Source organism: Pogoniulus pusillus, chromosome 17, assembly GCF_015220805.1.
Source record: "Pogoniulus pusillus isolate bPogPus1 chromosome 17, bPogPus1.pri, whole genome shotgun sequence".
Lineage (NCBI taxonomy): Eukaryota > Metazoa > Chordata > Aves > Piciformes > Lybiidae > Pogoniulus > Pogoniulus pusillus.
In genome coordinates, this window is record NC_087280.1 from 12,576,356 (window position 1) to 12,856,222 (window position 279,867).

Here is a 279,867-nt window from a genome sequence, read left to right on the forward strand (position 1 = left end):
ACCCTTCAAACGGAGTCCAAAGAGTGTGCAGACACCCCGGCAGAGCCAGCAGAGCCAGCAGACTGAACCTGCTGTTCTCCTGCGCTGCCTCACCCCGATCAAAGTTCGTGCACCTGTGTACAGCACACTTTGTGGAAGCGACACCAGCCCTATTCGTGCTGCACCTTGCTTTGATGGCCAAGGCACTTGGTTAAAGATAATTGAGCTTTTCCTTTTAGATAGCCTCGTTAATGTGTGTTCTGACAGGAGCTGTTAGTGGCGTCGCGTCTCACAAAGCTCACAAGTGAAGAGCAGTCTCTCTTAGGTTCCTCATGTAACACGGAGAGCCCGAGGTCTGTGACAGGCTAGTGTGAGTCAAGTGTCTCGCCGCCGCTAGCCAGCACAGCCTGCTGCCTCTGGCTGTCAGAAAGCCTTCGGCAGCCCTGCTGCTTTCCCGCCTTTGCCATCTGCCTCCGCAGCCTCGCACTGGAGGGGCCTGCTGTGGGGCCAGGGCCCCTTGAGGCCTCACTTTCCTCGGCCCCTGAACCCCAATGGTGAGGAGTGCAGCGGAGGCAGCTCCCTCACATCGTGGAGGGCAAGGCCTGCTGGGCATGGCAGGCACCTCGCCTGTAGCACCGCCTCAAACATCCGTGAGGCTTCCGAGGTACTGGGGAGAAGGCCTGTCCCTTGCCAAAACGCAGGTACAGGCAAAGCAAGCCTCCCACTTGGGGGTTTGTGTGAATGCCCAAGTGCCAGCTGAGTGGCTAGAGGAGCTGAGCTGCCTCTCCATATGCTGCCCAGGTGTGGAGCAGTGTGCAAGGTAAGGGACTTGTCCATCTGGCAGATGAGGCAGTAACTCAGTGCTGGGGCATGGCAGAGCTTTAGCTGGTGTGGGGCACAGTCTGTAAGTGAGAGCCCTAGGAAAAATCTACCTGGTTTTCAGGATGCCAGCCACTGCATGGTGCTGCTGGTCTAGAAAGCTCGTTTCAAAAGCCCTTCATGTGTTAGCAATGGGAACATGCACAGAAGGTTTGGTTTGGTTTTCTCTTCACTGAAGACTGCCAAGATTTGGCCTAATGCATCACATGTGTGCTGTGGGCCGTGGCCTTCCTGCCCAGGTTGTGCTGAGCACTCTGGTTCACAGCAGGCAGCCTGTCTGTGGGATGCCTCAGACAGGTGTCCTGGCTTGTGTGTGTGTGATTAGTGGCTCCTGAGAAGCCAGCTGGGCTGCACAGCAGCAACAGCAAGGGCCAGATTCAGGCTCTACGTGGTGCTGGGCCTCTGGGCCATTGTGACACTGGGCTTGCAGGTATGCATCTGTCCTGGGTGACAGTAGCATTTCTGCTGCTCTTGGCTAACATTTGGCCACATGTAATGTTCCCTAAAAGTGTTCTCTGTATGAAACTTCATGATGCAATGTGTTTAAACTAAAGGTAGTCATCTTTGCACTCTTGTTTCTATAAAGATTAAAATGAAAGTCCTGGCAGTCAGGTGAAGCTCCTGGAGACTGGGAGAAGGGAAACACCACACTCAAAAAGAGTGAAAAGGAGGACCCTGGAAATTCCTGACCTGCCAGCCTCACCTCTGTGCCTGGGAAGATCATGAAACAGATCCTCCTGGAAGCTATACTGGAACACATGGATGACAGGGAGGTGCTTTGAGAGAGTTTCACCAAGGGCAAGTCTTGCCCAGCCAACCTAGTGGCTACAAGACAGGGATTCATGGAAGTGACACTGCCTCAGCAGCAGCAGGGGAAAAGCAAACTGCTAGGGTCTCCCCATTCCAGAATAGCATCCAGGAAGTTGGCTGTCTATGGTCCAAGAGTAGCTGAGTCCAAGGGCTGCCTACAGCTCTCTCTAAAGGACCCCAGGACTTGCCAAGCTTGCAAGTTTGCACAAAACAGTGCAAAAGTGGGGAGAACCACCCAAAGGCAGGACCATGTAAAATGGCAGGAGCTGTCCAAAAGCAGGGATGGTGCAAACCAGGAATTCTCTCACAGCAGGAACCTGTGCTGTTGGGAACTCTGTCAAGCTGTGAGCTCTTCCAAGGTAGGAACCCTTTTTCCTTTTCCCTTGCTCTCTTTATCCTTTTCTAGAGAAAGTGTCCATTTGCTATTTTATACTGGGCACGAAAACCCAGCCAACCACCAGCCCGACCCCAGCACAGGCTCCCACACAGGTCAGCACACCTATGGAAAGGTGACTCCTGCTGTTCCCCCTTCAAGCCTGCAGGGCAGGGGAGGAAAGCAGTTTTCACGCTGCCTTCTCCCCATTCAAACCCTCAGAGGGAAGGGGAGAAGAAAGGAATTTTGACTACTCCGGAACAAATGTCCAGTGAATTGGTTGGATGATTGCATCCAAATGTAGTAGTGGTCAGTAGCTCAATGTCCAGGTGGAGATGAGTGACAAGTGGTGTCTCTGTGGCTGGGACAAGTGCTGTTCAATATCTTCATCAATGGGATAGACAGTGAGATTGAGTGCACCCTTAGCAAGTCTGCAGATGATACCACACTGAATGGTGCAGTTGACAAGACTGAAGGATGGGATGCCATCCAGAGAGACCTGGACAGCCTGGAGTGAAATCATGAGTGAAATAAGGCAAAATGCAAGGTCTTGCACTTAGGTTGGTGCAACCATTAATATCAATACAGGTTGTGGGTTAGTGAAATGATACTGTGATACTGTGAAATTGAGAGGAACCCTGCAGAAAAGGACTTGGGGGTAATGGAGGATAAGAGATCAGGTAAATGCCAACAATGTGCATTTGTAGCCCAGCATGCAGATCTCATTCTGGGCTGCATCAAAAAAAGCGTGGCCAGCAGGTCAAGAGAGGTGATTCTGCCACTCTGCTCTGGTGAGACCTCACTATGTCTAGCTCTTGGGGCCCCCAGTGCAAGAGAGAGGGCCAGAGCACCTCTTCTGTGAAGGTGGGCTGAAAAGATTTGGGCTGTTTAGCCTGGAGAAGAGAAGGCTCCAGGGAGACCTTAGAGCTGCATTTCACTATCTGAAGGGGACCTACAGGAAGGCTGGGGAAGGACTGTTTGTAGGACAAGGGACATTGGTTTTAAACTGGAGGAGGATACACTTAGGTTGCACATAAGGAAGAAGTTCTTTACAATGAGAGTGGTAAAATACCGGAACAGGCTGCCCAGGGATGACCCTGTCTCTGGAGATATTCAAGATCAGACTTATGTGGCCATGGGCAGCCTCATCTGTCTGGAGGTGTCCTTGCTCACTGCAAGGGTGTTGAACAAGATGACCTTTGAGGGTCCCTTCCAACCCACTGCAATCTGTGAATCTGTGTGCATGACTCTTAAAATTCAGATAAATGAGCTTTCCACTTTTGCCAGCTGCCAAGCAGAGACAGAAAAATCAGTCTCTTCAGCTTGAAACATTTGATCTGAGCCATACTAGACTCTTATTACTCGTTTTCTTTCTCCCACACTCTCCTTTCTGTTTTCTCTTGAGACTCCTTTCCTCTTTTCCTTGCTGACATGTCTTTTCATCTTGCCAAATCTCTTTCTGGCTTGCCCATCAAAACAAACAGAAAACAGTTCAGAAAAACTTAATGTTTTCTTAGCCTAATTTATTTTTACTCTTACTACTGTTTGTTAGTATACCTTCAGTGTATTCTAGGAAGTGACACATGTAAAACGAGTAGATTAGAATATAATTAGGCTGCTGGATTAAACTCAAACATTAAGCAAAAAATGTCCTGCTTGTAATGTCTGTCTTTCCTTCTCCCTCACCCTTTGTTCTGCTTTGCTTTATTCATAGATGGTATTATAATAAATGCACTCACATAAAAACATTTTTAGTTTTTCTTAAAATTGGTTTGGATATTAACATTATGTTGTTAGGAGTGGTCCATTCCACTGAAAGCTCTCTCTTAATTAGGCTACTGCAGTAAAACGAAGACTGAGTCTGCTAACAATATTACAGGAGACTGTTCCTTACCCATTTCTATCAAAATATCTCTTGATTTGAGTAAAGGATGTTCTGTTACAGAAATTTGATTCATCTGGTTGTTTCCTCATGAGAAAATGGTGAAATAACTTGTTCACACTCTTCATTCTCTGTAATTCCAAACTTGAAGTGCTCTGGCAGTTTTTAGTTCTAAGCACTATAAATCACTGGGATCCCTGTAGTCTTGCAGACTGTGACAGTGGCAGTCCAGGCAACAGCTGTGAAACAGCTTTTTCATTAGTGCATTTCCTTTTTCTCTTTGAATAAATTGGGAAACATAATTTCTTCCCTGAGTCCTCTTTCAGCCAGACTTGCTGATTTCACTGACGCAACGTGTTGCTGAAGCAGGGGAAGGAGATGATAGCTCTTAAACTTGGGACTTAGCACAGCAATTGAATTCCCTGCTGAAGCGTGGGAGTTCTGCACAGACACTGTTGTACCAGATGGTGACAAACTGAGGTTCTACAGACTTAGAATGAAAAGTCAATGGGATACAGCACCAAAAATAGACAATTTGGACCAGAGCTCTGTAGCAATTCAATCAGCTCTGCCTAAAGGAACATACATTAAATGATGCAGTCACAAGGGAGAGCTGCCTGCCATCCCACTTCATGGTTACAGCTGTTCTCTAGAACAGTTGTGGTTTTCAAGCCACTTCCTATCACTTTAGTCTTTTGTATGGTATTTGGTGTGAGACCAATCTGTTCCATTAGATCAGAGGTGGACTGCAAGTGAGTGTGGACTAGAGTGCTTCCCCAGCCTTTTGCACAGAACTATATTTCATCTCTGGAAAGGACTCATGCAAGTTGTGAGGTGTGAAGGAGGAACACCCACCTTATCACCTCACCATATTGCTACACAGATTGTTAGCAACATAGCAGTTGTGAAAAGTTGGGGTTCTTTGTTTTGGTACTGTAGAATGTGTGGATTTTCAATTACTGCATTCATTTAGGGTTGTCATGATGCATTAGCAGATGCAGTTTATTTCAACACAACATTACATCATGATGTATAGAGGGCAAATGGGAGTAGCTGCAGATGCAAACAACAGCTGAGAGGTCAGGAAGCCATGTAAGTTTGAAAAAACCCTAAGTGAATGTGTTTAAGCTTTGAGTTTTACCAAAAAAAACCACCTCCTTCTTGAGTTCCTGGCTTGTGGCATTTATTTAATTGAAATGAATGTATTTGCAGTGTGCAGGTAGCTAATAAACACCACACTTTTTCAGACTTGCTGCTGCTGCATGAACAAGGAAATAAATGCAGAAAATTCAGACTAGTCATAATTCCTGGTAGTAACAGGAAAGTCTTATCAGCTTGCCAAAGAAAAGCAAAGTCATCTCCTTGTAATAAATCACTGATTCACTGCATCAAAACAAAGGGAAAGCTGTTTTTTTTCTATTAAATCTGTTAAGAATATTTTGTTTAATGATACCTCTCCCTCCTGCTGTATGACTTTTTATAATTCAGTAAAGCATGAATTTTTTTTAATGACTTCACATCATGTTACCAATGCTGTTAGCATTACTAAATTATACATTAGCATTATCTTGCATTTATTTTTCCTCATGCTTAGTGCTTTGAGTGAAACATGCTATGGTCAAAAATCAGTATTTGACTTAAAGACTGCACTATCCACTTTACTCCCCAAAGCAGAAATACACAGCAAAATCCTAGTAACAATGACTTGTATCTCTGTCCACGGCCTCACTGCCAAACTCTTAGCCCTAATTTTAATATCAGCTTTATGTTACAAGAATGTTTTTATACTGATGTCAGGGAAGTATGAGACTTGTAGTGGTTATGTATATGTTTTCTGAAAATTCTCAGTCTTCTTATGAGAAATAAAACCACATATGTATAGGGTATGTCTTTGCTCAAGTTCCTGTATATGTATTACTGCAAAGAGGAAGCTCCTGTAGTATGCAAAGCAGGGTGACAGGAAGTTTCAGTTTGAGAGACATGTTAATAAGTGTAAATACAAAAGCATACACCCTCTGTGGGCGAGTTCTTTAAATAAATCAAATTGCCACCAAAGTCATAGGTGGATTCACTCAATAAAGAACCAAACTGCTTGACTTTTCTATCTGTTTTTAGAAATCCTCACAATTGTCTGGCTGGCACAAAGCTACTCCTGTAGCTATAGATGAGAATTTGTTGAAGCAATGGGAATCAAAAGCCAAGATAACTTCTTGGACTTCTTTCTTCTTTATGAAAGAGACAAAATATGGCAGTCCAACAAAGAAGGAAGTTGGAGGCAGTTTGGATTTTTTTTTTTTTATTAGCATCAGTAATGCATGTGTATGGATTGGGCTAGATGGGTAAAAGATACATGCTTAAGAGAAAAATTACTGTAAAAGCAGTCATCAGACATCCTAACTGAACTGCACAAGAGAGAGACTAGCACTGTGGTCTGTAAACTAAGTATTGACTTCATTTGTGACCACCACAATCTGGTCCACAAATATTAGAATGCTCCATACTTGGCTGTATGGTAATGTAATGGAGTCTAAAGTTTTTCAGTTGTTATTTGCAGTGCCCACATGATCTGGCTTTAGCCATTTTCTTCTCTCCTTCCTTTTTTTGTACACAAACACACCTTGTATCATCAACAAAGTATGAACTCTCTTAAAAGATAAATAAACACAGCAGTATGAATAGCCTTCTTAACTGTAGCTGTTGGTGGACTCTTTAGCAGGATTTGATTTTGTTGTTATTGCTGTTCTGTGAACTGCTGCCTTCTAGCTCTGACAGCTAAAATTAAGGACAACTTCTTCCATCAGTTCCTCCTTCAGAGAAACTTCAAGTGTGGAACAATAATATTCTACTTTCTTTACTGCTTCACAAAGAGAGTTAATAGATACAATATAAGGTGATACCTTGCATAGCTATCCACAAGCCAGCATATCTAAAACATATCTCCATTTACAGTTTGCACACGGCCCTTGAACTTTTGATATGCAAAGAGTTGCTTTCTTTTACATTTTCTATTATATTAATTGACCTTTACTCTGTGACAAGTCCAAGCAGCTAGGCTGCCTGAAAACTGTCGTTGTTTGTTCCACCTCGATTCTATTTAAAGCAAATAACTAAGCAGAAAGAAAACAGTGTGTGTAACTGGTTGGGTAATTTCCATTTCCAGTCAAAGGCTTGTGTTTCTGCAGAAACTTAGAAAATACAGACTTGCTTAATAGCTTGAAGAAATGAAAGAAGATTTTACTGGAAGGAAGTTTGGGTTCTGAGTTCTTCAGCCCCTGTCATCTGTATTTTCTCTCTGTGAAGACTGTTCAACCAGATCAAAATACAGCATTAAACTAGCAACTGCAGAGTGTAAATGCAATTGTATTTTACATTTATAGTTGTGTCTGCCTATTTTGAAACAGAATTGCTTCACTCAGTGTATATTTTGATCCTTTAAAAAAAACAAAAACAGAGAGTCATGAATAATTTAGCTGGAAGTATGTGTTTTACTAGAAACATGAATTTAGCATCCCAAAGAAGCAATACTTATTTTCATACAAACACAGGGTTTGCATGATAACTTATATTGTTTACATTAATTAATATAATTTCTTCTGGCTGCATTTCAGATGCCCATAGTCACAACAAATTTAGAATCATAGAATCAGTCAGGGTTGGAAGGGACCACAAGGATTAGGCAGCTCCAAGTCCCCTGCCATGGTCAGGGACACCCTACCCCAGATCAGGCTGCTCAGAGCCTCATCCAGCCTGGCCTTAAACACCTACAAGGACGGGGCCTCAACCACTTCCCTGGGCAACCCATTCCAGGGTCTCATCACTCTCATGTTGAAGAATTTCCTCCTCACATCCAGCCTGAATCTACCCATCTCCAGCTTCTCTCCATTCCCATAGTCCTGTCACCCCCTGATATCCTAAAAAGTCCCTCCCCAGCTTTTTTGTAGGCCCCCTTCAGATACTGAAAAGCCACAGTAAGGTCACCTTGAAGCCTCCTCTTCTCCAGACTGAACAGCCCCAACTCCTTCAATGTGTCTTCATAGGAGAAGTGCTCCAGCCCTCTGATCATCCCTGTGACCCTCCTCTGGACATGCTCCAGCACATCCACATCCTTCTTGTAATGGGAGCTCCAAAACTGGACGCAGTACTCCAGGTGGGGCCTCACCAGATCAGAGTATATGAAGAGAATCACCTCCCTCAACCTGCTGGCCACACTCATGTCATTTCTTATTGCATACTTGGAATTGGAGGAAGGCATTTGAGCCTTATGTTCCATTATATTTACCTGCATAGGTCTTCTAGAAGTTTCTTAAGTGCTTCCCGGTAACTGATCAGGAAATGTGTGCTCCATTTGTGCCTCTTTGCATTGCATCCATTATACAGTTAAATCCTCTTTGTTATGCTTAGGGGGAAAGTAAGACTGGGTGGTGGGTTTTTTTCCTTTTAACTTACAAATAAGGCATTTTAAAAACTGTTGTGAAATCTGTTGCTTTGACATACGGAAGTCTCGAATTTTACTCGGTACCGAACTCTGTGTTACAAAGCCAGGACTACTGCACCACCTTCTGGTCAATGCAGAGGCTGACCGGTGAGAGCGAAGCGCATCTGCCCTACCGCTCGGTGTCAGACTGCTTCTCACAGTGCGCTTGGAAAAAAGGAACACGTCAAATCTATATGGAATTCATATAAGGACCTGCATTTTAAAAGTCAGTTACTAGAATTAAATAGCTGGGTTTATCTATTTAAGTCCCATCAATTTATTTAGAGGTGTATTAGGTAATTTCGCTGTGTTTGTTCTAGGAAAAAGAAATAGGAAGAGTGCAGGCACTTGGGTACTCTTAGTGCACCCGAGCCAACAGACAGCTTTTTGTCTGCTTGCCATCTGGCTGCTTTTATGTATAGAATCATAGAATGGTTTAGGTTGGAAGGGACCTCAAAGATCATCTAGTTCCAACCCCCTGCCATAGGCAGGGACACCTCCCACTAGAACAGGTCACTCGAGGCCTCATTCAACCTGGCCTTGAACACCTCAGGGAGAGAGCATCCACAACTTCCCTGGGCAACCTGTGCCAATGCTCCACCACCCTCACTGTAAAGAACTTCTTCCTAACATCTAGTTTATCTCCACTCTGTCAGTTTAAATACATTACTCCTTGTCCTGTCATTACAAGAACTAGCATATAGGCCCTCCTGCAGGCCTCCTTCAGATGCCACAAGGTCTCCTTGAAGTGTTCTCTTGTCCAGGCTGAAGAGCCCCGACTCTTATAGCCTGTCCTCACAGCAGAGGTTCTTCAGCCCTCTGAGCATCTTCATGGTCCTCCTCTGGACTCACTCCTAGAGTTTGATGTCCTTCTTGTGTTGGGGGCTCCAGAACTGTATACAGTACTCCACGTGGAGACTCATGAGAGCAAAGCAAAGGGGGAGAATCCCCTCCTTTGTCCTGATAGCAGCTCCTGTCTTGATGCAGCCCAGGACATGGTTGCTCTCTGAGCTACACGTGCACATTGCCAGCTCACGTTGAGCTTTACATCAACCCAGACCCCCAGGTCCTTTTCCTCAGAGCTGCTCTCTAGCCATTTGCCACCCAGCTTGTATCTGTGCTTGGGATTGTGCCAAGCCAGGTGCAGGACCTTACACTTGGCCTTACTGAATTTCATGAAGTTGGCCTGGGCCCACCTCTCCAGCCTGTCCAGGTCCCTCTGGATGGACTCCTTCCCTCTATACATCAGCTGAATCAAAATTCCTCGTATATATCGGTACACAGATTGATGTGAAACATAGCCTGAACAAATGGCAGTGATTGGTTCCATTTAGCTTCATGAACTGCCTAGTCACAATCCTGGAAAAACAATTTATCTTTTTACCAGGTAATCATAAAGTAGTCAACATATGGATAAAATTATGCCCATGTTTATAAAACAGCTTTTTTTTATTCTCCACAGAAAATGATGCCATAAAGGGTGTAAATGCTTTGTTACTGTAATAAAATCAATTAGGTTATTTTGTCCTGTACATTTAGCACTGGTTGTTTTCAAATTGTGTCTGGTGCTGAGAGAAAAAAAAAGGTAGAACACAATTGAGAAAAGGAAAATAGAGATAAGAGAGCAAAAATATTGATTTAGATATAATTGTTTTACAATTGTAAACATAGAAGGCAGGGTTAGGGTTAGGGATTAATGTAAGGATCAGGGTCAGGGTCAGGGTTGGGTTGGAAAGTATCAATATTCTAGCATCTTCAAAAGTTGTGTCAGATATGTCACTGAAGAGCATTTATGATTCTTCCCATAGCATCCAGTCATCAAAAATAGAATGAGAGGAGTTGAACAAAAGGATTTGTCAGCTCCAGAGTACTGTGTCTGTTAGCACCCAGCACGATTTGTTACAAAGATGAGCACGATTGGGTGATGTGGGAAAGGGGATTAGGGGTATTAAATGTGGGAAAGGTGGAGGACCTTTAGTATTTTAAGGTAAAAAGATAATCTAGTGGCTTTCAAATCAGATCTTGTTAGAAACTCAGCATCTAGATTTTTTTCATCTAGAGATCTAAGAGGAAATGGACTTTGGGCAAGCACACATTTGAATAGGAGAGGTCTTTCAAGTCATTTGGGATTGTTTCACACTGTGCTGCAAGAGAAGCTGCTTGTGATCATGTAAGCAGCAGGTGCACAGGGTGCAAGCTGGACATTATTGAACTGTGTAGAGGGTAGAGTATTGCAAGAAAGTGGAAGAGCAGTGGCACAACACAAAGTGCTGATGGAACATAACTAGATAGGCTGACTCCTGGAATGACTGGATGTGTCTGGAACAAGCAGCATGAAAAGACATCTTGTCAATGCTATTTTGAATGGAGGGAAAAGACATGAGTGTTCTGTAAATACCCCTCCCCTTGAGACCTCAAGGGAGGTTCTCTCTTACTGGAGCCCAGGAAGCTGCTACAGTATGTAACCTGAATAATAACCCAACAATCTATGCTCACTTATGATATTTGTGTGGTATCTGCAGAGAGAAATAATACTTAACAGCCCTGCTTTATGTAGCATCAATGCAGCTTCTTCATGAAACCCATCCAAAATACCAGAACAAAAAGAGCTACCACTCATTAGTTGGTGCATGTCTTTTGGAAATTTAGTTTTATGCCAAAAAAACCTACCCTTAAATGCCAGCATACTGCTTTTCTTAGTCATTGTGCTCACTGGGAGTGATTGTGCAAGGAAGAAAAGATTTGTACAGTAGTAAAATAACTGAAGACCAGATTTGGATATGACATTTAAAATGGTAATTGTGCTGGTGTAGAAAGAAATGCTGCTTGTATTGAAAAGACTGAATGTCAACACAATGTGGGGGGAGGAGGGGTGAGGAAAGGGTGGGAAAGACAAACCAAAAACCCCAATAGAATTAAGCAAGGAAAATGTTCATAGACAAAATAGTTTTCTGTTAGTTTTCTCCTTAGGATAAGAATATTTCTGAACAAAAGAATGGGATGTGAGGGATTGCAGTCTACTAGATACAAAACTGCTTTATTGACTCATATGAGCATGTTGCCATCAATGCTGTATCCATGCTTCCGAAAAAGGATGGGTGACAATTACAGATTAAGAAAGGAAAAATCTCTTCCCAATCTAAACTGTTACAAGTGGCAGAATTTTCACAAGATTTCAGCTGTTCAGTCAGTAAGAGCAACATGAAATAACCTGGATGTGCTGGAGAGCTGCTTGTAAAGCCATTAGACCTTATTTATACTAAAGCCCCTTTCCTCTAAGCTCATACTGAAAATTGCCTTGCAATGTCTATGAAAATAATTTGTCTCTTTTTTATAGACACTTATGCTTCCAGAGTATTTTTACTGGGTACTTAATCATAAATTGCTGGTATTTTCCATGCAATTCAATACTATTTTCTGAGTATTTCTCTGTCCTTGTAAGTAAGTGTACTAATTACTTGGTCATTTTTATAGTTCTGTTGTGCTTATTTATTCCGTCACTTGGAGTATTAAAAGCGATAATATGTTTATTCCTTTGATGTTAATAGCAGACTCAGAAGAATGCTAGATTCTTACACTAAACATAGCAGTGCCAGACAACCTGTGTCCTAAGTCATAAAGAAAAGGATTAGAGGGAGGCATATGCACTTACATGTGAATGTAGTTAGACCTTAAAACAGGCAATGTACACTTCAGAGTCTCCCTGAGCACTGATTCATTTATTCCTCTCACTTCATCTTCTATTGGTTTTTATCTGAACTCTTCCCAGTCTATAGAATTTGATACCAAGGGCCCCTCAAGAGTGACTGTGATGTTGCAAGCATGTTTTGCCTGTTGCTTTATGGCTGATCCCTCACCATACTTTCATCTGTCTTTCTAAAGTGTCATTATTCAATGGGAAATAAGACTTAAATTGTTCTGACTGAAGAGGGAGAGAGAATTCATTCTATATATAGCACCTCCAAACTGAGCTGAGCTTCAGTGTTCAGACACTTCAAAACACAGCTGCTGTAAAAATCAAAGATGTTGACAAGAGAGAGCAATACAAATAAATATTTTATAAGACAACAATGTGAATTTTAATAATTGATTTAATAAAACCTACAATAAAGCAACACATCAGCTTTTTTTCTTCAATTAAACAAATGTGTAGTAAATTACTAAAAAACTCCAAATACAATACATATCTACTGTACCTCAACTTCTAAGTACATCAACTGTAAACCCCAGTTCAATTAAAACCTATTTGAGTATCAGTATGTGCAAAATACCTGTTGATTGTTTATGGTATGTTTATTCTCCAGTAAGTTTGTAAGGATGGGATGCCCGTTTTTCATTAATATGATATGGCTTAATTAATGATAGTGTTTGTTTTGAAGCATTAAGTTCCCAAGTACAGTGCTGCTTTGCCTCTGAGCTGTATGTGTTCCCATGCTGTACTCAAGCATTCCCATTTCTTGACAGAAACCATACAAATATAATCCAGTGTTATGTGCACTTTGTCCAAATTAATACTGTGCTGTCAGTTTTCACCAACAAAATTTGATATTATGTGTCCCTACTCCAAAAAAAGGGGACAAATGAAGCCAAGATTGTTACCAACAACTGAAAGCTGAAATCAGCCTGATGAGTTTGTGAAATGCTAACAAGTTCCAAAACAGACAATAGCTTAGGCATAGATAGCTGAGTATCACAATATCTGCTATTGGGCAAAAAATTTTCCTTTCTGATCCACATAGAGAACTACTTGTGATGTCAGTGGGAGATCTGCAGAAAGATCAAAGTATGGAATAAGCAACAAAATATTTGAAAGCAAGTTCCTCCCATCCTCTGAACTTTGCTGGCCCATATTCTTGTTGCCCTTAGGCTTCCTCAGTGCAAAGCACCTCAGAAGCAGCTGTAAATCTGAGCTTGGTAGTGTATGATAGCTTAGTGTCAGGTTTTATTATCCTGTGTACATTCAGAGTACAGGGATTCCATGTGAAGCTAAGAAGTTCAGTTTTGCAGACTTTGAGGTACCCAAATGAATAGTGGTTTCAAATTGCCTCATCCCTCTATCAAGAAGAAAAGGCCTCTCCACTTCCGCAGCTTGTTAGGATATTATTGTCCAATACCGTTAGGTTACTGAACTTGCTTGGATTTTGTTTTATCATAAAGCTAAGTATTTGGAACTGCTACGGCAGTGGCATTCCTGTCAGGACTCCACCATAATGTGCTCAAAGCAAAGAGTAAAAGGTCAGAGATCTGTGACTCAGGGAATAGTGCTGATCTAAAACTTCCGCTCCCCACTTTCCTATTAGCTGCTTCTATTTTGTGTGTCTGTAGATTGTGCTGGAGAGTATCTCCACATCAAGCATAGTTTCTATCATCTGAATTTTCCTTCAAAACAAAACAATAATGAAAAAATGATCAATTACAGGACACTTATTAATCTGACTTAGAACACATGCTAATCAACTGGCCTTTTAATGTGAATCAAACGTTGGTTTAGACATTCAAAATTATTAATAATAAATTCATCTTACAAGTCAAAACTTCATGAAATAAATAACCTGTTTCTCATTTATAAACCCTATTCTAAAATACATTAAAGATCACTGATGACTTAAAAGACTTTGGGTCCAGTGTTGGGTCTCTATAGTTAAACATCAGAAGTCTGGGCAAGGATCTTCCTGTCTGGCTCTCTGAATGCCCAGATTAAAGCTAACGTTCTGATCTGGGTACAGTAAATTGTTTTGCAGCACCTCCAAAGAGTCATTTTCCAGAACTGAACAAGCACTGTATGCATTATAGATTCAGATACTGTATGACAGTTACTGTTGCAAAAATACTGTATAATGAATTCAGGGATCATGACATCTCATAGAACTCTGGCATGATCAGCATTAGACTTTAAGTAAAATACTGACTACTTGATGCTCCATTTGGAGTCTGGATACTTTGTGGTACATAGTTATTGAAGAACGATAGCAGACTGTAATTTGTGAGGTATCTGCAGAGCCATGTTGCATTTTGTAAACAATAATCTGAAAAGAGCTTTGTCTCAAAATCATAATAAATTGAATAAACTAGTACAAGGGAGGAAGTGAAAGTTCTGTAGGATAACCACCGCACCTTTTGCAGCACCAGTTCTCCCTGCTGCATGTTAAATGGTACAAATCCACATATTAATGGTTTCTATTCAATCATTTTCATTTTGCATTTATTGCTCTCAGTCTTTGACTACAAGATAAAGAATAAGGCAGCAGTTCCCAAAACATACGAAATTAGGCACTGGAACTCTGACAACTTGCGCAGGTTTTGCTCATTTCCTGTTTGTAACTCTGAAGCTGGACAGAGCACTTGTACATTCCAAATGTGTTCAGCAGCAGTTGCCGGGCCTTGGACTGAACTTCCTCCCATTTAGATGAACTACCAGGAACTGGAAAATCAAGAAAATCCTTAATAGAACCACCTCAGGAAACCTGGACAATCTAGATGTTATCAAATTTATCACAGTCTTACCAACTACAATAATCTTTGTACACACTCACTTACTAATTTAATATTGTTCTGTGGTCACTTAGACACCTTTTCTACATTATTTTACACCCTTTGGTCTAGATCCCCTAACTACAATTACATCTTTCCAAAACTGAATATGTTGGACACCACCTCCCATGTCCCACCCCAAAACTCAGCCTTCTTACTAAGGAGGCTCATGGTACTGTTAGATGTCTAAATCAGGATATCTTTTGATAATACATTTATTTTTCAAATGTCAATTTTTTTTACACATTGGAACTTCACCTTGTCTTTCCCTGGACAAAATAAGGGAATTTCTGAGACTTGTCTGGCTTTTTTTCCGTCTAGCCAAAGAATCTGTATTGGTTATTTCAGTATGAATATATCTCCTTTGCACAATTTTCATTTACATTGAATCTTTCTGGCCCAACAGGTTCCATACCACACTGTACAAAACCATAGGTAGTAGACTTTTTCTCCCCAGAATGGTATTTTCTGGTTCAAATTAAATAACAATATGAAAAGAAAGTGGTAGGGGGTTTATCACACTTAGATTTCACTTAGGATGTAGGGGGTTTATCACACTTAGATTTCACTTAGGATAATACCATACAGTAGCTTACCGAGTTGCAAGTGGACTATGGCAGCTGTTTTTCCTGCAGTGAGAGACCAAACATTTAAATCTTCTATGGAATAAACATCTTCAATTTTCATCAAGTCTTCCTTAATGCGATCCACATTTAAATGCTTTGGAACTCCTGTGGCACCAAACATAAAATTATTTCTGTCTTCAGCAAACTCTCATTGGCCTTTAAAATGTCATGACATGTCTCAGTGGCAAAAGAATTTAGAATTTGTGCTTTTGGAAGTGATTAGCAACTTCCAGATTACTCATAGAGAAATATGCATATGAAGTCAAATATGAATATAGAAGTTGTACAGGAAGTGCAGCATAAATTGTCCCATCCAGAATGCGCTTTCTGCAACAGCCATCAGTAGATCCTTCGGAGCCATGGATTTGTGTGAGCAAATGTATTACAGCTTCTACTTTAAAAGTAATAAAAGTGAAAGTCTAGAAGTGAGTCCAGGCAAATGTTCACTTGGTTTAGCTGATAGCCACTGCAGGCACACAACAAAGTTCTGTACATTTCACTTTACCATCTCCTGAAGGTGAAGTGTGAGCATAGCTAGATAGGACTTGCATCATTCTGGCAGAGGTCAAAGACATCTAAAGAATGCTGGAACTTAGATGGGCCATCAAAACCCAACAGAATAAATCAGCAGCAGGATAAGCAGGTCTTCAGACACAATCTGCTTTGCTAGAGACCATACTTGTAGTATCAAAGAAGTGTCAATGCTCACTGCTATTGGACATGCAAAGTATTGCAGACTATGCACAGATCTTACCTTCCAGAATAATAACTCCTGTATCACACAGAATTCGAACTGTTGTCAAAATCACCAGTATGGAGAATATGTATGTACATACAGGATCAGCAATCTTGTATTCTGGCTGCAAGGGAAGTTCATATGGAAATAAGCTCACTTAATAAAAATGTTACAGAAAAAATGTGGTTACTTCTAGCTCTGACTTCCACAAATATGTCTTTTTTGTTTGAATAGTTACAGAATACATAACAGAGATAGTATTTGCTTATTTTGCATAAATGCATGAAGCTTGTAATAGAATAGCTTGAAGTATTTTTTAATGTAATTTACAAAACCAAGTCTGTTTCATTTCATCACCAGAGGTGAAACTGAAATTCCCCCCAGCCTCACAGACCAGCCACTCCTTACCTTAAAGCGTATGATGTATGCAGCTACGAGCACACCAATACTTTGCACCAGGTCCCCAAGTGCATGTACAAATGCTGCTCTCACAGCAAGGCTGCTGTGCCCATGGCTGCTGCTGTGAGCTCTAGTAGGAGAGTTTGACTGAGGTACGTGAGAGTGAGCGTGGGAATGGGAGTGGGAGTGAAGGTGACCAGACTGATTCAGCAAAAAACCCATTCTGAAAGAAGAAAAACATTCTAAGAAAGAGGCTTTAGTTGTTGCATTTTTGTTTCTTTCATTTTAAACCAAAGAATCAAAAATGTAATACTCAGTATCATTTCTTGTCTTATGAAATTAAAGAGGTCCAGCAAAATTACATCCCATGAGAAAGTTACAGGCCATAAAATAATGGGCAGCTTATCAGTAATACAGTTATAAGTGTTAATGGAGAGAAAGGGAGATCTTACATTAAGTTAACTGCAACACCAACAGCTGCTGTAATTAGCATGATATCGCCATTTATTTCATAGTCCATATGGATAGTTCTTTGAACGGCTTCATACAAGAGGAATGCCATAAGGATATAGACCAGCAATACACTAATGATGGCTGACAATACTTCTGCAAACAGAAAGGAAACATCATTACAAAAGTGAGTTTCAGATTTGTCTATACTTCCAAACTAAAATGTGGACAGAATCTTAGTTATTTTAACTATTTTATGCCTATTATTATTACCCTAATACACAGCTAACAAGTTGTGCAATAAATAAAACTCATAAAGTAGGATAAACAAATAGAGTTAATTCTAATAATTTTGTTAGATGTCAGCATATATGCCTCAAAATATGTCTTCTCTGAGACCTTCTGTGTCAGAAAACACGTTTGGTGGAGCGCTATGGGAAAATGACTCTTTGTTCACCAATATGGTTAGATGGTCAAATCCACTTTATTTCCGTGATACAATGACTTATATGCACTTCTAGCAAGAGGCATGCTCCACCAAGATTGGTTACAGTCAGAGGGTCCAGAGTTACTTGTAAGGCATCAATAGGTCAGCATACCATAACAATCTGAGGGTCAGCCTCTGGGGCTGGCTAAACTCTGCCCACCTGCAGCTGCACTCCACCCCCTGCAGCTGCATGTGGGGGGAAGCTACCCTGTGCCTGCTATCTAAACTCCCAAGATGGATTCAAGGACATTCCCAGCACGGGTTGCTCATTGTTTATCAATTCTTGTGTGCTCTGCTAACAAGAATTTCTCCAACACTTCTGGACAGGCAGACTGTGTCTTCTTCAGACAACCCAGAACTTTTGCCAGAGAAGTCACAATGTTTTTGTCCAAGAGAGCAGAAGATAGATAATGTCACACACCACCAGCACACCTACAAATAAGAGAAAGTTTTATTTCAAGTGTCCACAATATAAAACCGGATTTAGAAATTACTTTAATATGATTTTGTATTTAGGATGGAGGGGAAAAATTACGAAACTATTCAGAAACTGAACAGTACAAACTTGTTGGACACGTTACGCCTAAGCCTCTTGACATATGTGCACATAAATGTTATGGATTGCAGACTTCAGCTATGAAGAGCTGCTTTATTTAAGTTTCTGTATTGCTGTAATATGCTGGTTCAATGTTATCTAATGTTTACCAAACAGTCATGTTTCACAAAAATAAGGGTCATGATCAACATTTTGGTGTAGGAGTTTTATCTGATTGGCAGGGACTTTCAAAAGAACACATACATCTAAACTAAGAGAAAATTAGAAAGTTAATACAAGCTCCTAATATTTCATTGTCCCACACCTTCCACTGACATTTACATCTGTGGAATGTAATTACAGCTTTCTTCAAGGTTCCTGCTGTTCTGATGTCAGCTAAATAGGCCTGAATATTTTATGGGCTGGCACCTTAGTGCTGTCTGCAAGTCATGAAATTGGGCTGGTAATAGCACAGATAAACCTGAGGAGCAAGAGTCCATGCTGCAGTTTTAAGGTCCTACTATAAAGACTATCTTGGATATAAGTGAGTTGATACAGGGCTTGACAAAAAGAACTGGCAGCACCTTAAAGCTAGCTCCATTGTGCTGAATGTAAAAACACAGCCAATCTGTAATCATTATGCGTAACACTCATTACTGCTGCTTGCCAGGTGGAAGTGAATTCAGAGTTGGAATTAGTTTACTTGGAAGTGCAGAGGTCGTTCCACATGTTTTGGTCTGATTTATCCCCCAATAAGGGGAAAATTCTGCTCTTGGCTGTACCATTTCTGTAAGAACACTAATCTGAGCATTGCCTCACTTCCTCATCTGCTTTCAAGCTGCCAGTGGCTACTACAGCTTTGGTTACTGAAGGTGTCTTTTCCAAGACAGAACTACCTTAATTTTGTTTAGTGATTATTACAGTAACATGCATAGAATGGTTTGGGTTGGAATCCAGCTATATAAGCATTTTAGGATCACCAAAATCACTTGCTCCATACACTGCTTTTTTATCATGACACAAGAGAAGAAATGCACACCAAGATATTCAGCTGTTTAGTGATGTGCCAATGCCTGGATGAATACCAAGCATTGCCAGGCAGTAATAAGGTTCTGAAAGGCAACTGTCACAATCTCAGATGACTTCAGAGCAACATGAAAATCCTACAAATACCCATGCAAGCAGTAGCATTCTTTATAAAGCAAGTAGATAAGTCAAAATAAGTGCCTTTAAAAAATACCAATACACTGCTTAGGTCTTCCAGAATGCCTTTTAAAACAAAAAATCAGTGGAGCCACAATACATGAGCATTTACCAGAGAAATAACATACTGTGGTTTAACAATATAAACCCATGCTTTCTGCAAGAGAAACCAATGTTTTCCTTGCAGTTTCTTCCACAGAGTCATTGTTATGTCAGCACTGTAAATTTGTGCTGAGGTCTTTCATAGGATGTGAACTATGTATGCACTAACTCAGTGGACTGATTAATTCTGTCATTACTGACATTGTCTCGGCAGCAATGGAAAAATGCCAGGTTCCAGAGCTATGCTTAAATCTACTCAGTGTCTTACTGAGGAGGTATCTCTATTTGGTAATGAAACAGAACTATTTTTGCCTTCAAGAATATAATAATTTTTAGACATGACTACAATTTCCATCATTTTGTCTGTGCTTTTTCTAACCCACTTTGAATCTGGCAGCTTCCTTTTCGCCATTGAAAATGGGATATAATTGAAGATGGAGCATATATTTTATGTATTCAAAGAGAATTCAAATAAATGAAAACTAATGTCAGCTTCCTTCTGGATTCTGCTTAGACAACTAATAGATGTCTTGCAGTGTTTACAGGAAGGGAGTTGAAAATTCACTGCTCTGCAAACAAAAAATAATAAGGAACACTAGAAATGTTGCTCATTAGAATGTTTTTTTGATTTGTGTGTGAGTAGATTATCTTAAAACTTACAGAAAAGCAGGTCAGCAATGAGATAGTTACTGCATATATTCCCAGCTTTAAACAAATGCTCCACATTTTTTATCTGACAGATGCTAAATCTGTACCCTATTTTTAACATCTGACCACTTTTAACACTTCTCTCGTTAAATTCAAGCTATTGTTGAGCTCAAACTATTTGCTGATAAGCTTCCTCCATATAGGTAATCTGGGAAAATACATTGCAGTGAGGATACACCCTAGAAGCAGCTTTGTTTCACTGCCAGCATTCACTTTAGTCTGAAGCAGGGTCCTCAGGCCATGGCATTCAGACGAGGTATCTAAAATCAGGGAAATACATTTCACAAATGTGACTTTTAAAAAACCCTCTCTATAGTAATTCTGAACCATCCCATCTTCTGTACTTGCAGAGCCTAGGTCAAGAGCTGAGGGTGTCTTGCAGCATCCTTTACCTACTTCCTCTTTCCTCTTTCTCAGCGCTGCCACAGAAACTCTGTCACCCCAGGCTCTATCTAGTCCTCCTCCTCCGGCAGAGAGAGCCGCACTGCTGCTGCTCGCATAGAATGGTTGTGGTAGAAAGGAATCCCTTGAAACTATGTTGCTCTGCTCAAAGCAGGGTCAAGTACAGCCGGTTGCTCAGGGCTGTGTCCAGTTGGGGTTTGAGTATTTAAACTATGGAAACTCTGTAACCTGTTCTATTGTTTGACCACCTACTGGCAGCAGAAAACATGCATTGTTGCAGAACTGAAAGCTGCTCCCTGTAGCTTCTCCCAGGGAGAAGACGGTGGGTGATACAGACTGTTCTATGAGCCAGAACCAGTCCACAGGCCAACAATGGGTCAGGCTGCAGAGTCTTTTACTGGGCAGTAAAATGGGGGAAAAAATTATATATTCGGAGTGAGGAGGCAGAAAACCTTGGGGATTTGTGTTTGAAAAGCACTGTGGAGCCCTCAACTTAATTGAAAAGTCACTGAACATTTAAGGAACTGAGCAACATTTTAATGGTTAAGTGAACTTGTTCCATTTTTCTTAACTCCTGTTTTCAGCTTGGCCACAGCATATTCAAGGTACGTACTCTCAGAAAAGTTACAAAGACATATGAACTACTTGGAATGATTTTTAAATAGGGTTTAACCCTCTCCTTCTGGAGAGCCTGAGCGAATGCCAGGGGCATACCTGCAAGGTCAGGTTTCAGCATTAGGGGAGCTCCTATTGCAAAATTAAAACTTCTTGACAGAAAAGTTTGTAATGGGAAATGCTGGCATTGTTAATGCTTTCTTGCAAAAGCCCCACAGATCTTTGTTAGCATACAGAGCTATGCATTCATGCATTAGTGACTAACTGATGACAAATGACTAGGAGTGACGGAGCTGCTGAATTCTACTGCTGCTCTAGCAGCAGCCAAAGTAAGAACTAAAAATACTGACTACAGAAGACTTCCAAATGTCTCGTATAGAACAGAAGTAGCAAACTGTGACACTAGAAATTATCTGTTTCATGGAAAATAAAACTTTTTGTAGACACTTGGGTAAAATGTCTGCAAGACTTGCAGCTGTATATTCTAAATTATTTTATCCAGTTAGGCACCACATGCAAAATCCCTGTATCATAATTACACTTCTCAACATGAAGTAATGAATGCTGGAAATACCCTTCTAAGGTTTAGTGCGTAATTCTGTTTATACTTCTCTTTCTGGACACCTAAAATGAGCAGAGGTTAAGAATCTTGCAAACCACAGGGCATTCTGTCCTCTGCTTTATGTGGTTTGGGGAGTACAAGAAGAATACCAATTTATGCAGCTTGTGGCAGGGCAGAGCTCTCTGGTAATGCACTCTATGGAATTTTTCTGTTCTGAGTTAAGGTGTTGTTTTTCACATTGAGTAGGACCTTTTTCAGATGTCACAAATGTACTGCAGTCAGTGAGACTTCACAAATCCTGGGCATTGGCAACAACTGCTGCAAAAAAAACCCCAACAAACTGGCACGTACAATTCCCGTACCAACAAGCTCCACAAGGAGCCATGCAGGGAGCAACAGTGGCACAGTCCTGAGTGACCCAAGAATGTGTCCTTAGTCTGCTCAACAGCCTCAATTTCAAAGCACAAAGGTATAGAGGGGCCTAGACTAATGCAACAGCTCAGTAACTGTGGATAGGCTGTGAAATGCAACTGTGTATTCACCCTTGTTCTTGCTGAGAACAGCTTCTCCTCCTCTGAAACCTTCTTAAAACATTTTAGGCTATGTTCCATTTGTAGGAAGCCACATTTACCACATAATTGTGAACCCAATTCCCCAACCTTCCTCTTTGAGACGGAAGATGAATTCAGGATTTCATTTTCCATCTGCTCAGTCCTAGTTCCACAAAGATCGAAAGACTCTCCCCACTCCCAGCAACTGAAACTCTGCCATCAGCCTTCACTTTTTACTAAGTTTTAAAATGTAAACGTTTTTTATTCTCTGTTCCCTTGTGGCAACAACTTATGTAGTTGTTGTCCGCAATGGACAGTGAAAGGACATTCAAATCAGGATGTTAAACATAAAGCAAATTTTCAGTTTGCTGCTACTTTCTTTCTATTATCTATCCTTCCAGAATTAAATGATTCTTACAGTTGTTGCTTAAAATATTTCCTTATTAGCAAAAATCTGGTATCCACGTACCTAAGCGATGAAATCCAAAAGTGAATCTCTTTGTGGGAGATTTTGCAGACAGCCAGAGAGCAAGCAGAGTCAAAATAATACCGCTAAGGTCTGTTAGCATATGAAGTGCATCTGTCATAATTGCTAGACTGTTAGCAACATATCCACCTGAAAACAAAGTTGGAAAAGTCAGGCCATATGACATTAATGATTGTAGATAACATTCTCTTGGCACAGCTTACAGTTACTTATTTTCAGAACAGGGCATTAAGCGCATGAGAGCCTTTCTTATAATAACTAGACAGGAGGGTTTTGCCATTACAATTAAAACACCATACTATAATTTAAAGCCACCACAGCTACAAGTGCAGTGAAGCATGCTGTCTTTCAAGGGCAACACAGAAAACATTCATCATGCTTGCAAAATCAGGCACTGGCCCAAAGAGTTTTGTATCTTTGTATATTATTGCATATGTGTACAATCAGCTGATCCTTTGTTCACCCACATCTGTTAAATACAGGACAGGGACAGAAATTCAGTGATTCAATGGCAAGGAAATCCACCCTGCCCCCTTCTTATTTTTATTACACTATCTTTCAACCTTCATTACTCCCTCTCCTGGCACGGGTGTGTACATATATATATTGCAGACAGTGACTTTGACTTGCACATTTTTCTTTGTTATTATCATAAATCTTTCTACTCATTATAAGCTGCATTGAGACAAATAACCTCAGCTCAAAGGATAATTTTGTAGTTCCAATTCAACTGATAATGCCACTACTGGATGGGTGAGAGATTTAAACAATGAGCCTCTTTCTTAAGCACCCCTTATCCAAAGGGGACTCGAGGACAGGCTGCATTGTCTTCCCTATTTATGAAGATAAGCCCGTTTTCTCAGAAAAGATTGCATCTTTAGTGTCAGTTCAGCCATGATTTGGTTTCTCTTTTTTTACCTTGAGATTGTCATTCAGCTTGTACATTCCCCTGAGCAGAGCATACAGCTGGTGTGCCAAGCCTGCTCCCAGCTGAAGGTATCTTAACATACAATTAAAAGTGTCACAGTGAAGAGGCTGACCATGAGAAATAGCAAAGAGAAATTCACAACTGGCTGACTACTTTCAAGCCTAGTCATAAAATGTGTGTGTGTGCTTATGGGTCTTTGTACTCACACACCTGCAGGCAGAGCTGCACTCTCTTCCCCAGCCAAGCACAAGCAGCATGACTGATATTACAGTATTGCTTGTACCATGGGATGCTCAAGTGTATCCAGAGAAGGGCAACGAGGCTGGTGAGAGGCCTTGAGCACAAGCCCTATGAGGAGAGGCTGAGGGAGCTGGGATTGTTTAGCCTGGAGAAGAGGAGGCTCAGGGGTGACCTTATTGCTGTCTACAACTACCTGAGGGGAGGTTGTGGCCAGGAGGAGGTTGCTCTCTTCTCTCAGGTGGCCAGCACCAGAACGAGAGGACACAGCCTCAGGCTGCGCCAGGGGAGATTTAGGCTGGAGGTGAGGAGAAAGTTCTTCCCTGAGAGAGTCATTGGACACTGGAATGGGCTGCCTGGGGAGGTGGTGGAGTCGCTGTCCCTGGAGCTGTTCAAGGCAAGATTGGACGTGGCACTTGGTGCCATGATCTAGCCTTGAGCTCTGTGGTAAAGGGTTGGACCTTATGATCTATGAGGTCTCTTCCAACCTTGGTGATACTGGGATACTGTGAACTACCAAATGCACCACACTACTAGTTCCTTTCCTCCATCCCCTCCCTTTCAGTTGCTCATAAGTTTCTAAGTTATATTTTTCTGATGCTGAAATTTTCCAAAGGCCATCTCAGCTCAAATATAGTGCTTTTAAGATTTAGCACTTCGGCAGCTTTTTGAGTAAAATGAGTGATGCCCTTCCTTTCTCATGTTCTCACATAATTAAACCAAAATGTTACTTACAAATGTGCAACTCAGCCTCCTATAGTCAACACAGAAGAAACAATAATTTATACCCAACATTTAATTCAGTAGTTTACATGTAGGATCATTTAAAGTACACATGTTCATGTACATGTATTTATTTTGAGAAGCACTTCAGCCCAAATTGAGTCAATTCTATTTCAGACAGCCTCTCAAGTTTAAAGGCTTTAAAAATAAAATTACAAAGAAGGAATTCAGATACTGAAGCTAATCATAATGCAGCACATAGATTAGGAAAACATAAGGGAGCTTTATGAAATTCTTAACTCAAAGGTTCTCTGTTTCTGAATGTATCAGTTCATTGCTTGGTTAAAGGTACTGCCTAAGGGCTGTTCAAACACCATTGACAACTTGGGGGGGGAGGGGGTGGAAGAAAGAAAACCAACATGAAACAAAACAAACAAACAAAAACCTTAAACATCTCTAACTTCCACATACAGCTTGATGGCTCAACAGTGTTTCCAGTGACCTGTGAAGGACAACAGTCCTCAGCACGGAGGAGCAGTTGGAAATCTCTAAATGTAAATTAAAAAAATCAAAACCCTGTCAGAAAAGCTAACCAGGCTTTCAATACTTCTGTTGTTGTTGTTGTTGCTGTTTGTTGTTGGTTTTTTTAATGCAAAATGATTCCACAAAGTTATCTGACTTACAATGACTGTTCATCAAATTAAACCACAAACACTGAGGTGGGCTGAGGTAATGCACTTATCTATACTTTGGAAAACAGTATGCCAATCAAGATTTCACAAACAAGCTGCTGAAACAACATTTCCTTCATCCAAACAGCCATGACTGACAGCAGAAAGATTTCTACTGATAAAATTAATTGTCTGCTAGACTCATCTGCCTTTTCCTCAGAAAATCATACCTGTCAAAGCCATAGAAGAAAGTCATTTAAAATGTCTTGTATGAACAAACTTTCCCAAATACCTGAGCTACAATTTTAGAAGTTCCAGAATTTGAAACCAATCAGAAAACAACACAGGGCCAGAGCAAAAAGAAATTGAACAGGTAGAGGGCATTGACTCAGAACTTGAGGGCTCCATCTTTGATTACTTGTTCTGCTCCTGATTACTTGCCCTATGACAAGTCATTTAGGTCAAGATCCACAAAAGTACAGAGGTATCCAAGTCCTCTATTTATTCTCTGTGGAAGTTGCATGCCTGGATATGTTATGTGTCTGGCCTTTAGTGCTGTCTGCCTCAGTCTCCAAATAATGAAACAGGCCACACAAACCTGAGAGGGGTGAGCCCATGCTACAGTACTAACTCAGCCTGCAGACGAGTCTGCCACCCTTAGCTGAGTCTGCAGAACTCGTGGCTGTAATAGAGAAACAATAGGTGATGTGACAGTGATGAGACAGTATTTTTGCTCTCAATGCTTACTATTTCTAGAGCTCTCCCTGCACAAGCTATGGAGACATCTACAATAATGTAAATTGGATTCGAAGCCCCTAACAGATACAGCCTTACTGACTTCAGCATCAAGCTGCTAACAGCTTAGACATATTATCCAGTAAGGGGCCCTTCAGATGAACTAAATTTAACATATGTCAGAACTCTGATATGAATGCAGTCAAATTAAAGGTTGCCTGCATCCAAGACACACTATGTTGCTTATCAAATTTAACAGAGTTTGTGCTGAACAAAAGGCCAGAGGGAAAAACGAAGCCAGGGGTCAAATGGAGACATTCAATCAGATCCCTGCAACAGGTCTAATGCAAAGTGCCTTATCCCTGATAAACTGATGTGTTGTGGAAGTGTTATTAATGACTAACCACATACTGAGAGATGCTGAAGGACAAACCACTTTTTTTTCCATTAACCCATATCCTGAAATAACCCCCCAAATAAAACTGGCTGCAGATTTACAAACAATGGAACATTTCTCCTAGGGTCTTTTTTCTACGTATGTGGGGAAAACTCTAATGTTTATACTCAAGTAATGGTTGTTACACCTTATCCATTTTGCAGATGTTTCTGTCTTAAAGAAACATTTTGAAGCTGTCCTAGAATATGTGATCCAAGAGCATGAGCTCACTTCCTACAAGCAAATGTCAGATCTTCAATCATTACTGTCCAATGAGGATGATATAGGTCCCATGTTATTGTAACTAAGGCATCTCTGTTCTTCCAGCAAGTTTTTGTGGCTTAATTTATCATGGGTTTTTTTTTGTTTGTTTGTTTGTTTGTTGGTTTGGTTTGGTTTGGTGGTTTTGTTTGTTTGTGGTTTTTTTTTTCTGGTGGATAATGGCAAATAATTAATCTGATCAGAATGGTATGCTAAAATTAAAGCAATTTAAAGGCAATTGATTGTAGTTGCTAGAGAGACCTGGCTCAGCATACACGTCAATGTACTGGCCCTGTGTAATACTCCCCACTACTTCTGTTTGGGGGAAAGTGGATAAAAGTGTTTCAGCATTCTTCAGGAGGTTAAGTAGCACCAGGCAGATACTGTGTCCTGCGGGGCGTGAATGTAACCAAAAAGACAGATGGTAACAAGACACTGCTAAATGAACAGAGGTTAAAAGACAAATACTATTGTTTGTTAAAATTATTGGATAATGGCTAATGTACAACAAGTAATAAATAGTTTGTCTGTGCACTCAAGGGACCATGAAATTTCACTTTCTTCTAAGCCTATGCTGCAATAGCCTATTAAATAAAACACATTTTACAGATTTCTGTATAATGCACAGGTTCTCTCCAGCCTCAACAGCATTTGATATCATGTCTTGCTGAGAGAACAATAAAAGCTGCACTCGAGCACCACATTCATACTTCTGAATGACAATTATCAGATGTTTATACAGGGATACATTCCCAGGTAAAACCCCATCTTATCTTTGCCAAGTACTAACAAACAAAAAACCCACAAATAGTTGAATGATATTTGTTGTTCTATTGTGTTGTAACGGGAAGTGTTAGAAAACATACTATTTTCATTTACTTGGTCCATATGATTTATGTCTGCAGGGTGCATATGCTAGCCCAGACAACAGTAGGACAAGCAGGAAGCTGTACAGACAGTGGCTTCTTCACTGTATTGCTATTGATAGCTCAAGAGTTGTCTCTTCAGTTCTAAGTAATGGAGTGTATTGCTGTATCTAGTGAATAAGGGCAGATACCCCTCTCCAATATTAGTTTTGTTATTATGGCAAATGGCACACTCAATAAACTATTTCCTTTTTCTTCTCTTGCTGCAAATGCAGCACCGGAGGCACCGTCCCTGGAGGTCTTCAAGAAAAGACTGGATGAGGCACTTAGTGCCACGGTCTAGTTGACTGGGTAAGTCTGGGTGATAGGTTGGACTGGATGATCTTGGAGGTCTCTTCCAACCTGGTTGATTCTATGATTCTATGATTCTAAGATCTTATGGCAGTGATTAAAATAAAAAGTTAAAGATTAAATTGTTCATCTTTACAGCTGTAATAAAATGCCACTTCTCCCTTGCTAAAAATACTTTATCAACTTAGAAGAGGAAGTTACAGGGAGAAATAAAAAGCCATTAGACATACCCAAAAATGCAGAGTTTATGCTTTTTCAGGGGTGTTTGTAAAATTCAGTTAAGGGAAGCTGCAAATTCCTCGATCTTCTTTTGCACGGAAAACACAGGTGAGCTTTGCTCTGTCTCACTCACCCAACTTGCAACTGATGTCTCTGATCTCTAATGACAGCTGGCTTCTCGTAGCGAACACTGAAAGTCAAGGTCGGAGCAGTGTAACAGGCCAACTTACCTATGAGCTCCCCGGTCATGAAGAGGAGGTAGAGGAGGGCAGCGAGCGTCAGCCGCTTCTTCACCGTCCTCTGCTTGGAGCGCTCCCGCCGGCCGCTGCAGCTGGTGCAGGTGTCGGTCCGGCCGAGCCGGGAGCTGCGCAGAGCCACGTCCCGGTCCAGCAGGGACTCGTCGTCGGAAGGCAGGCCCGGGGCCGATCCGTTCACTGGCGTCTCCGGGGCCGCCTCCGAAGCGTCGTCCGACACCACCACTCGCAGCTTGTTAAACCTGGGGAAGTCCTCGTCCCCCACCTCGTCCGAGAAGTCAAAGGCACTAGAGTCGTTCAGGAACAAGGGGTCCTCGCTCCTCCGTAGCAGCGACTTGATGCTTGTCCAGAGGCCGGGCCCAGCCATAGCGGCGGGGACCGGGTGCGTCGCCGGTTGTGGCCGATCCGATCCGCCGCGGCCGGCTCAGCTGGCGCAGTTGCCCGCTTGCAGGCGGCGCCCGTCCGCTCGCCGCCCGGTCAGGGCATGTCCCCTACATCGCGCCGCCAGGCCCCGTGCAGGATGGCCGGAACGCGGCGCGGAGCTTTGCCGCGGAGCGCCCCGGCACTACCGAAACCCACCACCGCCTCCTGGCACTTATGGCCTCCTCGCCTCCGTGGCGGGCAGCGAACCGTGAGGCAGCGCGGGCGCTGTCACCTCCGGAGCCGCGGGCCACCCCGTGCAGCCCGTCTCCTCGGCGCGCTCAACCTCGGTCACGGCGCGGCCGGGCAGGCGGCACCGGGCGCAGAGGGAGCGCCGCCGCCGCGACGAGCGTCACATCCATAAACGCTGCAGGCAGGGACCGCGTCTCCGCCGAAATTCCAGCACTGGCCTCCGACCAACCCCACGGAGGGCGGCAGCAGCGGGCGCGTAGGGGTCGGGCCAGCAGGTAGCAGCTGGCATCCCCTGCGCGCCCGCGGACCCTGCCGGCACTGCGCCTGCGCCCTCCGCACGGGAGGGGTGAGGGTTCGAGCTCTGATACCGTTGTCTCGCCGCGCCCTCCCCGCGGAGGACGGCAAGGAATCCCCCGGGGTGGCGGCAGCTAGTAGCACCCGCACTTCCCTCGTGGTAGCTCGACTGGCTGTTCCCGTCCCTCCATGCCTTTATGTTCGGTGCGTAAACGTCACATGAAGTAAAGACTTTTAACAGGAAAAGCTGTAAAATCCAAACTCGAGCTGCCGATAGACAAAGGAAGCTGTGTACACGTATAGTGGAAACCTGGACTGCAGGGTTCCGTGCTCTGGCCTCAGATTTTAAAAGTTACAAGCTTCCGTGGTGCAGCTTTCGTGTTCCTCTCTCTGACAAAGGTGCGGCTCTTTACGCCTTCACCAGTAATTCCCCTTAAGGCATTGTCCTCTTGTAGGAAGAAATAAACCTCAAAGGTCCTGCTGTCCTATCAATTCCTTTAGCAGCTGCCATCGAAAGTAACTTTTTTTTCCCCCTTGTATTAATTTTTTTGAGAGTTTATGCTGCTCCCTTGCTGGCCTGAGTACTAGAAATTCTCCTCTCATTTCCACCTTACACGCATTCGGGAAGTTTGTTTCCATTGGCAGATTTTGTTATAGCATCGTTTAGTTCCCTAAAGGAACTGAAGGAAAGTGCATATCCTGGGTTTTGGGCTGATTGGAGAAAGTTACCAAATAAAGACCAGAGAGTTTTATAGAGCTGCAAGGATTTGAAGAAAGGCTTTTGGGCCAAGGACTGATGGCAGAGTCTGGCACACATCGAGGCAGTACTGCAGGATGTGGAGTGAGCTTCTCTTGGAACAAGCCCTGAAGGAGTGGACTTGTGCATGGTAAACCGGCCTTGGGTGGAGATTGCTTATTGTTGTTTTCCATAATGATGTCCAAAAATAACTTGTATTACACTTTATCTGAGCTTCCTTGAGCTTTATAATGTGACCCTTTTCCTGAATGTGTAATCTCAAGTTACACTTCCTCAGGTGGCTAAAGGATGTGCCATCCCCAGTCCTTTAACCCACCTTGTCAGTCCCTCAGCAGGGTTACCAGCACAATTGTTTTGAGGTCTGACAACAAACTATCCCTGAAATGGGCCAGAATTGCACAAAAATACATATTGGAGGATGCTGGAGTATACTTACATGTCTGAGTGAGATTGCCACTGTGCTCACGACTTGTGCAGAGCCATATGACAACTCAGAAAGCAGTGAACAGTGTGGGAGTCAGAATGACAGCTGAGGCTGAGAACCTGTCCAGCCAGCCTTGCTGCTTAGAGAAGCTTTAGCTGTATTCCAGGTTAGCCATTCTTGATGTTTTCATTCTCTTCGAAGTGATTTAACTCATTCCCTGTTTCACCACTTGCACTGGCACAAGTGAGTGAGAATGCACAGGCATGAACAACTCGCCAGGTAGGAGCTGCCAACGTAACTGCTTGTTAAACTCTGTCTTAAAATGTAGGGCTTTGCTTAATGCTCCATTCTGCTGCCAGTGGGAACCCTGCCTAATCCTCCACAGTATAATGAATTCAGTAATGCACTTGGAAAATAGTTCCTGTGAAATGGAGAACATTTTGTGGAGGAAAAGAAACAAGAGAAGCTTTCTATCAACCTCTTGTTTGGAGCATTTGGGTTGATAAATAGTTAAATTTGATCTTGAAAAGCAGATACCAATTTTATATACCAATCCTTAGTCTATTTTTGCAAGATGTGGGAGGGCCTGGAACACACAAAGCAGAAGCACAAATCTGAAACTCCCACATCTCAAGTAAGACTATTTCAGAGTGATTATCTCATTCGTTCTTACTAGAAATTCCATCTGGAAGCTGAGAAGTCTTTTCCAGTGAAACTTTTAAAAGTGCTGGGTTTTTCCCCCCACTGAAAGAAACTTTAAGTTGCTAACTAGATGTAATTAAGAATTTTCATCTCTAAGTTAATTGACAAATTCCTGTTGCTGCAGTCTAGATTCAAGTCTTTTTCTAAAGCAAAAAGTAGAAAGAAAAACAAGTAAGCATTTAATCAGCCCATTTCCAAAAAGCATTGGTGAGACTACCTGACCTAATTGAATCTTGCAGGTTTGGGGGTTTATGGAAATAACTGCATTCATATTTCCTGAGTGGTTTCTTCAGTGATTTCTTTCTGTAGTCGTGCCTTTCCTGTAAGGACTCTTTATAGATAGAAGAGGAAAAAAAAATCCTACCACAGGATATAAGTGGTTTTTTTTTTCCGTAAAAGTTACCCCCCCCCCCAAAAAAAAAAAATTAAAAACATTACTTGCAAGTTTATTACTCTTACAGGCAGGGGAGATACAGAGACGCATACACACACAAAAAACAGCTCTCGGGATTTTATTTCCTGAAGAGGAAAAAGCTAAAAGCAGCGAACAACCTGCACGAGTTGTGGGGAAGCAAATACATTCGTCGGGTCCCAGAGGAAGAACGCCCCTACTTAGTAGCCGGCATTAAGTTTAGTTGTTTGTTGGGGTTTTTTCCCCATGTAATCAGAATTCTCTCACTGAATTGCGCTGTGCCTGCTTCTGTCCAAGCACAGATGCTCGCAGTACTGCGGACACAACCGCTGCCGACCGCCACCCATCCCTACCGCCGACAAGACGATATGGGACTCCAGCATCATCACTACATCATTTCCGCATCCGCAGCAGAAGCCCTTCTAGCCGGGTGCGCTCGGCGGCTTTATGGTGGGACACGGCGGGGCGGGGTAGCGCAGAGCTGCCGCGGCCGGTGAGGGCGGCTGCACCCCGCCTCTTTCCGCCGCCCCCGCCTCCTTCCGCCGCAGTTTCGGGCCCGCGGGTTCTTCCCTCGGGAGAGGAGTGTCGCGGGAAGCGGTAGCGATGAGCGTCGCGGAGCGGCCTGAGCCAAAGGAGGGGGCGGCGGCCGCGGATAGCCCCAGGCGCTCGCCGAGTGCGTGAGAGGCGGCCGGGCTGGGCCGAAGGCGGGTGCGGGGAGGTCCGAGGAGTGGTCTAGGGCCGCTGGCCGCCGCCCCTAGCTCCGGTCAGAGTTGATCACCCGTGGGGCACGCCGCTGAGACTGGGCTGTGGCTCTACCGCCTGCCCCCAGGGAAGGCGGTCAGAGGTGTTACGGATGGGTGCACTCGGGAGCGCAGCGCATGCTGTTGTCGGCGTTTTCTCCCGTGCCTGTGGATGGCCTATCAGTTACTTTCCTAGAGCTCAGCATACAGTAAATAATCATAGATTACTCATACGAAAGTCACGGTTCCTTAACCTGTAAACCTTTGGAGTTCAGCGTATGGTGTTCTAACTAGGGCCTCATGTCTTGAGTGGCAGGCTAAGACCTTTATTTTATAGGCCTGTGACAAAATAGAGGGTAAGGATGTGTTAATATGTAGTGTGCTAATATGCTTACACAAAGTTGTTCAGCTGGAAGCTCAGAATCTAGAAATGGGAATAAGGGAGGGACAAAGAAGGAGGAAAAAGCATAATGTAGTTGAAACAATGCAAAAAAAAACCCAAACAAACCAATTTCCACTGTGAAATGCTTTAAATGAAAGTTCAAGTGTATGTTGATCAGTCACATTCAGTCTTGGTATTGGTGTAGGTCCTAGTGCTGCATCACCAGATGAAGGAGTGGTAGAAGATCTCCCTTTAATAGATGAGAAAGCTGTGGAGCAGCTAACTGAGGGATTGATTTCTTATTATCTGCCTGATCTTCAGCGATCAAAATCAGCACTACAGGAACTTACGTAAGCCAATTTTTAAACCCAGCTTCTAATATGTGCATACTTTGCTATATTTTTCAATGTAATGTTGTAGTTACCCTTAACTGGAACATAGTTTATGGCAGCATTTCTGTGTTCTGGCTATAGCATCCTGATTAGTGACATGATTTGTTGGAATACATGGGGGGTGCTTAAGTAGCAACTTTGACTTAATAATGTATAGCACTAGAACACTGAAATCCTCTAAACTAGGTAGAGCAGAATACATGTAGATTTCTTAAATACTTCTTTAGTGGAAATTTTGCTGGAATCTGGATTTATTTTGCTTGCAGAGATGCACTTTATATTCAGGGCAACTGATAGTATGGAAGGTACACTTGGAAAATACAGTTAACGAGTAAACCAGATAAGAATTCTTTGCTCATTGGCATCTCACTGATAACTGGGAATAATTTGTTTCTACCATGGATGCAGAGATACTGGAAAGGGCTTTACATTGATTTAGGTTTTTCAGGGTATACTGGTTTGGGTTTCACAGTGCATGATGTGATTATGCTGCTGCCAAGGACAGCCTTGCATCTGAGAATACTTCAGCTGATATTTATGGGGTAGATGATTCTTAATAAGCAGCAAGAATCCATGCAAGTTCTGTACAGAACTAACTTAGTTGTCCAAAATGACACAGTAGAAAGTCAAGAGCTAGTTGTTTTTCCCTTCATTCAGGGTGGGATGTACACTCACTGCAACCTGCTGAATGATTGTTTAGAGGGTTTGGATATTCATGGCAGCAGAACTAGCATGTGCTCTGCTGGGATTCTTCTAAAACCATTTGTGTCTTGTGTCTTTACCGAAATCATCTAGCAGTGCATAAGAGGAATCCTATAATGGGAAGCATATATTTTTATTGTTACAATTTTAAAGGGCTGTTTAAACAGCATACGTGATGCTTTATTTTGGTTTTCTGCCTTTTTTGTTGTTGTTGTTGTTGTTTCAGACAGAACCAAGTGGTGTTACTAGAAACATTGGAACAAGAAATTTCAAAATTCAAAGAGTGTAACTCCATTCTTGATATTGATGCTTTGGTAAGTACTATTCATTCTGTCTCAAATCTCAGCATAGATTGTCTTGCTGAAGCATTAGTGTCAACTTGTATATTTTCCGTGTTCTTAATGACCTACAGGAAGAGTCAACTAATTCTGATATTTAGCTCAAATTGTTGCTGGAGGAGATGTGGAACCAGCCTCTTTTACTTAGAGATCATTTAGATGTGCTGCTTGGGGATATGGTTTAGAGGTGGTGAATGTTGTAGAGTAGGGTCAGTGTTTGGACTTGATGAACCCAGGAGTCTTTTCCAACCTGAATGATTTTATGCTTCTAAGTAGGAAGGACACTGGGAAGAAAGAGCAGGCTCAGTCTGCTATTAGTAGTACATTTAGTGGTTCAAACACAGTAACAAAACAAAGGTATGCCATTTTTCAGTACGACCAAGGCTCCAGCATGATCTCTCTGCACCTCTCTAGACTAGTAGGCAGGGTACATGAAACATTACTGCATGGTGCATAAAATGGTAGTTTATTCTGGTTAATGAATCTTAGTTCGGTAGACATTGGGTGTACCTGTTGAGATAGAGTGACTTTCTATATTAATACATGTAGTATGCAAACTTTATGTATAAATTTGAACATACTTAATTATCAAATTGTTGTGGCAATTACTGCGTTTTTTGTTGCTTATTTTGGTGTGTAGCTTTATAAGACAACTATTTCAGCTTGTCATTCAGTGCTTTAACAGTTATGTTTTTTAAGTTTTCAGAAGCTAAACACTATCACAATAAGCTAGTGAATATTAGAAATGAAATGATGATGCTCCATGAGAAGACATCAAAGTTAAAAGTGAGTGTGATAAATATTTTTGCTTTCCACACAGACATTTAATTATGTGTTACTGACTTCTGTTTAAAAATAGAATCTTTGGACTTTATATTAAATGCATGTTTTCAGTAGCACCAAGTCATATATGTTTTAAAACTTTCACTTAATTCCTACCTGAATTATGAGTAAATCTTGGTATTGTCACCATGTTTTGTTCTGTTGCTTAATCCATTCCATTCTAACTAGTTCCCTCTGTTGCTTCAGTTTCTGGGCCTTTTTAATGACAACTAGATTGTCATAAATGTGAGAATTTCTCCTTTTAGTGTAATATTAACAGTGGTATAAGTTCACTGACTTCACACTATATAGGCAGTCTGTGGTTACATTCTGGCAAATTACTCCTGCAGTATGTTCAATGAAAGGGTTTTCCCTTGGAGACAATAGATGACATGGTATACATCTTGTCTCGTATACACAAACTATGACTGCTAGTGAGACTGAAGGTAGTCCAGTATGTATTTTCCCAGTTGTGTTTTCCTGCTGTTTCTGAATGGTACAATGGAAGTGGGAAGGAGGAAGGAAAAAATAATAGTTTATGGTACATTCATAGACAGGAAGGGTTGGAGAAGATAATGTTAAGAGAATAGGAAGGATTTTGTTTGTGGCTCCAACTTCAGTACAGCTGTAAAACTTAAAATAATTTACTTGTCTTTTCTGTTTAGAAAAGAGCACTAAAGCTGCAACAAAAGAGGCAAAAGGAAGAACTGGAAAGAGAACAGCAACGTGAGAGGGAACTTGAAAGAGAGAAGCAGTTAACAGCAAAACCTGCTAAGAGGACATGAAAGCAGAGCATGCAAGAATTTGTCTAACATTTTTTTAATTCTCTGGAGTTAAGGCAGATGTTGCTTAAACTGGGCTATAGCTGTTGATAGCTAGAGCCTACTCTACCATATCTTAAATTCCAGAATGGTCATAGGGTTGGTAATACTCTTTTTTTTTCCATTTAAGCCGTTCAAGTTGCCTTCTTTTGTAATGCTATGCAGTTTGATATTATTACAATGTAAGTTAATTTTTATATATATATATGAAAACTTAGACATCACAATTCTAAGTACTTATCATTTTTTTTCCACATGTTCTTCTGGTATTTCGAATTCTGAGACAGATTTAGTGGCTGGCATATGTCGTTTTCAGACAAAATACAGAATGCTATGTACAGTTCATTTCACATCACCAGTGATCACATATTTCACTGAAACTGCTTTGGTTCAGGGAATCAAAATCTCTTTTTGATGCCTTGCTTCATAAATACCGACTTTTTGCGCAGCCTTCGTTTGGTTTGTCTCTAATGAACTGAAGTAACTTCCAATGTGTTTGCCCAAAAGCTCACTTCATTGCAGCAGTCTTTTTTTTTTTAATTTTTGTGGTCATCAAACAACTTAAACAGCTTAAAAGTAACTTCTGAGCTGAATTGGTGGAGGTGAGGAGGATGCAGAGCATTGAAGATTCTCAAAATGCAAAGATTAATGACTTTGCTTCCACAAACATTCGAGTCAGATCAGGGAACTGTTGCTTTCTGTAATGGTTCCACAGGAAGGCTGTGTAGTCTAAGCAGCGGGATTAGAAGTTGTACTTCCTTAATTTTGTGTGACAAAATAAAGCACAACCAAAGCTAAACAATTTCCATTTCTTGTGAAATTTGGTTACTTGTAGGAAAAAACTGCTGTATTTAATTTTTTTCCTTAACAACTTACTAATTTGCACTTTGGGGCTATATAGGATAATTTTGTTATGCTGTTCTCTTCAAATTGGTGATGATTAGTGTTTACTGATGACAAATGTGCAATGGAGGTTGATACCCATTTCTCTGAATGTAATTGCTTTCTTGTAGCACTTGGTGTAAACTCCCATTCAAATGAATGTACATGTTGTCTAGACTGGTAAAAGATCTTTAAACTATCTATTCCTACAGTCTAACACACTATTTTACAGCTGTGTTAGTTTTTAAGTAGACTTGTAGGTGGTGTGTTTTGAAGTAAGATGAAGGTTAAGCTATGTAAACTTTCCTATTAAATATGTACAGTAAGGTAGCAGAGTGGCACAGTGAATTTTAGTTTGTCTTCACTTTTAGATGATTTACACAGTGTACACCTGCCTGGACTCGTATGTATTGTAATTTTCTGACCCTCTAATTTCCTGTTCTTAATATTTGTCATCTTTTTCCACGAAAAGCTTACTCTAACAAGTAATTATCCCATATGCAAGGTAAACTGGGATAGTGTTTTGGGGCAAGGAGGACAAACTTCAGTGAGAAGACACTGAAATGCTGTTACTAAAGCAGTAATAGGTTAAAACTTTCCACAGGTATTTTTCCTTTATGTTGACTTGTGTCCGTTAGTTGCCAGTGGATAGCTGACCCGTGCTGTGGTTTGTATGTATTTCTAAGAGAAACGTAAAGAATTCCCACAGTCTGTTTTTGGAGCAGAATGCACATAGCTAAATGTTTTAAGTATTTTACATTGTGATGTTATTTCAGAATTAGATTCTGGGAATTCAAACAGTATAACATGAAACCAGATGCATCAGTATCCAAATTTGGATTAAGTTGTTGTGGTGTTTGATGATTTGTGGTCAATCATCTAGAATCCAGCTCAGCATTTCAAGTCGTCATCTCTTTCTGTGGAGAACTTTGGAGGCTTTCCAAATAACCATGGGGTGTTTTTGTTTTGTTTCAAAAATCATAGCTACTTTTACTGAAAATGGAATTCTAAGCATAGAAAGTTATGGTTTTGCAATTAGGTATTTCAGTGTTTCTTTGGAATAATTCCTGATCATGGGAGTAACAGTTTGAGGTGCCTGTCTGAGGAATGACATACCTGTATGTGCAAATGTAACTGCTAACTTTTCCCATTAAATTGTAGTAAAATCTGGGCTTTTTATGAATAAGGAACATACAGATTAATGTGAGCTGATTTTTAATCCAGTGAAATCTGTCTTTTTAACTGCTAGTGGTAGCTTTACTGTATTGATAAGACTAATATTTGTTTCCTGTTGAAAAGTAGCTACAGAATGTTTTACCTGGTTTTATCCCGTGTGCTGTGACCTAAGTCTAAATAGCATAAATTATAATGCAAAGGTTGTTCCTGTAGTGGATCTGTTGAGATTCTGGCAGTTAAGGTTTCCCTGGCTGATTTATTCTGTATCATGCTTCAGTAGACACTTTCCGCCACCTGCTGCTTACCTTGCAACACTGCTGGATCCCTTTCAGCTTAATTCCAAGCTTGGTGCTTCAATGCCTTTACCTTGTGGGGGTCCATGTTTGTAAAAGATTATTCAATCTAATAGGGTGTTTGATCTTTGTTGGATTAGTTGCGTGAATATAACTTAACTACTGGTGAAAACTCTGGAGGACTTGGAGTTAGCAATATAAATCTGTAAGTATACAAATTACAGCGGCATAATATGGCAAAACAGTGTACAGCAAACTTCTTACTAGGCAGTATCTGCCGGCAGCAAAGATTGTTTCTTTATTGAATTCTTTTTAAATCAAGATGTAAGCTTAAATTGAAGTAAACAGTTGGTTTGGGCACAAATACCACTACTTTTCTGTAACTTGAAGCACACTTGTACTTCCTTTTCTCCATCCTTGGGCAAAGTGATTGCTAGAAAAACTGCCACTAAAACTGGACAGTCACATCCCCACCACCACCATTGTGTGTCTTCAAACCAGTCCTTTATGATACCAGCACAGCCAATAGCTCTTAGGATAAATTTATTTTCCTCACATATTCTCTATGCAGATGATTGAACTAAAACTGATAGGAAGAACATCTCTCATCTGACAGTGTCACAACAGTGCTGCTGTGGAGAGCACTGGTTTTGTCCAGGCAGTAACTGTTGGCAGGCACAAATGACCTGAGAGGTTATGACTAACTCAAGTCCACGATCTGTGTTGTGCATGAAGTGTTTTGTAGTTTTAAAGCACATATGTTTGCCATACTCTATAACTCGTATAACTCAGTATTTCCTTCTTGGTCTTGCTCTTACCTATATTTATCTCTGTGATGTAAAGCCATAGGGTTTAAGAAAGGAGCTAGAGCACCCCGACTTGGCAGTTGGGAAAGCTGTAACAAATGTAAATCGGCTTTTACAAACTTACAGCATAATGAAGCTAATCATTTAAAGCTTGATAAAGAATAATTGCAAAATCTGTGCTCATGCAAAGACAATAGTCTCTAAAGCAGCAATTTACGGAAGTAATTAGTTTCACACTGCCATTCACACTGAGATTCAAGACAGAAGATAAGGCTGATCTGTGTTGTTTCATGTGTTGCAATGAAAGATATGTCGCAGTACCGCTGTGAAAGCAAGATGGTGAGTACGTGTCCTGGTCAGCAAAACACTGTATCTGTAAATTAGCAATATAGTTTATTGCCTTGATAAGCAAGACTTCTTTCACAGTCTGCCAGAATAATAATAGAATTGTTTGTACGAACTCTGACATGCCACTACCTGGAACTACTATTTCACCTCTTTACTGCTGATTTGGAGTTGCTGGTTTTCCAGTCCTCAACACTGAGAAGTCATGCTGGTAAACTATGCATGAGAATGTATTTCATACTCTGTTTTGCTTCTGATTCTCTTTGCCCACACACACTTCTTTTTCCTTAGTCTTGCAGATGCTGATTTAGAGGTATACCAGAAGAATAATTGTCCAAGAAAAAAATATCAAAGATGTGAGGTAAATTGCTACTTTTACATCAGACAATGTTACCAGGACCCGTTTGAGACTACTTGCTATCAGATAGGCACTTTCAGTGAAGGATAATCCCCGTCCTGCAGAACCTGCAGTCTAAGTCTAGGCAGACCTACAGATGTTGTTCTGTGGAAAGGTCAGTGTAGCTAACAGGTCAGGACATCCATGCTTCAGCCTGGTGTGCTGGAACTATTATTGGATGTGCCAAACCATATGCAAGTAATGGAGGAAAAAAAACCCCAGAGGCCTTTTGACTTTTGGTTTCCTTACGTTTGTTATGGTTACACATTTTCACCTGGTGTAGCTGGTTCTGTGTAGCTGTAGAAAGCATTACAGAAACTTTATATACAGGTCTGGAACTACTGAATATTGTGAAGTTCCTCTGAAGAGGAACTTGTCTCCTGACAAAAATGAATGATACCTCACGGGTTTGGATGCGTTTGGAGCTTTGCGTGAGGTCGGATCCCTGACCGACAGTACCGCTGCCGGGTCGGCACCCGCCTAGCCGAGGGCACAGCCCACAAGCTTCTCGCACCGCCCGGGCTGCGCCGGACTCCAGCCTTTGCCCGCCGGCCAGCACCTGCCGCCGCCCGGCTCCGCCCCAGCGCTCCCGCGGCCGGACCGGGCGCTTAGCGCGCACGGACTGGCGGCGCGGTCCCTCTCCCGCTCTTCTCGGCAGAATTGGCAGGCAAGTGTGGGCTACTGCCTTGGCGTGAGGGAGCGAGGCCGTGGGGTCAGTCCCGCCGTGAGGGAGCGGAGGTCGCTGCTCTCCCTGGCTATCGGGGCCTCGGCGGCCCCGGGCAAGAGGGCCGGCCCCGGGCATGCCTGGCGGGCAGCCCGGGCGCTTCGGGCGCGGCGGCGGCGGTGAGCGGACCGGGAAACAACCCTGCTTTGGGCCTTCTCGCAGGGCCCAGCACCTCTGACCTCGGGCAGGGGAGAAGGGAAGCGGGGTGCGGCAGCGGCTATCGCTGCACAGTTAACGGCCCCAGCAGCACCAGGTGCTGTGTTGTGCCTGCCCTAGTGTGTGTGCGTATAGCTACATTTACCCAGAGGTAGCACCTGCCGGGGCTGTTTCTGCAGCCTCTGGTGCCTCGGGACGTCCCGCAGCGACGGGGAGAAATGCGCGTTGCTGCCCTGGCTCGGGGCGGTGACTCTCGTCTGTGTCCGGAGCTTGCTGTGGGCTTGCGGGCTTGGCAGCGGCATCAGCGGCTGCTGGCTGCTGGGCCGGCACGCTGGAGGAGCTCGGTGTTTAAACTGCTGTCGTGGCCAGCAGTGTAGCTGATAGATGCAACGGTCTCTACTCGCTAGTAGGACTTTTCGAACTTGATTTGTTCTCTCTGCAAGAGACGGCTCGTAAACTGGCTCGGTGAAATAGTCTTGGGAGCTACTAAGCCGTCGGTAGAAGCTCCAGAGAGGAGAAAACCGATGTTTCTCTGAGGATCTGCGTTAAGTGTCTTGCTTCAGATAGATGTTTGTTCTAGGCACTAGCTGTGTCTTGGAAAGCTTATTTACCACCATCTGCAGACCTGATAAGAGAAAGGCTTGTAACCCTTTCCACGTGTGTCCCTTGGGCTTGACAATGTACCTGTTCTGTAATATCTTCTCTGCGTAGGTAATGCCGCGAAGTTAGTTGTGACCACAAGTGCCTGAGACCACCTAGTGGACCTGCTAACTGCACACAATAAGAACTTGAATTTTAGTTCCTTTTAATTATCCACTTTTCTCGGGATTTGCCAGTGCTGTATTTTTTTACTTCTTGTCTTTATTGCATAGAGGTTGCTTTTATTTATGGCCACTAATACAAGGAGAGCTGTAGCCAAATAGAATTTTATACTTCGAGCTTGTTTATAGGCATTGGTAGAATAGATTTAACTCTTTTGGTGACAGAATCAGTTTTAAACAGCAGAACTGGCTCGAATTAAGTAGAGCTCTCACTAAGGTTGAGAAGTGTACTTCAGGCTTTACCTTTCTAGGTAGTACTCCAAGACTTCTGCACAGATCTTCATTAGGAATGGGATTTCATGCTATGTGAGGCTTATATCAACTTTGATGTTTCGTTGTGTGTAGTTTAAAGGATGATGGATAAGGGTGCTGTATGTTAAAATGGGGTTGTAAAAGCTTACAATTTCATCTCAGTCCAGTAGGCTATTTTCTCCTTTGCCTTCATTTTTGTTCTGTGATTCCTCTGTTCCTTTATCTCCAGCGTCCAAAGTAGAGGGTTGATGTGCTGTTGGCTGACTTCATCATACAGCTGCTTGGAGGTTTAATTTCGATGTTCTTTTTTAAAACAGCTGTCTGCAAATGGCAGTTTTTTTTCTGTATACTGTGAAACAGTTTAGAAGCAACATAATACTGCATTCTCATTAATTAGACTGTTGGTTAAGACATGTGTGTTTACAAGCATGTTTACTTTAACATTTGGTCAGAGAGGGTAATTATTCCTCAGCATTAAAAAAAAAAAAAAAAGAAAGAAAAAAGAAGCTCTGTTCTCCTTGTGCAGACATGCCATGTGTTGTCAGCCTGTTCAGTGTGTTTTAAAAAACCCAAAGCAAAATTCTGTGTTCAGGAGCTTCCGCCAGCAGGATGTCCCTCTTAAACCACCTCACAAGTTGCAAAACTTCCTCTTTACAGTTCATCTCTCTCCGGCCTGGAGAAAGCAGGACACATCTCCATCAGGTAACTTTTTTTTTCTTGAGCTAGAACAAATGTCCTGCCCTTGCTTGAGCAGTCTGTCCTTATCCTTAACTGCCTGCACTAGACAGATTAAAACCAGCATTCTAAAGTGAAACTAACTTATTCTGAAGTGAAACTAACTGATTCTAGAGTTCTGTTTTGAGTGGGAAGGGGGATGGGAAGAATATGCCTTCATCTTGGAAACTTCCTGTAAATAAAATTATTATAACTGGGTTTACAATGGGCACCTCTAAGATTATTCCTGCTCTATCCCAAATTCTAGGGGTTAGCAGTGGAGCTTCATAAAGAATGCAAAGTCCATGAAGGTGAGGGATGTTAGGCTAGCTTGTGAATGTGCAGAATTAATTGCTCAACTACATCTAACTTAGTGGAGAATTTTGAAGCTGACCTTGGATGATTTTCGTCAAAATATTTCTAGTGAAGTTTTCAAACTCCTGTCTCTAAGTTCTACCCTTTTTAAGTGAAAAAAGGTGGAATTCTTGCCTGATGACTCAAGGAATTAAATGAAGGGGAGCATGTACAGCACATAGGAAAATCTTATCATAGGTTGTTTTTCAGGTTTCAATGCTTACTCATTATTTGCAATGTGGCAATAAGGAAATTAATTTAAAAGAGTTTACATCTGATTAATCACTGAAAGGCTAAAACTTGATATTTGGCATGTACAAACAATGGTTTCAGAAGAGAAAAAGCTCTTGTTCACTCCAGCAGAAGGAGAGAAAGGTGAGATCACCTTCACTGTCTTGTAGGTAACACATTTTCACGTTCAGTGCTGCAACAATTGCCAAGTTATATCACACTTTAGAGTTCTGGCACTGATTTTTCAGGTGATAGGGTGCAGCTCTAGCAAGAATAAGAATTGATCATTGACCTTTTTTTTCCAGCTACTTGGCTGATGTTAAAGTGAAGAGGTGAGTATGAATACAAAACTAAGTATTTTGAGTATACTCCAAGTTCCCAGATACAGAAATATGTACATTCTTATTTCATTGTTTTCCTATTAAGCTTAGAATCACAGAATGCTAGGGGCTGGAATGGACCTTGAAAGATCATCTACTCCAACCTCCCTACCAGATCAGGATCACATAGAGTAGATTACATGGAAACATATCTTAGGTGGATTTTGAATGTCTTCAGAGAAAGAGACACCACAACTCTGAGCAGACTGTACCAGGGGCCCACTATGTCTCCTGAAATAATGGACTAATACACATTCAGTACTCACTCAAAGCACCATGGCATGCCTACCCTAATGAGTTTTACACCGAGATGTAGCAAGATGGTGTCTGTCTGATTTGTGCATGTGCTGGTTTATTCTAACATTAAAAACAGGTGTAATGATGTGTTTGGCTAACATATTAGTTAGTAGGACAGCATTCTGTATGTTCACATGAGTACCTTGTTCAGTATTTGAGTGGTACACTACACCAGGCAAATTCTTGTTCCTTCTTGCAGCACTTGTCTCTTCAGGAGTCTACCGTTACAGCTGGAGTTGCAGCGTATGTATCACCTCTGCTGTAGGATCAGATACACTTTTCTGCCATGACAACCAGAAAATGTTCTTGTGCTTTGTTAGAATTCGTTTGCTTGTATGAAATTTCAATTTCCTGGTATAGGCCATGATTAACCTTCTTTATTTTTTCTTCTCCAACCTGACTACAATTAGTGGTTTATCTGCCACAGAGATTTAGTGTTACAATTCTTGCATTGAAGACTTGGCCAGGAGTATAAATTAGTATTAGTTCTGCATTCTGTAGTTGTTACTGATGTTTTTCCTTATCTTGTAGCTTCCTACTTACTGAAAGATGTCAGCAATTGGAATAGTGTCCTCCTGTTCCTGTCTCCATCCTGGTGTATGGCTGCTGAAACCACAAATGCAGAAGATGAGCTCCTTTGGCTTACATACAGCAGCCAGATGTGCTGCCAAGGATTATTATGAAGTACTTGTATTGGGAGGAGGTACAGGTGGAATTGCCATGAGTGCTCGGATGAAGAGGAAAGTAGGGGCAGGAAATCTGGCTGTTATTGAGCCAAGTAAGGTAAGCCTTCCTCAGCTGTAAACCATTGAATGAGTATTTTACATATGTGACCAAATTGGTCTGATTCTCATCCCTCTCCAACCACACATGTTTTAAACTATGAAAAGGAAGCCAACTAGCCATCTTTCAGAAGACTTTGCATGAGGTTTGCTGATTTGTGATAGAGATGCATGCATCCTTCCAGGTTTGTCTTGCAGAACTCTTGGTCAGGTAGACAGCTTCTTTTGTTAAGAGTAATACAATGTCAGAAGTGCACTGCTTCCTATTTGGAGATGTGTGTCTTTGTCTTTAACTCACTTAAACGTTCAAATGGACATTTAAGATGTGTTTGTTTCAGACTCATTACTATCAGCCACTGTGGACCCTAGTTGGTGGTGGTGCAAAGCAGCTGGCAGCCTCTGCACGTTCAACAGACAGTGTTATGCCTAAAGGTGTTGAGTGGATCAAATCTCGAGTTACAGCACTGGATCCAGATAAGAACTGTGTCTGGCTGGAGAATGATACCAAGGTAATTATGGGTTTTTTTGTGGGTTTTTTTGTTTGTTTGTTTTGTGGCTTTTTTTAACTTAGTCCATGCCATGAGTTGTTTGTGCACCTCCTGCAGGTCCCTTTGGAACTGCCTATGGAACAAGACCTTCCTCCAGCATCTAGGAGGCCAGGAAATTTCATTTTTTGTCTTATGAGAAGTACTTGATCCTAAAATCTGTTCCTGTTAAAAAATGTTTTAGATAACTAGGTTAGAATATCATCAACTTAAAGCACCACTAACGTAAATCTTTTCCCTACTTATTGTGAACAGAACACCAAAGATAGAATATTTTGCTCCAGACACTTGGTTTTGGTGTATAACAAGGGCTGTGTATATAACTTGTATTGTACCTAGCATTTTAACTATAAATTATTCCTAGAGCTTAACATTTACATTACTAATGCTCCCTGTATGTCCTTACCTTAGGAGTCTTTTGCTGTCAGATAAATTTCGTTTGCTTTGAGGTAATGTTTTGGGATTTATTTAAAATAGTGTTTTTTTCTCCTTGACACAACAGATCTCTTACAAGTATCTGATAATTGCCCTTGGGATTAGTCTGCACTTTGAAAAGGTATTTGTTTAACAGAAATTATCTTTACCCTGGTTTTAATGGCATCATGTACCCTTATGTTTCGGTAAAGTAAGTGGCTTTTCAGTACGCTATTTTTTACTGCAAGATACTGAATGATAATGTGAATTAAAGAACCAGAAGACAGATTAATCTCTTTACTCCTTCCATAGATCTCTATGTAATAACCCAAATTACCCTTGGGAATGTCTTCTAAGACAACTTCGTTACATCTCTATGACAATATCAGCAGATGGGGCAGGAATAGATATCTGAAACTTAAAGACAGCCTGTAATAATAAAGTATGTTGACTGTAGCATCTTGTAATGTAAACAAGTGAGGAACACTCAGCAGTTAGTAAAATCTGTCCCACAGAATTCTTTCAACCCACTCTCACCTTTCTTAAAGGATACATTTCAGAAGGAACCATTCGAGTCATCAGGCTTGTGTTTAAAGCAGCCCCGGAGCCCTTCCCATCTATTGGGTTTCCTGTACACTTCATACAGTGGCACTTAGAGGAAAATGTTAATAGCAGTATGTGGCACAGCAATGATCATAACAATATGGAGGAGGAAAATATAAAGGCAAGGTATTTTAGTGATTTGACTTGCGGTTTTAACCTGACCTGAATATGACGTAGTGCCTGATAATGTATTTTTTGAGTATCTCTTTGAGAAGCTCCCAAGTTAGAGGTAAAGCAAGAGCTAGTCTTAATTAAGTGTAGTCACACCAGATAAACTCTAATGAATAGGTTCAGTGAAGGGAGGAGTTACATTGTATTCAGTAACCCTCTCAGTCTTCATACGCTTCTCTTCAGTACAACCTGATAAGTAACTAAATGCAGTAGTAGAAGCCTTATAATATGCTATTATTACTCTGTAGGGAATAAGATTCGCAGTGACAGATTTATGTGGCTTTAAAATGGAAGTAGTCAGTTTATCTTCCCTAGCAGTGTACTTAGAATCATAGAATCAACCAGGTTGGAAGACACCTCCAAGATCATCCAGTCCAACCTATCACCCAGCCTATTCAATCAACTAGACCATGGCACTAAGTGCCTCATCCAGTCTTTTCTTGAAGACCCCCAGGGACGGTGCCTCCACCACCTCCCTGGGCAGCCCATTCCAATGGGAAATCACTCTCTCTGTGAAGAACTTCTTCCTAATATCCAGCCTATACCTACCCTGGCACAACTTCCTGCTACATAAACTGTAAAGTCCCAAACACACTGCCTTTTGTGACCTGATTTTTACTTAGGATGCTGTGGCAGTGACTGTAGGTATTCTTACTCTGGATTTCTGGCACTGGGCTGGAAAAACTTGTATCTGGGTCTGTCTGCACTGAACACAGGCTGCAGATGATGCAGACCCAGTGCCATTTCAGTAACTGTTCTATCTACTGACTCATTTACTAAGTTCTGATGGAAATATGGAAATACCTGTTTGACTGCCAGGCTTATTTTAAAAACTGTCAGCCACAAGTTTTTTGCATCTTGCTTTTTGCTTCTTGAATAGCTGTTTCTGTCTGCATTTAATACATGACGACGATGACAAAACTTTTGCCATCCGGATTTTAAACCTTAGTTCTGTTTTCTTAGATAAAAGGCTTGCCTGAGGGGTTTGATCATCCTAAAATAGGTTCCAATTATTCAGTTCATACGGTAGAGAAAACGTGGAAAGCTATACAAGAGTTCAAGGAAGGAAATGCTCTCTTCACTTTTCCAAATACTCCAGTGAAGTGTGCAGGAGCTCCTCAGAAGATCATGTATTTATCCGAAGCCTACTGGAGGAAAGTAAGTATTTTACTCTTTCTGCCAGTGCTTGTTCCAGCAGTTTGAAGGAAGGCTTGTTCTAAGGGCTTCATACTATCTTTAAAAAGAAATAAAAAGCACACAAGAGGAGTGTGACTCAGAATTGAAGTGTTTGGGTTGCTTTTTCTGTTATTGATGTATAATAAATTAAGCTGAATTTTATAAAAATAAATATTTAATGGGTATTTAGTACTGAAGAAATTCGTAGAATTCAGAATTGATAAGGGAATAACTGCTTACCCTGCTTCTGGTGTGCTTCAGATACAACTGCTCTCAGCCTAATTTATTACTCGAGGTGGTGCACTAAAATTACCCTGGCTGGAATTAGGTAATTCTTGTTACTTGAAGCATGTAATAGCTGTTTCAAATTGACTTTCTGCTAGTCTGAAAAGATTCAGGAGTAGTCTTAGCCAGGCTGGTAAAGCAAGTTTAGTAGAAAATAAAGGCAACTTCAGGTGGAAGTGGTGAACTTCATACATGTTTAAGTTTTGTGAGCTGTCTACTGGGTATCTGCATAGAAGTGAAGGTTTCAGAAAGCTTTATAATGCTAAGATGCTACAGATGCCTAGCCTGTATACAGCAGCTGCAGCCACAGCCACCTCTTTTCACTACCAATATTTAGTGGCAGTTCCTCACTCAGAAAGGGCAAATATTGTCTAGCTTCTAATACTGTGTGGAGCAGCTGTATTTTGGGAGTTCTAATGTTAGTATTTCATTAATAATTGAACTGCATTAATAGTTCTATGAGCTCTTCAGTAGTGCATAGTTCTGTTGTCTCTGTTAACTTGTCATTTTATTTAATAGGAAAGGCTAACTTGATCTCTCTGTGCAGACAGGAAAACGTTCCAAAGCAAACATCATGTTCAACACTTCACTTGGTGTTGTTTTTGGTGTTAAGAAGTATGCTGATGCATTGCTTGAAATAATAAAGGAGAGGAATATTGCCGTTAACTATAAGTACAACCTGGTAGAAGTTCGAGCAGACAAGCAGGAAGCTGTGTTTGAAAAGTTGGACAAACCTGGAGTGACTGAAGTTCATCAGGTCAGGAGCTTTCATACCTCTAGTTTGGTTTCTTGTGAACTGTTATGTAACTGCTGCAACATGGTAATGTGATACCTGCCTCATTGCATACTGCCATTTCTTCTTGAGACTACTAACTTCAGCAGACGATTTAGAAGTTTGAAACTTCAGGTGAAAGGAAGACAGAGTATTTCCTAAACTGCCTGGAGTCCTGTGTGCCTTGTTAGTATAACTTGGGAGTCTTTCAGATAGATGTGGAGGCAAATTGCTGTTATGCTTGTCTAGATGGAGTTGCCTGATAAGGTTAATGTTAATAAAAGGGTGCACTTCAAATGTAAGAGCAAATTTTCATTCTAGACACTTGTTTTATGAAAAATACCCTAAACAAACAAAAAACCCAAACCCACAAAAAGAAACCAATAAAACCTTTCTGCATTGTGCTTTATTGCCTTAGATCAATACAGCTGCTATCTGTTGTCATAAACTAGTTGTTGGTGCTTTTTCTTTCTGCCTAGTATGAAATGCTTCATGTCACGCCTCCAATGGGGCCACCTGATGTACTCATCAATAGTCCTGTCTCAGATGGAAGTGGCTGGGTGGATGTAGATAAGGAAACCCTACAACATAAAAAGTATCCTAATGTATTTGGCATTGGAGACTGCACCAACCTTCCAACATCAAAAACTGCTGCAGCTGTAGGTAAAGTTGCATGTGTCCATTTGTGTGTGCAATGAAGTGGAGAAGTGACAGCAAGGCTCGTGTTTAGTTTGTTACTTGTGAGGTCTTGGCTTCAGTTATTTCCTGCTTTCAAAAAGACCTAAGTCTCCTGGGCCAACTCATTACCTATGGACCATGCTGATGCCATTAACCTACAGTTCTCTTGTTCCAAATGCCTTGCAGAAGAACTAATTCTATTTTCTGTGTTCAGAGAATGCCATAAAACGAACATACTGCTCTTGCACTTTGTCATTATTCAGTAACAAAACTTTCTGCTCTATCTTAGCAGCTCAAGCATATGTGTCAGCTGATAAGTCACTATTGAAGAATCACGTGTTCTGTACTTGCAGCCAAAGGCTCCAATATGAAGACACTTTAAACATATGGTCTCACAAACAAAAAGACAAATAAGAGGGTGAAAAAAAAACCAAGCTTCTACAGTATAGTACTGGTGTATGGTATAGTCAGCTAGTCCAGCAAGTGGGGCTAGAATATTTCCTTACAGCACTCAAAAGAAGAACACTTCAGTGTACTAGTTTTAGTTGTTTGGGATGACAAAGCAAGTATCACGTAGCATAGAAGTGGGCATAGGCTACAAACATACAGCTCACATTTCATTAAGCTTTAGCATGTTGGAAACAGTGAGGCCAAAGCATTATTCCATTTGGTTTTTTTTTTTTCTTTCTGTTATCTGGGACTGTAAACTTTCCAAACCAAATTGGCATGCAAATTCAGTTATAGATGACTTGTACATGAAAAAAAGGCCTGGCTACTGCTGTCTCTTCCAGTAATTACAAAAATTGCTACCTCAGGCAAAGCCTTAATACAATTTTTTTTCCTTTCTCATGTAGCTGCCCAGTCTGGTGTGCTGGATAAAACTATCTCCCTGGTAATGAAGAACCAGTTGCCAGTTAAAAAGGTACCTACAGCTCTTGTTTTAGGGAGTTGTCTTGAATGCTTTTTCTATTCTTGTGCAGGAAGTTTTGCAAACAGCTAAACTGTGAACTCGCAGGCAGGAAGTGCTTTGCATGAGCAGCTGGCATGCTAAATACTTCATGTCACAATAGTAATGGAGTTGCACAATCCATATATGATACTGCTTCTAAAAGTATTAACTCAGAGGCCAGGGAAATAGCTGAAAAAAGGTGGAGAGCCAAAATAGTCTGGGTTCTTCACAATACAGGTGATTTTGAAGTACAACTCTTGACTAGTATTGTCCCTAGTCAAGGAGAACTTGCCAACTTGACAAATCTGTTCATTAAACTTGCCTCCCCTCTATAGAGCATGATCTTTTAAGGAGTTAAGTTGGAGAGTTTGTATATGTTAAGCCTATAACCATGTTCAATTTCTCCTTGAGGCTTGACTTTCATTTTACATATGGCTTCTGAATTAATATTCCTTGTGAAATACTCTTAGGAAATGCTGGCAGATGCATTAAAGATCCCAGTTATATACTGTCAAAGCCAGCACTGGCTCTTCCCATGATAGACTAGTCTGCTGATTACAATAATCAGCAATTCAGGACACAAAGCCCTATTGTTCTAGATTAGTTCTAGTTTAAGCAATGCTGTAATCTACATTTGAAATAAAATGCCTTAATACTATGGTTAATAAACTATCACCAGCTTAACAGCCTTCCAAACTCACTGGTATTAATGCTCTAAATGAACTTCCTCCTAATTAGTATGAGATATGCTATTGATAGGGCTTGCAGTATTTCAGCATGTAGTCTTTACTCAGATTAATGAAAAGGGGATATTCTTCATTGCAGTACGATGGATATACCTCCTGCCCATTAGTAACAGGCTACAACAAAGTGATCCTAGCAGAATTTGATTATGATGCTCAACCTTTGGAGACCTTTCCCATTGACCAAAGTAAGGAGAGAACTACCATGTACCACATGAAAGCCGATATGATGCCTTTTCTCTACTGGAATGCACTACTTAAGTGAGTAGTATTTCAATTCTGAGCAGGTAGAGCTGCTGTGATTATTCAAAAAAGAAGCCAGGTAGAGATACATTTGCCTTAGTTCCTTAGACAAAAATGAAGCACAGCCTTAGTCATGCCTAAGACTTCAACTCTCTCAGGATTCTGGGTACTTTGCTAGTAACAGGTGTTTGTTCAAGCAGAACAGGGTTGAAATGTATAGCATAGTCCTAGCCCAATTGAAAACCTGACTGAAGAAGGGATGGTTTTCCAAACCAAACTCCCATCACTCCTCTCTTTGTAAGTGTGGTGTCTTACAGGAGTAAACAAAAAATACTTTCCCTAAGTCCTTTAACAGTACATATATAAAATGTGATGAAACCACCTTTGTTTCTAGGGGATACTGGGGTGGACCAGCTCCTGTGAGGAAGCTAATGCATCTAGGCTTGAAGTAACTGCTTGGTTTGATGTTGGAAGGATTGGTCTCACCCTGGATCAAGACCCATCTTCCCTTTTGGACCATGTAATAGCTGACTTAAGAAGAAAAAAAATTCCAAGTGTTTGTTATGAATTTTCCCACTTCTTAAGGATTAAACCTTCATATGCTCTTTCACTGCTCTTTGTAAGCTAAGGCTTTAAACTACTTCTGTACATATACAGCAGTTTGAACTTGCACCAAGCTACTGAAATCTAATGCAACCACTAATTTTAAAGCTGTTGTAAAATTTTCTCACCAACTCTAAATTTATCTGCATGTGAGGTCAGTGCATGCACTGGAGTGAACAGAAAAATGGAATGCTAGTAAAAGGGCCTGAAAAGCCTCTGTGGTATTGTTTTTCAAAAAGCTAAATGAATCCAGATTTCTTCAAGCATATTTACTGCCTAGCTCGATGAGATTACAGAAATTAATGCAAGCTATGAAGAGAACTTAGAGTACTATATGTAGATATATATGTATGCACCCCCTCTCCTACCTCAGCTCTGCTATGTTGGAGGCACACTGGTTAAAAGTAGTGAGAAGATCGCCTAATAGACTGGAGAATGGGAGAAAACTGATTGAGGCACAAATTAAGATGACAGACAAGGGGGAAGTGCTTTTTAATTATGACCATATGAACAAAGTCAAATTTAAGAGTTGAGTCTTCACAGAAGCTGGAACTTTAGTGGCGGTTGGGCAGACAGTGCAGAGCAAACTGGAATCATCTTCACTCACCAGAATCAGCAGTAGCCTTTAATTTCTAAACATAAGAAATACATGAACATATTTCAGTTTAGAGCTTTATGCCTTTTCAAACATGTTTAAAAAGGTGGTTGCCTCTGAGTTGCAATTATAAGCATGAAACTGTACCTGCATTTTAAGTAATTCTTCGATCTTATTCTGGATCTGTCCATACACATCATTAAACAGCTCTTCCTTTGATTTTGTTCCATTCAAGTGCACTTAAAGTAAAATAAGAAAACTGTAATTGAATGTTCCCATAAACCTGCCAGGTTCAAATTTTAAGAGCACACACTTGACTGGTATCAGAGAAATATACTCCATCCACCTGTTCCCAAGCTCTCTCATGCACTTTACCACTAAATATAGCCCAGGTTTGGAAAGCAGTGTCTTAAACTAATCTTTCAAAAGTGCTTTTGTTATTAAAGACTTACCCACATCAACTCCCAGATCTTCCATTATCTTCCTGTGCTTTACATACATAGGCCAAACGTGGCCATCAAACAATCCAGGTGGGTCTGGTACAGTGTAATTCCTTGAACTATAAATTAAGAGACTGTTATTCTAGTCTGTTAGAGTAGCCTCTTACAGTTTAAGGAAATGAGAAACAGTTAATGCATCTCTCCATACAATGCCTGAGCCTACTACCTCCAATGCAGTTTCTAAGCTTGTCAAAAGTCAGTATTCAGCATAAGCTGTGAACATAAACATACCCCAAAGACGCTGGAATTTAATACCCAAGTCCAAGATACAAAAGATTGCTAAAGCAGACTATTCTAACATTGATGAATGGCCTAAAATTTTAGCAGGACTTAGGTAAAATAGCTGTCTGCTATTTCCTCCAAAATGTAACTTTTTCCAGTTTGACATGTTTTATGTGTACTAAGAACAGTATATGCACAATATCAAGCCCAGACCTGAAAACCATTCCACTGGAAAACCAGAAGGGGAAAAAAATCTGTTGAAGCATCTGTGCTGAAAATGAGCGTTAATGTCACATACACAATACCCTTGATAGGAAGCTTTTGGGTTGGTCTGGCAAAGAAAGCTACGGTCTTCTAACTTAACAGCTGCAATTAGCATTTATTCTTTCTTGTCTACAAGCTTTAGAGAAACAAAATCTTGAATGGAGTAAGAGGTTACTGGACGGGCAAGGGAACTTAGAAAGATAAACTTACCTTCTTCTCCTCTTACATTCTTCATATGGAATGGAAAGAAAGTATCGATGGTGGAATACATCAATCAGTGGCCTGAAAAAGATAGAAGTTTGGTTATAGCTAGATGATTAACAGCAAGGAAAGGTAAAACTACATCTATTTCCTCTGTTTAGAGCTATCTTCTGACTTGTGACACTCAAATTCACCAGCAGTCAATACTAGCTTAAAACTCTTGGTTTAGAACAGGTCTTTTTTATTCCCCTGGAGGTTTGTGTTTCATGTAAAATCATTTAAGGCAAAATACATGAAGTCATACTTGACTACCTGTAGGTGTAAAGTAGGAAGCCTTCAACAATAAGAATGTGGATTGTTTCATCTGCTCCTTCCTTATCTTGTAAGATCTGGGCATCCAGCGTGTTGTTGATCCCATGAGAACGTTCAAACTTCACTGGGTTTTTTATCCAAGCATTGATGGTATTCATCATAGCTTCCATATCCAATGCACTTATCACTATGACAAAAGAAACAACTACAATTAAGCAGTAATTAAGTATCATCTACAAATAGTAAAAAGTGAACTTAAAGGATAAAACTAATTCAAGCTTTTGAGTTACACTTTGACAACACTGTAGCAAAGCCTTACCATCATACTGCTTAAACCCATCTTCAACTTCTATTTCATCTTGGGGCTGAAACAAGAAGAAAAAAGCACAACTCGTCAAGACAGCTACTGAAAAGACAGACACCCATTTCAGAACCTTAAAGCTACTACAGGAAACCTTAACACTCCACCTAGTTTCTTTGCATAGAGATAAAAAGCAGTAGTGACAAGATAAAGTAGCCAGCTCCTCTATCTTCGCACCCACACAAGTGCACTGTACAGCACACCAAGAAAACTGAAGTCATGGGGGCATATTGCAGTGCAGGCCTACCCAGCGCCAGCCAGGCCAAGCACTGCGGCGGAGGCGCGGGCAGAGCGCGGCTGGCGGGCAATGCGCCAAGAGCGGACGGAAGCACGCGGGGTCACCCCTCGCCTTCCCCGGGCCTGCAGAGGGCGGCCGGGCTGGCGGGCGGCCTCACCTTGAAGAAGTCATCCTGGTGCACCACACTGCAGTTGGGCAGGGCCTGCCTCAGCTTGCGGGTGAGGGTGGTCTTGCCTCCGTTAGTGACCCTGCGGCGAGAGCGAGCGATCGGCCGTCGGGGAGCGCCGAGGACCGCGCGTACCTCCCGCCACTCCCCGCCCCCCATCCTCCACCCCACTGCGGCTGCGGCACGAGGTTCGGCGAAGAAGGGACGCGCCCCCGGGCCGTACCGCATCCCAGCCGGTTCCTCTCGCCCCCCTCTCGCCCCCTTTGCCCTGTAGCCCACTCCATCTCTCACCCGCCGATGCCGATGATGATGTTCATGGTGCCTTCAGCAGTCTCCCGACCAGACTCCTACCGCCTGTTCCAGAGGGCCGGGGGAGAGGGAATGGGGACCCGGTGTCTCCGGTACCGGCCGTCTAACGTGCCTGAGCCGGGACCCGGGGCAGGGGGAAAGAAAGGGACCGGAAAAAGAGAAGAAGGTAGAAAGGGGGGAAACCCAACGTCAACTACTGAGCAACGCCATGGTAAGAGGAGGGAGGAGCAGCAGAGCTCGTCCGCACCGCAGCGGAGCACTCCGCAAAGGGAGGCTGGCACCCCCTGCATGAGGCTTCCCCTCGCACTGCTGCGCCTGCATTGGGCGGCCAGCGCCGCCCCTGCAGCCAATGGGCAGCGCGCAAGACGAACGCCTTGCGGCCATTGGACAGAACGCCTTCACTCACAGCTGATAGCGTTGTAGTGAGCGCTGTGGCACGCCTTGGCCGCCACGTTAGTGGAGGGCAGCTGCCCCAATGGCATCACGCTCGCAGCGGGAGAGTGGGTTCGGTGGCGGAGGCACCGAGTTGAGGCGGCGCGGTGGGGCTTGCCCGCACGCCTGGCTTTTGGTGGTTGTGCTCTGACAGGGCATTTCTCCCTGTGTTCTGTTCCGCTCCACCATCGACTGTTCCGCCGGGCTCCTTTGCGGTACACCCGAGGAAGACAAGCGCAAACTCTGCGCCATGAGGAAAAAGGAGCAAGTGGCCGCTCTGCTTCTTCTTCCCCAGGCTGCACTGCCCTCCGCCTGGCCACCCCTTCCAGAGGCTTTTCTATCGGGCGGCCCCTGCCGGGCAATGTTTTAAGCCTCGTTACGCAGGGGTGGGGTTTCCTCGCCCTATACCTTTAACTCCCCTGCCATCTGGAAGGCCTCTCGGGGGCTCTTAACTATCACGCTGCAGGGCGGGGCCCGGTTTTCGGAAGTGAGGAGCTGTGCGCTAGTCGCCGCGGCCTACGAATGCCTCAAGGCCACGGCAGAGCCGGCAAAGTCCTCCGGGCATCGCCGCCTCCGGGCGTGACTGAGCGCGCAGGGCTGCGGAGACGGCGGGGAGCTGTGCGGTAATGTGGCCGGACGTGTGTCTTGCTCTGCGACAGGGTGAGCCCTGCAGTTCCCCGGAGCCAAATGTGTCAGCAGTTGCGTAAACTTCTTTTACGTTCAAGGTGAAAACCTGCCTTTAGGCTGTGAAATGAGGGAGTTCCAGTAGGCGTGTGGAAGTTTCACTGGGTAACTTGGTATGGAGAGTTTATCTACTGTAAGCCCCAGGTCTCAGAGGCAGTTCCCTACCTCTCGAACTGGCGGAACACTTGAGTTTCCTTGGCGGTTGGATTTATCCTTCCACTACCGGCTGCCAGCGATTGGACTCCTGCAAACCGCAGGACTGGAAACTGCTGTGCCCAAGGGATGTTACCTCTTCCCCTTACGGATTTTTTTCCCTGCCATGAAGAAATGAAAGTTACGGTCGCAGCCTTCGATTTCTTTACCGTAGTCTGAGTTTATTTTCACTAACACTGAACTTCATGATTTACAAGCAGTTAGCAGGTCAGCACGTTCACAATACCAGTGGCTGTTCTCCTGCTTCTCAGCTATTTGTGGTTTTTACGAATTTTCTGCTGCTAAGGCTCCAGGCAAACCTTGGTTGATTGTTCTTGCAGTTATTTTTAACTTCCAAACAGAACACTTAATTAGGTGTTGTGACTTTTGGTTTGGTGTTTGTTTTGGGTTTGGTTTTGTTTTGTTTTGACAGACAATGGACACTTTAAAAAAAAAGTTATTTTTTATTTTGTGTTGTGAGTGTTGGAATTTTTTTAATGTGTGTGTATTTACTTAGCTTCCAAAAGTAGAAGCTTCAAGTCTCCTTAGAGGCTACACACCAATTCTTTAGAGTAAGAATAGCAACACACCTAGATTAATGGAGGTCTCACTTAAAACCCTGTTGTCAGCTTTCTATGAAGCTTCAGAATGGCAGAAAACCAATAAAGAATTGCACAGTATTACTGTATAAAACCAGAGAATGGCAGGGGCTGGAAGTGACCTCTGGAGATTGTGTCCAACCCCGCTCCCGAAGCAGGGTGACCTATGGCAGGTCACACAGGAATGCATCCAGATGGGTCTTGAAAGTCTCTAGAGAAGATGCAGGAGAGCCCTGCAGAGGGACCTGGACAGGCTGGATGGGTGGGCAGAGGCCAATGGGATGAGATTTAACAAGGCCAAGTGCTGGGTTCTGCACTTTGGCCACAACAACCCCAAGCAGCACTATAGGCTGGGGACTGAGTGGCTGGAGAGCAGCCAGGAGGAAAGGGACCTGGGGGTACTGATAGATAGTAAGCTGAAGATGAGCCAGCAGTGTGCCCAGGTGGCCAAGAGAGCCAATGGCATCCTGGCCTGCATCAGGAACAGTGTGGCCAGTAGGACAAGGGAGGTTATTCTTCCCCTGTACTCAGCACTGGTCAGGCCACACCTTGAGTGCTGTCTCCAGTTCTGGGCCCCTCAATTCAAGAAAGATGTTGAGGTGCTGGAACATGTCCAGAGGAGGGCAACAAAGCTGGTGAGGGGCCTGGAGCACAAATCCTATGAGGAGAGGCTGAGGGAGCTGGGGCTGTTTAGCCTGGAGAAGAGGAGGCTCAGGGGTCATCTTATTACTGTCTACAACTACCTGAAGGGGCATTGTAGCCAGGTGGGGGGTGGCCTCTTCTCCCAGGCAACCAGCAATAGAACAAGGGGACACAGTCTCAAGTTGTGCCAGGGTAGGTATAGGCTGGATATTAGGAGGATGCTCTTGACAGAGAGAGTGATTGGCATTGGAATAGGCTGCCCGGGGAGGTGGTGGAGGCACCGTCCCTGGAGGTCTTCAAGAAAAGACTGGATGAGGCACTTAGTGCCATGGTCTAGTTGACTGGATAGGGCTGGGTGATAGGTTGGACTGGATGACCTTGGAGGTCTCTTCCAACCTGGTTGATTCTATGATTCTATTATGACTCCACTACCTTTCTAGGCAGCCTGTAGTTCGAGGACGTAAACTGAATTTGCAATCTGTACGAACATTAATAAACAGTATGCTATTTACAAGCAGCTAAGTTTACTCTGTAGCTGGATTTCAACTGCTTGACTCCAGGGTTCTCCCAAAGCCATGGTAATTCATTGTTTTTCACTTTTTGCCTTTCACCAAGCAAGGTAATTTCTTAAAGTTTTGTGCTCAAAAATAATTTTCAACCTAGAAATACAAGTTTCACTGATTTTTACCATACCTTGTCATTCAGATGTGTAAACTTAGAAGTGTTCCAGAATTTTGACATGATTTATATATCAAATGAGCAAAGTAAGGATGCACAGTGTTTTTTAGAAAGGCAGTTAGACTTAAATATGCTTCTTCCACCTGAATTCAGTGCTGACAGAGACAGAATGAGAAAGACCAAACAGCTACACTCAGAAGTTACCACAATTTAATAACTTAGTTGAGGCAGGGTGATGCTAGCCTGCATCTTTACACTCACTGTCTTTCACTGATAGTTCAGAGTCAAGGATTTGTCACAATCAGATGTTGAGTCTCCAGACCAGTTGTGAAGAATAGATGTGTTTAGTGGATGTTACTTATCAAGATTGCCAGGCACCTCTTGTCTCTGGAAAGGGAGAATTATTTGGTTTTGATTCAGGGAAATATTTTCCAGTTCATATCAAACTGATGTTTTGTAAATAAAATAGAAGAATGTTTTGGACATTTTTTAGTAAGCAGCAATGATTGAACAAATGGAGTGTTATGCTCAGGAAAGTGTTACCTAAACATTGACAAAGCTCTTGGGCACTTTAAGGCTACGGACTCCAGAATGTCTGTGCATCCTGCCCATTGCATTGAGCATCTGTGTCTGGGCGTGCTAGCCATTTCCCTGGCCCTTTGTCTCTCTCTCCTCTATAATACTGCTGCTATGGTGAAAAATAGAGAGAAAGAACAACAGGATATTGTCCAGTTCTGGTCTGTGTGCCAACAGTGACAAAATGTTGTTTTTCTCCTTGGTTTGAGGATTCTTGTTGGCTTTTATGTATTTAGTGTGGGGTGAGCCTGAACACATAATTAGAGTGGAAACCTTGAGTCTCTGGGAAGAAGGTGGTGTCCTGTGCTCCAGTGCAGACGTTCCTGTCCTGGACGATGACACTCTGACTCAGTGGAAAAGAGTTTGTTGTTAAGCATAACAGGAAGATGTCCAGCAGTGCTGTGTGCTGGGAGGACACCTGCAGAGCTGCCGCAGGGGTGGAAGTGAGCCACAGGCTGTATGGATAGTGCTGAGAAAGCTGCACGACTGCACAAAGCTGACGCCAAACTAGGGCGCTATTTTTGGTTTCCCTTCTGCTTTTCTGACACCTGTAGGTAAGCGTGAAGTGCACAACAGTCTTCTGCAGCACCTTACAGAGAGAAGGAACCACCACAGGGGATGGAATCGCAGAGAAGAATTCTTACTTAGCAATCAGCATTAATCATGACCCAGGAACATGAACTGTAAGTGCACTGGAGTTGCCAAGACAGGACCTGATTGTGTGCCAGAGCTTGAGTGAAGGACGGACCATCCTGTCAGGAGTCCTTGGGAGCAGCAGGTAAAACCCAGACATGGCATGGAGCCCCAGAGAGGTGCTTGGGAATACAGTGGGAGGAGAGGAAGTGCTCAACTGTTTGTTTTTCCTTTGGCATGGGGAATATTTCTCTAATTTGATGCTTGTTTCAGTCGGTCTGCTTTCAGAATAGGTTACTGGTGTGCAGTGACACACTTCATGATTTTTAAGACAACCTTAGCTCTAATACAGTCTCCTTAAAATGAAATAAACCCCAGAAATCTGCACTTAATGTGAGGCGTAGGCAAAAACTTCAGCTTCTATATGTTTTTATGCTTGTGTGGGCCACACTCAAACAATGAATCAGTGGTGATAAAGTCAGTTGTGAGAGGACAAAGTGAGGCAACAAATTATAATTGTGCCAGATAATGAGTTGTATTAGAGCCACCCAGAATAAAATGGAATAGGAAGCATTCGTCAGGAATGTATCCTACAGGCCACCTAAAAGCTGAGTTGTGAATGTAACAAATGTTTTGAAAGATAAATGGCAGAAATTCAAAAAACCTGCATGAAGTATGAGAAGTAATCAAGGGTAAGAAATCACAAAGGTGAAAGAAATAGAAGTGCTAATTACATAATTGTAGAACTGTAAGAAATTGTAGAACTGCAAAAAATGCCTGTGAAGAGGGAATGTGATGTTGTGTGATTGTGACGACTTCAGTGGAGGTTCAGAAAGCCTTAATTAATGAAGCTGTAACTTTGTTAAGCTGTAAGCTTTTTAAAAACAGTCTTCTTTATAAGTTAACATGTTATAGTTTTAATGATCTGTGGTACAAAACCAGTTTTCATGAAAAGCTACTCTATAGCAGTGGGGTTTGTTTGAAAGAAATTACAAAAAAAAAGAAAAGAAAAAAGAAAAAAATAATTCAGAAACTACTAAAAAGTGTTTTGGGTTTTATTGGGATTTCTTATCATCATTTCAGTGTCCCTAAAGTTAGTGAGTTTCCTGGTCATGTCTTCAAGAGTGTTGTTAATAGTTTTATACTATCTGGGAAGCTTTAGAGTCTGGTGAACAGTTTCTGTTGCTGGTACTGAAAACTTTTTCTCTTTTAAGAGCTTTTCTGAGTCACTACTTTGAGTTTTTCTGCATCTAAAAGGAGTAACAATATCAGATCTAAGAAGGAAATTTCATTTTGCAGAGGTTTGTAAATGTTAAGCATTCAATTTGTTGTGCTTCAAAGCTTTTTTCTTTCAAAATAGTTCATAAGTATTGGCTAATTCTGCTTACAACCAGAAGTCAGACTGTTAAACAAGACCCGACTTAATTCTAGCATTGCTTTTATTATGTTTCTATAAAGATACTTAAACTTAAATGGCTATCTGCCTGGGAGTAAATCTACAGAGTTCTTAGCCCTGATTTCTGATGTGAACTTACTGATTTTAATTTTGTGCTGCTCTTCTGTCCAGGTATGCTTAAGAATTTTCAGGTCTTGTTTTAGTCTTCTGAAATGTTTGTTGCTCAACAACTCTTAAAAAACTCTGCTATATTTCAATATAAGTGTAAATAATCATCTCTTTGCAGGTGTACCAATCTGATGCTTTCTGTCATCTTTACCAGTTGAATCTTCACAAGCGATTCCTTTCCAAACTCACTTCAGGAACTGTTTCTTGGTCCTTGTACTGCAGAGAAATAACTGCACTTTACAAGAGCTTATCACCTATTGAAAAGTATGACTGAATTCCTGGTCTGTTTTAATTGGTGCAATGGTGAACAGCCCCAGCCGGTAGGTAGATGCACGACCGCTGTTCTTTATCCGTTTTGAAATGTTGTCTTTCAGCTATGTGGAAATTACTTTCATTGTCTTCTTGTTTTGATTAGTTTGGGCGAAGTAATATGAAAGCTAAAACCAGACCTGTTAAACTATGTTTAAATTGTATGTGTTTTGCCAGAGGATTTAGCCATACGTCAGTTTGCAGTTCTCGGGCCCTGGTTTTTCAGCATTAAAGACAGTTTTTGCTAAAATTTAATTAGCACTAATAAAAGTGACTTTGACCCTCTCTTACTGCAGTCTGAAATTTCAGCCTGGTTGCCATGAAGAGTCTTTAGGAGTCAGTGCTGGCCATCTGGATTGTTTTTATCTCAGCTGTTTGTTTCTGTTTCAAAGCTGCTCATGTTTTCTGAATAGAGACCTAAGATATCTTCTCTCTTACAGAAGAGGCGTCAGAGGCTGGACCGGAACATGATAGGAGAACCAATGAACTTTGTACACACTGCACACGTTGGGGCAAGAGAAATGAGTGGCGACTATTCATCAGTAAGTGTACACCCCTTGGATAAGCAGAAATCTCCACTCAGTAACCTACAGTATCTTATTAGTGACCTGCTCTACATAAGAGAGAGAAAATGTGGTTTTTTTTCATCAGTAGAACAGCATTAGAACAGAAATGTCCTTTGGCTTATAACAGAAGATACTGTGAAAGATATGCTCAGCAAGATGTGTTCATTTCCCCAGTATCTTTACATATGATGAAAGCCTTTTGGAAAAGATTCTGTGGATGCACTTGATATTAGGTCCAAATAACACATCACCTTGAAGTCAAAGTTATGACAGGTGGATGGGTGTTTAGAATAAGTGGATTTTGAGTAGCAAGGCCCAAGTCATGAACTGATTTACAACAGTATCTAACAGTCCTGAGTTTAGTTGTTATTTCTTCCTACTACTGTTAGGACCCAGCTGTATAAATATATGGCCTCTTCAACTGATGCTTTTAATAATTGCTCTGTCAACCAGACTTTATAAGATGCATGTTCTAATTAAAGTTTTTTTCTAGGCTGTATCAATTCAGGACCACATGAAATCTAAAGGTGGTTATGCAAATGGAACTCCTGCAGCTGTTGAGATATAGGCATCGGAGAAGGCTGAAATCTGCGCTGTCTTACAAGGACCCCCTGGACTGTGCTTTCATTTGCTCTGTAACCTCTTTATCATGTATAGTAGAGAGAGCACCTGAAGTATAAATAGGTCAGTGCAAGCTTTGGTGTTTTTAGCACAATAGATACCGAAGGAGTTATTGCAGATTGTTCTTAAAGTGGTCTCCTATGGTAGTGTTGTGGTAGCAACTGTAATTTGTTCTGTGGATGATTTCCTAGCTGTGTCCCAAAAACCTCAGAAAGTTGTCTTGCAGGATGGGATTGGAAGTCAGTAGGAATCATCTGGGGATTTGGTCTCTGTCATTTTCTCCCCTCAAGAAATGCAGAGATTGATTTAATTGGAATATACTGAATTACTAAGCAGGATCTTGTAGCCTGTAATATAACTCTGGACCTGTTTTTTTACATGGCTTTACAACATAATGCATAAATCTACTGAGCTGTACTTTGGTATATTTTTAATGTCTTTTGATGGTGAGTGAACTCTAACATAATACAGTTAGCTGAGTTTGCAAAGCCCAGAAGAACTTCTGCCTTGCTGTGATAACACCTTTGTAGCTAAAAATGGAGGCTTCGCAAACATACCCACCCAGGAATGAGGCTTAGAAAACCAAACAGTTCTTCCAATTACTGAACTGCCTCCCTTCCTTACATGCACTAGTATCACTGACAGGTATTACACAACAGAGTTAATAATCTGCACTGGTTAATTTCAAGGAGGACTACAATATGCTCACAACCATGTGTTAATTTTGCATGGCTGCTATTGAATGTTAAAGTACCAAGGATTACTGTCTCTGTTACCTACCAGTAACAGTAACTACACAAGGCATCAAGGGGTATCTCACTTGTCTTTCTGGCTCCTTAATTTTGAGACTGGTATTGTTTTATTTTGTGTGTTTTTCAGATGAACTGAGTTTTTTATTGCATATGGCCTAAATAAAAAATGTGGTTGAAGTGGTACAGCCATGTAAAGGATGTTGAGTATTGTGAAATGGTGTCCTGCAGAGTTCCAGCACTTCATAAATATTTAAATAGCCATTGATATGTAGCCATACCCACACTACAGTTTAATACTTAGTTCTTATTAATCTTTCCATTAAGCAATATGACAAAACTGGTGTAGTATAGCTAGGCTTTTCTTTAATCGCTGATAACTGTTCCTCAGCTCGAAGTTGTGAATGACTACCAGTGCAGAAATTTAGGAAATCTGCTTGCTCTCTCAGGATTTAAACTGTTGCCATATCAGCCCCAGTTATGCTGAAGTCAGTGGAACTCTATTTCTTGCTCTGAGCATAAGATCGTTTTTTTTTTAATGATCATTTTTCTGTTTGAAAGACTTCTAGCTGGAAAAATCTTCTGATTTCTACGATTCTGTTTGTGGCTTGTGATGCTTCTTAAATCATTGATATAGTGCCCCACTGCTGCACACCAAGAGATATCACTCTTACAGGTTTTATACCCGAGCACAGGCTGTCCCTGCCTTCTAGGTGACATTTAGCATGACTTAGGAGGACAGTTGAGTAACATAGGCTGTTACTATAAACATAGCATATGTTTAGCATATACTTAGTTTTGCTCATTAGCATATTGAGAGGTGTCAGATATTAAAAGTGCAGTTCATTAGGCAAAGGTGTGGGCACCCTAGCCCTCAAAATCTGTTTTGAAATTGGGTGTTGATGTTGCTTAGTCAGTTTCAGCTAAAAACAGTTTGTCTTCAGAAGATCCCTTCTTTCAGCTCTTTGGCAGGCCAGCTTTGTGGGTCCTGAAATGTGCTAAATCGACTTGCCTTCCTGTCCCACGCTAAGATAGGCAGTAATCCCACACTGCAAAACAAACTGCAAGATAGTATTTCCTAAAGACATGCTCAGTATGTTTAAGATTATTGGTGTATGCGTATGTACAGGTAGAGGAGTTGATGATCATGTCAGTTCTTCTTTCTAAAAATAACAGATAATTTTGTTATTGAGCCTCTCTTTATAGAAAAAAAAAACAAACAAACTTGTTTTCATCATGTAAACCAATGCTACTGGGGGCAAAGCTAACCTGTTTTCATCAAATTAGACAGTATTATCTAGGAGCATAATCAAGTGCCACATCATTAAACGGAAATGTTTAGCTATTGCATGAAGGGTGCCATGACTTTTAAAATCTAAACAAACATTAAAAAGTATGTCTTAGGGTGTAGGGGTTTTGTTGTTGTTGTCTAGAAACCTTATCTACCTGTAATCTGTCATGTAACTGTCTAAACCTGCCCTGGTTATAATAAATCAGTTGAACTAGGCACTTGCACTCTTTTCCTATTGTGGGAAATCTTGGTATTTTCTCTGCATTGAAAACTGTTTGCTCAAGTGGGTGCAGCAGCATGGCTTGAACGTCTATGACACAGAATCAAATGTCTCCACTAGAGGGCACAATTTTACACCAAGTCTTTTCTGTCTGCTCTGTACAAGCTATTACACCCTAGAATTTCTATTTTGCCTTGTTTGGAGGATTTTTAGCCTGTCAGGAATAAAATATGAGATCAAAGGATCAAACTTCTAAATCTACGTTGTATGCTATGAATGTGTTCTATCAGCACAATGTGGCAATGAAATATTACTGCTATGACTTGATGGCATTTTATGGTTTCTTTTTGTAGTTGGAAGTAAAATAACTTGCAAGGGGAGCAGGATCAAGAGTTTTATATGTAGTCTGTCAGAATCTCAGCATTGTGTCTGTACGCTTACTTTAAACAAAAAAAAAGAGGGGAAAAAATCTCTCAAGGTTGTGGTGAGGAAGTGTTATTGTTGAATACTATCTATTGTGATGTCTCTGCTAGGCTTTACTGCCAATTCCATAATGTTGTATAAACCTACAGTCAGCATACAGAAATGGTTTTTGCATTTTTCACGTCCTAATATGTCTTTACCTCCTGTAGAGAAGGTTATAACAATTCTGTGGTGTCATGCTATCTTCTGAGCTAGCCTGTAATATGACAGTTGGCAGCCCTGCTATAGAGTGCTATTCTTCTGTATGATCTTGCCATGTTGGACTGTCAGGTGCTTCTGTAGCTTCCACTCCATACAGACAAAAAAATGGTTGAGAGATTAACAAATACTTGCTGTGCCAGCAAGAATAAGCACAATTTGACAATGCTAAATTCCATGTAGGTGTGACTGTGGAATTTATTACATGTTGCTATATACAGTAATACTAGGAGAAAAAAAAAAGAAATCTGGCAGTGAAATATGATCTTGTGGCTATTCCTGATTGTGTTTGGATTTACTTTGCTATCAGCATTGTGATGCTACCATAAAATCCCACAGCTGAAGCTACAAATGATCCTGTCTTCATTCCATAATGCCTGTGGAGATATTGGAGATGAACTAGAGGAAGAAAAGTGCTGTGTTACAGTGGTGTGAAAAAGATCTCTTCTGGTGAGTGGGTTCCTGTAAAGCTTCCGGATGCTGTGTGGTTCTGCAGACTCGGTTAGTCAAGAGTCTCAGGCAGTTGTTTAAGGCACTGTACTACGAGATCATGCAGATTAAGTTTGGCAGTCAAGAAGCAGGAGGAGAAAGCTCCATTTTCCTTACTAGTATTTGCATCTTCTCAGGAGAACAGACTCTTCAGTGGGACTGATTAAAAGGAGTACTTAGAGTACTGTGGTTTACTAGGTTGTGCTTCTAGTTTATGACTCCCGAAGGTAGACTTTCAATTCTAAATTCTGTAAGACAGGTGAATCATAAAATAAAGGTTAATGTCAAAGGTGTGGCATCCTGAAATTAGAAAAAAAATCTAGTTCATTAGATTGGAGACAAAACAAAGACTGGATTATCTTTGAGGTCTCTTCCAACCTGACATATATTTTGATTTTGTAAACAGAAGTTTTTTTCTGAAAACAAGGATCCTTGGAAGAAACTTTCCTTTTTTATTTTTAAAACATGGAGACTTGTATTTTTAACTCTTTGCAATTGTAGTACTACTCTTACTTATCTCCCTTTATGTTTTAATACAGGAGATGGATCAACAGAATTTAGACCCCAAGTAGCAATTAATGCCTGAAATTCAAAATTTTAGATGTTTACCTCTACAGGTGAAGACTCTGTGCAGCTAAGGAGATGTTCTAAGTGGTTGGTGCTTGGATTTCTGTAGATAAACTGCCCTTTCTTCATACACAGTAACTTGCCTGGCAGACAAGGCCCAAATTACTTGCATCAGCAGTTTTCCTGTTGATATTCATGTGGTTATAGTGTCTAAGTAAAATGTTTCCTAGTCCTTTATAGAGTAGGTCCTCTCTAGGAGCTACCCTGATGGACAATTGTTTCCTCATCAGAGCTTTAAGCTGTAGAGTTACTTAAACATGCTACCTCCTGCAGCTCTGAGCCAGTGTTGTACTTTATGTGTGAAAGCATAGTCTCCTTGTTATTGCTTAATTCTTCATACCCCAAGAAGTGTGGTCAGAGAAGCTAATGGGCAACTACAGAAAAATAAGCTATTCAACTGAGGCAGGTTTAGAAGCCATGGAGAGCCAATATGATATATACTTACAAGGAATGAACAGGGAGCAGAACATGTGCTTTTAACATTGGTTATCTACAATGCACAGGACAGCTTTGTTGATACTAGTTGGAAAATACTTGTGTGCATAATTGGTATATGGAGGAAATTGTGCACTTACATGTATGACTAAGCTGGGACTTTGAGACAGAGATTACCAAGGTACCTTCAATAGGTGGTAGTATCCTCTTCCTGCAGTGGCCTATAAAGTTGTTTTCAGAAAGCCTAGAGTCACCCAGAACGTCAGCTTTGGTTTCAGCAGTTGCAGATTCAAAATCAAGGTGACACCCTTAATTTTTTTTCTTCACCTGGTGAATATGAGATCACAGACATTCCACATGCAGAGGCCTGCTGCACCCAATGTTACCTCTGTAGAACACAACAAAAAACACCCAGACTAAAAATTTAATACAAAATACCAGCAGTAAAAGAATATTTGCCTGTAGTCCACCATGCTACCAAAACTTCAAGGAAATAAACTAGATCCAGCTGATATTCAGCTTCCGGGTGTTAGGAAGGTATAGATAGATTAGAGCTGACAGCCATGGAGCTGGAGTCGTTCTCCTGTATTCTGTGCAGGCTGAGGAGGTCAGCATGGCTACACCAGATCTCTGTTAAGACCTTCTCTCCCAATGCTATGGAGAGAAATTAAACATGAAAGAGTGAAAGCACTTTGAATAGGCAGGGATGTTACTAGTATGTGTTCTTGTGCTAAAAAGCTTCCAATGTGAGGTACTTGATACTGAAGAAGGACTGGTGTCTTCACCTGGGAGCTTGTTTTAATGTGAGTTTGCTTGTCTATAAAAAATTGTAGCCTTTCAGGGAGAGTGACATGGTATGCATTGGCTTTTGGAGCACCCAAACCCAGCCCTACCTGGCATATCAAGTGTTGCAGTATAGCTACTGCGCACCTTGAGGTGGTCACCTGTTCCATACATCCTGTTTCTGTGCATCCCATTAGTGTGACCATAACTGTAAGTATTACCTAAAAACATAGTTCAGACAGGAGGAGGTTCTTTTAACCTAGTTCTTAATCCCATTTAGAAGAGAGTAGGAACAGATGGGCAAAAATGGCAGCTTTGAAGTGTCTGTCTCTATGGTGAATTACACCTGAAATCAAGGCCACAAAACTGTACTGAACTACTTATACTAAGTGAACCTTTAAAATTTGTCTTGTTATTAAAACAATGTAAATGGGGACAAAATTCTCTTTATAAGAAATGTTTAAGTTTCCTCTGATATTTGCATGTAAACCCAAGGTTATTACTAAGTGCCCACCCTAACTCAAGGGCAAAAAAGTAAAAAAAAAGCTGAATTTTACTGGCTTAATATACATGCTTTAATATATATGTATATATTTAGACTTTCATCTTTAAGGAATGTGGAAGGAAACAATCCATTCTTTTAAAGTGAAATTAGTATGAGTGTTCTGCCTTACTAGAAGTTAAAACAAAAACGGACATAAAAATCTGCATTTAAAATACTGAGAGAGAATTTGGTGCTCCTTTAAAGCTGACATTGGCCTGTACAAGTGGATGACTAAATAATTTTGGATTCTTCATCAAAGAGATAGAAAAAGTGTTTGGCTACAGGATTTTTTAATACATATAATAGTGTATTTACATGCATCTGATCTTGCTGGTGTGTAATACAGGGGTGTACATTTTACATAACCTACCACAGCTGAGTCTAAAGACGAGTAAAGACTATACTGATAATCAGCAATTAATCTCTTCACAGCAAGCTGTCTGAAATTATGGATTTGTAAATCAGGCAAAACAATGGTACTCTAGACAGAAATTTGCTTTTGAAAAACTTGGTTTAATACATGCCAGTCTGAAAGTCCAGTCTCAACATGAGCTAAAGCTGCATATTAATGGTGAAAGTAATATGCTTTCCTATGCGGTTACACTTATTCTTGTCTCTTACCACCAGGAAGTACTAAAATCTGACTCAGTACCTTTGAGGGTGTGATACAAGCTTGAAAATATAATTCACATTAAGACTTGCTGTCCTTCATTAGTGCATGCTAATGTGACCTTGCAGCATAATGGCACATGAGGAAGACTTTCACTAGTTTCTTTCAACTACTTTAAATGTCACCTTTGAAACTACATTTGAAGTGGTTATTTTCTTTGCTGCATAATATCCTGTGAACTAGGGTATTCCTTGATTGAATAGATGGTTATTTATTAGTGTTCAGTTAGGGCTACTAGCACATGGGGAGAAGCTGATCAATGTGCAGTTATTAATAATTCTTAAATGCCAGTCTTTCTGGGGTTTGGGTCATTGTCTTGCCAGGAGACCAAGGTCTCATCAGCCTTTTGCCCATCTTTGTCATGTGTGTATGTCTCACAGAGAGTGCTGAAATTTGACACTAGATCATCTAGTTTTGTTTTTGGTTACACATTAAAGCTAATGGTAAAAACTGAAGTTACCAATAAATATTACCTAAGAAGATTTTACTGATGCCATGAGTGTGAGAAGCCCATGTTCTGAGCTAACTTAGGGCTCCTCAGTGCAAGTGTGTTTCTGACCTGCATAGTCCCCAAGGCAGGGGTGATCAAACCAAACTTACACTGCTAGAGAAAACAATTTCTTCTTATTTAAATAAAATTGTACTCCTAGTATTTCTCCTTCACCTACTTTGTTTTGTATCAGTTTGTTTAGTTTCTTCTCCTTTCAGCTGCAGAGAGAATTAAAAGTGTTGTGCTTTTCTGGGGAATGCAGGGAGAGGGATTAGTATTTGGTAGGGGAGCACATACCATGGAATCTGATCCCCTCTGCAGCTGTGCACTTGCAATTCAAATTAAACACTTCTTCCATGCCCGAAATACACTGTCATGTACATAACCTAAGCTTTTTACAGATCACAGAACTGACAGCGCTGTAGAAGTAATCTGTATTAATTTGCCTCCCAGATCTTGCTAGATTCAGAAGGGATAACAATTCATGTAAAGTATCGTGGTTACTCTGACAATAGCATCAAAATAGCAACCCACAGATGGACAATGTACTAGCTGTCTTCTAAAAATTCATATTCCATTTAGAACTGATAATATTAGCTGTGTCATGGTGTGCTGTTATCTTTAACTGTTGAAGCACATGAAATTGTTGGACATTTCAGCCTAGCAAATTTACAAGATGCTTAAGCCTCTTCTGTTACTGACAAAAAGATGAATTGCAGATTGTCACTGGGGAAGAAGAAAAGCTTGCCTGTTGTCATGGAAATACCTGTATTGATTAAAATCCTACTTATTTACAGGCATGTTCATGTTATTCAGATTTTTTCATCAATGTAACAACTTACTGAAAGTCTGCTATAATGCAGTGGGTAATGTGCCCTGTTCATATTTTTACATGGCTTAAATTCACACAGAGGGAAACCCATGCATGCAACAACCTCCTTCCTCAGTAGCAATTACCAATAACCACTTAGTTTGTGAGCAGCTAAAGTGAAAGATGTTGCACAACTTCCTCAGCTGGTAAATCACGGAACTGTTTATTCCCTCCCTGCAAATCATTGCTGGCTCTTACATCTGATGCTTTTGAAGCCTCAAAGACTTCTCCAAAATGGTCTTTCATTTAAGAGCAAACAATGCAACTCCCTCAACCTTTTCTTGTAAGTCACGTTTTGCTGTCTTGTACTTGCTGTCACTTAAAGACATACCACTACTCTCACTGTGCCTTCTCCTTATAGGTGTGTGTGCATGTCTGGTCACCCTGGAACACAGAGCGTGATGAAAACACTCAAGAGTTTGTTTCAGTAGGTTTGGGGCAAACCCAATTGTTTCCTTTTATTTGTAACGTCGTGAAGGGTTCAGATAGCTTTCAACTACCTAAAGCCTGCACGTCTTCGACTTGCTAGGTGGAAAACCCTACAAGCTCACAGCTGTTGATCACCCAGAAAACCACAATCAAAGAACAAGGGAAAGAAGAAACACAGGCAAGCCAAGGAGTCATCCTGGCTCTCTTCAGTGTAAAGACAGTCTCCCCAGCCCACCCAGGCCTGTATGTGCACATCTATCAGTGATGCCAGAAGTAGGTATCAAGCTCCTTAATCCAGAGGCTGCATTGCGCAGGAGGCATTTGTTGCAGTACCCCAGGTGCACGGGAATTGCTCCGCCGGCATGCACACCAGGGAAGCTCTGCTGGCTGTTTACACTTGAGTTTCAGAGTCACGCCTATCTACTACAATTGTTCCTCCTACCTATTACATATGCACGAAGCATGATTCGGCGATAGCCTCGTGTGTCTTTGCTTGCACGTGTTGTCTGGGAGTCTCAAGCCCCCCTCCTCATTATCCTTGTAAGGTCCCAAGGACACTGATGTTTCCAACTCTTGTCAACCTCTACGAGACAAGGATGCTCCTTAACTCTAGATTCTCTCTTACCTATTACTAGTTCACATATCTGAAACACACAGAAGATGGTCTTTGAGCTTATTAGGCAGCTGGCTGGCTTCTCGTGTTTCCCGGTATAGACCATGCTCCTTCAACAACCCGAGAGACATGTTGCAAATATTCTCAAGGCCTCATGCCATGCCCAAAGACACGACATAGTCATGCACTGATTCAGGCAAAGCCACCAAAGCTTCGCACTCTGAAATGCAGGCCTAACGTAGCATCCGCAGGAGCCGGGTGCCGGGACACAGCACTCGGCTGCGAGCCGAGCGGCCGAGCGACAGAGGCGAAGCGCGAACGGCCGCGGTAACAACGGCGGCGGCCGGCCCCGTCAGCCGCGGCGGACGGAAGAGGAAGTGGCTTCTCGTCGGAAGCCGGCGGCGGTGAAGAGCTCCGTGGGGAGCGGGCGTGGGGAGGCAGAGCCCTGCCGCGGCCCTTCCCTGAGCAGGTGGCGCGGCAGCGGCACAGGAAGATGCGGGCGGCCGGGCTGCTGCAGGCCGCGCTCTGGGGCCTGCTGCTTGCGCCGGTAAGGGGCTGCGCTGCGCTGCGCATATCGCGGGAGGCGCCGGGGCTCGGCTTCCGGGCCGGCTCCTGGGTCGGGCCGGGCCCGGCCCCGCCGGTTGTGGCGGCCCAGGCGAGCGTGCGGTGGTGGCATGGCAGTGGCTAGCGATGGGTCTGGCGAGTCGGCCGTCGTTCGCCCGTCGCTGTTGGCGGAGGGGCTTCCTCTAGTCCGCGCTGTCCCGGGAGCTGCTCCCTGGAGGAGCCCGGCCGCCACGGGCACGGCCCTTTCTAGGCCCGACTGGTGTGTACCCCCGCGTCCCAGTGCCACCGGGGCGCTTTACCTCTGAACCGCGGCCCAGGTGGTGCCGGCTCTCCCGGGCCTGCCTCGCCTAAGGGCCCTTGGCTCCCTCCTGCCCCCGAGTGCCTGCCCTTCTCCTGTATACCCATGGGGTGCAGGCCGAACCCGCGCTCGGGTCACGCCGTGAGTTTCGATAACGAATCAGCCTCCCGGGTGCCTGCGTAGTTAAACGCAGATGTTGTTTCTAGAGGTGTTCAAATCTGGGTACTGGGGAAGAGGAAGGAAGCTTATGGTGTGTGTCCCTGCCCTGGCTGTTGGCTTTCTGAGCTCTGGTACCAGCTCTCTGGGGCCGCAGTGCCCTAGAAGGAAGAGCTTGTGTGTGTCACAGGGCAGCTGGCAGAACTACGGTATAACGCTTGTTCTGGTTCTAACTAGTTTCCCTCTACGTTCCTAGATCTCTGTGAGGTTTGTGCATGTTGTTTCTTGGTGTGTGCAAAATACTTTTCTCCTTATCTAGATGCTTAACTGTGATGGATATTGTAACAGAGGCTCGCTGTGTCTAGTAGCTTCTGGTGTCCACATGGTGGGATTACGATTGTGCTCCTAAACTCAACAGTCAGCCCAAGTTTATATCTTGTTAGTGACATGTTGGGAAAAATAAGGATTAGGAGACAGTATGAGGCATTGTCTTCTTTATCGAAGATAAGGAATTAAACGGGAAAAGTGTTAAAGGTTGTAAAGGAAAGAAATGTGAGGGAACTACCTGTCAAAAATGGTAAGTTTGTTCGAAGGTGAGAGGTCATTGGGAGCTGTCTGAACCTAAAGTGAAAAGAGGTGACGATGGTCAGTTGCCACACCTCTGCTCCTCTATGGGATCATTTTTATGTCGGAACAAGTCAGCCTCCTGGTCTTCTGCTTAAGTAGCAAGATTGAAGATGTGCTCAGGAAGAAATGTTTACTTTGAGTAAGATTTTGTGCTATTCAGTGGCGCAGCTGACTGCAGGGCCGTATGCTTTGCAAAGCCTTTGTCTGCTGTGAAAGAATACTAAAGCAATTGGAAAACAGTGAAGGTTTATCTGGATGCAACAGGCTTTCGTTGGGGGTGTTGCAAGTGAGGTGTAGCATGTAGCGTTTCTCCTAATTTTTAACATCTAGATGCTGTCTTTAGAACTCAGCAATGAATACATGAGGGTAAATAAATACCATGCTCTGGTCCTCCCTCCCTCCACTTTCTAGGCAAGATCTGGTTCCCTGATTTATCCCTAGGGAAGGGAAGTTTGACAACCAGGAAGATATATCAAACAAGCAAGTGATCACTCCTCCTAGATGCTTGTGTAGCATTAATACTTGATTTCTTGAAACCTAGAAAACACTTATTCTACTTTGTGAGGCAGAAAGAGGTTTTAATAGATTAAAACATCCAGGGATTCCACCTGTTTAAAGCCTTTATTGTTTTTAATTTGCCATTGGTTGGAAATTTTAGGTGAGTGAACTTAGGAGGGAAGCTTGGTAATTTTTGTACTGATCATAAGTCGTTCCTACACTCTGAATGTTAGTTCAGAACACCGTGGTTTATTGCAGGTAACTGCAGATGAGGGGATCCTACACGCTAGAGGAAGTGGTGTACCTCCAGTGACAAAGGATTACTGCATAATTTACAGTTCTGATTGGATATCTCTTCCAAAGAGCCTAGACAATGCTGTAAGTATTTAGCAAAGATGATATTCTCTCTATGTTTAGAGCTGATTTAAACTACCTTTAAATATTAAGCTGATGTTCTTAACATTTCTTCAGGTGTTACCAGTATGTTTACATTTTAGATTTGGAAGTAAAACTTCTCATTAGTTGTTTACAGAAATGGTGTAAGTTTGTGAAACAGTTTGCTTACATTGCTTCATCAACCAGATCTTCTGTTTACTTGTCTTGAAAACGTAATGGAACTGGATATTATCTGGGATTGTGCCATCATGTATTTTCTGAGTGTGTTTCTTTGCACCAACCAGGATGTGAGGCAGAAACAATTTTTTTTTGCGTTCTTCATATAAACAGGAAATACTTTGTGCTTGGAAGTGATCAAGGCACTCTTCTTTTCCCTTTCTCTTGCAGTTCATGAACAGATTAACTCAATATGAAACAAGATAAAAGTCACTCTTCTGCCCCACACATCTTTACTATGCTATTTTGGCCACCGAGATGTCTTGGCTAACTAAAGAAAACTGACAATAATTTAAAAGTAATTTTCAATATTAAATTGAACTTAGAAATAAGGATATAAGTATTTAAAATTGTTTGCAATAACTAATATGTTATGAAGGTTGTCAACTGGTTTCTAACAAGTATTTTGCTTCAGAATTCTGGAATGTTGTGTCCATCAGTGCTTTTTTGGCATGCAAATACACTGGACTCCCCCAAACTGCAAACAGTGATCTTCGATATAACCAGTTTCCTATGTTTAAATTACAGCAACAACTGCTGTGAAATTGTTTAGAAACAAAGAAATATTTCGTCTGTACATTGCTCTAAATGCCCCTCAGTATTGCAGGCTGCAGAAACTGCTGCTCTGACTTTATATACCTGAATGAACAATTCCTTTCTGTTACACTGGTTTTCTTTTAGGAATCATAGCAGTTTAGTCTTCTACATCTGCAGTATCAAATTTCTTGCTTTCATCATGTTCCTTTTCTCCCTTTTCTCTCTGCAGACTTTTGTGGCTTTAGAAAACCTGACTTCTACAGTACTCTGCAGTTCTTCTGAAGTTCCTTCTGGCTTAATGAAGGACAAAGCAGTTGTAGTGATGAGAGGAAACTGCACTTTTTTGGAGAAAGCAAGAATTGCACAAAATTCAGGTGCTAAAATGTTATTGATTGCCAGTAAGACCAGACTGGTAAGTGACAACATATTATTTTCTTCTGTAGTGAAATAGTGTCTTACCTGTTTTATCCATGCAGTGTTGTGCAGGGTTAGCTGGGAGAAATCCCAAAACCAGAGGACTCTAGCAAAATGTGGGGTGTCTAGCACAAGTCAGCCTTCCCCACAGAGCACTCTGCTGGTGCAGCTTCTGTTCCGAGAGAGTCATTCCAAGGTAGCTCTGTGAAACACTGTACTGTATAATCTGAAAGTACCTACAGTTCCGTTGCATTTTTAATCTCTTCTTTGAATCTTTCTTTAATTGTATTTCTGAATAGAAATGCTTGTCTGAATCATTCCATAATTTTAGTATACTTCAAACTCCTGTGATCTTAAGTGATACGTTTTTAGACATGTATGATCAAGGAGGCTATAACCCAAAATTGGAAACAAAAAAAGGCCTTTTGTGGTATCTGCAGTTTCTGTGATTATAATAAAAGCTAATCTTCTTTTAAAAGTATAGAAAATAAACCCAGTTTTGATTATCCCTTGTAATACTATAAAAGCACAAAAACTTTATGAACCTAGATGTGTTGGTAGTATCACCTGGTTTAAATATATCTCTTAACCTTTTGCAAAAGGTAATGAGTGAGAGTTTTGGTTTTTTTTTTCCCTCTAGAAATACACTGAAATGTAAGGGATAGTATTTAGGGGTTGAACCTGCTTTGCAAATTGCCTCAGCATACTTATCACTGACACTTTCTCTTTTAGTCTGCTATTTCAGGTAACAAGACTGATTTTGAAGATGTCACTCTCCCAGTTGCCCTTATAAGATACAATGACATAGTAGATATGCAGCTGGTAAGTAATACAGTTTCAGTATGTTATGGTTTGCATAGACTTGGGGTTTTGAACAGACAAAGTAATTTCAGGTCAGATAGCGATGTCTACCTGATTTTAATGATCACAGATACTACTTACAGTTTCACAGAAGAGGATGGGTATTATGGATATTAAGTCATGGAAGTACTAGTCTTCCTAATTCAGGTTAATTTGACAGAATGATTAATTAGAACACTAGAAACAGGTAACATTATATCTGACTGGAGGGAGGATAAACTGAGTTTCTGCTAAACAAGATAAGCAGCCTTCCAGTAAACTTGTATACAATTGCAGATGCCTGATGTAGGTCAGAAGCTGTAGCCTGAGAGTACTGAAATTAGAACAGTTGACCTTAAATCTATTGATGTGATGTCTTTCAGGCAAGCTGTGCCTTATCAGATTGGATCTTGAAGAAGGTGTGAGGCTTTTTTTTGGCCTTCGCCAGATGAGGAACTCTTTGTATTGCATGACAGCATCTGTTACAGAGCAGTTAAGCAGTGTAGTTTTGAGTTTCTGCTGAGGAGTTCCTGGTGAAGTGCCAAGCATGTGTCATTAAAATGTGGTAGTTGTGGTATCTCTTATGCTTTATAAGCAAGGGAGTTTGTTTTGAGGGTATTTTGAGTTGTTTTCATTGACATGTGATATTAGGATACAGAACATCGCAGAGGGTTTTAAAGAAAAGAGGATATTTTCTTCTGTGTGGCTTTTTCTGTTGTCATTTTGTTTTTTATGTAGCATTAAATAGCTTTGCTAGGCAGGAGTTGCACTGCACGTGTTTTTCTGTCAGTAGCAGAGGCTAGCACTAAAGTGTGTAGCCTTAGCCCCTTGGATTGAATTTGCAAGCTCTCTTGACCATTTCTGCTCTTAATCTTCAGACCTCCCATGGGAAGTTGACTTAGGTAAGTGAAAACTAAAACTGCACCTAGATGTATAGGACTTTAGTTGTTTACTGCCTATACCCATTAAAGATTGACTCTTGCCTAGCATCAACATGACTGAAGGTTTGTGACAGTTGTCCTTAGTCTGCCGTAGTCTTGAAGAGTACTGTGGTGTAGTTCAGGCTGCCCTCTTTCTTCAGATTTGTTCTTTCAAGTAAGACAAGTGCTGTTGCTTAGCCGAGTCTATTTAAGATATGTCCTATTAACCTAAAAAAGAACCATGACTTTGCTAGTAGATCAGCATGCCAGATAATGTTTCATACTGATGTTGAATCAATAGGTTTTGTCTTATAGTAAGACTGCTTCATAAAACTGGTGAGGAAGACAGCCTGGACTACAAGTGAGCCTTAACTAGTTCTGAGGCAGTTCTTGCCGAAGCCTTCTGTCATGTCACCAGCAGCTGTTGTTTTAAATGGTATGTGCTGCTTGGAAACTGGCAGCCATTGTAGTCTTCCTACTACAGTTGTTTCTGGTTTAACTCTTTCGAAGACCTCCAGCTTTCTTCTTTTGATTTGGAAGAGGGAGACAGCAGCTGCCTGAGGGTAGCTAGTTTGTACAAGAATTCCTTCTGCTTTTTCTTAGACTGCCTGTACTAGATTACACCTTTTGAGTTAGGAGTAATATGAGTCTCAATAGCAATAGAAGAGTGTTCAGACCTTCTAGTAAGTTGACTGCTCTCTTAAAGACTTATTTATCTGATGCAACAAGTTTGATTCTAGTGCTTTCTCTGGTGGAAATGGAGACTTTGCAAGTTTTTGAAGAGCAGAACAACATCGGGGGGGAGAGGAATCAAAAAGAGTATTCAATTCCAACGTGTCTTAATGCAGCTTAACTCTTTTCCATCATTTCTCCTTTTTTTTGTATCTGTGTTTTGGTTTGATTTTTGGGGTTTTTTGTTTGTTTTGTTTTGTTGGAATGGTTTGTTTTGCTGTTTGGTTTTTTTTAGATACAGAATGCTGTAATTTGAATAGGGGTGGAGATTTTTTTTTTGCCTTGTAATGTTATGTTTCATTTCATACTACTGCACTGTTTCACTAGATTTTAATTTTCTTGTTTTCTGAACTTCCATAAGTTCAGAGGAATGATTCTGACTTTAATTACAGATATTAACGTTACTATAGACTAACTCAGATGCTGAGATGAATCAGTTGTTTTTCACATATGACCAGTGTGTTCCACTACACAGCTTTCCATTCAGTCTTTCCACTGCCAGCATGGTCTTCCTGTAGCCATATCCTCCTGGCATGTTCATCTCCTCTCCTGCTTTTATCCCACATGCAGACTGTTAACAAATGTGTTTTTCTGCTCTGTCTCTGGATTCTGTTTTCACTGCTTTAGATGCCTTGACCTACTTTGGACTGTAACAGTGAACCTTTCTTCTCTACCACCTGCCACTTCCTGTCAGATGATCATTCTTTCTTTGTTTCTTAAATCTCACCTTTCAGTCAAAGCGAGCATCTTGGCCTTTCTTGTGAGATTTTTGTACAGTTCTGTATCAGTTATGTCTCCACATTCTCTCTCATCATCTTCAGTGTCCTGCATTTTTTTTTTTTTTTGGTTAGTCTTAAGTTTTTCAAGTAGCATGAAATATCTGTCTTTTATTTTGCATCTCTTTCAAACCATGTTCGTATAAAACTCTTAGTACCTTTCTGCTACCTTTCATTTTCACTGTGTCCTGTCTGAAGCATTATGCCTGTACCTGAACTGTGAATTTTGTGGTTTCAAGCACTAGAGGTAGACCTCTACAGAGTTTTTTTTCAGGCTGATTGACTTGGATGATATGCTTTTCTGCAGAGCAGGCATCTTTGTGAGTATTTGGTATGTTTAGAGGATGAAAAGCATTTGGGCTAGAGACACAACTTCTAAGAAGTGTTGAAGTGTTGAAAGAAAGCAAAGAAGTACCATTTTCCTTGTGGTATCCATATGTTTCCATAGCAGTAGTAATAGGAGTGTTTTCAAACTTGACTAGCCTGAAAGGCAGGATGGAAAGCCTTGCTTCTTTACAATAGCCCAGGCAAACAGATGGGATGTCTTGTGCAGTTAAGCTGAAAACTTGCTCTTGGCATCGTGCAGATGGAAAGCAGGAAATCATGATCTGTGTCTTGTTGGAAAAGAAGCAATCGAATTCCTTTGTTGTCCTTATGAACCAACTTGTATGTTATTTTTCAGGTGCTTGGAAATGAAGTTAATGTGACTCTGTATTCACCACCTTTGCCAGACTTTGATGGCAGTATGGTTGTCATCTTCCTCATTGCTGTGTTTACCGTGGCACTAGGAGGCTACTGGAGTGGAGTAGCAGAACTGTAAGTTTGTTTAAACACAACTGCTTAAATTACATGGACTGTAAATTTTGTGAAAATTGACTATAATCGGTGAGAAATTGTTTTAGGTTGTGTGCAATTAGCTGCTTTGCTAAGAAAGGCTTGAGCACTGTAACCTTCAAAAAATTACTATAGGTCTTTAAGTAACATAAAGTAGTAAACTGTAAAAGGTCCTGAGGGGTGATGCAGCTCTTGGGAGGAGAAACAAGTTAACATTTTGACACATTACTAAATATCCTCGAACTAGCATCATAATACTCCAATATTCACCACAGGACATAGGTATTTTAATGACACTTTTAAAATCCAGTGATCCAAGAGGTACATACATAGTTGTACCTGTGTTGGCAGGGATCTCTACAACTGCTTCATCACAGCAGTTTGTGCAGCATGCTGTGGGGTGTCTGCACTGCTCTCCTGTCACTTGAAGTGCTGGAAGATGTGGTTTGGTTGTGTCTGGGCGGCTGTGGACACTTGTCTCCTTCAGCTTTCTGTGGTGCCTGATGGAGCAACAGAGCCAGGGGCAAGGAGGCAGCAGCAGCCCCCGTGCAGGGAAGGGGAGGAAGTGGAGGTGCAGAATGTGGCAAGTGCAGGGAAAGAGGCATAGTACTTAAGTTCTGTGCTTGAGAGGTGTGCAGCTTGGTGAGTGAAGTGAAGCACAGTTGATGTGCAAAGCTGTTTCTAGTCTGGGGTTCAGCTGGATGTAGCTGGCTTTTCAGAGCCTCCTATTAGTCTGTAGTAATTCTCGGATGTCTCTGTTTGCTGAATGGGCCAGTGTGTGTTGCTACACAGGGCTTCCTGTTCCCAGAGGTGTTGAAGTACTTCGCTCCCCAGAACAACAGGGAGTGGATTGTATGTGATAACAACAGCTTCCTCTTTCCCACTAGTTATGCAAATCTAGTGATTTAAAAAAGATTAAAGAAGTAGGAGGGAGGGATGTGGTGTTGGTGTTTTTTTTTCTTTTTATTTCCAAGGTTGGATCTAATTATGCTGCCTTTTCACCCTGCAGCACTGTAGGTGTGGCTGCACAGAAGGCTAAAATAACAAAATGTGATGCTGTCTGCCATAGTGAAAAATAGCTAGATGTGATTACATTAAACTTGTTCAAGTGCAGTTTCATAAATCTAGGGTGAGCTTTTCCTTTTAAAAGCTGATTATTCAAAGGGTGTCCTCTGAGAAGGTGATTCATCTAACAAAGTGCCTTACTCTTGTGGGTTTTTCTCATTTGAAGGTAGCTGTTTTCAGTGCTGAATTCAGCATTCTGTAGGTAGGTCCTAGGATTTGTCAGGAACATGCTATCTGATGGGCAAGTTGCACACACGTCTGTACTAAAAATGAGTAGGACTATCTGCCTGAAGAACAAACACAACAGTTCTCCTTATTTTGCATGGTGAGGTATAAATATGGAGTATGTATGCATAGAAATACTGCCAGTGAAAATCCCTAATTACACCCGTTCTCTTTGACTTATTCTTTAATTATGAAATGTGTCAGAAAGAGCTAATACTTAGGTACTTCATTCGGCTAACATGACTGGCTTTTGCAGATACTTAATGCCTGTGGTTGAGGTTTTAAAACCATGTGTAATACCCATGATTTTGATTTATTGTATGCCTACATATCAGATTGAGTACATTTAGCACAAGAAGTGATGAGCTAATTGGTTGAGTGCTTGCATCCCGAGAAGAAGTTTTAAGAGCTGCTTTTCCTCACATGAATCAGGGTTTTGGTTGGGCACACTCCTTAAAGTAGGCAATCGTCACACAATTGGAAAGGAGAGCAGTTAAGAATCTTTTTTCATTGTGGTTCCACGTAGGAATGCTTATTTCCATCAGAAATTTGAAAGAAACTTAAAAAAATAAGCATGCCAGTATTCTTTAAGTCATGGTATGAGGGATTAGATCGAAATGCTGTCAGTATGACTGCTTTATAGGCTTTTTGGTCACAGTGAAAAGTTTCATAATCGGTAAATATTTGTTCTTTACTTCAAACAGTGAGAATTTGAAAGCTGTAGCAAGTCCTGGGGAGAGAGAAACAAGGCGGAAGAAGGAAGACAATGTCACTTTCACCCCTCTAACAGTTATCTTTTTTGTTGTCGTCTGTTGTGTCATGCTGCTCTTACTTTATTTCTTCTACAAATGGCTAGGTAAGAACCAATGGATAATATCATTGCCATTTTTACACATAATCTTCTTAGGTGTTGAAGTCTGAAAATCTATGTTTCTAAACTGAGTTTAGTTTTTTTAGTTGCTCTCTCCCTGTATGAATGGAGGGGTTAAAAAGATGTAGTCACTAATGAAGGAAGCTTTCGTCTGTTCTCTTACAAGGGTTGCCTTGCTGTGGAGGAGAGGTAGCAAGCAACTACTAACAAAAATGTGATGGACGTAGATATTCTTGGGAGGATGGCAAAGATAACATGGTGTTTAGAGTGTTTTGTTTGATACTTGTACACTGGTGTTGAGTTTGTGCTTGCCTTGCCCTAAGTACCAAGCAAAATGGCATTACCATAATGGGATAAACTTAAATTCTTGAATTAAGCAATTCCAGTAAAATACAGTTTTCAAATTGCTGATTGATTTATTGTTTGTTGGTTTTTTTAATTTGTTTCCCCTGCCCTAAAATCATGCAACAAGAAAATGCACATTGTTTTAATTAGACTTTTTACTACAAAGAGTGAAAGTTTTGATTCTGAAAGCTTCTTAAATTCACTCCCCTGGAATTTGTAGCCAGTTAACTTCCTGCTTCTGCAAAAGAAAATTCACCATCCTAATTTCTGATTTTGTTTAGCTTTTGTTGCCTTGAATATGGACAATGCACCAAAATTGAGATTCCCTAAACAGCTGATTTCTTACTGATTTCAGAGGAACCTGTTGTGCAGAACTTACTGTTCTGCCTCTTGGGGCTTAATGGATTGTAATGGTGAATGATCTCAGTGCCAACTATACTGATTTTTCAGTAATCAGCTTATGGGAGTCAAACTTGATTTCTAGCCAGACCTTCACTATCAAAAAAACCCCAAAAAAACTCACCAAATGCAACTAGCAAACAACTGGTTTTATTATTTGTCCACATTTCAGATTGCTTGCCATAGACTCAAATATACAATATACTTTAAATGGGAACTGGAATATAGAGTGTTTTCCTAACCAGTGGGTTCCGAAATGCATAGAAACTTTTGGAAGGGATGGGGTGTTTAGCATCTCTGACACCTAAATCATCAGTCAGGTCTTGGAGATGCTGAAATTTGTTGTGTAAACAGACAATGTGATTAAAGAGAAAACTTTCTGTGAGAAGTATTATCAGAAACAGAGAAAGCTGGCAGTTGTGAAATAGCGCTTTGGTTTTAGTCATAAACAAATAAAATTACATGAAAGTAGTTACAGGTCACATAGTTCTTTTTGAGGAAAAAGGAGGAAAAATAAATGTCTGATACTTTGTTTTTTCCCCCTCCAATTAAAACATTTCAAAACTCTGGTGTTTGCTTGGTGAGAAATCTTTCCAGGCAGAGACACTTGGAATTCATCACTTTCTGTGATCAGCAGACTGCAGTCTCCAGTGACTGTGTTGAGCAGTATTATAACTGAACAGTTCATCAGATGTACATTATTGTATTAAATTCCTGTTTGATTTTTTTTTCAGTTGTATTTTGTTACTGATTCTCATCTTTTCATTGTTTTTATTTAGTGTATGTTATAATATCAGTCTTCTGCTTGGCGTCTGCAATGAGCCTATACAACTGTCTTGCGGCACTAGTAGGAGAGATACCATTTGGGCAGTGCAGGTATTGTAGACCTTCCAGTTACTATAAATGTAAGGTTTCTTGTGGGTGTTCTCTGGTTGCTGCTTAAGGTAGTGTGAAGATAGGAGGAGAGTCTGGCAAATTGTTTTCTGTATGGCTTAGTGTGTGTGATTGTTAAAAAAGAAAACCACAGGCTTCTGTAATGGATATTAAAGGTATCCACAGTATAATCGACAGTTAAAATAGTTTTGTTGGAGACTTGCAACATTACATTTCTTTGAAAGCATTGCTGTAGTCAGATTTGAAAGGCTATGCTTGGCTGTCTGAGCTTGATTTTATACAATTCTGATTGCCTGTAAGGTGTGCCCACTTTGTTCACCAAAGACCTCTGTTAGGGACATTCTGCACATTTGATCCTGTTTGAAGTAAGTACTCTGCTATAGGCAATAGAGGTCTTTATTCATGATGTTAATTAGTACTGTATCTGTGACAGACCAAATTTTAACTTGCTCTAGCAAAAGCCACGCATTGCTTATGTTCTTTGTGGTAGAAGTAAGCCATTACAGTTCTAACTCAGGTGGTGCTACTGATGTACAGGTAGCCAGCCACCTCTTATTACTCTGAATTAAGTATCTTGCAGGTGTTGGTGAATGTGGGCATGTCCCAATCTTCTTCCTCTCTGCCTTCTCTTAAAAAAACTCTAGTGTTTACTTGAAAAGAACCCTAGTGCAAGCAAATGGTTCTTTTCCCCAAAAGAGCAATGCTTATCAGATTGCAAACCTAAGATTATGTTTGCATGTTACTTAGTACAGGATATTAGTATCAGATGTTCCAGTAGCCTAACAAAGGTAGAGACCAGGTAGAAACAGGTTTTCTATAAACTGCAGGATAGGCATTACATCTTTCATATACCAGTCCAAGAACTGTCCCAGAAAATGGAGTAGGCAGTAGCAAGAGATACTGGCTTACAATCTTTCAAGACATAGCTATTTAGTTTTTAATCTTGTATTATCTATCCTGAAATTGAATTTTTTCACCATCCCTTTCTGGAATCATGACAGGACTCTCTCACTAACATACTTCTGTTGGCCTAATTGTTGTGTGACAGAAATGGATTAAACAAATTCATTTGCTTTCTCCCTTTCCTGGATGTGTTTATAATAAAGTGGGGCCTGGCCATCAAAGCTCAATATGACTCACAGTCTGGGGGCATGTTTGTCATGCAGCCTGGAGAAGGACTGGTACAGCAGTTACAAGAATAATGCCACCTGAGTGTGAACAAAACAAATGGGCAAAGGATAAGTTCTTTAGATGAAAACACCTTGCCAGCTTAAGGACCTATCTGTGATAGCCCAGGCATGTGTTTTGGCTTTCTTTTTTAACTTAATTATTTTCTTTTAGGATTACATGTTGCAACAAAAGCATTGAAGTGAGGCTTATTTTTCTTGCTGCATTCTGCATAGCAGCAGCTGTTGTCTGGGCAGTGTTTCGAAATGAAGATAGGTAAGTGTTGCATTCTGACTTAAAAGAGAAATATGAATAATTGTTATTAATGAACTTCCCATCGTATAATTGGAGCACAGCATCCTTCTAAACTCCAGTGCTGATTTAAAAAAAAGTCATGAAAGTATATATGAAGCTTAACAAGCATGGGAATAATAAGAGAACAAAGCTATACAAATGAACTGTGTGGTAATTTAGAGTTAGCAAAAATTATGAAGATGAGGAAGAACTAGCTTGATTGCTAAGGACTGCCACAGAACTAAAGAAAAAAAAAAGTGCAAAAAATATGGTCCTCTGGTCCAAGTGGAAGCCTGAGGCCACAAATACACAAATAGTACAATCCTAACTAGCATCTTGAGCCAGATGACAACTGCAGCTTCCAGTCAAATGAGCAGTCATACAAGTGAACACAACGTTCCTGCTATGGCCTCTGTTCAACTCATTTTCTCTGTAGTACATTGATGAAGAATAATAAGTGGTTTGTGATCAGAGGCTGCTGTAAACTGACCATCTTGAAACTAGTATTTTTATGGGTTTGGTAACAGTACTTCATAAAAACTGTTTTCTTCTTTTCCCATCCAGTTTCCAATCTTGCTATTTTCAGCAAAATCTAAATGATTGCACTTAGATTCCAGCAGTAGCTGAACAATATGTAAAAATGTGTTCTTTTTTTCAGGTGGGCTTGGATTTTGCAAGATATTTTGGGAGTTGCTTTCTGCCTAAACTTTATTAAAACACTGAAAATGCCCAACTTTAAGGTACTGCGAGTTGCATACATTCTGAAACTATTCAAACATGAACCTGTAGGTTTAGTGCCTGGAAGGAGGCTTTCAACAATCAAGAAATATGTATTAAAAAAAAAAAAGAAATCAGTAGCATTTTGAATGATTATGAAAATCAATTACTCATGTTATAAATGTTGTGCCAGAATAAAAAAAACATGGGTGAAGAGGGGTACTGCTTCTTTATAGTTGTTTTTGTTTTGTGAAATTAAACACAAGGGTACAGGAGTGGCACCAGAATCTAGCTATTCAGTCCTTGAAAACCTACAGTAATGCTGTCTTCTTTTTTTTTGCCAGTCCTGTGTGATACTTCTCGGCCTTCTTCTTCTCTACGATGTGTTTTTTGTCTTCATAACACCATTTATCACAAAGGTATATCTGTGAATTTATCTTTGAAATAAAACAAAAACAATACTATATCATCATTGGGGCAGTGTTTTTGTCATACAGATTAGTGTTTTCACAGTTTTTGTCGCAGAAGTACTGACTTCCTTTTCGTTTTCCCCATTTAAGACAGCAGAGGCTTGAATTTTCATCTTGTGTGGGCTGTAGAGCATAGCACTTGTGTAGGTGCCAGAAATTTTGTGAAATGACTGTTTTCAGCAATCACAGGGTCACAAGGAAGATGTTCCCAACTGTGGCAGTGTGATGATGGGAAATGACTGTACTCCAGTTTTCTTCCTTAACACTCATACATGGGAACATGCCCTAGTACTTTCTGCTGTGCTTGTTTGCAGTGTAGTGTGAACTATACAGTTCTTTTATTTTGAAGCAGCTCACAGCAGAAAAGGCTGACATGTTTCTATCTAAGCTTCCAGCTACATCTAGTGGATTTATTTAAATAAGTTATTTTAAGCTGGACTAATGTTTTTTTAGTGGAAAACAGTACTGTGCAATACTGTCCATCTTATTTTTTGATATTTGGCATTTTCCTGACTCTGAATTGTAAGATGAGGTACAAACAGTTTTTCTACACTAAATTTGTGTTGTGTTAAACCACTAACTTTTGAAAAATGACCTTCATTTCAGAATGGGGCAAGTATAATGGTTGAAGTTGCAGCTGGTCCCTTTGGAAACAGTGAAAAGGTAAGAACAGTTGTTTCAACGTGTGCAAAATAAAAATACTGACACTGTAGCTAATTGATAGTGTGCTTTTCAGCATAACTTTCTCACAAAATACAGCCAGCTTTTGCTATTTTCTCTTAATTATTAAATACTTGTTGACTTGGGTTTGATCCTAGAATGATGAGAACTTGGTGGAAGTCCCTACTGAACGCTCAGCTCCCCATGAGAAAGTAAGGATTGTATTTCAGATACTGGATTTTTAAATGATTCCCTCTGAAAAGACTATTCTTTTGGGCAAAACCTGACTGTCCAAATTTCTCTTCAGGGCTTGGATATCATTGATCAATACTCTATAGTTAGGCTAATAATCCAGACTTGGTTTTCCCTTTTTATGGTTAAATATTAACTTTTTTTGGTGTGCATATTATTTGTAAATCTGAAATTCCATCGTGTTGCCTTAAGCTTTATCCACTCTCTATGTTGGTTTCTGGTTTTTACTTTAGGTTCTACCTACTTTGAAGTTCCGCATTAACAATAAATTATTTGTATTAAACCTTTTTATTAAGGAAATAAAAAAATCCAAAACACCAGGATGCTTTAGATTAGATTTATGTGGGCTTCTGAAATACTGTTTTACAGTTACCTGTGGTTATTAGAGTGCCTAGACTTGAATACTCTGCATCGACACTCTGTGACATGCCATTTTCATTGTTGGGTTTTGGAGACATTATTGTCCCAGGTGAGCAAATGTTTTTTAGCTGTGCAACTTAATGATTAAGTATTTTGGGTTTTGAGCCTCAACTGCCTGCTATTAGAATTTATTCTACAAAGTAATTACCAAATCAAACACAGCAGTTTGCTTTGAGCTGTCAGTACGGAAGACAAGAAAAGCCACAATGTAAGAAAGCTTTAGTATTACAGAATGTTAGGGATTGGAAGGGACCTCGGAAGATCATCTAGTCCAACCCCTCTGCCAGAGCAGGACACTTAAACACTGAAGAGTTTTTGCCTTCATTGCACTGTATGGTGTAAATATAAGTCTCACAGATAAATCCCACTGTTGACATTAATGAAATCTCACAGAAAGCAAATATTCAGTGACTTTATAGTATTTTTGTATCCTAGAATACCTAATTAGATACGAGGTAATGGAAAATATATTACCAGGTTTCTCCATCTTTCTCAGAAAAGCTGAATTTTGCCATAATTAGTCTTGGTCAAATTACTTAAGTCAGGCAAAAGCATCACCTCATGAAGAACATTAATTGCTGACTGCTATAAGTGACCATTAAAATCCTGATGAGGAACAGGATTAAAACTAGGTTATCACTCTTTTGTGTTACAAAAATGACACAATGTAGTTAGATTGCTTAAAAAAACCAAAACCTTTTATTACCAAACTCACTTGGCTAATAGCTTTAATTTTCAAGACCTAAATGTAGGATTTCATAAACTGGTTCTTGACTTTCCAGAATTAAATGGGAAGAAGATAACAAACAGTAATAGAATGTCTCATTACAAAAGTATTATAAGTTCTTGTTATGCTGCTTTTATTTGGAGAATTGGGGAGAAAAATATTTATGGCTAAATAATTAATTAGTTGTTGGTTTGTTTGTTTTGTTTTTTTTTCCTTTAAGGGCTTCTGGTTGCCTACTGTCGAAGATTTGATGTTCAAACAAGTTCATCTTCTGTGTACTACATTTCCTGTACAATAGGTAAATCATGTGATATTTCAGCAGTGTTAATCTTCATACTAGCTTCTTTTAAGTGGCAGAAATAGATAGTTTTCTTCAGGTAAAGGTTCAGTGTTATCAGAAGTGTCTTTTTGTGACCTCTTTAATGTGCTTACCCATATTTAAGGAAGATACTGCTTTAAAAGGTTTACTGAATGAGTAACTTACTGTAAAAGTTCACCTCTTCTTGATTGTGTTTGTATAAATATCTTTTTGTAGCTTATGCCATTGGTATGGTGCTGACTTTCATTGTTTTGGCGTTAATGAAGATGGGACAACCTGCCCTTCTCTATCTTGTACCATGTACACTGATTACTAGTTCACTGGTTGCTTGGAGGCGCAAAGAGATGAAGAAATTTTGGAAAGGAAACAGCTACCAGGTAGGTTGAAGGCCTTGAATGTTTTGTCATTAATTCCTTTGATTATCTGTTTCTGGAAGTACTAAATAATGTATCATCCGCAATCCAATTTTTGGTAGACTTCAGGTTCTCTTCTGCTACTAATACTCTTTAGAAAATCTTAGTCTAGTAGTTGACATGGCAGAATAAAGCTTAAGTGGGATGAAGTAGCTGGTTCAATACTCAAGGGAAAAAATAATCTGCTCTGCTTTCTTTTTTAAATATTTTTCTCATGTTTTAATATTCCTCAACAATCATCCTGATGTTGTATAGCATGCATCACTAAACTAAGCGTGTAGATTCCAGTCTGCACTAGTCCTGTGTTAAGAGACAGTTCAATGAAGCTGGTGATCAACTATTTTAGAAAATGTTCATGCATCACTGGTGTCCTGTATTGTCAGGATTACATGCAGGTTTCAGCTGTGCAGTAGCTGGGTAGGTAGGTACCCGTTTGCTATCACAGTGCACATTGTATGCATACTGCCTTGGGTACTCTGCAGGTATCACCTGTATCTAGGCTGTGTTGAACTCAGCATCCCTGTTGTGAGGGATGATGAGTGCTGTGAAGCTGTGAAGTCAATTGTGGAAAGGAGCTGCTCTTGCTTTCTCAGCTTCTAAATCGAAAGGTTTAAGTGGATCAATGGAAGTCAAGGTGATGGCAATTCTCCTAAATGTGAAACTGTAGGCAGGCAGGTCCTACAGTACCATCAGCTTAACACTACGTTTTGGTGATCCAACTAATATTCTACACCTGCTTCAGATGGAGGTTGGTTACCTAGGAAATTACTCAGGAGATCTTCAGCTTTACCTAGGCAGCCCATCATTTTGCTTACAAAAACCCAGCTTTTTCACAGAGCCAGTGAATAGAAATCTTTCCTTGTAGGTCACAGTTAACCTTGGCTTACTACACTTTTGTATATAAATTAGCGATTGCTGTTCCAAAATAAGCCATGTCACATATATGAAGTCCAATAATTCTGAGTCTGTTGTGGGGGAAAAAAGCTTTTGGAATTTATTTTCCTCACTTGAGTTCTGACTAAGATTGGCCTAAGTAAATCTGGCAACTCTCTTTCGTGACAAAAATTTCTTCTGCTTCTCATAGCAAAACTCATACTTGGAAGAATTATGTTGCCATAGTAGTTATTTCATGTTCTCTCAGATGGTTTCTTGAAGGATTAAAACTGTCGTGAACTTTGGCTTGTTTTGAGTCAGATGACTTAATTTATTTCTGGCACAATTTAAAATGTTGATTTCCATCCCTCCTCTGCCACCTGCAAGATAGACTTGTCTGCGATTGAGTACCTCTTTTGCTATTAACTTTCCAAAGAATATTTTCTATATTGAATAACACCCTCTGGAAAAAAATATTAAGATGCACTATTGGAATGCTGCAGTGTTGTTCTTTCTCATACATTGTCCTCTTTACATAAAACTGTACTTCAGATGGTCCTCATGAACATACATGCAAAATAAACTCCCCAAACCCACACAATCCTAGAGTTAAATCTCTGGCTTTTAGTACTCATTCTGAGGAGGAAAGATACAGCAAGATAACAGAAGAGTATTTTTTGCTACAATGGTAACTTAGATTGGAGTAGAGCTACCCCATTGACAAGGGTGAAATGATTTCTGTAGAAGTTTACTTTGCCCTCCTGGGAACAGAGAAACTTTGCAGACTTCTTACAGCAAAACATCCTAAGAATTGCAGTACAGGAGCATGTGCAGTGTATCAGGTGACTAAATTTGATGAATTCTGCTGTTTATTATCCATTAGTTAGCCTTTTTAATTTTAGATTTACTGGTTTTAATTTTTTTGTTGTTGTATGTGTTTTTAATAATGGAATGACTTTTATTTAGGTGTCGGACTCCTCCAGGACGCCTTTGCTACAAGGTGTGATTATGGCCTTCTTTTAATGCGACTTTAATAATCATCTTACAGTTTCTCTTTTTTTTCTTTTTCCCCTCTCTGCTTCCTCTTTTCATTCTTTTTTGTGTCTGTCTATCATTTTTCTGAGTAATTCAGTAGAGGAGGGTAGAACTGAAGAGAAGCTATAAGTCTGGTTTTATGCTTAGATGTTTTCAGACTGTTGTTTGGTTTGTTTTCTTTCTTTCTTTAAAGTCACTGGAGCCATGATTCCTAAGCTTGAAGGCAAGCTTTGTATGCCTCTCTATAATTTCCTAGGAGTGTCTTCAGATGTTTAGAACTGGTGTTAATTCCTCTGCTGTGACCTATATGGAAGTCCTTCACCTAATTTTTCTCTGCCACTGTATTGACATGAAACCTGCTTACTGCTAAGCAGTGAGCCTGTCCTCTGTTATATGTTAAACATTGTAATTTGCTTTTAGTAATGATGCCTACAGTCACCTTATTATTCCACAATATACTTTATCCCTTGCTGTCTGCAGTAGGATAAGGAGCAGGAATTTGCACCACCTTTTGCAGTCTTACTGCTGTACAACTTCTAGACTGCAGCAAGAAGGCTCAACCTTATTAGGCTATAGCTCATGACTGCTGAGACTGATAGTATCTATTTTAACTGTCATGTGTCTCAAGCACAGCATAGAGAGAGCTATACAAGCTTTCAGATTTCAACTTCTTGCAGAAATTAAGCATTTAAACAGTCTTAAGTCACAGTCAGCAGTCTGGAGTCATCTGTCTGCTTAAAAATGGTAGCCTGTCTGCCCTACACAATGAAGACAATTTCAGATGGTGAGCTCTGCTTGAGTCTTAAATTCTGAATTAAAAAGCATTTTCGTCATTAGCTTCTTTCTTCTGATAAACAGTGCTGTAACAACTTAAGTCAGAGTAAAAAAGCCTTAATAATGAAGTTAGATTGAAGCCTAGGAAAAGGTTATGACGTGAGAGGGGTCAAGTGTAAATTAAAATCAGGTAGCCAGACTCTATTTTTATAGCTTAAAATTCTTCCATCCTTCTGTGTGCACTCGACTTCCTGGATAGGATTGTTAAAATCAGGTTCGGAGTTTCTACTTTATACATATGGGAAATATTTGACCCCCTAAGATAGCTCTGAGGTCCCAGAATCTGTAGCTGAAAGCACTTCTGTTTCTGCATAATTCAGTTGTACATTCTTGTTATGCTGTGTGTGGCTTTTTTATGGAGCAGTCAAGCTGTAGAGAAAAACATTCTATTCACTGAAGCACAGGGATTTATTAGTATACCTCCTTTCATACTTCTAACTGAACAGTATTGCTGCTGTTAGGTGTATAATAAAAATCTATTTAGGGTATACTCCTTATGTATGCCTGCCTAATAAACTAATCAGATACTTATTTTCCAGTTTTTAAATTGATTTGCTTTTTGTATCAGTACAATCTGTGAAATCATTTTAGTAACACCATGAAAAATCTACTGCACTAGTGCAATTTTCAAGTCTTCTAGATGGAATGAATCATCTTGCAGCTTTTCAGTTTGTCAGTTTGGAGTTGAGTAAGATTTCCTATCTGCAACAAAAAAAAAAATCAATAGATTTGAATGTTACATAGCATGCACCTGCTGGTTCATGCTGCAGTTTTGAATCACACACTGAGATTCTTGCAAATTAAACGTAAGTTAGGAATGACACGAAGGCAGGACTGGAGTGAATCCTGAAAGTGTGTGCACAGGTACTCTTTCCAGGCAGGAGTTTGTAATTTCTAGCTTGGCTGTGGGCAGTGACATGGTTGGGTTTTGTGGGGGTTTTTGGTTGATTTGTTTTTTCTTTCATAGTTCACCTTGTTAGGAGATAGTTTTGTAACTAGAATACATTTACCTTCAATCTATCTTGACAGGCCCTCACCTTGAAAAACTTTTGGGAATTTATATCTGGGAGAAAATCTTTTGCATCTCTTCTACTTCAGAAATGTTCAACAGCTCTCCCAAAGCACAGTCTGATTGTGTTGGCTCACACACAATCACTTTGCCAAGGATTTTAGCATTGTGCCTTCATCTTTCTGCTGGTTGTCTAAAGACTCCTGCAGCTTCTGCTAACACTTCGATAATGGGGTTGGCCAGAGACCCTATAACTTGGATACACTTTTTTGTAGATTAGAAATGAGGTGGGTTAGTTTTTGCTTATTTTGGCCTTGTAACATTGATGTACATCCAAAAAATCCAAATAGCCTTTTATGCTCTACTAGCCATTTTGGCTTTGAAGTTCACTTAACTGATAAACTTTGAATTATCTGCTTGAAATACAGGTGGTATCTCCAGCATAAGTACATTTTGTGCTACTTACCTTGTAAGATTAAGAGAGTAATACTTGGACTTGGGGATATAGTAAATTGTTGTGATTTTTTCATGTGGGTTTTTGGTCACAGCGTAGGGGGAAAGTTCTAGATATACTGAAGTGAATGCAAAATTGTCATTAGCACAGGAGTCTGGTACTTGCTGCTGAACTCAATGTGTTCTCTTGCTGTAACTCAGTCTTTGGCCTCTTGTTGATTATGCTTAATTCTGACACCTTTAAACCAATGGACCTTGGTTTGTCATACTAACAAATGTGTGTATTACCCCTGTAATTTATTCTGTGCCTTGTTCCAAAATTAGAGTTACAGTTGGCAACACAGCAGTAGATAACCAGGCTGCTTTTTAGTCATGAAAACTACAAAGCTTTCTGAAGTTACTCAGGTGATCTGACTAGTTACATAAACTGCAAAATGTAATCGGTCTATATAATAATCTAGTTTAGAATCTGTTCTGTTATAGGTCTTTACAATTCTATTTCCTTTATACTACTTAAAAAGGAAAATTGATGAAGAAATGTTGTCTGTACTGTTAGTCTTTACTAACTGTAAATACAGCTAGCTGTTAAATGATGAAAAGGGAAAGCTGGTCTTTTCTATTCACACTATTTCTTGTAAATGTTATGGTAGGATTGTTGGGTCTGCTTCCAGTTCTTCAAACCACGTCTTGATCAGTTCGCTTAGCCAAATTGTTGTGTTTGTGTGGTGGTGTGTTTGGCTGTTCTGTTTGTTTTTTCTCTGTATTTAATAATGGAGACACTTTTGACTTCTAATTTCTTGCAGAGGATTTGAATCCGTTTTGGAAAATGCTTTTACAGTGGAAAGCATTAGCTAATAGAGCTTTGATTATCTGGTCTGGATACTTCTGTGATCTATAAAGAACTTCCTATCTATATGCTGCTAAAATGCACTCTAACACATGTTTAATTCTATTTCTCTTAGCTAACAAATACTTTGGACCAATGGGTAAAAAGCAGTACATCTTTATAATGGCCTATCTCTTTCTTTCTTTTTGTTTTTACATTTAGATGATGGAACACCTGGATTATACAGGACATGAAGAAAGCACAGCATCAGCCAGTGAACAGCCTGGACGACAATAACGTGCAGGATCCTGATTCTAAAGTAGTGTTCAAATTTTCCACAATTGAGTAACAGTAAATTTGAAGTTTTAGAGTAGAGTATTTCTTACTCTGTGTAAAAGGTTTTTTTACTCCCAAACGTATATTTTTATTGAAAGTATTGTTAATAAGAGAAAAGTCACTTGCCTTTTTACAGCCAGACCATGGCTAGTAAAAATGTGCCTTATTTTGATTTCAATAAAAGGATATTTTCTATGCAATTTTCCAAATGTGTTTCTATACAGTGTATTTTTATAGAAGTTGTTTGTCCCTATCAGTTTGATGCATGAAATACTCTTAATTTTGATTGACTAGTTAAGTTTCATTAAAAATTATAATACCCTTCATAGGATTTCTTACCAGATTTTGAATGCAAAGATTGGTAGTAACTCAAGAATGAAGCTATAGTTCCATCACTATAAGTAATATAAACAGTGTATATGTTAGTCTGTGTACATTGGAAGCCATAAAATAGGTAACAGGGCAAATTTAGCTTGGGGTTGTGAGGTTCCCCTTGCCAAGTATCTCTGGCTTATGCCTTAACCACGAAAATTGTTAAGCTTTGATGCAAGACTTTGGATTGTAAACCTCACCAACCATTAAAAAATAATAATAATAATAAAAGCAGGGGGAAGGTACATACACAGTAGCCCTGGAAACCTGAGTGCATCTCCTGGAAGAGCTACCAAACAAGATGATGTGAGAGTAAAAAGGGCTTTTGCTCAAGAAGTGCTATTTTGGGTGAGGTGGAATGAAATGTGAACTTTGTCCTGATTCTTCTACCTGTTAAGACTAGGTCAGTATTTGTGGTCTTTATCTGGCTGTGAATCAGTTCAAAGAGATGGGGGAAGACAGGACAGATTTCTTTAGCTTTTGCATCTACATCATACTGGTTTTAGTTTGTTGTTAAAAATCCTTTGCAATTGATATTCAAAACAAGTTTGCTAGTAGTGCCTGTGTTAGTTAAGGACAGTGCATGTGTTTAACTTGATTAATCTTAATTTGTTTTAGCTTTTAAAGACTTGGGAAAAGAGACATAGTTGAAATTGTTAGTTTGCGTTTAGAAGACCTTGGGTTTGACACTTTCATCTTTTTTCAGGAAACTGCAAATTGAGGGGGATTAGGCATAGAAAATTTGTATAGATGTAATGGTAACACTATACACCAAAGAAAATTGGAGAAGGCAACAACAGGAAACCACCGAGTTCACTTAGTGCTAATGTCAGGTAGTTGTTAAAACATTTTTCCTATTCTTTAAATGAATGTCATTCCTAGAGTCAGACCAGGTTGAAAACCATCCAAAAAGCACATGCTGGGCAATGGCAATGCAGGCTTTTCTGCAGTGCTTCACCTAAGTGCCTCAGTGCTCCTTTGAAGGTCACCTCTAGACATTTATAGTTAGTTTAGGGCATGTTGGCTCAGGAAAACTACCCAGATAAAATCTAGTTTAGATTTACTTAGGAAGTATGCTAATTAGGACAATTGTAAATCTCTGTTAGCAGTTAACAAAGCCTTACCACAGATTCGCTGCCTTGCATTATTTATATCAACTTTAAACTTTTGTTGGCAAGAGTCAGGAGCAGACAAACTTGCAGCCTGTGCCAGTCGTTGCCATTCACTAAGACTAATCATGGTGCTAGTTGATACGGGTAAGATAACCACCTTGTTTGCATCTCCCCTAAGAACACATGAATTGCAGTTTTCATGTTAGTAGCTGCCCTTCTTGACTTGCTCGATCTAAACATCACCTGAGCCCCTCAGAATACAGTGATCTTGAGCACCATCTTCACTTTTCAGTTGACTGGCACTTTAATAAATTACAGCAAACCTCAGTAGCAGACTGAAATACTTGTCTTCTGATGTGTTGTCATCCAGAGAGATGAAGAAGTTGTAACTCATGCAAAGTCAGGCGCTACACAAAGCTTTTTAGAAGCTTCACAAATCTAAGTAATATGACTCCTTTTTCTCTTTAAAATCTTCTGCATTGAGGATTTGTTAAATTTTCAGCTATAAATGATAATAGAATTAGTATAAAGAAGACCTTTAGCAACATAAATGTATTCAGCAGCTGGCTGTGGAAGCTCTGTCTTGTTCTGTGCCTAATTATGCTCCATGCCTGATCATGCCTGAGGTTTCACACACATGTGCTGCAGTTTAATGGGATGTAAACTAACTTTGTTTCAAATACTTAGGTGCTTTGTTACAAAAATTAAGAATGGAGTTTAGAATTTTATATAAATAATAGGTTAGTATTGACTACTGAAATGAGGGTTTTCTAAGTTCAATAGAACTGAATGCAACACTTAGCAATTGTGAATGTCATTAAATTTGGTTGGGCTAAACACAATGTAAAAGCCTTTTTAGTCATACTTTAAAATCTTACTACCTTTTCTTTATATGTTTACTGACAACAGCCCCCTTCCATGTGACTCTAAGCTATCACTTTAAGAATGTTATTAATAAATGTTACTTGGGAAAAAAAAACCTGTTGAGTCATTGCCTTGTTCTGATTCGTCTTTCTTACCTGTTCATGGCGAAACAGTTCATAATACCAACTACATCAGAAATATGTGATACAGCCCTGTGAATTTTGGTTTGGGTTTTGTTTTTTTTCTTCCAGGGACAGGGGCAAGGACTAAAGTCTGTGAATTGAGCTACATCACTTCTACTGGTCTAAGTCAGTAAATACTTGTTGCACTGCTGGTAGTAAGGAGGCTTTGTGAAAGCATACCTGACAAACAGTGAGTTAGAAATTTTAGACATACAAACTTTTTGATGGTAATAAGCTTGCTTGCATTAAGCCTTGGGAACAGTGCAGGTGAATGTACTTAGCTGTAGACATGAAGAGCAAGAAAAAGCCAAGCTTCAGTCTTGAAGCCCAGGTTGGGTTGGAAATATTAGCAGGGGAATAATCATAAAGCACTAAACTTGAATGCACTCGATAAGTGATCTTTGAGACATCCCTACAAACCTGGGATTGTCTCCCTTCTTCAGTGTGTTTGGAATTAACATGTTTTTAAGTATTTTAAGTTTTCTCCTCCTCTGGAGGTTCCAGTAGCATTGAGTCACAGTGTGTACTTAACTGAGAAAACTCCGTAATGCTTTTCGAATTTACTTGTCTTAAAAAGTAGAAAGATTGCTGCAGTCAGCAATCCCTTGTATCACTGTCTGTTCCCTAGGCCGTGAAGGTTAGGCCGGTACATTTGACACTTTATCAGAGCTGCAAACCTCAGAGGCTTCAAAATTGCAAGGAGAAGAGGGGCACTTACTGAAGTGCTTTCCTGTTTAGATCGGTCCAATCTTTACAACACAATTTCATTTAGTCATCAGAAAAAGTTTTTCACTGTGAGTGTGGTTGACCACTGAAGCAGGTGGCCCAGAGAGGCTGTGCGTTCTGCATCCTTGTTGATGCTCAAAATGCAAATGGACACAGGCCTGGCAGCCTGCTCTGAGCAGGAGGGTGAACTAGGAAATCTACAGAGGAATGTTTCAGCTGTACTGCTTTGATTATTAAAGCATTTTTCTGTTTGTCTTCCAGTTTGGATAATCTGATTTCTATTTTCTTCATAGGAAAACTCAAATTTTATCAACACAACATGGATTTGATTTTCAGTTGGAATAATTTACTTATAAACTGTCAGATTTAAGCATGTTTAAAAGCTGTGTTTGGATTTGTAATGCCTTTGGAAACTAAAGCACCCGTTTTATTTCCAAGTAGCCTACTTAGCACACTTTACTGTGTAAATGATTTATCTTTTGAATTTTTAAGGAAGGAGGGAGGAGAGCACCTCAGCCTGTTATCCCTTTTGTCAGAAGTGAGTGATCAAAGTTCAGGGTTTTGTGTTCTTGAGAGAGGCTGATGATGGAAGCTCAGGTATCCCTGGAATCCCTCTTATTTATAAAGAATGTGCAAGATCCTGTTTCCCTGAACACTGAGGGCATCGAATAGCTGAGAACAGGGTTTTTGCTTGCAGCTCTAAGACCTTTTCACCAAGAAAGCAGTTTAGATCAAAGAAGCCTCCCTTTCAGATATTTCTTAGCAGTGTGCTCACAGGTATTCTGCTGTCTGCTTTTGTTTCCTCTCCTTGCTTGAGCATCTCGGTTCTTTCCTCTTCTCTTCATGCAATACCAGCATGTTGAGAAATGTCTTTCTACACTTCTTTGTCTTGGACCATAATACATGCCTCCGTTCTGGTATGAAGAGCAGTGTTTATGAAGAAGTTTAATCTTTTCGACTCTCAAAGCAAATGGGACAGGTCATACCCACCAATTCAATCCTCCAGTAACAGTAATTAAAAACAGTAGTCTGTCTTCTGCACATCCATATCTATGCTATGGTCCCACTGACTTCCTAGGGTTTATGTGTAACAGCATGGAAGGAATTTGAAAAACACAAAAAGTTGGGTTTTTTTTGTTTATTAGAGGCTGAAATGCACTCCTGCATAAACCTACCAGAATATATCAACTTCTGTATTGCATACATGCACACAAGGAAATACAATAGGTGTCGGTACATTTAAAAGTTCAACACTAAGTCACTTTGATGTCAGACTTTGTTGTGACATATCCCTATCAAAGCTACAAGACAAGTGTGGTCTTTTAAAATTACTGTTTCTTTCAAAAGGTAATAGCGATTATGTAGGGAAATTGCTCCATCCTCATGGCTTTAAGGCTGTAGAAAACCAGCAAAAAGGTATTTCTCTAGTAGCTGGCTTAGAAAATAAAATTTAAAAATAAACTTCCATAGCAGCAACAATGGAAAAAAGAGTAAATGAATGCTCACTGGTACCTTTTTCTCCCAAGAAATACAACAGCAAGCTTCTACAGGACAAGTGATGTTTTTTGTCAGGGTCACCATCAAATATGATTTAAAAAATGGACAATTAAAACTGGTCCTGTATAAGCTCACCTAAAATTTTACTTTTTTGATTATGAGTTATCTATTCGTAGATTAAAAAAAAAAACAAACAACATTTTTTAAAAGTAACAGAGCTCTGTAAAGATACTACTAAACTTGTCTCAAATGTCTACAATTCAGTAAGTAGTTTGTTTGACCTGTTGCCCTATTCGTGCAGACTAGTTTGTTTAGACTGTCACACTGTGACAGCGTGTGTGTCACACAGCAGCCTGCTGCTGCTGCCTGGCCAGAGGGAGAAACAGCACCTCTGGCTGCAACCATTTCCTCTTAAGTTTCAGGCAGTGCTGCCACGTAAAGAGGCGCTGCACTTCTGCTTCTTGCACATGAAGCTTTCCTTACGTGAAGGCCACCTTGCTTCCTGTCCAGCACGCACCAGCTCAGCTGCTAAACAGTGACAACTCAAGAATTTGCAGAGACCAAAGATTGCAGTGGGGGAACAATTTTCACAGGGAAGCTTTAAAAATCCTAAAAAAGTTGTCGGGGGTAAGAAGTTCAGAAGGAATGAAGCTGATGTAAAGTCACATCAGTTCTTTTTTCAAAGGCAGGCACTGATAAAATCTTGCAAAGGGACAGCATTATGGTGTAAATGTCCCCATACTGTCCTGGCAGCTACTGTTTTTACAGATGTAAATAGAGACACGGAGGCACACCCTTGTCGGTTTCGTGCCAGACTTCAGCCTGCCTTGGTTCAGCTCTCAAACAGAGTTTTCTGAGCAGTAAGGTATCATGTTCTCAAACAGGCTATGTGCTTATATCGTATTTCAGATGATGGGCTGAGTAATGTATCTTTTTGGGTACACTTATGGAGCATGTTGAAGGAAAAATGGTGCATTCACAACTACTGCATGTGCTCAGCTCATTAACTTAAATATCCCCTTCTGTTAATATGGAATATCTTTAATGCAGATTTTAAAACTGGAAAACCCATGCTTCCGTTTGCCTAATGTTGATATGACCAGCCACACTGCAAAGCCAAACTTGAGCTACTGTGGTTTAAGGCATCAAGCCTTCTGTACTGCCATCAGAAAGCTCCTGTAGGATCCTTTCCTAGTGTTGGTGATAATTTGCCAGTCCCAGAAAACCCAAGAACTGGAACCTCAGATCTCACAGACCATTCCCTATATCTGTGTTACAAAGTCTGTGGCTGACTTTGTATAAAGCTCTAGCCCTACCTTAATACCCAAACAAACACAGTGAAGCACCCTACTTCTCTAGGTCACACGGCTGGAGGAGAGATGAACCATCCCAGTGGCCTTTGAGTGATACCAAACCACCTCTCTTCTCTCTATAGTCATGCTACTGCCATGTTCCTTTTTTATAATTACTTTGTACAGCGAGATGTTAATGCTTTTTTGGCCAATTTTAGAGCATTTCTGTTACTTGTGAGATTGGAGTCTAAACCAGAGTGGAGAATTTGATTTAGGTGTTGAATATATAAAACTAACTTCTAGTATATTGTTTTTTTTCCCCCGATGAATTTACCCTAGATTTTATGTTTGATTTCTTGAAGGTACAGCTAAGGCACTTGCTTCCTTTGAGGGAAAATACTTTCTCAGTTGTTAATGGTAACACATTGCTCAGATGAGTGACATAGCAGAAGTTGTATTTAAACTAGTTATATTCCATTGTAGATAACAGAATCTCTCTTCGGGTTAAAGGTCCCTAAATGCAATAAAGTATAAAATTATGCTTCATTCTTTCCTTCTAATTCACAGCTGACAATTGTTGATTTGGAAGGAGATATCCAAGGAATTTTGAGCTGTTTGTGTAGTTGGAAGGCAATAGGACGAAAAGTAGCTAATACTGCTTCTACTGCTTAGCTCTCTGAGGTTGAGGTACTACGGTGAAAAGACTTAACATCTGAATGTTCAAGAATTCACTCATTTTGAATGACTGATGCTGCTATCTTTGGGTCAAATGATGTCATCTTCTGATCAATATAATAAAAGGATGCAAGTTGACCTCTTCATGCCATATGCCATGACTCCCCGGTCATGGGGATGTATTTCATTATGGTGCTATGTCCTGCCCCCCTCCCCAGCTCCTTTAGACAGAGTGAGGCAGAGAGGATACTTATGACTGATTCACAAGTTGTTCCAGTGAAACAATGTGCTGTCTCTTCTTGAGCCTATGATAGTTTAACTCTCAAACAATTTCATGTCAATCTCTTCAGTTTGGCAGGATCAACAAGAAAAAAAGGCATGAGAAATTTCTCACCTCAAGCTATTATGTTCTCCGAAAATAATAGCTTGTACCAGAGAAGTCTCACGCTCAGACTGGCTTCTAGCTCTCGTTTCTTGTTCCTTATGATTTGTGGATTTACAAATATTAGAAACCAAAAAGACAACCGTGAGAATCAAGCCAGTGTAGCCTAAATACTGCTGTGAGATGAAACAAAGCACTCAATCATAGATAGGTTTGACCATTAATGTCATATGGGAGTTGAGGTTTAGATTATTCAATTACAAACAGGAAAAGAAGAAGGAAAGTAGTTTGTTAGAAATGCTTTTTAGTATTAGCTGAAGAATTCAGAAATCCCCCATTTTCTCTTTTCTATTGAAAGTTCATGAACCAGCTCCAGAAGATTTTACTGAGATTCCACTGCTCCTTCTGTTCCTGCTCTGTAAACCAAGAACTAGAACTAGCACATGGGAACATCAGCCGGCGTGGGATTTCTCCTGCAGTAAGACAACGAATGCGGCCTGTTCATTGTGAGATCTGGTACTCGGGACTAACTTATGTTTCCTCTGGAATTTTCCTATTCAGTGGAAATCAAGAGTCCTAGGAACCTAATTTTCATGTCTATGTAAGAAGGCAGAAATGCTTCCTAAGTTAACTAAAAACTTATTTCGGAGTTCCCCTACGGCAACACCCTAAATTGGAGCTGAATGCCTGCATCTGCGTGGGCCTTCTCAAAGTCGCACCTATTGTTTGGAGCAAATGGCTTCTGCTGCCAGAATTTACTACTGGGCTTGCCCTGCTAAATGGCTGTTAATGCGAGGGCCGTTTTCCCCCCCTCTTATCTACAGTTCAGTTTAAGTGATCAGCTACCAGTTTTGCTACTTTTTTAACTGTAATGCTTGGTTTGACTTTTGATCACCCCTTTCTAATCGCTGGAGTAGCGTACTCAGGTCTCTCCGAACAGTCGGCACTCCCTGCGAGGATCAGCAGCTCCGCACTGTGACGCAGCGAGCCGCGGCTGGGCTGGGAGCCCACACTCGCACCTCCGGCGGCTCAGCACCACGCCGCGCACACTGAATGGTGGCGTTCTTGCAGCAACGAAAGATGGATACCTTGTTCATCTCGTCACAACGCAAACGATACTGTCTGGCAACGAAAATAAAGTTTTTTTAAAATAAATTTGAACGTCCTGATTATTTTTTTACCAAAGTTCTGCTCTTGTACGACTGCGACATTTTAGAACGGTACCAGGATCTTTACGCCAGATTTAACTCACTTTCGAACCATGTTTTCATTGCAAAGGAAATGCTGAGCTACCTAACTGCATCTATCTTAAATACTAAGCATACATTTTAGAGTATTTTTCCGGAGTGTCTATTTCTCATGCTTGGGGAACACAACTAATTTGAACCAAGGTTATCATCTTCCCGTACAAAACCTGTTCATTCTCGCGTATAGCTTGTTGCAATATATACAGATAAATATAATGAAACACGCAGTAGAAATTATTGTACAACGCTTTTAATTTATTACACTGATTCTCTGCATGCCGATTGCCTTTACAGACAAAAGAGAGGGTTCCGGCCCTGGGCAGTCCGTAATCTGAAGTGGAAGCAAGAGTTAATTCAGGTGGAAAAAGTGCATCCTTCCTTTTCCACCCATAATTAACTTTCATTTGTTTCTGCTTAGACCGTGTTAGAACAGTTTGAGTGCTAATAGCGGCACTTCCACACATACCCAAGAGTGGCAGGAGAAGCTTAACCGAATCTTGGCGAATGCTGTTCCCCATTATGCATTTTAAAGATTAGTAACGACGGGTTACCAGCTACCAGTGATTCAATAACACGAGGGACACTACCCACCCGGCTCGATGGGACGTTCAGGTGAGCCGGCAGCCGAGCCCCGAACGCCGACCCTGGCCCCCTCCTGCCAGCCCCACTGCCCGCACTGCGCCAGCCCCTAGGGGCGGCTAAGGACGGTGCTGGGGCTGATGTTGGTGCTGAGACCGGCTTTCGGGAGCACAGCCTCCGCTCTGAACCCCCACTTGCCATACTACTTTGTGTCCCAGAAAGCTCCGTTTTTAACGTCTCTTCAGCCTCTACCTCACGGGGAGCACGACCACCAGCCCTCAGGCAACCATTTAAGCCGTTTCAGGGTTCTCCCACACCCCAGCCCACGGTAATGGGAGACTGAAACCTATCACCTCTCATCTCTGGCTATTTCGGCTTTTATACTGAGGGCAGCCAGGACTGGACCTGCGCCCCAGCAAAGGGCGTCTATAGGCGGGCAGCGCCGCACCGCCCCGGCGTCCCCCTCCTCCCAGGGGTGGTGCGCGCTGACGCGGCAGCGCCGCGGCTCTCAGCCGGCCGAGTCGCACAATTATGAGAAAGAGCTGCCGGGCCGAGGCCGCCGCCAGCGCAGGGTCCCGGTGCAGAGTCGAGGCAGTGCTGTCCCGCTCGTCCCGCTCATCCCTTCACCCCCGGAGCGCTGTACTCGCCCGGCTTCTCCCCAACCAGCCCTCCACTGCTGCCGAGCTCAGCCCCGATAGATGGAGACAGGCCCCGCCACCGCCGAAGCCGAACCACGAGCAGGAGCTGCCCGGCGCGAGGAGAACCAGAGTCGGCGCCGAGACCCAGCCCGGCCCTGAGGAGAATGGTGAGGGTGGCACAGCCCAGGGTCGGGCTTGTCGCGGCAGACAGGGGGGAAGGGGATAGGGGCGCCGCCGCCGTATCAGACCTGTCGCAGCCGCCTGGTTCCGAGTGGCGGTCGCCCTGATCGTCTTGGCCCCTCTAGCGCACGGGCTGCGCTCCCGCTGTGGCGGTTGGCTCCCTGCCCCGCCCGGGGTGCCCGGCCGAGGGGCCTCGCCGGGCTGTCACCCCCGGCCGGAAGGGGAGGTGCGGCGGGCCCGCCCGCGCGCGGTGCCCTGGCCCCAGACGGGCGGCAGAGTGCCCCGGCGTCGCCCTCAGCTCTCGCCCGCCACTCGCTGGGCCCTGCCCTTCTGGAGCTCCCCGGCCGGGGCTGACCTCAGCCGCTGAAGCGAGGCGCCTGACATGGAACTTGTTCGCGTGGTGCCCGCGGGGTCGACCAACGCCGCCCTGTCTCCGGCCTCGCCGAGGGGCGGCCACTGCCCCGCGCATCTCTCCGCTTCTCGGAGCGGTGCTCGGGGCAGCCTGTCTCCCTGAGGAGGGGTCTTCGCGGCTTAGAAATCCGATCTCTGCTTCAGTGCTCCTTGCGGATTGCCCTGATCTTTCGTTATGGTTTTGGCTGACCAAAATTTATGCGGAGGGCTCTAGTTCCTTGAGATACAGCTGTTCTTCCCTTCTGATTTGTCTGCCTGTTTGCGATTTCTACACGCTGCCATGTGCAGGTGATACAAACCCTCACAAAGAAAGAGATGTATGGAATTCTACAAAGAAAACGCCGGTTTAATTCCAGGTCTTTCTTCCGGCTACTGATCGGTTCTTTATCCGTATACGTTTATTCCCTAATTGATAGAGTAAGCCGTAACACCAACGAATTTTAAAAGTCGTTAAGTGTGGAGTGTAAATCTGTGGATTTTAAGTCTTCTTGAAATTCTCCTCGGATGTTTCAGTTTAAATAAAGGTGGGGTTTTTTTTCCACGCTATATTGATCAAGACCATAGGGATTCATATCCATGAATCTTCCTTTTCTGACTGCCTGTGAACTGTGTAGAAATGTGGACTGTCTTTTTTAGGATCTACCAATCCGGTGCTATTCTGGGAAGAAGCTGAAAGTGCAGCCTTCCGTTCTGAGTTGAAAGAGCACTTGGCATCTCCCACTTGTGTGGTGTTTGTTCTTTTCAGCTGAAGTGCTTGTTTGGTGGTGTTTTTTTTTTAGTTTTGGGGCTCTTTCGTCATTTGGTTTTTTATGTATTATATCCATATTGGTTTAGTGTTGGTGCTGAGTAGTCTAGAAATGGACAGATTGGGTTTTATCATTACAGATTTGTGAAGTGGTCATGGCTCTGCAGATTTTCTAGCAGCATCACGTTTGCAGTGTTTTATACTTAACGTGCTGCGTCTGTTAATTCTGCAGAATCCAGTGTATGACAGGTGTTTTGCCTGAGTCGAACACAGGACATTTCATGCAAGTTGATTTTGCTGAAAATTTCCCTGCTGCTCCATGACTGTTTAGTGATTTTTGACTAATTGCTGGGCAGCGTCCAAGATTAAATCAAGAATTATTCTAAAGAGTCGTTCAGTGTGGCGGTTCCAGGAGTTCAGTCTCTTAATGTGTGTGGGTGAGATAAGTGTCTGCTACATCATCCCTCATACCTTCTGGTATGAGGCCATTCTTGACTTTGCTATTTACAAAGTGAGGAGGAAAAAAACCCTTTGTGCATGTGGAGCTACTTAGGCTGGTTTTGGACTGTTTGTATCTTAGTTTCCTGATACTTTACTTTGATTTTTTTTTTTTTCACTTGAGCTCAAGAGTGGAAGGGTAGTTTTCACTTTCACAAAGGCACCTGGGAACATCGCCTTCCATTTAACAGTTATCTAACTTATCTTTAGAGATACTCTATCAGATCGTCTACCTTGCCTCCTGGTTTGTCTTGGAGGGAGGTACTCTATTGTGTCCTAAACCTTCTTTTATTTTCTTGTCCCTTGAGACTCTGTGTAACTCTAGGTTTGCTGCCTTACCAGAAAGAAAAAAGCTTATCATATCGTCCCCACGTTCTCTGCTCTGCTGGTGATAGACTGCAGCATCCAAACTCTTTCTCATAGTTATCTTTACCACTTGCTGTGCTTCCCTTTCCTGGAAGCTTTGCACCAACACCCGAACTTTTCCTGCTTCACTTTCATGTGCCTTCATAAGATGCATTTCTATAAACTGTTCCCTCCTCGTGGACAGGTGTGATAGATGAATGTTTTCTAAACAAACCAACATGGGTTTGAACCGAAGTAATTGGTGCTGACAAGATAGGGTTTGGCCATAACGGTTTGTCGATTTTACACTTTACACAAGTAATGTTGCAAATAAATCTCAAAGAGGATGTGCCAAAAGTGTGTGTGAAGAGAGGGGAGATGCTCTTACAGTCTGTCATTTGTGTGCTTGACACATTTTTGCATAGCACTTTTAATTTTCTTTCTCAGACCTTGAACAGCCTGATTAGGAGTTTAATACATAATTATACTAGAAGTGACGTTTCTACTAAAGCTTTGATGCTGTTGGCATGTTGTCTGAAGCAAGTCCAAATTTGAAGTTCAAGACTTGCAGTCCGTTTTTAAAATATGGTTTATGCTTTGAAAAGGCAATGAAATGATACTTCTTGTGCCAATATACTGAGCCTGAAAAATATATCTTTGTCTCTTTTTTCCCCTTTTAAACAGGTATTTATTTCTTTTGGAATATCTTCCTTCCTTTAACTGTGTCTACTTTGGCCACAATATTTGCATGCCACGTTAATTTGCAGAAAGAAGTAACATCAGCGCTCTTGCTCTTTTTTTGTACCTTTTGTACTTTTTTTAAAGGCAAACTGACAGTAAAATCAAGATGTGTGCTTTCCAGAACTGAAGTTTTGTCTTTGAGGTCACAATTCTTATTTCTAATGTGAATAATTCCTTCCTGGTGCCTTTTAGCTTCTCTCATTGCAATTGCAGCAGCTGGCTTGCTAGCAGATAAATTATGGAATAATCTAACCCTGTATATTTGGACAAGTTACTTACATGATAAAGGTAATATCAGTTTTTACCTCTGATTCTGACAAGTAGTGGTGGCCTTTGACAAATGAGTCTATATCCTTCATTTCTACAAAAAAAAAAGTCAGTGATGCTGACCAGACCTGTAACAAAACTTGATTTTTTGTTTTTGTCATGTTCCCTGTCCCCAAATCTTTCTTCTCTATTGTATGATCTGTAATCTTTTCATTATCCTTTATTTGATTTAACTTCATCTGTTTTGCACACATAACAAAGATCTGGAGGTAATGACATCATGTTAACATGTTGTGATATAACCTATGCTGAAAGTCACAGCGTGGTCGGGGTTGGAAGGGACCACCCGAGATCATTTAGTCTCTGTGTCACCCCCACCCACTCCCAGTGATCTACTTAATCCTTGGTTTCTGCTATTCCTTCAGTCTTAGCTTTTCTTTCACTTGAATTATAGAGGGGTTTGTATTTCAAGTAATAGGAAGCTAATTTATCAAAACCATGTATTGGCAAGCTGCACTTCCTGACCTGGCTAGGCACAGGATTGGCTGGGCATGGGTGCTGATGTGCAAGAGCAGAGATAGGATGTGCAGGAGGTGACACTTACCCTTTTGGTAACATCCAGTCATGAAACCAGCTCCGCCTGTCTTGTCAAACCATTGCATCGAAATGAATGGGAACACAGATCTGAGCAGCAGTGTTGCAGAGACCGGTCTCCCTCACAGTTGTTGCTCTGGCAGAAGGAATGCTATTTTTGTGAGGAGCAGTGAGGTGTTTTTTCATCCTTCTTTACACCTATATTTTGCTTAGCTTGTAGGGTAAATGTGAGCCAAAGCAGGGGTGTGAGCTGCTTTCCTTGATTTCCAGGTTTGCTGGAACCACAGTTCAGCTCCATTTTTTTCTTTTTCCCCAGTCACTGTAGTTTTTGCAAAGTAATAGGGACAAGGCATATTATCTAATCACTGTTAGGCCAACAGAGGAAACTTCCATACTCTCCTGTCTTTTCAAAGAAGGGAAGGCCAGTGAAATTCTGATGGAATAATGAAGTAGAGAAAGAGACAGAAACTGGGATAAATAACATTATTACCCTTAACCGTATCACACTTTTTCTTCCTGAGAATGGTATGAAAAGACTTGTAAACATGGAGAATACAGGGAGAAAAACAACAGTAGTGCCCAGTGCAGGCATTGAATTTAGTTCATAAGTTATACATTTTTTCCCCTCACTTAAAGCAAAGTTCAGATGTTACTGGGGTGGTGTATTAGACCTTAAATTTGGGAAATTATGCTTAAAAAATATCCTGAAAGTCACCTCAAACCTATGGATTATGTAATACTTGTGTTAATAGCAATATCTTTTTTTGCCTAAAGGATCTTACAAAGCCAATCTATCTTGAGTTATTTTCGCCTGTTTTCTCTTGCCAGATTTTTCTGAAATGTCTGACAACTGTGCACATGGCAAAAGTGCAATTCTGAGCTTGTGTGTCCCAACCCATCTTTATTCCGGGAGGATGGCATGTGATTTGTGTGCTAGCATGGTTGATTTTTCTACGGTTGCAAAGTCAGAGTTTGACAGACTGATTCAGTCATGAAGTTGATACTCTCTTTTGTGTACTTCGATGTTTTCAGAAGACCATCCAACTTCAGAAAAAAGCCTCTTGCAAACTTTTATGGCTACTTAATCTTCAGCCTCTCCGTGGAGATCAGTAGTTTACCAGATACAGTCCAACACGAAGTGCTTGTTTTCTTCAAATGCACTTCATGTGTTTTTCAAAATACACGCGACAGGCTTCTAGGTTGTTTCAAAGAGTGTGGGTAGATATATGCCTAGTTTGTTTGTGTATGAAAATTATGCATGTATGAATCTTGTCAATGTCTAGATTTAAGCTAGTAATTTTAAGAGCAACACTTTGGAGGGGCCCCTTCCTGAGCGTCAGAGCTTTAAAGCTATTTGAAGGTCTGTGGCCGCCTGGGCAGGCTTTTTGCTTTCCCTCCAGTGCTATTGGATTCTACCTTTAATTGTTTACTAGAAATAAAAATAAAAAGGCTGCAAGGTCTGAAAATTGAGGTATTTTCTGTTAAGTTCTGGTTTGCTGACTTTTTGGTGGTGGGTTTTTCTTTTAATTTTTACTGGCAATCTTTTGGGTGTTTATCGCGGCATGTTTTTGCCTTTGTATGCTAATGCTTTCCCGTGTTGGGAATACTTTCTGTGTTACAGCTCTAAATTAATCTAGGTGTTCAGTCTTTCACCATCATATAACTGTAATCTTCAGAGCCTGGGAAAGTGTCTGTTACAGCTTAGTCAGTGTTAACACAATGGTTATTGCAACTGAATACCAGCTTTTGTTCCATGCACTGTTCCCACTTACCTCTACCCAAAGAGGTACTTGTTTTCTTGATCTTATCTACTTGATTCTTGTCACCTCTGCTAAAAGACAACAGAAACTATGTTTACACTTTGTAGTCCCCTGACTTATGCTAAGTGGAATTTTGCAAGATGTTTCTGGCTCATGGTTCTTATCCTAATACGTGCTGATTTTTTACTTATTGGTGTTTTTATTTTTGCCTCCTAATACAGAAAAGTTATTTTTAGATCTTGTGTAATGTGGATTTAATAAACTTGACTTCTAAAAAAATAAAATTACCTCCCCCCCCAAACAATCTTGTCTTCTGCAAACTAGTTTCTAGTTGCCCTGTTAGGAGTGCTGTATTTCATAAGCACTTGTAGTCTAAACATTTCTACACTCGGGGCACTTTTAGTTTGCTATTAGCTTAGCAGTCCAGGTCTTCCCACATTTATTTATTCATTGACAATGTAATTTCCGAGACTGACCTGGAGTGCTCGAGGTGCGGATTTGTGTGTTGCAGGGTGACAGTCTCAGATACGGGGCAGGGTTGAAGTTCAAGTCTGTAGCATCTTTATTAGCTGCTCCCCAGTCTGCCAAAACTCTTTAAAGGTGTGGCTCTAATCCAGTCTAAACTCATATAAAATCTGGTTGTCACCTTCCACCTGTCCCTTTGTGCTTTCCTCCTGTGTTCTGTTATTGTTTTGGGGATCTGGGTTGAATAAACATCTAATCACCTCCTCCCCTTTTTCCTGAGGATTATTTTGTTGGTCATTTCACTGACTTGACTCTCCACGTGACTGTGTAAATGCCAGTGCTGGTATGAGTTAGAGTGGGATCATGTGCAGAGGCTTAGGAAAATGGGATTGTGGTACCCCCAGTTTGACGTGAGATTTGGAGCTGGCTTGGAAATTTGCTCTGAGGTGCCCAGAAGTTGACTTCTGCCATCGTATTTGTGTTTGAAAACTCTGTATTGCCTGCTCTCCACGAGTTTTGAATCTCGCATCCTTGCATACAAGAGTGGACAGAACTGCATCATCACAAGTCAGGTTCTGTAGCCTCTTGCATTGCAGACTTTGTCTGCATGTGGTATAGCTATGCTCAAATACTTTTGTATCTAAGTTCTTACTTACAGACCTTCTTTTCTGAATGTATGCCACCAGATGTAAGATGACGTTCTTACCAGATAAGCTTTGCCTCTAGTCTGTGAACTTAGCTGCATCAACCTCTCCCATCAAGTTATTTCTGTTGGCAAATGATCTGCTGCTGATAACTTTTCTTACGTAATAAAATACTGCTAGATCTTTTTTTTTCCTCCGTGTTCTTAACGTGCTGTGTATTTGCTCTTTAGTGCTATTCCCATGCCTGTTTAACTTTCTCGAGAAGCTGAACCTGTTCTTTTGGGGTAGAAGAGAGCAAAGCTGCATTCTGTGAATGTATCTGGTAGGGCTCCCAATAGCAGCTAAGTAGCCAGGTTGAGGCAGTCATGCTGGTGTACAACATAGTTAAAATTGTATATAATTGTTTGTATATTTGCTTTGTGTAGTAAGCTCAGTGTGGTTAACCTGTCTGTGGCTAGAGCCAGTCTGAAAAAGCTCAGCTTTCTTTCAAAGCCTGTCCCCACAAATGCTCTGGCCATTCAAGTATTCAGGTGTAGTTCTGGTCACCTGTGCTTAACTGACATGTTATGGGGCATAAAAGTACCAGTTGTGTGATTACAAAACTGTTAATCAAGTTGCTCAAATTATAGAAATAACCTAATCCACAAGAGTGGGTGCAGTTAACTGTGTTGTAAGTGTCAGAGTCTTACCATTTTCTTCTGTGTTCTCTGGCTGCAGTGTTGTCTAACTGTGGTTTGCAGAATTGTGATCTTTTTGGCCAAAACGTTTGAGAGTGATTCCTCTTGAAGGAATTCCTGTTCATGGTGGTGATCTTGCACTAGGGAAAGAGAAATGAATCACCAATAACCATAGTTGACATACTATAGAAAACTTTCTAGGAAGTTACCATCATCTGGTTTTACAGTGCCTCTGGATGCAGAACTAGTTGGAAGAGCTACAGTGGTCTTGATTTTACAAGGGATGGTTTACTGACTCCTTAATTGTGCTGCTGGGATTGTTCTGGAGTTATGCTGCAGGCTATCCCGTGGGGCAGCCCTGTGAGCATGTAACTTGGCCTGTGTGAGGGGCACTAAACAAAGATGAGAAGGCTGGCATGGACATTAACCTCATAAACTGGTGTTAACTGGCATTGCAGCCAGAGGCATTAAAAACAGAAATAACCCCTTAGCTAACCTTTGTTCTTTTAATTTGTGCCAACTTCAGAAATGCTGTTGATGAGGATTTATGCCTTTGCCTCGTTAAGCAGTTGGTCTGTGTTATTCTTGGTTTCTCTAACAAAAAAACTATACAGAAAAATCTTTTTTTTCCTTTTGTTGTTGTTTCCAAATGTAGAAAACCCACAATTTGTGTGCATGCACTTTTCCATGGAAATCCTACCTCTGTGTGTTGAACTAGGGGACTCTTCACTGTTAAACTCTCTGTAAGTGTTTCACTTGCATTGCTGAAGCAATGTGATCTATTTAGGTTGCTTATATAGAGAAAGAGGGCACAAAACACTCATCTTTGTCCCAGTTTGGGCTGCCAGCTAGTGTTACATACAGGTGAACAATAAAAGCTGCCAACAAATGAGTCGTTGTTCGAATGCATCATCTGGTTGTGCTTTGTAGCCCAGGAGAGAAGTACTTAGTACTAGTATAATCACAGAATGTTGCTGGACAGCGTGATGCAGTAAACTTCGGGCTGAGATTTCTGCCTTGTGGAGAAAATGTGCCAGACTAAAGCTTTTTCTACTTTCAGAAAAATCTCGGGTTTGTCTTGTAGAAAGACCTTTCTCAGTCACATGCATGTAGGCAGTCTGCAGAATACAGGTGAACTTTGCAGAGGGGGAGGATTGTTACACAAGCTAATTAGGCAATGAGTCCCTAGGCTTGCTAGGTGGAGACTGAGAAGCATTCAGAGCAGCTCTTTTCTCTGCGGAGAACATATCTCTGCTGAGATAAAGTTAGTCTTTTTGTCTGTCCTCTTGGGTATCATTGCTGGATTTTTCAGGGCTTTTTTCCTGGCAAATAGAAATACCTTGCATGTAGGACAAGAGAAAGATTTCATAATTAACGGCTTGGGAGTTAGGTGGGTTTTAATTATACCATGAATTAGGAAAAAAGGTTTTCAGTGCCAGATGAGAATGAATGTTGTTCTCAAAACCAGGGTATCTCCTCACCTAAAATGTGACCTTAGGCAGTATGTTCTGGCTTCTTTGGCAGCTCTCCAAGAAATAAAGAAATGCCATCTTAGCTTCCTTTCCTTCCTGAACATCAGGATACAGGTGCTTAAAAAGAGTGCTCTTTTCATGTGACAGATCTTTAGTCTTTTCCTGGGTAGGTAGTGTAAGTGTGCTTTGGGGGGTTATTTTGATCTACCTTGACAGTACACTTAAATCAGCTGAGCTTTTTTCTAACTCAGTATGTGTGCTACTAAAGGAAATGTCCTACTTTTCTTGTTGCCACTCATATTTCCCATGCCTTAGTTTTCTGCCCAGTTAGAGTTTGCATTGGTTCATTCTGACATCAAAGCTACTTAAAAACTTTTTCTCCTGGTAGTAATATGCTGGTTTAGGGAGTCTTTGTAGTACTTGGTAGTACTAATTTGGAGAGTTCCATCTGTTAAAGCAAATATTTCCTCTATATATCTTGACTTTGCTCTTGACAGAACCTCCATTCTTGTATTTAAGTTCTGAGTGTAGTGGGGTTTTTTTTGGGTTGTGGTATGGTATTTAACATAGACATGTTGCAGACAATTTAGTTCAGTTCCATGGGTAGCCTGCAATTCTATGTTGACATACGATGGGAGAGCTGAAAAATGGTAGTTTCTTTGGTCTGCTTTAGAGGAATATCTATGTCATAGATCACAGAACTAAACAGATTGGAAAAAACCTTCAAGATCATTGACTCCAAGCTGACACCTTCTAATTGACTAAACCATGACACTAAGTGCCTCATGCAGTCTCCTTTTAAACAGCTCCAGGGATGCTGACTCCACCAGCTCTCTAGGCAGCTCATTTCAATGGCCAATCACATTGCAACAAACCAAAATTAAGAGGTAAGACTGGTAAACGTATTGTACATCCTAGGAAAATAACGGCATTGCTTCATTATACTTTAAATTAGTGAACAGTCATTTGGAATGGATATATATTTTTTTTTTTAATGCTTCATTTTTTTTTTTCCCTTGGGTGGTTATTCTTCCTTTCATCAGAGATATTTAGTTTTCCCTGCTGGAGCAAAAGGAGTTTTTGTCTTTGCAGATCATGCTGCTCTTCAGTTGATAGTGTCCAGTTTGATGAATTGGAATATTTAAAGTTGATATAAGAGTTTGATGAGAGTTTTGTGCTTTTGATCTGAGATACAAATATTCAGTTTGGGAACTCAAGCTTAATGAAGCAATCCTGTAAGGGCAGGATAGGAGAGATGCTGAAAGACATTTTTCTGTTTCCCTGCATCAGAGCTAGTTAGATCTGTCCTTGTATCTGAAGCAATGCTATGTGCATCTGATAGGAAGCTGTGTGGTGCTTTTAGTACAATGGCACATTTCAATAGTCTGAGTGTTAAATTGGAGATTAGATGAGTGCCTGAGCACATTGTATTGTGTAGATTTCCCAGTTCTGGTTATAAATACTTAACAGAAGCATTCATGAAGAGGGATGTAAGAGTGTAGTTGAGTCTTTCAGAATTTGTTTGTAGTAGTCAAACACTAATGAGCAAGTCCAATGCAAGAGAGTATTTCAGCAGTCAATATGAGGTTGTGATAGGGAGCTCAATTTTTACATAAAACTAGCCTCATGAGAAATCCACAGAATCAGACACAGTAGCTCAGAGCACTGTGTGTCCTCCCCACAAAAACAGAGGGTGGAATTTTTACAAACTGTCTGAACAAGCCTTATGTATTATCCTAGAATGACCCAGGCTGGAAGAGACCTTAGAGATACCTAATCCAACTCCCTGCCATAGGCAGGGATGCCTCTCAGCTAGAACAAGTTACTCAAGGCTCCATCCAAACTGGCCTAGAACATCTCCAGGGAGGGGCCATCCACAGCCTCTCTGGACAATCCATTCCATTGCCACCCTTGTAGTGAAGAATTTCTTCCTAATATCCAATCTAAACCCGTTCTCCTTCAATTTAAAACCATTTCCCACTGTCCTATCGGTGGACACTTGTACATGTTCCTTTCCTTCAGACAGTAACTAGCTGCTTTCACATTTGCCTAAGTAAGCCCAGTTAACTTTTTTCCTCGCTCTTTTCTAGGGTAAACAGAAACTACTTGAATAGTTTTTGTGGGTAATTTTTATCTTCTGATAAGAGCTTAGGTACATGGACATCTCTAGAATGCTGTCAGGCTACTTAAGCCCTGAGATGAGGGCTTTGGTCAGTGTGCACTCTTGAGGAGATGCAGACCAAGTGAGCCCTGTTTCAAGAGCTAGTTCTCTGCTGTGACAGACAATAAAAATCTAACCGAATCCAGCAGCTCTTTGTTAGTGAGTAGAATTTCAAAATGCTGAAGTCTTTGCAATCCTGCAGTAGGTGGTAGGCAAGTTACTGTTCTGGCTGCTTTTTCCTTCCAGCTCATCTTACTTTATCCATCGTATTCTATTCTCTCTCAAGAAGTCTGGTCATGGCAGAGTTGACTAAAATGTTCACTTCTACTGTAGTTAGCAAATACTGGCAGATTGGTATGCTCATGTGTACAGGCAGGAGGGAGAGGCAATAGGACTTAAGCCTCTTTCCTGGTGTTAGTAGTTAGTGTTAGTAGTTTTGATTATAAAAAATGAATTGATATTTCCCTGCTAACTGCATTTAAAAATAAGCTATGTGAAGTTTTGTCATCCTTAGCTGTGGTCTGGTCTTGTTTCACATGCCCAATGAAATGTTCTCTTTTGTCTTCCCTTTTGTCAATACTATACAGAGAAATATTATTCAACTATAGTAATTTAAAACGTGAACATAAGGCTTTCTGGCTTGGTGGTGTGTTGTTGGTTGTGGGTTTGGGTTGTTTTGGTTTGTTTGTTTTGTGCTTTATATTTTATGTAGTTTCTTTTGTATTTGTTGTGTTTTGGGTGTGGTGTGGGGGGGTTTGTTTGGTTTGTAGTTATGGGTTTGGTGTTGCTTTTTTTTTTCTATACTCAAAGGTTTGTCTGAGGCTAGCTATGTCAAAAATCCCTTAGTGATAACAACTTTCCATTGCTCTAGTGAGTTAATAATAGCCTACTTAAGTCAGGAGGTACCAAAATCTTTATGATAGAGAAGTACATTTCTTCATATGACATTAAAAATAAATCAGATCTGTAAATGGAACAGGGTAAGAAAGTGGTAGAGCAAGACCAACAACATCTACTCTTCCACCTTGCTTTTTTAAGTTGCTTCAGCACATAATGCATAATCAGGTGTTCATGCACTTCATGAACCAGAAAGGGAGGACCTTCTTTAAATCTGTGGCTCAAATAAAGCTGAAATTATCCTTTGCACTGGGTGAACTGAACTTGCTGCCTGTATGAGGTCTGTGAGTAGCAACTGCCAGAGCTGAGCAATTTTCACTTGGTGACAAGTTGAAAGCAAGTTGAAGGTAGTGTGAATTACCTGTTTGCTTTCAGGAGTCCTTTCCTACTGTTTTATTTCCAGAGATGGCCACCACTAACTCCTTTCTTGCATCTGTGATTTGTATTCCTTTTGTGATGGGCAAGTTGACTGGGAAGGACAGCCAATGGATTCAATGTCTGTGAACTGTTTTAGCTCCTAAAGTGTGCTCCAAGGCTCATTCCTTCTAAAAATAAACTCACTTTGTAGGCTCGTCTGTTCATACATCCTCTGTGGCACATGCACAGTAAGCCCAGCACTTGCCAGAAATGTGGTGTATGGACCAAAATCGGTCTCTCTTACTGAGTCAATCTAGTGATCCAGCAGCTGTGCATAGTCCCTGTGGAAAGGACCAGGGAGAGTGTCCATCTTAGATACCCACAAGAATTACTTAACCTACTTCAAATGGCCTGGCATCGTTTCTGTCGTGTGTTGGTGTGTAGATATGCTGACTCTGCTTTCCCGCTGGTCTTGTTTAAGAAAGTGTGTAGGCTTGCAGTCTGCATCAATGGTAAGATTAGAATGACTGCAGCTAAACTAAATCATTTGTGAAGAGCGTGCAGATGATCCAAATGTATCACTGTAGGTAAGCAAGGAAAAGTAGGCCATATGTTTAAAAATGTAAGAGGTTTGGGATTGGTCTATATGAGTAATTAAACCTTGACATAATTAAAAATAGGTTTTGAATGAGAGACCTCATCAGAAAGAAGCAGGCACTGTGTGACAGGTTTGAAACCATTCCTGTCTACCTTTGCCATGTGTTTATTTAATTTCTCATTTGAACAAAGCAGATATTAGAGTTAAAAATGCTGGCTGAAAAGCCCTAGCTGTATTTTCCTTGCAGCTACCACCACATAGTTCCTTTGTGTCCTTTTCTTTCATTCATGGTTGTTTTAGGGGTTAAAGAATTATTTTCATCTCCTTTGAACAGTCAGTGGTTTGTTGCTTCTAAACCATATCTATGTATATGTTTTGCAATACGTTATGGAGTGCATCTAAATGTGATTCTTCTGGGAGCTCACAGAAAAGGATTTCTAGATTATTTGAAAAGGTTACTTTTTTTAAAGCTTTGTAGTTCATTAGTTGGGAGAATTGAAAATGCAAACTATTTTGAAATGTCTTTACTTCAGTGAAACTGATTTAGCTTCTGTCCTTTTTTCTTTCCTAGCAAAATTCCAAATTCTGTTGATGGAAGTTGAGAAATAAAAAATCAATAACGTTTGTTTATGCCTTGTAGGAACGAGGTCTGCTTTTTAAGATCTAATACTTTCTAAAAAAGAGGAGCAGTTTTATGACTGGTCTGACTGTAGAACAGCATGCACTTTGGTGTCAAACCAGCAATTTAAGGAAAAAAAGCTTAAAAATATGCTGGATTTGCTTAGAATTTCTCACTGCAATGTGTGTTACAGTTAGAGGATAACTTTCCCTATAATAAAAGTGTGAGTATAGTGGATTGAGTCCAAATGTAATGAAAAGGTTTCAAAAACAGGAGGTGTGTGGGTGTTATTCTGATGTATCAAGATTAATTACTTCAGAGTATTAAATTCAGTATATGAATTTGTGATCTGACTTTAAGTCTCTAAACAGCTCAATTTTGTGCTTTGAGATTTCAATCTCATAGAAGCAGCAGTTCTCCAAATAGCACCCTTGGGATAATTTTTGTCTACTTTTTGATAGCAAAAATCCTTTTTGACAAATCCCAGGTCTTCTTTGTATCCAGAGCTGCACGAGGATTTGGTGAGTTCTGTCATGACTGCATTAGGTCAGAGAAGAACTTGATGAAACAATGGCTGCTCTGTTAGAGACCTGGATTGCTGTGAAAACTGTTTAGAGCAAATCTCTCCTGAACTGTTTAATAAAGAATAGGATTGTGGAAGGTTTGTTTTCAGCACTAAGGGAGCCATTGAGAGAAAGATTGCTATCTTTACTCACTGGCTCGTTTGTTTGAAGTATACCTCTGAATACAGTATGCAGGAGAACTGACAGAAGACTTCTCTGACTGCCCTTTTCCCTCCCTTGATTCCTCAACAGTTTTATATTAAACAAAACTTGGTTTTGTTTTTCTTCCAATTGAGCAATGCAACTTCAGGACTAGAGCAGTATTTTTCACTAGAGAAGTCCTTCAACCCAGGAAACTAGAGCTGTTTGGTTTCTTATGAGTCAAGTGAAGCTAGGTGGACCGTTCTGCTCAGAACAAGATCTTCAGCATAGCAGAGACACCTTTGGTGCATGATGAGCGAGTCTGTGTGCTGGTTGGGTTCTGTGACAAGAGGCGCTCCAGTGAGTTTGAGAAAGGACATTTTCTTGTAGATGAGGCTGGTAGTTCAGAATAGTAATGAAATAATCCTGTTGTGGATAGCAGGTAAAACAGCCTTGCAAAAGTTCTCATCTGTAGTGGATTAAGCAACAATTTAAGATTAACGCATGGTCTTTCTCATTTAGAGTGACGTGAGGACACAGCCTCAAGCTACGCCAGGGGAGATTTAAGCTCGAGGTGAGGAGAAAGTTCTTCACTGAGAGAGTCATTGGACACTGGAATGGGCTGCCTGGGGAGGTGGTGGAGTCGCTGTCCCTGGGACTGTTCAAGGCAAGATTGGACGTGGCACTTGGTGCCATGGTCTAGCCTTGAGCTCTGTGGTAAAGGGTTGGACTTGATGATCTGTGAGGTCTCTTCCAATCCTAATAATACTGTGATACTGTTTCACAGGGATATGCTAAAGACCTCTGTAGAGACATCCACTTGGCATTCTGCTAATACTTGGGCCTTTTTGTCTTCTGTATTGCACATACCTGTGCTTTCTGAAGAAGTTACTTGCAACATTGCTACGGTTGGCTGATACTCCAGCTTTTGACTCAGGAGCAAATTCTGTGCGTGTGGTGCGTTCTCTGGACAGACAGTATTTGTTCAAGAAGAGTCTTAAATACAGTTTGTAATGCTGGCTGGCAATCCTTTGTTTTCTTCCCCCTCTTTTTCTCTAATAAAAGCACAACAAACAAACAAACAAAACCAACACAAACAAAATAACCCAAACAACCAACCCCTCCCCCCAACCAACTAAATAAAAACCCCTCACCCCCCAAGAAAAACCCGAAGCAAAACCCAAAAACACACCAACACAAAAGCAAGCAGTAATTATAGAGGTATGTAATTTTGAATTGCAAGGAAAGCAAGTAAATGAAATGTCTGGGTCTTGCTGCAGCCAAAAGCATAAAACAAACTTTAGCAAATACATGGCTTCAAACTGCCTACGTTCTTCTTTTTTTTCCTCCCATCTGTTTAATTACCGAACGTTGGCTGAACTTCTGAAGACTTTCTTTGAGTGATAAAACTGAGTTGTGCTCTGCTAGTGTTTTCAAGACAGTATTTTTAGGTATTTTCTTTGGGAGGTGTAGGCCTAACTCACACCACCCCTTACATGGTGCACATCCTGGGATGCATGTTTTCAATATCATTCAGTTAACCTGTGCTAAGAACAAGTCCAGATGCTTCATCTGGAGCAGAGTTCTTGCTACCTTAAGGGTTTGAAGCCCCTGATGGCACTCTATGCAGTGAGGGTTATATTGCATTTTATTTGTGGTGCTTCTTCCCACAAGAACTTTTGCAGATTTTTGCAGTACTTGATTCATGTTAACTTAATTCAGTATCACATGCATCCTGGTTGTTTGGCTGATTTGAGTTTATTAGTATAAAATATTTGTATATTTTGTACTAATATAGTTAAAATATTAGCATAATATATATATATATTTGGTTTTATTGAGTATAAAAGCAACAAGATAAAGATTTGTTTGGAATTCCAGCCTTTCAGCTATAGCTGCAGGAACCCTGTGCTCAGTTAAGGGTCAGTTGGCTGGGCAGAGATCACAGTTCAGTCCCATGGTTTAGCACGTGTTTGGCTAATGGCGCGGGTCTCTGAGATAAGAGATCCTCTTGTAAATCAGGAAAAGAGTGTGTGCAGTATGTATAGTTACATAAGCAGTAACTTGTCAGTGGACATTTCCTTGAATAGACAAGCTAAAGGACGTTCATAGTACAGAATGTCTCTTAGAAATGTTTGGAAATTTATCTTGCTGGTTGTAAGTGACCTAGGCAGATAGAACGCTCTGCTCCGCAGCAGTGCTAACGTTGAGTGTTGCCACTCCGGACAGTTTCCACTGTTATCTTCTTGTTTTCTGCCCTGTTGAAGCTTTCTGTATGTTTTCTTTTGCCCAAGTGATAGCTTCATTTTTTTGAACATTTGGGGGGGGGGGGAAATACAGAGCCTGTTCATGTTTAAATAAAGAACAAATAAAATTGAAGCTATTTTCCTTTGTAAACTATTGCATGTATTGAACTGCCATATGGTGTAAGTAGAGATTTGAAAGATGGAATATGAGATGCCATAGAAAGTGATACGACTTCTAAATTTGAAACTGAAGTCTCTGTAATCAGTGGTTGAAGTCTCTCTTAACAGCCTTCCACAAAGGTCACAGTTTGGAACATTTATTTTTTTCAGCCAGGTCAGTTTCTTGCTTCAGCAGGTCAGCTTTATAGAAAAAAATGTCAGCAGAACCACTGGGCTGGTATGCAGTATTGCAGGTTTGAGAGTGGTATGTCTGAGATAAGTTGAATTTTAGTTTTGTAGCAAATATTCTGTAACTTAGGATCCTCCCAACAGTATAGAGTATCACAAATGAAAAGGAAGAATAAACAGATCCTTTTGTATGTGAACAATTTTATGACTGTCATATTTGCATTCATTAGAAGTTGTGCAAATTACTTTTGAGATGTTGCAGGCAGGAAGGCTTACTTTATATGAAGAGAATCATTCAGAGCAAACTTGTTGGGATAAACTAGGTAGAATTCCACAATAGTTTGATAAGGCTTTATAGTACCGTTGTGAATCAACTGCTGACCTGCTAGAACTTACCCTTTTAATATCTGGAATAAGAGGCTCTTAAAACCACTTGTCTGAGTGGAGGCAAGATTGGTAGGTGGTTGGGGATTTTTTCCAAGAGCTGATCTCATACTGTACTTTGACTGCTTTGTTTGTTTGTTTGTTTTAACTTGCTCTATGCAAAATCTTAAATTATAGTTAACTGTGTATTTAAAAGCTTCATTCTACAAGGAGACTTGCTAGAAATACCCATTAGGAATTTCAGTAAGGAATAACAATTCTTTGCATCTTGAGTGGATACACTTAAATTAATTTCTGTTATTGGTGCTTTGGGTTGCTAATGCTGTTGGTGAATTAAAAATAGTACTACAATGGCTACAGTAAAACTTCTACCTATTGTAAAAGGTTGTGGGATTGTTTTGGCATTTAGATACTTCCTGAAGTAGGAAATACTGTGGTTGGGCATGTTGTCTTGTGTTTGTAGTTCAGCAAATACTCCTGTAAGTTTTGTTTCAAATAGCAATTATAAATATTTCAACACTTGTGAAAGTGTTGTGAAAATATTTATTTGAAATACTTTAAAATATTTCCTTTAGTCGTGATCCCAGAGTAAGAATATCTGTCTCTTCCAGCATATTGAATCAAATGGACGTGGGTTTTGTTGTTTTAAGTTCCTTCAGAAGTGCTGAAGGACACAGTGAACTTTGTTAGCTTAGAAATCAGTGCCACCAGAGTGAGGCATCATTCATTATGCCCTACAGTTAAAGGATTGAGCAAAAGCCTTGTTGGCCACTTTGGGACAAAAAGTTAGGAAGTACCATAGTACATCCCCTAAATAAGTGGATGTTTAGGGGTTTTCGGTGTGCAGATGAAATCCTGCCAGTGTTGACTTCTAAGAGGTCTTAATGTGCTGTAGGAAAAATGAAGATAGTTCTGAAGTCTTATTACTTGTATAATATTTTTCTTGCAAGTCTTCTCTTTTTAAGCTTGAGAGATTTGGGATGCTTGGGGGAGAGTCTTGAAAACTCGTGGTTTTTTTTTTTTTTATCATTATACAAATTCGAAAGGGAAAAAAGGAAATGGTTACAAAATATCTCCTATGTTGACACTATTTGTGATTTTTGTTTTGAGGGAAGGGCTCCTAGTTCCTCCCTTTTCCTTCTCCCTTCCATCTCTCTCTTTCCATTTTCTTGAACAGGAGTACTGCAGAGCTCAGTGTATTGAGTTGGCTGTAACTATCACGTAAGGTACACTTTCTAAACTACACCAGCAAAACAGGTCACTTTAAAAAGAGTAGGGAGTTTTAATAAAACAGTCAATAACCTGCATATTGATTTTTCACTACTGACTTGATCTCCTGCTTTAACTTAATCTTTAGCTGATTAGGAAGTAATTGCTGCAACTGACTTATTTTAATAATGTCCTTATGTCATCTTCCTTTTTCTGGTTGCCACAGGCACATTATGTAACAGTAGTTCATACTTAAAAGGAAGGCAATACCATGTGTCAGTTCTTCCTACATTTTTAACATGATCTTTGCCAGTTGATGTGAAATAATGTCTCATTTAATCTGTTGTCTTCTTTATGTTCTGTTTTTCTTTCTTTCTCCTTCGATTTTCTGCACCAAAGGAGAAGGAAAAAGAAAACCCAACAAAATCTAACACAACAACAAAACCCTGCCAAACCAGCACCTCCCCCCCCAATAAACAAGCAAACAAACAAAACCCTACCAAAAAAATTAAAAAGTGACAAAAGTACCACAAATGTAATGGAATCCTTTGTACTACTGTGTTTGCATATAATTTCTAATACAGGTATAGGCTGGATATTAGAGGGAAGCTCTTCACCAAGAGAGCAATTTGCCATTGGAATGGGCTGCCCAGGGAGATGGTGGAGTTGCCATCCCTGGAGGTGGTCAAGAAAAGACTGGGGAAGCACTAAGTGCCATGGTCTAGTTGATTGGATAGGGCTGGGTGATAGGTTGGACTGGATGAGCTTGGAGGTCGCTTCCAACCTTATTGATTCTATGATCCTGCTTTTCCCTTGCTCAGCCTTCTTTCTTACTCCTTTGCAACAGTATTCTTTTGCCCTGTGTGGGGAAAGGAGGCAGGACAGTAATGAATAATGGCTTGGGTTACTTATTCCAGGTGTTTAAACTATTAATTTAAGTATAAAATACATGGTGTGAGTGCTCATTCTGTTGTTTATAGCTCTTCCCTGCAGTGATTCCCCCCTCTGGATTGTGCATCTACGTTTCTCCTACTCTTGTTTCTCTCTTGGAAAGTGCCCATGCCCTGCCACTTTTCATCTGCCTTGAAAGACACTGGTGGCTCTCTTAATGGGGAAGCAGAAACGAGACAGGGACAGCATTTTGTTGCTGTCTCAAAGTTCACTGATTAAAAAATATTGAAGGAGATCATGGTGAATAATGTGGGAAAGTTTGGCTGAGTCTGGGAAATATTTTGTAGAGCTGATTTCCAAGGACTTAAGAATGCACCAGCTAGTTTTAACCTTACTTGTAATATTTTCTCTGTATTGCCTTAAACTGATCTTGAAATTGTGGTGCATGAAAAAACATCCATCTTTATGGAGTCTTCTGGGAAAAAAAAATCTTAGTTTCTTCATAGCTTCCACAGGCCTGTGTTTAGATACCTATGAATAATATTTGTCAGTCTTCTTTCCTTGTGCTAAGTAGAACGGGTATGGAATTTCTCTCTTTTTTTTTTTCTAAGGTAAAATGTAGATGCAGAGCACAACACACTGTTAGCAATGAAGATATTTTAATGTGACCTCAATAAGGATTTAAAGCAATATTTCATTAGGTGCAAATTGGCATCTCAGGACTTTCATGTTTTTAACTACTACAAATCATGTCTGAGTGCCTTTCTTAATCTGTTGCTGAGACATGATGTAGACACTGGGCATTATGCATATTGTCACGTAAGATAAATGTTACCTGACTGTTAAAAGCAACTGAAATGAAATGGTGTCCAGCTATTAGAATAGGTAAGCATTTGAAGAAGTAAACTTCCTTAGTTTCATGTTTCAGAATATATTTCAAGATTAAGCTTAAATCACAGCTTAGAGATGTTAATTAGATTAGTTTAATGAAATGTCTCCTCATGAAGAACAAAGGTTATGACTTATTTATTACTACTAGAAAATATCACCAGTGTTGTTGGAAAACTTCCTTACCTGCAATTTCAAGATGGAAATGTTACTTTATAAAAGGTAAATAGATTAAATGATTATCTCAGTGTAGTGCAGTTCATTTAAAAAAAAAACCAACCACGTTTTTTATTAGGGAGTCAGGAAAACATGGCTGGATTCTTTCGGTACAACTTTATTGCATGTTGCAATTTTTTGCAGTATTTTTGGTTGGCTTTGAAAAACATTACTTTGTATTTTAAAGGATTTGTGTGTAAAGTAAGATTTGTAATGCTTATGGTGATACCAACTTTTAGGCAGTGTGAAATTTTCATAGGCTTGTATATGGTTTTGTTAGTTGTTGTGAGATGACAAAACATTGAATGACAATTTTAACTTCTCTATGTTAGACACTAATTGACTTGATCTTCAAGTGAATAAAACACCCTCAAATTCTAATTCTTGTTTCCTTAAAAGTGTTTTTCATTGCAGAGTTGTAAGATTTTGTGTTTTATAATACCATTGCACTTCTTATTTTTCAGTCCCAGAAAACCTGGATAGAAAATACTTTCACGAAGAGGGAGTGTGTGTATATTATACCAAGTTCAAAGGACCCCCACAGGTAAGTGAGAAATGTAAGAACTTGTTGCTGCTCTTTAAAATTAAAACAAGTCAGTATTATAAAGAGGATGATCACTGTTTAACAAGAATGTGTAATAGTTTTGGGATCAAACCACCTTATTTGTACATAATGCTGTCTTTTTAGTCCGCTCTTCTGTGACTCTGCATTGTCACTCTTTGTGTCTAGCTTGAATTGATTTTATTTTTTCCTACAATTACTTTGACATTGCAGAAATTGTTAATAGATGTTCCCCTGTTCTCTTTGCTGCTTCTTGTCAGTGGTGTCCATACTGTGTCTACGCTGGGAGTTTTGTGGTTTTATTTTGGTTGGGATTTTTTGGTAGCATAGTTCTGAAACTTTGAAAGGTCTGGAAGAGTTAGCCTCTATTGGAATTTAAGGAACAGCATTGTGAGTTGTCCCAGGTTGAGGCTGTAGGGTTAAAAACGGCCACATGAGTATAGGGTGAAGTGTGAAAATAAACCTAATAGTGCAGGAAAAAGGAATGAAGAATTCATAGAAGAATAAAGACAGACAAGACTCATAGTGGGGAGAAAATTGCTAATCAAAGGCTGGGGAGATGTTTGCTTCCAGGGAAGATAGATAAGATAAGAACAGTTTGGATATCAAAAGATTGCATGTAGTATTGAATAATTTTTCATTCTTAAGATTCTGTAAGGAAAAAATGAGACTGCAAAAAGGAGGAGATATGTTCCTAAAGGGGAGGCTGAGACTAATGAAGAATATCTTGCATATCTCATGTAAAAATAGAGATGTGAGATCAAGCAAGTTAGCAATTCCTCTGGCATACCTGATTGTTAAGTTTACCTCCTCTAAATGTTATAGGTATAAATTAGGAGTTCCTACAATGATTAAATTCGATGCACATAGTTATATCTGTGTCACAGAAAGATGAATGTGAACCATTAAAAATTAGTATTTCAAGGCAGTTTGGTCTCCCTAAAATGTTTATTATTGTTACTGTGGATTTCAGATTGGTGGTTTGTGTATTTCTACTTTTTTTTGCTTCATATATTTGAGAACAGCAGAGAAATTTTTTCTTGCAGACATCAGAAAACTTCTATTTCACTCTTTTCTGTCAAAAACGTTTAAAATATCTTTTATTGGGCAGAGGCTTATTTTTCTTTAAGAACTTGGGCTTTAGGCAGAAAAAGAACCATGTAAATGGTGTAGAAATTTTAATTTATTGTAAATAATTCACCGCATTACTTGAAACCATGTGATGTGAGAAGCTTTTAGAATTTAGAGCCATGATTGTGCCACATGGAAAATTTGCAAATGCAAACCAAGTAATTAGGAAGTTGTTAAAATTTCCAGAACGTTTCATGAGGAACAAAGTGATCCTCAACACTTGCCCTTTTAGTTTAACCCATTTGTACCACACAGCACACTTTACAACTTTCCCATCAGAGTTCATCCTTCAGTTTCTAAGAATTGCTTACTTTTGGTCATGTATTATATGCAAATGAACCAACTCTAGACAAGAGCATTTGAAGTGTTCCCGTTGATCTGTACCTTTCAGTATAGATAATTGGGATGTAATTACTATAGGAGAAGATCTGAAGTTATACCTTAGTATGAAAACCATGGATGGTTAAAGCAGTGTATGGTCTGTGGAGGACAGAATTGAAAGTTTTTGTTTATGTCCAAAGTGTGAAAACAGTTTTAGGCTACTGTGTAACAGCTGTATTTGTACATTTTTGCATGCTAGCTCTTAACTATAATTGCTTAACAGCTGCTTCTAAAAATTATGGAAAACAGTTATATCAATTTATCTGCTCTGCTAATTTCTAATGTTAGGAAAGCTGTTAGCAGAAAAACATGGGTAAAGTTTAAAATGGAAGAAGGTAGAATCTGTGTATTAAACTGTATGTAAAGATGCTGCAAAGTTTGCTCAAATATCTTTCTGTACGTGCAACTCAGAAGTGAGGGAATAGCTTTCCCACACAAGCAGTTCAACTTGGGATGTATGTTAGAGCATGAATTTGTGGAACAAATACAACCATTTGTAGTTGGAATGAGACCAAGAAAATCCTGGTCTGTAAGTAACTTCTCAATGTTGTAACAAAATGTTTTTGTTTGACTGCTGCTGATAATGCAGTCTGAAATTATTCACGAGCTCCAGATATTGATGATTCAAAGCCCAAAACCCAATCTGAAGTGTTAGGACTGAAGTTGTTGCATGTTTATGCAGTTTTACATGTCAAGTATGCTACAGTCATGTAAAACAAAGGCGGGCAAGTTACCTGGTTGCAAATGGGCAAACTTGGACAGCACATTTTCCATTCACTGTAGATGTGTTTTGTTCAGCAGTCTTTCTGGAAGCACGTGAAGTGGTGTGAACAGTCTGACCCCATCCCCTACCTTCCCCACCATCTCCTGTAAAACTGAAACTGAAGTTTACTCATAGTTTTAAATATTTCTTTTTAATAGATGCCTTCCAGGATGTCAGATTTGTCAGCAACTTGTCAGGTAAGAGTTCTTTGTCACTGGAATATTTATGATTCCCCCTTCCCCCCATTAAATAAGCACTTTCATAATAAGGGTTTAAAAAGTTTTGATCAATGTTGCAAATGACAAGTTGGTGAAAGGCTAGATATAAATCAGATAGAACTAATGAATAAAGAACTGTCTGCAATACATATGTCACAGATTTATGATTGTTACATAAATTACTTGGCTTCAAAGAGTCAGTTTCCGTCTGGCCTCCAACTTCCTATCTCGGTGAGCTTTAACATTTTGCATAGTTATGTATTGTAATTAATTCTTGCTTATAAATATTTAGGACAGTGCAACTTGCTCTGGAAAAGAGGGTTATATAATTAGAAAGCAAAGATGCTGAGTCTGGTGTATCTCTGCTACAGATAAAAGAAAGTCTTCTCTCTTGTCTCAAAATATTTACTGAAGTATTCTAACTGATGTGGTTGGGTGCAGGTGCTGTTGTGGCCGCTTGGTCAGGCAACATGCTTGTTTCACTGCAAGTCTTGCTATGAAGTACTCCGATGTGAAGCTGGGTGAAAACTATAATAATGAAATTGAAGAATGGTCAGTGGAAAAACATACGGAACAGACCTCTACTGATGCTTATGGTGTCATCAACTTCCAAGGTGGCTCTCATTCTTACAGAGCTAAGGCATGTATGATGGTTCCATTTTGTTTCTTACTCTTAAGTGTGTCGACGGAGATGGATGTGTGTTTTAACTTCTGGAATTGAAGGCTGAAAATGATGTCATCTGTATTGTGACAAACCAGAGCCTTCTCCTACCCCAGTGTTTTTGTATTGTGATATGAATTATTTCCATTTTGAAATTAATTTTTTAACAACAGTTGTTGAGGTCTGTCAGGATTAGCTGCATCTCAAACTACAAATGGAGATAAGAATTCTAACTGCTGAAGCAAAACAAAACATGAGGGATTCAGTATCACTGTTTCAGACTCGATGAAAACACAGCTTAATCTCCTGTGCTGCTTACTTGCTCGCTTCTGTTAAATTTTTGTAGGAGCTGTTAAAATAAGTATATTAATAGTCTACTCATAGTTTTTAAACTCTGAAAAATCATCTAAAATTATGGGCAAATACAGAATATGCTGCTTTTTAAGATCTGTTCAAAATGATTAAAAACATAATTCTGCTGATCAGAATGAGGGTTTTTTCTTGAGGGGAGAGAGCTTGTTAAAAAACAAGCATAGCAATAAAGCAGAATTTTGGAAACCAACTCTTAATTCCTAAGTGCATGTGTACTGGGGAAATGAGAAAACGGGAAATTTGAATGTGTTCTCCACAACCATTTTGTAGATGTTGGTGGTTGTAGTAAATAGGATGTAATGCTTTTGCAGTTACAAGCTTCAAGGAGTTCAGATACAGTGTGGCTCCTGTGGCTGAGCTGAAGTAGTTGGGTGAGGGAACTTTGGTTTTTGGCCAGCTAGCAGAGCCCTCAAGGAGCCCAGTGCTCTAGGTCAGATCACCTCTCCAGGGAGGAAGGGTCTTAGCAGAATTCTTCACATTTGTAGCAGCAGTGGACAGATTCCTTTGTACTCTTAGCTTAAAACTGCTGCAAATCCTTCTCTAGGAGTACAGAAATAGCACATTGCCTATGCTGATTTCTGTGCTCCTGCAGAGTGCTGCTAGTGGGGCTTCTAAAATAAGTTCATTGGAGTAGTGATTGTTGTTGTTAGAACTTGGCTCAAGTAAGGCTTAGTTTCTGCGTAATGTCCCCTCTTCTATTACGTAGATTGTATTAAAGATGCAGCATTTTTTTGCCTAATCTTACACTGATAAACATAACAAGTTAATAGAAAACTTCAAAACAGTTTTTAAAAGAATGTAGCTTTCCTTCCCACCAGAGACAGGGAAGAAAAAGCAAGCAGCTCTCTTCCTGTCAAGCCTTTCACCAGAGAAAGGCAAAGATCTCCCCAGTAGATGGCAGAACTTGCATAAATATCCTGAATTTTACCTAATTTAGAGATCACCCAGTGCTTTCACAAAGCCTGCTTTTCTAGGTCACTGTGCCAGTAGAATGGTGTAACATAATCTTTCTATAGTTGTTCTCTTTCCAAAACTTGCTTTTGAGCTGTTAACAGTCTTGTCCTTAGTTCTAGAGGTCATAATGTAAGCTTGTTCATTTATTGCATCTGCTGTGTTTTGAGACAGTGAATTACATTTTCCGTAGCCAGGATCAGGGTAATGTATCCTGAAATACATCCTGGCTTTTCTTTTTAGCACTAATTAAAAAAAACCTTTTTACTCTTCTTGTGCCTGCAGTATGTGAGATTGTCATATGACACTAAACCTGAAGCGATTCTGCAACTTATGCTTAAAGAATGGCAGATGGAGTTGCCGAAGCTTGTTATATCAGTCCATGGGGGCATGCAGAAATTTGAACTTCACCCACGCATCAAACAGTTGCTTGGCAAAGGTCTTATTAAAGCTGCAGTAACAACAGGAGCCTGGATTATAACTGGAGGAGTGAACACAGGTAAAAAAGTGCACAGTTAATTGGATTATGGTTTATAGGAGCCAAAAGATATCCTGGATGCATAGCTTTATCTTAATTCAAAGTAAATTTGAGTGAGTTTGGTCAGCTTAAATAAAAGTAGTACATTTTGAACCTGTATAGTCAGAAGTGGGCTGCTGCTTTGTGTTGCAAAGAGGAGGAAAAGCAGTGGTGTAAGTTTCTGAGGTTTTGGACCTTTATTTGTTTGGTTTGATTTTGGAGTTTGTGTTGTTGATTTTTGTTTGTTTTGGTTTGGAAACTGCTAGAGGAAAGACTTGATGCAGTTAAAACAAGTGCAGTTATGTACTGGGAAACATTTTAGGTCTTAATAGAATTGTATTTTTTCTGATACCTACTTTATTTTCTTCTAGTAGGTGTAATATTGTGCTTTTCCCTTGATACTGTGTCAGATAAGTTCCTTGATCCTTAAAGGCCCAGCTAACTCATAAAACATTTGTATTTCTTAATAAGATGCAGCATTCACAACATGGAAATCTTTCTGTGCGCAAACAGGTGTTGCGAAACATGTTGGTGATGCTCTTCGAGAACATGCTTCCAGATCATCTCGAAAGATTTGCACTATTGGGATTGCTCCGTGGGGAGTGATTGAAAACAGAAATGACCTTGTTGGAAGAGATGTAAGGATAAATTACCTAACTGAAATAAATGTTTACCTGACTGTTTGTTTTTTTTTTTTCAACACTGCTCCAGCCTGTTTTTTGACTTGCTTTGCATCACTGAAGTGGCTGCTTTGCTGTGAAGATACATTGGCATCTCTGATTTACGCAAGAACATGAGCATGAACAAGTTGCAAAATGCAAATGCGCTAGAGGAGGGGCATGTTCTGAAGGACTTAATCCTTTGTTACTCCATAGTGATATTACTGAATCAAATAACAAAAAATGCTGAAGTACTGTGGAAATTTCACATTTGTGGGGAACAGTAAGTTGAAAAACTTTGATGTGGAGTCTCAGGGCTCCTGTTTGGCAGAGGAATCACAAGTTTTGTTGTTTTTTTTTTTTTCCAGAGACAGTCTTTTCTCTGCTGTCCTTCAGAACAGAATCCTTTTGTAATTGCTGCCTGCTTTCCTGCACAGTATTAAGAGCTACAGCTGTATCTTGACCCAAAGCATGCTTATGTGCCAGTTTTTCTTGTTGAGCCACCTATTCAAGTGTCTAGACCCAAGCTAAGTTTCACAGAAATACATGTGAATCTTTACAAGTAAAAGACCTTGTTGTGTGCTTATGCTTAGGTGGTTGCTCCATATCAGACCTTGTTAAACCCACTGAGTAAACTAAACGTCCTAAATAACCTCCATTCCCATTTCATCCTGGTGGATAATGGAACTGTTGGAAAGTATGGAGCTGAAGTTAAGTTGCGGAGAGAACTGGAAAAAACTATTAATTTGCAACGGATCCATGCAAGTAAGTGATTCTGATGCCTGAGGGCTGAGTGCTACTGTGCTTTAATGGAAAAGGTAATTGCACCTAACATCTGAATGAGAGAACAGAAAACTTTAGTCTTTTGTTTACATTTAAAGTCTGAATAATTGTCTTGGAAATTTCAGCTGGTGCTTTGGACCCTGGATATTGCTGGTAGCAGAGAGAAGGGTTCTTTGGAATAAAGTTGTTAGTTTTGCTTTGGTAAAGCAAATATGTCACTGGAGTTGTCAGGCTTTGCTGGTCTGATTGACTTAATGGTTTTGACACTGATCACTTGCAGTTTGTAAAACTGTTTGTGTAAAGAAGCCATAACTTGTTTTGGTGTTTTTGCACTCACGGAGCAATGTGTGTTCTGGGAACATTTTTGCAGTGCTCTCTTTCCATGAAACTGTTCAAATTCTATATATGTTGTCGTCTTTGGAAAGTATTTGAGGGGGAAGAAAAAACTTCAATAGTGCATTGTTCTGCATTAACTCAGTATATTTTCTGTGAAGGATTTCTTCTGTTCCATAGACACTATTCCATTGTATTTATCAGCTTCTTTGCACTCCTTTCCCCTCAATCTGAGGTATAAACAGTGCTTGAAACTGTGCATTTGCAACTGTTAAAATACTTGGCAGGCAGCACTTTTTTTTTCCATTAGAAGGGGCACACTTTTTTATGTAAAAATCAATCTTAGCATTCCTTATACATGTACAACATTGTCTGTTTTTTATTATTTGTATTTGCAACCTCGTAGGAATTGGCCAAGGTGTCCCTGTGGTGGCACTTGTATTTGAAGGTGGCCCGAACGTCATACTCACAGTTTTAGACTTCCTTCAAGAAAGTCCTCCTGTACCAGTGGTAGTATGTGAAGGAACTGGTAGAGCTGCAGACATACTGGCATACGTTCACAAGCAAACAGAGGAGGGAGGGTAAGTCCTAGCACTGCTAGCCAGACTAACAGTTGTACATAAGTGAGTTTGGAGATCGCTCCTTAATGAATTTGTGCTAGAGTTTTTACTGTGGGGAGAGACAAAGGCTAGAAGCAGGAAGTGTGACATTGCCTGTGGTGCAGCTTTCCAGGTTGGCTGCAATAATAGCACTGGCTGAAGGCCAAGACTTCTTGTCTAGTCCCAGGTTCCTCCCACATACCAGTTGCAAAGAATTCTGTAGTGTATGCTTGCCTTAGAAAAAGGACAAGAAAAATGTGCACACCTATATACCAAATTGGAGGCAGCGTTTCCTGTGCAACTTTGTGCAGGAGTTCTGTTACACCATCGTATCTAAAGAATCCAATGCACAGTTTAAATGCTTTGTCTACTTCAACTTCAGATTTTCAGTAAGCCATAGTAGCTTAATCACAGTAATCACTGAAGTGTGCACAACAAAGTTTTGCTCTACAGAAGTGGATTCTCCCAGACCTTCCAGAAATGTGAGATTAAAAGAGAATAGTATGTTGCCAAACTTCCTGAAGGTGGTATCCCTTGACTAAATGGAAAGGAAGTATTTTCATGCAGTTAGCTGTTGTATTGAAGTAACTGCTCTGAAAGCAGATCCACAGTGGTTTAACCCCAGCACCACACAGTCTCTCATTTGTTCCTCCCACAATGGGATGTGGAATAGAATTGGAAAGGTAAAAATGAGAAAATCTGTAAATTGAGATAAAATTATTAGGTTAAGCAAAAGCTGCACACTGCAGGCAAAGGGAAACAAGGAATTCATTCACCACTTCCCATCATCAGGCAAGTGTTCAACCCATTTCAGGAGATCAGGAGTGCATCTTGCCTAACAAGTTACCTGAAAAGACAAACGTCATCACTCTGAACATACTCCCTTTCTTTTTTCCCTTAGCTTTACAGGCTGAACATGATGTCAGATAGTACGAAATATCCCTTTGGTCAGTTGAGGTCCATTGTGCTGCTGTGTCCCCTCCCAGCTTCTTGTGAACCTCCAGTGTGCTTGCTGGTGGGGTGGTGTGAGAAGCAGAAAAGGCTTTGATGTTGTGTAGGCACCCCTCAGCAGTAGCTGAGCTGTTTTCAGCACATATCTCAACCATAGCCCCATGCCAGCTGCTAGGAAGAAAACCTTACCCCAGCCAAAATCAGGGCAGGAATTCAAAGTTTCTGAATTGTTTCTTTGGAAGCATCTTAAATTTGAACTTTCTACACAGTTCTGTTTAGTGTAATAGTGTTAGTTTAGTGTAACAGACAGAAATGTGACACAGCAGTAAACCAAACAGCTTTATCCATAGTGAGATCAGAAGCAGGTCTTATTCAGAGTACTGGGTACTTAATACTTTGCATCAAAATAATTTAGTTGAAAGTATCTTGGAACTGGGTGTGGGAAGTAAAGGGAGAAAAGCCTGAGGTAGTTCTATGAAGCAGTAATAGAAAATTGTCAATGAAGCAACCTATACTTGTTTTTAAACGTTACCCAAGAATTTTGTCACTGAAACAGTAATAAGCTTATAGATAGCCTAACTTTGAATAGATGTGTTAAATGTGGTGGTGTTCCTACTGTTCAAGTGTGACAATGTGGTTTTCTGTTTGTTTCAATATCAGGAATGTTCCTGAGGGTGCTGAGCCCGAAATAATTTCAACCATCAAAAAGACATTTAACTTTGGTCAAAGTGAAGCAGTTCATTTGTTTCAGACACTGCTGGAATGCATGAAAAAAAAAGAACTTGTAAGTAGATACTGTGGTAAACATTTATGCACAGTATGTTTGTGGGTATAATATTAAATTATATTTCAGTGTTGTGTGTGATCAAGAGACGTTGAAAACTCTCTTCTTTGGGAGGCATATTGGATCTTCCAGTTATAGTCAAACATGATTTTCATGTATACTTTGTCTCATGGCCAAAAGACACTTCATTCTTGTGATTATTTCTGGTCATCTTGCTTACACACTTGTTTACAGCATGTATGTATTTAGTATTTGGGTTGCTGTCATTTCTTTCTTTACTTTGCTTTTTGAAAGCAGTGAGACTTGTTTTATTTGCCTTATTTTGGGTGATCTTTTGACTACCACAGAATGGTAGGCATTGGAAAGACCTCTGGAGACCATCTCTAGTTCAGTCCCTTTGCCAAAGCAGGTTTGCCTAGATCAGGTTGCCCAGTCACATCCAGGTGGGTTTTCAGAGTCAAGTGGATTGATTTCATGGTCTGGAATGAGCTGGAGATATCAGCAGAATACTGTGTGGTGTTTATAGACACTACAGAATTGTAGTCCTAGTGGGAAAAGACCTTGAGACTGACAGGAGCGTAAAGAATTTCTGTTCTGCTTTTTGTTATGAAAGATTCTCTTGTGTGACACCTACATTAGGGAAAAAAAACAATAGCACAATAAAGTTTAAATTGAGCATAGTCCAAAGTTGCATTGAAGATATGGCAATTTTTAAAATGTGTTAAAGTTCCTGACATAAAAGATTGGAAATAATCACCTTTGCCTGATAATAACTTTAAAATATGTTATCCTCACTTTACCTGTTTGGACAGATTACAGTTTTCCATGTTGGGTCAGATGAACATCAGGACGTTGACGTTGCTATACTTACAGCATTGCTAAAAGGTGAGACTTTCCAGTTGAAGAGCATTTGGACTCCTCAGCTGTTGTTGTCCAGTGTTTATGTGATAGATCATTTATAAAACTCTATAATCTGCAAGAACCTTCATGTATTAAGCAATTAATTACTATGTATTCTCATTGTGTAATACAATCATGTGTCACAAATGATGATGATGAAGTGTAACTGTAATGTTGGGTGGATGGCTTGATTTGGATTTTGTAGGAAGCAAGAATGTTTGTTATTTCAATGAATTTAACTTCTTTGCTGCTTCTGTTTTTGCTTCTTAAGGCACGAATGCATCTGCATTTGACCAGCTTGTTCTTACCCTTGCGTGGGATAGAGTCGACATAGCCAAAAATCATGTTTTTGTTTATGGGCAACAATGGCTGGTATGTAATGATCTGGATTAAGCATAACACTGTTTTCTAAAGGAGAGAAACTCAACTTACTGTGAAGAAAGAATCTTTTGACTTTTCTAGAGAGACTGTAGAATACTGACAAAATTATTCTGAGGACAGTAATTTTTGCATAATGCATAGTCCTACAGTTGTTTTGCTATTGTATAGTGGAAAATGGTCCAAAAAATTCAGTAATTGCTCTGAATAATGAGGGGAAAGAGGACACTGCAAAAAATGGAAGCTGAATTCATGCTAATCAGGTGCTCCTTCTTTACAGTTGCATGGTCATAGGATGCTCTAAAGAAACTCTAGTAAAATACACTGTTGACAGCAGTGTGGTGCCTTTTGAGGGGAAGGACAAAGTGTCTGTTTCTTACAGTCTGCAGATGAGTTGGAAGACTACATTGTAGATCTTGCCTGTTTCCCAGATCATTGTAAAAATAAAACATAACCTTACATAACTGTGCAGTTAAAAGTACCTGCTGTAAGACTTGCTGGTAGCAGTGATGGTTCCGAGCATTTGTCCTTGAAGCAAATTGTGCTTTAATTATTTCATGCCTTTGGTGTTTGATCTGGTACCAGTCTAGGACAATAGCTAAACTGTGTTAAAGTAAATGCCTGCTTAGCCCCATGTCAGTATGAGATACCTATGGAAGAGTATAAGACTTGCTGATTAATTCTTCAGAATATTCCTCCATCCTGTAATTGTGTGAGGTTCAGGGGATTTTCTGCCCCAAGGTGGACATGCTTCTATCTGTAAGCTTAGAAGGTTTCCTCAGCCCTGTAAATGAATGAAGCTGATATGTAATCCAAGTGCACTTAGTCTTGTGCTACCGTATTGTACCACTTCTCTTCAGATGCTGTCTTGTTAATTATTTGTTTTAGGTGGGCTCTCTGGAACAGGCTATGTTGGATGCTCTTGTGATGGATAGAGTTGCATTTGTGAAACTTCTGATTGAAAATGGAGTAAGCATGCATAAATTTCTTACAATTCCCAGGCTGGAAGAACTTTATAACACAGTAAGTGAATGATTGATTTTTTTAAGCTACTTCTAGAACAGCTTTTTTTTCTCAGTGTATTGCATACTGGGTCATGTGCACTAGTCTGAAGGCTGTGGACGATGATGGGGAAGGCCCCCTCACAAGCAGCTACAGCTGCTGTGTGACTGTATTGTGGTGCCACAGCTGCTTTGTGGCTCTGCAGAAAAGTATACCAGAAACAGTTTGTCAGTAGCATGTTCATCTGTATCTGAAGTTTGGGATAGATAAAGGGAAAATTGTACCCCTGTTGTGGAATGTAACAAATGTGTAAATGACAGTGGAGTCATTCAGAGAAGAGGAAAAACCTGGATGATGAAACTTATGCACAAAATATGAAGTCCATAGACAGTATTGTTAGGGCTTCATAAGGTGAAGAAAACTCCACTTTGGTAAAAAGAGGGAATGTTCAGACTAAAAACTTAGGAAGGAAGGAAGCTTTTGCTATGAATCCTTCAATACTATAAAGGTGAATATCAGTCTGTGTGAGTTTCTGTAAATGAAAATATTTATTCAAACTTGTGTCTATAAATACTGTATTTTAGTGATACTAAAAAAAAAATGTAGCTCTGCTCTTTCCATTAGTGTTTGGGTTATTTTTAGTACTTTTGAAGTATTTGCATTGATTGCATTGGCACAGTTGATTTAAAAACTAGGAATTTAAAAGAATAATTAATTTGGAGCCAACATGCACAAGTATTCAGCTTTTGCTGTGTTCTTTCCGTGTTGTCAGCAAACTCTAAATCTCTCATTTCAATTTTTCCTCCCTCTTTCATAAAGAAACAAGGCCCAACTAACCCAACACTCTTTCATCTTATCCGAGATGTCAAACAGGTATGATGTAAACAGAAAAATCTGTTCAACAAGCAATGTTAATTCTTTTTTTTTTTACTGATTTTTTTTTTTGTTGTTCAACTGTCAATTTAATCTTGAGTTTTACTAGTTAGTTTTTGTTGCAAATAAGAAGTTACCTTAGCAGACATTTTGTTGTTTCTAGTACTTATTGTTGCATGCTAAGTGCCCTGCTTTCAGAAAGATGTTCAATTTGAAAAGTGTTGGCTGTTCCATCTTACTTGGCATTGTTTTCCTTGATGGGGGATTCAAAGCTGATACATCCAGCTAGGAGTAATTTTGGCTTTTAAAAGAACAGGCAAAAATACTCGCACTACCACCCCCTCTGAAACAGAATAAACATCCACCCTGATAAGGGAGATCATACAGAAAATAAGTTACAGCTTTGTCTTTTTTGAAACTGGTATTAAGCCTTGTGGAAGTTGGATTTAATTTGGTTTTTATTTAAAGCTGTGATGGAACATGTAGAAACACTCAAAGCAGGTTTCAGATTATAACTTGGAAAGCTAAAAAACAGTTTTTGTGTTCTTAGGGAAATCTTCCTCCAGGATATAAAATCAATCTGATTGATGTGGGACTGGTTATTGAATATCTGATGGGAGGAACCTATAGATGCACCTATACAAGAAAGCGCTTTAGAGCTATATACAACAGTCTGAGCGGGAACAATCGGGTATGTAGCATTGGGTAACAGGATGTACTGATCCCTCTGTTCTTAATTATAAACTGCATATTTTGGACACAAAACTGGACCCATACTGTGTTGTTCTTCTTGTCAGAGAACAGGTTCTCTAAAGCAATAGCCAGGCCTCGGAGGGCAGCTGCTAGCTCTTTTGAAACTGAGGACAAACAATATGTTTTGTTCCCTTTGTTCTTACTCCAGCACATCTAAATAACTTCCATGGTACTCCAACTTTTCCTGCTTACAGAGAAGTAGGCATTAAATGTGCTGATTGAGATGCAGGTATCTTAGCTCCTTGTAAAATAGTTAAGTGTAGCTTTCTGGTTTGTTACTACTTAAAAACAAACAAACTGAAAAACCAACCAACCAAACCACCAAACCAAAAAACTCTCATCAAAACAAAAAACTTAGTAAATGTCTGTCAGAAAAGTCTTGCTGCTGTTATCTCAATTCATCAGTGTTTCAGTGACAAAGTGACTGCTTAATTGCTCAACTGATTATCTAGCTATAAACAGGTGACTTTATAATGCCTAGTAGATCAGAGTGAAGAAATCAAACCAAGTGCCTTCCTGTTATTGTTGTTGCAGCGATCGGGGCGGAATCCTTCAAACACTACTCCTCAGATGTGTAAAAGCCATGAGTCTTTTGGTAGCAGGGCAGACAAGAAGGAAAAGATGCGCCATAATCACTTCATCAAGACAGCGCAGCCGTACAAACCAAAGGTACAGGTGTCTGAGGGGAACAGTGTGGGGGTTATTTTAAATAGTTAAGAGTGGAGAACCTGCTTAAAGTCCAAGTGCTACTGCAGTGTGACTAGTAGTAGCTTTACCGACTTAGTCAAGCTAGAATTTTGGCCTTGCTTTTGTACTTGTTTGTAAGTTGTCTAGCATGCTCACAGGATTCTGTGCAGCATGTTTATCTTTCTGTATAGTAGTCTCTTGGACAAGCTCTGGTACGTTCTAGCAATGATAGGGGGCTCACATGGCTTTGCAGATGGAACAAGATTTGGCCATGTGTTACTGTAATTGGTATCTATGAGTTTCCTCATTGATATGTAGGTATATTAGCTACTGCATTCTCTTTGATCTATAAGTCAAAGTAATTCAGTCTTCCAGTTAATAAAATCAGTTGGACTCAACAGAAGTTTTTGAACAGAAGTTCCATCTGCTTTTCAAGTCTTCAGAAATTATTCTTTTTTTCTTTCAAAGATGATATATAACTTGATTTTGGAGCCCTCAGCATTTTATTTCAAGTTCTGTGATAACCTAGTTTAGAAACTTAAAATGTAACTTCATGATTTTGTTTTAAAGATTGACACTGGTGCAGAAGAGGGAAAAAAGAAAAGAACCAAAGATGAAATAGTAGACATAGATGATCCTGAAACAAGACGTTTTGCTTATCCTCTCAATGAGCTGTTGCTTTGGGCCGTGTTAATGAAGAGGCAGAAGATGGCCCTTTTCTTCTGGCAGCATGGGGAGGAGTCCATGGCAAAAGCCTTAGTTGCTTGCAAAGTGTATCGTTCAATGGCATATGAAGCAAAACAAAGTGACCTTGTTGATGATACTTCAGAGGAACTGAAACAGTACTCCAAGTAAGTTACATTTTCATTGTTACAGATTTTTTCATGAAATTTACAGTAGAAGTAGTGGGCTTTATATGAACAAAAGACAAACTGTTCCATTAGTTCACTCAAAGGCAATTCACAGAATCAGCTGAGCCTGGAAGGGACCACAGGGATCCAACCCTCCTGCCATGGTCAGGGACACCCTACCCCCAGGTCAGGCTGCTCAGAGCCTCATCCAGCCTGGCCCTAAACACCTCCAGGGATGGGGCCTCAACCACCTCCCTGGGCAACCCATTCCAGGGTCTCATCACTCTCATGGTGAAGAATTTCCTCCTCACGTCCAGTCTGAATCTACCCACCTCCAGCTTTGCTCCATTCTCCCTAGTCCTGTCACTACCTTGATATCATAAAAAGTCCCTCCCCAGCTTTTTTTTTAGGCCCCCTTCAGATACTGAAAGGCTACAATAAGGTCACCTCGAAGCCTCCTCTTCTCCAGACTGAACAGCCCCAACTCTTTCAGTCTGTCCTCACAGGAGAGGTGCTCCAGCACCTTGAATCCCTAAATTTCTTTCTGCAAAATGAATTAAGTGGCATTCTAACAGAAGTTTTATAATAGATACTGTTCTCTCTTGAGACCTGTTACAAGTAGTGATTTATAGTTAAATTAAAATGACACTTAGCATGCCATTTACTTGCTTTCATGTAATTTCCTTGCATGTTTTAACTGCTGTTTGCAACCTGCATATTTTTTTGATGGCAGTCACAGATTGACACATTGTAGTTACTAACTACTGCTGTACAGTGTATCTATGCAGAAATGAGTAGTAACAGTGCCTTTTAGTTTGTGCCACTGGGAGTTTAATTGTGCAAGAAAATTCAACCTAAATACAAGGTCTTTTCTGTAGACAGTAAATTTTGTTCTGTTGTGTTTTCTTCATTCTAGTGAGTTTGGTCAGCTTGCAGTTGAGCTGTTAGAACAGTCCTTCCGACAAGATGAAACTATGGCAATGAAATTACTGACCTATGAGCTTAAAAACTGGAGCAACTCAACTTGTCTGAAGCTAGCAGTGTCATCAAGGCTTCGTCCCTTTGTTGCACATACTTGTACACAGATGTTGTTATCAGATATGTGGATGGGAAGGCTGAACATGAGGAAGAATTCGTGGTACAAAGTAAGCATTGTTGCAGTTGGGTGGTGTACAAAGTGCAGTGTGTTAAAGTGGAAGGAAAGGACATGTCTTAAATGCTGTTAGTGTGAGGCTTTCCCAGCTGTACCTTATGTTGTCAGATCCTGTAAAACAGTCTCATGTACCATTAAAGGAATGTATTTATTATAAACTCTTCTTTTGACACTTTATTATCTTTTCAAATAAGGTACAGAAATATAGAAGGCCAAAACCAGGCAAGTAGCCTTTACTCAAAGGTTTAAAGAGATCATGTGAATACTAATCCACTACTAAAATCATAGTGGTAAAAAAAACTTAACAGAGAGAAAACTTGCTGTAAGAATGTAGTTTCATGCATTTTGGCTTTTACAGGTGTGGGTGATTCATGTAGAAAAAACTTGTACATAATATCCTATTTTGGAGGAGGAAACTGAGCAAAAGAAGGGCACAGAATGAAACAAACAGTGGGCTAATTTGGGATAGATTTTTCTGTGATGCCTTTTTGGATACAGATCAATAGAGCCAAAATGGGAGTTGCATATTTCTTTGAGGTGGTGTACCAAAACATAACTCTTGTTATGAATATAATGAAAAAAACCTCCAAAACAACTTTCCTACAAGATATCCACAGGCATCATTTAACTTGTGACCCACTAACATTCTTTTTCATAACTCATTAACAGTTTTCCTGCTTGCTTTGTAAGTCTAATGACAACAAATAGCTTTCAGTTATTCTCTTCATCCATACCTTGCTTCATTTTTCCACCACAAGTTGAAGAAAACCCCTAAAACAAGCAAAACATTCCCATCTCTCCCCAACAAAACACAACCTCCACTTGTATATGTTTTTTCAATATACCTTGACAGTGCACAGTTCCAGAGGTTCTGGAAATGGATTTAAGAACAGCATAAACAGAACACCTCTGAATCTTCAGGCTGAGAGTGTATCCTTTCTAGTGGCTTTGAATTTTGGAATTTGTTGTTGAATCTTTATTTTATTTTCTTCTCCCCTATGTCTTCAAGGCACACTCTTAGCCTCTTAAGTGTATATGAAAGAAATAACAACTAATAATTTTCTATTTTTTTCCCTTAGTAACAGACATATGAAATATGGATAATGTCTTTTCAGAGCATTTCTGTATATTGGCGGATTCTGATAGTTTACTGTACCTGTGAACTATTTATATCTACTGTTTGTCTTTTCCAGGTGATACTGAGTATTTTACTCCCTCCTGCTATACTGCTGTTGGAATACAAGACCAAGGCTGAAATGTCACATATTCCTCAATCTCAAGATGCACATCAAATGGCAATGGATGATAGTGAAAACAACTTCCAGAATGCAGTGGATGAAATACCTATGGTAATGTGGGGCAAGGAAAGAGATTAAAAACAATATTTTTAACTTAGAATACACAATTACTTCCTAAAATCAAAGCAAGAGTTAAAATGAGTGTCCAAAAGCATACATTTCTGCATGCGAAGTTTAACTGTCCTTTCATTGTAGGAGGTGTTTAAAGAAGTAAGGATCTTGGACAGTACTCTGGAAAAGCATGACATGGAGACCCCAGCAAAACCTAAAAGACTTCCAATTACACAGAAGTTTTATGCATTTTATCATGCACCAATTGTGAAGTTTTGGTTTAATACGGTGAGTTTTCTCCTGTATTATATGCATTTTGTTGTGTGATCTAATGTGGTTTTTGGGGGTCTTTCTCCAGAATGTAGCTCAGTGACTTGGATCAAAGTTTAAGCACTGTTTTTTAAAAACAAACCAAACACAAACAATTCTTACCTTGCTAAGCTGGAAATGAGATGTACTTGATTTTGGCAAACTACATATGGATGTATGTATTTGAGAAACACTTTTTGTTGGCGTTGTGGGTTGGTTGGATGTGTATTGGAGAAACAATTTTTGTTGGTGTTTTGGGTTGGTTGCGTTTTGTTTGGTTGTTTTTTTTGTGGTTTGGTTATTTGATTTGGGTTTTTTAAGAGATTTATTATTAGCATGCAAGTTTCTATTTTAACCTGAGCAGTTAATTTTGTTAGTTGCTAGCAGGGATTCTGTAGTCATTTATTCTAAAGTGTTCCTGCACAGCTTTGTTTAATTGCTGTAGAAGAAACTGGATTTTGTATCAAAGGAAAAATAGTTGTAATAACAAAGCTTTGCTGACAGTAAATAGCTCACTACAATTATTTTTCCTCTTCTAATAAAATGTGTCTATTCCCTTCATAAATGATAACTTGTCTGCTTTAGTGGGTAAATACAGCACTGCAATCCTACATGGAAGTTTTTATTGTTTACCACATCAAAAGGTTCTGTGTACTTCTATAAGGAAGTCATTACAAGTATAATTTTAATTGTTTGTATTTCTAGTTGGCTTACTTAGGATTCCTCATGCTCTACACATTTGTGGTTCTTGTAAAAATGGAAGAGTTGCCCTCTGTTCAAGAGTGGATTGTTATTGCTTATATTTTCACATCAGCAATTGAGAAAATCCGTGAGGTAAGCCTTTAACAATCTGTTGTTTTAGCTGGGTTTCAGTGGGATTTTGGGGGTGTTGGTTGGTTTGGGTTATTGTGTGGTGTTTGTTTTTCTTTTTCTCAGTTAAAGCAGTATGCTTTAAGCTGTTTATAAACAAAATTGTCTAAGAGACTTCAGTTATCAGAGTACAGGATGCAATGCCTTCATCTTAAACTTTGGTATAGGGCGCTAATTTCAGTGGCGGTGTTAGTTGGCCTGCTTGGTCTTCGCTTACTTCTCTTTCTAATGGGGAAGAGTTGGAGGTCTGTAGAAAGGAGATGGACTTTTTTTCTCCTAAGTGTCCAGGAGCTGACAATGACATCATCTTTATTTCTTTGTGTTGTTTTCGTTGTTATTATTTTTCCTTTCCTTTTTGTCCAAATGTCACCCTGCAAGAGTTGGGTGAGTTGGCTTGGGTTTTGTGGGTTGGGTTTTTTTAGTGTGTGTATATGTGGTTTGGTTGGTTTTGGTTTGTTTTCGTGTGTGGTTTCTTGGGTTTTTTTATTGTATCTGTAGCTCATTGTCATTTTTGTAACACTAAATGTCTTTAAAATACCCCAACGTTATCAAAAAAGGATTCACACCTCAAAGACCTTTATAAATTGTTTGAAGGAAACCTCTATCCTTGTCTGCGTATGGAAGGTGATGCAGTTAAATGCTGGCTTTGATTTCTCAGTGTGAACCAAATTGCCCGTTTTGAAGAGATACTTTGTTTTTGCAAGTGTGAAACCGTTAGTGATTCATGTATTTCAGTGTTAAGTCTGTGCACAATGGAAGTGAGCAGACCTGACTTGTGTTTTTATTGCAGATTTTTATGTCAGAAGCTGGGAAGATAAATCAGAAGATTAAAGTGTGGTTCAGTGACTATTTCAATATCAGTGACACAGTTGCCATCGTCACTTTCTTCATTGGCTTTGCATTAAGATTTGGAGCAAAGGGGAATTTTGGTGAAAACACTTACAGAGAAAATTATGTCTTTGTTGCTGGAAGAATAACCTATTGTCTCAATATAATTTTTTGGTATGTGAGATTACTGGATTTCCTAGCTGTAAATCAACAAGCTGGCCCTTATGTTATGATGATTGGGAAAATGGTAAGTGCTGTCCTGTTAGTGGGTTCTTTTTTTCCCCACTTGAAATATGTTTTTTCTTACTGCTTCCATTTGCAACTTAACCTCCAAGTTTTATTTAGGAAAAAGTTGCCTATCCTGGTGTGATACATCAGCAGCTTGCAGAAATAGTTAGCTGCAATGCAATTTGATGTGTTTCAAAACAAGTTTGAAGGATTCTTCTATTAGAGTGTTTTCTCTGTCACAGATCTGTAAAAAGCTGTCAAATCGTCCTTCTGTGGTCTGATTTCTTCTTAGATGTTGAGAAACTTGAATGAATAAGATGATAACATTTTCTTGATTTATCTAGTGTTGCTTCCCTTTTGAATCTGAGATTTATTTATAGTCTTTATTTTTTGGCCTTTTGCACTCTCTAGTGTAAGACCTGTGTGCCCTAAAGCATCTCTGCATTTTGTGCTATGCAAAAGTGGTAATAGGTTGTGGTTCTGTTTTTGTTTTTTCTCACAGAAAAATATTCAGATTTAAAACCAAATAACTATACTGCCGGTGAGCTATTGTAAATAATGAAAAGGGTATGAAGGCTTGAGAACTCTATATGTGAAGGTGGAAAGGGTGTTCATTTTCTGCCCCCATAAAATGGTCATATAAAATTGATCCCTTTGGAAACTAAGGCATCAAATTGCTCATTTATCACTGTCATTTCTTCTGAGAGGCATAGGGTTGGTTCTGTGTGGCATCTCTTGGAAAACTGCCTCTGCATTTTGTGCAGTTATTGAGTATATTTAGGAATATTTCTCTTTGTGAGATGCTACTTATCCACATAATATATATTTGAGTTACAGAAGAAATAGTCTGGTTTCCTTTTGGTCCAGGATACTGAATACCTTGTAAGAAAAGACAGGAAAACCCCAACATTTTTCTTATAAGGTTTATTTAAGGAAGTTTTCTGACTGAAAGCTAAGTTTCTTAAACTCTCTTCCATATGTAATATATAGCATTCATCAAACTTCCTGTCACTGCAGAAGAGTTGAAAGTTGTGAAGTCATAATCTTGACCTTGTGGATTAATTCGACTTTTTTTGTTGTTGTTAATAGGTGGCAAACATGTTTTACATTGTGGTGATCATGGCGCTGGTACTGCTTAGTTTTGGTGTTCCCAGGAAGGCAATATTGTATCCTGATGAAGCACCCTCTTGGACTCTTGCTAGAGATATTGTGTTTCATCCATACTGGATGATTTTTGGTGAAGTGTATGCCTATGAAATTGATGGTAAGATACTGCAATTTTGAAGCTAGTGAGGAAAAAATTTTATTTTCTCAAGGTCTTATGAAATTCTAATTTGAATAAATTAAATGCCTAATATTGTTGGCATTTGATTCCATTAATTGGATTGTCTGTTCTCTGTGGGCTGCAGTTGGAGAACTTCTTGACTTGAGTTTTCCATTATCTTGTACAAAGCTGGAAAGGGTTAGAATAAAGACTCTTCCTAATCACAATCTCTCAGAAGACATGATTTTGGAATTCTCCCACACTGCTGTCATGACACAGCTTTTAAAAACCCAGTAGTATGATTATACCATGGTATTAAAGAGAAACTCTGCTAGATTTTTCTGCTATTCCTGAGTGCATGGAGACATTTTGAACTGCAGAACCTGTTAGTTGGTTGTTACTATCCTTATTAAGTGATCTTTTCTAGTTTTTCTAAACAGTTGCACATTTTTTTCCTCTGTATCTTTTTTTTTTTCCCCCACATAGTTTGTGCAAACAATTCTGATGAAAAAGTTGCTCATCTCTGTGGCCCAGGAACATGGCTGACCCCATTCCTTCAAGCTGTCTACCTCTTTGTACAGTACATAATTATGGTTAATCTCCTTATTGCATTTTTCAAGTAAGTATTTGGAAACTGTTAATTTTTGCCAATCCTTTGATAATATTGGATTCCACTGCAATAAGATGGCAGAATAAGAACTGATGGCAGTTGAGAGCAGTGTCATTTGTTGGAAGCATTTTCAGATTCCAAAAGTGATATTTGTCTTCTCCTTACTGCAAAGAAGTAGAAAATGTGTGATGTGACTGCTGTGTGTCACATCTGAGATGCCAGGGAAGCAAAAGTTTAGCAGAATATTAAAACATTCTGTAATTTCTTATTTTCAGAGAACAAATTTCTTTCTCCATCTCTATATTGACTGTTGTTTCTAAATTAGTTTAGCATTCTCTATTTGATAGAGATGAGTTGTAGAAAAAACTAGTTTACAGTTCTCTGCAAGCATTTGATTTATAGGAGTGAGTAGCTCAGTAACAGTAATGAATGGCATGCTGCAGAATTAATGCTGTCTGATGTAAAAATCTGAGTTTAGTAAGACTTTTTTTTTTCCCCAAAGTTGAAATTTGGTCTTTCTGTGATTTATTTCTGAGGAAAGCTAGTGAGATGTTACCAGATGAGAATTTTTTTAACTATCTCCTTGTTTTGGATCTTGATGTTCTGTTGAATGTGTTTCTGACCGCCACTGAAATAATTTTACAGTAAAAACAAGTATGATTTTGTGCCTATCTTTAGCTTCAGAATTCAGAATTGTTATCAGTGTGTTTAAAAACCCCCAAACCCCCAAATGAAAACCTCCAAAAAAGAAAACAAACCCAGCACCAAAAAACCCTGAAATGCCAAAATGACCCTAACCACTGCCTACCACCACCACCCCAGAACCTACCTCAATGTGTTAATCTTCTTGTGTTTCCTTTCAGCAATGTGTATTTACAAGTCAAGGCAATTTCAAACATTGTGTGGAAGTATCAACGCTATCATTTCATTATGGCCTACCATGAAAAACCTGTTCTGCCTCCACCACTTATTATTCTTAGCCACATGGCATCCCTGTTCTGTTGTATATGTAAAAGAAGAAAGACAGACAAGACTTCAGATGGGCCAAGTATGAACAGTTATTATCCACAAAATTGCAGTAACTTGAAAACTATGATTAAAGCAGAAGAACTGCTGTGTTGTTGCATGTAATAATATATATGATTGCTCATAAGAATATAATACATTCTCTTTGAAAGTTGAAGTAGGTCTAGATATTCCATGTTATTAACATTCATAGATTCTTAGAGTGGTTTGGGTTGGAAGAGACCTTAAAGATCATCTAGTTCTAACCCTTCTGCCATAGGCAGGCACACCTCCCACTAAACCAGGTTGCTCAAGGCCTCCAGTTCTCTTCAAGTCCCCACTGGTTTTTTTGAAGGGTGAAATGCAAATTCCCTGGAAGTCTCCAGGGTGACTAACTTATGGCAAAGTCAAACAAGTGAATGAGGTTAGATTTCCTCTTAGTGTTAATGGAGGAAAAAAATTTCTTTTCTGCAATAATTCTTACTGGAAAACCTTTGAAAATTTAAAAAGGGGTCGGGGAGGAGTATTGCACAGATGTTAAAATTCATCTAGAGAATTTAGCTTCTGTCTCAAATTAACAAGAACTGGATACCAGGGAGCATAATGAATGATAATATTGTGTACAGATCCTCTCAGAATTACTGTGTTGGTTCATTGTTTTTTTAAAGGAGAAACCTTTGACCTTGAGCTTTTGAGAAAGGAAGCATCTTAGGTGTCACTGTGATTTTTTTTTTTTGTTAGTTATGTTTTGTTATCATTTTTTATTTTTAACACCCTTTGTGAAGTTGTAATTTAGTTTTCAGTGCCTGTGCTACTTCACTATATATCCACCTTCTTAACTGTTCAATCTCCTTTTAGAACTCTTCCTGACAGAAGAAGATCAAAAGAAACTTCACGATTTTGAAGAGCTATGTGTTGAGATGTATTTCAATGAAAAGGATGATAAATTTCATTCAGGCAGTGAGGAAAGGATTCGTGTCACATTTGAAAGGTAGAATATTTGCAAATGAAATTTATGAATTGAGAAGCTTAAAACTTCTGCAGGTTTTCAAAGTGTGCTTCAAGGAGGGTACAACACAGCCCAAGAATCTGTGTAAACCTTAAGTGGTATCTTTCCATTTCTGTGTAGTGTACAGAAAGCATCAATCATATTACAGCAGCACTCAATAAGATAAGGCAGCTATGTTGTTTTGCTTCTAATGATGTTTCAGTGCACTGATGCATTCAAAGAAGTGCTGCAGGCCCTCTATTGATGTGTATGTTAATCCTTCGAGTCAAATGCTAATCCAAAAGTATTCTAAACCAGTTGAATACTGTAGTGTGTGCTATCTTGAAATTTCAGTAGGGCTTTATCCTTATTAAATGGACAGAAAGAGTTGCAGTGATGTTAGTTTTGCATATTGAGAGAAGTACCTTTCACAGCTACTTCATAATTTGATTTTTTTTTTTTTTTGTTTTTTTAGGGTGGAGCAGATGTGCATTCAGATAAAGGAAGTTGGTGATCGTGTCAACTACATAAAACGGTCGTTGCAGTCTCTGGATTCACAGATTGGCCACCTGCAGGATCTCTCTGCTTTAACTGTGGATACTCTGAAAACCCTGACTGCACAGAAGGCTTCAGAAGCTAGCAAGGTTCATAACGAAATCACCCGGGAGTTGAGCATTTCCAAGCATTTGGCACAAAACCTCATTGAGGATGGCTCTCTGAGATCTTCTGTGTGGAAAAAACATAGCATTGGAAATGTCTTTGGTTCTTTTCCGCAGGGAGGCCTTGAAAGTAATAATGCTTTGCTCTGTAACATTGCTCTACGTGATGAAAAAGATGCTCAACGTAAGACAATCGGTCAGGAGTTAGCTCCAGTTTCCCGAAGAGAAGACACAAACTTTCAAGAGGCAGGTTCCTCAGGCAGTGCCTTATTTTCAAATGCCGTTTCTCCTACAGAACTACGCCAACGAATACAGGCTGCAGAGGTCTCAAAATCCATTAGCAAAAGCAAAAAATTAGGCAATTCATCCAACAGCATGCCACATGTCACATCCCCAGCAGCTAAGTTTTTTGTTAGCACTCCATCTCGGCCCAGTTGCAAAAGTCAGCTGGATTCTGCAGCAAAGCATGAAGAGACTCTTTTCTCTAAGGCTACAGAAGGAGATAATAATGTAGAGTTTGGTGCATTTGTGGGTAAGTATAACAAAGTAGATTCTGAATGTCCTGAAGTCGTTATTAGCTGCTCTTATCCTCTTGCTTCTGGCTCTGCTTGCCTTGCTTTCACCCAACCTTGTGTTGAAAATGGAGGATACGTTAATTGTGGTTTTATTCATGATGAGAGTGACACTAATGATAACTACAGCTGCAGAGTTGACAAATGTGATCATCAGTTCTCTGTCAGCTTAACGAAGAACAACCCCAAAATGAAGTTCTCTTTGTCAACTGGCGACTTGACATCAACAGTCAGCTGCAGCGGCTTACGTGGAAAATTGAATATTAAAGATGAACTGTCCAAAAGTCAACATATCCATGCAATGGAACTACAAACCCAAGATTTATGTTCTAACATCCTTATGGGACTACTTCATAAACTTTGGACCAAATCTAAGCCACAAGGTTTGACTTACCAAGAATTGTATAGTATTTTGGGTGTATTCCGGTTGCAGGTGACTTTATTCTACCATTTTGCTCTGCCTTTTTTTGCTTTTAACATCTCTAATTTTCCTGTGTTGCTTGAATGTTTTTAACTTGATTGACCATTTCTTTATAATTCTGTCACATAGACAATATTTTTCTGAAGAACGTTTAACCAGTTGTTGAATAGTTCTGTGCAATTAGCAGCTCTGCGACTCGGTATGGGCGCTGCAGGCAAACCTTTTGTGCCTCGTTATAAAGCTCCTACCTTGTCGTGGCTTAAATAAAAAATATTGTCTATTTCTTGACGTAATTACAGAAGACTTCTTAGGCTGGTGGAATCCTGGAGAAGTACCTCTGTGGTATCTATGTTTCAAGCTGAGGGATCCTCCTATGTTTCTAAATATCATTGAAACACTGGGATCTTCCACTGTTGCCTAGGCAAATCTCTCTTTTGACGGTCGTTTTTGGAAGTCTCTAAAGTCCTCTTATTAAGTAGAGCCTTATGCCTCCTTGCAAGCTTTGCTTAAGTGTAAAAAAAGTGCACATTTCTGGTTAGTTACTTCCATATTGGAGCAGTAAAACAGTGGCAGATTCATTGCAAAACACAGGTGTGGGTTTACTAACTGACTTCTGTTAAAGTGGATAATGCTTAAAATACACTTAGCGTATAGCAGATTGTCACGATCTGAAGCTGTCAGGCTGTCTGCAGAGGTGTTGTCTTGCCTCAGTTCAGGGATGTCTCAGTGTTTTCCAAAGGTTCGTTGAGGATGCAAAAAATGAAATATTTAGAGACAGACTTATTCTACTGCTCTGAAACTTGGGAGTTCTAAGAAGTTACCTACACGCAGTAGCATTTGTAGATCTGTGTATGCATGGTAAGAACATCTACACATTTGTACAGGCGCTAGCAGTTTGCTTATCATTTCCTCATGGTTTCAGCAAAGAATACCTTTTTAAAGTTCAGAAAGCAAGACTAAACAAATAATGGACAGTGATTGTATAACTCTCATCTATTCTTTGAATGTCCTTCACCACTAATAACTTTGACTACTAACTGTACTTATTTTACTGGAACTGAATTTTTTGTGTATGGTCCTCTGATGTCTCTAGCATTTAGAAAATACTTTTCATACTCCCTGTCCACACTTTATAAACCTTGTGATACAGTGCAGCTTTCCACTGTGAAGCCAAGTAGATTCTCATTCATTACAAAGGTCTCTGCTTGGTAAGACTGTAAAAAGCATATTTTTTACAACTGGGAGCATGAAGGGTATATTGTAAAAGCTACTTCAAGAGAACTGTCTGCTTTTCCTTCATTTGTTCATGTGCACATCAAAATACTGGAATTCAGACTGCCTGGTTCCTCTCCTAGCAGGAGCATATCCTTGATCAAAAGTTAAAAATGTGAATTTTACTCTTTTGAGCTGTGGTTATCCACTCTTGAATGTGGGAAAAGCAGCAGTTTCCTATATTAATACTTTGTTACACTGATTTTTATTGCAGTGTGTTGTAAATTCTTCTGTAGTGCATACAGGCACTCAGAGCTTAGGTGGTTTGTAACTCTCTGTTGTGGTGATGCAAACTGTTGGCATGGTCAGGACATTGGAGGTTGCCTTTGATTTTGAATTCTCTTTTTGAATTCACTGTGTCAAAGGTCACAGAGACAGCATGGAGTTACAGCGGTTCAAAGAGGCAGCGAGCAAAACGAAAGAAAAGAGTGCTGATATTGAGGTAAGTGTGGAAGACTTCCTGTCAATCATCTTCATGGGGATAATGTGTGTTTTTTTCTTAACTGTAGTTTCTCAATATGTTTTGAAGAAAGTCCTAAGAGCAAATAGAATCAAAGAGCTTGCAAAGTGCAGCCTGGAAGGAATGCAGTCTGGGTTATGATTTAAAAAGAGGGAAATCCAGTGAAAACTCCTGCAACCTTAATTACACACCAAGGACTGTTACATCATAACATGCCACTAACGAAATCATGTTAAACAAGATCTGATGTTGCAAATGCTGAGATGACTACAGCTGTGAATTCAGGAGAAATTGGGTACTGCATGATTGGGGTGTAGTGGCGCTCATGATGTAACATTTGACGCTCATAAATGTAAAGATTGGTACTTAAGAAGATTTTGATGATCTTCCATGATGTTTTATAGGGAAAGATGATAGTATATAATGTGTTTTAAAGGGACAGAAATTGTTCATCATGCTTCCAAGAGGGAAAAAGCCTTTCAAAGGATTTCAAAGTTGTCATGAGCTGAAATGATGAGTAATTTCCATTTTATTAAAGTATAATAAAAATAACTAAATGGAAAGTGATTAATCTGAACAAACCCATACTCCCAGTGCAAAAGTGTGTGTGAAAAAAAGTTTTCTCACTATACCTGTTAAGATAAGTAGCAAATAAAAGTTACAATTTGTAGTTACCTCCTACTTAGTGGACATTCTGACTTCAGGCTTGCGTCATGACCATTTTGCAGTGTTTGTATTTGGTTAAGCTGCTTGTTCCAGGCTTCCTGAAACCTACAGTATGTGACCTGAAAGCTTTTTGTGTATGTGTTTATTTTTGGCAGTAATGTTTACAGTTTGCATTGGTTTGTTTTTTTAATAGGAGCAACAGGAAGACTTCAGAAAAGCTATATTGGAGGGCATGGACACAACCAGACTTCAAGTAAGTAAATATTTCCATTTACTAGAGACATAACTTTCACCACATATTGGATGTATTCTTTACAGTGCAGACAGGGAATTCTGTTTTCTTCTCTCGTTATCTGTGAGTAAAAACTGGTGGTGATTTTTAAAAAGGGGAGTGAAAAAAAGGAAGTTGTGCAGTTTACAACTGAACCTTTGTACAAATGTCAGCTGTAAGTCCAGATAGCTCCAGTACTTGGTACTACTGGGATGCTAACTCCAGCAGCATTTCCAGATAGTACTACTGTTCTTAAACACTAATAGAGTTATCCTGTCTTAGCTGGTAGCACTGTTTTCATTCTTACCTTTCATGTAGACACTACAGTTACTGATTTTATGATGTTGAAAATCTAAGCTGAGTGTTGAAATGCCTATAGAACTAAAATCTTCAGAACACACATTCCTTGTGTTGCATTCCAGTGAAGTCCTCATGCCGAGGATGTCAGAGGTAGTTCTTCTTAGAATCATAGAATCAAGCAGGTTGGAAGAGACCTCCAAGCTCATCCAGTCCAACCTATCACCCATCCCTATCCAATCAACTAGACCATGGCACTAAGTATCTCATCCAGTCTTTTCTTGAACACTTCCAGGGATGGCAACTCCACCACCTCTCTGAGTAGCCCATTCCAATGGGGAACGTTCTCGTGTGTGTATATGCACACACACATACACACTTAGACATGCAAGTACAGATACACTTTCAGACACAGATAAATACACATAAGTGTGTATATATCTGTGTAGGGGTCTGTGTTCCCTAAGAGGGGAGGGTAGAATTTCCTAACTGTTGTAAGTCTTGGAATCAAAAGCAGGAGATAGCATTCCAAATTCAAGATTGTGAAAAATAAAACAACTAGAATTTTAACATCTTACTCAGATGAAATTCTTAGGCTGTTCATGAGGAGTGTTCCAGCCCTCTCCCATTGTACATTTAATTCTAGTTTATGAGGAAATTGCTTTTCTTCTGTTTTGCAGAAGAAGTGCTTGTTGCCAAAAGCTAACCATATCAGTGGACATCCAGAGAATCTGTAATTATTATTAAGGAATACATCCATGAGGAAATTGCATTCATAAAACCTCAGTTTTTGTGGCAAGACATCCTAGGATTTTATTCCTATATTCTATGTGCTGAAACAACATCAATGGCTACCAGAGCCCCACAGTAAATGAGAAACGATAGCTAATTAGGGCACATGATGACTTGGTGCTTGCAGAGATCTGGTGTGATAATGTGTATTTCCGTAGTCTGCTCTGTTGTGGCATTCTCTTTAAAAGTTTCAGTGGGAGTCAGTGGTTCTAGTGTGCATCTGAAAATATTAGAGCTGATGGTTGTTGTGGAAAGCATTTTAACTGAATTCTGTGCTCAACTTCAACATTTCTATACCTTCTATTTGAGGTACATCCACAAGTATAAGAAATGAAAACTAATCCTAGAAAGGAAAAGTGGGCAGATTATTCTTTTCAGCTACTGCTCTTGACATACAATGATGACTATTGATAAGTGGTTGGTTGTTTTGCCTTTTTTTTGTTTGGTTGATTTTCACAGGGTCTTCAAACTAACTGTGGTCTCAGACAATCTAGCTCTTGCAGTGGGTTTACTGACCCCCTGGGAGTCCATTCAGAACAAAGTAAGTGTGTTGCCTTTTCAGGTGATCTAATTTTATCTCTTGTGGCCTTGATAGTGTATAGTCTAAAAAGATACAAAGAAAACACAAAAAGTTGAAGCATTTTGAAATATTTTTGTGGCTAATGCTACTTGAATCTGCCCTTGTGGCTCGTTGTGGTTTTTCTAGTCATGTTGGCTTAATTCTGTTGCTTTGTATTTGATGCATATAACTAAAGTCATAAAAATCCAGGTGATGCAGTCAGGAACGTGCTGGAAATTTGTACAGCTCAGATAATTGTGGATTAGGCTTTTCTATGAGAGCATCCTTAAGCTGTCTGGTTGCTCAGTCTATTAGGAAATAGACAAGTACCAATGGCATATGCCCTTCTTTGTCTAGTTACAAATCTCTCTCTTTTGTAGCATACAGCAAGAGCAGAAGGCCATCAAGCGAGGACCCTCAGCAAGTAGACTCTAAAGCAGCCTTACTGACGGTTTGTATTTGCTTTTGCTGCTGCTGCTAAGCTGAACTAGAAACTGAACAAATGAAGGAGAAGAAACTAACTGTGCAGAGTAACACTGATTCATGCAGTTGTATTCAAGTATTTTCATTCAACTGCAGTTCAGTGCAGCCTGGCAAAGTATTTCCAACAGGAAGTACTGCAAGACCTTGAAACACATTACTCACTTCACCTCCCATTGAATGCACTATGTTCTCGTTACAAACTTGAAACCTTATTTGTTTTTCCTCTGCTTTGTTTTAAAGGATTGGTTACAAGGTAGACCTTCAAATAGCGGTCAAATGTAAGTAAGCTTTCTGCTAAGTGAGAAATTTTTATTACTCTGTAGTTTGTTTTTCTCTTATTGTCTTTGGGGATAAAGGTAGTGAGTTGCATTTAATGAAAAAGCAAGGTTTAAGGGCATTGTTTTCTAATAAATAACTGAATGTGTTCACTGGAATGCTGTGACAGATTCTATTTAGATGAATGGGGTCACATGTCAGAGGGCAAAACATGCCCTTAAATGAAAATTACTTTGTTGACACCTATTAAGGAGCTAGCTTCCTGGTAAAGGTCTTCACCCAACCTTGCAAACTGTAAACCTCGTCTGAAGTTGTGCAGACATTGCACTTGCTAACAATTATCCCCTGGGTTAACTGTTAAAGCCATTACCTTGTTAATCTGATAACAGAAGGGTAAGCTGTTGTGAACAAGTTTTAATTAAAGCACCTCTGTGGGAAAGAGCTCTTGTGAGGTAAACTTTGCATAATGTGGCTCGTGACTTGGTGATATTTCAAGTGTAGCTCTGAAAACATGAGCTTACTTAACAGCCTTTCATTGCTGGTTTGTAATTAGGAAACCTGGACTGCCCTTGGGGAATAATAGAGTGAAAGTGGTACTGTGAGGTTAACAAGGTGACCTAGGATGATGTCTCAAAAGCAGTGCACACAAAGGTTCTAAGAAGCAGTGACTGTTGTTTTTTATGGCATTTCACAGGTCATCTGAGGAAGATGCACTGAATGGTAAGCCTGTTTCTGCTATAAGCAAGGTGGGAGCTTTTCATAAAGCAACGGTTTGGGTCTTTTAAAATAAATAGTCAGCCATGGAGCACTACATTATCTCCCACACTGAGGTACTGAAGTGCTAAGCTTAATGCATTTTCTACACATCAAATATTTTTCAAGCTCATAATACTTGGCAAGTGTTCTTTGCACGTGGCAACTTTAATGCACCGTTCAAGGAGCAAGCAGTATCTCTTGTGGGTTTCTTAATCTCTTTCAGGCATTGCTTCTCCTTTCAAGCCTATCATGGATATAAATTACTATTACTCAGGTCAGTTTCTCTATTAATGTTCATATTTTTAAGGACATGTATTAGATACTTAAACTTCAACAAATGCTGTCATTTCCCTTTAGCTGTAGAAAGAAATAACTTGATGAGATTATCACAGAGCATTCCATTCACTCCTGTGCCTCCAAGAGGTAAGAATTGTATGTCTTGTTGCTGGTTCAAGATGGCATTTTGCAGAAGAAACCAAAAGTAGGCCCTGTATAAATTCCTTCTAATACTGAAAGATGAAGCCAAATGTAACAGCTGCTCACAGCAAGTGTGAAGCTGAAGTCTTAGTCTACTGGAGGACATCTAATGTCAATCTGTAAAATATGAGTATGACACCTTTTCTAGGGCAGCTCATTTGATTATGAAATGTAGATTTAATTGTGATTGTCCTCAGAAATGGTGATTACAGTCATGTATGCGTTATACCAACAGTTTTTGTGGCAAACTTGTGGGAGGATGCAATTCAGTTGTCTTGTCTCAAAGTCTAAACACAATTTACTCAGCATTCTCTTTGAACAGTGCCGTTAATAACTCTAATAAGGAGAAACCAAACTGCTGTAGTCCTTTGCTCTTTGAAAGAAGTTGGACTCAATGAGTGGTTTAAATGTTTTCATTAATTCAGGATGTTAGCAACTTATATTGCAGTGTGTTGAACTGGAAGGAAGTGTAGGTTTCCAGTTCTTCTAATTTGCAGCTTGGAAAATGCAGTAACTGCTTTTTGTGTTGTAATGTAGGTGAGCCAGTCACCGTGTATCGCCTTGAAGAAAGCTCTCCCAACATCCTGAACAACAGCATGTCTTCCTGGTCACAGCTGGGGCTCTGTGCTAAGATTGAATTTTTAAGCAAAGAGGAGATGGGAGGAGGTTTACGTCGAGCTCTTAAAGTAGTATGCACATGGTCAGAATACGATATCCTGAAATCAGGACATCTCTATATCATCAAGTCTTTCCTCCCTGAAGTTGTGAATACATGGTCAAGCATTTATAAGGAGGACACTGTGTTACATTTGTGCTTGAGAGTAAGTCAATTACTAAATATAGACAGACATTGTACATTCAATGTGAATTCCCCACTCTAAAAATTAGGATATGCTTTAAAAGAAAGAAGTTAGTCTGGGATTCTCTATGAACTTTGCTCCAGCAAAGTTTACTTAATCACAGAGCTCAAATTCTTAAAATGCTATTTAAGTATTTTGTTCACTGTCTTGGGGAGATAGACCCTTACTGTTCCTGCTGCCTTTTTGGCTCCTTAAGGTTCCCTGTCACACAATGCAGCTAATGAAATATGGGTTTGAATTGTAGGAAATTCAGCAGCAGAGAGCAGCGCAGAAGCTCACCTTTGCTTTCAACCAAATGAAGCCCAAATCCATTCCATACTCTCCAAGGTGAGTGTTTTCTTCTTCATCATCATAGAATGGCTCGAGTTAAGCTTCCGTTATGTTGCATGCTTTTGACAGAGGAGTGGCTCCAGGGTTGTTAAGAGGTGGACCAAATATTAAGGTACTGATACTTGTGTGTATGTCTTAGAACATTACTGTGAATGTGTCAAGCAGAATTACCCTTGGCAGTGTTTTTGTATTGATACTTTTTGCACTAATTCTAGCCTAGTGTGATAACATAAATGACTGCCAGAATAGCTTCAGATTATTTCAAGTACTGGTAAATCAAATAAAAATAGAGTAGCAATGATGTATTTGCCATTTATATTGGAAATATGTAATCATTAAGTATGGTTTTCTGTAGGTTCCTGGAAGTTTTCCTCTTATATTGCCATTCTGCTGGCCAGTGGTTTGCAGTTGAAGAGTGCATGACTGGAGAGTTTAGAAAATACAACAACAATAACGGTGATGAAATAATTCCAACTAACATGCTGGAGGAGGTTATGCTAGCATTCAGCCATTGGACATATGAGTATACAAGAGGAGAACTGTTGGTACTAGATTTGCAAGGTATTACCCATGTTTTGAATTTGGGATGGGGGCCAAGGTAGATGTGAATAGCTTTTATCTTGTGATACTGTTTATTAAGAATTCATATGCCTGTAATAAATAGTGCACCTTACAGTTGATTTGGATCTATGATTGTCATATTTAATGATGGAGTCAGATAGTCATTTTGGTTGTAGAGGACCTTTAAGTGTCTAACTGGTAACAGGACAGTGCCAAGTTCACCACTAAGCTGTGTTCCGAAGCTCCACATCTCCAGCTGTTGTATAGTGTGTGCAATGGTGACTCAACCACTTTCCTGGACATCCTGTGCCGGGGCTTGGCAGCCTTTTCAGTGCAGGAAAATTTTCCTAATGTCTAACCTAAACTTCCCTTGGCACAACTTGAGGCAGTTTCTTTGTGTCCTGTTGCTTGTTACTCGAGAGAAAAGTCTGATCCCCACCTGGCTGCAGCCTCCTTTCAGGTAGTTGGAGAGAATGAAAAGAATCTCCCCTGAGCCTCCTTTTCTCCATCCTAAGCAAACCCAGTTCCCTCAGCCACTTCTAACAAGGTTTCTTCTCTGGACCTTTCCCCAGCTTTGTTGCTCTAATATGGCAATAAATTTTCTGCACATGGGATGTAAATACAAACACCTTTTCCTAATGATACACACCTTAGAAAAGAATTCTCATCTTTGGCATGTTTGTGTATGATAAGCTGTACTTAACCTGAATTGTGTCTCTCATGTCTGAGAAGCGCACAGAACATTCTGAGACCTGTATAGAAAAATACAGACAATTCCTCTGGATAAAAATTGAAGTTAGGAGTTGCAGGCAGATATAAAAATAGGTGGAAGAAACCGGAGAAGTACAAGGTGCTGGTTTAGGAGGAATTTTTTTTAGGGATAGAATTTCACATCTAACATTTGGTTTGGGGTGGTGTCTTGAGTGCTTTTCTGCCTTTGTTCTTGGGGAAGCTGAGAAGTCATAGCTTAGGATGTCAGAGCTTTTCATTATTAATGCATTTATGTAATGTATCAGATATAACTTTTTCTTAATGTGCTGTCTGAAGGTGTTGGTGAAAATCTGACAGATCCCTCTGTGATAAAAGCTGGAGAAAAAAGGTAAGGTTAAAGAAGGATTTAAATCAAAGCATCACAAAATACTCATCAGAGCAAACATGCAGCCCTTGTTTACATGCACTTTCTTTCTAAGGTCATATGATATGGTGTTTGGCCCAGCCAACCTAGGAGAGGATGCCATCAAAAACTTCAGAGCGAAGCATCACTGCAATTCCTGCTGCAGGAAACTTAAACTTCCTGGTGAGAGTTGCTGTAGTTCTTCTTCCAAGGCACTCATGACACAAAGTGTTGTGTGATATGTAATAAAAGAGGTCCTGCTTGCTGTGGCAGTGGAATAAGCTGCTTTTAAAGCAGTCTGCCTTTTTAAGATAGAATCACAGAATGGTTTAGGTTGGAAGGGACCTTAAAGATCATCCACCTCAACCCCCTGCCAGGTATTTTTTTGCAAGGACTATGCTACACTCATCTCAGATCTTGCTATTGTTTCTCTGTATCAGAACAGCATAAGGAACATGAGGGATTCTTCTTGTTTCACACCTCTCTTCAAGGCTCTTTCTTACACAAGGAGAGGTCACTTATTTTCAATTTGAGTTGTAAATTCTGGTAACATCAAAACAGGTCCTGGAAGGATCCAATTTCCCTGGAAAGTGAAGTCAGTACTTGCTGTAATATATATAATAAAATAATTTGAGGTTTCCATCACTTTTTTTAAAGAGCTTTAGGTTCCTGTATGATAAAAAGATCCTTTTCTGGCACAGTGCACACTGAGCAATTCATTATGAACACATAGGCATATACAATTCTTAGACCCTCTCTGTCCCATTGTTTCTGCTAACTGAAGAAATAACTACTTGGTTTTGTTTGTACAGATCTGAAGAGGAATGATTATACACCTGACAAGATCATATTTCCTCAGGATGATTCCCCTGAATTGACAATTCAGCCTGGAAGCTGCACCAAAGAATCTGATTCAGCTAATTCTATTCGTTTGATGCTCTAATGATGTGACCAAATCACTGGCTTCATCCAGACCTCATGGAATATCACCAAGTTGTCACTTCTCTTTCCTTCACTATAATTAAAAGCAAGATATGTCAAATCAAGGATTGCTGTCTTAAAAAGTGAAATTTTGGCTAGTCCAATATCTAAGGACCTAGCAACTTGTGATAGCCATCTGCAGAGAACAGCTGGGCAGCTGGTCATTTGGAAGGTGGAATAATGACAAGTCTTTCAGATGTTTTTAAAGGGGCTTTTTAGCAGAAGTTTTACTTTGTCTTTTGTTTTGGTTTAGTGGAGGATTTTCTCTCTGTAGTCCTGTGGTGTGCAATATGCCTTCAACCAAAAGGATTTTGGTAGTTGATGTTTTAAGGTAAAGCATTTGCTTGGCAGCCATCTTGCTGTCAGTCAGCAGAAGACAGGAGAAAGCACCTACCTCTGTAATGCTGGAGTATTCTCTGAGTGGTTTTGGAAGCGTTCCACTAGCATTTTATCACCAGATGTCTTTAATCTGGCCTTTTGAAGAGGACAGAGCCAAATGAGGGGGGGGGTGTGCGTGTGTATACTATATATACACACACATGATGCTGGTAGGCTAAAGGTTGAAGGTAGGAACTTGATCTGTTCCAATAGAGTCTCTGGAACGAGCATTCAGCTTCAGGGCTGTAAAGCTGTGGGGTTTGTGTGTGTTTGTTTTCTTTTCTTTCCTTTTTCATTTTTCAATGTGGAATAGAGCCCTAATTGTGCATAATAAAACTTCTTGTTTTATACATTTCAAATTCTATCAAGTCACAGTCAGATAGTAACAAAGCCATGATAGACTGGGTATAATCATATTTAATAGAAGAAATAGTGTGTACTGCTCCCAGTAAGTTGCCTTGTCAGAACACCAAGTTGGAAGTGCTTTTTTTCCCCTCTTGTACGTAGTGACTGCTTCAGAAGTTGCACCTTCCAAAGAGCTCCTTGAAACCAGTATATCAAAACTGAATGTACACCTAACTTTTTAAATGTATTTAAAATCGTGTAGAAAACATCTTTAATGTTATGTTATTTGTGGTACTTATTTAAGAGAGAACTAGGGTTGGATTAGCATTATGTAAAGCACGGGAGATTGCAATGCATCTTCATGCCAATAAAGCGGAGTTTAACTGTCCTAAATATTGATGAGCATTCAGCCAGGAGAAAAACAAACCAACACAAAAACCAAACCTGTCCAACTGTTGAAGTTTTATGCTGCGATTTTCTTTTTTGTTACATAGGTACTAATTTGTAATTTTTAATTGAAAGGGCAGTATATGGCTCTATAAATTTTTTTATTCTGTAGTGTATCTTATAGATACAGACCTAAGGCACGAACACAATAGCTGTTTAAATGGTGGTTTATGTTTGACAGGGAAAGGTAAAATGTTATAAGGATATAATACTGTATACATTTTGTATATCATTAAATCTTTAAAGAATCTAAAATAAATTTATTCTTGTTTACAGACTCCTGCTGTCTGTCTTATTCTGAAAGGTTATTTGGATGAATTTAAGTAACTCTGTGTGGAAAGATAGAATTTCCCATGCTGGCTCAAAGCAGGTACCTCAACTTTGGCTGATGCGAGAAGGTAGGGCGTAAAAACTAGTGAAAACTCTTATAATAGACAAACAGGTGATGGGGTTAATGGGTAAATGAGACCAATATCTTAAAGCCCTTCTTAATGTTGTTTTGAATTGGGAGTTGCTTCTTGGATTCTTAACTGCATCCCCTCCTGTTGCTCTGAGGTATTGTGTAGTTTGTCAGCTTCTATTCCTTTTTAATCTTAAAGGTTGGAAAAGACCTTTAAGATCATTGGATCCAACAATAACCCAGCTACTGTGACCACTAAACTATATCCCGAAGCTCCACATCTATAGCCTCGTGAATACCTTCAGGGATGGCAACTCCACCACCTCCCTGGACAGCCTGTTCCAATCTTCACCGCTGTCTCAGTAAAGAAGTTTTTCCCAATGTCCAATCTAAAGCTCCCCTGGCTCAACTTAAAGCCATTTTCTCTTGTCCTGTTGCTAATTACTTGGGTGAAGAGACCAACGCTGGCCTGGAGGTGCCTGAGGTGGTGTGTAAATGCTACCAAACTCAGGGTATGAAATAGGAAGGCCCTTCTGGGAAAATGGTGAGGGTTAGTGTTCACAACCATGACTGAACAAAATGAACAGATTTGACTTTATGTTGTGTTAGTGAGGAGTGTTGCTCTGCCCTTTGACAAAACACCTCCATACAGGTACAAGCAGTCACAGCCCTATGGCAAAAAAATGCACTGCATTTCAGTCTCATCTTGTGTGGACTTGAACTGAATACATTTGCAGGAAAAGGCAGGACTGAATTCCCAACTAGTGGAAATTTGTCTTAAGTATTTCAAGTAGGGGAAATAGTTACAACTTGATAATTTGTTAAGTTTTAGGTTTAACCCCCAGGACTAAAATTTAGATTTTTGGAAGTCTTGGTGAAGCTCTAAGTACAGCATCACAATTCCATTGACAAACCTGTACGCCAGCTTTTGAAACAATAGCAGGGAAGAAGGTTGTAGATGGGCAGCCTGTGAGACTTAACAGCAGTGACAGCACTTAAGCTGTCCAAAGAGTGCTGGGAGACATCCTTTGCTACAGCTTAACAAATAAGGTAATTAGAGATGGGCCTGTTCTGTGGATGCTTGTTACCCAAATGGAGTGTTAGAAAGGGAAAACCTGCTGCTCTCCAGTGGTGTGTGAAACCGAGATCAACTGCACTGCCACTGGCTAATGGAAAGACACTTCTGAGCCACTACCCTTTTTTCCCAGGAAAAAAATCCAGGACACCAATAAACTAGCTCAGCATGATGATGTGAGGCAGTTCCATGGCCAACACCCCTGGGCATTGCTGCCCTTCTGTCAGAGCACAGCAACAATAAACACAAGTGTGGGTGAGTATGGGTCAGCCTGCACCCCTGCCCAGTGGAAGGGGTGAGTGCCCAGCGCTTCCCGGTGCTGGTGTGGATAGCAAACAAGGAGGAGACAGGCGGGTGCGGGTGGGGGTGGTTTCCCCGGAGGAGAACCAATAGAACAGAAGAGCATCATACAGCACACCTGTTGCCCAGGTGAGGGTAGCCTGAGCAACGGAATGAGACAGCCCACTGCAGTTCCTGGCATCGACCTGGAGGGAAGGGGTTGGGCATGAAGAAGAGACGGCAAGGGGCCATCTCCCTGAGCTGGGGCAAGTACAGGCTTCTTGCAAGGCTGCTGCTGCCTTCCCAGCCACCTCCTGTAGCCGGGAGCCCCAACGTGCTGAGTTGGCGCTTCTCAAAGACGGCTGTAAAGGAGGAAGTTAAACGTTTCCTTAGGAGACTTGCCTATAGGTAGAGCTGTTTGCAAATGTCTCTGCTCTTCCTGAAATGTAGAAGGAGACACTTGGGTAGTGGCTCTGTAGAAAATGGAGGTCAGCCTGGGAGATCTCCAGAAAGGGGAACACAGGCATCTGTTTTGAGGCTCAAGGGCAAGAAACTACTTCTGTTGTTCTACAGAGATGGTTGAGGTTTCAGTGTTCTCCCCCTTTTGTACCAAAGTAGCAGCCTTTAAAAATCCAAGAATAGCAACACTGGCCAGCACATGTAGGCTGTGCAGTCTGTATTCAGACCTCTCTTCTGCCTAACTGGGGATGGGGACAGTTTGGTCTAGGATCAATTTGTGCAGCAAGAAAACAAAGCTACTAAATATTTTAAACATGAATTAAGTAACATTCTGTGTTAAAAGTCTGGAATAGCAACCCATTTATTGTAGCATCTGGACTACAAGGTATGGGTTTAGAAAATACCTAAGTACCAGATCACTGAGGAAATGAATTCTGTGTTCTGTAGGGGGAAATTCTTAAGCTAGCTCTTTACAGCTGGTTAGTTTTGAGGTAATTCTGCATGGAGTCAAAGACTGAGGGAAATTTAGGAATAACTTTTGGCATTTAAATAATACTTCTTAATGATGCATCTCACTGTACTGGGAAGAGCTTACTGTGGGAGCCAGTCTTGACCACTGTATTAGCTTGCAAGTAAATACAAATGTAATTACAAAGGCGACCCTGAAACAGTAGGAAATGTACCACTTTCTGAGAACCATAGTTCAAAAAGCACTGTAGCATTTTAGATTTCCACTGCTGTGTCATGTTTTTCCTAGTAGGTGGAAGTACAACTCCATTTGCTTGGAAAGCTTGAAGTATTCCTTCAAGCAACTGATGGAGGAGGTGACCAGCCAGGAGCCATGGCTCACTGGCCTGATCAATCTGGGCAACACCTGCTACATGAATGCAGTTTTGCAGTGCCTCTGCAGTATGCCACCACTAGTGGAATATTTTCTCTCAGGAAAGCACGAAGCAGCCCTGCACGAGTAAGTTTATTTATCCCTACTGGTTTTTCATTTGGCACTTCCCTTTGCCTTCCCAAGGATATGTGGTGCCATGAGAATGTCTGAGGCATCCACCCACTCGCTCCCCTTGTCTACAAGCTGATTTTTTTCTTCACAGACACGGAGCTGTTTCCTTGCTGGGTAACTTAAGCATTATACCATTATACTTTTTGATCATAATTTTGATGTTAATGCCAGTTATTGTTACTGCTGTCTCAATGATAAGTTCTACCACAGTGTCAGAGTCATACTGTACCTGCATATATTTTCCTGTTGTGCTCCCATTTGAAGGCAGAGTCTGCTCCTAACAGAAACCTCCTTTTTTTTCTCTCTTTTTTTGTAATTCCCAAGGGATAACGATTCTGTAGCTGCCTTTAGCTGGTTGATATCCAATATGTGGCTTGGAGAGCGTGAGTATGTTACCCCGGAGGCTTTCCATTCAGCCCTTGAGAAGCGGTACCCAACTTTTACCAAGGAGGCTCAGCAGGATGCACAGGAGTTTCTGATCTGTGTGCTGAATGAGCTCCATGAGGCTCTCAAGAACGTAAGAGGCCAGCTGTGGTGATTAGTGTGCTCTTTAGTGTTTCTTTTTTGCACTCTGCAGTCTAGCATTTCATGTAGTTATTTCCTCTCCTCTTCTGAACTTATTACTGTCTACAACTACCTGAAGGGGCATTGTAGCCAGGTGGGGGGTGGCCTCTTCTCCCAGGTAACCAGCAATAGAACAAGGGGACACAGTCTCAAGTTGCGCCAGGGTAGGTATAGGCTGGATGTTAGGAAGAAGTTCTTCAACAGAGAGAGTGATTGGCATTGGAATGGGCTGCTCAGGGAGGTGGTGGAGGCACCGTCCCTGGAGGTGTTCAAGAAAAGACTGGATGAGGCACTTAGTGCCATGGTCTAGTTGACTGGATAGGGCTGGGTGATAGGTTGGACTGGATGATCTTGGAGGTCTCTTCCAATCTGGTTGATTCTATGATTCTATGATTCTATGTGTCTCTGTCATTTTCTTGCTGTGTTTTGTACCCATATACACTCAGTAATTAGTTTGGTCCTTGTGTAATGCTACATCATCTTGCAGCCCCCATCTAAATGACAATGCTGTCTGCAGCTCCATTATCCTCATCTCTCCCTCTCCTTACTCCCTCCGTGCCTAACACTTCTTTTTTTTCAATCTGCCTGAAATTGTCTGCTGAGTCCCTTGTGTCTACCTTTCTCTTCTTCTGCTCCACTAATAAGAGTTTGATTGCCAGCTGTTGTCTTGTGTCCAGAATATTGTGTTTCTGTTGATTTTTTTCTCTCAGAAATGTAATTTAGCTTCCTCTGCATGTATGAAATACCAAGTGGAAGAATATATTTTAGAGCCAAGTCCTGTGGCACAGGCAGAGGGCAGCAGCTGTTAAAACCCAGTGAAGACACTTCTGAACCAGATGGTTACCTACATGTTGTTTTTTTCTTTCTGCATAGTCAAGCAAAAGAAAACAAGTACCTGAAGCACAACGAAGCACAAATGAAACATCAATTATCACAGAGTTATTCGAGGGACAGCTCAGTTATGCCATCACATGTCTGGAATGCAGGACCACCATTGGCAGACCCGAGAGCTTCACTGTACTGTCCCTGCCCATTCCTTCTAAGAGCACCTGCTCTCTCCAGGTACTGCTTCTAATACGTTCCTGGCATTCCTGTGTCATGCAGGAATAGTGGTTTAGCCTAGCATGTGTTACTGAGGCGCAGCAGGTTGTTAGTTCCTTTGGTTTCCTGTGCATTAAAGGTTAGTCTCTGACCGGGTCCTCAGAGAAGCGAGGTTTCATTTACTGGTCTCTGGGCCAAAGGCTGGCAAGGTTGTAGACTGCTGAGCTGCCATGAGGTTGGAGACACTAAGATCACAGGATCACAGGACGTTAGGGGTTGGAAGGGACCCAAAGAGATCATCGAGTCCAACTCCCCTGCCAGAGCAGGACCATACAATCTATCTTAGGTCACAGAGGAACACATCCAGATGGGCCTTGAAAGTCTCCAGAGAAGGAGATTCCACAACCTCTCTGGGGAGCCTGTTCTGTAAAGCTCCCCCTTCTGTTGAGGTGGAACCTCCTGTGCTGCTGTTTACACCCATTGCTCCTTGTCCTATCACAGGGAGCAAGTGAGCAGAGCCTGTCCCTTGCCTCCTGACACCTAGCCCTCAGATATTTATAAACATTTATTAAATTCCCTCTCTATCTTCTCTTCTCCAGATGAAAATGATCCAGGTCCCTCAGCCTCTCATCAGGCAGTGCTTCACTCCCCTAATCACCATCCTAGCCCTCTGTTGGACCCTCTCCAGCAGATCCCTGTCCTTCTTAAACTGGGGATCCCAAAACTGAATGCAGTACTCAAGATGAGGTTTCACTAGGGCAGAGTAGAGGCTGAGAACTTCTTTCCAGCTGCTGGACACACTCTTAAATGCACCCCATGATCCTACTGGCCTTCTTGGCCACCAGGGCACACTGTTGTCCCGTGGACAACTTGTTATCCACCAGCACTCCCAGCTCCCCCTCCACAGGGCTGCTCTCTAGCAGATCACCTCTCAGCCTCTACTGGTGCAGTTTATTATTCTTCCCCAGGTACAGGACTCTGCACTTGTCCTTGTTGAACCTTATTTGGTTCCTCTGTGCCCAGCTCTCCAGTCTGGCCAGGTCTTACTGGATGGCCACACAATCTTCAGCTGTATCAGCCAAGCCTGCCAGTTTGGTGTCATCAGCAAACTTGCTGAGCAGATTCTGCCTACAGTCTGTCTGTGCCCTCATCAGTGTCATTGATGAAGATGTTGAACAGCACCAGACCCAGCACTAAGCTCTGGGGAACTCCACTAATTACAGCTCTCCAGCTGGACCTGACCCCATTAATCACCACTCTTTGAATTCTACCTTGTAACCAGTTCCTAATCCACCTCCCTGTCTGCTCTTCCAATCCACACTTCCCGAGTTTGCTCACCAAGATCTCATGGGAGACAGTGTCAAAAACCTGGCACCCCAATGGCAACAATGAGTTTCTTTCACTCATTTAAGTGTTTCCTTATGTAGGGGCAAAGAAGAAAACCAACCTTGGCTGCTTTGTGTTCCAAGTGCACTGTCAATGTCAGCCTTGCTGCAGCATGCTGCAATGTGGAAGAGATCCAGAATAAAGCAATCCCTTCTCTTACCTTGCCTTAGGATCTTTGGGAGTGGAGATCTGTTTGATCAAATGATTTATCTCCAATTGTTTTTTCCTTTGACAGGACTGTCTCAAGTGCTTCTTTCAGCAAGACAAACTGACTTTGAACAACCAAATCCACTGTTCCTTGTGTGGAACAAAACAAGATGCTGTAGTTGAGACCACCATAACTAAGGCACCGCGCATTGTTATTTTTCACCTGAAGAGGTAGGGTAGGACATTGCCATTTCCTGGGATTTGTGAGGTGTGAAGAATAGCCACTTGCATTTGCATGAAAAGAAACACTCATTGCAAGTGAATGGGTTTAGTACTTTTGATACCTGGAATCCAAATAGCAGTTATAGCAACACACCTGCCAAACATGCACCATGCCTTCCTGAAAGCTCAGACAAGGAGTTCTTGTGTTGCTCTCCACTGCAGCCCACCAAATTTCACTGCTTTTGGGATTTCTTCTCCAAAGGGAAGAAAAACTCCAGTGAGGGATGACTGCCTATGGATTACACAATGGCCAGACATCCCTGCAAGTAGGAGTTTCTTTGGCAAGTGGGAAAGCTCATGTCTGTGGGTTCTAAACGCAGGACTGGAATTAGTCTGGTTTGCTTGTCATTAGTGCATCTTAGATACTGCATTTTTTATTTAGCCCTTAACTAAATTAAGTCTACATTACTGGGTCTATTAAACAGAAGCACATCAGTGTAAGAGCTTCCAACTAGCAGACTTTACTAGCCACACATGGTCAGATACTGAATTTATTTGTAAGAAGCTGTCCTTAACAACCTCCCACCTATAAAGAAAATTAGTCTGGGATGATTTGAATTCCCAGATTTTTATTATGTAAGTTAATTACTTAATTTCCTATTCAGCAGCTGCTTTTCTTGACAGAGGAACTTGTGGTCTCTTGTGGTCTCCAGCTGCAGCCCTTGGCCACATTGTAAATGTAAAAGTATGGTGTTACACTAAAAGTTACAGGGGAGAGGATGAAGCCTGACCCGCAAGAAGAGCTAACAGAGTCCAGAATAAACATTCTGGACACAGTGAAAGTGATGCAGAGACTTGAATTCTGTCTGCTGTTGTCACCTCTATCCACTTCTAGCAGACAAGAAGATCAGAAAAAAGCTTTGCATTCCCTGCTGACACCTCTTGTGGGTTTCACATGTTTTCTCTCCGTTTACTGTAATACTCAACATTAACACAGATCTTTCTTTTTCTTAAGATTGGGTGGTCACTCCTTGTTTTTCCCTCCCCTAAGGAAAAATTCAGTGAAACAACCCCCACAATGCAAGAGAAACTTGAGTGTTATCTAAAATAGCTCAAATTTTTATTTCAGGTTTGAATGGCAAGGCGACAGTAGAAGGAAACTCTTAACTGACATCAACTATCCCCTCACCAATCTGGATCTCTCTCCCTACAGTGCCCCACACTGCTGTGTGGATGCAGAGTACAGCTTGTGTGCTGTAGTGGTAAGTTGGCTTCTCTTGTTTTTATTTGTAATGCCTTGCCTGTGCTGATTTGAACTTTTTATCTATGATTTATAACGTATTTAAAATATATATATACACAGCATGTAGTAACCAAAGAAGAGAGAAGCTACCCTTTCTCTCAACTCATAAACCCATGCACTCCCGCTACACACTGTCTGCTTGGAGCCTCAGCCTTTTCAGCATAAATTCACAAGCTGATCTTGTTTATAAATAAGGACTTAAATGGTCTCTTGCACTCACTGCAAGTGAGGCAGGCTTACTGTGACCCATATCAAGGCTAACAGCTTTAATGTTGCAAAGCAGAAAAGTAGAGTCATCAGCTACTTGTTCCATTTTAAAGCATTTACTTGAATTAACATTCTTTATTGTAGGCCAAAGTGGCCTAGAATCTTCTCTCTCTTTTCTAAGTAAGTGCAAACAAACAAACAAAAAGAAGGCCAGTTCCTACTTTTCTTCCTCTGTAAAGGAGGGAAACCAAGACTTCTGCTGTAATATTGTGGTGTTTGTTACAGAACCACTCTGGTTTTCTGGACAATGGCCACTACACAGCATTCTGCAAGCGCGCAGCCACTGAAACCTGGTACAGGTTTGATGATGAACTGATCACCAAGATCCCACATTCTTCAGTGCAGACTAATACAGCTTATGTCCTATTCTACACCCATCAAAGCCTTCTCTGCATCCATTAAACATTTGATAGCTGTGGAAAAGGAACACTGACTAGTCCAGCGGCTGGAATTCATTTGCAGCATTAGCCAAGGTGTGCTTTATCAATAAAGTATAGACTATTTGTTGCTGATCCTCTGTTGTGGTATTTCTAAGGAGAGGAGTTGCCGTTTCTAAGCCTGTTAAGGAACATGCAGCCATTACATTTGTACAAGGTCTGATGGTTGTTTTCTTTGACAAAACCTTTCCATCCTTCCAAAGAACGTAAAAGCTGAGTATACAGGCACACTCACCTGAAAATACCTGTTTCTCTGCTGGTTAAGTCTATCATGTAGTTTTAAGCTGCCTTTCAGAAATGGACAGTAGGATACTGAGGTGAAAGCATATGAGATGCCAACCGAGGGTAAGTGTTCAGAAGAGAGCAAGGGATAAAGTGACCATTAATGTAAGAGAAAGAAAAAAGCATTATTCTAGTACTCTCATTTCTGTCCCTCCAGCACTTCAAAATATTAGAGCAGGTAAGCTTCACAAAAACAACCAATCCTGATCTTAATTCCATCAGCAAGACACATGCCCACAGACAGATACAGCTTCAGGATGTAGGACTCAGAATTTTTGAATGACAACCTAACTAGAGAGGGGAAACTAACCCAAATCTGGAGCAGGAAAAGCACACGATGCAACTAAAATAATTTCTAACATTAGTCATTTTACACAGAGTAGTATTATTTCCATCTGAAGAACTTTTAAACTGTGGCTATGATCAGCCTGTCATTGTATAGAATCCTGAGCATTACACAGCTGGTTAAGAATGAAAACACCAAACCCAAACATACATTTAACAGGATATATTTTTAAATCATTTCTTGGTAAGGTTTTTAATGCATGTGTACATGAAAATTTATATTAAAAAATTAAAAAGGAAAATCTGATTTGTTTAGAATAACTCTGAAGTGCACAAATATTGACAAAAGCTAACAAAAAAAAAAATAGAGCTCTGCTTTTTAAAGTAGTGTTGCAGTTACTTAGAGCTGGCAAATAAACACAATCCTCTGAACTGTAGAGGTTCTCACAAAAAAAGGACAACATTTTTATTATATACATAGTTCTGATGTGCAAGTATGCAATCAATATGTACACTTACATTCCTAACTGTTTACATCATTCTAGAGTATTCACAGTAGAATCAAGCTTAAGGTTAGAAATGTGAAAAGGCCATAACAGTGAAAGGAAAGGGGAAAAAAAAAATCAAGATATGCCTTGGGATCTTAAGATATTTTAAACTACTTGTTATTAGATTTCAGATGACTAAGCTAGAATTTGATTTGGAGCAGACTAAAAACAGAGTTGGTGTTTTTTGGTTTTGTTTGGTTTTGTTTTTTAATAAGTGGTAATGCAAGTTTGCTCTCTAAATGGTTTCACAGATGGCAGGGTTACCACAAGCATTATTAATCAGTCTTCAGATTTCTAAGCACTAGTACTGACCAGAAAGAGCTCGCTTGCAGAAAAGCTGCTGCAACCACCCCTGTATCTGTGACTGCTTGTCATACCTTTGCATCCTTAGATGCATTCCCATACCTATTTTGCTCTTATCATAAGGAAACCAGTTTTCTTAACCCAGACTACTTTACGTGGCCATCTCCACTGCTCGTTGTTCATAAGAGGTGTAAAAGAGAATATATGCAGCTGAGGATTTCACTGATGATGCCGAGATCTCAGATACTTCATGGTCATCAAACTTAAACCAGCGCTGCTTTGAAGCATTTTTGCAGTAGGCTGTATAGTGTCCTCCATCCAACCCACCATAATGATTCTGCAAGCAGAAGATGAAAATAATTAATGGCCTTGAAGGCTGCTATTCCTTTACTGGTTACAGAAATAAGCTAGAACATGAGATTTTTACTCAATACCAACTATTCTTTTTAGAATGCAACCTCATCTGCAGTCAGGTAGGCAGCCTGCAAACCAAGCTGAACCACACAAGCTAGCCCAAGCCCAAGCATTGGCAATTCAAATGTGACACAGTTACTTACGGATACTGAAAACAGATTGTATCTCTTCAAGTTATTCTTTGGACCAATAACATACTGTGAAAGGTCAAGAGTTTCCAATGGGAAATCTACAGAAGTCTGAAGCTTTTGCTTCCATCTTCCATCATAGGAAAATCTAGAAAATAAAAAAGCATTGTTAGGAGTCACAGGTTGGTCACAAGCTGTACTGGCTGGTCACAAGAATGTGTCTGTTGTCCCTGGTTTTAACCAGGACAGGATCTCAACTAAAGCATTTTGCCTCCAGTTTTGATTACGCTTGCACCTGTGTTTCTTAGCACAAATGAAAAGAGTTCACTTCTACACTGGAGGGAAATAAAATTCTTGCAAGATTACAGCTGGAAATAGATCTGGAACGTTACTACTTTAGCTACAGCACTGGAACAATCAGTCTCCATCAAAGCCTGGGCACTTCACCCTGATTAGTTTTCACCAATCAGAGTTTCTCTTACCTTTTCAAGTGCACAAGAAGAACAGGTGGCAATTTCCAAATTTCTATTTTTTTCAAAGAATCCCGTCGAGTTTTGCAATGGCTACAGTAAAACCTATTGTTATCAGTGAGCTTCTCTTCTTTGGAGAACAATCTAAGGCATTCCTAAAACAAAAGACAAGTGGACTGTGAAGGGCAGGTGCCTACAGAAGTGCAGCAAAAGCATTTGGTTGTTAACTTGTACCAATTATCTGCATACTATGCTCTGACGAAGATGAGGAGGAATGAGTTCAATCCATGCGTGGAAGTAGACTTTACTAAGTGCATTAATTAGCTGCAAGTGTTTCAAAATATACCAACAAAATGTTAATTTAAAAAACACAAAATGTTTACAGTGTGACCTAGAAAAGCAAACAGCATGGCTGTATTCTCTGCCACTGCAGCTCTCATGTTTCCATCCTGCTTGTATTTTAAAACTTTTATGGAATGACCTATTTTTAAAAAACAACTGTAGAAGGATGAATAACCAACAAAGACAGATCTGTTCATGACTCAAGCTAGTGAAAACTAAGTTGGAATAGCAGCCAACCAACCCCTTCAATGAGAGGCTGAGCAGAAGGAAAACCACAATGAAGTCACAGGGAAGTGTTTTCACTCCGCAAGCTGTTTCTCTCTAGCTCCACGTACCTGCAGTGTACATTTACTAGTGGACGCAAGTGGCAACGACAAATACATGAAAGCCTCAAAGGTTCGGGACTTCTTGTGACAGGTAAGACACTGCACTGTAGATTTGAACTGGCCTTGAAAGAGTGCCACAATAATGGACTCATTGAGCTGTTTGTGCTTGAGCCAGGCTAGTTCTGCTGCTCTGAAGTCATCAAGATGATCGTTGTTTTCTTCCTTGTATCTTTTCCTGTTGTCAGCCTGAATAACAGAAGTTTAAATACCACAGCCATCTCTTAGCACATAGAAAAATAGTCTTCTCTAGAGGCAAGCACACTATTGAGTATTTGCATCAATATTTCAGTGTTTAAAGACTTCTTCTATTACTCCCTTCAGTACCTTAGACTGTCTCAAACTAAACTCCTACTTGAATTCTCAATACTTGCATTTCCTTCCATACAAGGTTCCAACAACATAAACCTCTTAAGAAGTAAGAGGACCTTTAAAAACCATTACTTCTCTTCATCAGCTGGTGGATATATAATCAGTTACAAGTGTAGTGCTTACTTTATTTAGGTCTTCATGCAAGCCATCCATTAGAAATAGCAGTAATTCTTGGGAGTCCTGTTGGCTATATCCTGCAAACTGATCATTAATCTTCCCAATTGTAATTTTAAAGTCTTTTGGACTGATATATTTATACTGTCCTGTCCATAAAGCTTTCATTATTACACCAAACTCTTCGGCCACTTCACCTTTATGCCCCAGGAAATTTGACCTATATAATTAAACAGACAGAAAAAAAAAAAAAAAGTTCTTCAAATAACTTTAAAAAAAAGAGTTATTAATTCACCATGCTATCCCCATGTGATTTCTTTAGACCAAGAAAAATTGGCTGTTGGACTGAGTTAATAACTCTGTCTCTTTTAGCACTAATTTGGTTCCATATCTGGGACCAGGCTGGCTGTTCCCAGCTTGTTTTGCAAGATGCAATTTAAATATTCTGTTTGGTGTTAGGAGACTCTACTGCACTTACATGTGGGAAGCACAATTTAACTCAGACTGCCCAGCAAATCCTGTTCCATCACACACATTAATTTTTAAAATGTCAAGACTCTTGAAATTTTGCATTTGTCTGCTACCCCCCCTTAATGCCAGTGGTATTTTTGGTAAGAATGAGATTGTTACCTGTTGATATCATCGTGGTACAAGTTTCTGTTAAAATAATCAGCGAGGTGAGGTGCATTGCACAGACACTGTAATATGGAATTCATATAGCAAGTGTTCCCCAGGTTACGAAGTCCTGTAAGAGCTGGTCCCGATCCCCCAAACACAGGATTAAGATTGCGAATTTGTGATGCAGACAGTCTTGAAATTTCAGCTTTTGTGTAACAGACTGGTCTGTAAGGAAGAAATTGTCTTTTAGGAGTCTCAGACTTGACAAGGCCGTGCACATAAACCACCCTGCCTCACAGGGAATGAAATGTTCTGGCACAAGATAGCACTCAAGGTATTAAAAACCAGCCAGTGCCATAGCGAGAAGTCCATGTACACTGGCCTATCGTGAGGCTGAGTTACAGGCTCCATCGCTTGTTCTGGGGTTTTTTTATGATTTGCAGTTGAAGAATGAGCTGTTGATTTAACCCAGTTTAAAAACTTAAACCTCTGCATTTAATGTGTTAACACAAATACCACCACTTAGAAAGCAGCTCTTGTCCAATTACAGCATGATCCCTGAAATTCTCGGCAACATCCAAAAGCTACAATAATTCTTGAAAGATAGCTGCCCTGTACATTGAACTTCTGGCAATGAAAGTTAAGTCTGTCACTCTAGTAGCCCTTCAAATCTCCTCAGAAAATTAATTTCAGTTGGTCAAACACAAAGAAAGTCCTGCATGACCTCCTACTGCATGAGTTGTGGTAGAACTTATTGAACGTACTTATTATCACGATTGACTGCAGGAGTTAGAGGAATCCGTTTCTTCTCTTCCTCATGAATGGCTTGGGTTATATCTGGGGAAGAGTAGGAACGCTTCAGCTTGGAGTGTTCTCTTTCTCGTTCAACAGTCACCTGTGGCTTGGGTTTATGAGTTGGAGGGGTTGATGGAGGAGTGGATGAAGGAGCCATTTCTGGTGGATACATCTGAACGGTATTCGTTGGCGAGTGATAGTAACGAAAGGTTCCAGTGATTGGATCCAGAAACTTGGAGAAGAAAAAAACAAGTGAAAATCCATCATTAGCTTGCCTATTTTTAAACTAGTGTAAGAAGAGTGCGTGACTTTCTCAAACACTGAGAGGCTAACAGTTGTGACTAGCCTCAGCTCTCAGTGGATTACAATTTGCTGGAAGGCACCACTTCCACCAGAACGTACACTGCAGGTAACTGCTCAGTACTAGAAGCAGCAAATGAACTCTCCTAGTTCCATTACAAATAATGTTCAAATAACCATGTGGAAGTTGAAGAGGAAAAAGTAATTTAAAAAAAAAAAACACAAAGAGGATCTAACTTAGAAATAAATCACAACTAAACTGTACTATGAAACTGAACAAGGCAATTTGATTGTGATATCAGAATAGAAAAGTTACCTTTGCCCAGCCTGCAGGCAGTCCTGGTATTATCCTTCCCATTTCTTCACTTCGTGCTCTAATTAATGGCTCCCGCTGAGACTAATAACACAGACAGAAATGTAAGGTACACACAGTGACATATGCAGAACAGCAAGCTGCCTGTCACCCCCCTACAGTTACACGATTCAATGCAAAACAGTTCAGCAAGAAACCCTTGATTTCAGTGGGAAATCAAATTTTCTGTAGTGGTAATACAGTACCACTGCTTTCTAACGCTGAATTTAAACAAGACCCATTTGCTGACATGCTCCAGAACAGGAAGACAATCCAGTCTCACAAGAGTCTGGATACTCCATTTCTTCCCTAAAGAAGCTGCAAGATTAGGAATATGTACTTCTGTTAAGCACATATGGATGATCTTTTCTCCCTTTCAAAGCAGGACCTGAAGCAGTATGCATGAGATAATGAGTAAGTGTGGAATGCTTTTTAATGCCAACAGAAACATATGAAGGCTTCTATGGAAAGCTTCAAGTATTTTTTTAGATGAATACAACAAATGAAAAAAAGCAAACAGCTGTTAAGATGGCACAGTCTTTTCTTAAAATGATGACTTCAAAAATTGGCATGAGGTGAAATATAACATAATAATCTGAGCTTGATTTGTTTTGGCTACATACAACGCATTGTATTTACTTTAAGTCTTTCAGTATCTTGTTCAGAATCCTCTCTAAGGGGTCCTGGCTTTTGAGCTCCACTGTCTGGTTGTCCTTTAACCCCAGTTTGCTGTAAAAGATTTTGAGAGAAGGCTTTCAGTTTTCATCTGGAATGTCAGTAAAGAATGCTGATAAAGCAATATAGGGAAAAAGTGGAGTTGTCTTCTTTGTTGGCTGAGTGCACATCCCACAAAGAAGTGGTTACAGGAGGTATCAACACATTTTTGTTTAACTCTTATTTTAGTCTGTATTACAGGCAATTCACTGGAACAGCCTTTGTGGCTGAATGTTTTATTACATAAGACAGTCTGTTATGTAACATCAAGAGCTCAGCAAAAAAGTGCAGAAGTTCCCTGCAAAAGCTGTGTTGTACAATTTGTCTTTAAATGGAAGACTTTTCCCCAGTTTACTTCTCACTATGACAAAGCCTCCTTCAAGAAAAAGGCAGTGACACCAACGTTCCAAATTTATTTTATCATAGGCTTCATAGGCAGTCATTTATCTGAAGTTACTCTGTCAAGTCAGAAGCTCAAGAGTGACTGTGCTAAGGCTGGTCAGGAAGATTTATATTGGCTTCCTTCTGCATTTGCATTATTCAGGCACCAAAGTTTGGTCAAATAACAACTGCAATTCAAAAGGGAAAGAAACATATCCTAATGCATGTTCTTGAGAAATAGTTTTAAAGATACCTCCTCCATTAGAGTAGTCTCTTCTCACAGGTAGGTAGTGATAGAACAAGAAGGAACAGTCTCAAGCTGTGACTGGGTAGGTTTAGACTGGACATTAGGAAAAAAATATTCATGGAAAGAGTGGTCAGGCATTGGAATGGGCTGCCCAGGGAGGTGGTTGAGTGCCCAACCCTGGATGTGTTTATAAAGGTCATTTGGATGTTATGTTTGGGTATATGCTTTAGGGGTGAACTTCGTAGAGTAAGGTTATCAGTTGGACTTGGTCTTCCTGTGGGTCTTTTCCAACCTTGAATGTTTCTACATGACCTTTAAAGTCCCTTCCAACTGAAGCCATTCTATGACTATTAGCTGAGCTTCACAAATGGCTCCTGTTTCAGTATCAGACGATTTTTACACTATCCAAGTTTGCATTTTTTTCCAAATATTTGAGCAAAGAAGGAACTGTGACTCCTGTCCCCACAAAGAGTTGAAATGGGACTGTTCTCAGCAAATACTAGAGTGCTGCTCTGCTCCCTATGCCAGTCACCCGAATCCTGTTACATTGGCATGTAAGCAGCTGAGGGCACTAAAGTGTCCGTTGTGGTGACACAATTCTGTCTCTATCTTTTATTACAGCAGTACAATACACAGTAATTGCTTGGTAGAAGGCATAAAATGCCACCATATCTCTATTTTGGAAATAGAGAACTGCACCCTATGAAACACTCTCTCCAGCTGCATGTCAGTGGGGAGTTTGGTTACTCTATGGGAATAGAATAATAAATAGGCATCTATGGGATGCTTACCTGTGAACAACAGTTGAAGTTGTCTTGCAATTAAAAAAAAGAAGACAACCTATTTGTATTTAAGTTTTAACTTTCTCCTCCACATTTATGGTCTAAATAAATCCAATGTATTTAAAATTTCCAGATTGACAGTAGAGTTTGCACTCACAAATCATCCTGAATACTTACTCCACACCTGGTGACTATTTTGTCTTTTTCACTTACCTTGCCTGAAACAGTCACCGAGGTCTGAGATGCATCCCCCAGTGCCCGTCTCTGCATTTCTGGTGTTCGAGTTCCCTTCTCTCTTTCTTCCATTGATATTTTGTCTATCTCAATCCTTTTTGCACCAATGCTTTCTACTTCATTTTTATTTTGCTTTTTTGCTTCTGCTGCTTCTTTGTGTGCTCTTTCTTGTTCCTTCTCCTCCTGTTCTCTTTTCATTCGTAAATCCCTCTCCTGTTCTCTATCCTCTTTGGATTGCTGTAGCTTTTCTCTCTGTTCCTTCTCCTGTTCTTCTCTAGCTTTTTGTTCTTGTTGTTCTTTTTCTCGCCTGAGTCTCTCTTTCAGCTCTTCTTGTTGCCTCTCCCGAAGTTCTTTCTCCTGTCTGTTTTTCTCCATCAGTGCAGCAGTTTCTGCATGCACACGACTTTTTTCTTCTTCTGTCAGAACGATCCTTGCATCATGCAGTGGCTTTGTGGACCGGTCTGGAATGATTCGTCCATTCTCGACAGGCTGGCTGTCACTGACTGCACTTGGAGCTTTTGGTCTGTTATCATCGGGCAGTTTTAGTGAAGGCTTTTTAGTACGATCAACCTGTAACACGAGGTGTAGAACAACATTTTGCAACAGTTATTACTGTTGTGTTAGCTAAGCTTGTATTAAAAGAGGTTTTTAAGACTATAAAGGTGATAGAAAGCTGACTTCTGCCAAAGAGGAAGTGCACTTGCAATTTCATTAAATCTGGTAATTCAAATTGCTTGTTAGTAAAACCAGGTATTCACTTAACTTCAAGGTGAGAGATATGAATGAACATGCCCTACAGAACCATAAAGACAGCATTAAGCACTGATTACTACAACTCCTTATTTTTGAGCTTTCAAAGATGAGTATTTTAGGGTAATCAGGAATTCTAATTTGGGCTTGGCTCTCAGTCATGTGGCACAGCACATGATTAAGACAGGTATGCTTGATGGGAGGAGGCGTTTAACAATGGCTTATGCTCAGACTTAGGAGCACAAGTGGTTTTTTCATGTTGATATTCTGAAGAAATAAAAGCCTGTCTGGTTTAGGGAGGCACAGAAATAGGGTCTTTACATTTTACAGTTTAGGGTTTCTTGGCTGATGTCTGTATTAAGGGCAGTATCTAGAAGGGTTAAAAAGTGAAAAGTTCATCCTTATGTTTCTTTTAGTGCAGGGTGTCTTTAGTAGGCTTTATCCCCATGAAAAGAAGAAACAAATCCTACTGCTTTCATTACCGGGCCAAAGGTGCAAGACACCTAAATGCTTTATTGTTGCTGGAAAGCAGACCTTGGAGTGTAAAAGGTTGTTTGTACACTTTGTGAATTAATCATCACTTGCTGACTTTTAATTTCTCAGGGGCTCATATAAAAATATTTATTAAAAGAGTATATTCAGTTCTATTAGTTCTGTAGATTAGGTACCATGGCTTCACAAGCCATCAATAGCATCTGCACCAATATATTTGTCTTTAAGGCAAACACATACAGAGTATGTTTTCTTGTGGATTTAAGCTTCTGCATGTAGTGGGTCTCTAATAGATTAACCATGTACTAACTCTGAGGAAAAAAAAAGAAGAAACACTACTTACCTCAGGGATACTTTTTGAAATTGATACTGGATTAACTACAAAAGAACTGTCAGATTTTGGAACAGCAGCATCCTTTATGTTTGGTCTGTTAAGTGTTTTTAGTCTCTCTTCTAAATTATCCTCTGATTCTTCATTTTTAATTACTTCTGTTGGAGCTGACTTTGTACCAGTACCAGGTGGAACAGGAGCTGGCTCTTCCAGAGATGGATACGTAAAATCCACTTTAGGAAAGGGTAGAGTAGAGAAGCATGACAGAACTCTCAAAACAAAATCATGAAAGCATAGCACCCACATTCCACCCCAAACTTTAGATTTGGACAAAGCAAGGCTATCCCAATCATATTTGAGTGAATTAAAGATATATTTAGTAATTATAAACACTTGGTGGGGGATGTCATCCTTTATACTTACAAGAAACAGTCATGGCTTCACTCCTATGCTGGGGTGGAGTTACTTTAGCATTTGTTGTGTACTGGGGAAAACAAAGGAGCCAGTTTTCATAACCTCCTTCAAGAACTAAAGGTTCATTCTTCAGTATAGTTTTGCTTTCCCACTAGAGGGAAAAAAAAGTTTGAAATAAAATTACTTGAAAATAGACAAGAAACTTTTACATATTAGCAGTGCTGCTGACATTTCTTTGTCTGATCATTACACTGAGATAGGCTGGTTTTGAGATTGTTAACTGAGAATCAAACAGCCTGCAAAACCCCTTTGGGGAACAGGGGTCATCTTTGTGTTAGGAGCATGTCCAACACAGTTAGATTCCCAGCTCTACCTACAACAGAGTCTGAGTATTTCCAATACAGGAGGAATCGCTTAGTAAGAGGGCAGTGTGAAAGTTCAGACAACACTTCAGCTATCAGAATAAGCAGTCGTTGAAAACCCAAACAAGATGTTTGCCTAAAGTGTCATGAAGTCTTCCTTATACCTTGTAATTACAGGTGCTTTAAGACTTGCATATTTAAGGTTAATATAAAATGTGAAACTTGCCAACCTTAAAAAGTGCATCTTTCAGGCTCTGAAGAGTTGTTCTTATCTTTAAGTCTTCAGCAGAACTAAACCAGTCTAGCAGTATAACATAATCAAAGTGTCCTCTCCTCTTCCATGGATCTCTAGAATCTTCTGGAAGTCTAGCTTCAATCCAATTAGCAGTAACTCTGAAATGTATTAGAATGCATTTAAAGACAAATATACAAGTAACATTTTGTCCAGCATTATATAGTCCAGATGATTATGTGCTTGGATGAAATAAGTATGCTCAGAATTTAAGTCAGTACATGGAAGAACAGAGCTGTCCAGATACATCTCACCCACAAGTATGTATCAGGGACTTCAAAACTAAGTGTACAGGTATTAGTAGTATTATTATTAGGTTATAAAACTACTAAATATTTAATTATCATTTAATATGATTTCATACCCAGGACTGATAGCTTCTTCTGGGACACTGATGGACCTTGGAATACATGATTCCTGATAATCCTTCAATTTTCGAGCATCCATTATAATTAAATCAATATTTTTGTCCGACATCATCGCAAAGAGTTTCTCAGGTGTGACTGCTCCTTCAAACAGAGAAGCTATTAGATGCAAAAGGCTACATTATAAGTGGAGATAGCTATGATCATATCTGACTGGCACAGGCAAGGCTGCAAACAGGTAAAGCAGAACACAGAAGTCTACAAAGCTGCTGAGGTGAGATACTATAGAACAAACACGGTGGACCACTTGTTCCCACTACTGTAGTCCTTAGCACCTGATTTGCTGAATTAGACAACACTAAATGTTTCAATGATCAATTAGCTTAACATTTTGTTGTCTGCAGGAGCATGTGTAAGCTACGCACTGCAGATCTTCCTCTTCAGCTACGAATGATGGCTGCAACAGAGCTTAATTAATTACTAAGTCACTGTTACCAAACTGCAAGATACTAGAATTTTATCAAGATAGTCTGAAATTGCAACTGCTTTGATAATAAATGTGTAGTCAAACGGAGACCTCTTCCATCTCTGTGAATGCTGCATTTCTTACCACTACTCAGACTGTCAGGCTGATCCTTTCTTTCCAGTGAATGCTTTCTCTCACCATTAATCTGCATTGCAAAGAAAAATAAAGTGTGGCTGTAACATCTAATACTCAGAACCAGGGTGGCAAACACTCTGATAAAGCTTGAAGGAAAATGGTCACACTGTAAACCAAGGGAAGATACCTCAAAAAAAAGGAAGTTTCTTCTTATGGATGTGTCAACAAATGTACTAAAAAGACCCCAAGTTTACTGCCACTGCCCTACCTAGACAGAAAACAGTAAAAAAGCAGTACAACCTAGAACATCTTCTGCTAGATGAAATCTGTAAAATATCTGTGAAGAAATTGGTTTCTTTCCAGGTTATTACAGTGACAATGTTATCTGTAACATCAGCTCATTAGCAGAGTCTGGGTTTCCTACAGTAGGCAGTTGTATTATTAAGGAAGATACAAAAACAGTCTGCAAGACTTGGAGGCTGGTAGAGCCTCTTCCAAAGCAATGTCAAAGAAGCATTATGGGAAGTCTAAGCTCATTTTAAAAACCCATGATTCTGAACTGGAAGTGGCTACTAGTAGAGATCAAATGCTAGATTAAACCAAAACATGGAAACAATGGGAGAGTTTGTCAACATTTTTAGTTACCTTTTGGTTTCTTCCTTTGGAATCCCCAGCACTTTCTGAGGCATTTTTGGCTGAATTCTTTCCATCATCTTTTGGTTCCTGCTTTTTCTGCAGCTCTTGTCTGTCCCTCTCTTCAAGTTTTTTCCGAACTTCAGCTTCCTCATATCTATTATTAAAACCAAACAAAAACGAACAAACAAACAAAAACCACAACTTTTTTTTTTTTAAATACTGTATTTTGGTTATCCTTGGATAATTAACATTAGATTCATCAAATCTTGGGGGAGAAGTATTTAAAGTTTATAAAAAAGTTAGAAGCATTGTCAATTTTTGTATTTGAAACAAATGGCATTTTCCTCCAAGACTGCATGGTATTCTTTCTCCCACTCTTCAGCTTTAGGGTTGGTTTTCTTATTCTTAAATACTGATTTTGATCCTATTTCATAGCCACTAAGGGTAACATTAGGCCAATAAGTAAATTATTTTTTTTCCTCTTAACATGGGGTCAATGCTTATTTATGATGTCAATAAATGTAATAAGTTCTTTATTTTGTAGAGGAAAGAGTAAGTATTGGTACAGGTAAACTTCAGTATATGGTAACAATCATCCCAGGTATTTTAGCTTTGCAACAGAGTTAACAGTAAATTAAGATAGCTCAGATATCTAAATTTCCTGTGTCTGAGAAGCTGGATCAGAACTGCTTACATGGTAGCAGTCACCTTTAGAATGTAAACTGACTATATAATACTGTTATGTCCTCAGCTGTGTCCCTGCTGTAGGCCCTTTACTAGTGCTAGAGTGAAGTTCAAGAATCGTGTACAGACAAAGAGTTTTGGTGGAACTAGGTCTTGCATTCAGTTGTTCTTTTCATAAAGCTTTACATATTCATAAGGCTTTACAATTAACTCCCCCAGCCTTTTGCCACTAAAAGGACAACCACAACATTGTAAACGAGTGACCTCCAGACTACAGCTTTTAGATCACCAACTGCAGGTTTGTATAGTCCCATCACTGTAAAGTAGTATTCTGCTAATATAACTGAGAAGCTTAAGGGTTACTACTGATTCATAAGGCCAAGAAAAAGAAAAATTAGAATGTTCTAAACTAACCATTTTAATGACTGAACCAAGCAGTGAAATGTGACCAAACTGTATTAGTAAATGCTCATTTTGATTAGATGCTGCCTAGTAGAATTAAAATGACAACAATACAGCTGTATTCCGTATCAAAAGTATTGTGCTAAAAAACAGATAATCAAATTCTGCCTCCAAATCTATTCCACTAATTGGTCACTAATAGGAAGGAGGCTGCAAGTTTGTAAGTTTATTTTTTAAATGGGCTTCTTAGTTTGGCAAAGCACTGTAAGTTACTGCATTTTGTTCTCATCTGCAGTTAATGACAACAAAGCATATTTGAGATTTTAGTTTAATGTTGTTCAGTATGGAATATTTACCCATCAATTTCCCACTTAAGCCTTTGAAGCACGTAGTAGGTCATTCGTGTAGGTATTCTGCTCTTACACAAATGATTCAGTAGCTCCACCTTTGGTTAACAATTAACATGGAAACTATTTGCTGGCCTACTGCCCAAAGAAATGACATAAATAATTTCCCTGAAACCACTTCTGTAGTTACACAGGAGTCATGTTTCATTTGTATTCCTTTTAAATATATATACTTTTTTGCCCAGAGTAGTTGAAAGTTATTGTGTCAACTTTCAAACCTAACCACAAGTTACTAAACAATAAGTTTTAAAAAATGTTGAGTTTACATAATTCCATCAGTGTCTACTCTTGCAGTGAATTTGTAGCTCTGTTAGACTCTACAAGAAAGAAAACTTAAAGATTGTTTCATGCACAGTATCATGAGACATCTTTGAAAAGTCTTTTTTCACATATATGTAACTACACTCTTTTTCCCTTGTTCACCTAAATTGACTTTATGGATCAAGCATTTCAAAGGGAATTGATTATGCTTTTGTAGCAGTATTAGGGGAGAGGGCATGGGAAGGGAAAGAGTTAAAAAGATGAGAAAAGGGCATAAAATATACTCATTAAGCATGTGAGAAGTAGATCAGACTGGATGCAAAGCATACTGTGCTAAATGTCACCTGAAGATAGATTCTACCTTACAACTTAATGACAAAGTTTTGTGCCTTATGGCATAGTCATGTAACTTTACAGCTGAAAATAAGCTACCTAAAAGCCTGTTACCATCAGCTCAGTTACTTACTGGTAAAACTGCTCATGTCCATGAGCTGACAGGTGGCAGAGGTAGAGAAAAGGTGTAGTAGCTAGGTAAAGAATCTATGGTGCTTCCTTAGTGTAAACTAAATCCACACTAGGAGAATTTTTAAACATATGTAAATATTAGGAACATTCATTAGTGTATTTGCTTTCAAGTGACCTCATGATAAAAAGAGTAAGGAGGAAATGGTTCTTGATCATCTCTAATGTATATATAATTTATATCTTGTGAGTTTTTCCTTAGTCATTAAACAAAAACAGGAGACAATATCAACAAAATGTAGTTGCCAAAAATGAAGACACGGTGTATACAGTGGCAAGTCACTGGAGTACATGATGATAAAAAAATAAATCTCTAATAATAGACTTTTGTAGATAAATGAGAAATATAAGCTCTCAAGAATTTTGGGTATCTAAGGGTCTGCCCAAGCACAAATCCTTACTACTAAACTGCACAAAACCCTGCAATTACAGGTGTATGAGATCCAGGTATAACAAAAAGTATCTATTAAGTGTATTCACATACCTGAGTTTAAGGCTGTCTGACAGTCTTTCAGCTTCTTCAATAGCTTTTTTTAGATTTGTAGGTCCAAGAATTGAATGAAAATAATCCTAAAATTACAAGCATGACCCCACATATTAATAGTACAGCTTAGTAATGCCTACTTTAGTGTATATCAAGAGCCACTAATGTACAGAGAATTTGTATTATACTTATTTATGCCAACAAGAGAAACTGGTTTGGATCAAAATATTTTCTTCCCAAACATGAGTCTGTAAATAAAACTATTCTATAGTGCTCATAAATATAGCATAGCTAAGGCAACTGCACCAAACCCAATTTAATGGGAAAGAGGACAGAAATATTTTTCCCTGAAAAAATAATCATAGACTTGTCAACTTATCTATCTTAAGTGCATTGAAAGTAAACTGTAAAAAGCAATTAACAACAGACTTGTCAAAAAGAGAAAAAACAAAGCTATCATCATAAGTGAGACAGTTTACTTCATACTAGTGTAACTCTTTGAATGTGCATTAATATAATTTTTTGTACTTCTAATACTTCTTCCAATGCAGAGGAGGTCTTTGAGAAAGTTTATACCTGTTGCTGCTTAAAATCAGGTCTCTTTTTAATAAAGTTATAAACAGTCACATATTTCATATATAGGATGTAAGCTTTTTCTTCATCTCGGTCCAATCTGCTTTCCTCTGCTGCCTTGAAAATCTTAAGGGCACTCTGCACATAACTGAAATGAAAGAAGAGTAAACTATGTTATCGTTGATTCGTCTCCAAACACCTTTTCATAACAAGATGCCATTTTAAGTGTTCACAGCCACTGTCCATATATTAACCATTTGATACTAAGCATATTATAAGACTTTCACTAAGTATGAATTACAATCGTGCTCCTTCAAATGAAGTTTATCTCTGCTAGTTTACTACCCTTAAAGTCCTCCATAATTAAATAGCACACTGAGATATGGGTTAAAAAAAAAGGTACTTTTCCTTTCTAATTTTTTTTGAGGAAAAACTAGTTTACAGTCAGAGAAAATGGAATTGCCAATTGTCTAAAATGCTAGAGGTAAAATATTTTCTAGTCACACACTTGCTAAACCTTTTATCATGTTATGATCTTAGACTTATGTAGCCCTTTCTGAAAGTGCCCATATTTTCATGACCATGCTTTGTTCAAATCACATTTTGCCATGTGTATTGAATTACCTTCTGTATGTAGTGTTTTGAGTGATAGCTGAAAGCCATGACTGTCAAAGCATTTATATTCAACAGAAATAATTGATAAAATTTAGATCCACAACATAGCTGCTTTAGAAGCTGCTCAGAAGAGTAGCAATAATACTTTTAACAGTAATAAAAGAAAATATATGTATATATACCTCTTTGTACTTGTTTTTTCAGGTTTTATTTCTGTCTTCTTGTTGAGATCTTTCAATGAAGTACAGAGATACAGCTCCTTAGGCACAGATGCCACAGCAGGCATGTTAATATTGTTACTTATGTCCCTTCAAGATGGTACAGCTACTTATAAGTCTCTACCAGTATTTTTCTGGGAGGGAAAAAAGAACAAACAGTAAGCAGAGCTCAATTATATTCCAACGATTTCTAATACAGTTACAGCTACCTGTATGAGGTTATTAGCTGATCTACCTCACTTTATGTGACCCTAGGACTAGATGCAATCCTCACAAAATGACACATATATCTGAAATAATTATAGGTAATTTATGAACAATGTTAGCAATATGTTGCTAATAGAAAAACAAAAGCATAATAAAAAACACTGACTTAATGTTCAAAATAATCACATCTAGCAAAATAATTCACCTGCAATGCCAGTAAGTATATTATAAAAAAATTATCTGACTTCTCTGTACTCTGGAATTTGTAATGGGTAGTAATTTATTGCCAGCTTAACACAAACTTCTGCAAATACACGCTACTTCCTTGGAAAGGTGACTTCTAATGGCTTGGTGAGAGACAAGCTGAGATGAGGAAGGCTGCTAGTGTTAAAGTCAACTTGAAATTTCTTGGACATGCTGTAGGTCTTAAACTTGTTGGTACCACTGTCTTTCTGTTCTCATTTGAAAGTGTTCTCTTGGTAGCCAGGAAAGAGTTAAGCTGAGTTTGACCATAAGGGATACTTCATCATCCCATCTGACAGTCCGCACAGAGCAGTCCATTAAGCCTCAGAGATAGCATAACTAAAGATCTTTGAATCTAATATGTGGTAAGCTATTTTAGCCCTTAGGGGTGGCAGGGGAGGGTCTGAGCTCCCTCTCAAGACATTGAAGTGCTAGCAATGCTGAAGAAATTAAGGACAACCAATTAGAAGAAAGATGTTCAAATGATAGCAATAAATGCATTATTTGCTAGTGAAAACCCACAGGGCCTTTAAGAAGATGAAGGCAAAGCATCTCCTGTCCACCTTCAAGGTGATCAGCATGACAAATGCGACCAAAAACCTGCCAGTCTGCCAGTGACCTCAGACTGAAGTTTCACCCAACTAAATCGATCCACAGCTGACTGCCACCAAATGAGGTAGTCCTGATTTCCCTCCCTCTTCCCCGTGCTGATCTGCTATTTGTCCAACCTCTTACTGAGCCAATTCAGCCTGCTGAAGAGGCAGAAAGGCTACAGAGCTTGTGCAGGCAGAGCAATCAGTATAGGCAGCCAAGAATGAGAAGGCAAGGTGGGAATGCTATTGCTTCTCATGGCATAGCTGCTGCGTTCTTTGGACTGTCGCTGCATGCTGTATTGCTAGGTTGACTGATCTTGGTCTAGGAATTGATTACCAAATAAAACTAAGTCTATAAAAGAAAGGAATGCAAAAATAAGGTTAAGTCACATGTCTAATGATGACTCCTTGCTTTAAGGTCTGGCACGCCAAGGTCAGCCTAAACAAAGCCTAGCTAGGTAGCTCACTGTTTGAATACGCAGATGCTGTACTTGCTAATATCCAAAATCAGAAAACAACTTTTCTAAATTCCAAAGCCCATAAAAAAAATCTTTCATTAGGAGGCACTTGTAAAAAGTAAATAATAGAAGTTCTCATATACTAAATTTAATATATAAAAACATTATCCATACACACTCATACTGAAACATTGTCTTTCCTATGCAAGGTCTATTACATTCAGCATTCAGGGAGATAATTCTGGTGCTGAACACAAGACAGTAAATTCATTAAACGAACTCTGGTCAGCAGAAACAAAACATGGGTGCACCCCCTGCCCCACAGGAAAGGATCTTTTCAATCTCAAAGTCTCTTTCCCTAAACCAAAGACTTTTACATCCTCATAGAATTAAAAGGAAAAGCTCCACTCTTGTTAAGATTTCAGCATTGCTTGTCTAATCATACCTTCAGAACATGTCTACCTGGCTTTTTTTTATTCCCTTGGAACATAAATAGACTTTTTCTTTGAAGCTTTAAGTCCTTTCCAAATATATCTTCAATGTTTGCTCTGTTACGTAACCAGTATTTTCTTAATCTTAAATAGCAGGATTTAGTTATGTTCTGACAGAATATTGTAACTAAATATGTGGTCTGAAAAAGACATGAATATAACATTACTGTGTCTGTGAGGGGGGAAAAAAAAACCAAGATTATGTGGACAATGAACCACTTAATGGAAAGCAAAAGATGCCAATAAATTATCAAGTGTTGCTGACACCTCGATACAAGCAGCTCTTCTGGAACATCATCTATATAAATGTAGAATCAGTGGATAGAAGCCAAATCTTGAATTTTGGCTCAGAACAAAATTTGGCTTTCCATGTTTTCCTGCAGTGGTTACTAAGTTATAACTGCAGGTCTTTAAATTGCCAGACAAGTTCAGTGCTTAACTTCTATTTCCTAATCTGAAAAAATTTCTCTACCTTTTTCATAATGTGAGCTACCAGCCACAGTATGTGATTAACCTTTGATCTCCCACAGCATCATCATCCACCCAATACACTGCAGTAAAATGAGTAAGACTAGACTAGGAATAACACTTTGTAATTTTTTTCTTTTTAAATCAAATTCTCAACAGCCTACTTTATGGGCTTACATACAGCATATATCATAAATTGATATGAGAGTTCAGTTGCAGTTTCTTTCTTCTATGTAGAAATGTAACTATGGAACTATAAGTAGCATTTTCAGGTTTATGCATAAAAAAATCCCATAATTGGATTTTAGTCAGTAGTGGCCTACAGACTGATCATTAGTTGCCAATGGACTGTTCAATCTTGTCTCATAAGGAGGACTCTTAAAATGCCTTAGACTTCTAGTAATGTTTTTTTTTTCTCGTTGTCCTCACCTCAACAAAGTTTGGGTTTTTTGCTTTTTTGAGCAGGCTTTGGGAAGAGTGTGATTTCAGGGCATCAGCTCCTTCATATATTAATATAACCAGCTGATTCTGAACACAAGTTTTTGCAGGTATCAGATTTCTAAGTGGCCTGGTCTCAGTGGTAGAATCCAGTTCAACAAGCTGCACTAAGATATTCAGAAGGGGACACAGTGTCAAGTTGTGCTGGGGGAGGTATAGGCTGGATGTTAGGAGGAAGTTCTTCACAGAGAGAGTGATTTGACATTGGAATGGCCTGCCCAGGGATGTAGTGGAGTCACTGTCCCTGGTGGTGGTCAAGAAAAAAATGGACGAGGCATTTAGTGCCATGGTCTAGTTGACTGGACAGGGCTGGGTGCTAGGTTGGACTGGATGATCTTGGAGGTTTCTTCCAACCTGGTTGATTCTATGATTCAGCACACAGTGAAATGCATGGAGACAAACTAGCTACTGCAAGGTCTGTATTTGTTTCCACTGCAGCGAACTGTATTTTCTTATCAGAATCACCTATTTTACCACAATAGACTCTTGCTGCTCCAGACTGTACTGACTAGGCAAGGCTCAATTTTTGCTGATCATTTAATTTCCCGCCACACTTACAAGCAGCATGTCAACACAAGGACAACACTGATACATCAATGAACCCTTCCAATTACACATGAGGATATTTCATACAACTTTGAGAGAGATCTTTTTTCCCAGGAAGAAAAGAGAATTGGATAATAAAACCACAAACTCAAGAGACTGAAGAAACCATAATAGCTAAATCTACTGTTCAGCAACCCTGTGAGGAAAAGGAAACCTATTTCAGGTTTATCAATTTTCTCCTTTAAAACTGAGATCAGATTCAGAACTGAGGATCTTTTCTGGCCCCAGCTACAATGTTTCTTTGCTCAGTGCTGAAAACCAGGCCAATATCCCAAAATAAGGGAAGTCATGCTTGGATGTTCATGGACACTTAAAATACTGAGAATGGATAGTTTTACACTGACAGCTGGTAACAGGCATTTCAACATCTAATTATCATGCCTACTTTATTAAGGATATGAGTAAGCTTTAAGTAGAATGATCACAGCAAGTACAATGCACAGAAGCAGTTGCACTACTGTAACTAACACAGTCTGAAAGAACTTGATGTGCTAAGTACTGTGCATCATCAATTCAGGTATGTAGTAAGGTATTATTCACTTTTGTCTTTAAAACTTGAGCAAACAAGAAATCTAATTCTCAGTTCTCTTGGAACTAAGTTTTACTGCTATTAGTCTGTACCCAAGAGTTGGTTTTGTTAAGATTGTAAGTATTAATCTAAGGATAAAGTATTTTAACATAATTGACCTATATGATCAATCAGTGTATTTCTGACAGCTGTCCAGCTTTCTTTCAGACTCCTGTACTGTTAATACTATAGATCTTGGTCCTGTACCTTAACGTGCATAGGCTAATTATAATCACCCGGGGTTTGACAGAAAGGCTACGGCAGGATATCCCCAGTTATCAAGGCGGCAACACAGGTTGCCATGTCTTTGGCCATGTATCCATGTCTTTGGCCGTGTATCATGCTGCAAATACCTGCACGGCTAAGCCTGGAAATCACTCTTCTTGCCAAGCGAGAAAATCCTTTCTGACAGCACTTTCACACAATGGTTTCACTGATATTTATAGGCAAGAATGACACTACAAAGTTATGTTGCTTTAAAAAATATCATGTGGATTTTACAGAGGAAGTTTTAAAGTTATTCAATCTCCTAGAGAATACAAATAGTTTCATTCTCATTTAGATAAATTCAAATCTACAAAGTATCCATGAGCAGTATACGTGACAAGATGCTGAGAAGGTGGCAGAGAGGTTAATAACCTGCGGCATCCGAGTGCGGGCCCGACCAGCGCGGTGGCAGTCTCCATGACACCGCAGCTCGCCGCCTCGCCCGCTCCGGCCGGAGGAGTGCACTCTGGGAAGTGCTACTTCCCTGTCATCTTCCTCTGGCCGCTCTGGGGCTCCGGCACGGCTTCCCCAGACCCCAGCCGGGATGCACTTGGGGGCTGCCCAAGGTCACACGGCCGGCCGCGATCGGGAGGGCTGCCGGCTCCCCCCAGGGCCAGCTCAGGCCCGATTCCGCCTGCCACCCGCTCAGCCCAGCCCAGATCCCGCTCCCCCCGCCCTCGCCCTCCGCAGGCCCCAGAGAGCCGCTTCTTCCTATTCCAAGCCGCACTTAGGGGATGGTCCCGAGGTTCCCCTCCAAGGGCGCCCGCCCCCTCCCACACCGGCCGGTGGAGGCCGTGAGGCGAGTCCGCCTGCCCTGCAGGCCTCGCTTCCCCAGCGGCCTGAGAGCCGCCTCCGGCCAGCGCGACGGATCCGGCTGCGTACTCACCGCCGCGGGGACTCGTTGCGCCTCAGCCCGCCGGCCTGGGGCAGGCCCATGTCCGAGTGCGGCTGCCGAGCAGACGCTACGCGGCCATGGCTGCTGAGACAGAACTCGGCGATCCTACTCCCTCCCTCCCAGGCCTCCGCTCCCCCCGCGGGGGCGGGGACTTTCCGTGGCCCTATCCGAGCCGCGGGGCTGAGCTAGGAACGCAGCGGGAGCCTGGCGACCAGCCGCTGCCCTGCAGGCTCTGTGGGGCGCGGCCGAGTCGGGTTAGGCGGGGACCCGCTCCTGCCGTGGACCTCCTTCGCAGCCGGGTGTGGTGTGAGGAGGAGGAGGAGGAGGAAGAGCAGGACAGGTCATCTTAGACCATCTTCAGGGTTAGCCCTGGAGAGTGCTCACAGACAAGCGTGGGGTTACCCACAGCCCCGCCGTGGCTGCCACCAAGGTGTTACATAGTCGGCCCTGGTCCCCTTCTGGCCTGGCTCTTCGTTTCTGGACGTTTTATTACTGAGTCCAAACCATTAAAAGCAGCCTCTGAGGTCCGTCCCGTTTTGTGGAGCGTCAAGCCTTTCTGCAACACTGAGATCTGGCGTAGGAAGGTGAGACACCTCGCCTTATGAAAATACCCCTTTTTTACCTAGAAAAAACTGTACTGACTGGGGACACTGTCAAGTTTCGGTCTCGTTGTTGTTGATGATGGCGTTTTCTGTGCAGCTTGTGGTGCTATCACAGGCATCGTCCCTCAGAGATGGCAGGTATGTGCTGACATGCTGATGTAGTCATGCTGCGATTTAAAACACTGGGAGAAGGGAGGAGAAGGGGTAAGGTGGTGCTGTTTGTGTGTGTAAGACAGGTCATGCTATCGAGATCTTACACAAATGGAAAAGTGTGCTGTCCTGCCTCAAACCCAGTCTGTTCCCTAACTGTGTCAAGGTGGGGGACTCACTGAAGATACTTTAGCCCACTGCACCACTTTGCCAATGGCAATATCTTGGGTATTGCAGTAGTTTCTCTTGGGCACTTCAGCAAACAGGGGAATCATGAAGCCAAAATGAGGAAAAATGCCTGATTCCAAAATACTACTGATTCATTAAGCCCACAGTACTTAGTGGTATAGTGACATTGGTTGCACTGAATATACAAGTCACATATCTAATTTGCAAGCAATCAAACATGTAAAAGATTCTGAGAGAAATGACTACAGCTCTGTGTTCCGTGTTGTACAATCAGAGATTAATACCAAAGTAAGTTGGCATACACCAAATAAACTAGACTCAATAACACAATGGTCTTGTGCATGCCTTTCCAGAACTACTCCATTTGTTTTAGCCAAGATGGGTTATACCAGAAAGTTAGGACAAGATGAAAGGATTAAGTCCACTGATGTCAAAACTTGGGATCCAAGTGTACAAGTTAATGCTGTGTATCATACTCGCTGCTTTCCAAAGTGAACTCAGTGTTCATTTTATTGTTTCTCTTAAATGAAGAAATTGTGTCATAAAATCTTTTAGTCATACTTGTATGGGCAACCCCCAACCACATATACAGAAAGATGCTGGGGAGGACCTGCCTGTACAGCTAGCATTATCTTATTCAAGAACCAGTTAAAACATGCTAATATTCTGACTGCATTATAACATGTTTTGGTGTTGCCTTAAGTTAAAACATATTCTCCTATCAGCATGTACGTTGCTGTGTAGCACTACTGATAAATAAAAGACTTTTAAACAAGAGAAATCAGTGTGCTTTTTAATAGAAGGTATTGGATTGTTTCATTAAAACAGACTCCTATGCAGTGCTAATGGAATACATGCAGGTCACATTTTTCACCTCTGTAAAGGATTTTCAGTAATACAGAACATTTTCCTTTGCACTGCAGCTAACACTACAAGGCATTTCTGCTTGCTGGTGTACACTTGTAAAGACATTGTGGTGTTTTCTCTATCTAGTGCTACTCTGTAAATGAAAGCCCATAATATGGCAAGCTGAATGTTTGTTGGGAGACAAACACACTTGCCAGCAATGGAAAAGAGATGTGATGAAGGCTGGATTTAGTATTTCTATATTCTGGTGGCAAGTGACAGCCCCAAGGTGTTCAGACTTGTTGCCTAGTGCTGCCTTCTGGCTAATCACTCCTAGAAGTCAACAGATCCCTGACCCAGGTGACAACCTATAAAACAAAGGTGAAGGGGCTTTCCAAAGAGTGCATGGAGAAGTCTTCCCTGTAGACTAACTCAGATCAAAAATACTGCAAGAACTGCAGAGTCCTGCCAGGGTGGAGTAAACCGTGTCACCATACTCGGCCAGGAGAGCTGTTCTGCCATCCTTTGAAAAAGACAATTTTTATTCCTGGACTGAGTAGGTCTATTTCAGCAGTGACTTGAGGAGTCACTTCTGTGCTATTTTTGAGATGATTTTTATTTGGAACGTGGTAACGTGTGTTTTGTCAAAAGTTGTGTTAGGTAAGTCAAGGGCAAAAAATAATGAATCTGTAACCAATACTGTTAAAAGTATTTCTCTAAGTATATCCAGTTGGTGTAACGACCTCCAAAATAATCGAGTGGAGTTTTGTGTATATTATCCCCTCAAAGGGTTGTGAAGCCCTGGATCCGGGTGCCTAAGGCAGTGGTGGAGTCCCCATCCCTGAAGGGTTTTCAAAACCACGTGGATGTGGTGCTAAGGGACATGGTTCACTGGTGATACGGCAGTGCTGGGTTAACAGTTGGACTTCACAAAGTTCACGGTCTTTTCCAACTAAAACAATTCTGTGACTCTATCGATTATGGGATCTATGCTTTACAGTGGTATCCGAGAACTCTGACTTGGAATATCTTTGGAAGAATGCAAGTGTGACCATTTTGCGTTGCTGAAACAAGATCTGGAGAAACATTTCAGGCTGTCAGGTCCAATGCCAATTTAGGAGCAAAGGCCAGAGTTCCCTACCTCTGTGATCTCAAAGCACAGCTAAAGCCCTGCCTAGGGGAGGCAAGGCAGAAAAGGCCCTGCCTAGACAGCACCCTCCCCTAGCAGCAAAATCGGAGCCCCAAGAAGCCAGGGGGGCTGGCTGACGACTCTCTACCCTATTTCTTATGCTGTGAGCCCCGCGGGAGGCTCCCTCCGGCGCGCTGATAGCTCGCCCCCACCCACCGCGGCCTCCCGAGGGCGCCGTCCGGGCAGCGCCCTGCCCCCCGCCGGGCGGGAAGCGGACGGAACATGGCGGTCCCTCCAGCGCCTGCTTCCCCGCCTTTCCCCGCGCCGCCGCGCATGCGCAGAAGGAAGCGCAGAGGCCGTATCCCTCCGCCGAGCCCCTTTTGTCGGGGATATTTCTGTAATAATACCTGCACCCCATGGTAAGTGCCGGACGCCCCTCGTAGCGCTGCCCGCAGGCGGCCCCCGTCGCCTCCCGTCCGGACGCGGGCTGGCGGCGGGGCAGCGTGGTGCAGCACGGCGCCCCTCCCTCTTGCTCGCCGTGTCCCTCCGCTAGGCGCAGCGGGGACTTTTGTGTGGGGCTTTTGGGCGCCGAAGAGCGGCGGCCTCCGGCGCCCCTGGTTGCTGTCGCGGCGGCGGCGGCTGGGCCGGCAGCACGGTAAGGCCCCATCCCCGCGCCCCGTCTCTCCCTCACCCCCCCCGGGCCGGCCAAGCTTTTCCAGGTCAGTCTGCGCCTTTGTATAGGGCCCTGTTACCGGATGTGGAAGTTGATCTCTTCGCTGGTAAAAAATAATTCCACTTCCCCCGGAACCCGGCGCCGCGGCTCCCTCCGCAGCGCCCAGCCCAGCCAGGATTTCCTGTTGGGGAGAGCGGGCGCGCTGGCCGGCCTTCCGGGGACCCCGCCGCGCGGGGGGCGCGGGCGGCACTGGCGGCGGCCTGGGCCGCGGCGGCGGCCTGGGCGGCCCGCGGGGCGCCGGGCGCGGCCTGTGGGGCAGGGACAGTGCCGGGGTTGGGGGCCACCGCGCAGTCGGCGGGGTGGGGGGACGGGTTGCTTCGGGGCCCAGGTGCCCGCAGCGGCCCCTCTCCCGCTGCCGTGGCTGTCACCCAGGCCCGGGCGAGCGCGGCACGCCCGGTGAGGGGCCCAGGCGGTAAGGGGCAGAGCGGGGCCCTGCTTGCCCCGCGTTTTTAACTGCCGGCTAGGCCCGTCTGGACTGCGTGGCGACAGTCTTGGGCTTCGCGTGGGGCAGAGTGGCCAGTTGGTGTCACGGCCCAGCATCCTGGGGGTGGCAGAGGTGTGTGATGGACCTTGGCGCCAAAGGTGCCCTAAGGAGAGAGAAGCAGCTGAGGAGGGAGGAGAGAGCACTTCCCTCCTCTGCGGCGTTCCTCACCCGGAATCTGTAACTCTTGTTTTGGACTCAATAAAACGTGGGTTGGGAGCATAAACGTGGGATAAGATACGTTCGTTTGGACTGTTGTCTTTTGTTTCCTAACAGTCAGAGTAGTTTGTTGGTGAGACAAAGATAGCACGTCAGTCAAATCCGCTGTAGGAAGTCTTCAGTGCTTAGAGTTAAAAGCAGTTTCACGTTGTCCTTTACATGCTTATTAGGGTACCTTTAATGGGAAACCTTGCATATTGGAGCTAAATGTTCTAAAAGTTGTGAATGAACACCTCGGAGTAATTTAGTTTAATTACTCATGACAAGATTTTAAAGTACTAGTAAGATGAAGCAACGTGGTTGAAGTGTGTATGCAGACAGAAGTAAGAGTGCATAGATATGCTTTGAAAATAGGATTAAAAGACAATACCTGGCAGATGAGCATACACTGGGTGTAGACTCTTGTTCATGACCCACTTTCTTTTCTGAAAGCAGTATTCCGTGGTTTTGTAGGCCACCCAAACTGTTGAGGAAGTTCCCTTGTAATAAAATGGAGACTCTAGTAAAGAGGCTGGTAATCTTTGTTTCAGGATGTTTTTTCTGTTTCAGTTAACCTGAGGCATGCTTTTAAGGCTGTGGTACAGTTCAAAGGTACATAGATTCTTCATGTCAGTCATGGCTGCTGTAACGTAACCTTTTTGCTATTTAGTTCCAAACTTACCTTTGAAAGTGCTGTAGCTCATTGGCAGTGCCAGCACAAATCTTGGTTGATGCCAATAGTTTACCCATGTTGCATAATAGTATTTTTCATAGCTGCTGCATTTTGTTGCAGATAGTGATCAAATCTGCACTCCTAGTTAAGGACAAGATTTTTCTACAATCTGGGTTATTTAATGGTGTTATCTTGATAATTGGTGCTACTTTAAATTAATGTGTGATCCTAATTGGGGGAGAGACCTGCACAAATATAAGCTTGACTATTTTAACCATTAAGCTATTCAAGAATATCTTTGCTTTTCTGTCTCTTTTCTGAGGTATTTTTCATCTGATGTGTGCACAGTCCAACATGGAGATCATGTTGCTGTCTAAACAAACTAGAGAGAACTTAATTACAAACACAACACAGTCATACAGGAAACTTGAAAACACTGGAGTTAAAGCTGACTGCTATTAATGCATTAGTGCAGTTTTCATTATCATGATAGCAGTGTGGATACTCTAAGCCTATGATATTTAAGATTTGAAGCATGACATGTGAAGTCATTGTCAAAATACATTAGAAGGGTATAATGCCTTAGGAAACAATACAGTTTACCCTGTGCAAGTTGATATAGTTACTATTAAACCATATGGTAAAGTTCATATCAAAGAAGATGCCAGCACACAGAAATACACCTAGTTTTTAAGTGGGCTTTCCAGTTCCTTTAAAATTACAAACCCAATTGAAATAGAAAAAAGACTTTTGAAGAGTTGTTCTGAGTTTCAGTGTTGCACTGCTCTGTCCACATTAATCAGACACTTTCTAATGATTGAAGTAATGATTGCTAACTATTTACATGCTGTGTATAAAAATACTTTTGCCCCTGCTATGGATAAGTATACAATATTAGTCAGAAATGACTCTTCTGAATTTCTGGCAATACTATACAGCATTTCTGAAGATGATGCCTAGTTTGAAATAGTGGAAAGAAAACCACATTCTGTAAAGGACATTCATCTTTCATATGTAATGAGTGTGAGAGATGAGTCTCAAGGTATGTTCCAAGGACAATTTTACTGCATGTCACTTCAATAGAGAAACCTGTTAAATTAGCATTTTATGAAACTTTGTCCTGTTTTTTTAAGAATTACTGCAAATCCTTATTATACACACACAGCATACTGATTCAGTTTTACCTCCAGTAAATTGCACTGTTGAAATCTATGCTCTTCTAGCATATATCTTGTAGAGGAGCGTGCCTTGGTAAAAGTACACAGAGAGGCTGCAAGATGTTCACTTTAACAGACTTCGTGCAACGGCTGTTTTGTGCCTGTTGATTTTGACTAGCTGACGTTCAGTAATAGTCTGGGTCCAGGATCCCTGGGGTAAGACATCAGCCTGAAAGGTGCTGCAATATTTTAAACCAAACTTGACTTCATTTGGACTGCAGACTGCTTCTCTCTTGTCTGTGATATGGTACCTCAGGCTTCTCAAGCCTTCTGTTTTTCAGCTCCTTCCCCACCCCTGCCCCCTTCCCAACCCCCGGAGCTCATTTTGCACCCAGCCTTGCTTATGCTCTGCTCAGGTGCTGACAGCATGATTTTCAGAGTTTTATAGGGTGTATAGAAACTTTAAGATGGCTACGAGAAAAGCATTATGATTGCTTAATGAAAAGAAGTAAAATAGTGATAATAATCCAATGTAAATCTTAATTACCAGTTAATTGTGGCATTTGGCTAATGATACTGTCTAGAAGGCGTTGGAGTAATGAAATGTGGAAGTTTGAGAGGTGGTTAATGTAAAGAAGTCCAAATGAAACAGAATATTTTCTGTATTTACTCAGTTGTAAACAAAACCCTCTGTTCACACAGTTGTGTAGGAGCTGTTAAAAGTCTGAAAACTCACTGCAGTAAGAATAACTGTAACAGCTTCAAGACTGTTTCAGTGCCATTGATGTTTTTATTGTCTGAAAGAATCCTCTTATAAAAGCATTACCCATCTGTCGTGCTAGCCAAGCCTGATGACAATGACATAGTTACTGAAGAGCACCCTCTAACAGTTCAGTGGATTTGATTTGCAACACGGCATGGAGTAACAGCAGTACTTAACTAAAAGTGGTGTTTTGAAATGGAGATCTGATTTCAGTTGTAAATCTGTGCTGTTGTGCTGTATACAGAACTTATCCTTTGACAGTGTCACTGGCTGTTGTAACTTTTCTAAATTATCTCAAGAGAGCAGCTGGAGAGTTTTTCTGGAATAGGAAATTCTGATGCTGCGTACCCTTCTTGTTACGTACTAGCAGTGCAAGAGAACGGGGTGAAGTGTGGAACAAGGGCTCTCTAACCTTTCATTACTGATCCTTGGAATGATCTGCCAAGTAGAAATCAGCTTTGGGTCGACCACACAAATGTTGTGGATGCCAGTGTTCGTTGGTTAAAATTGACCGCATGTGTGAATTGTGTTGAAAGGTCCACTCAGTTGCTAGTTTTAGTGCACTATAGACGTAGATGATTTTTGAGTTCGTGTAATTTTGCTAGGGTTTCCATTTTCTTCCACTAGATGGCCCTCGCATGCTTTCAAGTACTTTGTGACAACTGAAACTCGTGCTTCAGTTCTAAACCAAATTTCTGTTGTTTTTACTGAAGTTAAGATTTCTGCGATGCTTTGTGCTTCTTTAAAACACACACATTTTATATCAAGAGAGTGTTTGCTAATCTATGTAATAGGTGATATGAGGGGTATGATCTTCCGTGTCCCTCTTTTTCCTTGATTAGAACATTTCTTAATGAGTGTAATAAAAAGCTGTTTAGTTTTGCATTGCGATGACAATTGATGTACTGTCACTCTGTTAGGGTGTTCAATGGTAGTGGTTCAGAGTGACTCTGAAAAGGTGTTAATCTCAGGCTGAAGTTTGTCTCTAATATATACTGGGAGTGAGACTTGTATTTTGCTGGCCATTAAAAATATTCTCGATTTTTCTACACAGTTTTGCTAACAACTTTGCAGTTTATTTCACCAATATAGGTGTGGTCAGTGGGTTATGAATAAGTATAGTTGTTAAATGTACAGACTAATCCACCTTTTTTCATTTTCTGACAAACATGAAGTATAAGCTTATTATCAAGGCTGTCCTTTTGGTTATTAGGGAAAGGCAGGTAGGCATAGAAGGCAGCGTTTATCATGAAGGTGGTTGGATGGTGGAGTGAAGCTGAAAAGCTGGTAGAATGTTAGTACACAGAGACGCTTCAAACACAACAGGAGTGAGCTCTGCATAGCTTGAGCCTATTGGACCAGCTCTGACTGGAAGCTTGAACGAGATGTCCTGTTACTGTTTTATATCATTACTCCAATAGTAGATTTTCTCTTGTTCCTGTTCTGTTGGTCTATTCATGTTTTCCTTTGGGGCTTTCTCTTTGTGGAAGACAGTCAGTTGTTACCCTTTCCTCTGTATCTGACTCTGCTCCTTTTCCACTGTCAGCGTTTGTCCTGTTGTGCTACCTTCCTGCTCCTCTTTCCTTCCCTGACAGGAGACAAATCATCAAGTCCATGTGTACTAGAAGGATGGAAATAAGTGGAGTGTTACTTTGATGAAAGGGATATTACTGCCTGCAGTCAGTTCGGTAGACAGAGAGGTAATCTGCTCCAGTTCATGGCTGTACTAATAATACACATTGGAGTTCTCCATTTGCAGTATTTGCCTTCCTTTTTAATTTCTTCCAAAGTCAATAAACTTTCAGCTTATTGAGCAATATACCACACCGATTTTTTCCATTTGAGCCAGGTGCAGAGAACTTTCTAAATACATTGGTTTTTCTGATAGAAGTGTATGTTTAATGGGATTTCTCTCTGAACTGATGTCCTTTGTGTACAGGCTTCATGGCCTTGCAACTGCTGTTATTAGTGGTACAGGGTTAACTTGGCTTGTGACTGGAAACAAAACTGATGAAAGCAATTCCATTCTCAGTGTCATGATACTGGAAAATATAGATACATTATTAACCTTTTAGTCCTATATTTTGGTTAGTAGAATGAGTTATGGCTTAGTTTTAATTTTTTTAATAGCAAGCATGAAGTAATGGGTTTAAAGATATATTATACTAGGAAATCATGGGCACAGCAGAAACATGTCATTTTTCTACACAATTTCACATGCTCTGTATTATGTGGAACTTTGAGTACTATAAAAGGGAGGTTATCTAAAGCTGACACAAACGTTTTTTTGTTTAGTATCTCGGTCATGTCTCAGAATTTTGCACTTAACATGTTTTTAGCAGCTGTAGAGAGTGAAGCAGTGTGTGTTTTCAGGTGCACGTTTTATTTCCTTTATACGATGTTAGGGTGAACAAAATGAAGTGATAGTGATGGACACGATATCAGAAAGGTGTATTTCATGCCTGCCTAAATGTGTTTACATAGTGATACCTCTTAAATAGATGTAGGTGTTTTGGGTAAGTCAATATAGTGCCTTTGGGTGCGTGACATAGCAGTCATGATGTAGCACGAGTCAAGAACTGGACAGAGGTGCAGAAGGTTGTGGCATCAGGTGAGAGATTCTAAACCGCTTTCTGGTGTAAGAAATGTGCATCCAATTCAGCTAAAATGAGGTCTGATAAAACTTTGCAGTTGCTATCGTGACAGCATGGCATTTACTGAAATGTTCACCCTACTGTCAGGTTTATTTGACGAAAGTAATTCTCAAATCAAGCTGCTTATTGCAATCAATAAAGTCTATTCTCATGGCTAAAACACCAGTGGCAGTTTCTGAACTTCTCAGAGTAGTTCAGAAGTAATTAAAATTTAAGTGGAATCTGTGTGCTTGAAGTAGTATTGATGTTATTTTTTCTTTATATTCCTTTATGTCCTTCACTAGATGTCACTAGTAGATTTGGGAAAGAAACTTTTAGATGCTGCACGAGCAGGTCAAGATGATGAAGTTCGCATTTTGATGGCAAATGGAGCACCTTTTACCACAGATTGGGTAATGAGAACTTTTTCAGTATTTGGTAAATCATGTTTATTTTCGCACTCGAAGAAGATATTGTCTATTTCTTCATACGGCCTACTGGTTTTAATAACAGACTGTGAATAAAATTGATTTTTAAGATGAACTTCAGAGTGGTTAATGGAAAAAAAGCAGTAATCATCCTCTAACTTACTGCTTTTATGCATTTAGTACAGTAAGAGGTCTGACTTAAGAAGGAAAGCCCAGCTACCTAATACGTGCAGCTGAGAGTTCCCCAATACAGGACCTCTAAGCTGTCTCTTGGAGGTGCCTTTTTTGAATAGATTGTATAGGGAGATCAGGTACTTAAACCTCTACGGTATTTACAAGCCCATAAAAGCTTTACTCTATCTTGGCCTAACTTTTAAGTTGACCGTGTTTTGAGTGGGAGATGGAAGTAGTGATTTCCAGAGATCCCATCCAGTGTTGGTATACCATGTTGACCAACTCTAAAAATGGGATCAAGACCTTTAAGATGTCACACTTCAAAATGACAGGAAAAAATGTAACACAGACTCTAAAAAGTTGCTTCTAGTGAGCTGTGTTTAGTGTGTTACGATTAATTTTAGAAAACTAGTTTCTATTTTTTTCTTCATACTCTGTAGAAGTCCCAGCAGAGTCCTTTTCCTGAGATTGCCAAGGAAAATTATTTCAAAATGGTGGCCTGACACTTGAGTTTGATAGCTCCAGAATAAGAAGTATTTTGTGCTGTTATTTGCTAAAATTCCTCTTTTTCTGTTATGTTGCAGCTGGGAACATCTCCTCTTCACCTAGCAGCACAGTATGGACATTACTCAACGACAGAGGTGCTACTGCGAGCAGGTGTAAGTCGAGATGCCAGAACCAAAGTGGATAGAACTCCGTTACACATGGCAGCATCAGAAGGTCATGCCAGCATTGTAGAAGTCCTGCTTAAGGTAAAAACTGCTGAAAAAGGTCTGAAGCAGGGATATTACCATGGTTTATGACCAGGTATTTCAGTTTCCTTTTTCAGTTGTGAAACCAATAATGAAATAATGTTTATACTATATGCATTGGGTACTTTATTTTCCTATTAAATTGTCATTTAGTATTAAAATCATCATTATTTCAGATTATTTATTGCTGTTGTAAAATGAGACTGCTTCCTAATTTTTCATTGTGTGTGTAGAAGCTTTTAGAACCAAGACATATTATGTGTTAGGGAATTTTAATCCTTTGATGTATAATTTGTTTGGTAGTTAATAACTCTGTCAATGTAAGATAACAGGATGAATAATGATGTGTAAGATATAAAATGGCTAATGACAAAGATGCAGTGTAAGATAACTGATGGATAAAGAGAATTTTTGCCTTCATTCTGTGACGAGCACTGTTGATTTCATATAATTCTAATGACATAGGTTATGCAATGGTCTTGTTTGTAGCATGGTGCTGATGTTAATGCAAAGGACATGCTCAAAATGACTGCACTTCACTGGGCTACTGAACATAACCACCAAGAAGTTGTAGAACTCTTAGTAAAGTACGGAGCAGATGTTCACGCTCAGAGTAAATTTTGCAAAACAGCGTTAGATATTGCAGTGGACAATGGGAATGAAGACCTTGCAGAAATATTACAGGTAACTTTTGATTTGTTGTTTAATAGAACTTGCAGAAAAGTACTTGTTCACATGTGTGATTTACTAAGCTTTTAATACAGCAGCTGTGAGACCGTATATTGACTGATAATGCAGAACTCCAGTCCTGTTCATGACGTGGAAATGAGATTAATATTAGCAAATAGTTGGCTGAAGGAATTTTCACCACCTGCAATGTCAAGGATGACTGTCCTTTATTTTCTTACATTTGTATATTGTACGCAGAATTAGATGAAGTCTTCCCTAGGCTGCCACGATGTTTTGACTACCCTAGTGTTCAACTGGCTCCAAATACAGATTTTTGTTTCCTCAGAATTTGAGATTGGAAGAGATGACTGCTTTTCTTAGAAAAACAAGTATTGAATGGTTGGGGAAATGATGGGGATGGAGATACAAGATATTTCAGTGGAAATGTGTACTCACTGTTTATTTGCCTGTAAGAACACTATTGAAGTGCTATGCATTTATGAGAAAAGAATGGAAAGCAACTGAAAAGTACCATTATACTACTGTATAACTCTGCTGTTTACTTACGTCTTGAGCTGTATAAACTTCCAGTTTGTTCCTTTAGCCTGCTTTTGATTGCAGAAAGGATATAGTGAATAAGTCAATAATTCAAAGACAGAGAAAAAGAAGACTGCCACCTACAATTTATGGCAATTACTTAGGTACTAGAGCTGATTTTCATGGTTTGAAGATGCTATTGAACTCTTGGTTCTTCAAAACTATTTTAGACACATGATCTTGCATATTTACAAAAGGATTTAATGGTTATATGGTCCTTTTTGTTTACAGTAGGTGATAAGGAGAAGTAGTGGTGTGTCATACTTCATTTCAACAGACATTTTGTCTTTAGATTTCAGCCAAAAGAGTTATGTATTTAGTGCACAGAATGTAACAGACTGTGTGTATACTGCATGAGATCCTTCCTGTTTGAGTGGAATGTGCAATAATTCTAGTTTCTACAAGGTAAATAACCTCATTGTACCTACAACTGGAATGTTGTTACTACTTCTGTCCTCTAGATTGCAATGCAGAACCAAATCAATACGAATCCAGAGAGTCCGGACACTGTGACGATACATGCAGCAACACCGCAGTTTATCATTGGACCTGGAGGAGTGGTGAACCTAACAGGTCTGGGATCTTCTGCACATACATCAAAAGGATGTATAGATGCCTATAGGATAGCTACTCAGATTTATGGTTTAATTGGTTTTTACCATTTAGTGAAAAGGATTGAGGGTGGTAAGAACAGAGTAGCTGTCATGTTCCTCTTCAGTGTTTGTCTTACAGATATCCCAGTACTTAAAACAGCATCCTTCACAGAGATAAACTATAAGAGGTTGTATTTGCTTAACAAATTTGCCTTCAGAATAGGACTTCAATTCAGCAGAATGTTGCAGAAAACAATGTGTGTTAGAAGCTTTGGTGCAGTAATAGTAAAAAAGAGGATTTCACTGGTATTAAACTTATGAGCTAACTTTGTTTTTCATCTTACTAGATGAAACAGGAATGTCTGCTGTACAGTTTGGGAATTCATCAACGTCAGTATTAGCCACATTGGCAGCTTTAGCAGAAGCATCAGCTCCACTGTCTAACTCTTCAGAAACACCAGGTTAGAAAGCTAAGTAATTTTTAACCTCATTTACTGAATTGAAAATACATAACTGGCACATTTGGAGATAGAGTTCATACAGAAATGATATTTCCTTTAACTTGAAAGGTTGCCACATTGCTATGTGGAGTTATTTCTTACAACTGGTGTTTGTGGGCCTAATTTGAGTAGCATGCATTTTGCTGAAAGCAATCGTGATTCAGGAGATTGAATTTACATCTTTGTCTACATACAGCTTGGTTGCATTTGTAGGGAGAATGTTTTTATTGAACACTTTCTGCTAAATATTGGAAAGTGCCCCCTAATGTTAGTTGCTTATCTACTTTGTCAGTAGTTTTCTTAATCTTCGTTTAAAGGCACAAGAACATTTGGTGATCGTGATGTGCAGTTTACCCATTAGAATGTCTGTGGGTCATCTTTTTCAACCTAGAGCCATTTTACATGCCTTCATAATAATGTGTAGTGATTAGTATGTGGCTCTTCAGGCTGCCGTGCTGTCATGGCACTTGAGGTAAATTTCTGGGCCTGTCAGAACCTTGTGTTTATTGGGAGGCAGTCCTGCCTGCCACAGATCGGAGTTTATCTAGACGTTTTTGAAGAAGTGAATGTGTTTTGCCTTTGTAGTGATGATAGCCAGTATGATAAATTTTGCAGAGCTAAGATACTTTGTGTGGCCGAAGTTTTTGGTGCTTAAAAATTTTCACAGAATTCATGTCTGCAGATGACATCATTTTTAAGGATAGAGTTTTCATATTTAAGTGTTTAAATCCTAGAGAGTTTTGATAAAGTTCTTTTCTTCTACTACTTCTCAATGCACTACCTAAGTATCATAACATTGTGTCTATACTTCAATATTGAAGGTGAAGTGCATGAATCAAAACCAGATTGCAGTGACTTCTGTTACAGAAGAAACTGCTGGTATTTCCAGTCAATATGCTTCAGTGAAACTTGGATGTAATTGTAGGAGAGAGAAATTCAAGAAGGGATAACATGAGGTTATGGTGCATTAAATGTGTATCCAGGACTTAGTAGCATACTTTGTGACCAAGTGTTCTCATGTTTCATGGCCCTACCCTTGCAGTCATGCAATGTAGCGTGTTACATGTCAGCAAACTACTGAAGATGAAAATTGAGAGGAGACAGATGACAGGCAGGAAAGAATAAGCTTGATTTCTTGTTGCTTCTGTTTAGGTTCTGTCTCTTTCAAAGTCAGTGTTCTGTGCTCTTCCCTTCAGTTCCACGTCCTACAGTTAAAAACCAAAGCAACAAAGGTGCTTCTCACTGAAGCTGAATAGATGTTTGCCTTTTTCAGTTGGTACTCAAAGTGTATATAAGGACATGGACATTACTTAAAAATGTGGTGCATAATATATGTATGTACTTCATGTTAAAGAAGAGTCCTATTTAAGATGTGTATTTGGAATGCAGTATTTGTTGTAGATGTTAGAATTACTGTGTTAGTGCATGTGCAAGTATTCTCACATGCTGCAGAAGAAAATAATGCACATTAATGCAGAGATTCTTGAAAATGATAGTGCAGCTACTTTCAGTGACTTCAGACTTCCTCAGCATATGGAGTAGTGTGGTAGCCAATGATTGTAGGGATATAGAAGCATAACGAGAGGAAGTAAAGAATAATGACTATTTATGGGGTTATTTTTATATAGATTAAGTTCTTCTTGGACAAGGTCTTCCTTTATCTTTCAATGTCTGAAGAACTGGTAACATTTGTGATTCAGAAATAAGGGCCCAGTGTTGAGTTTGGAACTGAAAGATCAAAGCTACTTGTTCCAGCAACTTTGAATTTTTGTCATGGTGATCTTTCTTTCTTCTGAGCCTGTGCTTGGAAGCCAAATCAAGTTAAGTCTAACAACATTTACTGATGTAGGACATAGTGGTTTAGTTTGCTGAATAAACTCTGAATGTTTAAGTAGTACTATAAGACAGTAGTCTCAGAACATAAAAGATCTTTGGAAGACAATGACTGTAGTCATTATTTGAACTGCAGAGTTATTTTTGTATTAGATTGTAATTAACTTAAAAGATGAAAGCTTCAGGGTTACCTCTATCTTTTATCATCTTGAACATCACAACACAGTCTATAGAGTTTTAATTTCATCTGTGTAGATAGAAAGCACTCTGTTTGTTATTTAAATCAAAGGCTTTGCTTTTACCCTGAAAAACTGCAAATAAAATACAGAGTTAGTGTGCTTGAAATTATTTGATTGTGCTGCTAGTGTTCTTGCTCTGTCCTAGTATCTCATTGCTTTAAAAAATAAGGGTGGTAGTGCAAACTCGCAGTTATCATGACTTGCTCTATACACTGTATGTGTTGTAGTTATGAATGCAGTCTTTCCCTTATTTTTACCTTACTTAATAGATGTCATATTGAGCTGTGAAAGTTCACTGCTGTGTACTCGTCATCAAATCATAAATTTGAAATACCAAGTTGAGCTGGGATTTTGTTTTCACTTTCATCTATGGATTACATACATACAATGTTTATTTTGCTTTTTAAGCTTTAATTTTATTCATCAAAAGGTGTAAAAATACCAATTCTCAGAACTTTTCCTTCGCTCCTGTTTCATACTTTGCATAATAAAGTCGTAGTTACGTTTGAAGTACCCATGTAGTACAGACAAAAATTGAAGATTTTCCAAAGGTCTTCTGGTCTCTTGCTGTCTTGAAGACCACCATGGTAAGCGAGAAATAGTGGCTAGGTCCAGTGGTATACCTGGCAAGACACTGATAAATGGATAGTTTCAAACAAGTGTTTAAAGTTTGAGGGTTTTGTTGATGGTTTTAATTTTATTTTGTTCTTAATTCTGCTGTTAGTTTAACAGTCCAGCTTGGTTACAATGCAGAAGTTATTTGTGTTCTTAAAGTAAACTATTGTTCTTGCAGCTGTGTTAACACTGAGGCCAAATTGTCAGTCCTAAGTGGGGTGGATCTGTTAGTAAACATGCTAAAAAAAAATACTATACTGAGCAAAGCAAACTAGGATTGAGCTGTATGTATATTTAAATGTCTCAGTGCTTTATATTGGGCTGGTGAAATATTTCTGTTAACAACACTCTATGTAGTAATGCATAGTGAGGGAGTGGATAAAATTTAAAAAAACATGGAGGAATTTTTTTCTCAACTGCACAAAAATACATTTGATATCTTAACATTTAATTTCTATATTTACTTAATTTCTTTACTAATTTATTGCTAGTTGTGGCCACAGAAGAAGTTGTGACTGCAGAATCTGTGGATGGGGCTATACAGCAAGTTGTCAGTTCTGGAGGTCAGCAAGTTATTACTATAGTTACAGATGGCATTCAGCTTGGTAATCTGCATTCGATTCCAACCAGTGGTATAGGGCAACCAATCATTGTGACCATGCCAGATGGACAGCAAGGTGAGTGGAAGCATACATGGTTTGAGCTTGAGGAGCTGTTCTGTTTATGGTGGTAATAATGAATTTACGTGCAAATAGCTTGGACCACGTTGTGTAATTATCTGTTTAAAATTATTCCTTCTCTGGTTTCTTCATGAGGACTCCCAGTGTGGAGCTAGAATTTTATCCTGGAGACAAATTACTTGATTCACAGTCTGTCTGAAGAGGTACAGCTAGTTAGCAGAAAGCGTGAATGTGTGTAGGTAGTAATTGAAGTGACAGTTATGACATTTGTTTGCCAGATGGTTGTATGAGTACATCGAAGCAAAATTTCTCTAAATCCTTAATTTTTTTCCTTTAATAACTACTGGATTTTCAGATTACCTAAAGTATTCTAATTAATCAAAATTAAAAGACAATTTTGTACTTAATATTTGCTGAAGAACTGTTATAGTCTGCTGCACAAGTTACAGAATTGCCACTCATAACTCTGCTGCAGTTCTCTTCCATGTCAGTGAAAACTAACTATTATAGACCTTAGTAACAGACAATTAAAAATTATTTAGTAGCCTGCAAGCAGCTACTAAAGATTTAAGTAAATTTTCCCCTTGCTGACTTTATAATGCACTTCATTGTGTTTTCTTAAAGGAGAGCCTCTGCATTTAAATGCTGTTAATAAAATGACTTGCATTGATTTTATATAGAGCAAATATAAGTACGTTTACTTCAAACAATATGTGCAAATATGTTTTCAGTATTAACAGTCCCAGCAACAGACATTGCTGAAGAAACTGTGATAAGTGAAGAACCGCCAGTGAAGAGACAGTGCATTGAGATTGTTGAAAATCGTGTGGAGTCTGCAGAAATAGAAGTAAGGAGTATATTGCGTGATGTGTGTTAACCAGAGCATTCATCATAGAGTATCTGTGGGGTTGTGTGTGGTGGTCTAGAGTTTGATACCTCTGTTACCACAGAATGAGGTGTGTGAAACAATGGCTTGTTCAGTCTTCTCTGTTACTGGAATTCATCTTTTACAAAGTTACTGTAAAAAAAAGAATATAGGAGGGTTCTTTGCTTCATCCTCTGGTCACACATGTAAAAGTGACACAAATATACAATAACTCCCCCCCCCCTTTAAGATCACTAGGTAGTTTTTTAAAACTAAGTGCTGATATATTCTTGAGTAACCTGACTCTTTCTACTAGCACTGAATGAGAGTGCTGTACCCTCATCTTTCTGTTATGACCGCGTTTGTCCTGATTGTGAGATCGTACTTTTAGCAATGTTTCCTTTCCATTCATGATAGCTAGATAACTGTTAATGGAAATGTGAAGCAGGAAGATTCTGTGTTTGCCAGTTTTTCTGTCATTTTTAGTTTATTTTGGTTTGATTCTGGAGCAGTTTACTACTACACATCTTTGCACCATCCTGTTGTGTTTTCTTTGCATTAGGGTACAGAAGACCTAACAACATGTAAGAGATTTTTTTATATATATGACGAATAGATGTAGCTGTTCAGTTTAAAATGGAAAAGTTTTTATATATTAGCCACAATAGGTCAGCCATCTCATTCCTTCTTTTCTTCTCACTGTGACAACCAGTTTTGGTCAAAAGTTTATGAAAATTGCTGTCTGCCTTGAGTAGGCTGTAAGTTCTCATTCTATCAGTTTCATGTTTCATTTATTAAAGGTTGTATTCTTCAGTTTGTTGTCATATTATTGAATTGTGCCTAACTGAATACTTTTTATTGTACAGCATGTCCTGTATGTTATCCATGTTTAATAACAATAACTATCACCTTTCATCACTTGCTTTCCCTATCCCTAAGTTGTCACATCAAATACTTTTCACCTTTGCAGCTTTGTGGTCATTACAGGTTACCATGACAGTTGAAATTTTCTTGCTGCAGTTTTTTTTATTGTATGACTGTTACAATAAAAGCATGTCTTTTGTTCACACTTTTAAACATCTGCCTGAATTATTTGTAAAGGAAATTAGGTTTCCTTAAGTATTTTAATAATTCTGTTAGGTGAAGTAAAAAAAAAAAATTGGTAAGAAATAAATTGACTTATTCCTAATCACAGACAGTTGGTATGACAGTACATAGGGTTGTTTTAAATAGATTACCAGTCTCAATTATATATTGTAAAAGTGTTTCTCAAAGTTAGGAAGAAGCTAGTTTAAATGAATTAATTTATCTGTTACTTTTAAGTTCACGTTTTGGTGACTGACTTTGCCCCTACCTGTACAACTGGAAATGTACATTCCAAGCTCTGCCTCTGTGAAGTTGAGTTCAGAAGCCTGACTGTGACTCACAGGGGTATGTGCTATCTTTCTTTGGCAAGAGGGACATTAAAGAAGTGCACGTAAGGTTGGTTCACTTCAAGCTGCATCATCATAGAAGGTGGTGGATATTTGAATTTGGAGGCTGCTCCTCTAATATTTTCTCCTAACATAGAAAACCTTTATTTTGTGATTTCTTTGCCTCACGGGTAATTCATTCCTTTATTTCATTGTAAAGAATTGATTTAAAGTGAAGAGTACTTTCTTCAGCTCTTTTAAAGTCCTAGTGGGTGAACATTTAACTGTAGTACAAAAGTCTTTAAGTTGAACGTTCTCCCAGTCACAAATTTCCTGTGAAAATAATATAAATAACTATAAAGCTTTAGTGGATTTTGTTTGTTTCTTGTAGGTCTGTTAAGTTCAAACATTTCAGCTCATTTTGAGGAGTCATAGCAGTCTTCTTCAAACCTAGAATGGCAGCAGAAACCCCTCTTACATGGATACGCTTTTTTTAATTTTCATGCATAATTCATTAGCATACAGTGATTTTTATTTTCATTCTTGAATTTGACTGTTTTTCCCATGTTGCATATTTGAAAGGTGATGTGCATTGGAACCAGGACTAACTTTTCATTAGACTGAAAAAATAGTTATATTAGTGTGTTTATATCCCTGGGTTTTCTGCTGTTAAAAAAAATACTTGGTTTGGTTACTTTAGTTATGAGTGTTCTTACTGTCACTGTATAAACTGTTAAGAGAAGTTGTGTCATAAAAGTCTCTGATAAAATGGAATATTCCTTAGGAGCATTCAGGATCTTCTAAATTGATTTTCACATGGATAGGTTTTTACACTGATACAAAAGGATTTCAGATAATTAGAACACTTCAAATTCTCTTCTAAAGAATGCCCTAACAATACTTTCTTTGTTTGATTTCATTAATAAACCAGACATAGTCCTCCTTACTCTAAATGTCAAAGTTAAGGGACTGCTATTCACTGCTCGTTCCACTGCAGATCTGCATTGCTCCTCTAGAAGCACTGCTTTCTTTCTGCTGCTTAGTATACTTGATAGGACTGTGACTGTCTAAAAACTCCACCTGTTAATTGTGGAATTAATCTACATGCACTGAATTGCTAGTCTGTCTGGTAGGTTTTATCTTGAGACCTGGGTGCTTTTCCCTGTTTTTCTATCCCTTTCTTAATGTGCTATACTGCTTATAGGAACTTGGCTCTATTTAGCTCTTCTGTAGGAAATAATCATAAGACATGGTCTGAGAACCTCTCCACCCCCAGGTGATTGCAGTCCGTGTACACTCCATAGTTGTGATTGCACTTTGCTTTTTATAATGCACCACAGAACCACTGGATGTTGAGCTACTGATGGTTCTTACTGTTCTGCAGCCCAGTAGATAAAGCAGCTTTGCTTCTTGCCAGTATTAGATTTCTGACATTTTTTATATGGCACATTCATGATGTAAATAATGCCCTGCTCAGGATATCCCAGAGCTCAGTACTCTTGAGAGAAAGGTTGTTTTCCACCAACTTTCTACCCCATGAGGCTATTTTACATAAGATACTGGGTGTGCTTACATAAATAACAGTGTTTTGTTTGGACTGGTGATGGAACATCACTGGTGTATTTCAGATCCTTTGAGATGTAGACTCTGCTGTTTCGTTTGGCATTTGTCAGTTTAGTTGCTACATGGGTTTGCCATTTATAAAATTACTTAAAAATCAGAATCCAAATTTTCAGAATTGGAAGATGAATTTCCTTTTCAAATAAGTAATCAAGACCAGATGAGCTCTTATTTTATTAGCATGTGCTTCAAATAAAGCAAATTCTAGCTAGCTTACTTCAGCTCTTAAGCCCTAAATAAAATCAAGTTGCAGGTAGTTTGTTCTGTTCTGTATTGTAGCTGGTCTTTGTAACCTGTTAGCAACATCTTCCTTCACCTGTTGTTTTTGCTATGCAGATGCTGCTGTTAGCAATGATCTGATCAGCATGTCATTATATTCCAGCACATTCAGCACAGCTTGTGACTGTGACAAGTATTGAGAACAGCAGCAAGTAGGAGTGAGGCAGAATATTTCGTATTTTCAGACTCTGACCGTGAAAATATGTGAGTGCATCGAAGAGAAGAGAATAGAGATGCTGTTATGGGAGTGTCAGGGAGAAATCTCTAAAAACTTTTTGAGCTATTAAATGAGAGTGTGATACAAAACTGCCGGGATGACAATAAGATGAAAAGGCAACTTATTTTCGCTAGGCAACAAGTTTTGATAAGAGTTGTGTTTTTCTGGGAATTAGCTTGCATCTCTGATAACCTCCTTCCTCTGGCTTACTTAAAACTGAAGTGGAAATAATGATTTGAAATCAAATACTACCTTACTCATAAAAGTATGATACACTGTAATAAAATGACATTTGGATGAACATCAAAACACAACTGTTTTCCAAGCAAATTGCTTTTCAAGTTGGGCTCAGTGCAGCATCAAACAAAATGACAGTACATACGTCACTAGAGCTACAAATACATTCTCCTTAGTTCCTACAGCAGCTTCATAGGAAGTGGCATTTCCTGTATTATTCTGCTTAAAAAATGTTTTATAGCCATCCCCCACAAATCAGTATGCAGGATGGAGCCTTAAGTTTCTCCTTTTGAAATGAACAAAAATTACCTAGTTAAATCCCTATTAATTCATAAAAACGTGGTTTCTTGTGGATGTAATTATACCTCTGGATGGCATAGTATCAATTACTTCAGATCACCTCATTTAAAAATAAGTTTTATATTTACAGCCAGGGGCAGCTGTCACTTTCCATGTTTTCCTTACACTGTCTGATCATAAAAACAAAGCAACAAACCCAGAATGGGACAATTCTATTAGATTGGATTCCAATGAGAAGAAGTAACAAAGGAAAATGAATCATTGGAAAACTGTTAATATGTTAGTATTTGGTCACTATGCTTCCACATTGCTCTTTCCATGAAGACTTGCTTGGTGTCTTTGCAGCTAAAGAAACTTGGATTTATTCTGTTTTCACTTCAAGACTTGTTGTGGGGAGTTGTCTGATGTGGTAGTTGATGAGTAATTTACACAGCAGCATTCTCATAGGTTTGCCTGAATAAGAGCTGAGCGGTGTCTACATGATACCCTAATGCTTGAGCTGCATGTAAAGGAAAAATTACAAGTACTTGCCATATTAACTTGTAGTTGATGTGTATTTGACAAAATGTTGCTGGTTCTGTTTCTGATAGGAAAGAGAAACTCTTCAGAAGCAGCTGGATGAGGCTAACAGAGAAGCACAAAAATACCGTCAGCAGCTTCTAAAGAAAGAGCAAGAAGCAGAGGCCTATCGGCAGAAGCTAGAGGCAATGAACCGCCTCCAGACTAATAAAGAAGCTGTTTAATAAAAAATGAACATACTGCAAATCCTGTTACTTTCCAAAACCTGCAGTACAATCTTGAACTGTACGCTATATGGGTGCAGACACAGGATTCCATAATAGAGAAGATGCTACAAGTTGATAACTGGACTTAAACCATGAGCTCTGGTGAATTTCTTGTAACATAAAAACTCTGAATTTAGAAATTGTGAAAAGTATTTAAAATGAAATACTGTAAATAGTTGTTTTTTTTACAGTTTCAAAATGAGTTGATAAATCTTTTTGAAGGGATCCAGAAACACGAGAAGCCGATGTTTTTGTGAAATTTTTGATTTTAGTATGAATCTAACTTCTGAAAAACAGAACAGTTTTAAGGGTGATGTTGATTTAAGCTGACAACTTGAAAATTATGTGACAAAATTAATTAACAGTTATTTCTATATGGTAACAACTTAAACTCCTCCGAGTAAGACATTTCCAGGTGGAAATCTCTGTGCAGCTTTAAGCAGTTGTCTCAGATTCTCTGAAAACCATTTTTGTTTTTGTTTTTTTTTTTTAAGGTGGTGAAATTTTTATATTTAATTTCTGATATATCCAAGTAGATTGACATGTATATGAAGCTAATATTTTTTAAACTTTTCGTTGTACATATGCTGCATGTTTTTATAATTTCTACACATACATCTTGCATAGGTATTTTTCAGCAAGGGTGAGGAAAATTATGAGGAAAAAAAAATGTTTAGCCTGTAGGTCACTTGAAGTAAGCTAGCAGCCAGTTCTATCATGGATGGTGTATTTTATGGAAGAATGTATTTTTTAATGAAAAAGAACAACAACAAAATCCAAATTTATGAAAGACAACTTGCAGTTTGGTAGTGGAGGCATTGAGAGTTACTGAACTTTACAATGTTCGTACAGCAAAACTGTAATGAATAGAAAAGAATGTCTCCACCAGAATGCAAATAGTAGTTTACACATTACTCCCTTTTTCTCAATAGCCTTGAAATGATTTCTTTTGTTTTCTTTTTAACAGAATTTTGCATTTTAACTGTGCAACTGGTCAAGTAACTTTCTTTTTTTAATGTTGTAGTGATGCTCTTCTTATCTGGCATCATTGTTCTTCACTGTGATACTGTGTTTGGGTGCGTCTGTGCAGTAATCTATTATGCTTAGGATTTATATGGCACGTTACATCTTCAGAGCATTGTAAAATCTTTTAAGGAACCCTTACTGTATTGCCTGAGGCAGGTAAGTGAGTGGAATTGTCTCAGTTTTATACCTGGTGAAAGTGCAACACAGGGAGTGCTAAATGACTGGCCCAAGACCACAGGAATCTGTGGTAGACCTGGGAGTAGATCTCGGGAGTTCTGGCTTCTAGTCCTTTGCTTAGACTGAGCTGCCTTAAGATTGTTCAGTGCTGTGTTACATGAATTTTTGAACTACTGTGCAGATTTCTTTTTTTTTTTTTGTAAGATAAAAAAAACTTTGTGCTTTGCTTTGTTCCATGTTTCACTGCTTTTATGGAATTGTTTATATAAACTTCAGCAAAAAGTCTAGTTTACCTATATTGTACACAGAAGAATTACCCTTAAAACTGTACTCTGGCCTACTTTTTCTATTTTACAATTAAATATCTTTTCCACATATATATAGTGTTGAAGTGATTCCATTTCACTTGTTTCATATGCATGTTGTAAGGTTACAGCTGTTCTCAGGCATTTAGAAAAATAGGAAAACGAGTTTTGGGCTTAGAATGACCTTCAAAGGCAGGAGGGGAGGAGTGGGGAAAGAATTGCATTATACAAATTAAAATCTTCCTGCTCCAAAGTTTATCTTGGGTGTATGGAATTGGCAGTTAGGAGAAAATCATAAATATCCTAGTTTTGGTGTAAACTTGGCAGGTGGCAAATTCTTACCCAAAAAATAAGAGGGGAAAATGTGGAAAATCCATGGTGATGTGTTTTAGAAGAATTATTTTCAAGGGTGTAATTATGCTCAGCTGGTACTATGAGGAAGGAAACTCTGCAGTGGCTAACTGGAAACTGCTATATTTTGGGATGTGTTTCAGAAACTCTCCGTTATGTCAGCAGCAAGTGGAGGAGCCAGCTAGTCAAGCTAAATGTGACCAGAGTAACGCCTTTGTCCTCGCATCGCACACACTTAACTACGGTTCGGTCTCTGCGCACTCTTAATGACGACAAGATTTCAGCCTTAGGGCTGGGACAGTGGTAATGGTCACCTCCACATGGAGGATTTCCCACGGCTTTGACAGCACAGACCTTTGTATCAAATGATGAAAAGAACCTGTTCTATTCATTCTGCTTCCTGTGAGCAAATACTCTGTTCCTCATTGTAACAAAATCCTTCCTAGTGCAGGGTAGCTATAGCAAAAATTTATCACCAGCAGTATTTACCTGACCTGTAATTCATTATCATCTATTTTATTCTAGCTCTGAACAGGACCTGCTGTTTGTTCTCTTCCATGCAGAACTAGAAACGAGGCTGACAAAGCCATCACCTCTGAGCAAAAGCCATAGGGTATATGTCACATGGAATATTTATTGTGTAGTTTAGTTACGAAAACACTATTAAAAGTATTGCTCCTTATTTGCTGTTCCACAGTGAAATCACAAATGTGATTAGCTACCAGCTTTCTTTGAGCAGAGGTCCATGTATTAATGTAATGTATTAGTTACTTGTAACGAGCTAGAATCGCAGTTTTCCTTGTGTTCCTGTGAACCTCACAGAACCACAGAATGTTAAGGGGTTGGAAGTGACCTCGAAAGGTCATCTAGTCCAACACCCCTGCCAGCGCAGGATCACCTGCAGTAGGTCACACAGGAATGCATCCAGAGTTTTGAGAACTCTGAGCTCTTCCTGAGTTGGTCTTGAGCTGGATGCTGCTCCTTTCTTGCCACTATTGTTCCTCTTTATGGTAGCATTCATTAACAGTGTAACCGAGAGCGGTTCATAGATTGATATTAAGTGTGCGGGCATCTTATTTTTGTTTCCAGAGAAGTGTGAGATAAAGTAGATGAATATGCATATGTTATGGATCTTTCCAGCACCATTTTTTTTCAGCGCCTTCTTTATCAACTTAACAGTTTTATTTCAGTATATTAATCTGATGTGCATGTATCGGAGCATCTGTGTCATATCTGCAAAACGGTTCTTTCTCCAGTATCTAATCACAGCAGAAACTGGGGAAGGTTTTCACACTGTGGTGTGGAAAGTACTCTGTGGAGAAAGAGGCAACAACTTCCTAGAATAATGAAAGTGTTCAAGACGCATTATAGTACATGAGGCAGAAAATGAAAGCTGTTCTTGACAGCCAGTATGATGAGAACAGACACTGCTATCATTTAACAGATGAAGGGTCTGCCTAGCTTGGTACTCTCTCTCCAGCAGAGCCAGCTCAAATCAGAAGCCCAAGGTATGGCAAAAAACAGGGCAAGCATATATTGTATTGCGTAATCATTTCTGGTGCTTAGTCCCAAAGTTCTACCTCTCCCAGTCTGATACCAGTGTAGAGCAAATGAGTTTCTTCTGGTAAAGCTAAATGCTCAGCACTGATTGCAGTGTCATACTGCCAAAGATAGGTCAGGATGTGTTTTCAGGTCCTACAACTGGAACAAGGGGGAATCTATGTGCTTGTTCTTCCAAACTGAGAATGACCCAGGTAGAGGACTTCTGGAGATAGAAGGCCAAATTCCAGTGCTCATGCATATCATACATGAGAATCAGCAGCGTGGTGTGCATGTGGGGAAAGAGGCATTTTCCCGACTTGGTGGTCCAGGGTGATGTCATTGGAGGAACATCGCCCTGCATTGTAACCTGCTCTGACTTGGAAGGACAGAAAATTCTCAAGAGTTTCATTGCTGCTCTGTATTGCAGTTCTGGAACCGGCAGCAATTGTAATACCTTTCCTTCAGGTAGCAAGGGACCGACAGCACAGGGACTGAATGCTCTCTTGGGAAAACAGTCCTACAATTCTTTAAGCAAAACAGTGAAAAAATATGTTCCCTCTTGCAGTGTTAAATTGTTACATGCTGGCTCCTCGTTTTAATGATTATTGGTAGCAGAGTAGTTGTGTGTGCTGGATTAACATGGCAGCTTCTTCAGCTTTTTCTCTCCCACAAGTCTGATGTTTGTATGTCATATATTCATGACACAGATTACTGAGAGACAGCTGAAAGATGGCTTGGAAATGGGAAAGGGTTAACACAGGCAGCTCCTCTTTGCAATACACTGTCTTACACATCAAAAGGGCACAGATGAGAACATGGGAAAGACTAAAAGCCCTCGGTTGGGAGGAGTTAGATAAACATAGTCCAGTAACCTGCCTACGTTAAACCTTTTCCAGAATGCGTGAGTCTGAGAGATAAAGGGAGCTATAAAGGGTGAAGCAGCTAGCAGGGCACCAGACCACACTGTCCACAGCTCCTGAAAAGGTTGTGGCCCTGGTTGGAAGAGGTGCTTTTAGGAGGAGGCAGTATGGAGCCCGATGAGTACAGACGGAGAGGTAAGCGATCCTTTGCTCTTGGAAATAGGTGCCATCTGCTGAGGCTGAGACAAAAGTGTGGACCAGGGTTAAGTTTGAATTACTGGATTTAGAAGTAGCTGATGACTTTGGCTTTTTTGGTCTTAGATTTAAAATAGTCTGGGAAAACTGCAAAACTCTGAGTAGAATTGTGCTGTATTATGCTATAACCATGAAAATTCAGTGATGCTGGCACAGTTCTGGAGATGGGGAGCAAACTTTGTTCCTGGGGCTGCAGGAGATTGCCTAAAAAGTGAAGCAAAGGTGTGGAGCTGTGCAGCTATTTACAGAGGATGCAAAGGGGGATATGCTATAATGACAAGGGAGCATGGGGCATTATGAAAATGTAATTTCTGTGAAATGAAGTTAATTTGTAGTCAAGAGTATCTGTCTATCTGTATTTGGAAGCTACCCTTGAACTGTTCAATGATGACATTGAATTAACCCCATGAATCCATTCTGTCTCCATGAAGGCTCTTCCAGAAGCCGTGTCCCTACTGTATTAGATGGGACAAGTAGGGTGTAGGAAGAAGGTTAGTTCCTGTGGCTATTGATGAATTGCATGAAACACTAGTACTATGAGCTATTTTTCCCCCAGTTGAAACTCAAAGCATTGATTTGCTCATTGCAGGGAAGGAGATGGTGGATTACATTTGCCAGTACCTCAGCAATGTGAGAGAGAGACGAGTGATTCCTGATGTACAGCCAGGTTACATGAGAGCCCAGTTGCCAGATTCTGCCCCAATGGACCCAGACAGCTGGGACAACATCTTTGGAGATATAGAGAAGATTATTATGCCTGGGGTAAGGAATAAAGTGTAATTATGACAGAAAGAAGCTGTTACTACCTGAGAGCACCAAATCTGGGAAACAGACAGGTTCTACAGAACATTCACCCTATTAAGCAAAGCACCCAAACTGTAGAATAAATCTTGTAGACATATATATGTTCTCTTGCCCAAGATCATGTACACGTAAGACTTGTCTCTTGCTCTTTGAATGTAAAGGTCTCCTTCATTCTTATACACAAATACTGCACATTCTGCTAAGGGAGTTTGTATTACCTAATGATACAAGAAGCATTTCAAAGTCTATTCAAACTTTTTCTTTCTAGCTGGTTGCATAAAGTTGGTCTAATGTAGGAGTGGTAGTCACATTGAATATACTTATGCTGGTGCCCTGCACACAAGCTCCTTCATGCGTGTAGAGGAGGGCTATATGATTGTGAATTGCTGTGTGTAGATAGTGTTTGACTAGATGAGCAAGGGCAACTTTGTTGCAAGAATTCCCCTTGATAAATATCTATCAAAATATTTCTGACTCTGCAATGTTCAAAAGACCATTCTTTCCTGTTGAGAATCTTTGTCTGCCTGTTTAATTCAGATAAATGCTTTTGCTGTAATCTGGAGTTTATCTAATAATGATGCAGTGTTATCATTTGCCAGCGCCGCACTCCTGTTGATACTATCTCCATAGCTTTCTGCTAGCAGATGTATAGTTGCACATGTTATGTTGCTGTGATATTTTGAAGCAGATGCTAATCACTACATCTTGTATAGAATGTGGTGACTTTTTCAGACTGAACTTCTAGATGATTTTGTTCTAGGTAGTCCATTGGCAAAGTCCACACATGCATGCCTACTTTCCAGCTCTTACTTCCTGGCCTTCACTCCTTGGAGATATGTTGGCTGATGCAATTAACTGCTTGGGATTCACATGGGTAATTCAAAATGTTTTGGTTGTTATTTTAGATACTCATCTGTGTACATTGTGTAGGTCATGGTCATTTTTTTTGTTCTGTGAGTCAGTGTAATTATTTACTTTAACTGATTCTATCTTGTTTGCATTAACTAAAGCTGTCACTTGAAAAAAAAATTGAATATATATGTGAGCATAAACATCACCTAGTAAGAGGTGAATGAAGAAAATACACCACTAGAAATTACTAATTGTTTACATATGTTGCTCTGAGCATCGTTCTCTGGTTTCAGTGCCAAGACTGTTACACAAGCACTGCAGGCAAGAGAGCAGCCACTATCCGTGATGGCAGGCTGGGCCACTACATTCCAGTTCTACTCCTTTGAGAAATCAGATTCCATATTTTCCCTCTTCTTAAAATAAATCTTTAGTGGCCTGTCCCAGACTGAGTATTATGTATCCTGCTGCAGCCCCTACATAGCACTGCTTGGTTATGACTCTAGATACTTCAGTAGTGTTCTGAAGCCACTATTTTCCCCAGTGGTGTAGCTGCCCAGATTTTAAGATATATGTCTCTATGTGAGAGAGCAGCAGAAGCTGAGAGGCCTGGAACACAAACCCTATGAGGAGAGGCTGAGGGAGCTGGGGTTGTTTAGCCTGGAGAAGAGGAGGCTCAGAGGTGACATTGTTGCTGTCTACAACCACCTGAAGGGAGGCTTTAGCCAGGTGGGCTAAATAAAATAGAACAAGGGGACACAGTCTCAAGTTGTGGCAGGGGAGGTATAGGCTGGATGTTAGGAAGAAGTTCTTGACAGAGAGAGTGATTGGCATTGGAATGGGCTACCCAGGGAGGTGGTGGAGTCACCATCCCTGGAGTTCTTCAAGAAAAGACTGGATGGGGCACTTAGTGCCATGGTCTAGTTGATTGATTAGGGCTGGGTGCTAGGTTGGACTGAATGATCTTAGAGGTCTCTTCCAACCTGGTTGATTCTATGATTCTAAGCTTATAAAACATCTAAGTAATTGATGGCTATGGTGTCCATGCAGTTGTATCAGATTAGCTCACTGTACAGACAGAAGTATCCATTTCCATGTCCTCTACTAGGTTTGGAAGTTTCCTGTTAAGTTTGCAATGTAAACCAAATTCTTTCATAAGTGGAAAGCTGGACACTGCAGAACAGCTTTCATCTTTCTTTTGCCACTCTTCAAAAAACTCCCTTAACTGAGTTGCAAGACAAAATGTTATCCTTTTACTTCTAGGACCAGGAGCATGTACTTGTGCAGTGAACTGTAGTTCCATAGTTTGGTCTCAAATGCCTCATTGTGAGTTTTGTGGTTTTTCTTTTTAATGACTCTGAAATTATAGATAAGTAGAAGTTTCAACACTGAGGTGACACAGGTGATCTGGAGAGAGGAATGTAAGGAGGTTGGTGACAGTCTCTTTATCTGGCATTCCAAGAGAGTAACTAGGAATGAGCAAGATACCCAGAGCTCACCCTCAGTTGCAATCTTCAAGAGGTCTATGTTACAGAACTCACCAAATCCATAATTTTCACTGCAATAGCATCATGTTCTGCTTGGTATGGACCATCATATTACACAGCTTCTTCCATATCCAATACCATAAATATTATCATCTGCCTTTGTTGCATCTAGGTGAGATTTCCCCCAAGGCAATTAGAAGTCTTACTAGCTATTAATTAAAATGTGATAAGTGTTTTACTCTAAGGGTTATATTCCTGCTGCATTTGCAGGGTGAATTGCAGCCTGATCCTCTTTTTCTGTTTTCTTTTTTCCTAGGCCTCCAGTCCAGCCTGTACAGAACTGGAAATGAACGTGATGGATTGGCTGGCTAAAATGCTGGGCCTCCCAGATAAATTTCTGCACCACCATCCAGACAGTGTGGGTGGAGGAGTATTACAGGTAGGAGGGATCAGAAGCGACTCCATCAACATTTTGCTTTCACTCAAGTGAATTTCCCTCTCAGTAATAGTTTTCCTAGAAGCAAAATGAGCAACATTTACTCTATGGGTCTGAAGAATGACAAATCCCAGTTTGACTTTACTTTCCCAAATTTTAGTAATACATATAGAACATTACAGAATAGGACTTGCTATTGCTTTTAGTCCTAATTGTGTTATGAGTGAGGAGGAAGTACTCCAGTGGCCATACTAAGGATATATGGGAATCACATTTGGTTTCTTCACTCTGTTCCACATCACCAAATTATTCACTAAGGTGATTCTTACATAGTTAGAGAAGGAATCCTTGTCACTCTAATTCTGCTGGCCATCGTTAGCCACCTGGGAAAATAGTTTTGTTTTTTCTCATGTCTGCATCTGTGAGAGTTGCAAGATCTGAAACTTTTATCTCATTCCATAAAGCCTAAGCAAGTATCTCCTGGAATCAGTGCTGAGGCTAAGTGTTGTTGTAAGGAGCTTTTGCTCAGGTTTGTAATTTTTATGCGAGATACTACATTTTAGCTGTGCAGGAGCAAAGGGAAATTGTGATTTACTTGCTACTCCTAAGTCCTGCATGTTAAAAATATATAGCAGTTAAGGGGATGTATTTTGTGTTCCTGCCTGGAGCTGCTCATCAACTGCTGATTTTTTCCACTGCATCCTAGAAAGTGGTAGTCGAAGCACAACAGGTAGTGGGCAGCTGAGCACTTCAATGACTTGAGTAAATGGCTGACAAAATAGCAATAAAGTAGCAATGTGTTGCCGTAAATGAGCAATGTCTTTGCAGAGCACTGTGAGCGAATCAACGTTGGTTGCACTGCTAGCAGCAAGGAAAAACAAAATTCTGGAGATGAAGCTTTCTGAACCAGACACTGATGAGTCCTCACTCAATTCTCGCCTCATCGCTTATGCATCTGATCAAGTAGGTTCTTACAGTTAGAAAAAAACCACAAATTCACAGGAGCGTGAATCCCCCAGACCATGTGATGTGAAGTGGCATTTCTCTACCAAGAGACAAACACCAGTGCCTTGCAAACATGAATGAGTCCCTCTAATGTTGCTTTCTGCAGATGAGGAAATAAAATCAGTGTCCAATGAGGTTTTCTTGGGTGCTTCAGTTCTCAAGAAACTCTTTTGCATGACTAATTTCTGCACTTACTTCCTGTTTTTCACAAAGCTTTGCTCCAGTAACTGGATGCTGATCTCATGCTGCTTCAGCTCTTGTTTCTTCATAGCCTCCTCTCGACTTGGAGACAGTACACTCAGTGCTACCTGGGTGCTGCTTCTGGTGGTGGTCTCCATTCTAGTTCTCTCTGCTTGTTCTTGGAGGAGAAATATCTACACAGTACTTTGACACTACCTGCAAACCTATTCTGCCTTTGGGAGTGCTGAACAATCATACCCCTGAGAATACTGCAACAGAAGACAACTCATGCTGGAACTCTCTTACTATACCCAAAAAGGCTTTTTCTTGTGAGGGGTTTTGGTCTGTACAGAAGTAGGCACACTTCAGGGGGGTTTATCTTCTTCTGGCAGGAAGAAGGGAATAAGCCAAGGTTGATCTATGGTTAGATACTCCTTTAGGATCTGACTTTAGATGAATGGCTCTCCAAACACAAGATAAGGATGCCCATTACTAGATCTTAGAGACCAGTATCCAAATAAATGGAGCATATGCATTACTTGGACTTAGAGTGTATTCCTTCTTTCAGACTTGTAATATCTATTGTAGTAAGGACCTTATTTCTGCTTTTCTTGCAGTCAGTGTCTTTTATAAGGCCAGAACTTATCACAGCTCTTCAGCCTCAGAGCTTGTTTTCTTCCTTTCTCATTCTTTCTTTAAAAGGCACATTCTTCTGTGGAAAAAGCTGGCTTGATTTCTCTTGTGAAGGTGAAGTTTCTTCCTGTGGATGAGAACTTTTCCCTCAGAGGTGAAACTTTGAAGGCAGCCATTGCAGAAGACAGAAAGAAAGGCCTGGTACCAGTCTTTGTATGTTCAACTTTCTGTTTGGGGGTACTAACATGGTGTTGTATTCTTAATGTCAACATATAATTTTGTCTGAAACATTTCTTATTGCATCAAAATATATTAGCTGAAGGTTAAAATGCATACAAGAATTTCTATTTTACTGAACAAAAAAATGTATTATCACTTTGTCTGTGATAGCCTCTGCAGTTCTAAAGTGCTGCATCCCTTTATAAAAAATATGCCATCTTAAGAGGTTTGTTTTCTTCTAGGTTTGTGCAACTCTGGGTACAACTGGTGTCTGTGCTTTTGACAGTCTCTCAGAACTGGGTCCAATTTGTAAGTGTCTTTTTTTCCCCTGTTTTTTAAACTCTGAGAGCACAGAAAAGGTAGTACGAGAAATTTTTGTGTTAAAATCAGGGAGAGCAGAACCCTGATCTGCTGCGTTTTCCAGTGTGTCTCAAAGGTCAGTGGAGTCACTTGGCAGTGATTTCTGTAAGGATGCTGAAGTGCATTCTATTCAAGATGGATGAAATTTGCCAACTGATAAATAGTTCATGTGGTTATTCAGGGAATACAGACTGTACAGTACAGAGTGCAGTAGTGCTGTATGGTAGATACATGAATATTGAACCTAGCAAAGGGGTTTTGATCTTGGTGTTTGGTAGGACATCCTTTGTAGCCACTGGTGCGATAGGTAAATTTGACTTGCTTGCAAATCCCATACAGTAGTTGCTGAAGACCTGTGGCACTTTCTTTTATGAATCAAGAGTGTGGCTCCTACCTCTGGGTCCTTTTTGTTTGTCAGCAGGTCTTCATTCTGGCTTTGTGCAACTGGATTGCACCGGATAATTTCAGTTACTGTAAAGACAGATAAGAGAAATCAAATGTTAAAAGGCCTCACTTAAATGAAATACAGAATAGTGATTTTTTTTTTTTGGGTAGCATCCCTCTGATTCCACCATTATCCTGTATTTTGGGGTTCTGAATCCACACCTTTAGAGTAAAACTAGGTTGTTACTCTTTGTCTTGTGTCAGCCTGCCCACTACCTACAAAAACATGCAGCTACATTTCAGAGAGGAGCAATAAGCATGTACTTTGATTCCTTATGTCTCTTATATAAAACCAACTTCAATTACAACAGGTGATGCTGAAGGACTCTGGCTTCATATTGATGCTGCATATGCAGGAACAGCATTTGTGTGTCCTGAATTTCGATTGTTCTTGGAAGGAATTGAATATGCAGATTCCTTTACTTTTAACCCTTCCAAATGGATGATGGTTCATTTCGACTGCACTGGATTTTGGTGAGTAAAGGTAGAATGCAAACAGCACCAAAAAGGATAACATGCAAATTGCAGTGTCTATCTTTGCATAATGTTTTTGCTAACTACAGTTCTGCAATTGATAGGGTTAAGGACAAATACAAGTTACATCAAACCTTCAGTGTTAACCCTGTCTACCTCAGACATCCCAACTCAGGAGATGCTGTTGATTTCATGGTAAGTTGTCATGTGAGTTGGTATTTTAAATTATCTATGAAATGTTCAGACTGCAAATTTCCTCACATTCTGGAGTGCTTATAGCTGCTCTTATTACACAAAAGCATAAAAGCAATTATACTGAGATAGTGGCGCTGATTAAATAATCAAAATTGGAAGTGAGCCCTGGTTATGAGAAGTAATTACAAAAGTGCTTTCAGAAATAGAGATTGAATTACTTAAGATTTTTTCTTTACCCAGATGGGGATCCTTGCTTTTTTAGTTAGAAAGAGTCATTTCTGTGCATTGTGTTGCTGAAGTAATTCTTTCTTAGGGCATTTTGACTGGTTTTCTTGTGTCTCTAAGACATGATAAAAGAGAGAAAAGAGTAAGCAATGTTCTGAAACAGCAGTAGAATGGATTACATTTTTCTTCAGTTTAAGGTATTCATAGGAGAGCTAAGAGGCATTTTGCTTTAGTCTTACAGTAGATTTCAGTACAGTAAAACAAAAGAATATTGACTGCCAATTGTTCCTGCTGTGATCTCACCCCAGTCCTGAAAAGGTAATTGTTTCCTTGAAATCAATAGTGCTTTTCACGAAAGACAGTGTCGAGAGAGGAGAAACAACACGCATCAAGGAGTCCCTCTTGTGGTTAAACAGGACCCTGCGTTAATTGTGTAGCTCCCTGGCAGCACTCCTTCACGTGGCTGGTTATTCTATTCCATGCAGCGTTACTTCCTCTGGAAAGTTCTACCCCTTCATCAGCTCTTGCTGTTCATAGCTGATTAGGGAAGACGTCCGGGAAGGCACTTAAATATGCAGATTACAGGAACTCAAGTGTAAATGGACATGTCTTAAATTGATTGTTATTAGCTGGTAATTGACTAAAACTTCTGAGCAGATCTAGGCTACTGATGAAGCAGAACAGCCAAAATCTTATTTTTGTAAATAAGTGATATTTATTTGATGGCTGTTTCCTAGGCTTGGCAGATTTTCAGCAATATGAAATTATTTCTATCAACAGAGATCTCTGACCCAAGTCTGAAGCAGCATAAGACTGTATATGCTGCAGCAACATAAGAGGACAGAGCTATTGCAGCCTAGGAGGACAGTGCTTTCTGTTGTCTTTGCACTCACTGATGCACTGTTGTATTTTCACAGCACTGGCAAATTCCCCTGAGCCGCCGATTCCGTTCCTTGAAGCTGTGGTTTGTGATTCGTTCGTTTGGGGTGAAAAAGCTTCAAGCTCATGTCCGACAGGTATGTGAATGAACACTGCAAGCACAAATCTGTTATGTAGATGAGCTGAATAAATTCAGTGATGCAAAGATGAGTAACAGAAGAGCCTGCATGCGAACACTGGATGCTTGCTCATTTTACCCTTAAGTAATGGTTAAAGAATGACTGTGCAGACAAAACATTTCCTATATGCTTCTTGGGAGCAACAGGCAGTGCAAAGCAACGTGATAAAGCCTTCTGCACATCACTGAATGCTAGTCTGTAGAAGCTTGCTTTGAGGCAAAGTGGCATCTGTGTTTGGGAGGTAGGCTGTGATGGGTGGCTGAACCCATTGCTATGAAAATTTACAGGCTTAAGTTTTTCATGGAGTTGAAATGTGAGGGACTGTGTTGTGGATCAGCAGTTGCTGCAAAAGGCACATTCAGTTTTCAAACCTAGAAAATTTCTACATGTAGTCCAGTTACTCTTGATCATTGTCAAAGGGCTGGGCAAACTGAGACAGACTTCAAAATTCTTAGCTTTCCTGTCCTCCTTCTGTTTGATACCATTCAGGCATTTAGTAAGGAAGGGAATTAGTTTTGACTACTTACTTCAGTGTCTTGTGGTTTGTGACAAGCCAATACATAACTACTGTTTTTTACTTCCTTCTTTTTCTGATTGTAGGGTACTGAAACAGCCAAATTCTTTGAATCCTTGGTTAGAAGTGATCCACTTTTTGAAATTCCTGCCAAGAGACATCTTGGACTGGTTGTATTTCGTCTAAAGGTAAAGATTGGGCCTTTTGCATGTCTCTTTGGAATGAATCTGTAATACTCAAGCTCGTATGGACGTATTTGGATGTCACTGGAAATTCTAATTATCTTCTGTTTGCCTTTTTTTTTTTTTTTTGTATTTACTACAGGGTCCCAACTGGCTGACAGAAAAGCTCCTCAAAGAGCTAAGCAATTCTGGCAGGCTCTTCCTTATTCCAGCAACCATTCATGACAAGTTCATAATTCGCTTTACTGTAACATCTCAGTTCACAACCAGGGAAGATATTTTGCAGGACTGGAACATCATTCAACAGACTGCAGCCCAAATCATTAGCCAGAATTATGAATTGCACTGCATTAATTCTGGTGATGGGGCAATAATCCCTAACATGGTAGTTGAGCCTAGTTCTGATGTCATTAGCAATGCTTCTCAACTTTATCTGGATGGAGGAAAACACAAAACACCTTCCAGGAAAATAGTAGTCCAGCCTAAGAAGTCAGCAGTGAGTCCCAGTAAGCGTGTCATTAGCCAACAAGTGAAAGGTCAAGGGGATCCTCTGGATGACTGTTTTCCAGAAGACGTCCAAGATGTTACCAAACATAAGTTAACCTCTTTTTTATTCAATTATTTATCTGTTCAAGGCAAGAAAAAGACAGCACGTTCCCTTAGCTGCAACAGTGTACCAGTGACTGGCAGTCTTGAGCAGAGTAACCCTAAAGCAGCAGTCAGTGACAGAGAGTCTCATGCAAATACAAGAATTCTTTCCAGGCTGCCTGAAGAGGTGATGATGTTCAAAAAAAGTGCCTTCAAAAAACTAATTAAGTTCTACAGTGTCCCAAGCTTTCCTGAGTGTAGCGTTCAGTGTGGCCTTCAGCTGCCTTGTTGTCCGCTGCAAGCCATTGTTTAACAAGTGAAAGAGATTGGTCCTTAAGATCTCACCGTGGAGAAAGAGAACCACAGCTTGCTTATTCGTATGCAATACTACATGTTGTTTTGTTCAATAGGTAAGCAGTGGCAATGTCCACTGAGAAAGTTCCTGTGCTTTTACTGGTGGGAACCTTGTGTATTTATAGATGAAAATGTTAAATAAATCTTGCTAGGCATCTAGTTTGAAACTCTGGTTTGTAGACTCAGTAAAGGAAATGACAATTTCTGCCTTAGCAGTCCTGGAAATGAGCAGTTTCTAGCTGGTAAGCTAGAACCATTTTCACAAAGTATGCTGGCCTCAGTAGGGAATAAACATTTTAGCTCTCTAATTGCAGCTGATTTTTATTTATTAACACCTTGACTTAAACTTTCTAGACTGCTGTGAGGATCCGTGTGTGCAGACAATGCCAAGATCAATTCTTAACTACATAGAAAAGAAGGGTGTAACCTCTCAAAGAGCTGCTGTATTAAGGCACTTTCAGAACTCGCCCAAGTTTAAAAACAGCAGCCCTGCCCCTCCATCTGTGCTAACTGGCTACAGCACACAGGAGCCTTTATTCAACCACGTGGCAAGAGCAGCTGCCCTTGGTAAGCACCTGTGGCCTTTCCCAGCATTACCAATGCTCTGTAAATAACGAGTACACGAGGAAAGAGAGCAGTAGTAGTTGTATTTCACCATTTCCCATAGCAGAAGAGCTAAGGGGCATTACAAAAGAGAGCCTATCTTTCTCCAGCAAACGAGTTACATGCTTTTCATGAAAAAAATCGGCACAGGCAGTCATGTATTGCTGGGCACAGTCATTTGGCCCCTGTCTGCCTCATTCAAGTAGAGGTGTATGTCATGCCTTGCAGTCTTTATCAGCCAAAACAATCAAGTTCAAATTACAAAAGCGTTTTTACACCAGAGCAAGATGACAGATTGATTTCTACCAGCACCATGTTTCAGCTGTATTGCTAGCTGAAAATGGCTTGCAGGCCAGGAGATGCTTAGGGGATCTGAAATATAAAAACACAAATGTTGAGGTGATTGTTCTAAAGAGGTGAATGAGGCAGCCAAAGGACTGGAGCTGCTCCCCTGACAGTGGCAGAACAGCCCCTCCAGCCTACCAACTCCTGCATGCTGCAGGCGGCGAAGTGCTTGGTGGCAAGGAGTGCAGCCCTGGGCTCCTGCACAGAGTGAGGGCAGAACCTCCAAGGCTTTTATGGTTAACTGCTGAGGGGCTTCTAAAATATCCCCAACAAGCCTCTTTGCTTTCCCTGCTCCATGTCTAAGGACTTTATGTGCTGGAGGGTAGGGAATTAAGTAACAATTCTGCAGCACCTGGGTTTTTGTGGAAGTGCAAGTCCTGCACTGGAAGTTGTGCGAGTGCAGGATTAGGAGAGCAGGCCATTGACTGCAGAGGCGAGGGGGGCTGCATCTCACACGACCAGGCCCGAAGATCACTGGTGCGTGTCTCATTTGCAGATGAACCAGTTGGAGCTGGTCTGCCTGCATCTGCCGTTTCGCAATGAACACCACTGCCCGTCTTGCACGAAGCAGTCTCTTGCCGGTCTTTGGCACACCACGCGGGTTGCTTTATTTTTCTTTTTTATCTCTCAACATCTCTCGACTTGCTCCTCTCGCTCTCACAACCTTGATGCCACACGCAGATGGATACCGCAGTCCCTAGTGCTTTCTGCAGTGCAAAAATAGCTGTCCCAGCGCCTCCCAGCTGCTTTGCTTCCCTCAGTAGTGGGAGGTGAGGCAGGGGAGGAACAGCCACCAGCCTTTTAAAGCAGGCAGAGGAGCAACAAGCCTCACGGCCGGGCTGCGCGGGGCGCAGGGCAGAGCCGCAGCAGCGCCGCGCCCGCGGCCAGCAGCTCCTCCTCCCGCCCTCGGGTGGGCAGGGCGAGCCGGGCTTCGGGCGGCGCCCGCCCGCCGGCACTGCGGGCAACGAGCTGCTGCCGCCCCCTGGCGGTCGGGGGTATGGCAGCACCGCAAGTCATGCGTGCGTGTGCAGCTGCGCCGTCCTGCCGCGCACTCTGCGGCCGCTGGGCGTAGCCCATGCGCGGTGCTGCAGCAGGGCGCTTGTCCGCAGGTTTAGCAGCACGGTGGGAGCGCTCAGCGCTGCTCGTTGGCTGCAGTGGGTGTTCATTACATAAGTTTATGACTTCCCAAATAGCGTTTCCGTAGCGTCCTCATTTCCAGCTTTCAGTCTCCTAAAACTTTATGGGAGGCACTTGAAAAACACATACCTGTTTTAGCAGCAATGATAGCTGATGTTCATGGAGCTCATTTTGCTGCATCAGAGTTTCACTCCCCCCTCCCCCCCATTATGAGGCTACAATTTAAACTTAGATAATTGATTTACATAATCAACTTTTAACTTAAAAGTTGTGCCTAATGAATGAATGAAATGGAGGCTAAAAAAATACTAGAGTATTACTTTTCCATTTATTTTACAGACACGACTTCAGTCCCAGCTGATTCTTTCATTCCAGCCCCTGTGAATGATGCACTGGAAGGGTTAGTTTCTTCATATTTACAGGGTATAATAAGCTGTGATTATGTGGTGTTGCTTATTCACCTGTTTCTGACACTGTATGTAGGTTCTCTTTTGCTTCAGCTATGAAATCTTAATTGCTTAGTGCTTGGCTATCCTCAGCTTTAGAGATTAGAATCTGTCTTGTTAATAGAAAACATAGTTCATGAAACTTAGTCACTCTTTCCTCCGTTTCTGCGCTCTACGCTCTCATTTGCTTTTTTTTATGCTTACCTCTATTTTCACTTCTTTGTAGGGAGGTTTTTGCTAATTTGCAGTATCGCGGGAGTGGGAAAGGAAGGAAAAAAGTATTGCTATAGAACGCAGCTTTAGGAAAGAGACTTCCTTCCCCTCCCCAGGCTGAGAGTCGAGGCTATGGCAGTCGGAAGGGATATCTTGCTTTGAGCCACGAGGTGGCGCCAGAGGGTAACAAGTAAGTGGAAAACTGCGGGGAGTTGAGACTCAAGCTGGCGGAGCTGCTGCTTAAGGAGAAGGTATATGGACAGGGAGCGAGGGAAAGCCAGGCGCTTCTTATGGTGGCTAACCACATGATGCCCTAGACTGCAGTGCTTGCTGTGCAGACTCGCTCTCCTCTCCCCTTTCATGCTTTGATGGGAGACCTCACTGGAATGGTGCAAGGTAGCATGCTCGGCTAATACCTAGCTCAAGTGTTAGAGCTAATGCAAAGTAAGGAATGAAGAGACACTAAGCAGCAGCCTGGTCTCCTTTTTTTTCATGCTACATCTCAAATTCTTCTGTTCCCTTCCCATTTATTAATCTGGCAAAATATTTTTTGTTAATGTTAAGGATCAAGTTCATGGCAATACTGATCCTACTCATGGCAGAGTTCAAGTCTTTCCATTTTTATCTTTCCTGTCTTCATTCAAGAGATGAAGGTCAGTGAAATACATGCTCTGGCATCACTTAAACTGTGCTAATATCAGCAGTTCATTGGTGTTTTTTCAGATCCTCCAAGGGATGAAACTTGAAATTCGTACTGCATTGGGATTTCCAGCAGGCCAGCTAGGTGAGCTGACTTGCTGGTTTAAAAACAGCTGGTTTAAAATCTCTGTTTACTGAAATATTTTGCAGTCACTGACCTCCACAAAAGTCTCTTTCAAAGTGAGTGAGCTGCTCCTCTGACCCTGGCATTTCCAAGAAAGTTTTGTCTAATGGATTACCTAGGTCTCTCCATAAAGCAAGAAATCCAGATGTCACAGGGTGCCTTTGATATGCTGCATTCTGTCACAGGCTCTCTTCTGTTCCTTAATGATGTTGCTTTTAGAAGATAACAAGGTGCAGCCTGGCTGTGGGTAAACATGCCATGTCTCATTAGTCAAAACCACATAGATACTCCAGATTTCTATGCCATATCTATAGATATCTGCTAGTGTAGTCATACAGGAGGTCTGCTACACTGCATAGAAGATCAGAGGTGTGTTAGTAGGGTCGCATGAAATGACAGTATTGTTAGTATGTATGCAATTACTAATTATGGATTTTAGCTACTCCATCCTTACTTTAGTGTAGTAGTTAATCCCACTTACTAGTGGTTAGAAGTGTATGTGGAATCTTGAGAGGGGACCTGGTCTTCAAAAGTCTCTAGTAGCTTCAGGTAAAGATCTAACCATTTTACTCCAAACCCAGGATTCTGGCTTGTAGTACATGTGTAGCACTCACAGCAGATTGTGACTGTCTTCCCATCAGCCTGCGTGGAGAACTGGAGCAGAAAGTGGAAGAAGATAAGAGAACCTTTCCTTTGTTCTGCCTAAATTTATTTGATCTAAAAATCTCTTAATCAAACCTTTCTGTTTCAAGACATCACTGGTTTGAATTTGTTTAGCTGGAAAATTGCCCACCACATCTCCTTACAATACCATGTCTATTTCTAGTCTGTTGACATTTAAAACGTTAAACTACTTTTGTACTGAGTAGTAAGCTATCTTAGCTCCCTATTCATTTATGACTGGCTAAAGAAATCCTGGGTGAAGCTGTCTGAATCACAGTGAGATTCATCTTTCTGTAGCAGAGGTGTTAGAGGCAACTGGTACAAAATTCTAGGAACAAAATTGTGGCATGTGAGAGATTTCTAACGTTGGATGACAACTAGATTCTTGGCACAGAGCCCATCCTCATCTTCCTTGAGTAGACTTGGTTGGGATTTATCAGATATGCTCTTCAAGATCAGGAAAGGGATCTGTCAAAGCTCAGGAATTACCTCATCTCCCAATACAGAAACTCCAAAGAGAGCCTTGCTCAATTCTTGTTCATGAGGCTGAGAAAATGTTAACATGCCATAAATAGATTTTTACTTCCACTGGTTTGTTACAGGTACACAGCCAAACTCATTCCAGAGCTACTCCATCAGAAGTTAGTTCAGAGTTCAGGTAGCTTTTGTGTAGGTATCCCAGTCACTGCAAGCAAACTACTTGCCTTCTCCTCTCTGCTGAGGGCTTTTCTGTCAAGAATTGAAGTGGCCAAAATTTAGATGAAAGGGTGTAAGTATCAAGCAGAAAACTTAACTGAGCCCTAGCCTCAGGAGAACTTAAACCCATGCTTTTCCACCAAATTTTGACTTTGCTGTTGCTTTTAATTTGTGATGGAAGAGTAAATGACATCCCAGTATCCAAATCTAGTGTTGTTTTTTAACCACTAATTCAAATCAAACTCTATTTATATAGAATCATAGAATCAACCAGGTTGGAAGAGACCTCCAAGATCATCCAGTCCAACCTATCACACAGCCCTAACCAATCAACTAGACCATGGCACTAAGTGCCTCATCCAGTCTTTTCTTGAACACGTCCAGGGACGGTGTCTCCACCACCTCCCTGGGCAGCCCATTCCAATGTCAATCACTCTCTCTGCCAACAACTTCCTCCTAACATCCAGCCTATACTTCCCCTGGCACAAATTGAGACTGTGTCCCCTTGTTCTGTTGCTGGTTGCCTGTTACTATCCTACCAACAAGGCAAGCTTATACTTGACAAACTTTTCAGGGGCATTACAGTGTGAGCATCATTCATAGATGCTGCCAACAAGAGCATCAAGTGATGGAACGCGCTTGTCAGAAACCTGTGCTTTCTTAGAAGAAGGAATGGGGGAGAGAGAGGCTTTGTTCTCACAGCCTTGTTTACAGAGCAGCAGCAAAGTGAAAAGACAAGATCTGCCACCTAGTTTAGTCTAAGGGTACTCCAGCCTCTTTCACATGAATAAGCTGTGTGCATATGTTAGAAGATAGTAACTGAGTCATTACTTGTCTGTCAAGGAGAGCATTCAAAAGCTCAAGAAACTGCACAGTGACGGAGGTTCTCTGCCTTACTCATCATGTCAGGGAGCCTCTTGAGGGCATTTTGTGGTTCACTGTAGGAAGGATAAACAGAGGAAAGCTGGGGTTTGTAGTGTTCTCCCTAAAGATAAGAGAAGTCTGATAATTTCAGTGCACTAGGTTATCTTCTCTGTAAGATTGGGATGCATTAGAGGTTGTCAAAGAACCAAGACTTCCTATCTCTTCCAAGAAAGGGAAGCAGTGGGACAAATTCTGTTACCACAAAACTCATGCAAAGCTCCTTCACATTAGGAGGCTGGTAGCTTACTTGCAGTTGCCACTCACACCATGGTTAGAGGAACCAGAATTTTTGAAGCTGGGCTTCAGATGTACGATGTGATATGTCTGCAATTCTAACTTCAGCAGGGGCATGGAAGAAATGGGTGCAGTAGTTTTTTCAGGGGTACAGCAAAATGATAGGAATGCTTTCCATACATGTTCTTCAAGGAAGCTGCAAAACAACTTTCACATTTCAAATGCTAAGATACAAGAGAGTATGTCACAAGACCATATATTTGAGATTCAAGAGAGTCCAAATGTCCTAGAGTCATTAAGTTTGCTTGGCAGCCCTGAAAGTGTTGTCACAGTACTGACCCTAGTAAATGTTGGCAGATCCTGTTACTGTATACCTGGAAACACTGGTCTGAATGAAATCTATCCCACAAGTGATGTGCCTCTTGCTGCACGAACCTCCTGCATTTTCCAGTAGTCAGCACTGCATTGCCTCTGGAAATGACAGAGTGTAAAATGTCATGGATCATGATCATGAATCCCTTTGCCTTCAAAGAACTTTCTCCAGCTCTGTCACCTTTCAATAATAGCAACATGACATCTAAAATTAGAACAGTTATTTGTATATGTGCTGGTACTCATGTTTACATGCACATGTGGTATAGCTAGGCAGAATGTGGATCTCTGCAAGCTCTGTTAGAAAAAGAGATTAACTGTTACCTCAGCCATTTCTATGATGTGATGTGGTTTGTGAGTAACTAGGACAGTAGAAAGTCGCTTCTATCTTCCTGAAATCAGGAGGATTCAGTCAACAAGGACTGAACCAACTAGACTATTTGCTCAAAGCTCCAAATCTTTTCTTTCCTGCTTTTAAGCCAAAAGTTTTGTCTAACGATTATCTCACCAGAGCTCTGCCATTGTGTTTGGTGTTTCAATTGCAATTTCTGTCTCCTCGCTGGCACTTGTACCATTTCTTTGCTCTATTACTGAGCCTTGTTTTGGATGGGGATACATAAGCATTCCTTTAAATCCTTTACTATTCCAGCTACCCAGACCCCAAAAGGGATTAATATTGTTTAGTAAATTATCAAACATGTTTGATATTTAGTGCCATACATATTAATATTGTTCTGTTCTTTTGGATTAAAAATGCTGAATTGCATTTTGATCATATCTGTGATCTGACCACCTCACTGTGAGGGTGGTGGGACACTGGAATAGGTTGCTAGGGAGGTGTTTGAGGCTGCATCCCTGGAGACATTCAAGGCTGAGGCTTGACAGGGCTCTGAGCAACCTGATCTAGTTGAGGATGTCCCTGCTTACCGCAGAAGGGGTTGGACTAGGTGACCTTTAGAGGTTCTTCCAACCCAAATAGTTCCATGATTCCATGATTTTACAATGCAGTTTTGAAGATATTTGAACAGAAATAAGTTTGCAGAAATAAAATTAAACAATACAGTAAGAATTTAATCATAGCTACAATCTTACAAAGTTTTCTGTAGAAAACATCTACACAAGTCACCTACATTCAAACAGGAGCTGGGTTTTTTTCATCTTCTGATTTCTTAAAGACAAGGAGGGATTTAGTCTTGCTTCCTAAGAATGAAGTTGTGATTGTGGGTTGTGTATGTATATACATGCCTGTGTCAGTTCTTTCCTTCCCCTCCCTGTGACTTGTACCTGTTGGCTGCTTTCTGACAAGTCTGAGAAAGGGTCATAGGTCTGAATGGCATCAAGTTTTGTGATAATAGATAACTGGATGGAAAGTGCTCCAGCTAGCAAAAGGGCTGCAGAGCTATTAGATACCAGTGTATCCACATACTGAAGATTACTTCTGCACCCAGTTCTGGAGCCCCTATTACAAGAGGGGTGTGAAGATGCTGGAGCATGTCCAGAGAAAGGACAATCAGAGGGCTGGAGCACTTCTCCTATGAGGACAAACTGGAAAAGTTGGGGCTGTTCAGTCTGGAGAAAAGGAGGCTCCAAGGTGATCTTATTCTTATTGTGGCCTTTCAGTGCAGGAAGGAGGCCTACAAAAAATGCTGGGGAGGGACTCTTTAGGCTATCAGGTAGTGACAGGAGTGGGGGAATGGAGCAAAGCTGGAGATGGGAAGATTCAGACCGGATGTGAGGAGGAAGTTGTTGAGCATGAGAGCGGTGAGAGGCTGGAATGGGTTTCCCAGGGAGGTGATTGAGGCCCCACCCCTGAAGGTGTTTAAGGCCAGGCTGGATGAGGCTCTGGTCAGCCTGATCTAGGGTAGGGTGTCCCTGCCCATGGCAGGGGGGTTGCAACTAGATGGTCTTTGTGGTCCCTTCCAACCCTGACTGATTCTATGTGTAAATTCTGATCCATCATTATGGTAAATATCCAGTGTATGATTGTGATATATCATTTACCTTGTAAATTTCACAGAAAAAAAGAAGAAATTAGTTTTACTTAGTTCTTATACTCCTACATTTCATTCTGTAGCCAAAACTCCATTGCAGCAGGTTATAGTCAGTCTGGCAGTTAATGTGGCACCTTGGCCTGTCACACAGTGAGGATATCCTGACAAGGGAGAACAGAAAATCTTACAAGAAGTACCTAGAACTGACATTTGAGGAAAACTGCAGGGTTTTCCCCTCAATAACTATAATAGATAAAATAGGCAGAAGCCATCTAGCAAGCTTAAGAATTAAATCAGATTCAGTGAAGCTGGGATTAGGAGGAAAATTTCCTGCCATTTTACATATGCATCTTGTGATTAAGTGCAGTGATATTTTTCCTTTGAGGGTGAAGAATGATACAGTAAGATTTACATTATTTAATTAAAACTGAAATATCTTTCAAAGGCCTGTGACAATAGTCTGTTGATTTGCAGCACTTATTATAGGTTACAAGTTAAAGTGAATATATTAAATAAATAATTTTCATTGTGTGTACCAAAACATTTTGACTGTCTTCAAAATTCAGAGATGACTACAAAATTACTAGCTTAAAGGACAAGAAAAGGATAATTTTACTATTTTGGGGTGCCTTTGTTCTTCCCAATGGGAACATCTTGACTTGGGAACTTCAGGAAGCTGGAAACTTGCCTTCTAAGAAGCATACTGGATTGTCCTAAATCATTCCTGATAGCTGACAGGTAAGATTTGCTGTGGATAGAATATTACAAGAGATGCACAAAGGTCCATAAAAACAGCAAGAACAACAACAAACAACCCTCACTTGTTAATTTGTGTAGGTCAAATCTCAACAATAACAATGTGAAGCTTCTGTTTCTGTTTCAGGTTAAAATTCCACACACCAAGGTGAGGATTGCAGTGGAAGAAATCGTTACTGGATCTTTACCACATTGGGACATCAATTTGAAAGTAATTGGCAAGCTTTGGGGTGGTGAGTTGAGTTTTCAAGATGTTGCAATAATTCTAGCAATTTTGTGTGATAACATTAGTGATGTGATCTTTATTAATGATGTGATCTTCATGATAAGTTTTTTTGATCAGAAAAGCTCAGCACCTGCTTAGTTAGACATACATTTAAATAACTTTCTTGCATTTGATGAGTGAACTTGGCTTTATTTACTGTTGAATAATCATCACTGGTGTTGTGCTCCATGATTTATGGAGCATGTACTCTTAAAACATAAATTGGTACATTCCTTCTTGTGGAAGAGGAAGAAGAAGGCATAAAGAGCTACCTAGTGTACAAAAAGCAAGGGGACTCTCATTTTGATGCGAAAGAAGGAACTGTCAGGAGTGATACTTCTACAGACCATGAACGGTATGAAGTCTGTATGGGTGTTAAGGAATAAAGAGATGTAAGTAGAGAAATACAAGTGACTGCTTTAAGGAGACAAAAGAGATTTTTCTTTAAATGACCCAGAGGATGGTCAAATGATGAAAGAAGTATAGGGATGGCACTAGAGTGCTTTTTGGTGCATTGATAGCATTGCAGATATCAAGGCCCTTGTGAAGGTAGTCTGGGGGACAAATGACTGGTACCCAGAGAAGGCTGGAAGGAAAATGGCATTTACTGTGAGTAAAGACTTCAAAGTCAGACCATAAATGTGCCAGTTAGGAAAAGGAAAAAAATTCTGAACTCATGGTACATCAGTTCAGACTTCTGTCTAGGAAGACATAATGTCTAGGGCTTATGTCTAGGAAGAACTGCACATAAGAAAGGAATAAAGAGGCCTTTAAGATATTTGAAAGAGTATCTTCATTGAAGAAAAATATGTGGGCAGGAAAAATATAGTCCAGTAGAAAAGTTACCAAAAAAAATAATAGTAGAGCATTCAGCATAAAGCTCATTGTGATGGTGGCAATGGCAATTTTAGGGATCCTACACAGCTTCTGATATATGTAGTAGGTAGGAAAAAAGAAGTATTGTGCAGAGTCAGAAAAACTATGTAAACTGAGTTGATAAAGAATGATCCAAAGGTTCAAAACTATCTGATAACTTAAAAAGGACAGAGAAAGAAGGCAAGACCTTTGGATTTAGCCACAAGCCAATCATTATTTATTTTAGAAGGTCAATGTGAGTAGAGTGACCTTAGTAAAATCAACTGAAACAGAGAAGCATTTGAGCAGAACCAGCATAAAGGCTTTAGGCTTTGAGGTTTTTAATTGAATAGCTGACCAAAAAAAATGTAACTAGGAATTAAGTAGCACCTAAAAAACCTAATTAAAAAAAAATGATTGCATTACAAAGGAGTCTTAACAAGCTCAGCAAGTTACAAAGTTCTACAGTCATATGAACCAGGGTAAAGCATGCTTGACATCATACCAACTAAAATAATTAACTTCTTTCTGAGAAATAGGTAAAGCCATGAAGAGAGAACTCAGATTGTTATTCATGCTGGGATGGTGTGGCACTTACCTGTGCCAAAAGGGCAAACTGCTGAATGGCTCATACCCAGCAGGGTGAAAGTCCTTTACCCAAATACCTAAGGTCTGTTAAAACTGATTTAGTCATATCTCAATGTGCATTTGGAGGAGACAGAATCTGAAATGGAGTGTTTAGGACAGTCTTGAAACATGCCTTCAGTAATCAGCAAAGTATTTTTAGGTGAATCACAAAATCTTTAATCTAAAACCCCGAATGCTTAATGCATTAATTATAGGGATTTTTTGGGTAAAACTTAATTTCTTTTGCCTACTAGAGGTTGAATGAAAACCATGGAGATCTGATGACTAAAAGTAGCTGAATGATGCCCTTCCGGACCCTTTTTAGAGAAGCATTTTCAACCTGACTGGGAGTTTTCAACGTCAGATTGCTGCTGAGGAGCGGCTGGGGCAATGAGATAGAGGGGTGCTGGTGAAGCCGATTGCCTCATCCCACCGGACTGCACCTCCCAGGGCACGACCGCTCCTGGCTGCCAGAGAGCGTGGGGGCGCGGCGAAGCCCGGACTGCTGCCCGGTGTGGGCTCCGCTCCGCCCCTGGGCCCCTGGGCGGTGCGGGCCTGCTATAAATGCCGGCGGAGCGGTGCGGAGCGGAGCTACCTGGGCTTGCGGTGTCCTGCTGGCAGTGATGCTGCGAGTGCGGTGCTTGCGCGGGGGCAGCCGCGGGGCCGAAGCGGCGCATTACCTCGGCTCGCGGGTTGGTGCGGGGCCGGGGCGTGGGTGGGTGGGCGGGCGGGGGAGGCAGCGTGCGGGCCGGGCGGGCTGCGCTGCGCTGCGCTGCCCGAGGCTGACCCTGCAGCCGCTCAGAGTTCAGTGTCCGCCGCCGCTATCACCGCCCTTCTGCCCCGGGTGGCCGTGAAAAGGAGAACTGTTCTGCGGACATCTGGCGGGGTGCGGGTAAATGGGAGTGGCCGTAGCGGGCAGCGTGCTGCAAGCGACGCGCGATGCTTTGGGATTGCGGTGTAAGCCACTCGCGGGCCGAAGCCTTGCTTTTTGCCTCTTGTAAAGGAAACGTCATTGTCATTTTTATTTTAAGCTTGGAAGAGCCTTGGCAGGATGGGTGCAGCGATCTTCTCAGAGCACCCAGGCAGCCGCGGCCTCCCGGAACACCTGCGCTGCCGAGGACAAGGCCACCAGCCCCCTGCCTAAGGACTGTCCTGTTTGCTCATACAATGAATGGGACCCGCTGGAAGAGGTCATTGTAGGAAGAGCTGAAAATGCTTGTGTCCCACCTTTCTCTGTGGAGGTTAAGGTAAAGAGTAAGGAAACCAGAACAGCTTTAAATAGGAAGTAATGTGGGGTTTGTACAACTTGCTTGGTTTTTAACTCCCAAGGATTCTTCTTTCAAAGTAATTGTTTTCTGTGCCTGAAACCACAACAGGAACCCAAACCATCACAACATACATGCTTCTTTACAAAATACTGAAGTGAAGGAAGTGTGGCTGCATTCAGAACAAGTACCATTGCATTGGTTTTGTCCCAAACTTTGCTGTCTGGGAGGTTACCGGGATTGCAGTGTCAGCAGAGAGCCTCATGTTTGGAAGGGCAGGTTCTGCATCCCACTGCTGTCATTTGTGCTGTCTGCTAGAAGGAAGGAAGGCTTGCTGCTTGCTCACCTGTTTCTGCTTTTGTTCCAAAAGCGCTCCATACATGCTTGTTCCTCTGTCGTGTTAGTGCTAGCAAGGACCCATCAAAAGTGAAGCATCCTTCTGTGTTTTAATTATATGTCTAGATTTTCTTAACCATGAGAACTAGGACATTCTTTTCTATTACTTTTTAATTTGAGTATTACTGACAGAGTAATATCACAGGATTTCAGGATCAGAGGATTTAGGCCTGTAAGTGTTGTATGTGCTTTAATCCAACCCCCAGGCAGATGAATTTAGTGTCTCTATCATTTTCTAGAGCGTTGCTGTACCTGAAGCATTCTAGCCAACAAGGCATGTTACTTGTACTTGATGTGGCTTTAGAATTCCTGATGTTGCCACTATGACAGTATCAAAATGAGGTTTTAACAAGGTGACTACAGGTGCATGTATTTTGGAGATGAGCTTGAGGATGTTCTCATTTGAAACCATGTCAGCTAGCCTTATTAAATAGCAGAGTCTATAGCTTTTGGCATGTCTGTACGGTCTAGTGAGGATGAAATCTTGCATGGCTGCGTGGCAGTACCAGCTACTAAATAAGAACTGAAATGTAATGTAATCTCTTGGGTTTCATCTCTGATTTGATAAATAATGAGACTTTCTGCAGGGCCATGGCTAAAGAGGGGAAGAGACTTCTAGAAACACTTATTACATTATTCATAATAGTATTTCCAGCTGCAGGAACAAGCAGTATAAGCTACTGATCCATCTGTATTCAAAAACAGGAGGAAATGAAATATCCTGAAAATCCCATCTGAAAGTCAAACTAAATTTGCAAGTGGGCATGAAATGTGGACTTACTTCTCCACGTTCCAAAATAGCTTTCCCTTTTTTCTTGCTGCTCCTCAGAGAACTTTTTTTCTCTTGGGCATCATGCCACATGTACAATCTGTTAGCAGTACTGAAGCGAGCTGCTAGCTCAGTGAGGCTGGTTAGTGCCTACAGCTGAAATTCCCCTTTGTTGGTGTGTGCATTTGTGAAGACATCAGCCATTCCCAACTGTCTTAATACCTGTGCTTACAAGCACTTTAATGACTGAACACATAAACATCATAAAACATCCGAGTGAAACCTTGCCAATGGTGTGCAGAAATAGAAGTAGTAAAGACAAAAAGTAAAGAAGCAGGATAGGGATTATCATCCAATAAAACCCAACCTGTGCATCTGTGTGAAACACTGATGCTTATCTCTTCCTTTTTTTGTTTTGTTCTTTCTTTTTTTTTTTCTCCTTGCCCTCTTCTCTCACCCCTTTATTTTAGAAGAATCAGCTGAACATTTCTTAGCAACTCTTCAAAATACTGCAGGCACACTATGACACGTTATGGTCATAACATATACAAAACAGTGGAAAGTCAGTGAAAGAACAACAGGAAAGTTTGAATATTAATAACTATCTTATGCATTTACTTTGTGCCATTAAAGTGCTTACTCTGTGTCACTTTTTGTTTTAGGCCAACACATATGAAAAACATTGGGGATTTTATGAGAAATTTGGAGGCCAGAGTTTCCCCAGAGACCATTTAAAAAAAGCTATTGCTGAAATTGAAGAAATGTGCAATATTTTGAAAAGAGAAGGTGTAATTGTCAAGAGACCTGATCCAATTGACTGGTCTGTGAAGTACAAAACACCTGATTTTGAGTCTACAGGTAAATGTTCTTTCATTGTTGAAGGCCTTGTCAGTTTAGCTCTTGACTGAGACATTTTGGATGTCATCTACTCTACCTTCTTACTTGGAGCAGGATTATTGCCAGTGCTAGATGAGGTCAGTGAAAGCTTTGCTTAGCTATGACCTGAAAGATCTCCAGGGATGGAGATTCTGTCACCTGGTTTGCTGAGTTGTTTCAGTGCTGAACAGATTTTCTATTGAGAATGCTTTCCTGGTACCTAACATGAACTTCCCACACCAGCATCTGTTGCCAGATTCCCTTCCTATGTTGTCAGTGTCACTACCAAGGAATGTTCGATGTTGTGTTTAAAATGGCTCTGAGAGTTGCTGTAAGCTATTGCTGCCTTGTCTCATACTTGCCACATGAAATAAGCTGAGGCCCCTAACACTTCTTCCAGGTCATGTGCTGCAGGGTCCCTCTGACTGTCTTGATGATACTTTCTTGGATCCATCTTGAAATGTATATGCCTAAACTGGAAATTATTTTCTAGGAGGACTTCACTGATGTCAGTGTGTCCCTGCCCATGGCAGAGGGGTTGGGACTAGATGATCCTTGAAGTGCCTTCCAATGATTCTGTGAATGTTTCTTTACCTGTTGGCCACATTCCTCCTTGCATAGCAGCATATGACTTCAGTAATTTGCAGTGAGAGCATACTGGCTCATACTCAGCTTTGCATTAAGCAGTCTCCAGGCTCCCTTCATGTCAAATGTGTTCTTGAGTTGCTCTGGTGGAACTCAAATTCATTAGGGAACAGACAATACTAACAAACAGTCTTTTGGGACTACTTCCTGCACTAGCTTTCTGTTCCATCAAATTCCTATTACTTTAAAAGAATGGCACATAAAGAAACGAGGTTCACTTGGAAAACTTGCTGGTCATCATCACCTTTTAAAGTTGAGTAATTCATAAGCATTTGCCCTGTTAATTTCTGTTAACGAATTTCTGAAGTGGTGGCATGTAGCTTGTGGATGACTTTAGCCATGAACTTAGGAGTGAAGCTTTGTATGTATTGTGAACAAAACCAATGTCACTTTGATAACTTAGTGAAGAGTGTAATGACCTCAAAGTATGCAGTGGTTTCCTGCCCTCGTGAGGTGCTTTTTGCCCTTCTTCTGGATAGAAGTAATGGTAAAAAGGAGTATGAAAAGTGAATAAGCTGAAAGAGCTGAGAAGGGCAAAGCCTCAGCGGTTTAACAGCTTCTTTTCATTCAGGTATGTATGCTGCCATGCCAAGAGACATCCTGCTGGTGGTGGGAAATGAAATTATCGAAGCGCCTATGGCTTGGCGTGCTCGATTCTTTGAGTACAGAGCATACAGAGGAATCATCAAAGACTATTTCAGACGTGGTGCCAAGTGGACAACTGCCCCCAAACCCACAATGGCAGATGAACTCTACGATCAGGTATTGCTCTCTTTGTTGCTTCAGAACTTCAGTTCTAGTTACACAGAATTCTGTTGATTCTTTCAACCTGTTATCTAGGTTTCACAAAACTGGGGGAGGATGGATGGGCAGGCAGCACAAAACGACTCTGGAATATTGGTGCAAATATTCTGCAGCTTTTCCAGCTGAAACCGACTGTGTGCAATTAGGAAATATGAAACAGGAAGTTGTGTCTGTTGAACTCATGTCTGCTTTGAATTGTTTTGATTACTGCCTGTAATTTAGCATTACTAAAGAGGAAGGAATGCTGAAAAGACATCAAAAAGATGGCTTTAAAGAATTAAGATCCACTGAGAATGTCCATATGGCCTGAGTATATCAGGAAAGTGGCACAGAATCTCTATTTTGTCACAGACAAAACCCTCACGGTCCTTGTTTTACATGATGGTTATCATTTTGAAATAGATTATCATTGATTATCAGGATTATCATTATGAAATATATAAAATAAATAGATTTGTCAGTGTTTACTTTCTAAATATTTAAGCCAGTATTTTCCTAATAGTTTTTTTCTCCTGTAATAATTCTGACTCGGACAGTTTTGGTAGCCCCCCCAAATATATTAGGACCTTAGTAAGTGCATCTGTAGTAAGTACAGTAGAATTGGTTGTGGAATGATTATATCTTTCTGGGAACACTGATATCAGTTATGCAAAGAAGTCTTTCCTAGACAGAACTACCTTAGAGTAATGAGTCAGTACTAGAAAGCTTCCAGAGCCTGTTCTAAAGCATGGGAACTATTTATCCAATAGTTTTTGAAGGAGTTCTTCACCATAAATCTGGTGAGACACCGGAACAGGTTGCCCAAAGAGGTGGTGGAAGCCCTGTCTTTGAAAGTTTTTAAAGCCAGGCTGAGTGGGACTCTGGGCAGCCTGATCTAGTGGGAAGTGTCCCACTAGATGATCCCTGAGGTCTCTTCTAACTCTGACAGTTCTGTGATTGTGCTGTTTTTCTTATCTTTTTTTTTTTTTTTTTGTTAAACATCATCTGTTCTTAATTGCATGATTTAATTCTATACTCTGTTTAAATTCCTGAAAATCTACCTTCTAGTTTGAAGTGCCACACCATTCTAAAATGTGGAAAAAAGAAGGGAGTACCCCTTTGTTAAGAAATAGCTTGTGCACTAGTATTTCTGTCTCTCTGCAGTGATTTCTTGGACTGATAGCTAAATTTCACTGGTAATGAAGACTTTTGATTCAGAAGCTTGAGTACTGTGTTCAGTTCTGGGCCCCCCAGTTTAGAAGGGACATTGAGATGCTTGAGCGCGTCCAGAGAAGGGCGACGAGGCTGGGGAGAGACCTTGAGCACAGCCCTATGAGGAGAGGCTGAGGGAGCTGGGATTGGTTAGCCTGGAGAAGAGGAGGCTCAGGGGTGACCTTATTGCTGTCTACAACTACCTGAGGGGTGGTTGTGGCCAGAAGGAGGTTGCTCTCTTCTCTCAGGTGGCCAGCACCAGAACGAGAGGACACAGCCTCAGGCTGCGCCAGGGGAGATTTAGGCTGGAGGTGAGGAGAAAGTTCTTCACTGAGAGAGTCATTGGACACTGGAATGGGCTGCCCGGGGAGGTGGTGGAGTCGCCGTCCCTGGGGCTGTTCAAGGCAGGATTGGACGTGGCACTTGGTGCCATGGTCTAGCCTTGAGCTCTGTGGTAAAGGGTTGGACTTGATGATCTGTGAGGTCTCTTCCAATCCTAATAATACTGTGATACTGTGATATTACAAAGGTTAGCAGCTTTGAAGAGTGATTAACCTCTTGGTATAACCTGTCTCTTATCCATTCTTGAATGTACTTAAAATCTTTCACTTACACATCCATATTTATTAGAATAAAGAAAAAAAAGAAAGATTAGGAAGTAAACCACAGCCAAGGAGCATACTAACTACTAACATTTTTGTAATTTCAAAATTCTCTTCAGTAGCAAATAGTTGGAAAGCTCTCCCTTACTCTCTCCAACCTGCTGTAGTTATTCCTTTTCCTGCAACTAGGATTATCCGATCCGCTCTGTGGAAGACAGGCATAAACTGGCAGCTCAGGGAAAATTTGTAACTACTGAATTTGAGCCATGCTTTGATGCTGCTGACTTCATTAGAGCTGGAAGAGATATCTTTGTACAAAGGAGCCAGGTAAACAAAGCTTTTCTTCCAACAGTTTTGGTATCTATCTTAATGATTGACAATTGCATTTATGTTTTGTTGGGGTTTATTTCTTTTGTGTGTGCTGTTTGTTGTTGTATGGTGGTTTGTTTGGTTTGGGGTTTTTTAATCCTTAACAGCATTAATTGTGTTGACAAAAGAAGTTGCTATTCATAGAACGTCACAGGATGGTGTTCTGTGCCATTCAATGACAGAGTGAGACTGTCTTACAGCTAAGAGGTTACCTAAAGACACAAACATATTATTTTGTCTTTAAATATTTATTCAAATAAAACCTTGAACAAACTAATCTTTGATGCAGCTATAGTCTAGCCTAGTGGAACTTACTTTGTCTTGTTTTCAGGTTACAAATTACATGGGCATTGAATGGATGAGGCGACATCTTGCACCAGATTATAGAGTGCATGTAATATCCTTTAAGGATCCTAACCCTATGCACATTGATGCCACTTTTAATATCATTGGACCTGGTCTTGTGCTCTCTAACCCAGACCGTCCCTGCCATCAGGTAAAAGTGTAGCAGAGGGGAAAGTGTTTTGTACTTCAAAGTGGTTCAACTGGATTAGGTCCCTATTGGATAATTGCTAATCCACGAGTTTATTTTGTATACACTTGGGTAACAATTAAATTGCTCAATTCAAACAGTGCTCAGACGGTTGCTGAGGAACTTACAAATATATTTGCACGTTGATGGTGGAACTTTCTCAGCAGTGCAATGACCATTTTTCTCTCCCAGTTTTCTGCTGCTGCTCTTTGTGCTTTAATTATTGTGAGGCTAAGCAGATGTGCTGTGTGTTTCTTCCCAATGTGTCTGGTTTAAATATGAGGCAATCAATCTACTTTGTAATAAAGCAGTATCAAAACTACTGCATAGAGTGTTGTACTTCTTTGCACACTTCCACTACTTCAATCTATTAATTGTATCCAAGGATAAATGGAAGGGTTTCTGCTGCTCAGATGAACAATCTCCATTTTCAATCCTACCAGCCTCTCCTTTGGTATCATTAACTATACCAAGGGTAGGAGGCTCTTAGGATCAGGCATAAGGCTTTGAATAACTGAGAAAATTTTGAGAGTAGGAAAGATGAGTGACATGGTGGTTCTGGATGTAGAACTTACTACTTCACTCTGCTGAAGTCTGCAATCAGATCAGAAAGCCTGCTCAAAAGTAAGAGCTCACCTCTGTCAGAGACCTGCTACCTGTGCTGTCAGTGTCTGAGGACTTCTGTGATGTCAGAAGCTGTACAACTGCATGGGAATGGCTGAACCAAAACTGAATCAATGTAGCTGCAAGAGGCTGTGGAAGCATGTGCACAGCGTAGCTCTTAGAAGCAGTGGTGGTCTTTTCCCAGCAAATGGCTTCAGTGCATGTGGTTCCACTGAATTATTGCCTCATGTAAAGTCCATTATTTGATGACAATTAAAAAAAACCAATTAGAGCATTTTCATTTCCCCTCTTTTTCATAATCTTACTTGCAAGAGGAGGCTCTTGGTCTCCTTGTGTTAAGCCCACATGCTGGGGTTTTTTCATGGAGCACTGCTGTCTAAGTAGACAGAAAAGATAGAAGCACTTTTCTTTTCATAACATGTGATTTTGCAGTTCTGTAAGACTGGGAAATGTGGGGGTTGGGGAGGAAATGTGGGTGAGAGGGAGCTTTTCTTTACAATGCTGGCAGGCCAGGCTGGTTAGTGCGTTTTCAGAGGGGAGCTCCACCTCGTGGTGACACTCGAATAAAATGTTCTTCCAGGTGCTCACACAATGGAGTCAAGAAGTCAGTTCTCCCCAGCCAAACCCCTCTCCTCTTAATCGTGTATTTCTCAGAGACACAATTTTTATTCCCTAGGATGTCTTTAGCTTGTTCTCTTAGTGAGATAATCTGCACATTAAGTTTCTTACGAAGCAAGATGCAGATGCAGTTTTATGTGAGTTTTTGGTGGGTTTGTTTCTTCAGATGTCAGTGCAATTCATATCAATGGCTTTTACAGTCATATGGGAAGAAATAACACCCCCCCAAAGAAAGCTTTTAATAGTTTTGTGCTTTTACTAATTTGAAGCCTGACGGGGCTTAAAATGCATGTGGTACCTTTTGTGTTTAACATATCTTAGTACACCTAGCACAGATAAAAAGAGTAGAAAGAAATGCTAGTGGTATGCAGAGCTTGAAAAGTCTTTCAAAAATGCTTCTGTGAAAACTGGGTTTGTAGCTGGAACTTGAGTAATGAACAGAAGGAGGAGGGGGTCTTGTATACTGAAGTAGCCTGAGTAAATGTAGCCTATATTGAGCACATAATGAGGTACTTGAAGAATTCTGAGCAATTTAATTCTCTTTCAGATTGAGCTCTTCAAGAAAGCAGGCTGGACTGTGGTTCATCCCCCAGTGCCACTCATCCCAGATGGTATATTCACTCTTTCTTTTCTAAGAATGCCAAGAGTATTCTTAAGAGTATTAATATGAGGCTGCATTGGTACAGCAGAAGGTTCATTCTCATGTGTTTAGATCACCCACTGTGGATGTCTTCTAAATGGCTGTCCATGAATGTGCTAATGCTGGATGAGAAACGTGTGATGGTGGATGCCAATGAGACATCAATTCAGAAGATGTTTGAAAATCTGGGTATGTCCTAACATATTTCAACATATACTTAAAACAAAATGATCCTGACATCAACTATACACATCAGGATGACTAGAGGTAATCAAAGCAGCCAGGACTGGAAAATGTACTCAAACAGTTACATTAGTAAGTATGACTCATTTGCTGACTTCTTTCCTGAATACTTCAGTCATATATTCATATGACTGAGTGGGCTGCTTATATCTTGTGGGCTTATATCTTACATCCTATGGGCTTCTAGCATCTCGTGCCACTTGCATCTCGCAGCAAAGAACTTTAATTGCTACTCATACTTTTACTGATAGCATGCTTTTGAATGAACTGTCTGTTCAGTTTGAAGATCAAAATCTGTCTTAGAGAGGTTGAGTGTGCATCTTAATGATTGAGAGCTGCCTATCCTTCACTTTCAAAATACATCTGATCTTTCTAGCTTCAAACTCATTGTACTTTAAACTGTCAAATGAAGATCACTTAATCCAGGTATTTCTGCTGATTTATGAACACTATCAGCCCCAGGAGATGTAACGTCTTGGAAGAATGGAATTCCTTCAGATGTGCACTGGTGGGGGTACTGTAATTGAACATAGGATCTGAAAGTCTTGTTATGCACAGCTTACTGCAAAGATAAATAATGCAGACTTAAAAATCTAAGTTCATGCAGCTAATTCATCTGTTTCCATCATACTGGGAAAGAAAGCTGTAGGTAGATCTACTCAAGGCTCACAGTTGGTTAGTAGGAAGGTGGCAAGATTGCTTGGTCCTACCACATGCTGACTGTTGCTGAAGGAGATAAGTACATCCTGATGCAAAAGTTGACAGCATAGAAAGAAGAGTAGTGGGTAGATGAGAAGTCAAGGGAAGTGAGGAGGTCATTGTGTTGCAGAGTAGAAGATAATACTCCCCAGCAGCAGAAGATTCTTTAGGAGGGAGAAAAATGATGGGAAGGAGAAAATCCAAGGGTGAAAGATAGCAACTGTGAACCTAGGATTTGTGCTGTGGATGTGAGTGCACTTACTGAATCTTCCCTCAAATGTCAGGTTATAGCAGGTGAGAACCATGCAATCTAATGTCTTAATCTGCTTTTAAGAACTGGCTATACAACCTTCAGTGAGTCCCTTAGCCTTTCAGCCTTAGGTTGATTTAGTGCGGCCAGCTAGGTTGAGGGAGGTGATTCTGCCCCTCTACTCCGCTCTGGTGAGACCCCACCTGGAGTACTGCATCCAGTTCTGGAGCCCCCATTACAAGAAGGATAGGGGTGTGCTGGAGCATGTCCAGAGAAGGGTCACTGGGATGATCAGAGGGCTGGAGCACCTCTCCTATGAGGACAGACTGGAAGAGTTAGGGCTGTTCAGTCTGGAGAAGAGGAGGCTCCGAGGTGACCTTATTGTGGCCTTTCAGTAACTGAAGGGGGGCTACAAAAAACTAGGGAAGGACTTTTCAGGATATCATGGAGTGATAGGACTAGGGGGGATGGAGCAAAGCTGGAGATGGGTAGGTTCAGGCTGGACATGAGGAGGAAGTTGTTCAGCATGAGAGTGGTGAGAACCTGAAATGGGTTGCCCAGGGAGGTGGTTGAGGCCCCGTCCCTGGAAGTGTTTAAGGCCAGGCTGGATGGGGCTCTGTCCAGCCTGATCTAGGGTAGGGTGTCCCTGGCCATGGCAGGGGGGTTGCAACTAGATGATGCTTGTGGTTCCTTCCAGGCCTGCCTGATTCTATGATTTAATTCTGTGCAGAACCAAGGAGATGAGAATTTAAAGTACTTAGAAAATTAAGCTGTTAATGCTAATCATGATGTATCTTTCACACTTGAACATCACAGTCTGTGTGAGCTCCAAATAAACTGTAGTCAGTAATTTCCTAGGATGGAGGTGGGGTCTACTGGGGACAAAGGTGTTGTTGACTTACATCATGGATTCTACAGAGCTCCTTCTGAGCTTGAGAAGTACCAAGAAGCAAAAAGGGAGACTTCATAGCAGAAAAGTGTTCTGATCGCAGTCCATTTGTCAGGACTTTGTGTAAGCTGAGCCACAGATGACACACACGAGCTGAAAAAAAAAAAAGAGAGAAAGCTTAACCTAGGTAGTAAGTATAACAGCATCTCTCCTTTTTCAGAGAAAGAGGGACTCAGACCTCTGTACTTTGCTTCTTTTCTGGAAAGGCACTTGAGGGACCACATTCAGTGTGTTTGAACCATAAATGCTCACAGAAATGCGTTGCAGAATTTCAGCTAATTCTTCACATACTGCAAAACCTTTTTTGTTGCTGTTACTGGCACGTTATAATACGTCAAACACTGATTGTGCTCCAGGCACTGTGTATTTCCGAGGCTATTACTGGAGTAAACAAGACAGCTACGTTCTAAGCTTGGTCTCTGCCTAAAATTTGAGAACAAAAGTCTTTAACAAATGAGTAGGAAATACTTTCTGTACTTGCATCTTGCCATGTGATCTGATAAAGCATTACCTAACGTTCTGACCAAAGTTTACAACGTGAATTTGAGATATTGAAGTGTGCAATGTATGTTTCTTGCAGGCATTTCTACAATTAAGGTGAATATTCGCCATGCCAATTCACTGGGAGGTGGTTTCCATTGCTGGACGTGCGATATTCGCCGCCGGGGCACCTTGCAATCTTACTTTGACTAGCTATAAACCCAGATGGCAGTGGTTCAGCTTCTAAAATAAGCATAGTAACTGATGAAATTAATTTCACTTTTGTTAAAATGACTGCATGAGCTCTAGTGCTTGATCAGTGATGTCCTTACAATGGTCTGGTAAATAAGTTGTTCTTACATATTCCTCACTTAGAGCAGCATGAGCAAAACTATTTCCACCCACAATACAGATTTTCCAGCTGGCTTCCTGAAAGACATCCCTCATCTATGACACTTTTTACACTGGCTTTGAATGTCAAAGCTTGGCAAGTTAGCTAAAAGGTCTTGCTAGAATAGCTTGGCCACTAACATTGGACATCTACCTCTGTCTAGCTACTCTATCAAATAGGCAGCTTGAAACTTTAAACTTGAGTAAACTTTTCTTATTCATCAGTTCTAATATATTTGTGTTGAATGAAGTTAAAATAGATGCAGCTGTACTGATCTCTTCTGGAACCAAATGACTTTATAATACAGTTTTTCATGTTGAGCCATACAGGTATTTACAGAGAATTTCTGATACGATCTAACTTTTAAGACTTCTTCACTTGTCATGTCCCTTCTACATTTTCTTCTGATGCATATCATGCATCTGAATACTTTTTTTACTGCTTTTTGTATTGCTGAAACTGCTTGTTTGGTTGGGTGGGGTTTTTTATTATTTAACTTTGGAGTGTAGAAATGATAGCTAATATTCAGCTTGTAAGATTTCACTCTGAATTGTTTACATTTAAAGAAAGCACAAAGCCCCCAAACACCAACAACCTCCCTCTAACTCTCTGATAACTTAAAACTGCTTTCTTCCTCCAACTGTGGCAGATACAGAAGGGCATATCCAACATGTCAGACGCTCTGAAGGAATTTGAGTATTGATTACTGAATATGTACTTGTTATGCCAATAAAGTGGTTTTTGCATTCTCAATTTGTCTCTCTGAAAATAAGCAAACCTGTGTAGTGGTTGGATGGGTATGTGTTTATGGAATACAGATGGAAATACAAAATGCACATAGTTTTTTTTAATCTAAAGTGTGCAGCATGTTAGGCGCTTCTACACTGCGGAAACTATGTTTGTATGTTGCTGCTTCTGTTCTGCACAGAAGTGTGACTGGTGGGGGAAAGTAACACTAATGGGTGCGTGTTTGCTATCAGACTCTGGAGAAATCTCCTATGTCAGACAGTTCAGTGCCCTTTGACAGAAAAGATGTCAGGCATAGCATACTTGCATATAAGACATGTAGCCGTATCACAGTATCAGCAAGGTTGGAAGAGACCTCACAGATCATCAAGTCCAACCCTTTACCACACAGCTCAAGGCTAGACCATGGCACCAAGTGCCACGTCCAATCTTGCCTTGAACTGCCCCAGGGATGGCGACTCCACCACCTCCCCGGGCAGCCCATTCCAGTGTCCAATGACTCTCTCAGTGAAGAACTTTCTCCTCACCTCAAGCCTAAATTTCCCCTGGAGTAGCCTGAGGCTGTGTCCTCTTGTTCTGGTGCTGGCCACCTGAGAGAAGAGAGCAACCTCCTCCTGGCCACAACCACCCCTCAGGTAGTTGTAGACAGCAATAAGGTCACCCCTGAGCCTCCTCTTCTCCAGGCTAACCAATCCCAGCTCCCTCAGCCTCTCCTCGTAGGGCTGTGCTCAAGGCCTCTCCCCAGCCTCGTTGCCCTTCTCTGGACACGCTCAAGCATCTCAATGTCCCTTCTAAACTAGGGGGCCCAGAACTGAACACAGTACTCAAGGTGTGGTCTAACCAGTGCAGAATGACCTCCCTGCTCCTGCTGGCCACACCATTCCTGATGCAGGCCAGGATGCCACTGGCTCTCTTGGCCACCTGGGCACACTGCTGGCTCATGTTCAGGCGGGTATCGATATGTTGGGTAGGACTTAAATGTGTGTTAGCAATCAAGAATGCTTTAAGATATGCCAAACTGGAGGAGGTAATGAGGGGACTGCCAACACTCAATGATGTAGGGATGGTCCCTCTTTTCCCTTTAAAATCAAGATCTTCATAAAGTAAAAATTGTCTTCCTGTAACCAAGCTTTGCTTTCCACTATTGACAGTGGAGCTGGACAGTTCTGTATAGAGGCATGCAAAGCAAGTCATCCCTCCCATCGTTCTGCATGCTGCAGAGCTGAAATGACATCTAAAGGTTTGTGCTTGGCATGAAGTATCACAAAGTACAGCTGAAAACATTGAAAACTCAGTGTTCTTACTATGCCTTCCTATTTAGGCCATGACAAAAAGTGGATTTCAAAGTTTCTGTCTTATTTGTAATACTCATTTGAAGAGCAGCTTAAAGAATCAGCATCAGTTTCCTAAGTAGCGATTTTGTTGTTTTACTTAGGTGAAGTTAATACACAGATTAGCTGGAATTCATGTATTTCTATACTGGTGTAGGCAAACTGAATTCTCTTTTTAAAAGTTCTGGACATAGTCTCAAAGGATCAGAAATGTTCTTTTCCATCCATACAAGAGATTCTGTTGAGAAAAGGATAATTATTCAGCACCAAATTTATCTGCCAAAAGCCTGGCTTTATAAACAGCCTTTCCTCAGCTTTTTTTTTTCCCACTTTGAACTGTGCAAAGAGTACTAAGTCTTTCAGCCTGAAACCCACTGATGTGCTTCTGAAGTTGGCTTTGCCCTACTTATAGGCAGCCTGGAGCCCTAGGGAAAGTCTGTTCTACCCACTGTGGTGGAGTGGAAGTTTTGAGATAGTCTCTGGCTCCTTTGCAGTAGTGCTGGAACTGCTTGGCCATTGAGAGGCTTCTGGATCTTCCCAGGCTCTAGCAGGGTGCCAGGAAAGAGGTAGAAAATCTCTGACCTGATCCTGATTCCTCTTGGTGTGGAGGTTTGAAGAGGTTCAGGCAGGATATCTTGCAGGTGTGCAGAGAGCATGATGTTGGTGTCACTTCTTGCCATGTCATGAGGCACTTAATGCCTTCTCCTGGAAAACTTGAGGTGTTTAATTTTCCAGGTAGTTCAAGCCCAAAACATCATGTCTAAGCTGGTCTGAAACACGAGGCAGAGCAGCACTCATTGTCCAAGCTGAGAGCAGTGAGGCAGAAGCATGTTGTCTGAGCAGAACACAGAGCAGGGCAGCACAACTGCTTGTGACTCAGCTCATTTGTATTATTTGCCCCAGTGTAAGGGCTCCTTTGGCCACAGAGGATCGCCAGGCAGAATGGCATTTGCAAAACTGACCACAGCAGGTGAAACCAGGCCTTGCTTACCCTTACATGGGCAAGACACTAACAGGCACCTAAACACCTATCACTTTGGGAGGGGGCACAATGGTCCAAGCCTTTGTTTTCCTCCCACCCTTGTTTCCCTCATCAGCAGAAGGGTGGGGCAAGCCAGGGCATCTAAGAGGCCTATTAGCCTTCCACCACAGACCTTTAAGATCATCAAGACCAACCATAACCCAGCTACCATGACCATGAAACTGCATCCTGAAACACCACATCTACACACTTCTTGAACCCCTCCAGGGATGGCAACTCCACCACCTCCCTGGGCAGCCTGTGACAATGCTTCACCACTCTCTCAGTAAAGAAGTTTTCCCTAATATTCAATTTAAACCTCTCCTGGCACAGCTTAAACCCATTTCCTCTCATCCTATCACCAGTAGGACAAGGGAGGTTATTCTTCCCCTGTACTCAGCACTGGTCAGACCACACCTTGAGTACTGTGTCCAGTTCTGGGCCCCTCAATTCAAGAAGGATGTTGAGGTGCTGGAACATGTCCAGAGAAGGGCAACAAAGCTGGTGAGGGGCCTGGAGCACAAATCCTATGAGGAGAGGCTGAGGGAGCTGGGGCTGTTTAGCCTGGAGAAGAGGAGGCTCAGGGGTGATCTTATTACTGTCTACAACTACCTGAAGGGGCATTGTAGCCAGGTGGGGGTTGGCCTCTTCTCCCAGGCAACCAGCAATAGAACAAGGGGACACAGTCTCAAGTTGTGCCAGGGTAGGTATAGGCTGGATGTTAGGAGGAAGTTCTTCAACAGAGAGAGTGATTGGCATTGGAATGGGCTGCCCAGGGAGGTGGTGGAGGCACTGTCCCTGGGGGTCTTCAAGAAAAGTCTGGATGAGACAGTTAGTGCCATGGTCTAGTTGACTGGATAGGGCTGGGTGCTGGGTTGGACTGGATGATCTTGGAGGTCTCTTCCAACCTGGTTGATTCTATGATTCTATGATAGTTACTTGGGAGAGGAGACCAACACCGGCCTCACTGCAGCCTCCTTTCATGTAGAGAGCAGTAAAATCTGCCCTTAGCCTTCTCCAGACTGAACAACCTCATCTCCCTCAGCTGTTCCTCCTAAGCCTCAGCTGTTCCTCCTAAGCCTCAGCTGTTCCTCATAAGCCTCAGCTGTTCCTCATAAGACGTGCCCTTCAAACCTTTCACCGGCTTCCTTGCTCTTCCAGTGGAGACTAGTGCCCACTTGCTGATCCACGGTGATTTCCACTTCAGCCCATGCTATGGTAAGAGCAGTTAAGGCCCTGTGTGCTAGATTTTGGGCAGCGTAGAGGCTTCAAGAACAGTTCCCTCTAGGATGCCGAGGACGCTGTCGCACCTGGTCTTGGAAGTGCTGGCACATCCCTCCGGCGGCAGCGCTAGAGGGCGCTGCTGTGATGCCAGTAGCTTTCCTCCCCTTTATTATCCTCAGGGATGTTTTGGGACGAGTTTTGTTTATTCATCTTGTTCTTGTTGACGTTTTGATCCAAGTCAGTGAAAACACCTCAGAATGTTTTTCAGCTGTAGGTTTTGTTGGTCTGATCACATATGAAGTACTGTTTCTCAGCATCAGCAAGTGTGTCGCTGTAGATGTGAAAGCAGTTGCTATGGGGTGCAAGGGCATGGTCAGACATTTGCTTAAGCTCTGGCTGTATTGTTTGGGCTTGCTTAGGGTGTCAGAAACTGCATTTGAGCCAAACGAGGATTGATCTCTGCCTTTTGAAACCTTCACACGGGCTGAGCACCACAAAAACTGTATTGCTGCAGACAATTCTAAAACTATGGTCCAAAAGCCATAGGGTCATTCACTTCAGCTCTGCCCTTGGGGTTCAGTTATTTCTCCCTCTACAGGAAACTAAGAGCAAATGTTGGTGTTTCACTGAGCTGCGGTGCAGGTGAGATTTCTGTGAGTGATGTGGTTTATCCCAGCAGTTCCTGTTCACTCAGATTACTTTTCAGAGTATTTCCTTCTGTTAACAAAAATATGCTGCTTGCTCTTAGAGATGCAAAATGTATTTGGAAGAACTAAGAGTTAAGATGAACTAGAAGTTAGTTGCATTACCCTTAAGAAATTCCAAGTCATTAGGATAAAACACCATTTAACTTTCTACAGAGCAGCAGTAGCTTGTGAACTGCACATCATTTATTCTGCAAACTGCAACCTCATCTTGCTGGTACATCAGTGATGCACATTTGAACACAAATTTAAATTCAAACACAATCTGTCCTCTTTTCTCTTTTCTCTATATTGCTTCTGAGTCAGCAAGGCACTGAAATAACTGCTAAGCGATCTACTTGATGTTTCTAGGGACAGTGGGTAGAGTTCAGCCCTAGCCGGCTGTAACACTGTCTCCAAGAGAGCCACAGTTCAGTGACCCAGGCTTTGTTACACAGCTTGTGTAAAAATGTTACCAGAACGTGCTTGGGATTTTTTGTGGTGGTGGTGGTTGGTTTTTTCCCCTCAATTGACGGTGCAATCAGAGTAATTGAACAGTACAGTTGTCACTGAGTGTGTGACATGCAGGTAGTAAAATCACTTTTTCAGAAAGGAAGATCATAGTTGTAAGAAGTATCATTACTTAACACTTTGTGATGTTAGTATTTGTCTAACACTTGATAGTATTTGCTTTAGCACAGGCTTCCCTCTCATAGGGAAGAAGTGGTCAGTATGATAGTGAAAACAGCATTTTTTTCCCCCTGAGTGTGTGGAACTGCTGTTCTCAAGAGTTATGAATTTTGAACGCTGATGCATTTGATATATCTGCCCTTCCTTTCTGAGCAAGAAAGTGTGAACCAAATGTCTCTGTTATTGTGGTGGGCTGGGCTTTTCTTGGGTCGGCTGACATCAGGAGCTGGTATCTGATGTTGCAAGGTGCCAGAAGGAGTTCCTGAAAAGGAGTGTGAAATGGGGGTGGCTGTCTTGCTTTGAAAAAAAAAGGGTAAGAAGAAAGCTCATTATATAAAGCAAAGGCCTGCTAAATGACTCTCCTGCAGCACCTTGTTCAGTGTGACTTCAATTTGTTTTGAAGAAATAGGTCTCTCCAGCTGCTCCTCCCCAACCCTATTTACAAAGCCCCATTCCTTGGGAGAGCTCAGGTGCTGTCAGAAATATAGTCACAAAAGGAGGGGGTGGAGAAATGCAAGGACTGAGTTAACCTGGCCATGGTGGAAAAGGAAATCAGATGAGACATGGTGATAAATAATCTGTCTTCTATGTATCTGACTCCTACTTGAACCAGATTGCCATTATCTTTTCTATGTGCTCAGCAATGTGTGGCAAACAGGACACCGGCCAAGAGAGGCAGAGAAGAGGATTGCAGCGTTTGTCCTTATCAATCGTTGGGCAATTCTTTCACAATCGTAGCTCATTTTCTTCACTGTGGAGCTAAGAGTCCGGGCTGTACCGCACAGCTGCTGCCTGCAAACAGCAGGCACTCAGGTCCTGCCTCCGCTTTTGCTACAAGATAAGCACTGTGTGAAGCAAACCGAGATCTCTTTCCTAAACAAGAACAGTTTTATAATGGTCAGACACTCAAGGTATGCCAGGCAAATCACAAAAACGAAACCCTTTGCAGAGTTCTTCAAGCTGCAGTCATTTCTGTCATCATTTCACCCCGGAGTTCAGCTGACAAATCTTTCCTAACTGGAACAAACAGGTTTAGTTTGCATGTTTTCTCACAGCAGCTTTGCAGCTTATCTTGGGAAGGATGAAAACATTAAACCTTTGTTTAGTCTTGACTAGTAGTGTCAAAGTTACCACGGGGTGCCACTTAACCTATTCTTGCCTGTTTGCAGCAGCAGCTTGCTACTGGCAGGCCAGGGCAGCTTCCACCGGGGGCAGCCTTATCGGGGCCTAAGTCAAAGGACTGTAGGGTCTGAGGTCTGATTTTATACTTGCACCCACCATGGTTTTGGCTGAACATCCTGTTTGGTGAGTTATGGACAGTGTTGAGGTGTCCCTAACGGCCTAGCATTGACAGATTTGGGACAGCTTGGAATAAATCTACCCTTAGGCTGAAGGTAAATGTGCCATCTCTGTAGCACTGGCAGCTTCCCTATGGTGTGCCATCTTTTGTGGGTCTTCTCAATGTCATAAGCTTGGTTGAGAGCCTTTTTCTCTGCAGTATGTGTAGGACCTCTTCCATCTGCTGGACTACCTATTTTTGTGAACTTGACATCTATCCATAGAGTTTTTTGGAAGTTCTTTATTGCAGGGAACTCAAGCAGAGCCTGCAAGCAAAATGGGGACAGGATTTTAGCTTTCCCTGCTGGTCCAGAAGAAATAACAGTAGTTTCACACATGTTCATGATACCTTCTACTTGCTTCTGCATTAGAAATGCAGAGGGCTGGTTTGTGTCTATGACCGCTCTCATTTAGCAGCCTCTGCTGTGACCATGCAGAGGTGACCATGCAGAGGTGACCATGCAGAGGTGTTGCTTCTGCCTGCTTCTGAGAAAAGAAATGCAGGATCTCCTGAAATAAAAAAGGAGAGGGATACCTAGCTGCAAAGACAGCTCTCACTTCCTGATCTCCACTCCTAGGCTGTACTTCAAAGTCATCTTTAGACCCATCTGCACCTTCCCCTTTCTTTTTCCTCATCTCCTCTCCTTTCCTGATAGACATTGACATCAGGACTGCAGATGTGCAAATGGGCTGAAAGGTTTACTTTCTGGCTTAGGGCTGGGGATAGATCTTCCAGTTGCAAGGCTCCTTCTGACACGAGGAGGAGCTGTCACTCTTGTTTTACAGGGAAAAGTGCTGAGCTGCAGAGACAAACGTCTGGCCTGTCACTGCCCTAGGAGTTGGTGACTAATCCATGGGGAGGGTCTTGATTTCCTAAATTAGTCTGGAGTAAACCATGCTGTGGGCTGTCCTTCCTGTGATCTAACTCAACTCAGAACAGATGTCTAGCTTTCACTAAAGGTTGAAGCTGAAAACCTTGTGAATTTGCTTCTCCACAGCAACCATAGGAAAGTTTATCTTACATTATGCTGTGTATGGGGAAACTGTTTCCTTTGATTGCTGTGTTTTAAATTAGGAAATGACCAATTCAAGATGAAAAAAACCTGTGAAAATTACTGCCACAGAATGTCATCAAAGTAGAAAATGTAGCATGGACACCTACGTGGATAATGAGGCACAGACTTCTCGTTGCTAGTTAATGGAAGCAAACTCCAGGAGGCTGGTTTTGCCTGCTCTTGAACACAGCTAGTATGTCACTAAAAGGGTTACCTCTGTGTCAGTAGAGAGAGATTCAAGTTTGGTGAAGACATTTAATGCCTTCAGCACGCAGTTCACATGAGATAGTAGCGCTGAGTATTGCTAGTCTCAGAGCACAGGTGGGTAAACTGAGGCAGGGAGCTTTTTACCTCTCAAAAATCAAAGAATTATAGAATCAACCAGGTTTGAAGAGGCCTCCAAGATCATCCAGCCCAACCTATCCCCCAGCCCTGTCCAGTCAACTAGACCATGACACTAAGTGCCTGATCCAGTCTTTTCTTGAACACCTCGTGTTCAAGACAAAATCAATGACAAAGACAGACCAGGTTTCTGGCTTTCAAATCTTCACTCTTATTCTCTGCTTTGCCATCTCTCCATAAAGAGATTTCTTACCTATTTGTCATATTTGACTTTATTTCTCTGAAATAAATAAGTAAGCAGCAGTGTGTACACCTGGTTCACAGATGTACACTACTCACAGTGTTTGAGGGTCTGTGACTATACCTGTCGTAACCTAGATAGATACTTGTAGCCACTAAAAACTTTGTAAAGTGTCACCTCAAACTCTTTGAAAGAGAAATATCACATGAAATCCAATTTGATGAATGAAAAGATGGGTGTATAACCAAGCATTTGTTCTTGAGCATATTACTTACATGAATTGTGCTTCAGTGGTGGCAAGAGGTCTAAAAATCAGAAGTCTGCACCACTATTCTTTTCGTGATGCTGCTGGTCTGAACATTTGATTTAAATAGTCTATGTTTTGACAGCATTAACATTAACCTTTCTATGCTGTCACCATTAAAAAGGAGAGAGAAGTTGTCTCCTGCAACAGAGAGAGAGAGAGAGGGAAGTTGTATCCTGCCATACAGATCTTTATGAATAATTGTTCAGCGAGGAAGGTCTCATATTAGAGAGAGAAATGTACTTTTCCAGGGTAGCCAGGGACCCAAGGACCCTGAATTCCTGCTTTGGGGATTCTCAAAGAGAGACCTTTCCCAGGTGGGCCACATGGCTGCCCTGAAAATGAAGCCATGTGTGTCTTTAAATAGAAGAGAGAGATCAGAGTCGGTTTGGAAATGTTAGGGCACCAGCTATCTGCAGTGGCACTGCCTGATACACAGTGTAAGCAGAACAAAGAGGATCGATCTTTAGTTACCTGCTTTGAGTTGTATTTATTTGAGCCCCTCTCTATATAACACACAGAGGGTGTTTGGGGAGAAATGTCACTTTCTAGATTGAGTGTGCTCCATTAGGTATGTGAGAAAGCTTGAGAAAAAAAATCTTTTGCATGAGGAAACTCCCTTAGGCAGCCTCATGGCATAGCCTCATTTGTATGGACTCTGGCAGGGGACCGAGAGCTGCTTTATAAATTCATCCCTATTTTACACAGACTTTTAAGAGTGGAAATTTTTAAAGCTGACCATGTGGCAGATGGAAGTCTTGCCAGCACCTGGTTGGGTGCTCATGTTCTCTGTGAGAGACCTGCTGCAGGGGTTGCCCACCCGACCTGTTGGGACACACAGGTCTGCTCATCCTTAGGCAGACCTTTATGGGTCCATATGGCTTTATGGGTTTCTATCTGGCCCATGCATGTCTGCTGAGAGCTTTGCACTGATCAAAATGAATGTATCTCAGCTCAGAACAGTCAGCTCCCTGCCATCTTCTCTAGGTTTCTTTCATCTAGTAAAAATATTTATCTACCCAAGCAATAAGCTGAATGTAAGTTGGTTTTATTACTGTAGTGACGTGGAATGGTTGGTTGCTGGGTGACCTTGCTTCTGGTTTTATGGTCTGGGCCAGCTCTGGCAGCAGAGAGGTGTGGCCACCTATCACGCTCTGTTGTCAGACTTCTGAGATGATCAGAGGTTCAGTGTCAGTTCTCCTATAGTTCCTGGGGAGCAGTAAATGTTTTCCATTTCTTATGTGAAAACCTGAATCCACGAGGAAGGTCTGAGGGAGGTAAATGCTTGACAAGAGCCAAGCTCAGTGAAATCCGGCAAGGAACCGGAATCTACAACCTGGGATTAGACCAGTGACCGTAAAACGGACGTGTGGCTTACTGCAGGGGTTTTGCAAACTGGGATACTAGAGCCTCCATGGTTTGCTTTTGCCCAGAGGGTGATTTAATGTTTTGCCTTTGAAACCAAAGTTTTGAAACTAATCAGACATGGAAGAAAATGAAGCAGCAGATATTTTGGAAGCCAGCCCTGTCTCTAATGGTCCTTGGTGCAAGGTGAGGACTTTTTTTTTTTCACCCCCTCAATTACAGAAAGTATTATCTCTTTCTGCTGTTTACAAGAGACTTCAGTAAACCATTGCCCTTGGATCAGACTGAACACAACCTCTGCATAAGCTTCTGTAAACAATTTCAGAAATTCCCCAGAGCAAGGTTGTGCTAACACATTAGAAATAGAAATTAAATGGTAACGTGTGTGGTGAAGTGACTGTCATCCACCTCCCTGGAAGTGTCAGATATCTGACTAACTACAGCTTTCTGTGCTGTGGAAACTACCAAAATAGTTTTCTTAGGTGCTTGGAAAATCCAGAAACTTGTTACAATTTTAGCAAAGCCACTGCTTTAAGATTTGCAGGTCAAGCATGTTTAGTAAAACCACAGCAAGCATAAGGTAAGATAAGCATTAACCCTGGGCAAACAAATTGACAATTTAGCTGCATGGAACTTGATGTTCAGCAGCAAGCTTCTCATGTTCTCCCACAGCTCGCTCAGGAGCATGTAACCGTCCTAATGCGTCAGATGTGCTTCTTGTCAAATCCCAGACAGTGATGTTCAGAGATTGTTGTCTGTTTGCTTGTGTTTGTAATTTGATCTCATGTAACAACATTGTCCTCAGCTCACATATAACCACAGGGGTAACTCTGACATCCTGTCTGAAAAAAAACTCTTGTTGTTTCCTGTGCTTGAAATTTGAAAGGTTTCCAGTCTGGAGAGGTTAGCATGTTTATATTAATCTCAGTCTGTTACATGAAATTAAACGATTGGCATTCTTGGAGCTAGGGATTCTACCTCCATTTTGGTTTCCTCACAAATATTAGGAATTTTTGCCTTCATGAATTTTGGAGGGGGCTGGTAGAAGTTTTGCTATTACCTGTGCTGAGGCCAGGCTTTCAGTCCAGACATTGGTGCTTTGGAGAAAACGTCTCTGGGAGATCACATCAGGAAAGTGCCTGGTTAGATTTTAGCTCAGAGCTACCTTTTCTCTTGGTAGGAGTTAGTGGAAGTTGAGACAAAGACCTTAGGAAACTGTCAGTCTGCAAAATAGCTGTTTGCTACTTGATAAAAACATTCTTAGTGAATACAGAAATGTATGTATCTAATGGAAATACGTTTGGGTTCAAAAACTGGTCAAAGGAAGAGAAAAGCAATCACCGACACAATGTCCTGCTGGAACATCTGTGTGGTATTGATTGCTTTGTACCTCTCCCACAGTACTGCCCAGACAGTCGTTTGTGTTAGAGCTTAGGACCATTCATGTCAGTATCTCCAACAGCAAAAACTAAACCAAAGCAAAATCCCCACAAACAAAAAAGCAAGCATCGCTGCTGCGTTTTCTGTTCCCTGCTTTTATTTTCTTGTTTACAGAGTTAGGCATCCAGTTAAAAGGCAGCAGCAAGCAACACTTACAAAAACCCAAACAAAAAAATCACCACCGCAACAACAAAAAGAGAAACACCAAAACCTGGGATGAAACGAGAGCGGTTTGTAAACACTGAGGCTGAAAATTATTCACCCCAAATATTTGGCAAGTGAGCAACAATAACAAAATATGTCCACAGAACCGTCGAGGAGTTTGCGATCAAAACGTCTGTGTTTTCATAGTATGTATCATTTATCTCAGATCCCGAGTTCTGTGGAGGTGGAGTCAGAAACTGAGTTTTGGAAGTAGCATGCAGCTGTACTCCTTGCTCAGTCAGATTTTTCTCTCTCTGTCAGTGTGCCTTGTTTCAAGTGTGCCTCTTTTTTTTTGGATGCTGAGATTTGAATTGGTGGGAGCCTGGACAGGACGCATGGGTGTAGCAGGGGAAGAATATATTGAACAATAATGTGTACTCTCTCATGGCCTTAAAAGTTCATAAAATAGGTGAAGTTTTACATACTGTTGCTTCATGGTTCATAGAATATGATTTTCCTTTTGTAAACCTGGCATTTTCTTGGTTTTCCCTTTAAAAAATGGCAAAAAAGGAAATGTTGTTTGTTTGTTTGTTTGTTCTCCCTCTGTGAAAATCTAGAGGAATTTTACACTCTTAAAATGTACAGTTAAACGTGATGGCACGTTTTTGTCATTAAGCAACAAAGCTGGTGAGGGGCCTGGAGCACAAATCCTATGAGGAGAGGTTGAGGGAGCTGGGCCTGTTTAGCCTGGAGAAGAGGAGGCTCAGGGGTGATCTTATTACTGTCTACAACTACCTGAAGGGGCATTGTAACCAGGTGGGGGGTGGCCTCTTCTCCCAGGCAAGCAGCAATAGAACAAGGGGACACAGTCTCAAGTTGTGCCAGGGTAGGTATAGGCTGGATATTAGGAAGAAGTTCTTCACAGAGAGAGTGATTGGCGTTGGAATGGGCTGCCCAGGGAGGTGGTGGAGGCACCGTCCCTGGGGGTCTTCAAGAAAAGCCTGGATGAGGCACTTAGTGCCATGGTCTGGTTGATTGGATAGGGCTGGGTGCTAGGTTGGACTAGATGATCTTGGAGGTCTCTTCCAACCTGGTTGATCCTATGATTCTAAGTAATACTTAGAATAGCTCATTAACCAGCCCTTCAGCTACTGCCTTCCCATTTTTTCACTTGCAAATCTGGATTTGCCAATAACTTTTGGCTGCATCGTACCGTGGGTACAAATGTTCCTCGTTAGAGCCTCTTTGTCGGCATGGCAAAACGCGGCAGTGGAAGATCCAACTACGAATGCTTGCATTTGTGTTCCCTGCCTTAGCGTTTCGTTTAAGAGAGTTCAATCCTGTTTCGAGAGGCAAGTGAAAGCGTGTTGGTGTTCTTCTAGTTGTGTTTGTTATAAAATCACAGCATATTGTCATTTTCTGCAGTGGGTGCCTCTGCTGTGCCTGGGCACCGAGACGTGTGTGCCGGCTGGCTCACGCCAGCGCCAGCAGGGCCTTGCTTTCATAGAATTTTAAATGCACTTGTAGGCTTTTAAATACAACGAAGCTGGTTAGTTATTAACCTGCAGAAATATCTGATTTTAAAGAACAGACGATTACAAAACAAACTGGATTTTCACCAGCTCCTGAAGGGCAAACAGTACACTGCATCTAGGGGGAGAGGGAATTTGCTCCTTGCGTTTCCCTGCAGTGTGTTTGTGTTGAAGCTTTTTTCACTCTCACAGTACTTGATGTAAATGTTAATGAGCACTCCGGGGGAAATGTGTTAACAAATGTACCTTTGACACAGGTCCACAGCTAAGCTTTGCTCTGTAGCTGCAGGCTGGAAAGATTAGCTGGAGAAGTAGCCTGTGCTGCTTTTGAGGAAACTCCTCTAACATGAGTTCAGTGGAGCTTGCTGCTTTGACTTTGCTGCTATGTTGCAGCTCAGGCTTGTGCTTGCTGCTCTACAGAAGGGGTGCCAAGAGAAGTGTCAGTGCTTGTAAGAAATAAGAGCAAACTCCTAAGAAGGGGATACTTTTAATCACGAATGGGCTGCAAATTAGTCTGCCTGGGCTATGGTTTTCACGTGGTGAGGGAAAACCATCTTGACCTAGTACAAGCTTTGTGGCAGAAATGATCCCTCCTCCTCCCTCAGCGCTGATCTTGATTAGCAATAAATATGGGTGGTAAAGTCATTAGTGCAAGCTGTTAGAGTAGAAAGGTAACAGTAATGCATTCATAAACACATTTACCTCCTCACTGCACTTCTTCCCAGTTCCATGAAGAGCGGATCAGAGATTCAGAAATGGAAATCATTTGGAGGATGAGATTTTTCAGCAGTGTTCAAACCTGCTTTAACTCATCTTAGCATACAGATGTTGTGTTAGTGTCTGGCCAGATTAATTCCTGGGCCTGCCGTGACTTCTATGAAAACATATGCAGAACTGTTTTTCAAGATTTGGCTTGTTCAGATGTTCACTGCTGTGCAGTATGGAATCATGATTTCTCCCTGATGAGAAATAGCTCATAGTTAAGACACTTATAATGAGAGCAGTCCAAGGTTACTAACAGTTCTCTGGAAATGAGGTTGGTAATTTCAGCTCAACCCTTGTGAGCCTGGTCTGGGGTTTGTGCTAGTGATGGCAAACCTTGCTGGAGGAGACTCCCTGTGTTTCATGCAGCAAAGGACAGCACTGATGTTTGGAGTCCTCCCATTCCCGGGAGCAGAGTGTTCTGTGAAGGATGCTGGTGTTATGACATGGCTCTGTATCACTGGTCTGACTCTGACACCTTCAGTGCAAGAAGCCTACCTCATACTTCCATGTTTCGTGTGAAATGATGTCTTTCTGGCTTTTACTGTCCTGTGGAGAGTTTTGAGCCTGTGAAATGACTTGCTGGAGGGGGACCATCAGCCTGTTTTGGTGTTGACTTTGATTTTCAGAGACTTCAGCAAGGAGGAGGAGGAGGGTGGGAAGAATGTGAACTAGCATGTCTGAAGGATGGGTGGCTCACAGAGCAGGCAAGCCTCTGTGTCAGCTGTGGATCGGCACCACTGCCTTCTGCTCACTGCATCTCCATGTTACAGGTTTGACACAGGCTGCCCAGACACAGCTTGGGCTGTGTCTCAGGTGTACCTTGGCTTTGCTTGTTGGCTGTGGTGTGGAACAGCTTGGGGATGGTTTTCTGGTGGAGGGCTTCATATAAGCACTCTTAATTTGAAGTGCAGGTGAAAGCAACATGAATCTCCACAGTGGGAGATCTCCTCGCTTTGAATTGCTGCTAGATAACTGTAGCCTTGACTCGGTAGAACACATCCACGGGATGGAAGCCCTCTGGCACAGTACTGCAGGAGGACGTTGCTGCTCTGGGAGGAGAGGTTTATTGTGTGTTATACTGCTCCTCTCCTCGCTTCTGCAGGGAGCCCTGTCTAACCAAACTGCCCCCAGCTCTGTTTGCACAGCCCTGCTCAAATCTGCTTAGCAGGGATGAGGAGCCTGAAAAGGCATCCCCCACCCCATGACACAAGTGTGGTGTTGTTCCATTGACTGCATCAGCCCCTCTGTGTGCATGGCTGGATTTTGAGTTCATCCTATCAGAAAATAGTGATAAAGCCCAGACCTGAGCTACACTGGTTGACACTATGGATGGGTTAAAAAATCTTATTAAGTGATGGGCTGGCTTAAAGTCTGCTCCTGCTGCAAATTTTGGTGTGGAGGTTGCTGGATTGCAGGCAGGATGGCTACCTGCAAACACCTGGCATGCTGCTTCTGACACAAGTGTTTTCTAAGGCACAAGGGCCTGGTATCTCTGCTCAGGCCCATTTCTGCCCAAAGCCAAGTGTCTTCACCCGGGGAATGTGTGCGGCAGGGCTGTGTGGGGAATGATGAAGCCCCAGTAGAGAAACACCTCCTGCCCTTGTGGGCTGTGTCACAGAATCACAGAATATATCTGGTTGGAAGAGCCCTCAAAGATTATCCAGTCCAACCCTTGACTCAACACTCAACTATGTTTTTAAGTGCCAGGGACACTTGAACTCCCCCAAGGATGGTGATTCCACCACTGCCCTGGGCAGCCCATTCCCATGTTGATAATCCTTTCAGTGAAAAAGTATTTCCTAACATCCAGCCCAAACCACTCCTGGTGCAGCTTGTAACCATTTCCTCTAGTCCTGTTGCTTGTCATTAAGGAGAAGAGGCTGGTCCCCTTCCACTCTCCAATCTCCCTTCAGAAAGTTGTAGAGTGTGATAAGGTCTCCCCTCAAGAGAGGTCTCTGCCTCTCCTCAACCTGTCTCTGATCCTGTGAGGAGATAGCATGTGGCATCTCGAAATTCAGGCTGGGAGACAGGTCATAACCAAGTAGACTAATTGCTTCTACGTCCCTTGGCAGTGAAAAAAGACAGAAGCAGTTTTTATTAAACTCATTCTTCCTTAAATAGCCACTCTCCAAAATGCATTTTGTCTTCTCAGTTGTTATATTTCTGCTGCTGGTTTCTGTACTTACAAATTCCAGCAGGTCTAGGGAGGTTCTCTTCCCTCTCTACTCTGCCCTAGTGAGGCCACACCTGAAATACTGTGTCCAGTTTTGGGCTCTCCAATGTAAGAATGACAGGGATCTGCCAGAGGGAGTCCAATGGAGAGGTATGAGAACAGTCACAGGACATGAATATTGCTCCTATGAAGAAAGGCTGAGCTGGAGCTGTTTAGACTTGAGAAGGCTGAGAGGGCATCTTATCAATGTCTATAAATACCTGAGGGGTGGGTGTCAAGATGAAGGTGCCCAGTGGTAGGACAAGGAATAACAGGTACAAGCTAGAACGCAGGAGGTTCTACCTCAACACAAAGAGGTATTTCTTTATGGTGGGGATGACAGAACACTGGAACAGGCTGTCCAAAAAGGTTGTGGAGTCTCCTTCTCTGGGGACTTTCAAAACCTGCCTGGATGTGTTCCTGTGTGGACTGCCCTAGGTGATGCTGCTTTGTCAGGGGGATTGACCTGGATGATCTCTAGAGGTCACTTCCAACTCCTGTGATTCTGTGGCTCCTGTCTGTCAAAATTTAGCACAAAGAGATACACCAGTCAGCAAATGTCCAAGATCATGTAAAAACTAAAGCACTAAGGGTAATTCCATCCGTAACGTTACTGTCTATCTGTCTGGCTTTGATTTTGGCTCTTTCTGTAAGTAATCCAATTCCTCAGCACCCAGCCAGTTAAAATTCAGGTCAAGACAGGTGCAGAACTCTATCAGGTTTCGGTAACTTATTTGTTGTCTAACTCAACGACAATCTGGTTCTCACATTGTAATAAACTGATTGCCCAGCAGGAGCTGGACTTGTGCCTTGTTGAACAATGAGTGTTGCTTCAGTTGCTTAAAAGGAAAACATAGAAGAAAAGCAGAATTCTTGTTGACCCAATGACTGAAAGAAACAGCATTCCTTAAATCAACAGATGGCAGTTTTCAAAACAAAATCTGAGCAGCAGCCAGAATCTTATAAGGCAGGATGTGATACTAGGGCCAAACCAAGACCTTGAATCTTCCCAGCCCAAACTGCAGGGATGAGCTGGGAGCTCTGCCTGGTGACATTAGTTCATGTCTCATAAGAGCTGCTTGGGCATGCACCTACCTGCTTTGCAGTCAGGGAATTTAATTATTGCTTCCACAACAGCCCTCACAGAGTACCCTCTGCATGAAATATGCATTCATACGAGATATGTCCCATATTATTGTGTTTTCTGTTTCCACATATGGAGTTAAGGTTAATGTTCCATACACTGTGGACAAATAGTAGTTGCCATGGGTACCACAGCCTTGAATTTTCCGTCTCCCGTGTGATTAAATTCCCCACCTTAATTTTACGTTATTGGTTTATTTACGTAGCTGCTCATTTCCTGGGTTTGCTCTCCTTGAGAGAGCAAAGCAGGATGTTTCACAGGCCACTTCTGTCTTCTCTGGCTTTTGCATTTTGCACAGCAATTTTAGAGAAAGTCGAGGGTACTTCTTTACAAGGTGCATCAAGCAGCAGGAAATACCCCAGAGTGACAGCCAACGCTCCAGATGCTATGTGAACCCTAGGCTCTACAGTGGATTCCCTGGCTTCTTAAAGCCTTGGCTGCTGGGGAGCCCCCAGCCTCACTGGGCAGCCTGCTCCAACACTGTTACAGCTATCTCTATGTGGAGTGAGCCCTCCTCCTCTTGTCCTGTCTGCAGGAGATATGGAGAACAACTTTATCTGTTCTCCTCCACACGAGGCTAATGCTGATAACAGCCAGAGCGAGCAGTCAGCCTGCCTGCTGGGTTTCACGTGGGGAATCTCTGGTGGAATCTGATGGGGTTTGAGAGCTTTTATCTCAGGCCCTACAATAACAGAAGGGCTGATGAGATTTGGAGGCCTTTGCAGCACTGCTAGCTGCTGTCCCAGTGACTTGCAAACGGTCCAAGTGTTTAGGTTTATTCCATAATCCTAGCCCTCCAGAAAATGGCATAAAATAATATTGAAATGGGAACCACAAGCTATAAAAACATAGCTCTAGTCGGTAAGTAAAATGAATAAGTAGCTGTTAAATGCAAAATGAAAAGGCATAAAAGGACAGTGGGAGCTTTTGCTGTTTAATCTGAAGTGATCTATAAATAAAGCTAGGTTGCTACATATTGACAGAATTGCTCACCCCTAATTTAAGTCATATCATAGGCAGTGGAAAAAGTGTCCCATAGACCTGACTAATGTGGATAGAAATAGAGAGCAATTTGGGAAAGCAAGGATATAATGCCAGCCTTGTGACTGCAGACCCTGCAAGGTGGACCTCAGTGCTGTCAGCTGAATAGTGCTTTCCTCCAACAACCATTTATGGCGATTGAGGTCAATTAACTGGCACTGTTTACTTTGAGGCCACGATAATTAAAGCTAAGAGTGTCATCTGCGTTGTAATTAACATGCTCCTCTGCTCCTAATTCATTCTGACAGCATAGATTAATGATGGTAAATGACACAAGAGGATTTATCAGGAGATGACTCTGCAGGCTGCCTCAGACAATCACAGGAAGCCATTGTTAAGTTTAGGCTATTGTCCTGGTTTAATCGTGTGTGTTTGTGAACTCATCCAAGGGCTTTCCAAAGACTTAGAATCCCTAAGAGCCTGAGCCACACTTGTAAATGGCTGCTGACACTGCACTGATTTTTTCCAGTATCCCAGTGCTTGTAGGTCCCTGCTGATGTCTGTAGGAGCTGGGACTGATCAGTGTCTCACTAAATCAGATTGCTTTGGCAAATGTCATTCTGTCGTGAGGTTGGGCAACAGGGTCAGCCATGCAGTGAGATGCCTATCTCTGACTAGGCAGCCTTGTTTGGGACCAGTGCTCTTCCTCCGTGGCAGTGGAGCCTCCTCCTTTGGTAACTTGGGGAGGAAGGGCCTTTTCCTCCAAAACACGGTGCAGGGTCACAGTAACTCAGCAGTCTTTTTTGCCAAGAACTGCTGAGCATCTAAACAAAGGGTGGTCAGTATTTTGAATATAAAGGAGATGATTCCTCAAAATGAGTTCCCTGCAAGCTTAGAGCCTTAAACTTTTTCACTACTTTTGCTTGTGAATCTTGACTTTCAAGCCAAACTGGTAATGGCTGGCAGGACAATATCTTGTGAAGCTCAGCAGAAAGTAATAAATATATATATATAAAGTAAAATCTTCCAAAGCATATAGGGCACCCAATCTCTGATTACTTCTTGCACACATAAAGTAGTTACATCATTGCCTTTTCTTATAATAGCTTCCTTGTGTACACAAGGACTTAACCTGTCTTATTTAGACTGCATCACATATTGCTGCAAGAATACCTGATAAACAAGCTGGTCAATGTCAATAAAGAGGAATTAATACGTAGGAAACTGGTGGAAAAAAAAGAGTGAGCTTATAATGGAGATTTGGGTTTCTTCGTATTGAAGTGTGGCAGCATGAGAAAACAAGTACTAATATGAGCTGAACTCCATTGCCTCCTCTCCCTAAGGCTGGCATTTTTCTCACTTTTTGCCTGTTCCCCTGTTTGTACCAATCCTGACCTTCCCCCTAGCTGTGGTGAAGCTCCTCCATGTTTGCAGAAGAGGTCTGAGACTTTTTTACTACAAGAGAAGAAACAGTGGTATTGCAGAAATGCATGGCAGTGCTGTTTTACCAGCAGCAGGTGTGTGATGGGGGGGCTGACATTTTTCCCTAATGCATGCAGAAGCCCTGTCCTGAGAACTGGGATTCAAACCAACTCCCATCGTTTGTGGCAGGTACTGATCACAGGCTTAATCTTTTATTCCTTAAAATAAACAGGGCACATGAAGGATTTGAGCTGAACATCTAGCCATGGTAAAGCAGTTCTCCAGATACCTGTTCTCAGGGCATAGAGCAAAACACTGGCTTGCTTTTCTTCATGGGTTAAATGAGCCAGAAAGAAACTAATGGCCATAGCCTCAGAGTTGAATGGACTAATTCCTACATGTAGGAATTGTATTTTTGATTGTAGAATAAGGCTCTCTGACAATGTGCAGCAAAACAGCTTCTCTCTAGCGTCACAGTAATGTGCTGCAGTGCCAGAAACAGCTTATTTTAGGTACAAGTGACTTTGTGAGCTTTGCTTCTCCATACACTCTTTTCTTTTTTGCTTCTGGCAGTAGAGAGGAGAAGGTGATGAAAGTGGGATGGTGGAGTTAAGAGAAGAAAAAACCCACTGCAATAAACAAACAAAAAACAACCAACCAACCAAAGCCAATAAAGAAAACCCAAACAACCATTTTTTTCCCCAAAAAAAATTACTTTTTCACTGTCAGGATGGGAATTTTCTTAATGAGAGTAATAAGCCCCTTATTTTTTCTTCAGAAAAGGTCTGCTGGATGGAAACATTTTGACCAGATCTGTCAGAGACTGAAATACTAAGAGGAGACAGATGTTTAGCTGCTGACTCCAAGACCCTTAGTATTAAAACAGGTAAATGGTCACTTGGGCCCTGCCTACCTTGACAAGAGCTGTTTTATAGTGGAGCAAGTCTATTGTACATTGCAGGGTCACCCCGCTGGGATCCCTGGCAAAATTAGGGTGCTGTGTGCTAGCAAATGTGCCTGGGCATGGAGCCACAAAGCCTGCATGTACTCAGACCCGGCTTTCCTCTTCCCTCTGTTCGTGAAGAGGCCCCTGCAACATCCTGTCAGTCTCAACAACCCCTGCAGCAGCTTTTGTGGACCACAGGGTCAGCTGAAGCTGTTGTCTACTCCAAACGGACCTGAATTGGTCTCTGTTGCAGGTGATCTGCCAGTGCTATGCACTCTCACGCTATCCCAACACAAGGCTTAGCTGCAAGTGGTTTTAGTGTTTATAGGAAAATATTGCTCTGCTTTGCCTGTACAGCCCTGGGGACATTAGCTTGATCCTGGTGGCTGTTGATTGTGCAATGGTGCTCCCTGTGCTACTTCCCTCTGCTCTCTAACCCAATAATTTCTCTTCTACCAGTAACTACGTGGATGGGTAAATAGACCTGGAAAAAAAGGAAAGGCTGGGAGAGAATGAAAGAAGAGAAACACTTTGGTTGGTTTGTTTCTCCCTCTTCTTCCCCCTTAGGAACAAAAATTGTTGGGAAATGGGTGTATCTGAACTGTCCCTTCTCCCCCTGTCTTAGAGACGTCTTAGGTGACTTTGGAGGGGAGGAGCATGTGGATGAAAGAGGAGGTCTCTGGGGTACCATGACTATGGAAATGCACAAAGCTGGTGTTAGTGTTTGTTTGGTTGCAGAGATGCTTGCCTTGAAGAAACTGGGATGCATCTGAAAGGGTTTATTGTGCTGGGCCTTGCACAGGAGGCTGCCCTGTAGAGAAAGACACAGGTGTGTTGATCAACAGCTGGCTGAACATGAGACAGCAGTATGCTCAGGTGGCCAAAAAGGCCAAAAGCATCTGGGTCTGTATCAGGAGCTGTGTGACAAACCAGAGGAGTAATTGCACCCCTGTACTCAGCGCTGATCCAGCTGCACCTTCAGCACTGTGTTCAGTTCTGGGGCCCTCACTGCAAGACAGACATTAAGGTGCTGGGGCATATCCAGAGAAGGGCAACAAAGCTGTTGAAGGGTCAGAAGAACAAGTCTTGTGATGAGTGGCTGAGGGAACTGAGGCTGTTCATGTCCAGAGAAAAAGAATCTGAGGGGAGACCTTCTTGCTCTCTACAGCTCCCTGAAAGGAGGTTACAGGAGGTGGGATTTGGTCTCTCCCCCCCAGTAACAAGTGATAGGATGAGAGGAACAGTTGTACCAGGGGAGATTTAGATTGGATATTAGAAGAACCTCCCTTACTGAAAGGGTTATGAAACACTGGAACAGGCTTCTCAGGGAGGTGGTTGAATCACCATCCCTGGAGATGATTCAAAGCCGTGTAGACATGCTGTTGAGTGACATGGTTTAGCACCAGACTTAGTAGCACTAGATAATGATTTGACTCAATGATGTTAAAGGTGTTTTTTCAATCTAAGTGATTCTATGCACTTTTTTTCTCTGTGAATAAGAAAACAGAGATTGGGAGCAGAGTGACTTTTTTGGTTTGCTGTATGACCCCTCCCCATAAAATAAGAAAAATAAGCATAGATGTAATGAAACTGAAATCAGAGGTTCCTTTGGAGAAAATAGAGAGGACTTCAGAGGAAAATTCTTCCATTTTGCAAAATGTTCTTATTTAATCCCAAAGAGAATGCTTGGTGTTGCTTTATAAGATGTTTATTTTTGTCCCCTTTCATTTTGGAAAAGAAAAAAAACGAAACCCAAACCATTTCATTTAGAAAACACCAAAGCAAAACATTTCACAGAATCACAGAATAGTTGAGGTTGAAAGGGACCTCTGGAGAGCATCTAGTCCAAGCCCTCTGCTCTAAACATATTTGAATGTGCTATGCATTTCTGGGTTTAATTTTTTGTGTTTGCACCCCTTTCTCAAACTTGTCTTGAGTTTCCAAACAGCTCTGGTTCTCCCCACCCCAAAATGATATTTTGGAGGTCAACTTCAGACTTAGTGATTTTTCTATTTTCTTAGGCTTCCATGTGGGATATCTATGTCCTCTTTGCCAGACTGACAACGTACAGAGTCTTCAGACTTGTGCAAGGTTTTCCCCCAATGTCAAGGATTTCACATAGCTACATTCCATATAGCTTCATCTAGCCAGAAGTGTCTGATGTTATATTTGCTTATTACAGCACACTTCTTACTTGCGAGTTTGTGTCCACAAAAGATGTGGACACTTAAGGAAGCAAAACATCAGTACTTATTATGAAAACTAGTAATATACTGTCTGGTTGACTTCCTACCTACACCCATCTCAAAATGCTCATCCATGGCTGCTAGCTGCCAGTGATTTACTAAGGGGACAAAATAATATGTGCCACTTATCCACTATTTTTTGTGTTTGTCCAAGTTAAAAAAAAAAAGACTAATAGCACATAAAGGGCAGCTGGTGACCCAGAAACTTGAATGACTAAGATGCCTCAGATTTGTTTGAGCCCAAAAGTTTACAAAAAGCCTAAAAAAAAAGGTGCACTGGGAAAGTAATTTGTTGGTTCCTACAACAGCATTACCTGTGTGCCCTGTGGGGTTTGATGCCTGAATTATTAGTTGGGGGTGAGTGCACTAAGCTGCTATTTTGGAAGGAATTTGTAATGGTAGTTGGTGTGATCTGGACACTGACTGGATAAAAACAATTGGTTCTGTCACATTTGTAGTCGTGAGGAGCTGTGGGAAGAACTGAGAAACCATCCTCTGTGTCTGTGTTCTAAGCGCAATAATGTAAAGGTCATGTAAAGGAAACCCCTGTGCTTGTTCCAGAACAGCACAAAACTTGTTCACTGTGAAACAGCTCTGTCAGAAATTGCAACTCAGCCTTTCTATTTTTGTTCCCTTCTGTCAAGGATTTTAGTTTCCTTTTGTACCTTTTCTTAATACAAATCACAAACCAGGCTAAAACTCAGGGGTTCCTTTGCAAAGCTATTCCCTCATGCTTTCAGCTGGAGCAGTTTTCCAACATTGACATGAGCTCACAAAATGTTAGTCTGACTCTAAATGAGATTTTCCACAGTTGGCTGAAGCTTTTGGCTTAGTTCTAGAATAAACTGTTTCGGAAACATATCTGGAGTGGATTCTGGATAACCTGGCCCCATTTAAGGGATTAAAAAGTCATGTATAATTTGCCCTTTCAAAATACTCAAGGTTTTTAGATTTCTCACCCCAGAAAATATCTTTCTTTTCATCAAACATCAGCTGTTTCCAATTGCTTCATTCTATTTTGGTCACCTATTCTCTTTTTTTTTTCCTTCCCATGCATGACTAAATATCTCCTTTAAATCAACTTGAAGCAATTCATTTTTCCATTCATCCATTCGGTTGTGCTGGTTTCTTCTGCTGTTGGAATGGTACATGAATGTCATCTATTGAAGGAGCAGTATCATCTGTGCAGTCCTGAGTTGCAGGAGTACTTGGCATCAGTTCTGCAGCTTCATACATAAAACCACCAAGACAGCTGCCAGTTTCTGCATGTTTTAACTGGTTTATTTCCTGCAGCTCTGAGCATAAACTCTGAGGCAGCAGCAGCCCCACAAAATAGTCTGATGCCCAGGTCCATGGTCTCATGGTGAGCACACCAGCTCCTGAATCAGCAGGACTCATTCTGTTTAAGCTCAGATCAAGATCCCAGAAACTGTTCCTTTCGAGAATGAGGCAAACTGAGCCTAGGAACCAGGCCACTGCTTCAGCTGTGCTGCTTGTGAGTTATTCTTGAACCATCTCTATGCAGTGCTTGGCTGCTAGCTTGGATGTGCTGGCTTGCTCAGAGCCATGGCACAGACTGTGTGCTGTGCTCTCTTGCCTGGTGTGGATGTGGCATATGAAACAGGTTGCATTACTTTATGTGTGGGCAACTGGATCCCCTGTTAAAAGCACAGTGAGATGAAGGTGCCAGTGTCAGACCTTCTTTTAAGGTATGTTCATGCAAGTCCTGCATTGAGCTTCAATGACCAAAGACGTGTTACTGCTTCTCAGCTTTGTCAGTTCTGCAGCGTGAGGAGAAAGTTCTTCACTGAGAGGGTCATTGGACACTGGAATGGGCTGCCCGGGGAGGTGGTGGAGTCGCCGTCCCTGGAGCTGTTCAAGGCAAGGTTGGACGTGGCACTTGGTGCCATGGTCTAGCCTTGAGCTCTGTGGTAAAGGGTTGGACTTGATGATCTGTGAGGTCTCTTCCAACCCTGATGATACTGTGATACTGTGTGATACCTCAATGCAATCTTGCATTTGCCTTGATTTGCATAGCTGAGGAACACATGCACGCTGCTCTTCAGTAACCTTGGTTTTGTTGCCCTCATATTAGAATGAAATGTCTCCAACCTTTGATCTCTTGTATAATATACAAACACCCACCAGACTGCTGATCGATGTGTATGTGACACATGCATTTTTCTTCCAGCTGTCAAACACAGAAGCTGAAATTATCCAGGAAAAACAAATATCAAGGCCAAGAGTTTGTTCTGTTTTGTTTTGTGTTAATTTGGTGAAGAATATGCTGAGACCAATGCGCCAAAGCGAACGGTCCAGCTCTTTGTGGCAATCGCACCCCAGCTCTGGCTGTCCTAGCCACGGCCGAAGCAGGCTGTGCTGCATGCTGCAGGGAAGGAGTCAAGGTCAGACCTGCCGGAAGGCCCCAGGCACTAAGCCCTTCTGTCCAGAGTGGGATACATAAAGCTACATTTCCCCAGGATTGCTGCCAAATGACTAATCTTGGACACTCTCAGGCATTCCAGTGCGTCTGGTTAGTGGTTACTCTAGCCATCCTATTGTGTTTTTGGGAACCAAACGTTTTGCATGCTAAAGCAAGGTGCATATTATACAGAGGGTGCCTGTAATAGATTCAGGTAAAGTTAGTTGCCAGCACGTAGTGGCTTTACATCAAAGATAACTGTGTGAAGAGGGAGCACTGTGCAGATACTCAAAGCTAGAGACGCAGGGGAATCAGACTGCTTTCTGCATAAGTTTACTTAGGAGTCACGGGCATGGGGGCATAAGAAGCAGGGATTTTTAAACACTGAATTAATTAATTAGTTCATTAATGTCTGCTTTCATTTCCACACAAGTGACAACTACCTGTTATGCCCAGAGGTGAGCTGATGAGACAGGGCTTTGCAGTAAGCCACTGCTCAGACAAGCATCACACTATTTACAGTAAAAAAGGGCTCATGTTTTCTACAAAGAGATCCCAAGCTTGTCAACTCTTCTGTTCCATAAGCTCACCTGTTCCAGTTTACTAATGGACTCCCCGAAACTGGACTAACTGTGGTGATTCCTTCATTGCATGGTTCACAGAGCTGCCTCAGAGCACACTCCAATGGGCACTCGAGCATCCTCTCAGTAGTATTTTCCTTTTTGTTCAAGGTACAGCATATATTTAAAAAACTCCAGTAATGTCCAGACACAGATCACCTCCTGTATGTAGATTGAATGCTCTCCTGTAGCCAGTCCATCTGCCAAAGGTTACTGCTGTTCTGTGTGGATGCTCCTGAGGTTTCACTGTATTTTTTACTTCAGTGATAAATTATTATGGATTCCAAAGGTTAGTCAAGATTTTAATTGTCTTTTTGGATCTTGCTTTGTTCTTGTGCTATGGGATAATGGCACAAAGGTGGCACTGCATAGACTATGTTGATGAGAGGTGAATTGCACTACAAAATCTTCCTTTTGATCCTTCTTTTTCTTCTAAACTCTCCTGCCTCTTTTTTTCCCCTTATACGGAAGCCTTTTGCCTTTGTATCTTCTGTTTGGCATCAGTGCTTGATGGGTTGGATCAGGTCACAGTACTCACTTTTCTGACTAAGACAGTGCAGATACCCGAGAGGATGAGCTGACCTGCACCACAGTCACAGGTAAGGAGGGAGCCATGCACTGCAATAATCAGGTTCCTACCCCAGCTAAGGCACAGTGTTGTCTTTGTGGGTAACACTGAATCTTCTTGTAAATGTGTTGGGTTCCATGGTTACATTAATCTACTGTCTTTGTTGAGAATAAGTCAGTAACCTGTTGTACTAGTGCAAGGAGTTATTGTCATGTTCTAACACATTCCTCTAAAATGCCAGGTATTAACACAGGGGAGGCTTATAAGCTCATTGTCAGAGTCCATCCACCCTGGCTAGCCAAGCCCAATTTTAAACTCAGACAACTTAATACTCAGGAAACACACATTAGAAGAGAACTAAATAGCTGCTTTAAGTGGGAGGAATTAAGGGAGGTTAGTGGATGTGGATGCTACCCTCCAGTTCTCTGTGTGGATGGAATGGACTGGGGATTGTCCCTTTGAACAACTTGTCCAGAGCCATCCCAGCACTAGAGAGTCACACTTGGCCCTCCTGGCTCCACTTGGTACCAGGAAAGGGCGGAAGTGCTCCAGCTGCATCCATCCCACCTGTCTGGCCACAGGAGGCCCTAGAAGTAGAGCACAAAAGAAATTCTCCCAATCCTGGTAATTTTCTCTGCAGCAGATCAGCATGTGGCAGGCCTGCATTCTGTGGCTTGCACGGGGCGTTTGCAAGTGTCTCAAGATGCCTGTGTTTTGATGACTCTATCCCAAGGACGTGCCTCTGGCATTTTTCTGTGCCCACAAAAACATGTGAAAGATACCACACAGAGGACCAAAGTCATATGGAGTTGCTTGTGATCCCAGAGCTCTTTGCCTGGATACCAGCACCCAAGCACTCCAGGTGATTTGGCTGCCGAGAGCTGTAAGGAGGCTGGCAGGGAGCACGTCAGCATGCCTCTGTGCTTGCTGCTCACCACCTCGTCAGAATTGAATAGGAATCCAGCTGTTATGCAGAAAATGCCAACAGTTCCATGTTCCAACAAGAATTAGGAAGTTGTTTTAAATCAGCAGAGTTAAGAAAATAGATGGTGATGAGAACTCTATCCTTGTACAGCTGTGGAGAGGCCATCTGTGGGTATCTGAGCCTCCTCAGAAGTGTCATGTTATTTCCATTATCCAAGTCAGAAACTGAGTAATCCCATGGCACATGTGTCCCCAGTGTACCAGCTCCCCTTTCCTACAGTGGTTCCCACTTGTAAAAAAGCTCAGAGAGATTCCTTTCCTGGGGCAAGCCAGCTACACTAACTGCCATCTCACTTCATTGACTCTTACTAGCATTTTCATGATATACTGACCTTCAGAGAAGTGCAGTTTAAATAAGTATCAGAAACTTGTTGTGTTTGAAGCCTTTTAGAAGATCATTAGACAGATCAAGCCCATGGCTGACACCAAGCAGTTTTTTGCTGGTGCTAACCAAGATGTGCTAACTGTAGGAGAGACAGAGCTGTACTGCAGAATCATAGGTTCTGTTAGTTTGTTATCCTTAAAAAAACATGGAATTTTACTTGACTATATTTACTATCTTAAATGTACAATTTCCCAGGAATCACTGAAGTTTCAAAAGGTGCTGTGGTGAAGGGAGTCAGATTACAGCCTTATGTCCAGGCAATGACAAGTACTTCCTAAGTAACACAGGGCAAGTCACTCAATTTGTTTTCTCATCTGTAAGGAATTAGAATCATACCTCAATCAATTTTTATGATATGACCCAGTACATCTGTGGTAGGGCCATATAGCTCTAGATAGTGAAAGTTTACTTGTGCTTGCTGCTCAAGAGGCAAAAGAAAGCAGTACAGCAACTGTTCTAGAAGAAATCTAAGCTTTCTGTAATCTCTTCCGAGGTTCTTTTTCCACCACAGCGGTTAACAAAGCTTGGATGTAGCGTATTCTAATGTGCATAATTTAGCTGAACACTTTAAATTCTTTTAGTTGTATGGCTCCTTTCTGTCTGTTTTTGTTTTACTTTTTTTTTTTTTTTTTTTTTTTCCACTGCTGAGTTCCATAATTGTTCCATTTAGCCACAGTCACCTAAGGTCAGGCTGTACCTTGCTACGGAGCCGAACTGCAAACAAGGCTAGCTAAATCACGTGTCTCCATCCCGTTCCTGTTACTAATCCTCCCAAGTTCTAAGCCTAGCACTTGGCAGAGCAACAGAGGTAAACTTTTTATCAGGAGTTCACATTCTCCTCAAGTGGAGGATGAGCTGGCTAATTCCTGCCCTTTTAAAAGAGATGTAAATTTGGAGCTATCTCAGATTTATTTCAATGATGTGCAAGACACAGACAACTGTATTTAAAGAACGGTGTTTGTGCAATGTGAATTTAGTCTGGTTAAAC

The 279,867-nt window shown here is 40.8% G+C and overlaps 12 protein-coding genes and 2 long non-coding RNA genes across 31 annotated transcripts; 10 read left to right on the forward strand and 4 right to left on the reverse strand.

Moving 5' to 3' along the window:
- Nucleotides 1-12,470: 12,470 nt before the first annotated feature.
- On the reverse strand, nt 12,471-29,536 carry SLC30A4 (solute carrier family 30 member 4). Of its 2 annotated transcripts, XM_064157681.1 has the most exons (7): nt 28,449-29,451; nt 22,774-22,920; nt 17,142-17,295; nt 16,699-16,912; nt 16,309-16,414; nt 15,525-15,659; nt 12,471-14,818 (listed from the first exon to the last, which is right to left on the reverse strand). In XM_064157681.1, exons 1-7 carry the CDS (start codon nt 28,837-28,839, stop codon nt 14,664-14,666), a joined length of 1,302 nt encoding a protein of 433 aa, XP_064013751.1. In that variant the 5' UTR covers nt 28,840-29,451; the 3' UTR covers nt 12,471-14,663. The 2 variants fall into 2 exon arrangements, 1 of the variants encoding a protein (XP_064013751.1); XR_010305373.1 differs by lacking the exons at nt 12,471-14,818; nt 15,525-15,659; nt 16,309-16,414; nt 16,699-16,912 and adding an exon at nt 17,787-18,058 and having other exon boundaries at nt 17,243-17,295; nt 28,449-29,536.
- A 2,538-nt stretch (nt 29,537-32,074) lies between these two features.
- Nucleotides 32,075-36,672, forward strand: BLOC1S6 (biogenesis of lysosomal organelles complex 1 subunit 6). The gene is made up of 5 exons (XM_064157686.1): nt 32,075-32,346; nt 33,001-33,145; nt 34,116-34,203; nt 34,927-35,013; nt 35,715-36,672. Exons 1-5 carry the CDS (start codon nt 32,277-32,279, stop codon nt 35,832-35,834), a joined length of 510 nt encoding a protein of 169 aa, XP_064013756.1. The 5' UTR covers nt 32,075-32,276; the 3' UTR covers nt 35,835-36,672.
- A 3,584-nt stretch (nt 36,673-40,256) lies between these two features.
- On the forward strand, nt 40,257-52,476 carry SQOR (sulfide quinone oxidoreductase). 3 transcript variants are annotated; one of them, XM_064157683.1, is made up of 11 exons: nt 40,257-40,436; nt 42,380-42,424; nt 44,230-44,481; nt 44,819-44,989; nt 45,528-45,581; nt 47,177-47,371; nt 48,222-48,431; nt 48,926-49,109; nt 49,979-50,046; nt 50,899-51,077; nt 51,454-52,476. In XM_064157683.1, the coding sequence occupies exons 3-11, from the start codon at nt 44,248-44,250 to the stop codon at nt 51,509-51,511; spliced, it is 1,353 nt and encodes a 450-aa protein (XP_064013753.1). In that variant the 5' UTR covers nt 40,257-40,436; nt 42,380-42,424; nt 44,230-44,247; the 3' UTR covers nt 51,512-52,476. The 3 variants fall into 3 exon arrangements, with proteins under 3 accessions (XP_064013753.1, XP_064013752.1, XP_064013754.1); XM_064157682.1 differs by lacking the exon at nt 40,257-40,436 and adding an exon at nt 40,463-40,612 and having other exon boundaries at nt 42,315-42,424; XM_064157684.1 differs by lacking the exon at nt 40,257-40,436 and adding an exon at nt 40,463-40,612.
- LOC135182993 (nicotinamide riboside kinase 2-like) lies at nt 52,125-55,119 on the reverse strand. The gene is made up of 8 exons (XM_064157685.1): nt 54,813-55,119; nt 54,513-54,603; nt 54,076-54,121; nt 53,757-53,943; nt 53,454-53,525; nt 52,710-52,816; nt 52,405-52,496; nt 52,125-52,294 (listed from the first exon to the last, which is right to left on the reverse strand). The coding sequence occupies exons 1-8, from the start codon at nt 54,836-54,838 to the stop codon at nt 52,262-52,264; spliced, it is 654 nt and encodes a 217-aa protein (XP_064013755.1). The 5' UTR covers nt 54,839-55,119; the 3' UTR covers nt 52,125-52,261.
- Nucleotides 55,120-58,845: 3,726 nt separating this feature from the next.
- LOC135182998 (CDC42 small effector protein 2-B-like) lies at nt 58,846-64,582 on the forward strand. 3 transcript variants are annotated; one of them, XM_064157695.1, is made up of 5 exons: nt 58,846-59,411; nt 60,481-60,567; nt 60,949-61,150; nt 61,580-61,681; nt 62,199-64,582. In XM_064157695.1, exons 3-5 carry the CDS (start codon nt 61,097-61,099, stop codon nt 62,271-62,273), a joined length of 231 nt encoding a protein of 76 aa, XP_064013765.1. In that variant the 5' UTR covers nt 58,846-59,411; nt 60,481-60,567; nt 60,949-61,096; the 3' UTR covers nt 62,274-64,582. The 3 variants fall into 3 exon arrangements, with proteins under 3 accessions (XP_064013765.1, XP_064013764.1, XP_064013766.1); XM_064157694.1 differs by lacking the exon at nt 60,481-60,567; XM_064157696.1 differs by lacking the exons at nt 58,846-59,411; nt 60,481-60,567 and adding an exon at nt 60,035-60,135.
- Nucleotides 64,583-65,440: 858 nt separating this feature from the next.
- On the reverse strand, nt 65,441-67,202 carry LOC135183000 (uncharacterized). Its single transcript, XR_010305375.1, has 2 exons — nt 67,004-67,202; nt 65,441-66,004 (listed from the first exon to the last, which is right to left on the reverse strand). It is a non-coding gene; the product is annotated as an uncharacterized LOC135183000 (long non-coding RNA).
- Nucleotides 67,203-71,255: 4,053 nt separating this feature from the next.
- Nucleotides 71,256-96,093, forward strand: SPPL2A (signal peptide peptidase like 2A). Of its 7 annotated transcripts, none has more exons than XM_064157687.1 (18): nt 71,258-71,765; nt 73,620-73,739; nt 74,740-74,922; nt 75,657-75,746; nt 78,875-79,008; nt 81,021-81,172; nt 82,711-82,807; nt 84,167-84,268; nt 84,945-85,026; nt 85,348-85,422; nt 86,080-86,136; nt 86,292-86,345; nt 86,755-86,854; nt 87,753-87,830; nt 88,068-88,228; nt 90,104-90,137; nt 92,036-92,302; nt 93,517-93,603. In XM_064157687.1, exons 1-17 carry the CDS (start codon nt 71,712-71,714, stop codon nt 92,293-92,295), a joined length of 1,833 nt encoding a protein of 610 aa, XP_064013757.1. In that variant the 5' UTR covers nt 71,258-71,711; the 3' UTR covers nt 92,296-92,302; nt 93,517-93,603. The 7 variants fall into 7 exon arrangements, with proteins under 7 accessions (XP_064013758.1, XP_064013757.1, XP_064013760.1 ...); XM_064157691.1 differs by lacking the exon at nt 71,258-71,765 and adding an exon at nt 71,897-72,041; XM_064157688.1 differs by lacking the exon at nt 86,292-86,345 and having other exon boundaries at nt 71,256-71,765.
- Nucleotides 96,094-103,282: 7,189 nt separating this feature from the next.
- Nucleotides 103,283-160,480, forward strand: TRPM7 (transient receptor potential cation channel subfamily M member 7). Of its 2 annotated transcripts, none has more exons than XM_064157697.1 (40): nt 103,283-103,363; nt 123,978-124,057; nt 126,509-126,547; nt 127,010-127,208; nt 128,838-129,051; nt 129,583-129,707; nt 130,322-130,493; nt 131,251-131,425; nt 133,055-133,178; nt 133,991-134,063; nt 134,350-134,450; nt 135,345-135,479; nt 136,278-136,331; nt 136,882-137,022; nt 137,619-137,753; nt 138,342-138,622; nt 139,539-139,767; nt 140,969-141,124; nt 141,269-141,412; nt 142,139-142,267; nt 143,094-143,378; nt 144,449-144,623; nt 145,110-145,242; nt 146,097-146,281; nt 147,097-147,229; nt 147,702-148,840; nt 150,516-150,592; nt 151,470-151,529; nt 153,096-153,177; nt 153,576-153,646; nt 153,919-153,956; nt 154,649-154,674; nt 154,934-154,984; nt 155,068-155,133; nt 155,725-156,008; nt 156,292-156,374; nt 156,733-156,938; nt 157,986-158,037; nt 158,129-158,235; nt 158,865-160,480. In XM_064157697.1, exons 1-40 carry the CDS (start codon nt 103,361-103,363, stop codon nt 158,993-158,995), a joined length of 6,093 nt encoding a protein of 2,030 aa, XP_064013767.1. In that variant the 5' UTR covers nt 103,283-103,360; the 3' UTR covers nt 158,996-160,480. The 2 variants fall into 2 exon arrangements, with proteins under 2 accessions (XP_064013767.1, XP_064013768.1); XM_064157698.1 differs by having other exon boundaries at nt 147,702-148,417.
- A 1,703-nt stretch (nt 160,481-162,183) lies between these two features.
- Nucleotides 162,184-168,827, forward strand: USP50 (ubiquitin specific peptidase 50). Its single transcript, XM_064158182.1, has 7 exons — nt 162,184-162,365; nt 163,177-163,383; nt 163,753-163,945; nt 164,866-165,054; nt 166,655-166,797; nt 167,918-168,050; nt 168,584-168,827. Exons 1-7 carry the CDS (start codon nt 162,184-162,186, stop codon nt 168,758-168,760), a joined length of 1,224 nt encoding a protein of 407 aa, XP_064014252.1. The 3' UTR covers nt 168,761-168,827.
- A 743-nt stretch (nt 168,828-169,570) lies between these two features.
- On the reverse strand, nt 169,571-190,707 carry USP8 (ubiquitin specific peptidase 8). Of its 2 annotated transcripts, XM_064157700.1 has the most exons (20): nt 190,554-190,707; nt 185,233-185,402; nt 184,439-184,583; nt 183,863-183,948; nt 181,112-181,256; nt 180,476-180,536; nt 179,865-180,009; nt 179,439-179,601; nt 178,856-178,997; nt 178,445-178,665; nt 176,839-177,429; nt 175,141-175,230; nt 174,466-174,546; nt 173,819-174,081; nt 173,067-173,279; nt 172,446-172,656; nt 171,903-172,139; nt 171,238-171,380; nt 170,771-170,903; nt 169,571-170,550 (listed from the first exon to the last, which is right to left on the reverse strand). In XM_064157700.1, exons 2-20 carry the CDS (start codon nt 185,334-185,336, stop codon nt 170,365-170,367), a joined length of 3,360 nt encoding a protein of 1,119 aa, XP_064013770.1. In that variant the 5' UTR covers nt 185,337-185,402; nt 190,554-190,707; the 3' UTR covers nt 169,571-170,364. The 2 variants fall into 2 exon arrangements, with proteins under 2 accessions (XP_064013770.1, XP_064013771.1); XM_064157701.1 differs by lacking the exon at nt 175,141-175,230.
- Nucleotides 190,708-193,803: 3,096 nt separating this feature from the next.
- On the forward strand, nt 193,804-215,892 carry GABPB1 (GA binding protein transcription factor subunit beta 1). 4 transcript variants are annotated; one of them, XM_064157704.1, is made up of 9 exons: nt 193,804-193,897; nt 200,422-200,529; nt 201,303-201,470; nt 201,960-202,154; nt 203,198-203,309; nt 203,677-203,790; nt 207,008-207,193; nt 207,928-208,043; nt 212,717-214,491. In XM_064157704.1, the coding sequence occupies exons 1-9, from the start codon at nt 193,895-193,897 to the stop codon at nt 212,867-212,869; spliced, it is 1,155 nt and encodes a 384-aa protein (XP_064013774.1). In that variant the 5' UTR covers nt 193,804-193,894; the 3' UTR covers nt 212,870-214,491. The 4 variants fall into 4 exon arrangements, with proteins under 4 accessions (XP_064013774.1, XP_064013775.1, XP_064013776.1 ...); XM_064157705.1 differs by having other exon boundaries at nt 193,884-194,133; XM_064157706.1 differs by lacking the exons at nt 193,804-193,897; nt 212,717-214,491 and adding exons at nt 198,117-199,183; nt 214,914-215,892.
- A 1,430-nt stretch (nt 215,893-217,322) lies between these two features.
- On the forward strand, nt 217,323-227,593 carry HDC (histidine decarboxylase). The gene is made up of 12 exons (XM_064157702.1): nt 217,323-217,367; nt 218,017-218,189; nt 218,992-219,105; nt 220,884-221,006; nt 221,832-221,966; nt 222,891-223,034; nt 223,283-223,349; nt 224,156-224,318; nt 224,423-224,513; nt 225,656-225,754; nt 226,397-226,498; nt 226,635-227,593. Exons 1-12 carry the CDS (start codon nt 217,340-217,342, stop codon nt 227,391-227,393), a joined length of 1,998 nt encoding a protein of 665 aa, XP_064013772.1. The 5' UTR covers nt 217,323-217,339; the 3' UTR covers nt 227,394-227,593.
- An 11,381-nt stretch (nt 227,594-238,974) lies between these two features.
- On the forward strand, nt 238,975-251,480 carry GATM (glycine amidinotransferase). 2 transcript variants are annotated; one of them, XM_064157105.1, is made up of 9 exons: nt 238,975-239,076; nt 239,416-239,631; nt 241,477-241,672; nt 242,907-243,097; nt 245,122-245,259; nt 245,633-245,797; nt 247,623-247,686; nt 247,788-247,904; nt 250,437-251,480. In XM_064157105.1, the coding sequence occupies exons 1-9, from the start codon at nt 239,008-239,010 to the stop codon at nt 250,547-250,549; spliced, it is 1,269 nt and encodes a 422-aa protein (XP_064013175.1). In that variant the 5' UTR covers nt 238,975-239,007; the 3' UTR covers nt 250,550-251,480. The 2 variants fall into 2 exon arrangements, with proteins under 2 accessions (XP_064013175.1, XP_064013176.1); XM_064157106.1 differs by having other exon boundaries at nt 250,017-250,502.
- A 3,497-nt stretch (nt 251,481-254,977) lies between these two features.
- On the forward strand, nt 254,978-272,215 carry LOC135182708 (uncharacterized). The gene is made up of 4 exons (XR_010305278.1): nt 254,978-255,044; nt 270,693-270,803; nt 271,487-271,594; nt 272,114-272,215. It is a non-coding gene; the product is annotated as an uncharacterized LOC135182708 (long non-coding RNA).
- The last annotated feature ends 7,652 nt before the right edge of the window (nt 272,216-279,867 follow it).

Coding starts and splice junctions, on each gene's coding strand:
- SLC30A4 (XM_064157681.1), bottom strand. CDS start 28,839: ATGGCTGGGCCCGGCCTCTGGACAAGCATCAAGTCGCTGCTACGGAGG. Junction 16,415..16,698: donor CATACATCATACGCTTTAAG/GTAAGGAGTGGC, acceptor CTTCCCTTGCAG/CCAGAATACAAGATTGCTGA. Junction 15,660..16,308: donor AGGAGTTATTATTCTGGAAG/GTAAGATCTGTG, acceptor TTGGTGCCACAG/GAGTTCCAAAGCATTTAAAT.
- BLOC1S6 (XM_064157686.1), top strand. CDS start 32,277: ATGAGCGTCGCGGAGCGGCCTGAGCCAAAGGAGGGGGCGGCGGCCGCG. Junction 33,146..34,115: donor TCAGCACTACAGGAACTTAC/GTAAGCCAATTT, acceptor TTGTTGTTTCAG/ACAGAACCAAGTGGTGTTAC. Junction 34,204..34,926: donor TTCTTGATATTGATGCTTTG/GTAAGTACTATT, acceptor ATGTTTTTTAAG/TTTTCAGAAGCTAAACACTA.
- SQOR (XM_064157683.1), top strand. CDS start 44,248: ATGTCAGCAATTGGAATAGTGTCCTCCTGTTCCTGTCTCCATCCTGGT. Junction 48,432..48,925: donor GAGTGACTGAAGTTCATCAG/GTCAGGAGCTTT, acceptor CTTTCTGCCTAG/TATGAAATGCTTCATGTCAC. Junction 50,047..50,898: donor ACCAGTTGCCAGTTAAAAAG/GTACCTACAGCT, acceptor TCTTCATTGCAG/TACGATGGATATACCTCCTG.
- LOC135182993 (XM_064157685.1), bottom strand. CDS start 54,838: ATGAACATCATCATCGGCATCGGCGG. Junction 54,604..54,812: donor ATCATCATCGGCATCGGCGG/GTGAGAGATGGA, acceptor CTCTCGCCGCAG/GGTCACTAACGGAGGCAAGA. Junction 52,295..52,404: donor AAGAATTACTTAAAATGCAG/GTACAGTTTCAT, acceptor TCTTATGTTTAG/AAATTAAAGGCTACTGCTGA.
- LOC135182998 (XM_064157695.1), top strand. CDS start 61,097: ATGACTGAATTCCTGGTCTGTTTTAATTGGTGCAATGGTGAACAGCCC. Junction 61,151..61,579: donor ATGGTGAACAGCCCCAGCCG/GTAGGTAGATGC, acceptor TCTCTCTTACAG/AAGAGGCGTCAGAGGCTGGA. Junction 61,682..62,198: donor TGAGTGGCGACTATTCATCA/GTAAGTGTACAC, acceptor GTTTTTTTCTAG/GCTGTATCAATTCAGGACCA.
- SPPL2A (XM_064157687.1), top strand. CDS start 71,712: ATGCGGGCGGCCGGGCTGCTGCAGGCCGCGCTCTGGGGCCTGCTGCTT. Junction 86,346..86,754: donor GCTCAGCTCCCCATGAGAAA/GTAAGGATTGTA, acceptor ACTGTTTTACAG/TTACCTGTGGTTATTAGAGT. Junction 87,831..88,067: donor CTACATTTCCTGTACAATAG/GTAAATCATGTG, acceptor ATCTTTTTGTAG/CTTATGCCATTGGTATGGTG.
- TRPM7 (XM_064157697.1), top strand. Junction 153,647..153,918: donor CTAAAGCAGCCTTACTGACG/GTTTGTATTTGC, acceptor TTTGTTTTAAAG/GATTGGTTACAAGGTAGACC. Junction 154,675..154,933: donor TGAGGAAGATGCACTGAATG/GTAAGCCTGTTT, acceptor AATCTCTTTCAG/GCATTGCTTCTCCTTTCAAG.
- USP50 (XM_064158182.1), top strand. CDS start 162,184: ATGAAGAAGAGACGGCAAGGGGCCATCTCCCTGAGCTGGGGCAAGTAC. Junction 163,384..163,752: donor CACGAAGCAGCCCTGCACGA/GTAAGTTTATTT, acceptor GTAATTCCCAAG/GGATAACGATTCTGTAGCTG. Junction 163,946..164,865: donor TCCATGAGGCTCTCAAGAAC/GTAAGAGGCCAG, acceptor CTTTCTGCATAG/TCAAGCAAAAGAAAACAAGT.
- USP8 (XM_064157700.1), bottom strand. CDS start 185,336: ATGCCTGCTGTGGCATCTGTGCCTAAGGAGCTGTATCTCTGTACTTCA. Junction 174,082..174,465: donor TGCCTGCAGGCTGGGCAAAG/GTAACTTTTCTA, acceptor TTCTTCTCCAAG/TTTCTGGATCCAATCACTGG. Junction 170,551..170,770: donor ACAATCTGTTTTCAGTATCC/GTAAGTAACTGT, acceptor TTCTGCTTGCAG/AATCATTATGGTGGGTTGGA.
- GABPB1 (XM_064157703.1), top strand. CDS start 199,139: ATGAAAGGGATATTACTGCCTGCAGTCAGTTCGGTAGACAGAGAG. Junction 203,791..207,007: donor TAACTCTTCAGAAACACCAG/GTTAGAAAGCTA, acceptor ATTTATTGCTAG/TTGTGGCCACAGAAGAAGTT. Junction 207,194..207,927: donor CATGCCAGATGGACAGCAAG/GTGAGTGGAAGC, acceptor ATATGTTTTCAG/TATTAACAGTCCCAGCAACA.
- HDC (XM_064157702.1), top strand. CDS start 217,340: ATGGAGCCCGATGAGTACAGACGGAGAG. Junction 218,190..218,991: donor AGAAGATTATTATGCCTGGG/GTAAGGAATAAA, acceptor ATTTTGTTCTAG/GTAGTCCATTGGCAAAGTCC. Junction 223,035..223,282: donor AAGGCCTGGTACCAGTCTTT/GTATGTTCAACT, acceptor GTTTTCTTCTAG/GTTTGTGCAACTCTGGGTAC.
- GATM (XM_064157105.1), top strand. CDS start 239,008: ATGCTGCGAGTGCGGTGCTTGCGCGGGGGCAGCCGCGGGGCCGAAGCG. Junction 239,077..239,415: donor CGCATTACCTCGGCTCGCGG/GTTGGTGCGGGG, acceptor TTTTATTTTAAG/CTTGGAAGAGCCTTGGCAGG. Junction 247,905..250,436: donor GAAGATGTTTGAAAATCTGG/GTATGTCCTAAC, acceptor TGTTTCTTGCAG/GCATTTCTACAATTAAGGTG.